Below are 273,164 nucleotides of genomic sequence, written 5' to 3' on the forward strand. Positions count from 1 at the left end.
ACTACTTTCTATATTATAAAGCTTATACGTTTAGTACTTATAAATAGTAAAGAGATAGCTTATCTAATCTATACTACTAATATTACTATAAAATATAAAAACTATATCTTTATAGTTTTATATTATATTATAAATATAGGTAAGTATAATATTATTCTTAAAATAAACTAGCTTAATTATTATTACTTTATTCTTAGATTTAGCTTTTTTTATACTATAATATTTAACTATAAAAACTATAAAGTAAACTACTTTAAGAATAGACTATAAGAAACTATTTATAAGAACTACTTACCTAAAAGCTTTTTATAAAAAGCTACTACTAAAAATACTACTACTAGTAATATTAAGATTATAATAATTAGTATAGAAGCTATATCTCTTACTACTATTAAAGAATCTAACTCTATTATATAGCTTAAACTTTATTATTTTAATAAAGTTAAATAACTAAAGAATTTCTATACTAATAACTATAACCTTTTAGTATTTAAGAAGTAGATTACTAGTCTAGCCTTTATTATATAAAAGAACTTTAAGTACTATATAGCTAAGATAGAGCGCTTATTTATATTATAAGATAAAATATATAAGCTTATCTCTTTATATATTCTTAATAAGTTTTTAGATTTCTTTAGTTCTTAACTTACTAATATTCTACTTCTCTAACTATTAGGCTCTAGCCTATAAGAGCCTAGGCTAACTTAGCTATAGGTATAAATATCTTAGAATTACTATTATAGCTTAGTAGTAATTTATCTCTAGTCTCTTTAGAATAATATACCTAATTATAGTTTAATATTATATATCTAGTATTTAACTAACTCTATTATTTAATATTTAAATTACTTTACTCTATAATACTTTTATATACACTATTTAGATATAATAAGCTCTAAAGTAGGTCTTTCTAGTATAATATAACATAGTAGTAAGTAAGCTATACTATTATTACGCGTAATAGATAATAACTAAAAGAAATTAGCTTTTATATTTTTAGAGGTAGTAATACTACTTACTAAGAAACTCTTAAACTTATTAGAAGCCTCTTTAAATATTACTAACTTAGCTTTAATTATTAAAGATAGTAATATGCTATTAAAGTCTATTTTAGAGCTAACTAAACTTTTATAAGCTACTACTACTAAAAGTAAAGATAAATAAGCTATCTTAACTTATAAACTTAAGAAGTTATATAAGTAAAAATAATTAAAGCATACTTATTAAAATATAGCTTATTTTAGAGAATTAAAGTATAAAGTACTTATAGATAACTACTTAGCTTTTAAAAAAAATATTATCTACTATACTTTAGCTCTAAAAGATAAGTTCTAGTTAAACTTAAAAGCTTTATACTTTAAGAATTTAAAGATATTTACTACGCGTAATTACTTATAGTATAACTACTAAGTATATAATTATAAAGCTATTTTTAGAGAGATACTCTTTACCTTTTTAATAAGTATCTAAAAAGTAGACTTTACTATAAGATTTCTTAATAAAACTACTTACTCTACTTAGAATATCTACTTTTAAAACTATATAAAACTTAAGGCGTTTTAGACACTTATTTAGAAGAAACTTAAAATAGTTATACTTAATACGCTTAGTTCTAAGTTATTATAGCACTTTATAGTTTATAATAAACTTAAGTAAACTAAATAGAGGCTAAATTAAAATTCTAACTTTTTTTTAGTCTACCTTAATATACTTTAGAGTAAACTAAGTAACTATCTAGAAAAGTAGTACTATATAAACTTTATAAGTACTTTTCTTTCTAATATTTAGAAAGAACTTCTACTTTAAGACTAAAAAGACTATAATATAGTTTCTAAGCTTAATATCTTAGCTTACTACTATTAGAGTAAGATAAAGTATACTACTATACTTTCTAAGTATCTAGCTTATAAAAAGAAGTTTTATAGCTATTAGATCTAGAACTCTTTTTTAAAGCTTTCTTAAATCTAAAAAAAAGCTAAAAAAGTAGATTTAGTAAAATCTAACTTATAACTAGCTAAATTAAACTAAAATAGTTTAAAAAACTTTAATATAACTTATTAAAAATATAATAAAACTAGATACTTTTAAAGAAACTATCTAAAGTCTAAAAAAAACTCTAAGAGCTTATCTAGCTAAAAATTAGAAAAAGTGTAATAGTCTTAGGCTTTGCCTAAGCCTAGGCTAGAATAGAGAAGGTATAGGTAAGGTCTAGACTCGCTACACAAACCTCTAAATTCTGTACATAGCCTCTTAAGTTCTAAGTTTTATAATATTCTATTAATACTTAGTACATTCTAACTCTAAGGCTAGTCTATAATATTTATAAGGCTTCTTTTTTACGCACTATATACAAGTTTAGAGATAGACTAGCTAGACTTAAAGAATAAAAATAGCTAAAGACGCAACTCTATAAGTAATTCTAAACTAACTATAATAACTAATCTAAGACTACGCAGAAAACTACATCTTATTCTAAACACTCTAAGTCTAGAATAAATACCTTATCTAACGCCTTAAGGCCTTAAGTACGTAGTTTAATGCTATACCTCCCTCTAGTAATACTTTATAGAAGAGAAACACTGCTTCTACTATAGAGGTACCTATTAGTAGTTTTAGCGCTAGTACAGACTCTCTATTTTCTTCTTTTTCTCTACCTATAGGCGTAGATAAGCGCAGGCCTCTTTAGATAGAGAAGCGCTTTAGAGGTAATAAGGCGTACTTTTAAGTCTAGAAAGTAATAATTAAGTATAAGCTAGCGACAGACTAAGAGTTTCTAAAGAATAGAAAGTTATAGTTTATATTTATTAACGCTAAACTATTATTTATAGTCTAGTAGTAAGTTACTCTATACTTTAAGATAGGTAGGTATAGTACCTAGAATCTACTAGAGTTTCTTAACTACCTATTATTCTACTATAGTAACGTTTATAGCAAGAAGTAGGCTTTAGTATACTTAGACTATCTACGCTAAAGAAAGTGTTAGTTCTTTATAGAATTCTTTATTGCCTTTAGCTAGACTCTAGCGTAGGTAGGTAGGCTCTACTAGGCTAATAAGTATAAGCTAGGCTAGCTTTGTAATGCTTTAAATAATTATATAAAGAAGGTCTCTATAAACTAAAGCGTATCTTATACTAATTATAACGCTATAGTTCTTACGTATAAGGCTATTATAGTTAACCTTAAGATAGTAGAGATAGAGTCTACCTAGAGGTCTTAGCTCTATTACTTTATACCTATAGTGCCTTAGAGGTAGAACTATAATAGTAACATTTACATAGTAAACGTAGAGGTAGTAGGTACTATGTCTAGAGGCTCTTGCAGAGGTCTAGCTCTTAACTAAGAGAACTAGATTTCTATAGATATATTTAGTAAGCGTAAGGTAGTAGATATCTATACGTAGTATAGGCGCGCAGGCTACTATATAAGAGTATATCTAAACGTAGCTATACTACGCTCTATTATAATATAATTAGTTAGTTTAGATAAAAAAAAAGTATATTTAAAAAACTAACTACCTCTAGAGAGAGTTTAGCTTAGAGGTAGACTATAGTTATATTAGTAGAGAAGTTACTAATACGTAGCCTTAATGCTTACTTAGTTAATATTAGCTAGTCTATAGATAAGAGCCTATTTTTAGTGTTCTTATTTCTAAAGAGCGCTAAGTAGGTATAGGCGTTAGTTAACTTAGAGTGTAAATATTTCTACGTAATTAATAAAGTAGTTACTAGAAGAGTAAGTACTTAATTTCTTAAATTAACTCTATAGTTACTACGCTAAGTAGTAGGTCTCTTACAGAACTTTGTTATCTTATAGTTAGCTATAGTAGAGTGTAATATTAATAGTTAGCTAACTTGTCTTATTACCTATATAGTTCTAAATTTATATTATAATATTATTCTAGGTAAGCTATAGATACGCTAGAAGAGCGTTGTTCTTAATATTCTATAAGGCCTTCTTACTATAAGTTGCGCTAGAGAGATAGTAGTGTATAAGTGTAATTAGGCTCTAGAGTAGCTAGAGATTATAATAATTAGTGTTAAAAAGATAGCTAAGGTAGTAGGTTATAGAGCGCGCATTTCTAAGTATAGAAGCGTAGTTCTTATTATAAGTATTTATGCTCTTACCTATACTCTACGTTAGTTCTACCTCTTATTAAGAGGTATTTAACTCTTTATAAAGCCTAAGCTAAGTAAATTACTACCTAAGTTAGCTACGTTTTGCAACTTCTTTAATAAGAATAAGGCTAGTAAGCTACTTTCTTACTAGAGCTACCTTAATTATTATATTAACTTATCTATAGACGCGCATAGCTACAAGTAGAATACGCTATAGAGCCTTTTATATCTAATATTATGTAATTAGCTACTAGAGCTACGCGCGCAGCTTACAGACCTACTTAATAAGAGGTAGATCTAGGCTAGCTTCTTCTCTACTAGGTTGCTAGTTCTTCTAGTAAAGAAAGCCTCTAGAGGTTAGCGCCTCTGCGTTAACTACTATAGCCTTAACAAAATTATAGTTATAGATTACTATCTACTACTCTTAATTAAGAAGACGTTACGCATACTTTTAGAAGCTTATTAGTTTACTAAGGTTAATATTTATACTATATTCTATAAGCTGTGTATAGCTAATAGTAATAAGGCAAAAATAGCGTTCTGTACCTAATTTAGATTATTTAAGTAGCTTATCTACTCTTTTAGCCTAACTAGCGCACCTATATTCTTCTAGTAGTATATTAATAGTGCGCTAAAGAAAGCACTAGGCAATTTTGTAATAGCGTACCTTAATAACATTCTAATCTACTCTAGAGAAAGCAGAGCTAACTACTTTACTAAGGTAAAATAGGTTCTAACTCTACTACGTAATATCTAACTTAACCTAGACCTTAAGAAAAGCGTATTTATAGTAAAGAAAGTCTACTACCTTAGTTATATTATTAAGGCAGGGCGCGCTATACGTCTAGACCTAGATAAGCTCTAGGTAGTCTAGAACTAGCAAGCGTCTATAATAGTAATAGGTATACGCAGTTTTCTTAGGTTTGTAAACTTTTATTATAACTTTATCTCTAACTTCTCTAAAGTAGCTGCTTCTCTCTACTAACTTATAGAAAAGGCTATCTAGTTTAAATAGAGACTAGAGAAGAATTAGGCTTTCTAAACGTTAAAGTCTATATTTATTATAGGCTCTATTCTTTGTTAGTAGAACTCTTCTTACTAAATAATTATTAAGATAGACTACTTAGGCGTTGCTCTAGAGAGATGTCTTTTATAGTATATTAGAGGCATTTTATACCTAGTTACTTACTATTTAGTAGCCTTTACAAGCAAGAAGCGTAACTATACTATCTATAATAAGAAGTTACTTACTATAGTGCGCTACTTTAAGGTATAGATAGCTAAGCTTACTAGCGTGCACAAGCTTTTTAAAGTTCTTACTAACTATAAGAATCTAAAGTACTTTACTAGTATACAAGACCTTAGTAAGTAATAGTATTACTAGGTAGAGTACCTCTCTAAATTCTAGTATATATTATATTATTAGCCTAGGCGCCTTATAGCGCGCTCTAATATATTAAGCTACTATAAGTAAGACTACGTAGAGAATTCCCGCTAGTTAACGCGTGTTATAACACCTATCTAGATCTTAGTAGGTATAGCCTAGGTCTAGGTAGAGAATATACCTCTACTAGGCTCTTTAGTATTTCTTAACCTCTATATATAGAGCCTATAGAACGCTACACTAGTAGAGAATTCTAGCTACGTTAAGAGGTAGAGAGTAGTCTATCTAGGTGCAAGAGCTTTTCTATCTAAGGCTAATATAACTTAGTAAATTAGAGACTACGCTATTAGCGTATATAGTATACTACTTTAGAGAGGTATTTTGTAGCTACTAAATTAGAAGCTACTTACTATAATAGTAATCTAGAGAGCCTATAAGTTAGGCCTAGTAGAGTATTTAGAGAAGAATGTTACTTTCTACTATATATACTAAAACTATTACTAGAATAGTATATTAAGCAACGTTGCGCGTTACATTAGAAATTACTACTACTACGCTGCCTACTTCTCTTAGAAGAAGCGCTAAGAGCTATTATAGCCTATTCTAGTAGTAGATAGGTACTAGTAGTAGATCTTAATAGACTTTATAATAGAACTACTAGCCTATAATAAAACCTTGCTATAGTATCTTTTAGTTATTATAGATTACCTATTAAAATTTATCTAGTTAGAAGTAGTTTCTTCTATAGCCTTAGACTATATTACGTAAGTATTCTATAACTACTAGTAGCGTTTCTATAGATTTCTCTTAGCTCTTATTATAGACTGTAGCTCTAACTAGTTAGAAGCTTTCTAGACTACTTTATGCAAGCTTATAAAAGTAGACTAGCTACTCTTAATATTACACTACCTCTAGACTAATAAAGGTATAGAGTATATAAACTAGAAGGTATAGATAGTGCTACGTGTAATAGTAAACTTTAAATAGACTAACTAGTCTAATTACCTTCTAGCGTATTAACTTACCTTAAATAACTATAACTTAAGCATTATAGAAGTTAGCCTAAACCTACTACTTAATAAATATATAGTAAAGACGCTGTAGTAAGTTCTACCTTAGAAGAGGTCTACGTATACCTCTAAGAGCTACGCTGTCTAGTTTATAAAGTACCTAAAGTCTAGGCTTAATCTAGCCTAAGCTATAATTATTTTTACTTAGTAGTAGTAATAAAAGGCTATAAACTAGTTGCGCTGCTCTATAGAGTAATTCTAAGTTAGTAATAGAGTATAGTTCTCTATGCGTAATATTAAGATAAACTAGCCTAGTAAGAAATTAGACTAGCTCTAAGCAAAGTACGCTATAATAGTAGTGCTATTTTCTCTTATAGTTACCTTAGACCTACTTAGAAACCTGTATAAGACTATTTATATAGATCTAGTAGAGTAGGTAGTAGTAGATTCTCTACTAAGCTAGCTGCTAATAGATATATAACTAGAGCCTATAGTAGACTTATATAAGAATAATAAGAATTTGCGTAAATAGATAGTAGAGAAAGTTTTGTAGGTAAAAAACGCTTCTAGTTAGAGCTAGTAGAAAGCCTTAGTAAAGTAGGCTAGCTACGTTACGCTAATATAGATTAACCTACTTAAACTCTCTAAGACTAAGGCGCTAGATTATTTTAAAGCTAAATATAGAGACGCGCATTTTTATAATAGACTAGTGTATTATAATAAGAAAAGAAAAGGTATATAATAAATTTAGCCTTAGGCCTATAATAAAGAAGTTAATTTAATAGCCTTTAGTCTACGCTATCTAGTGCGCACTACAAATCTTAAGAATAGTAACTCTATAGATACTATACAAACTTAGACTAGAGGTATATAAAGTCTACTTAGTTGTCTTCTATTTTATAATAGATCTACTTATTAGAAAGACTACTACTTATATTAAACTACTTATTAAGCTCTAGAATCTTCTTCTTAATCTTAGAAAACTTCTACTCTAGCTACTATTATAGGTTCTTCTTAGGCAGAATTAGATTCTCTTTAAGTAGAGAAGGCTTCTTCTTAGATAGAAGCTACTTCTAGACGTAGCTAAAGCTCTAGAGAGATAGCTCTAGAATAAGTTAGCCTTTAATATAGTAGTACGTAGAATAGTTATTATATAGTAGTAGAGAGGTCTCTTACTTAATAGAGCTTTAGCGTAGAGTGTTACTACTAGAAGTTAATAATAGTAGAATCTAGAAAAGGTAGGCCTTTAATTTAGCCTTAGACTTAGAGTTAGACGTAGGCTAGCTAGATAATATTAAGATATAGCGCTAGAGTTAGTTAGAGGTAGAGAGGTTAGTAGATAGAGTAGAGTCTAGAGCTAGTCTAGAGTTACTAGGCTGCTTAGCAAAATTCTCTATTAGCTTATTCTAGTTCTACTTAACGTTCTTATAGGCTTTAGTACTATAGTAGACTATGTCTATATAAGGCGCTAGAAGATTCTATATAGAGATAGGTACTAGAGTACTACGCCTAGAAGTGCTGCGCTACTTATATATAGTAGAGAGAGCTTATACACTTAAGTCTAAAAAAGAAATAGCGCTAGGCTAGATATTAACGTAATAGTAACTATAGTAGGTAGTATCTCTAGTAGTTTAAAGGTAGTTATAAGAGAGGTTAGTATAGTAGTTAGCGTAGCGCGTAGAGACTCTATACTTCTTATTATCTAAGTTATATTTATTCTTAGGCTAGTTATTAATCTAGTAGGCTTAGTAGTAGAAACTAGAGCTACTTAGAAGTAGATAGTTTACTTAGTAGTAGTGCTTTAAGAGCGTGCTAGGTAGAAGTTAGTTCTAATAAAAGTTAATATATAGATAGTGTAGAGAAAGTTAGAGCCTGTACTATAATCTTACTAAACATATTCTTCTACTACTAAAACTAACTACTAATAACGTTTAGAGCGCTACTAACAAAACACGTAAAATTATTTAAATTATTTAAGCTATAACTAGATACTATAGAAATAACTATATTTCTCTAAGAAGAATTAAATAAAGATATCTAGTTGTTAGATAGGCGCGAAGCCTTATACTAGTGTTAAGTAGAGAGTTTATAAGAGGTAGCTAGACTAGAGCCTTACTTAGCTATAGCGAGAGTTAATTTAAAGTAGTAGTAGAGAACGTAAAAGCGTAGCGCAAACTTTAGTATAGTTCTAGTTATAGGCTGTATAGTGCTATACGTCTCTAGATCTATAATATAGGCGTTTCTGCGCCTAGTACTCTACTTAACGTAGTAGTTCTAATCGCAGAACGCGTAGTGTAGCTTAGAGTTAATAGAGAACTTAAGCGTATGTAAAGCGTACTTTGCCTTATAATAGCTATAGAAAGAATATAAAAAGCCTAGAAAAAGTTAGCTTATAGTCTAGACTCTTAAGAGAACCTAAATAGAATAAACTAGTACTAGGCTCGCACTTATACTTTCTAAACTAGAAGAGTAGCGTAATATATAGAATACATAGATAATTCTTAGAGTTAGCCTTAGCAAAGTTAGAGTTATTAGAGTTACTCTTAACTTTGTACTAGTCTATACAGCGCTGCTTACTCTATTATACGTTAGTTAGAGTATAGTCTAGACCTAATTAGAGCTCTTACCTTAAAGTTATAGAAGAAGCTGTATCTAGAAAGACTAGTTAGCTTTCTTAGATCTTAGCTACTAGAGGCGCTAGTAGTAGTAATACTAGTGCTACTATTTTGCGCGTTAAAAGAACTAGCTAAAGTAAATAGTACTAGAGCTATAAGCTAGATAAGAATAATATAGAACCTTATAATAAAAGGTATAGATATAGTCTAGAACTAATAGGTTTTTAAAAGAGGCGGGTATAAAAGTTACAAAGTAAAGAATTTAGAGTAGGTTAGAATAAAGGTAAGTTACATTAGAGTATAAGTAAGGCCTTAGATAAAAGCTATATTATAATTATAAAAAATTATAATATAACTCTAGTCTAGATATAGTTTAGAGTTGTTGTAACTCTGTGTGTAGGCGTAGCAAAAGTTATATAGGCAAAATTTTTATATAGTCTAAAAACTCTATACGCGTAGACCTACCTCTACGTGTTACCTATTAGACTTATAATCTTAGCGTAGAGGTATTCTCTATAATACTACGCTACTTTTCTAACTAATGTAATAAGAGTAAGTTTAGAGGTATATAATAGTCTTAGGCTTTACCTAAGTCTAGGCTAGAATAGAGAAAGTATAGGTAAGGTCTAGACTTGCTATATAAACCTCTAGATTCTGTACGTAGCCTCTTAAGTTCTAAGCCTTATAATATTCTATTAATACTTAGTATATTCTAACTCTAAGGCTAGTCTATAATAAAAAGATAGTAGATAGAGAAGCTAAAGTTCTTCTTAGCTACCTATATTACTTTAAATCTAGTATTCTAAAACTTAGAACTTTTTTATAATATACTTTACTTAAAGCTAGTAAAGCTACTAATAGTAAAAGTATTATTTAGCTAATTAGAGCCTATTAAGACTCTAGTAGATAAAAGTTTTTAGTTAAACTTTATTTTAGCGTTACTTACTATAAAGTAAAGCTTACTAGTTTACTTTTTACTTAAGCTATTAGTAGATAGAGTAAATAGTAAAAAATTAAAAATTTATAGTACTACTATAGTAGCTATAAAGATAGTAGATTCTTATAGAAAATAAAAAACCTAGAATATTTTATATATTATTATAGAAGTCTATAAGTATTAGATATACTTAGGTCTACTCTAAATAGATATATATTATCTAAAGATTAGCTACTTTATATAAAAGCTACTTTTTTAAAATACTAAGTTTAAGAATAAAACTATTTATAAGAAAATTATACTAGAAAAAACTAAGAAGTTTAAGAAAACTATACGTAATTCTATAGTAGATATATATAGCTATTTTATTACTTTAATACTTTAGTCTAGCTTAAAAGAGACTAAAAAGAGTAGTTTACTTTTATAATATACTAAGTTTATATATCTTAGGTTAGAAGATAACTTAAAAGTTTTTACTAACTATAGTTTATAAAACTTAGCTATTAATCTACTATTTAGAACTATAGCGCTCTATTAGCTATTATATAATCTTTCTAAGATAGAGTTAGAGCTCTTATATAAGTATTTAGATAAGTACTTAGTATAAGAGTAAATTAAATATAGTAAGTTCTTAGTAAAGGCGCTTATACTCTTTACTAAGAAGAAAAATAGTAGTATATACTTATATATTAACTATAGAAGTTTTAATAAGGTTACTATTAAAAATTAGTACTTTTTACTACTTATTATAGAGTCTCTAGAAAGATTAGCTAGCGCTAAATTCTATACTAAACTTAATATAAAAGAAGCTTACTATAGAGTATATATTAAGAAAAGTAATAAGTAAAAGACTATCTTCTATATAAGATATAGTAGTTTTAAGTATACTATAATACTTTTTAGCTTTATAAACGCTTTTATATAGTTCTAGACTTATATTTATTAAGTTCTTATAAAATTAATTAATATAACTTATATTATATACTTAAATAATATTTTTATTTTCTCTAATATAAAAGAGAAGTATAAAAACTATATTAAGAAAGTCTTACGTAGATTATATAATATAAAGCTATTTTTAAAGCTTCTAAAGTATAAGTAGTATATCTAGCGTACTAAGTACCTTAGGTATATAGTTTTCTCTAAGAGAATATAAATTAATAAAAATAAAATTAAGATAATTTAGAAATAGCCTAAGCTATATATAGTGTATAAGATTTAGGTATTTATTAGCTTTATAAACTACTATAGATAGTTTATTACTAGATTTTTTTAGCTTACTCTACTATTAACTAAACTAATCTAGAAAAGGCTAGAAGTAGCTAAGAGTAGCTACGTCTAGTAGAGAGAAAAGAGTTAAGCTTTTAACTTTAATAAAGAAGCTAAAGAAGTCTTTTAGAAACTAAAAGACTCTTTTCTAAGTATTTTTATTTTAACTTACTTTAAGTAAAATAAAAAGACTAAGGCTAAAGTAGACACTTTAGATAGTATAATTATAAGTATATTAAGCTAATATATACTAAATAAAGCTAGAGAGTACTAATAGTATCTAGTAAACTTCTTTTTATATAAGCTTATTATAGTAGAGTATAATTATAATACGTATAACTAGAAGCTACTTATAATACTTAAGAGTCTAGAGTATTAGCGCTAATATCTAGAAAGTATATACTTTAACTTCTAAACTAACTATTAAAATCTAAAATAGTTTATAAAGACTAAAACTCTTAACTATTAATAAGTTAGATTTTATATTATACTATCTAAGTTTAATTTTAATATCTACTATAAAGTAAAGTCTACTAACTTTATAGATAAGTCTTTTTACTACTCTAACTATATAGTAAAAGCTTAAAAACCTACCTAGAAGTATAATAAAGCTTTTATCTAGCTTATAAGAGATTTTATAACTAATAGTAATAGAACTTCTCTTTTAGTAGCTATAGTATAGACGCGCTCTACTAAGTATACTAAGAAATAATAAAATCTTACTAAGAGTTTAGAGAGCTTTAACTAGGCTAGTAGATATACTATACTAAAGCTTTAGACTTTAGAAGAGCGTAATAAAATAAATTATATTTTTTTAAGTACTTTAGATAAGTCTAAGTCTAAAGCTAACTAGTTTAGTCTAGATAGAGCTAAAACGCGCTATTACGTAGTAAGAATACTAGTAACTACTAAAGAAAAGTTATAAGCTCTCTAAGAATATTATAATAACTTTTTAGTAAGCTATTTTAAAGTAAAATATACTCTAAAAAAGCTATAAAGGTACTACTTTTAAAAAAGTATATATAAGAATATAAAGTAATACTATAAGAATTATCTTATATATAAAAAGTCTACTTTTATAAAGTATAAGTCTTATAGCTTACTATAGCCTTTTCTAATACTTAACTACTTTTAGAAAAAGGTAATAATAGACTTTATTATAGAACTACTACTTAGTATAGTTTTTAGTATAAAGTATAACGCTATATTAGTTATTATAAATAGATTAACTAAAATAGTCTATTATATACTAGTATAGACTAACTAGAATAGTACTAACTTAGTATAAGCCTAGATACGTAAAGTTATCTAACTTTATAGTATACTAAAGCGTATTATCTTAAATTAAAGCTCTTTAATAAACTCTAAGTATTAAAATACTTTTTTTTACTACTTTAATACTAGAAAAGTTCTTACTTTAGCTTTTTATTCTTAAACTAATAGCTAGACTAAAAGATAAAACTAAACTTTAGAGTAGTATCTTTACTACTATTACTCTTTAGAATAAAATAATTAAGCGCGCTAAATATCTATTAGAGAGTTTACGTATAATAATAGTATATACTCTACTACTAGAATTACTTTCTTTTAAGTTTACTATAGAAGGTACTCTTATAAAGTAGATTAGCCTAATTTAGCTTTTAGTAAGAAAGAAAGCTTTATAAAAGCTAGCTTTACTAAATAAGTAATTAAACTATAGTAGAAGTACTATAGAAAGATTAAAGTAGTAAATACTTACTAGAAAAAGTATACTAATAAGTACTACGCGCTAATACTTTTTAAGGTAGAAGACTAAGTTTTAGTTTTTAACTAATATATTAGAAGTACTTACTTAAAGAAAAAGCTAAATTAGAAGTTTCTTAGACCTAAAAAGATTATAAACTAGATTAGCTTCTTAGCTTTTTAGATTAACTTTCTAGAACTTAATAGTATTTATCTAGTATTCTATATATTACTTTTAGAGCCTTTTAACTTAAAAGATACTATTCTATACTTTAAAATATCTAAATAAGATACTTTAAGAGAATTTAGTAATAATATATATAAAGTAGAATATATTATTAAAAGATAGTATAATAAAAATAACTAATAGAAGTATCTAATTAAATAGGTTAAGTACCTAAAGAAAGAAAACTTATAAGAACTAAGTCTAAATATCTTAGCTAATACACTATAGAAATTTTAAAATAAGAAAGGTATTTAGTAGTATAGAAAGTTTTTAAAAGTATAGCTTATAAAGTAATACTATAAATAGCTTTATAAAAAAAAAGAATAAGTTATATTAAGCTATAATAGACTATTCTAGTATAAACTAGAGTATATTTTTACCTTTTTTTTCTATATAGAGTTTTTTAGAGTATTTAATAGTATATAGATATTAAAAAGTATAAAGATATATTACTATAAGAATATAAAGTAATTAGTATAGGTAGAAAAGTATATAAACATTAGTTTAGTAAAAAGAAGTTCTATTATAAAAAGATTTTATTATCTAAAGTATTATATAAAAGTCTAATACTAAAAAGTATAAGTAAAAAATAAAATAGTCTATAATAAAATAATTCTAAAAAGCTCTTATTAAAAGATATTCTCTTTCTAGGTAATTCTTAGATTATTAAAGATCTAATTTATATAAGAATACCTTATATACTAGTATAAATCTTCTTTTTCTAGTAGTATAGTTCTATTATACTATCTAGAACGTGTTAATTACTTATAGTATAAAGAAAAGATAAAGAAAAAGTATAGAAAAGAAAGTAAAAAGTAAAATAAATAATTAAGTAGAGATGTTAGTAATACACTACTATAGTGTAGATAGTAGTTAGATTTTAGGTAAAATAAGAAGCTTACCTAAAATCTAAGTACTAGTAATATTACTAGTATATCTAGTTTACTTTATATTTTATCTACTATAATATAGCTTAGATAAGCTAGTAGAAGAAGCTAATAGAGCTAGTATTAGTATCTTAAACTAAGAAGAAAGTAGTAGAACTAGTAGTAGTAATATTATTAGAGAGTATAAGAAGCTAGAGAGTAATAATAAACTAGACGCTAGACTACTAGTATAAGCCTAAGAAGTTTTAAATAGAAAGAAAAAAGTAGATATAGTATTAAAGTTAGCAGCGTTATAGAAGTAGTAATAAATATCTAGTTTTATATTAATTTTATTAATAAGATATTTAATAGTATCTTCTATACTATAATTATAATTCTAAATATACTACTATCTCTTATAAAGAGAAGGTATACTCTTATTAGTAAAGAAGAAAACGTCTAGATATTTACTATTAGCGCTCTTAGCAAAAGTAGCCTTCTTAAGCTTTTTAACTACTAGCTATAGTATTTTAATCTCTCTAATAATATACTTACACTCTTTCTAGATATATTCTAGAATACTATTTTTATTCTTACTAAGAAGTTTATAGATCTTCTTACGTATAAGAGAGTTATTTTAGAAGACTTACGTAAGAATAGCCTTCTAGATCTAAGAAAAGAAGTTAATATATATATCTACTAGAAATACCTACTTAATACTACTATACTTATTATAATATCTAGATAGTATTATAAAAGAGGCTATAAGATTATAATAAGCCTTTAAGATCTTATTATATATTTCTATAGCTAGAATCTTTATAACGCTCTAGTGTACTATAATATACTATAGAAGAATTATTTAATAGATTTTAGTTACTAGTTCTATAGAGCTATAGAGTATTATAGAGTAAATAATATAAACGTTTTCTTCTCTATAAATAGACTTCTTCTACTTTATACCTAGCGCTATTACTTATACTTTTTATATTTAATTAATATTATTATACTATTTTTTAATAAAGCTAGTAGAATTCTTCTTAGTAGTCTTACGCTATTATAAGTATAGCTTTATATATTAATAGAAGCTTTCTAAGATTTTTATATAGTTCTAAGAGTTCTTATTATTAATTAAGACTAATTCTTAAATTATATTTATATCTTAACCTTAAGTATAGGTAAATAATAAATTAAGATTAATATAGTAGAAGAACGTCTTATTACCTAGTATAGTGTACTTAGCGTAGTAAGAGTAAGAAACTATAGTGTATTCTTTATAAAGTACTAAGTAGAGTATCTAGTAATAAAGGTTAGTATAGATAGCTTATTAAATAAAAGAATAGTATATAATATAAAGCTAGCTAAAGTTCTTATTACTATTAATGTATTAGAGGTAGTAATAGTATATTTTAAAGAATTCTTTAATAATCTTCTTAAGTTTCTTATTATTAAAGAATAGCTACTTAAAGTTCTCTATAGTAATATTACCTTTCTATTTAAAGTCTTCTACTAGCTTACTCTAACTTATTTTTTTACTAACCTTCTTCTAGAAAGAAATTAGATATAAATTATAAGCTATCTAAAAATAAAAGTAATAGCTAAAAAGGTTAGAGTTTTATTTACTAAGCTTATGCTACTTAACAAAAAGAATAGATATAACTAGATAAGTTTAGAGTTTATACTACTTATCTTAGAAAAGATATAAAAGAAAAAGAATATTATTTATAGCTTTTATATTTATAGCTTACTTAAAGAAACTTATATAGATAGCTATTACTTGTATATAAGTCTAATAGATATAAGTACTATTAATTAATAAGCTATTAGAGTAGTAACTAATATAGACTTCTTAATACTATACTTAGATAACTTTAATACGTTTATAGTTATTAAGTTTAGTATACTTAGAGTAGCTATTAAGAATTAGTTAAAGAAAATTAAAAGTTCTATCTAGATATTTATAGTTCTTAGCTATAGTTAAAGTCTTAAGCTTATTAGAATTCTAGTTTTTATCTTCTAAATTATTTTTATTAAGCGTAGTGTCTATCTTCTTAGACAAAGATTAGTAAGCTAGAGTAGATTTTAGAGCGCTAGTACTAAGTAGTAGTAGTAGTAGTAGAAGACTAGTTTATATACTATAAAGCCTTAATTTCTATAATTTAGCTACTACTACTCTCTTCTTAACTACCTTAAGACTAGCCTAGCGCTCTTAGTATATCTACTTTTCTAAGTTTACTAAAGAAGTAACTAATCTAGCTCTACTAAGTTACCTTACTCTAATCTTCTTTAGCTCTACTTTAATATAATTACTACTTTTATTAATTACTCTTAACTTATATAAAGATAATCTAAGTTTTATTATAATAAAGATAGCTAATTAATAAGTAAAGTAAAGCTTTATCTAGTATCTAGCTATAGTATTAGTAATTATTATATTATTACTACTATAAAGAGTATATATAATCTAGTAGTTCTTATTAGAATACCTATTAGCTATATATAGAAAGATATATTACTAAAACTTATATTAACTATTATAAGTACTATCTTTCTTATACTTATAAGTAAAAGAAACTATAATATTTCTAGTAGTAAGACTAAGTATACCTAGTATTATACTATACTTCTTATAGTTTTTTTTTAATACTTTAATAAAATACTTTAAAAGAGATAGTGTTTTAGAAAGTAGGTTCTTCTTAGTAAACTAAATAGTTATCTTAATAGAATCTTTTAAGATAGCCTAGTCTTATATAATAATATTAGTTTTAGTACTTTTATATAGAGTATAGATATAAATAGCTACTACTTAGACTAAGAAAAGAGCTATATTACTAATATCTAAACGCCTAAGGTAGAACTATATATTAGATATAGTCTAGTAGTTATATAGAATCTTACTTAAAAAGTAAAAGATATAGCTTATAAGACTAGGCTCTAATATATTAACACTTTTAGTAGTAGTAGTTAGCTCTATAATATACTTATTTTTAGTATTCTTAACTTAGCTTAAGACTTAATACTAGCTATTAAATACTTTAACACTACTATACTTATCTATAAGCTCTAGCAGCGTCTTAACTATATTAGATACTTTAAGAATAAAGTTAGTAATCTAGTTAAATAGAAAGGTTACGTTAGTTATAAATATATTAAAAATAACTTTCTATTACTTAGAAGACTACTATTTAAGACTAGTAATAAACTCTATTATCTTACTATTAATATTTAGATTTTAGAGATTTTAGTTCTAAGCTAAAGTAAGAACTTAGTTCTTAGCTTTAGTATATAGAGCCTAAATAATTATAAAAGTATCTTTCTTTAGTTATAAACTAGAAGAAGTAGTAAAAAAAAAACTAGTGTTACTTCTAGAGGCTTAACTATAGATATCTAGAGTAGTAAAATTCTTAGTAAGACTAAGTATATAAAGCTTAAAAAGTAGACTTTTCTAAAAAAAAGTCTCTTATAAAGAAGAGCCTTAGCTATAAGAGAAAGTTAACTTTCTAGTATTTATAGCTTTACTCTTACTTTTATTTTTATTACTAGCTATCTTCTACTAAGCTTCTAGTAGTGTAGGTATTTTTCTTTAGTAATCTAAGACTAGCTTTTATAAAGAAACTCTTACTAGACTAGCTTATAGTATAGAACTAATAGTACTAAGCTTATATATATATATATATAGTTATACTTATATACTTATTTATAAAATTAGTTATAAGTATAGTAAGCTAAGCGCGCACTCTTATATATAGAGTTAATAGTAACTAGAAGTTATAGAAAAGATTTAAGTAGCCTATAGACTTATTATACTTCTCTACGCTAGGCGTAGTAGTTATAGTTATAGTTATAGTTACTAAAGTAGAAAATAAAAAAGATTAGATTAATAAAAAAAAAAAAAAGATATAGCCTACTTCTAAAAGGCAACTATAGTATATAGAGATAAGAAGAAAAGATTAAGAAGGTTAGAGAAGAAAAAAAGAAGTAATAGCTAAGAGAAGGTATATATATATATATAATTAAGAGACTTTTATTTATTATAGTATTATATTATTATAATATTAATAAATAAAGTTAGAAAGTAAAATTATAGTAAAGGTAAAGTAATTAATTACGTAATTAGCTATTATACTTAGTAGTATTCTTACGCGTATAATAGTATTAGTAAATAGATAGTATTACGTTATTATAGTAGTAATAACTAGATTTTAGATAAAATTCTAATCTACCTAAAATCTATATATTAGAACTATTATAGCCTGTAATTATTAGAATTATAGCTAAAAGACTATAATAACTATATAAATATAGTTTAAAGAGAGTTTAAAGCTAGATAGAATAGTTAAAAGAGTAATACTTATTATAATTAGTACTAGTATTTCTAATATTAAAGTTATAAAAGAGCTATAATACTTATAGCTTTTTTTTTATTACCTCTAAGAGTGTATAGAGGTAATAGAGTATTAGTTACTAAAAGTAAGATAGTTATAGTTATTATAGTAGTTTCTAAGTAGTTATATATAGAGTTATAGCTAGTTATTATATATAAAATTATAGCTACTATATTCTCTAGACGTTCTAAGTATATTAAGATAGTAGTAAAATAGATACATTCTTATCTACCTAGTAGTAGTTACTTTCTAGAGACCTAACTATAGGTAGACTAATATAACTAGAAATTACTATTCTAAGCTCTAATTTAAGTAGCTTAAAAAGCTTAGAATAGTAAATTAACTAAGTTTAGGTAGTTATTACTAGATAGAAGCAACGCCTTAGTAGTTATATAACTTTATAGTCTAGTAGACTAGTAGTAGAGAATCTAATATAAGATAGAATATAGCAAGGTAGTAAGAATAGTAGTAGCTATTTTCTCTACTTTATCTTAAAGTTTATAGTACTTATATTCTACTAAGAGTATCTAAATCTATACTACCTAGCACTTATAAGAAAAGGTATTAATATATATAGTAAACTCTTTATTTATATTATCTAGTATTAATATTATAGTAAAGAAGTTAGAGGTAGTAGAGAGTACTTAAGGTAGTATTTATCTTAGACTCTAGTAGTAGCTTCTAGCTAAACGCTGCTATAAGCGCTGCGCTATCTTTATTACTACTTATTTTATAGTCTATAATATATTTATCTAGTATAGTTTAAGACTATAGAGAGAAAGTTAGATACTAGAAAAAAAGTATAATAAGTAGAAACTTATTATTACTATTAAGGTATAAGTATAGTAGAAAAGAAGCTAGAATAATTTAAGATTAAAAGTAAAAAAAGCACTATCTCTTTAGTTTTAGTAGAACTTATAGAATACTTCTCTATAAGACTAATATAGTCTATATATATTTATAATATTAAGATTCTTTATAGTATAGTTAATATAATAGAAGAGAAAGAAATAAAAAGAGACTAAAAAAGTGTACTTTAAATACTTAGTAATAGTAGATTATATATTATTAAAGAGGCTTTTAGATAAAAGAGCCTATAGTAGACTTTTTTTTTTCTTTCTTAAGTAAAAGCTATTCTATAGCCTAAGCTCTTTCTCTACCTAATACTAATAATATATTAAAATTAAAGAAAGAAATAAAGTCTAGTCTAAATACTCTTTATTCTTCTTCTATAAAGCACTTAGTAATAACTATACTTAGCTAACTAATAAGCCTTAAAAGAATACTTAGCTAGCTAATAAGTTTTAGAGTATTACTTACCTTCTCTTTCTTAAGTTATAGTTAGAAAGAGGTATTTTAGCTATTTTTCTTATTATTATTAATAGAGCTAGCTAGTACGTTAGTAGAGATATTAGTGTTTTTTTAGTTATCTAGGTTATAGAGCTTTATCTAGCTATAATATTACTTAGTAATATCTTCTAGTGTTTATTAGTAAAAAAGCTTTAGTCTCTTACTAGAAATAGTATATAGAAGTAGCATTTTATTAAGATTCTTAATCTAATAAGTATTTTATTTTAGCTATAGCTATTAAATATAATAGAGGCCTATTTACCTAGCGTTAAGCTTCTTATCTCTAGATATATTAATCTTTTATATAGAGTTTTATAAAAAAACTAAGTTACTAAGTTAAAGCTTCTTATAGTGTATCTTCTTAGTATTATTCTAATAATTCTTTTTAGCTTAATATAGTTAATTAGTGTAGGTAATAGTATTCTTAGTAAACTAGTTCTAGAGGTCTAGTTATATTATATATATTACTAAAAGTTACGCGTAATTTTTTACTTTTTAGAATAAAAGAGTTTGCTATATTAGAAGCTCTAATTCTAATAGTAGAACTAGGTTCTAACTAGTAATTAACTAGTATAGTAAATAGCCTATCTAAGACTAAGTAGAAATATAGTTAGTAAAAAGAATAGTAGGTAAGTTATTTATCTATAGACCTAATAGCTTAGTAAGAGTATTAATAATAAGCTTATATCTACTCTTAATCTTACCTATAGCCTATAGATTATATAAGAATAACTAAATATATTTAATTTTATAGTTAGCTATAAGATACTTTACTATCTTAGTAAAGTTTAGCCTACTATTAACTAAGAGCTTACGTATTATACTTTATTAATAGATAATATTCTTATAAATAAACTTAGTAATAGTACTAGACTTATTATTAGAAAGCGCTCTAGCCTCTAGCTATCTACTTAAGTATTCTCTAGTAATAATAAAATACTTCTTATTTTAGTAATAAAGTATATAAACTATATTAATTATAACTAACTTCTAAATTATAAAGCTATATATATTAGTTAATATATTAACTCTTCTCTTAGAGAAGTAAAGCTAGTATTTAGAATAATGCTAAATTCTTTCTTAAACATTTTTATATATATTAGGCTACTAGTAATATTAGAAGAGTATAGAGTATATAGTATTAGTTCTATAATAGCTAATAGATTTATATATTAACTATATAGCTTATAAGTAGATATTAGTATTATTAATAATATAGCGTATAGCTATATTTCTTAAAATTTTATAAAAGAGCGTATAATTACGTATAAAGAAGTTTAGAGCTCTCTTCTTCTATACGTAAAGCTCTTTTAGTATTATACTCTTAAAAACCTTAAGATTAATAAAGAACTAAGTAACCTATTTAGATTACTTAGAATACTTATACTTAAGTACTCTAGGCGCTCTAATAGGTAGTAGCTCTTCTTCTATACTTCTAATTATATAGTTAATAAACTCTTTAAAATTATTTTTAGATTCTTCTAGTAGAATCTAATTATTAGATTTAGAGTAGTAAGAGAAAGCGTCTATAATAATATTCTTCTTTCTAGAGATATAGATAATATTAAAGTTCTAAAGAAAAATAGTAGAGATCTACTAATTTATAACTAATTCTAGGTTATTAGTAGAAGAGTAATTAAGCTAGGTAATAAGTATTACTATATTAGTTTTAATAGTAAAATATATACTATATAGGTATATATAAAACTTTTTTAAAGCCTATAGTACTACTTTATATTCTAACTTAGTAGAATACTAAAGATATTCTCTTACTAACTAAAGTGTACTTTTAAATTAAATAGAGTAGTATCTACTATTAGCCTATAGCTATTTAAGATAAGTTTCTTCTCTATTTTAACTAGTATTAGTTATAAAAAAAACCTTATATTTTAATATATCTAAGTAGTTAAGGCTTACTAGCGCTAGTGCTAAGTATATAGCGTATTTAAGTATATATATTACTTAATTCTAATCTAGACTTTACTTATACTTTATATCTCTATAAAGAAAATAGAAAAGAGGCTTAGTAATAGTAGTAAATTCTTTTACCTAGATATAGTAGTAGATATATAGCCTAAAAAAAGAGTAAATATTATATATATTATAGTAAAGTAGCTAATCTAAAAGCTTCTAGACCTTCTTACTATTAGAATAGCGTTCTTTAGAGCTAATCTTATAGCTAATAACCTCTAGACGCTCTATAAGAAAGTAGTATTTCTTACTAGAAACTATTTCTTCTACGCGCTTAATATCTATAAGAACGTAGTTAAGTTAGAGAATATATTTATAGATATAGTAATAAATACTAGGTATAGCTATTTTACTATTATAGTCTATCTTAGAACCTCTATAAGTAATATTATTAATAAATACTATAGTATTTAGCTAATAGTTCTTAAGAATCTTTATTATAACGCGCTAGAATACTATAACTAAGTTAGTTACTTCTATAACTATAGTATATAAATAAAGAAGACTAACTAGTGTCTAAAAGGCTATTATATTCTAGCTTATAGTGTAAAGAGTAATCTAATTATAACTAAAATAAAGATCTATAAAAAAGTTAATAAGATATCTAGTAAAGTATTTAGAGAACTTATCTACTATTAGTAGTAAGTTTATATTACGTATACTAATAGTATTAATCTTTTATATATTAGAGATTTATTAAGCTCTTCTATTCTTTTTAGAAACTAAGTACTATAAATTATAATACTAACTATTATAGCGTTTCTAAGTACCTCTATTAAGGTAAGTATTAGCTATATTAACTATAACCTGCTTAAGCTTCTTAGAAATAGTAAAGCCTTATACTTACTAAGCTTTATATTTAACTATATAGATCTTATATAGTAGATATACGTTAGAGTATATTCTACTAGATTTAGTAAACTTTTATAATAGAGCTACTTCTCTATTATAGAGTATCTAGATAAAAAGATCTTTCTTTTTTTATATAACTTATAATCTAATATAAAGGTTAGCTAGTTTCTTAGATATAAGGTAAGTTTCTTATAAAAATATAGTATATTATAGTTTAAAGATATTATTATAAAGTTCTAGATCTAGTTTATAAATAGATAGGTAAAGTTATTAACGCTAAATAGCTTATTTCTTCTAGTCTTTCTATCTAAACTCTATTAGCTTATCTACTTAAGAAATATTAATAGATTAAACTTTCTTATCTATAGTCTTATATAAGGTAGTAACCTCTAGTTACTAATAAGTTCTGCGCGCGTAATTAAGTATCTTCTTATAGTTAATCTTATATATAATAGTATACTTAGTAAGCTTCTATTTATACTAAATAATTAGCTTAGTATTTTTATTTATCTAAGGTACCTCTATACTATTATTAAAGAGAAAGCGTATCTATCTTTTTTATATTTATTAAATACTTACTAAAAATAGTATATTATATTGCCTAAAACTATATATTAGATTATACTATACTTCTTAGTATAAGTACTAAACTATAAAAGAATCTTAAAGTAGCTCTAAAGTAGAGTTAGTTATAGTACTAACTTATATATATTCTATAGTATTATTATTCTTATTCTCTTACTTATAATCTATAGTAGAGAATAAGTATATAAGCTTAGAGTCTAAAGTAATAAAGAAAACTAACTTAGTTTTATCTTTAGACTAAATATAATATTATACTCTACTAAATACGTTATATTATATTTTAATATATAATACTATATACTATAGTTCTTTAAGTATAGCTAAGCGTATAAGGTTTATAACAATATAGAAGATAGTATAAATAACTATAGTACTAATATATATAGAGATATTAAATATAGTACTAATAAATAGTTTATAGCTACTATTAGTAGAAGTAATACTCTATAGTAGGTTACTAAGCTTCTATATCTAGTACTTATATAGTATCTTTAATACGCGCGCTATACTAAAGTAAAGAATATTTATTTATACGCTTATATTAATAAGGTATTTAATAGAATTACTATAAATATAAACCTAGGTCTTTAGTAAGTCTATTTAGATAAACGCGCGTCTAGCGCGTCTCTATACTTTATATACTACTTTAGTAAGTATATAGTTAAGAGTATTACTTTATAAGTTACTATAACTAGTAACTTTATATTAAGTTTACGTATTTAAGTAGTATATATTAATAGTATTATAAAAGGTATTAGTATTATATTAACATAACTATATAGTTAGTAGAGGTTATAATAGATATTTATAGAAGTTGTAATAGTAGAGTATAGATATATAGAAGAGCGTATAGATTTTAGATAAAAATAAAGCTTATCTAAAATCTATAGCGCAGCTAGCCTTAAAGCTATTTACTATTCTAATACTATTTACACTAATACTATTCTTCTTTAGAAGATTATATAATTAATTAGTAATATTATTCTAACTAATTAGATTAGAAACTATTACTTCTTATACTTTCTAACTTAAAAGCGCTATTATAATATAATTAGATTATTCTTTAATAAGCTTTTTAAGTTCTAGATTAGAAAGAGCGTCTAAGAACTTAACTATCTTCTTCTTATAGCCTTATAATAAATGTCTAGAATTAGCTAATATACTATTATTAATATAGATATTAGCTAGTAGATAAATAACTATAAATAGTGTATTAGAAGCCTATAGAAGAAATAGCTATTCTAACTAACTATCTTCTAGTATTATAGTAGTGTCTAACGCCTATAAGTTAGAAACCTATCTAATTATATTCTTTTTAGATAATAGCTAAAAGCTTTATAATTACTTAGAGAGTTTACTTCTTTTCTTAATATAGCTATTATAAACTTAATTAGAGTTACTAAGAATACTCTTATTTAGGTATCTAATAGTATTACCTTTAGCGCTATAGAGAAACGTAGTATTCTTACTACTAATAATAATACTATTAGAATTAATATTATTAAGTAGCTAGATCTTTTTAGAGTACTTAATATCTTTCTAAAACTAGATAAACTACTATTAAGTATTTTTATAACTAACGTAATAGTCTAAGTAAGTAATTATATTAGCTAAGTTTAATTACTTAAAAATATACTTAGAGTAAGAGTCTCTTTTAAACTTTTTAGAAAAAATACTAGACGTAGGCTATTCTATTATATTATTAGTAATATTAAAATACTTTTTAATTTTAGATCTAAGCTATTTAAGCTTATAGATTAATAAAGAAGTACTAAAAATTTAATTAAGATAATTATAGAGTAGGCTAAAATAGTACGTTTCTTACTTACGCTTATTATTCTAATAGTAACTAATCTAACCTAGGTTATAAAAGTTATTATAGAGTTTATAGTTAGTAATCTTATAACTCTTTTTATTATATATATAGTAAGTATTAGTGTACTTAGCTTTTTTATACTAAATAGTTCTCTCTTTAGAAGCTATATTTCTAGATACTTTAGTAATAAAAGAACTATTATTTCTCTTAATAGAAGGCTCTTTTTTAGTTATATAGTCTATAAAGTATAAAGTATTATAAAAGTTCTTAAAGATTAGAGTAACTAATAAGTAGACTATAAAGAAATAAACTATATTTACGTTAAGCTTTAGTCTATTTAGTAAAGTTATAAGTTATTCTACTTTAGAATTTATATTAGAAGAAAGTAGAAATTCTTACTTCTTCTATTACTTCTTAAGATTAGTAATAACGCTTTTTATTTTCTCTAAGTTAAAAATAGCGCGCTTATTAGTAAGTATAATATATCTTATCTTAGTATTTATACTACTACGTTTCTAGATATATATATTATTAATAGTGTTATTCTTTCTATAGTATTTCTTAAAGAAGATATAAATCTTATCTATATAGTACTTAGCCTAATTATTACCTTTAGAAGTATTAAGTATTATAAAAGTAACTATTTACTTATTATACTTTAGAAGTCTATAGTAGAAGAGAAAGCTAAGTTTCTTTTATAGAACTTACTTATTAGTAATATAGGCTTTTACTATTACGTAGAAGTAAGTATAATACTTAGTAAGACTAAGTAGATTATTTATATACTTATAAATAAAAGCTTATAAGTATAAGTACTTACTTATCTTAATAGTAGTATTCTTATCTACTTAGTATTTCTTTATATTTACTTTAAGCTTAGCCTAGTTCTTCTTTTTATAACTAGTAAAGAGCTTAATAATATAAGTAATAGAGTAATTCTTATTACTAATATAATCTAAAAGAATAGAGACTCTTATCTTATTAGAAAGGCCTTTATTATTAGCTTATTAGTTATAGTCTTTAAGAAACTTAGTAATATTATTACTAGTAAAGACTAGAGCAGCGTATCTAGAGTAAACTATAAAGACTATACTATTAGTTACTATTATAAATAATAATATACTCTCTACTTTAGAGATAGTTCTAGAGGTTAGTATTTTTAGTGTTAAAGTAGTTAAAGAAGTAGTAGATAAATACTTAGAAGAGAGAATTACTAGATCTCTTAATATCTTATACTTCTTTTATTTCTTTAGTAGTTATTATAATTCTAAATAACTTATAAAAGAGCTAATACTCTTTTACTTAATAGCTTAAATACTAAATAGATATTATACTATAGAGATTATATAATTAAAAGATAAGTTCTAAATACTTAATAGTGTTTAATACTCTCTATTTAATAGTAGAAGATACTTTTTAAATATCTTTATAGTTAGTATAGCTTAGCGTTTTACTTACTATAATACTTTATTAAGTTATTAGTTCTATTAAACTATAGTTCTGTACTAGTGTATATTCTAAATATACTATTATAGTGTTATATTAATCTAGCTAGTCTAGTATTTTATTATACTTCTAATACTACTATTTTAGGTATTAGTTAAATTAATATTTTCTAGTGTTTCTAAGTAGTTACCTTATCTACGTAATTATCTTATCTAATATTACTTAGTAGTAAGAACGTAGTTAGCCTAAATATAACTATTATTATAGTTCTAGCTAATCTAAAGAAAAGAGCTAAGTCTATACTTATTATATTTATAGTAGTTATTATTACTATATATATTATATTAATATATACTAACTACTTTTTATACTACGTAGTAGAATATATCTCTATAGGCTTTACTATTTATATAAATATTAGAAGATATAAAGATATATTACTATAAGAATATAAAGTAATTAGTATAAGTAAAAAAGTATATAGATATTAGTTTAGTAAGAAGAAGTTCTATTATAAAGAGATTCTATTATCTAAAGTATTATATAAGAGTCTAATACTAAAAAGTATAAGTAAAAGATAAAATAGTCTATAATAAGATAATTCTAAAAAGCTCTTATTAAAAGACATTCTCTCTCTAGATAATTCTTAGGTTATTAAAGATCTAATTTATATAAGAATACCTTATATACTAGCATAATAGTACTTTAAACTAAAATAGCTTATAACTATCTAACTCTAACTTACTTTCTAGCGTAAGAATTAATAGTTTTTTAAGCTTTATAATTAGTTTTAAAAAAATTAAATATTATACTTTAAGTAAATTTATATAAATAAATAACTTTAATTATAGATATAAACTTTTTTATATTTATAAGAATAAATCTATCTATAAGTATTAATCTAGATTAGACTAAGCTATAATAGCTTATATAAAGCTAAAAGAGGCTAGTTTTAGTTAATACTTCTTAACTCTAGTTAATTCTATATAAACTTTATTAAACTTTACCTAAATATACTAGAAAAGCTTATACTACTCTAAAATAGGCTAAAATAGGCTATAAAAAACTATTAGAAGTTAGTTAAGAGTAACTTAGATAATACTAGCTCTAAAGCGCTTAATTTTATCTTTTTTAGTCTTAATTTACTTCTTAAGCTAGCTCTTCTTAGTAGTAGCTTTATTACTCTTAGGCTAGAAAGTAAGCTCTACTTAGAAGTCTTAAATAGCGTTCTATAAAGTATTAATATTAGAAATAATAGTCTACTTAGTAAGCTTTAAGACTAAATACTATAAAAAAAGTTAGTATAAGCTAAAATAAGCTAAAAAAGACTAAAAAAAAGTAAAAAAAAGTAAAGTAGCTACTAGTAACTTATAAAGAGCTAATTTAAGTTATAAAAGTTTAGAAAAGAGTATTTTAAAACTTACTAATTACTTAAATAGTAATCTAGTATTAAGTATACTAGTAACTTTAGTAGTTTACTTCTTAGACGCGTAAGTAGTACTATTAGTAAAGCTAGTAACTATAGTTTTAGCTTTTATCTTATTATTAGAATACGCGCTAGACTAAGTAGTAATATAGCTATAAAGTACGCTAGAATAAAATTATAAGTACTTCTAATTAAAAAAGTAGTTACTACTAAAGTTAGTTAAAAGAGTTTAGAATAAGCTATTATAAGCTAATCTAGTTTTTTTAAGTTTTATAAAAGCTCTACTAACTTTAGAGAAAATAGAAAAGCTTATAAAATACTAGATTAGACTAAAATAAACTAATATAAGTTAAAACTTACTTAATAATATTATTATAAACTTTCTTATACTTCTCTACTAAGTCTATCTTTAGATAGCGTAAGTTACTATACTTAAAGTTCTCTATAGCTAGTAAAGTAAGTGTTAAAATATTATTAAAAGCTTAAAAATATAAAATAATAGGCTTTTTACTAAAGAGCTTATAGTTAGCTAATAATTAGTAAATAATCTTAAATATAGCTTCTAAGTTAATAAAATTCTTTAAAAGCTATATTAGTTAGTATTAGTATAAAAAAGTCTAAAATAAGCTAAAATAAACTAAAACTACTTATTCTAAAGCTATTTACTACTTATTAGCTTTATAAAAGCTAATAGAGAGTAATAGTAGCTAAAAGAAAGTAAAATAAGTACTTATAGTAAAGTACTACTTATTTATAGCCTAATACTAGCTATATAAAATAGTTTAAGTAATAAAATCTCTAGATAGTACGCTAGTAACTTTTCTAATTATACTAGTAAAGATAGCGTACTTCTTTTTATTAGTAAGAACTAAAAAAGTATAGCTATAGTAGTTAAATATATAAAACTTATTAAGCTTTTATAACTATAGATAACTAGTATATAGTATATAACTAATCTTAAAAAGTCTAGGTATATAGAAGTAGCTTATAGTAATCTAATTATTACTAACTATAGTTAAGTTAAAATAAAAAAAGCTATTAAAGCTTAGAATAGAGTAATATAAAGTATAATAAATAAATATAAGTAAAAAGAAAGTAAATTAGTATAAAGTACGCGTTAATAGTTTTAGTTAGAGTACTAGAAGCTAGTTAGTAGTAATTTAGTATAATTTACGCTAGAAACCTCTAATTTAGACTAAACTACTTTATTATACTCTAAAATAGGCTATAATAAGTTACTTTAAACTTTTTTAGAATTCTAGAAATAATAAGTAAAAAGAGCTAATACTTACTATTATAGAGTAATTAAGAAGTAGAAAATAAAAAAGAGAAATCTAACTAGCTAGAAATAGTCTAGGCGTATAGCTTTATACTAGCGCTACTAGCGTAGAAAAACGCGTCTATATATAATTTTATAATCTTCTAGGTTACTAGATTTTTCTACTAAGATTTCTACCTTTTATAGATATATTCTACTTATAAATACCTAGTATAAGCTATTATAGACTAGAATAGTCTATTCTAGGCCTTACTTACTTTTTTCTACTTATTATATATACTTAGAGTTAGATTAAGAGTAATCTACTCTAAGAAAGAGAATAATATTAGGCTTTAGTCTATAAGAGCCTAGGCTAACTTAGCTATAGGCATAAATACCTTAAAATTACTATTATAGCTTAGTAGTAATTTATCTCTAGTCTTTTTAGAATAATATATCTAATTATAGTCTAATATTATATATCTAGTATTTAACTAACTCTATTATTTAATACTAACACTTTAGCGTAGACTATATAATTAATATTAAACTAGACTTTAGTATATCTAAGCTATATATCTATAGTTTTATAAAAGAGAAAATAATAGTAGTAAAGATCTATATTAATAAGATAATTAGAAAAAAGTTTATCTACTCTTTTATATCTCTATACACTTCTTTTATTCTTATTATTAAGAAATCTTTAGATAGGCTATATATCTATATTAATTATAAAGAGCTTAACACTATTACTTATAAGAACTAGAATACTTTTCTTACTATTAAGAAAACTCTAGTAAGAATAGTAAAAGTCTAAGTTATAATACTAGTTAATATTATTATAGTATTTAACTCTATTTATATTAAAGAGAGCTATAAAAAAAAGACTACTTTTTTTACTTAGTATAGTCTTTATAAGTACTTAGTAATACTCTTTAGCTTTTATAATATATTTTAAACTTTCTAAATCTTTATTAATAAAACTTTATATAACTACTTAGATATAATTTATATAGCTTTTCTTAATAATATTTTTATATATTTAGATAATAAAAGTAAGTATAAAAACTATATACTTACTATCTTAGAAAAGATTAGTAAAGCTAGTATATTCTTAGATATATTAAAGTGTTTCTTTTTAATAAAATACGTTAGATACTTTAGTCTAATTCTAATAATAAATAAACTAGAGATAGATCTAAAGAAGATAGCTATAGTCTTAAATTAGTAAACTTTATAGACTATTAAAAATATCTAGGTATTTTTAGAATTTATAAACTTCTACTATTACTTTATTAAGAGCTTTTTCTCTCTAGCTAAGCTTTTTACTAAGCTAACTAAAGTTAATAGAAAAAAAGTATTTCTTTTAGCTCTAAACTTTAAAGTAGTTAAGTTCTTCTAGTTACTAAAGTAAGCTTTCTAAAATACTAGTATACTTATATACTTTAATATAGACTATAAGATATAGCTTAAGATAAACGCTTTTAACTTTATTACTACTACTATACTTTTCTAGATAGAACTTAATAGTATTTTATAGTCTATTACTTTTTTATTATATAAGATAAACTTAGCTAAGTATAATTATAAAATATATAATAAAAAACTTTTAGTAATTATTTAAGCTTTTAAAGAGTAGCACTTTAAATTAGCTAGTACTATTAATCTAGTTAAGGTACTTATAGACTATTAAGCTTTTTAGACTTTTATAATAAATAAGCACTTTAATTACTACTAAGCTTACTAGTTAGAGTTTTTCTTAGAATTTAACTTTAAAGTTACTTACTACTCTAGCTAATAGAGTATAAAGCCTAATACTTTAATAAAATATTCTAGTAATCTTTCTAAAGATATAGATAATAAGTAATATTAATACTAATAGTAGATGCTTATTAAACTATATTAGATTAACCTATCTCTATACGTTACTATAATTACTAGCTACTAGAGTTCTAATACCTACTACGTAGTATTTCTAGTACTATACTACTTATAATACACCTATTTATTAGTTCTTAATACTACTACTTAAATATATACTAATAGTAAGATAGATAATATAACTAAGAGCTACTTATTAGATACTCTTTACTTTAGCTCTATTATAAGTAAGTCTAATACTATAGCTAAAAAAGAAAGAAAAAGCGCGCGTATTAATAATAAAACTAGTAATCTTACTAATACTATTTATAATGTATACTCTTATAATAAGCTATTATAAGCTATTATTACTACTAAGTAAAGTAGTTAAAAACGCCTATCTACTAATATTACTAGCTCTAATTATAAGCTATACTTTAAGCTTAGTAATTATAAGCTTTTTAATAGTTTATTATATATCTATAATAAAATTTATATCTTTAACTTAGGTAACTTTTATACATAAGTTTTAAACTAAGTCTATTAAGTCTTATATAAAAGTAGATATAGTAAAAAGTATAAGACTTATATAAAGCTTACGTATTAGTACTACTAGCCTTATATAATATATAATATTACTTAGTATACTAGCGTATACTTTATCTACTACTATATTAAGTTATACTAAAAAGAAAAGTAAGGCTTTCTCTACTTATTATCTATTTCTAATTAGTACTAGATATCTATCTTAATAGACTATATTATCTATTTTTCTCTATATACTAATAATAGCTAAATATATAAGAATATTCTAGTTATTATTAATAAGCTTAGTAAGAAGAAAAAGTTTATTCTAGTTATTAATCTATATATTAATACTTTTATTAAAGCTTTTATTAAGTTTATATAAAAAGAGAAGAGCTACTTAAAGTATATTATATCTAATTATAGCTTTTAGTTTACTTTCTATTTCTAGACTTAACTCTACTAATAATTAGAGACTAAGCTAAAGTTATTAATTACTTATTATTTAGAGACTAATAGTTAAATAGAAAATACTAATATATTTCTAAAGTAATACTTTTACGTATATATTAACTATAAGTAAGATAACTAGACTTTTCTACTACTTATAGTAGAGTTTAAAGCTAATACTACTATAAATACTAGTATAGACGTTTCTACCTTTATTACTATAAAGAGATATAATCTATACTTTAGTATTAAGCTAGCTTAGGCTCTAGAGTAGCTTACTATTTCTACTTAATATAACTAACTTAATACTAATAAATTTATAGAGTAGATTAATAAGCTCTAAGCCTACTTAAAAGAATAACTTATTTAGACTTAGTTAAAGTAGATAAAATATACTAATAACTACTACTTACTTACTTTTAAATTTAAAGTTAGTAATTATATTATAGTAGACTTTTATAACTTACGTACTACTTATCTAAATTAGTTACTAGATTTTAAGAACTATAGTTTTTTTCTTATAATATAAGTAATTAATAATATAGTTTATAAAGTTACTCTTACTTTTAGAATATAAGTTTATAATATTTTCTACTTATAGCTTCTTTATTAAGTAAATAAGTAACTACTACTAAAATAACTATAAAATAATAAAGATTATATTAAGCTTACTAACTTTAATATTAATAATAATACTAACTATATAGTTAAAGCTATTCTTAATAGCTACTTTAATAGAATACTCTCTAACCTAGAGCTCTAAAGTAGAAGAAAATTACTATAGTATAAAGTCTAATAAATAGACTTTCTAAAAAGTTCTAATAATCTATTTTAAAAACTTTATATAAACTTTATAAACTTTACTAATTTTATTAATACTTTTTACTAATAGAAGTCTATAAAGCTAAACCTATATATAAAGTTTAGTATACTAATAGATAAGTAGAAACTTATAATAATAATACTTTATTAAAGTAATAATTATACTTAACTATAGCTATATAAACTATTATATTATAAGTAGTTATATAATACTCTATTATAATAAATTACTATATATTAGAAAGACTATCTCTATATATTATCTTACTAGTAATACTTAACTAGAGATAATACTTACTCTATATAAACTAATATACTTAGAATCTATTAATACTACTATTATAACTACTATACTTTCTAATAATAGAATCTTTATTATAGCTTTATTAAGTAATACTAACTTAAAGATTATAATTCTACTAAACTAGTATTAAGATAAAGGTAATAAAAGTCTATAATAGCGTAGAAGTATAGTAATTACAACACTAGTGTTGCGCCTTAATAGTATACTAACTATTATAGAATATTTCTATACCTTATTACTAACTACTCTACTTTATTACTAACTATTCTCTAAAGCTACTTAAGTACTCTAAATAATACTACTAGGCTATAATAATAGAGTAATATAAAGATAAGGTAGAGATATAAGATATATTATAGTAAAGATTATAGAAGATACTTTAGCCTATATAGCTTTTATAAAATAGATATTTTCTTTATATTTAGAATTTATTACGCTTAGATATAATATTACTTTTATAATATACTAGCTTTAAAAGTTCTTAAATATTAGAACTTATCTAAAAAGAGAGAGAGAGTAGTATTATAAATTAAACCTAGAACTTTTATTTTAATTAGGTCTAGCGCTATACTAGCGCGTAGTCTATATAGAAATATTAAAACTTTAGTCTAAGATTACTATTTACTTAATAATATAGTATTTTATAAGTAATATAATCTTAATCTATATTTCTATCTATTATAAATAACTACTACTATTTATACTTACCTACTACTTTTTTATAAAATATTTTTAAAGTTCTTATTTATATTTTTATCTTTCTTTTTTATAGCTACTATAATAGTATCTACTTAGTATTAAATATTAATACTAAGCTTATAATTTAGAATACTAAATATAAAAAGTAAAACTTATATAGTATTTATACTATTTATATAAGTATAAAGTACTATATTTATATAATCTTTTTAAATAAGCTTTATATAAGCTAAAAAAGCTTAGTATCTTAAGTTTAATTTAGCTATAATAATAAGCTTAAGTACTTTAAAAGCTTTCTTATATATAGTATTATTAAGATAGCTTATATTAGTTTTTACTAGCGTAGGCTTTAAAAAAGATCTTAGAAAAGTAGCTATAAAAAAGCTAACTATAAAGAGTTTACTAAAGAGTAGCTTAATATACTATTTTTTAGTAGGTATAAATATTATATATATTAAAAAAAAAAAAAAAAATTTTAATAAGAAGAAAAGTTATAAAGATACTAGTAAAGATAGTAGTAGTAATAAAGAAAGAAGTAGTAGTAAAAAAGCTATATAATAAATATTTTTTATATAAGAATTTATATTATTATAAAGCTTTATAATACTTAGTTACTTTATTATAACTAATAAGCTATAGTTATTATATTATAAGTTTTATAGTTATATATAAAGTATTATTATTACTTAATTTTTATAAAAAAAGCTACTTTACTAAGTAATTTTTAAGTACTAAGCTATAAAGCTTAGCTTAAGCTTCTTTAAGCTAAAGATATATTATATTTACTTTTATTTTATAACTTTTTTAATACTAGTAGAGAGCTATACTAGACTTAGATACTTATTTAAAGATACTCTATAGCTTATATATTTATCTTAATGTAAAATACCTTTAGTCCCCCTGCTCTTGCATGTACTGTGGAGACTCCGCGGCTCTGGAACGGGCGGTAATTCTGCCGTCCGCTTGCGGGTGTGGGGCGATGGCGGCTCATATTTTTGGAGGATCAGATGTAGATCCGATGTGGAAGGTGAGCGATGAGTAGCTATGTAAGGGAAGGGCTCGGCGGGTATAGGCCGTGTGGTATGCATTGGGTGTGCATTTGGCCCTTGTAAGTTTCTTTGACTTCTGAATTTTGAGCTGGAAGGGTGGAACGGCTTGTATGGATAATTTGGATGTGCATGATGCAGGAGCGGTTGCTGAGGTGGCTCATGGGATTCGGTCTGGTATATAAGGTGACGTATCTGGAGAGCAGGAGGTGAATTGGCCAACGTTAAAGTTTGATCAACATGGTGTTTTCATCCGTTCAATTATTCATCAGCGCTCTCGCAGCTGCTGGAGTTTCAGCTGTACACATCACAGCGCCGGTAAACCAAACATACGACTACATCATCGTAGGAGGAGGCACATCGGGCCTCACCGTCGCAAACAGACTAACAGAGAACGGAAAGCGCAAGTCGCAAACCTAGCCCCCATCTTCACCCCCATACCCTCTCATCCTAACATTCCACACAGACACCGTCCTCGTGATCGAATACGGCAACCTCGTAAACGACCCCAGCATCCTCGTCCCAGCCAACACCCTAAGCTTCGCTCCAACTCCCGAACGCTACTTCAACTTCACGCCCGTCCCCAACGCCGGCCTCAATAATGACACCACGAGCCCGCTCGCAGCCGCCATCGTCGGCGGTAGCAGTGCCGTAAACGGCATGTTCTTTGACCGCGGCAGCGTCGCCGACTACGACGCGTGGGAAGCCCTCGGCAACAAAGGCTGGGGTTTCAAAGACCTGCTTCCGTATTTCAAGAAATCAGTCACTTTCACGCCGCCGAGTGAAGAAGTGGCGGAGAAGTACAACTACACGTGGGATGTGGATGCGGCGTATGGTGGACATGGTGAGATTCAGGTTTCCTTTCCGCCGTACCAGTTCCCCGGTCAAGACCGTTTGTGGGATGCGTGGAGGGAGATTGGTGTGGAGAAGCCGAAAGAAGCTGCGGCGGGAGACGCGATTGGGTCGATCATGGCGCCGAGTGCGTTGGATCCCGTGTTGAGGACGAGGAGTTATGCAAGGACGGCGCATTATGAACCGTACGCGAAAAGGCGGAATTATCATCTTTTGACGGGGTATCAGGCGACTGAGATTTTGTTAAAGGAGGGTGGGGAGTTGGAAGCTGTCGGTTTGAGTATGGTCAAGGTGGGACGTACTGAGAAGAGTGTTGTGAAGGCGAGGAAGGAGGTTATCGTTGCGGCGGGTGCAATTTGGACTCCCTGGCTGTTGCAGCGCAGCGGTATTGGCCCAAAGAGTGTTCTTGAGGGGGCTGGTATAGCGGTCAAGAAGCATCTACCTGGTGTAGGTGCGAACTTTCAAGACCATCCCTTTGGAGGCAGTGTCTGGAACTGGACGACCAACCCATATTTCCCCACCGCTGGAGCCCTGGCAACGAACCAGACCTTCTACACCGAAGCCGAGAAAGAGTACACACAGTCGCGCGAAGGCCCTCTCACGACATCGCGGGGCAACCAGGCTGCCTTCCTACCCCTCAGGACTGTCGATCCAGAAGGTTGGCAAGCCCTCGTCGATGCTGTCGCGGCTCAAGATCCGACTCCCTACCTCCCAGCTCAATACGATGAGACGCTCGTTGCAGGCGCCAAAGCTATACACAACATCACCGCCGAATACCTCGCACGCGACGATGCCGCAGCCTTTGAATTCACCTTTGCAGAAGGGCCCATAGGAAACGCTGCGATCATGCGCCCATTGAGTCGGGGTACCGTAAACATCAACCCGGCTGATCCTGCATCAGGCCCACTAGTCGACTGGCGCACCTTCTCCAACCCTCTGGACATCAAATTCGCCGTACAAATGGTGCGCTTCTCGCGGCGCTTCAACACTCTCTCCTCTTTCTCTGGTCTCGGCGCTGTTGAGCTCTCGCCTGGAGCCAATGTCACCAGTGACGCTACGATCGAAGGGTATCTGCGCAGTACGATGGATCCTACGTTCGTTCATATGGCTGACACGGCGTCGATGCTTCCGGAAGAACTTGGTGGTGTTGTAGGAACAGATTTGAAGGTTTATGGTGTTGGGAAGTTGAGTGTGGTTGATGCGAGTATTGTTCCGTATTTGCCGGCGACGCATCTTTGTACGACGGTTTATGCTATCGCGGAGAAGGCGGCAGATGCTATCAAGGCGAGGACGGGGTGGGATGAGTAGAGGCGTTGGCGAAGTGTATGAGCCGATCGGATAGAACAACACCGTCCAATCCATACCAGTAATAGTCCTTATTTTGGGTATGAATCGTGCGTCTGATATGGAAATAGCGGTGTCGGTGATTTCCTTGACATGCTCATCGCGATCAGAGGATATGGATGATTTCGCGATCTTCATCTGCATCCTTGCTCACCATTAACCTATCCCACTCTCTATACATGAGCTTCATCATGCCAATCCTTCGATACTCCCGTCGATCGGCGTTGATCGGGATCAAAACAAGAGTGACCATCTCACGGTCTCCCACGTAGTTTCTCTGGACGAGACAGGGCACGAACCAGGCTTCATATCCATCGGATGAGAGTTGATAGGTGCGAAAAGTTCCACCAGCAGTACCTTCCAGAGGTGAATGGGCATTCTTGAGCAGCCAGTCAGCCGAGTATCGTGTCTCGATATCCTCGTAGACTTTTAATGTATCCAATGAGACAATGCAAAGGAAGGACCCCGTAAGTGCGTCAAATGCATCAACGCAGAAAGAGCCTGTGTCCTCGTCAATAGTAGGGAAGCCATATTGGTCCCAATATTCTGGACTCGATGCCAGAAATATCCGCCGCATTTTGGTACAGACAGATAGTTTAGCGAATTTGATGTAGCCGAAAGTTGCTGGGGTCCCTGGTAGGTGCGAGACTTCCACACCGATGACCTGTAATCCGTCATCTGGAAGGCGATCTAAACTAGGCTTGAAGGAATCCACACACATACCGTGCGCAGAAGCCCAAGACCAAGTTGGCGCAAGGTAATCAGGGAAGTTTTCGGTAATGGACCTTGGACCGTTCTTGCAAAACATATCATTCCGCCCAACAACCATCCAACATAGTCCAACTTGCAAATCTTCTTTCCACAGACCTGTTACATAGGTGAGATGATAATGTTTCCCCATAAGACTTGCCAAGCCTGCAACTGCAAGCAGCTTATCGGAGTCAACACTCAGAGCCCTTCTCGTGTAGTAAGCGACCATATCGTTCCATACATCGAAGTGATTGTTTCGTTTCCGATCGTACGATGAAGTCAAGAGCCTGTTGAAAATGTCTGGACGTCTTACTATCAGCCGCATCGCGTCGTTGGTACGAAAACACATATTTTTGGTGGCTTCTTCCTGATCATTAAACATTGATATACACGGAACGCTTTCGCGCGCGAATGTCGTTACGCAAGACCATCCGACTCCGTTAGTATCAAAAGTCAGTAAGCGTCCCGACAGCACCTCCTCTTGAAGAACCCATCCTCTTGTTTGTAGAGCACTGCGACGATTTAGGGGGAAAGCCTGGATTGATATGCATGTTTGCATAAAGTTACTGTCCAGTTTCAGAGTTATACGAACGTTACAGGATTTGGTGCTCCGAGCGTCGCGTTTAGAGAAGAGACCTGAATCTGTGTCCGGACCATGCGCTGCAAATATCGTCAACGTCGACTGTCGGTATATGCTTCCCATCTCAGCCATTTCCTTCCCTACATCTCCGACATCATCCTGTATGATGCAGAGAGCATCTATCCATAAGTAACGATGTCCAAGAGCCTTAGTAACCTGCAAAGCGTCTCTGAAGGTTTTGGGCATTGTATCATCGAGTGGTAACTTTTGTTTGAACTGTTCATATAAGCCCGAGCCTAGGGTGGAAAGCATTTTCTTTCCCTGACCCCAGCAATAACTCAGTGTTAGGTACTCTGCTCTCATTCCCTTGGTTTCCATGATATGGGCTTGGCCGTCAGTTTCGATTTCGATCACCCGGGTGGGTAGTACCGGTAGCGTTTGCGACGAAACTTCCGTGTTACAGTGATGATGTTCTTTTTGGCAGTGTTGGACCCATGTCTTTATCAGATCCATGCTGTGGTCAGATCCTGTGTGGTTGTCGATTGCTGAACCGATGGGAGTGCATTGCTCTTCGGGGCGTGAAGAGAGAACACAGGAGAGATCGAGTATGGTGCTTACTCTGTCTGCAGCCCATGTCAGCTAGGCTTATCACACATGTTCATCAGTTATACCAGAGATAGGCTTGTGTATCCTTAGTGAAGCTACTTGTTCTCCATAGCGCAGATTCATCTGGTGCAAGATTGGATCTTCCGGTTCAAAATCTCTTCCCCACGAAAGCTGCTCCATAGAGAGTAAAATAGGTGCACCTTCGGGGTCGCTATCATGACGCACATGACTAGCCACAGTGTCGTAGAATAGTCGAAACCAGAACATGGCGCACACTCGACATCCTTGGCCGGCTGAGAGTTCTAACGCTTTCCTCGAAGGCTGGTGTACGCTTACAAGCCATTTTTTGGGATTGATGATGAAGCTTGGGTCATTTAACCAATCGGCATTCTGCACGCTGACTTCCTCGACGGGTACGAAAACGAGGTTCTGACAGAAGTGGCACAGCATGGCGTATGTCAATGCCAGATCGTATGCTTTAGCAGGCGCAAAGATGATGACGGAAAGGTTGCTGACAGTGAGATGGAAGAATGGTAAAGGGCAACAACAAATGTTGAGTAGGGAGGGAGCCGAGGGGGCTGTGTAAACGTGACCAGGCAGCCACGAACGTCATGCGCAGCAACAATCAGCCTCATTTACGTCGTAGAAAATCTCATGCCGCCAAGACTACGACAAAACAACAAGAACACATCAGCGATAATATAATGTCCAGCAGCGCTTAATGGACAGTTCGTAACACCCACAGACAAAGCTGTCAGCACCCCATGAAACGCCTTCACTCCCACTCGACGACATGCATGATCATGCATCAATTGTTCTATTTCCCTGCTTTCAGAGGCCGTAGAATCTAAAGGGTATCATATCCATCAATCATTGCCACGGCCGTATCACACATCACCCACTACTCCTGCCCCCAAGTATCATCATCCCCAATCTCGCCCACAATCTCCACGCCCTGCTCCTCCTGAAAAGCAACCTGCTTATTCTTCCCCCTCTTCTTCTTGCCCTTCCCATTCTCCTTATTCGACCCATCACCAATCGGATTCCCATCCTGATCCACACCCGCAAGTTCCCTCTGGCGTTTCCTCTCCTGGGCTTCCGCTTTCGCCTTGGCGATCTTCTCCGCATACTCTGCTTCCTCTGCGGCCATTTCGCGCTTGATCCTGTCCGTGTCGGCGAAAGAGGCCTCGGTCTTTTCCGATTTCTGTAGGAACGTATTCCAGCCATCGCCGTTGATCTCGCAGCGGCCTTGGAGAGCGGCGCGTATGTCGTCGGGGTTGTCGCGTTCTTCGCGGGTGAATTTGGTTTTTATGGAGCGGCGTGTGAAGCCGGGGAACATTTGGGATATCATCTGGAAATCGGTGCCGAAGGACCTGAGGCCCTCGTAAAACAGGTTCGTGAGGTCCGTGGTCCAACGTCGACCTTGGCCGGGCAGGAGGAACTCGTTGGGGAAGCGCTTGTTGTTCTTCATGAAGCTGCGGGTTGTGAGGCGTGCGGTGATGTCTTGGTCTTCAACGACGGTCATGTCGCTGATGAGACGGTCTGCGTCGCCCTCTCGGTCGATAAATACAGTGGTGGGATCTAATTCCAACTCGCCTGCTGCGTTCGCACGATACCTGGGTCCCGCTTCAACTTGTGAAGCCGCCAGCTCTGCTCCTGCTTCTGCCAAAAGTCTGTCCTGTTTCTCTTGATCTGCTTTCGAAGGGATGTTCTTGTTGTCTTCTTCTCTTCGACGTTGCTTAACGGCATCCCAATCGATGGTACGCATTTGCTTTTCCCGTGAAGACAGCTTTCCAACGCGAAGATCCCGGGCTGCTAGAGTATCCATATAGGTTTCATTGGGGTCAATCGTCTGGTCTTCGGCGTCGGATGGTGTGGGCTCTCGTGGTGGTCTCCCCTTCCGTTTCTTCTCCCTGACTGCGCCTTCTTCGCCTTCAACTCCATCCACCTCTTCGCCCTCTTCGCCCTCTGAAGTGGCCCTTCTCCTCCTCTTCGCTTTGGGTTTGCGACGCACGGCTGCTGCTACAATCTCATCTGCTATGCGGCCGACTTCAGTTTCTGGGCCTTCGACGACCTCGCTGCTCAGAGCCCCCTTGGTCTTTCTTGGCTTCCTGGCTTTCTTCGCTAACGCTGGAGCTTCCTCGCCATCTTGTGTAGCGGGTTCGGTGGCCTTCTTTCTTGCACGGGGCTTGGCGGCAGCTCGCTTCCGGGTGGGCTGAGCGTCTTCTTCGTCTTCCCCTTCTTGTTCAACGTGTTCTGCATCTGGATCTGCTGCAGCGGCCCTCTTCTTGCGTGGCTGGCGAGGCTTTCGAGTCGGCGCCGCAGCCGCAGCCTCTTCTTCGCCCTCTGGAGGGTGGTTCACCGCTGCCCATGGAAGCTTCCTCCTCTTTCGCGGTTGTGGAAGGGCCTGGGCATCTGCAGTAGGGGCGGAGGCATTCGGGTCGGCAGTCTGTTCGCCGGTGTTGTTCGCTGGTACCGACGTATCGACAACGGCCGTAGCTTCGACCTCTGGCTGTGGTTGTGCAGCTACTCCGTTTTCTCGTTGTGCCGACTGTGACGGGCCCGTGGTATCTCCTCCAGTTGCAGCGACATCTTGACTCGCTGGGGTGCCTAATTGTACGGGTGGTTCTATACGGCGCCGCTTAGGTGACCTGCCGCCATCGCCTGCATCTTCCAAGTATTGGGTAGTGAGACCCCGGTCTGTCGAGGGCTGTGGAGCGGCATGGGGCTCTTTCTCGGCTTGTGTCTGGGTGTCTGTATTGGTAGGTTCTGGAGTAGGCAGTGGCTGGGTAGGGTTCGGGGTCGGTTGCGGAGGCGCTGTAGAAGACTCGGCTGTACTGGGGACAGCTTGGGGAGTAGTCGCTGTGACAGATTCTTGGGTCGCGGCTGGTGTAGGTAGCTCGGCGGTAGTCGGAGGCTCAGTCGCCGGCGCATTCGAGGGCTCTGGTTCGGCCTGCGAAGTTTGCGATTCGGCAGGCGCAGAAGGTGTAGGAGTGGGTGCAGCAGCAGCGGCAGGTCGTCGTCGTGCGGCTTTGGGTGCGAACTTTTTGCCCGTTGTATTCTCTGAGCATGGCTTAGCAGAGTCGGCGCCGTTGCATGGGACGACTCACTATTAATAAAAGAACTAAAGGTCGCCGCCGCAGGTTTAGGCGCAGGCGCAGGCGCTTTGTCGCTACCGGCAGCAGGCGGCTGATTGGGAGCGTCGTCGGCAGCCATGTGTATGCAGCACTCGTTCACGCCAGGCTCTGGCTGCGCGCTCTCTTTCTCACATTGGCGGGCAGTGGTGGGGAATGTGCAGCACGCAGAGGGTCGCGTCGACAGACACAGACCACGCCCTAGCGCGACACTAGCTCTTGGCAGTCCACCTGGGCTGCTAACGAACTCTCTTCGCTCGACCTCCTCACCCACCGGCCTCACACGACACACCCGCCCGCCTGCCGCTGCCTCTCGCCCGCCCGTCTCCTGCGTGCCTGCCATCCGCCCCTTCATCTCCCTTTAATGACCTGAGAGCGCGCGCGTCTTCGCTGCCCTATCTCGAAGCCGGCGTCTCCTCGATGAGGCTCGAAGCCAGGACCGTCGCACCCCCATCGCTTGACGCCGTCAAGATGGAGGACCGAAAACGGCCCATTGCCGACGACGCTGCTCCTCCCGCTAAGAGGCAAGCCGTGACCGTCAACGGTGCTCGCTCCCACCCAGACGCTGACTTGCCGTGGAAAGATGACATCGAGGTTCGCCCCCCGATCACCTCCCGCCCTCCTCCCACGCCCACGGCGCACACACCCGCTGACCACTCGAATCTACAGTCGTTCCAGAAAGATGCCATTCTGCGCCAGATGCGCGAGTTCAAGCGCGAGAAGGCTACCGTCGAGTCACAACTGAACGAGCTGGAGGGCCGCTCCAAGTACCACGACGACCACCTCCGCACAATCGACGCTTGGTTTGATCAGGTCAGTATACCCCTGGAAGTTGATTGAGGTGATGCTAATTGCTGCTTAGCTTATCGATGAAATCAAACTCCTGGGCGCCGAGAAACTACCTGCATCATCAGGCGATTCCGATGCCTCGCAGTCGGTACCCGCTGCGCTTCTGTGCGAGGACACCCAGACGTTCAAGAAACACCTCTCGGACCGCAAAGAAAAGATCCTTGCATCCCTTTCCGACCTCTTTGCGAGATATCCTGCAAGCAGTCCCGAGGTTGCGAAACTTCAACAGAAGCTGTCAGAACTCTTGGTCACGGAGAAGGATCACGTTGTGCGATTGCAACGCGTCACCACCGAGAAAGAGCAACTATCTGATCGGTTGGACACGGCTACCCATCGCTACCTAGTCGCTGAGAAGAAGCTCGATCGCTTGAAGAGCGCCCAGGTCCAGAAACTCGAGCAGCAGGCGCACGGCACAAGCGCGCCTGCGAAGGAGGAGGCTCCATCTACCAGCAACGGAACAGAAGCCGTCAATGGCACCTCACCCGGACCGATCAGTGAAGAGTTGGAAACTGCAAAAAACCAGGCCATATCCGAGGCAGCCAAGAGGAAAGAGCAGCTTGAGCAGATCGAGCAGGAAAACAAGAAGCTCACTGAGGAAGTCTCAGCATTGAAGGTCAAGCTTACCGGGCTGTCGGATGATGATTATGCAAAGACCGATCTCTTCAAAGCTATCAAGAACCAGCATGAAGACGTGATCAAGCGAATCAACAATCTCGAAGCCACCAACATTTCCTTGCGGGAAGAAGCGCAAAAGTTCCAAGCGGAGCGAACAGCCTACAGGATCAAGGTGGACGATGAGGTCCGCGCTAGCTTGGCAGACAGTGCAAGCCACGTTTCGCAAGCGGAAGCGAACTGTGCTCGCATTCGAAACGCCCGCGACGAACTAGCCACCAAGAATAACCTCTTGGAGGCCAGCCATAAGGATTCCAAGGATTCTATCGAGCAGGCGAAACAGCTTGCGAGCGCATGCGACAGCCGCATTGCTGCACTCGAATCGGAATGCGAGCGACTGCGACTCCAGATTGCGGAGCAGCAGAGTTCAGGAGATCAAGTAATGTCTGGCTCAGACGACTTGACACCGGAGCAGCTGCGCAGCAAAATCTCCAAACTTGAGAGCCAATGCAAGATTCTGGGCAACGAACTCCCATCCATGGAGTCCGCATGGAAAAAGGCGCAGGCGATCGCGAGCAAGAAGATTACCGAGATTGCTGCGTGGGAAGAGAACATTGCCAAGGCACATGCGGACAAGGCCAAAGCGGATCAAAAGTTCTTCGCAGCCATGAAGACCAAAGGAGAACTCGAACAACAAATCCGCATCCTCCGTGCCCAGGCTACCAAAGCCACGGAAGTAGTGGCGCAACTGAAAGAGGCGGATTCCTTGAGCCGGTCACTGGTCGACAAGCTGGAGAAGCAATGTGCAGAAATGCGATCGCAAATGGACGATCTTTCTACCCAGCACCGCCAGCTGCAACAAAAGGTCAGCGAGAATGCCATCACTTCCGAGGGTCATGTCAGCCAGATAGCGGAGCTCAAGAAGGTCGTCGAGGCCAAGGATGCGACATGTCTCGCGGCCAAGCACGCCCAACGCGAATCGGAAACCGAGCGAGACAAGCTTGCTGCACAAGTGACTGGACTGGAGAAGCAAGTGCAAATCTACAAGAAGAAGAGCACGGCCAACCAAAGCTCTGAAGTGTCGACGATGGAGCTGTTGATCCAGTGTCAGATCTGCAAGAGCAAGCTCAAGAACACGGTCATCAAGACTTGTGGGCACATGTTCTGCGACCAGTGCGTGCAAGATCGACTCACCAACCGCGCGAGGAAGTGCCCGAATTGCGGCAAGGCCTTTGGCAGCAACGATACCATGCGCGTCCATTTGTGAGAGCTCTGCAAACCGGATACCCTTTTCTTATTCCTTGCATTTTGCCACATGTACATCACCAGCTGCATTTCCTTCAGTACCCTTTCTTACCAGTTTACAATAGCGTTGAAGGCGAATTTTGAGGTCATGCACGAAGCAGTGCCTGGGACGTTGGTGTTTTGCGGGTGGCTTTCTGCCAAATTCATGGCGTTGGAGTTCGGCAGCGCAAGAGCGCGAGACAATGTACGATGATAGTTGCGATGCATGTTCAGACGACATGTGTTAGCATGTTTTACTAGATGCACGGAGTTCGTCTCTCGGTCGGCAATGTTTCCGCGGATGGGTTTAGATAAATTCCGTTGGCCCTGCGGAGCTCAGGCCTGGGATGGCCCAGAGAAAGAATGCAAACAAAGATACCATGTCTAATCTGTGTTATATGGTGTGATTCTATAGCCTTTGACTCACACTGGGCTGGTACCTTTGCTCGGTGCACTAGCCAAAGCGTTCATTGCCAGCCAACCATATGCGAGCTGTCATTTCGAACCGAAGGCCGGATCTGGGATTTTTAAGTGGGTGGGCCCGTGAACGTAGGGATGTAAGGCTGAAGGCGCAGGGTATGACGTTCCTCGCCGTTGCCCCACGCGACAGGCTACCATAAACACCCTTGAACAAGACTACTATAACCACGACCGCAATCCGCAACAAGATCCTTTCAGACAGAACCTCTTCAGCACAAACTACAACATCTGCAACTTGCTACACGACCTTAAAACCGTCCACATCTGAAAACTTTTGATCAAGTCTTCCGCCTTTACATCAACCGCAACTACCCTACCGCAATGGCCACCAACGTCCTCACCCCTCGCGACACCAACGCGCAAGTCAAGCCCATGTCTTCCCCAGAGAAGGACGCCGAGAAGAAGGACTCCAAGAGCCTCGATTACCACCGTCAAGTTCTGCAGTCGCGCCTAGACAACGGACAGTGAGTTCATACATGTTCATATACCACTGCGCATCACTAATAATACTCCAGAGAGCAGAAGTTTGTCTCGCCGTCGGACGACATCATGAGCCCCGCGACACAAAAGTTGCAGGCTTTCAAGACCAAGCACGCCATGAAGAAGTAAGTCGCTATCCAACTATATACCAGCGATGAATGGTAGACTAACGCACGTCTAGATCGAAGCCGCAGACGCTGTTTAAGAAGACGAGCGCAAAGAACTTCGAGTCGAACAAGGGCAGCGGCACACTCATGTTCGCCGATATCCCCAAGAAGGACGCGAAGGAGGAAGACGTGTAGACATGGGCTCACAGCCATTCTTGTTTAGCGTGTACAGCATCGGTTTTCTTCTCGGGCGCAATTGTCATCTGTATACCCTATTGCGGCTTGCATGCCTTCGGATGATGGGCTGGTTCTGGAGTTTTGATTACGGATGAATGACTACGAGGCTCATGACTACATATATTGATGAGACGAGACGGGATGAAATGGAACAACGTTATCATGCATTACTATCTTCAGACTAGGTTCTATGCATGTGTAAAGCTGCATGCGCCCAAATGGATACCCCGTCTATCTTGGGAATAGTCGCCGAGGCGCATGTTGTACCCTACTCTAGCCGCATCACCGTTCCCACGCACACGATGACACAACCACCGTCGGAGCAACAAGCCGTCCAAGACGAGATAGCCGATCTCGAAAGACGGCTTCAGGATGCGAAAGCCCGATTGAACCCAAATACCGTCGCAGCGACACCATCGTCGCCCGCAAATGACGCAGGTCCGTTATCGCTCACCCATCCACCCAACTCCCAACCTAACACCCCCCAGCCCTCCACGCGCTCCTCCTCCTCGCCGACTCCGCGCTCCCACTAGGTTCCTTCGCCTTCAGCTCCGGTCTAGAATCCTATCTCGCGCACCACAAGCCGTCGCCGCCATCAGCGTCACAGTTACCCGCGTTCCACACCTTCCTCCGCTTATCGCTCTCAACACTCGCAAGCACATCGCTGCCCTACGTGCTAGCCGGGTACCGCACGCCGCAAGCCATCGAGACATTGGACAATGACTTTGACGCGAGTACACCGTGTACCGTTGCGCGACGGGCGAGCATAGCACAGGGCCGCGCGTTGCTGGCGGTTTGGGATCGCAGTTTTAGGGCGCAGTATAACGGGCCTAAGGCGACGGCGTTGGAGTATGCTGAGAACGGGGGGGTGGGTAGTGAAGTAGCGATTAAAGCGCTCACGGCCTTTTCTGCTGCACTGCGCACTTCAGAGCATATCAACGTGCACCTCGCGCCGCTGTGGGGTCTTGTCACGAGTATCCTGGCTGTTCCGCTGCAACAGGCTGCGTACTTGTTCCTCTTTTCACATGCACGCACTGTGGTTAGTGCGGCTGTGAGAGCGAGCGTTATGGGACCGTATCAGGCGCAGGCGGTCCTTGCGAGCGCCGAGTTGCAGGATAGGATTAGGGGACTGGTCGATGAGGGGTGGGATAGGACGGTGGAGGATGCGGGGCAGAGTGTGCCGGTTATGGATCTTTGGGTTGGGAGACATGAGAAGTTGTATTCGAGGATCTTTAACTCATGAATGACTGATCTGAAAAGCAATGTGGATGGGCTAGCGATGCATGGAACCGGACAGATGCGGGTGCTACCTCAAGCTTCCGTGGCTGGCAGGTTTCCTACCTTCCGGCTGTGACCGATGCATCAAGCCTTTGCATCCGTAGGTTACTAAATCTACGAGGTTGATGGTGTTCAGACAAACTTCAGTTCCAGCCACTCGTTGTCCAATCATGACCTCGTGGGCTCTCGATTCGCGCATGAAGAGCTCGGCTTACGGCGCGTGACTACAGTGCCTCATCGGCGCGGCAAGGCAACGATGATAAGAAAGTTATCTTGACATGTTTGCTGTTTCACAGGAGCACAACTTGCTGGTTGGTGATGCCCTTGGAGGGACTTTCATGCTTACTTGACTCCACTTTACATTCGCAGTGCTGGCACCATGTTCCTTTCGATCCTCACCAACTGGCTCACAGCCACCACCTTCTCTAATCCCTCCAGCAACGCACTCCAATCGCCTCTCTTTGATCCCGCTAACAAGTTCCCGTGGATCCAACGCTTCGCCTCAATCGGCGACTCCTACGCCGCGGGCCTAGGATCCGGCACACGTCTCGACTGGTCATGCTCCCGCTACACCTCCTCCTACCCCAACATCCTACAAACCACACTCCTCGGGCCCAACCCAAACCGCACCCACCAGTTCCTCGCCTGTTCCGGATCTACCAGCACGGAGATCTTGGAAACCCAGATCCCGGCTTTACAAGATAACCTCGACCTCCTCACCATCTCCGCCGGCGGCAACGACATCGGCCTAACACCCATACTAAGCAACTGCATCTACCAATTCTATCTATCAGGCGAGGATGCGTGCCAGACGGCTATCAATGAAGCACGAGCTCGGATAGCAAATGAAACAGAACTCTACCACAACGTGACCCTCCTCCTCAACGCCGCGAAACCAAAGATGAACCAAGACCACGGTGTGATATACTACACAGGCTACGCATCCTTCTTCGGCGCCTCAGACTCCACCTGCGACAACGTCACCTGGGCCGTCTGGAAAGACGTCGAATGGACAAAACAATACCTCACGCGCGCCCTACGCCAGGAGCTGAACGACATGGTCCGCGCCGTCAACGCCATCTTATTCAAAGCCGTTAGCGACTCTGGTCCAAACGTCCGTTTCATAGATTACGACGCGGAGGTTACTGAGGCACGGGGTCGCTACTGCGAACCCCGTGTCCTAGAACCATCTCCTAATCGCGCCGGCCTCGTCTTCTACGAATGGAACACCGTGGATACGGGGGAGAATAGAACGGCGCTGCAGAATAGGACGGGCGGTGATGTACCGAAGGGGTCGTTTGAGGCGGGGATTGCGAGGGATGTTGGTAGGACGGTGGAGGAACATCCGGGGTGGGAGGTTGATCCTAAGAAGGGGTTTGTGGATAAGGGGAAGGGGGTGGGGGTTGAAGGGGGATTGGGTGATGGGATTCATTGGTTGTTGCCGGATAGCTATAAGAGGGTTTTTCATTTGAGGCCGGGGGGACATGGGATTGTGGCGGGGATGGTGGTGGAGAGTTTGGAGAGGGAGGTGAGGTGGAGGGGTGGTGAGGTGGAGGACCTTTAGGTTTGTTCTACTTCTTGGATGACAGTATTAGTGGTATCCACGTCTTCTCCTTCGACTTCTCTCCCTTCGTCGCCATCCGCATCGCCATCTAACTCACCATTCCAATCCCAGTCCACAACCTCCCCCTCCTCCCTCACCCTCCTATCCATCTCCCCAATCCTCCCCCTAACATCCCCCAAACACTTTCCCAACAAATTCTCCCCCCACCACTCCCTATACCCCTCCGCCTCAAACGCCCTATACCCAATGCCCCACACTCTATCCCTGCGTCCCGCCTCCGCAAGTTCCCTCTCTCCCGTCCCCAGCAAAACACTCCTCATATGTCTATTCCCGTTCCCGGGCCCCGTGAATTTATACCAGTTCCCCACCCGCGCAACCCGGCTTTTCACTACGGTCCAGGCGGTGAACGAGAAATTGGTGATGCGCTGACCGTGTTTCTTTTGCGTCTTTGGGTCTGGGGTCGAGAGGATTAAGGCGCAGGTGGGGAAGTCGGAGAAGAAAAGGGACTTGCAGTACATGTAGGATTGTTCGGCGCAGGTGAAGGATAGGAACGGGATTGGGTTGCCGGGGGAGGTGGAGGCGTGGGTTGATAGGATTGAGGATGCTGAGGTGGTTGTCGAGGATGGGGTAGAAGGGGGTGGCGGTGGTGGTGGTGCGAGATCAACGAGCCATTGGAGTGATGCGATGGGGATGCTGAAGGGGCTGGGGTGCCATTGGCAGAATATGCCGTAGGGCTTTTCGTTTGGCATGTAGAAGAATATTGTTCCTTTCTCTTCGTCTTCTTCGGTGGGTGCGGGTTTCTTTGGTGGACGGCCCGAGGGGTGTGGTTTGCGCTTTCCCATTGCGTAGTATAAGTGTGGGCTGAGTCGTGAGACCTTGTGAGACGAGTGGATGTGATGGAAACAAGAAAGAGCGCTCCTTCGGAAAGTCTGGATTATTCGGAACTCCCGAGGTCGTCAGGTGCTTGGTGATGAGTCGTAAGCTAGTACTGTAGTACCATGGTTTGCAAAGGGCGTAAGGGCGACATATCTAGTTTACCAATTTCTAGTAAAGCTTTCTAATGCAAATGCTACGGCTGCTGACTGTGTACCCTTCTCAGGTTCTTGTAGCGTCGAACATATCGGGTCACTACTTTCTCACGTAACTATCAAGACAGGGGGAACAGGCTAGTCTGGTCAGTCTCAGTATATACATCTCTGAGTGTGTGTACTCGGGGAGTTTGCACAGTGATTGAATGGTGTCTCCGCGACAGTAGTTTAGAATGAGAGTTGGTCCTGCCCAGTGAATGGAGCTCATGGCCTGGATGCCTCGTGTGAACAAATGAAAGTAAACAGAATGGTAAGTCCATCATGAATCACGGGTCTAGCAAAGTCATTCGTGCTTCATGGGTACGAATGCAAGGGTTTGAAAACAAATTAATGAGACCATGTCGAAGTTTGGGGCGCGCATCGATGGAGCAGATGAGTGAGTTCGTGGGAGCTGAAGTCTGGCAAGTTGAAGCGATCACACTAGTACAGAAGCGACCTAGCTCCGAATAAATCCCACCCCCACCCGTGACTTCCACATCCAGAGTCTGAGTCCTCAAGATTCGCCATCTGTAAACCGCAAACACCAAACAATAAAATCTGCCCACCATGGCGACTATGACGGTGACAGAGACGCAGCATAAGAGGAGGCTACCAAAGAATGTCAAATTGCCACCCGAGAATGAACGTTACATGCGTGCGTGCGCAGACATCGCCTCAGCGCTCATTCAGGACTATGAATCCCAGGCCGACGGTTCAAAACCTAAGAAGGATCTGAACCTGAACTCGCTACGAGGTCAGATCGCGAAGAAGCACTACCTTAAGAGCCAGCCTCCGCTCACGGCGATTATCGCGGCTGTGCCTGAGCACTACAAGAAATATATCCTCCCGAAGCTCATCGCCAAGCCGATCCGTACGTTGCCCTCAACGATATTGCATAAGTATTGTGAGACTGATGTGCTTTGTAGGTACATCATCTGGTATTGCAGTAGTGGCGGTCATGTGCAAACCTCACCGGTGCCCACACATTGCCTACACTGGTAATATCTGTGTATACTGTCCAGGAGGTCCAGACTCCGACTTTGAGTACTCAACACAGTCCTACACAGGTTACGAGCCAACATCTATGCGCGCTATTCGAGCGCGATATGATCCTTACGAGCAGGCTCGTGGACGAGTCGACCAGATTAAGTCGCTCGGTCACAGTGTCGACAAAGTCGAGTACATCATTATGGGTGGCACATTCATGTCACTACCAGAGTCATATCGGGACGAGTTCATCTCACAACTACACAACGCGCTTTCGGGATATCAAACCAAAGACGTTGACGAGGCTGTTGCCGCCGGTGAGATGAGTAACATAAAGTGCGTGGGTATCACCATCGAAACACGACCAGATTACTGTTTGGATCAACATCTTTCCTCCATGTTGCGGTACGGATGCACACGTCTCGAGATCGGTGTACAGTCCCTTTACGAAGATGTAGCGCGCGACACGAACCGAGGCCACACTGTCGCAGCCGTAGCGAAAACCTTCTGTCTTTCCAAGGACGCCGGATTCAAGGTGGTTTCGCACATGATGCCTGACCTGCCTAACGTTGGTATGGAGCGCGATCTCGATCAATTCGTAGAGTACTTCTCGAACCCAGATTTCCGCACCGATGGACTCAAAATCTATCCTACACTTGTCATCCGCGGCACAGGACTGTACGAACTCTGGCGGACAGGAAGATACAAGAACTACACCCCAAACGCTCTCATCGATATCGTTGCCCGCATCTTGGCCCTAGTACCGCCGTGGACGCGTATCTACCGCGTGCAGCGCGATATCCCCATGCCGCTTGTCACATCCGGTGTTGAGAATGGTAACTTGCGGGAGTTGGCGCTGGCAAGGATGAAGGACTTTGGTACCTCGTGTCGCGATGTGCGAACACGTGAGGTCGGCATCAACGAAGTGAAGCATAAGATCCGGCCCGACCAGGTTGAGTTGGTACGTCGGGACTACACAGCTAACGGCGGTTGGGAAACATTCCTTGCGTACGAAGACCCAAAACAGGACATCTTGATCGCCCTGCTTCGTCTACGACAATGTTCGAAAGAACACACTTTCCGGCCAGAGTTGACTGGCCAGCCCTCTTCGCTGGTACGCGAACTGCACGTCTACGGGTCTGCTGTTCCTATACATGCTAGAGACCCAAAGAGATTCCAGCATCAAGGTTATGGTACGCTTTTGATGGAGGAGGCAGAGCGGATAGCCAAGGAAGAGCATGGAAGCAGTAAGATCAGTGTTATCTCTGGTGTTGGTGTGCGGAGTTACTACGGCAAACTGGGTTACTGGCTTGACGGCCCGTACATGAGCAAGACGCTCGAGCCGCTGTGGGAGAGGGACTGGTAGATGGGAACGTCGTGGCTGGCGCTTTTTGGCGTTCGTGCATGGATCGGACCTAATGCTTCACTTGACAGATATGCAGGGCTCATGCACATGTACAGATAGCATATATTACGCTAATCCAATGTCTTGCTACGGAAATGTATGAACCCGCCTGTGCCCGCTGAACGCCGTGTCTCATATTACAATGTACAAGTGCCCCCTTGCCTCCCCTCCACAGGCGCAATGACGCGTGCCTGTCCTAATGCTTCATCGTCGCATTCAAAGATTCTTTAGATGATACCGCGTCTTATCTTACCCCTCGGTCGTGTTTCGCATTCTGTTCAGGATTATGACAGGCTTATCGCGCCGCGACGGCTTTCGCGCATGTGGAGGAAGGCCTGCAGGCCACAGAAGACAAAGAAGCCCTGGAAAGACGTTAGCAAACTGCGATGTTCTCTCCCCCATTTCAACGTACAATGTATATGAAGACAGCACCGAACACAGCGCCGGCAACTGCGCCACCATCCTCGGGGTCTTCATGTCCTCCCATAACGGTGCCGCTGTGTCCCTGCGAGTTGCGTGTTAGCATTAGTTCCGCTTTACAGTTCTCATAACCAGTCGCGATAGTGAGTTCGAAGGTATTCGTCCTTGTCGGAACCATGGGCGCGAGGCAGACGTACTTTGAACAGAGCTCCGATCGTGGAGAGAATGACGATGGCAAAGAGCGACACGACGATGCTAGCACTCCGTTAGCTTCCTTGCTGTTCCTTCTTCGCCGGGATTTTTCGTGCATACCACGTCCATGCATTCATCGCGGAAACAACGGGCTTCACCATGATGGGCGACTTGGAGCTTCGGTATCGCGCGGCGGCGGGTAGCTTATCGGCGGCGGTGGCGGCGCTTCGATCGTGATACCGTTAGGTAGTTCGCTACCTGTATTGGCGATGGAGAGGATATTGTAGGAGGAGATGGGGTTTGGAGGTGGTCGACGTCGATGGTTGCGGTTGGATGAGGTGCCTGAGCCTGGAATCGTCATGTCTTGCGACGCCTGCCGATGCGCGTGGGTCCGTGCACCGCATCTGATGCAGGTGAACCGGGAACTTCCCGAACATCGACATTCATTCCATTCCCCATCGACGCCGCAGAACCCTCATAGAACGGCTCGCCATCACAATTCGCGCTACCTTCGAAGCTGAATACAGATATCATGTCTCACTAGGCTGGACGACATAATTTCTTGTACCATCATCACGACAACGGAAGACGGCAATGGACTAGAAACCTGGCTTCACCACATTGAACGACTCCCATCAGCTCGTGGACCCCATCCACACCGACATACATAAGCTCCTCATCTATTGTCCTGAGAGCTCAAGATGGATAGTAGCGTTGATGCCTTCCGCTTCCTCGACCTTCCCAAAGACATCCGGTTATTAGTATACGATTACTTGCAGCCCGAGAGTCACTTGGTATCAATCTTTGGAGACCACCGTTGCCTCTGGTATACCAAATTAAGGCCTTCCACAGCACTATTATTAGTCAACCGCCTTCTGTGCGACGAGATCAGAGCCTACTTCGGCAACGGCTTCCCGGGGCAACCTATCACGCTTGTCGCCGTGGAGGGACATGGCACGTTTGCACTGCGCTTTCTAGAAGCTCTCACCTCGGGTCATCACTTGGATACGCTGTCCAAAGAGAACCATGGCGACGCCGGCATGCCTGTCGAACTCTCCAAGTTTACGCAGATGATACCGACCCGTCAACTGAGGATGCGTGTTCAGAGTATCGATCAAACGCGTTGCGAAAGTAAGACGTCCCCACTTACTGAATTCGACGATACAACGCTCCAGAAAGTCTATCGTCTCTGTGTGCTAAGAATGCGCAAAGAGACACACTTTCAGTTAAGAGTTCTGTTCCCAAACGGGAAAGTAAAAGGCGACAGGGATTTGCGCTACTTACTCACGGGAAGAGCCAATACTCACCCGGAAGACGTTCGTTCATTTGAGGTGACTGTGATCTTTACGGCTACACCGCCACCCGATGCTATTCCGTCACGGGCTGAGATAGGGATAATGTATGGAGAGAGTGCTATTGATGCGAAGAACATTAAGCTGCAATCGGAGGCCATGACAGAGCAGGAACTCGACGTTTGGCGAACCGGTCGTTTCTACAACTACGATGACTACCACGACAACCACGACAACCACGACTGCCACACCTACCACAACTACTACTGAGAGCTTTGGACATAGTCTTCGTGATGATATGGGTTATCTTGTCCCGTTTTGACCACGGCTGGATCTTGGCTTTGGGACCTGATGCAAGTCTGAGTAAAAGGAGGTATAACTTCATTCGCACACGCTAGGTCTCCACTTTGGAAACTGTGGAACCTGGGAACTCTGAATGCCTTTGTAGCGATCGCGTATATTGCTGAGTTGTGGATTTGTAGTGTCAACCAATCTTTTGATACTGATCACATCCTACGCTGGGCTTGATGAACAACTCTCCTCCGTCCCCACTATGTGAATATCCCATAAATTCTGCGAACGGTCTCTGCGTGCAGTCGTGAGAGCAGCTCCTTTTCTTCAGCGTTCTGTTTGCTTGCCATCCTAGTGATCAGATACAAGCAACCTTATCAGGTTCCCGCCATGCGTCCAGGTTCTGCTCTGTTGCCACATGCCAATTCGCAAGGCGTATCTGGGATGTGGTCCATTGAGCCTGTAACTGGGAAGTCGGGTAGCTTCCTTGAATCATTATCGCAGCCCAGGTTGTGTTGGTCGGGCTCTTCCGAGTTGGGATATCATGGTCCGCATGTAGGCGAGTTCTTTAGGTGTGGCCAATTCCGTGGGCAAACAATCGCCAACCGGAGACTGTTCTATTCGTGTGATAGAATCTTGCGTAGCGTGACTGTCGGGGACTAAGACAAAGTTGCATCGTATGTTTCCTTGCCTGGATACAGCCGTGTTCATGGGCTCTGCTCGATCGCTACCAGAATCCATAAGTGTAAGGTTGTTTGCCCTTATCAAGAACCGGTATTCTACGTGAGCATTGTGCCGCAGCTTCCTCACAGCGAATTCGAAGTAACTCCGAGTGAGTAACCTCGCCCGTTTCCGCTCACGACCGAAGAAGTATTCTCTTGTAGGAGAGTAGAAAAAGAATTGATGGAGCAATCTGATGGGGCTTTTTAAAACCGAGTCGGGCACATCTGCGTGCTCGAATGCAGCTGCATTAATGCGCTCTTGTAGTATATGTTGTTGATCAGAGTCGTAAGCCATGGATAGCGTGCGAGAAATATCTCGCACATGCTCGGATGATTTGACAATGTAGATTACAAGCGGTTCACCAAGACGCTGTTGGCGCGTCGCCACTCGTGCTTCGTCCCTGAGCTGGCGTGACGCTTGGGCGACTGCCGGATCTATTGTGGCCACCTCATAGGCAATCCCCATTTCCGGGAAAGATAAAGGCTTGATGCACCGATTGAGTAGGTGTTCATAGATCAGGAATCGGATGTCTTTGGGAAGATCCATGAAGCGAAGGAACGTTGCGAGAGGTGTAGCGTCGGGGTCATGTTCTTTGGCGACACCAGATGGCTCGCGCGCGATCCGGGCATGCGTGGAGAGATCTTCTGAAGTGAACATGGCGTTGCTGATTAGTCGAAAACCTCTATTGAAAGTGTAGCAGATCTTCTTGCTTTACGCGTCTTCGGACTTGCAGCGGGACATTCAGCGCTAGTCCGTAAACGGATGAGATGGCAGCCTGGAATCAATCACGTGCTACCGTCTCCAGCACGCGACGCGTCTTCCCCACCCACATCCCACCTACATGACAAGCTTGCAGTGATTGTTGTACATTTCCGAGACAGTGTTGTACAGCAGACGCCGTTTGCGCACTTTTCTCTACGAAGCCCTGCAATCCTTGCTTTTCTGCGACCTTGTCCCTGAATTTGCCACCTGAGGCGTGAACGCGCGACGGGCTATCGGCGCAAAAGGGCCAGGGGTATCTACCCTTCGACAATTAGTGCTTCTTGTCATCTCACCCCTCCGTCGAAGTTACAGTCTTTCGTTCAATCCGTTCATCAGTGTTCGCTGCGCGTTCCTCGATCTCTGTCGCATTTTCACTTGCTTTTCCTTTCACCAATTCATCATAATGGCGCCCCGGCGATCAACCCGCAAGTCGACTGGTGTCGCGAATGACGTCGCCACCGCACCTTCCCCAGCGCCGACAACTGGTATGTACAGGCTGACTTTGACCTTCACTTTGGCTTAGCAAGTGAATGCTGTGCATCATTCTTGCGCTAATGCGATTACAGCCCTGGTAGAATCCTCCCTGGCTGATAGTCGCCACAAACAGACGCGCCCTCGTACCTCTCGATCTTTCATCCCCGACTCTTCCGATCACGAGAGCGAAACCATCGAGCCCGAGGTGCCTCAATCATCCGCCAGCGCCCGCCGCGTGTTGAAAGAAGTTAGAGTCCCCGCCATGAAGTCCAAGAAGGCGCCCGCCACTCGCGGACGGCTAGCAGGGCTCAACGCGCAACAAGCAGGACAAGAGAGTTCGACCGCCTCACCCTCCCTGGAGAACTCAGACTACGAAACACAAGGAACCAGCATCTCGACTACGCCAGCTGCGTCAGTCAGTCGTGGCAAGAAGCCCGCCCGTAGTCGGCTGAACAACGCTACGACGCCTTCGCAGAGCACCTCATCCAAACGATCTCGCACCGCCGTGTCAGACTCCGAATCTGACTCCGAAAACTGGACGCTCGACATGGACGCTGAGATCGCTGCACAAATGCAGTTGGAGGACGATGAGGATGCGCCACACAGCAAGCGCCAGAAGATCAAGGACGAGGACGATGAGGACATGCTATCCGAGGATGAGCCCATCGCGCCTTCGCGTCGCAAGAAGGCGCCCTCATACATGGGCAAGGGCAAGGGCAAAGCCAAGGTCGAGGAGGTCTTCAGCGATGACGACGCAGATTCAATGACAGCTGTTCTGTCGTCAGCACCATCTTACAAAGGCAAGGGCAAAGGCAAGGCCAAGGCTCAGTCTTCAGCAAAGCGTGGTCGTCCTGCACGCTCTAGTGCGAAGAAGGCAACGTTCAAGGAAGAGGACTTTCTCGATGACGAGGAGTCTGACGGCGGCGAGTTTCGTCCTGATGATGTGGATGACGCCGAGTCTTTGCTTAACGATGTCGAGACACCAATGGCTAGCGACAGCGATGAAGAGCCTTTGATGACGACAAGTGACCGTCTGAAGAAGATTGCTGCGGCGCGCCAACCGAAAGCATCTGGAGGCCGGAAGAAGAAGCTCACCCGCGGCGACAAAGACGAAGCGACTGATCGTCGGGCGAGGTATGCGCACATCGCGGACAAGTGGGAGCGGAAGCGGGCCATGAACCGTGAACGAGCCGAGCAACAGCATCCAAAGCTGAAGACTATGTGGAAGACTCTGGAGGACATCCCCGTTCTGGAGGTTCAGCAGGCAGAGCAACCAGAGTCTATTACCCGACGATTGAAGCCATTTCAACTTGAGGGTCTTAGCTGGATGATTCGGCAGGAGAAAACTCACTACAAGGGTGGGCTGCTCGGAGATGAGATGGGTATGGGCAAGACTATCCAGGCCGTCTCTCTGATCATGTCCGATTACCCTGCAAAGCAGCCGACGCTCGTATGTGTCCCGCCAGTTGCTCTGATGCAATGGTCCAACGAGATCCGCGAGTACACAAACAACAAGCTCAAGGTTCTGGTATACCACGGCACGAACGCCAAGTGCAAGAAGATGTCGATCAAGGAGCTCAAGTCCTACGACGTAATCATGGTTTCGTACAACTCTCTGGAATCGCTGCATCGCAAGGAAACCAAAGGATGGTCCCGCGGTGAGGATATCGTCAAGGAGGCATCACCACTCCACGCCATCCACTATCACCGCCTTATCCTGGACGAAGCGCATAGTATCAAGTCTCGCAACACCGGTGTAGCTAAGGCTTGCTTTGCGCTGACTGGTGACTACAAGTGGTGCTTGTCTGGCACGCCAGTCCAGAATCGCATCGGAGAGTTCTTCTCACTTCTTCGCTTCCTGGAAGTTCGTCCATTTGCGGACTACTTCTGCCGTTCATGCAAGTGCGAGAAGCTGCATTGGGCCACCGACGATGACCACATGTGTGTTGCCTGCAACCACGGTGCTTCTGAGCACATCTCAGTGTTCAACCAGGAGCTGCTCAACCCAATCACTGGCGATGACCATAAGCTCCGCGAGGAGGCCTTGACAAAGCTTCACTTGATCACTGCTCGCATCATGTTACGACGTATGAAGCGCGATCATACCAACTCCATGGAGTTGCCGATGAAGGACATCATCATCCACCAAGAGTTCTTCAGTGAGGTGGAGCGCGACTTCTCAACCTCGATCATGTCGAACTCCGCCCGCAAATTCGATACTTACGTTGCGCAGGGTGTCATGCTCAACAACTACGCCAACATCTTCGGTCTTATCATGCAAATGCGACAGGTCGCCAACCATCCCGATCTTTTGCTAAAGAAGAACGCGGCGGAAGGTGCTGGCAATGTCTACGTGTGCAATATCTGCGATGAGCCCGCCGAGGACGCAGTACGTTCTCACTGCCGTCACGAGTTCTGTCGCGCTTGCATCAAGGACTTCATGGAGACCTGCGAAGCCTCTGGCACGGACGCAGATTGCCCTCGCTGCCACATCGCCCTGTCTATCGACTTTGAACAGCCAGAGCTTGAGCAAGACGAGGACTCTGTCAAGAAGACGTCGATCATCAACCGCATTAAGATGGAGAACTGGACTTCTTCCACCAAAATTGAGATGTTGGTATACGACCTCTACAAGCTTCGGAGCAAGAAGCAGACACTCAAGTCCATCGTCTTCAGTCAGTTCACGTCGATGTTGCAGCTCATCGAGTGGCGTCTGCGTCGTGCCGGTTTCAACACTGTCATGTTAGATGGCAGCATGACTCCTGCACAGCGCCAGAAGAGCATCGATCACTTCATGACCAACCCGGATGTTGAGGTCTTCCTCGTCTCCCTCAAGGCTGGTGGCGTCGCTCTCAACCTTACTGAAGCATCCAGGGTATTCATCGTCGACCCGTAAGTATTAATCTTTGCCATATCTTTCCACAGAACGCTAATAAGACGCAGGTGGTGGAACCCAGCAGCGGAGTGGCAGTCTGCCGATCGATGCCATCGTATCGGTCAACGTCGTCCTTGTGTGATCACTCGCCTCTGTATCGAGGACAGTGTAGAGTCGCGTATGGTCGCGTTGCAAGAAAAGAAGGCCGCTATGATTGCTGGTACCGTGAACAACGACAAGGTCGCCATGGACCGCCTCAGCCCTGAGGATTTGCAGTTCCTTTTCCGTGGTACCTAGTCGCAGAAGCAGTTTCACGTCTTCACAGGAGTATAGATGACAGGGATTTCGGGTTGTCGCATTATCCATGAGGCGTTTGTCGGTCAGCGACGCATGGGATCGATCGATCTACGGTAGACACCTTTTTTTGTTTTACCACAGGCGTTACAGACGTGGAGCGCAGTTCAACGATCGGAACGATGCATAGCGCCTCGGTACCTTTCGATACCTTTTCAAGTAGAGTTATACCCGTTTACATCACTGTATAGTACGCTGTCTAGTGAATGCATTTTACTACATGTGAACTTCAGAGCTTCTGAATTTACCGCCTTCTCTTAGTCGTGTGTGCTGTCCATACGCTCAAGTGAGATCCATGTAGGCTGCCGTCTAGCGTAGTAATGGCAGGGATGCTACAGCTCGTCCAACTGCCACGGGGTCTTGCAGGTACGGTAAGGAGTGCAATCTCATACACAGCGATAGCTCGCGCAGCTCGATGGATATGGCAGGTGTGCAACGCTTTACCTTTTATTGTCAATTTTGGGTAGAAAGCTGCGGGTAAGGTTTACCCTTTGACACCCATCCCATCGCTCCTGCGACGATTTAGCTACCTACAATAAACTTCCTTCACCCAAAAACATCTCAGTACCCTATTTCCAATACACAGAATCGCATCCGCGGAACCGAGGAGATGTTCACAAAGCCATGTTGCAGCGGTATTTGTGGTACGTAATTTTACGTAAAGCCCAACTTGCTGCGCGTGGACCTTTACTCAGATCGTCGCGCATGTGCAAGGTCAACGTCAGAGTAAATGGGCGTATTTGCGCATTCGAATGGTGCAGGAGCGGACAAAGTACCGTTGTTTGACAGCTGGACCCGGGAATAAATTGCGCGATGAGGGACTTTGGTTGCACGTTCGTGCTTTTGACGGTCCGCTCCCGGAGCCATTGAACTTTAATCTCTTTGAGCTGTTGATCTGCTTTCTGTTTTACTTATCCATTCGCATGGAAAGGTTTTGTTTGTTTTGTGTTTACATTGGTCAGTATGAGTGTGTTCTCTGCAGCCAGGGAATGGGACCTTGATATCGATCGCTACCTCAATCGCATCATTCCTCCTTCACCGCTGCACAAGCTTCCGACGCCGGTGTCGAGGTTCCTTGGGTATAGAAGGGAGACGCGTCAAGATGTTGGGAACATACTTGGAGCGTTCTGGTCGTTGTTGGGCGCGTTCTGCGGTCTGGCGGTCGTAGCGGCAGTCTTCAATAATACGGACAGCATACAATGGCATCAGCCGCCAGCGTTGATCGCCTCATTCGTATGTTACTTGTTGCTGTTACGAGTGTGATCTGTTGTGCTGACTGGTGATACAGGGTGCCTCTGCGATTCTTGAGTACAACTCTATACGCTCGCCACTCGGTCAACCGCGCAATGCCCTCCTCGGCCATGGAATCTCTGCACTCATCGGCGTGGGCATATCGAAGTTGTTCCAATATCACTCGGAATACGATTCGATACGATGGATCGCAGGCGCTATAGCATGCGGTTGCGCGTCTGCCGTCATGCTCTTGACCAATACTGTGCATCCGCCGGGCGGCGCATCCGCGGTGCTTGCAGCAACAGACCCCGTCATCACAGCCATGGGCTGGTACTTCGTCGGCCTCGTTCTGTGGGGCACTACTCTTATGATTGCAGTTGGGCTGGTCATCAACAACATTCAAAGGCAGTTTCCGATATACTGGTGGACCCCTTTGGATCTGCAGAAAGTGAAGATTGGGGATGAAGAGGTGGTGCCAGATGCGACGGGCGGTTTAGAACGAAAGAAGAGTGCAAAGGAGCAACACTATGACTGCGAGAGGCACAAAATTGAGATCAACGGCGCCAGGATTACGTTGCCAGACGATTTGAATTTGAACGCGGAAGAGACGAGAGTACTGGAAAAGTTACGAGGAAGATTACGAGAGAGGGTCGACCAGGAGGCAAAAACAGTAGATTCAGAAAAGGAAGAAGCGGATAGCGAAAGGAGCAGTGCTGAGTTCACTATGGTGCCGAGCAACAGCGGGAGCAGTCACGGTATATAGACGGCGCTTATCGCTGTTGAGGCTGGTGAAGATAAGAACTATGACGATCATCGCTCTCTCGTGGGGTATCCACAATGCTCAACAACCACACAGGTGATGCCTAATACTAACGATATTCTTAATCGTTCAGTGACTTTGATTGAAAACTGAGTTTGAGCAGCACATGTTCACCGCATACTTGAATGACGTAGAAAGATGCGCATGGCGTACTTTTCCGTTGAGGGGCACATGGCGGGACTTGTGAAGACTTAGAAAGCATATTCGTACAGACTACATGCCCGAACAGTCTTTGCTTCGCCCAGATCTGGAACCAGCTACCTGTCTGGTGACATACTATCCTAACGAAAGATGCATGTAGCGGTGTCAGCCTCGAGCGTTGAGCGCCTTACTTGCCCTATGATGATGGTGGGGGAGCGCTCATTGGCCGTGCGCAGCCTTCGCCACAAGTAAGAAAATTGATTCACAGGGTCGCATTGTTTGACCAGCCCTGGCCGTTTCTTACTCTCAAATCCTCTCTTTCTACATCACTTCCAGCGCTTTATCACTCCACTCGTTTTCACATCCGAGTGTCGCGCTTTGAACAGGACGCGAAACTGAAACCTTTGGGTATCGACAACTATCGATAAGAGACTTAGCGGGGCACAGATTGACGTTGATCCCAACCCTACGAAATTTCCTCCTCCCTCCACCACCCCAGAGTCTTCACCCATAAACCACTAAGATACCATGGTCTCCGCCTCAAAAGCTGCCCGCCAGGCGAAGCGCGCCGCCGACGGCGATGCGAAGCCCAAGAAGACGGCCACCTCCAAGCTGTCTTCCAAGGCCAACTCCAAGAATGCCTCCAAGGCCAACTCTGAGAACGGCGACGAGGCCGAGGACCTCGAGCTGAACGAGGAGGTCAAGAAGCTGACCATGCAGGAGGACAAGCACGGTCTGTCCGACCGCGTCACCACCGGTGTGCTCGCCTCGCTCGAGCAGTCGCGCGATGTCAAGATCATCTCTGCATCGCTCGTGTTCCACGGAAAGGTCCTCTTCAACGACTCCACTCTCGAGATCAACTACGGCCGCCGATACGGTCTGTTGGGTGAGAACGGTTGCGGAAAGACGACCCTGCTCAAGGCCATCGACAAGCGCGAGTTCCCCTTCCCAGAGCACATCGACATCTACCTGTTGAACATGGGTGCCCCCAAGACTGAGCTGGGTGCCCTGGAGTGGGTTGTGCGCGAGGCTGAGAACGAGCTGGCCCGTCTCGAGAAGCTGGCTGAGGACATCCTTGAGAAGGACGGCCCCGAGAGCCCCCTCCTTGACGACATCTACGAGGTATGTACACGCCACATCAAAGTGCGGCACGCCACTAACACTATGCCAGCGTCAAGAAGACATGGACCCGTCCACCTTCCACACCCGCGCATCCCTCATTCTTACCGGTCTCGGTTTCAACAAGGTCACCATCAACAAGAAGACAAAGGACATGTCCGGTGGATGGCGTATGCGTGTTGCGCTCGCCAAGGCGCTGTTCGTCAAGCCCGCCCTGCTGCTGCTCGACGACCCCACTGCCCATTTGGACTTGGAGGCCTGTGTGTGGCTCGAGGAGTACATGAAGAAGTGGGAGCGCACCCTGGTTCTCGTGTCCCACTCCATGGACTTCTTGAACGGTGTCTGCACAAACATGATCGACATGCGTCAGAAGAAGCTCCTCTACTACGGAGGTAACTACGACACATACCACAAGACTCGTACCGAGCAGGAGGTCAACCAGACCAAGGCCTACGAGAAGCAGCAAGACGAGATCAAGCACATCAAGAAGTTCATTGCTTCCGCCGGTACTTACGCCAACTTGGTCAGGCAAGCCAAGTCTCGCCAGAAGATTCTGGACAAGATGGAGGCCGATGGTCTGATCGAGCCCGTTGCCGTCGACCGTGTCTTCACTTTCCGTTTCGCCGACGTCGAGAAGCTGCCCCCACCTGTGCTGTCGCTTGACGACGTTACCTTCTCTTACTCTGGAGATGCAAAGGACAACCTGTACGAGAACCTGGACTTCGGTGTCGACATGGACTCTCGAACAGCTCTTGTCGGACCCAACGGTGTTGGAAAGTCCACCCTTCTCAACATCTTCACCGGAAAGCTCAGCCCCACATCCGGTGTTGTGTCGCGCCACACTCACTTGAAGCTCGGTGTGTACAGCCAGCACTCTGCTGAACAGCTTGACCTCACCAAGTCTGCCCTTGACTTCGTCCGTGATAAGTTCCACCACATCAGCCAAGATCTCCAATACTGGCGCCAACAGCTTGGTCGCTACGGTATGACTGGTGAGGCACAGACATCGAAGATGGCGACTCTGTCCGATGGTCAGAAGTCCCGTATCGTCTTCGCTCTGCTCGCTATTGAGGGACCCAACATGTTGTTGCTTGACGAGCCTACCAACGGTCTGGATATCCCCACTATTGACAGTTTGGCGGATGCCATCAACGCCTTCAGCGGTGGTGTCGTTGTTGTTTCCCACGACTTCCGGTATGTTCAATCTTACTCTCCTACTTGATCAGCCTGCTAACAATGGATAGATTGCTTGACAAGATCGCGAAGGACATTATGGTGTGCGAGCACAAGACCGTCCGCAGGTGGGACGGAACCATTGGCGAGTACAAGGACCATCTCCGCAAGAAGATGGCGTCGACTGGTGCTCTCTAAGCGGATTTTGGGGATAGTTTCGCAAGTTGCATGCGTCCTTCGAGCTGTGGAACGCAGGTACAACAAAAGTAATGGCCTTAGAGCAGGTTTCAGGATACCTCTGCAGTAGGCCGGCAGCTCATCGCTTCCTGCGTCAGTGTCGTTCTGCATGGGTAGAGGCATCTGGATTATGCGTTATGATGCATTGGGTCTTAGAGGAGTTTTAGAGTTGCCTTACGATCAGAATGATATCACATAGAAGCATGTATTGTTGTTTCCATCATCTAGGGTGCTGCTTGCGTTGCTAAGGGTCGTCCGAGTGTTTGTGATGATGTATTTGTGTCTGTATGTACATGATACTTCCGATGGACGGAGGACGTTTGACATGCGTGTAATCGAGAAGAAGGATGTGCAGACAGTTGTTTTGAGACTTCGTAGAACGGATATGTGGCTATCGGTAGGTACATGTTCGGCACGTGCCTATTGGTGAGCTATGAGCTGTGACGAGCAAGCACCCCCGCAAGCTTCCACCGCGATAGTGGAGCTCAAGCATCTACACCAAGCCTCCCATCTTTCCACTCTCATACCATTACTCTTCGACACCTTCGCTCCCGCTGTATTCATCTGAAATCGCGACAAACCGGGACACAGCTACTCTTACACGAAGCTTTGCCTTCCTTCCACTCGCTCTCTGCCCGCCATGGCGGAGCTCACAAGCACGAAGCTCAATGCGGAGTCGCATCTCCTCCTCGTAAAGCATTTCCAGCTACTCAGGTATATCGTATTACCTGCTAACACGATCACAGGACCAACCACTCCTGCGCATGCCCTACGAGCTCTCGCGGCGCAACTTCAAAAACGCCCAGCGCGTCATCGAACACTCGTCCAGCGCACTCACCACATCCCTGACCGCCGCCACCAAAGCCGCCTCCAAGAACGCCTCACCAGAAGCCACACTCGACTCTCTCGATACCATGATAAGCAAGATGCACAACCTCAAGCGCAAACTAGAAACCCTCCACGAAGAAGAAGCGCGCATCCACCGCTCCACAAAAGCGCGCCTACAACACCTGCAAGACCTGTACGAAATGCAAAGTCTCGTCGACGTCAAATACGATGAATGGTCACGCACGCGGTTAAGCCGGTTACTCGTGGATTACCTGCTAAGAGAGGGGTATGCAGAGAGCGCAGCGTGTCTGGCGAAGAGCAAAGGAATCACCGAGCTCGTGGATGTGGATGCATTCGTTGCGTGTCACAAGATTGAGACGAGTTTACGGGAAGGCATGAGTACAACGTTGGCGCTTGAGTGGTGCAAGGAACATGGCAAAGAACTCAAGAAGGGGGGTAGCCTGCTCGAATTCGAGCTCAGGCTGCAGCAGTATATTGAGTTGGTGAGACAGGGACACGAGGCCGGGTTGAGCGGTATGGATGGGCTGGAGACACAAGATGATGGTATGCATGGAGTCAGCATAGGGGGCGGAGGTGGAGAAACGAAGTTGATGGAGGCGAGGGCACATGCTAAGAAGTATTTGAGTACGAGTGGGGATTTCGAATTGATGAGGAGGGCGGCGGGCATGTTGGCGTATAGGCCGTGGGATGAGGTGGAGCCGTATGCTGTGAGTCTCCCCAGACCGCTGATGGTCCCTATCTCTAACATTCCTTCTAGTCTTTCTACTCGGCATCACGGTGGTCGCATCTAGCCGATTGCTTCGTCGCGACTCATCACACCCTGTACGCCCTGCCCCCGCGGCCGCTCCTCCACGTCGCCTTGAGCGCCGGTCTCTCCGCGCTCAAGACACCCGCCTGCCATTCCGCCTACACACCTTCCTCCACAAACGCCGCTTCCTCTACCACAACCGTATGCCCAATCTGCAGTACCGAGCTCAACGAGCTGGCGCGCAACGTTCCCTACGCCCTCCACACTAAGAGTATCGTTGAAGACAGTCCCGTAGTACTGCCTAACCATCGCATCTACGGCTCCGAGAGACTGCGCGTCTTCAACGAGAAGGTTGGCACGGAAGAGGGGTTCGTGAGGGATCCGGCGGAAGGACTGGGCGGCAAGCAGTGGCCTGAGAGCGAGGTCCGGAAGGTTTATGTTATGTGATGTTTTGTCTGTCTTTCTTTCTTCTAGCGGCATTTGTATGATAGTCCGGTATAGCGTGGTGTTTTGGTATGGGAATCTGCTCGGCGCGGTATGGGTCGGCGTACCTGACTCTTTCATGTGTAGATAGGAAGGACCTCAAGGCCTTGGGTATTGTTCCTAAGCTCAATGACCACTTTACGCTTCGCCCGCAAGTATGCACTTGTTCCGTATCGGAGGTATTGCTTAACCGTGCGCGTATCCGCCATATGCAGCTCACTCATCATCTTCCTCCTCCTCATCTTCGTCCAACGCCCTCTTCATCGCCTCTTTCTGACTCGGCAACCGCCCACCCCTGCCCACCTTGGCCTGCCTCGCCATCTCCTTCTCCTCATCGCTATCTGCCACGAGCGGAATCTTCTCAAACACAAACATGCGCGCCGCCCTATCCTCACCCTTCCACCCCGTCTCCATGGCCCCCAGCGTCCTCACATGATGATACCCCGGATACTGGCTCCAATCAAACTGCCAGCTCTCCACCACCTTCAACCCCGCATGGCGCGCCAGATCCCTGATATTCCACAGCGTGTACGGTTCACCTTCGAAGAGCGTAACGATGATCCGGCCGCCCATGCGGAGAAAAGGGCGGATGGGTTGCTGGGGCGGGCTGCCTTTCTTGTTATCATCCTGGTTCCGCAGGATTTGTAGTCGTCGTTTGGGATTCGACGTGTCGAGGCAGGATTTGAAGAAGGATACCAGTAGGGCTTGGTTGGCGCGCACTTGTCGGTTTACGTCGGTGGATAGACCGCCTGTGTGCGGGAACATGAAGGCGATTGTGTCCCAGCCTTCTTCGTCGTTGTCGTCGTCGTCGTCGCGGTTACACCGTAGGTGCTTGTAGCTGGATAGTTTTGTTGCGTCGATGTCGTGGTGGAGGGGGACGGGTGGTGTGAGGGAGGAGAGTTCGGTTTGGATTTCGCTAAAGGAAGGGTATTTGCTGTGGACGTCTTCTTCGTCGTCGTAGCTCGTTGCCGTTACGTTTGCGCAGCCGTGTTCTATGGCGAGGGAGCGCGTGAAGCTGAAGTCGCCTTCGCCGACGAGGAGTATGTGGTCGTACTCGCCGAAGGGAATTTTGTGCTTCTTCTTTGGGGGTTGCGCGTGGGCGGGCGTCGTTGCAGATGTGGACGCTGCTGCTGCGTTTGGTGCGCTCATCTTCTGCTTCTTGTTCGCTGGAGTTTTTGCCGTGGGTTTGGAGTCGGCCGCTGCTTTCGCGTTCTTCTTGTGGAACGCGAAGATCTTCTTCTCACCTTCGCGCTTGAGCTCGCGACGGGCGCGCTTGGTCTTTGTTTTCGACATGCTGTTGCTGTGTTTGCGATTGCAGAGTGCAGTCAATTGGATGCGGCTCGGAGGTTTGCGGGGAACTGGACGAAAATGATTAGTTTGGGTCACGCCCAAGCAGGGTTCAGGATCTGCATGTGAAAAGAGGGCTGCATGCACGTCAGCACGATATCTGCACATTACTCAGTAAAGCCTTTATAGCAAGCCAAACCATGATTAGAGAAGAGATGGTCTGAAGATGCACACACGATGGATTGCTCTTATGACTAAAATGTACAATGGACCTAATGCAGCAGCCGCAATATGCAAGCCGGCACGTTCAAGCAGTTCAATGAAACATCGTTATGACTGCTTATATCAAGTCGCGCTTGACGAACTGATCGTAGAGAGTTGATCCTAGCTTGGCGGGGGAGCGCTCAACAGTGACACCAGCAGCCTCAAGCGCGGTGATCTTGGAGTTGGCATCACCCTTTCCACCACTAACAATGGCACCAGCGTGACCCATTCTCCTGCCTGGCGGCGCAGAGATACCAGCGATGAAGCTGACAACGGGCTTGTTGGCAGTGTTGTACTCCTTCAAGAAGTCTGCGGCATCCTCCTCGGCGGAACCACCAATCTCACCAATCATGATGATACCGTCAGTCTCCTCGTCCTTCAGGAAGACGTTCAGGCAGTCGATGAAGTTGGTTCCAGAGAAGGGGTCACCGCCGATACCGACAACGAGTGACTGGCCAAGGCCGGCTTGGGTGGTCTGGTTGACGGCTTCGTATGTGAGGGTTCCGGAACGAGAAACGATACCGACGCGGCCGCGCTTATGGATGAAGCCTGGCATGATACCAATCTTGCATTGACCCTATTCAAGTCAACGTCACATCCCGACTGGAAGAGGTAGGCAAAGAACGTACGGGAGCGATGATACCGGGGCAGTTGGGACCGACCATGCGAGACTTGTTCTGTGTCTTGAGCATGTCTGTGATGCGGACCATGTCTGCGTCAATCAGTATATGTGCCTCGTTGACCATGTCTGTAGTTCATACCGTGTTGCGGGATACCCTCAGTAATACTGTCGGTTGTAAGTTTCCAAGTATCCAAGTTTGATATGTATACCTACGTCACAATCAGGGGAACCTCTGCGTTGATAGCCTCCTCGATACTGGCAGCAGCGACTGGCGGGCTGCAAGTCTGTTAGATCGCATGGTCTGTATGCGGCTGTGGGGTATGGCGTACGGAACGAAGATGGCAGTAGCGGAAGCCTGAGTCTCCTTCATGGCCTCTGCTACGTTCTTGAAGACGGGCAGTCCAAGGTGCTCGGTGCCCGCCTTCTTGGGGTTTGTGCCTCCAACAACCTTTGTGCCTGTCGCCCTGTCAGTCCTCCCCCTCACAAGATTATATCAGCGGGTCCGTTGCGCATACCGTATTCAATGGCTTGTTGTGCGTGGAAGCTGGTCCTGCATTAGCCCCTCTTCCAACCACGCGCTCTTGCAGTCGCACTCACGTTCCCTGCTTTCCCGTGAAGCCCTGGAACAGGACCTTGGTGTCGCCGTTGATGCGAAGGTTCTTAATCGTCTCGGCGTACTGCGAGGAAGCCGTCGCATACTGCCTGGTAGCGGCCTTTGAGAGCGCAGAGCGCATGGGTTGCCGGATTGCCTGCATCGTGACGGGTATGGTGGTCACGGAAGCAACTCTGGGGTTTTTGGAGGGTATCGCGGGTCGGTTTAGTGGTGGTTAGCGGTCTGAGCGAAGCTGCGACATGGCGGGAGTTCTTCGGGGGAGCTTGGCCAACCTAAAATCTCGTGCCAGGGTCCGTCCGCGCCCGACAACTTCACGAAAATAACTCGTCTATCGAGGACACATCCCGATAGGTTGCAGTCTCATGTCGAGATTAAGAGGCCGAACATTGGGATATACGGACATTCTGCTTGATCTGCGTATCCCAATATTGTGCTTCTGAACATGGTGTTGCTCGCGATGTATGTTTTCAAGCCGCGGTCCTCAACATTCAACCATGTTGCAGTGCATGTTTCGCAATAGTAAGACATTCGCGGCGGGCATACATGATGGTTAGACAGAGGCCTATTTTGTGCTTCATCTGGCTCAAATCTACGATCGTCCATGTTATTCTCATTCTTCGTTGTGCGGTGTACTACAATCTTTCTTTGACTCGATAGAATCACAATGCGGGATGGATACATGCGAGGAATGCAATGTATCGTAAGACGTAAATAATTCTTACATGTTCTACACAGTTTATACATAATGGTCGGACACAGATATTTAGTCGTTTAGCTTGCCGTAGAATGGGATTCCAATGGATTGGAGGAGTAGACGTGCGTCCTTGTTGTTGGTGGCATCGGTTTGGATGGTGATGTGGCAACCGGGAATCATCTTTGGTGGGTATCTGAACTGTGTCAGTCGGAGCGCAGATTAATAGAGGACAGCAGACTCACGCATCATAGTTGACCTCAATTTCCGGGAAGAGGGCAAGTTGGTCTGGGGTGAGACCAAAGCTCATGTTACCGTGTCCGTCCCCAGACGAACCTGGTACACCTTTCCACTCCTTGATCCTTGGCAGGACCACATCGATGAGTTTTGTCAGAAAGTGCTCCGCATCTTCCCGCTCCATCTTGGCCGTCACCGAGACATATCTGCCCGCACGCAAGCCCCACCCAACGACATTGTGTCTCGCCTTGTGAGACACGGCTCGTACATTGCTGATGGCCTGCAGGATCATACCCGCGACGTGCAGATTCCCGCTGTTCTCTTGCGCTTCTGGCACCATGGAGTGGACTGTGACGCCTGTGATCTTGGGAATGTTGCGGAAAGTGCGGGGCTCTTGAAGCAGCCGGAGCACCTCACCCTTACCTCGTGGAGGCCTGAGGGGGCGGTTCTTGAAGTACGGGGAGTCGCCAGTCCATTCTCGTAGTCTTTGCTCCGTCTTGGGAGCGCGGTAACCGGGAGGGTAGTGCTGATATGTGAGGGTGAGGAGATCAGACGCGATCTTGCTCTGGTAGGTTTGCTCGAGACGGGACAGGCTGAAGGGTCCAGGCTGGAAGAGTCGCGAAGAGGGATCCGACTCGGGAGGTGGCTGGTGGGGGTGGAGAGGGCCGCGGTAGTATTTGGGGGATCGGTATTGGTATCTGGTATGTATGAGCCTGTGTGTCTGCTGGTGCATGCTTCAACGCCCGTACCTGCTTGGCGGCAGCTGCTTGTTTCCTCTCCTCCGCAGCCGACTCCGCGCTACGGGGTCGTAGTTCTTTGCCAGTTCCTGCGATGGCGGCGGGACCTCGAATGATGAGGCGTCTTCAATTTCGCGGACTGCTTCGGACGAGGCATTGCGGCGGCACAGGGGGACAGCCGCGCGGATGGCGGGTCTGGTGCTGTTGCAGAGGGCCGTGGCCGTTCGGAATGGCAGCTCGCGCAGTGCCATGGGTGTGTGGTGCGGCGTCGTCGTGGGTACGGGCCTCACAGCATGCGACACAGTCTCGAACGGACTTTTCCTCGGAATACGCTATACGCGAGACGCGAGGGCGGGCAGGGATGGGCGGTTCTAGGGTCCGCGGCTAGCCAATAGGGCTACCCCACTCGTCCGCACCTGCCACTGCTCCAGGTCGGACGTCAGCTCGCGACAATGCGGCTGATCGGCATCGGGGACATGCAGCGCTCGTATCTTTCTTTTTGTGTCTTGCGTTGAGGTCACTGCCTGCTGGCCGCTCCTTTGACCGCGCGTCACCATTGCGCTTTCACCGACAAACTCCCATCGGCCGCCAGCCAGCCCCCAAACACCCTCTCGCTTCCCCACCGACCACCGGGCGCAGGGCTCGTCTGCACCTTCCTCCACCACCGAACCCAAGCTCGCTGCCTGCCCCGCTACCCACCGTCGCGTTCCCGTCACTGAATGGGTCTCGCCTTCACCGTCCACCACCATGAACGGCATGTCACGCTTTCTCAGCCGGCGCGACAAGCATCATGAGAAGCGCGCGTCCAAGCACGCCCATACCAAAGTACGCCTGAGCTCCTTCGCTTCTGTCAACTCTCTCAGTCCTTTGTTATGCCCTGCCGCCGTTGCGCTGCCGGAAGACTCGCCCAGCTGCCAGCGGCGCTTGTCTGCCGGCATCGAGACGCTGTACCACAAGCTCCCATTTGTACTGCGAACATCGGTAGAGGATAGTCTTCTATTTCTACACCAGAAGCTACCATGCCGTGCTTCTTCTCTTACACCCAACGCCGATCCACCTTCCACATCGCATTCTTCTGACTATGTGTCTCTACAGTCCAAATCCACCAATGCTTCGCCCGACCTCTACAGAATATTCACGAGCGAAGGTCCCAGACCGCCAGCGAACAATGAGTCCGAGAAGAAGGTACGCGGGGGGACGAGGCTGCATGCAACCTGGCTAACCGGCTGCAGGTCAAGATGCTCCTTTCACGCCTACAAGGCGCCGGCATAACCAGCATGGGAGAGGAACAGGCCGAACATGCCCTCGCCTGGCACCCCAACGACATCGACAAAGCCTACGATCTTCTAGTGCTCGCCAACGAATCGCTCGAAGGCGAGCTGAAGGACTTCAGTCCTGACGTGACCATGCTGGGCGCCATAAACCGGAACATGGTGACGTGCTATCTGGACGCACTGCTGTTTGCCATGTTCGCGCGTCTCGACAGCTTTGAGGCCATGTTGTACGACAACTTTGAGGATGAGCCAAGGAAGAAACTGGCGGCTGTCTTGCGCTTATGGGTCAATCTCTTGAGGAGTGGTCAGCTCATCAAGGTCGATTTGGTACGACCTACCTCGTATCCAACTCCTCCGTGGCTAACGCACATCGTAGACAAAGCACCTCCAGGATTCGCTTGCCAAGTGCGGATGGGAAGATGCTGCACAGGTCCGTCAACAAGACGCTTCGGAAGCTTTCACTTTCATCACTGGTGCGCTCGAGCTGCCGCTACTCACCCTCAAGATGGACATCTACCACACCGGACGTGAAGACAAGGAAGACGACCACAAGTTCGTCAACGAACGGCTGCTCGAAGTCGCCATTCCAGAACAAGAGGGCGATCACATTGTCACATTAGAAGACTGTTTGGAAACCTATTTCAACAACAGAATCGAGGTCAAGCGATACCTGCAACGCCAAAATACGATAGCATCCATCAAGTCCAAAGACGAAGAATTCGTAGACAAGGATCCTGAGAAGAATGAGACAATACATATAGAGACGATTGAGATGGAGGGCTCGATGACTCCTCTCGTCTCTACGCCGATGACTTACGAGCCAAGCACACCACTAACTCCAACGCGACCAAATCTGCAAGGCCGCCGTCGCGCTGATAGTATCTTCAGCCAGCGATATACACGTCAGTCACAGGAAACGAGCAAGTTTGATGAGAAGAAGCATGTCGAGGACATGCTGGACAATAGCTCCAGCGGCCGACCACGATCAGCTTCTCTACTTAAGAAGGAGATTCTCATGCCGGCCTGGCAGTTCTTCAGTCTCATCCCCTGGTATACCGACAATGTACCAAAAACCGATGCTCAAGTCGCCGCGCATTTCTCGGTGAAGCGTCCGGTTCTCGGCATATGCCTGAAGAGATATACAATGACACCGCACGGCGCTCCAAAGCGTCTGAATACATATATCGACATTCCGCTCGATATCGGTTTACCTCACTTCATATCTGATGATCGGATGAAAGAAGAAGGTCCGCTGTTTGGCAATTTCAAACTTGTCCTCCAGTCTGTCGTCTGTCATCGGGGCGTGTCAGTCGACTCTGGCCACTATATTGCGCTTGTCCGTGCCAACGCTCGCGAACGACCTGGCACCGCGCAATCAGATTCGGAGGAAGAGCTGGAAAAGTGGATACGCTTTGACGATCTCTCGCCGCAACGGGTGACTGAAGTTGACATCAAGACAGCCTTGCGAGAAGAGTCACCGTATCTGCTCTTTTACCAAGTGCAGCCTATTGATGAAGAGCTCGCTTCCCGGGGAGATCCGCCCACATATGCAGAAGCGCAATCAGGAGTTCCGTCCGTGAACCCTTCACGAGAAACGCTGGCTTCCCTGCCCTCTACAACAGCCGCAGATGCCGAGGCCGGTGTAGAGAACGACAACTTCAACACCAAAGATCCGCATACTGAATCCAATTCTACAGACGAGCCAGCTAGTCGAACCAGCATGTCCAGCAATCGGCGCAGCAGCACCGCGATCGAGGATGGCGAAGGCAGCCTACGTGGCCGAACTGAACCGCAAACACCAGATGATCAGAAGAGCAGCTTCTTGTCCGTATCCCGGCGCGGCTCTCGAATATGGTTATCTGGGAACAACAGAAGTCGACCAGGTAGTCCAAGCGGCGAGACTCGTTTGTCTCTTACGTTATCGAGGCTAACGGGACGCGGTAGCAAGGACAAGCTGGTTACGACTGAAGCTGCTCCCAGCGACGAGCCTCACATTGTGATTGAAAAAGTGAAGAGCGTAGAGAACGATCAACAGGGCCACTCTCCAGCCAAAGAGAAGAAAGAAGCAGGTCTGTCGGGCAGCAAGAGCAAGAAGGAGAAGAAAGACAGACGGAGGAGCAAGAGTAGGGAACCTGGTACAGTCCTAGACAAAGGGAAGAATAAGGACAAGAACAGGCCGGATCGCGAATGTCTGGTGATGTGAGGAAGGCAGGATTTGTGTACGTGGGAGACATCCCTCTCTGTTTGTTCGTTGGTTGTTTGCATTGCACATCGCCGTGACACCGTTTCGCGATTGGGTGTCTACGAAGCCGGCGAGGGAGTTTTGAATCATTAGCGCGGCGTCATTGGAACATACAGAGTATGGCTTGATATTGGATTTGTTATGGCATATGCATGTTGGGGACTATAGATGAGATACCCTGCATCAGAACGATCAGAAGGCGCGAATGGCCTTCTCAATCTTCCATCATAGACCTGTGCACCTTCTATACTCGTGACGCGCACCAGAACTTCTGTGTCGTTCTCGCCCTATGTGTCTAGAGAAGGCATTAGATAAGACTAGAAGGGTGAATGCCTGTTGGGGCTAGCCAGCGGCGGGCAACAACCTGGCCTCTTGGGTCGCGCGCTAATGATGACCCTCGCCCACCACAAAAGTCGCCCGCTTGTTCTTTACCCTCTCACCCACGTTCCGCGCAACCACATCTCTACCCCGAGCTTCTTGTCAAACGATCGCGAGAGCGACCTTCAATTCTTCGCCCGAACAATCCGCTTCCAACGTCACAATGGCCATCAGCCCGCAAATGTACGCTGGATCCACTGCGCCCAGTGTTGAAGACAGTTTGCTAACTCGACCACAGTTCCAACCTGGTCATCATCCTGGGATTTATGCAAATCTCCAAGAAGATACCTTTCGACGACCCGACTGTCCTCAACGGCGTGCGCGCGCTCTACATCGTCTCCAACCTGATCATCGCGGGTATCTACCTCTACGTGCAGGCGCAGATCAACAAGAAGAATGGTGCGTGGAAAGAAGAGCCCAGGGTAGACCGACACAGCGGCTAACAAAATACCACAGACATGACTGTTGTCAAATACGTCGAGCCGGCCCCGATGGGCTCAGGCGAAGAACCGAAATTCGTCGCTACCACCGTCAAAGCCTACGACCTGCAGAAGCTGCGCGAGCTCTTCAAGGCCCAGCTGATGGGTGTTGGCATGATGGGCGTTATGCACCTTTACTTCAAGTACACCAACCCGCTCCTCATTCAGTCCATCATCCCCCTCAAGGGCGCGTTCGAAGGCAACCTCGTCAAGGTCCACCTCTTCGGCCAGCCGGCAACCGGCGACCTCGCTAGGCCGTGGAAGGCGGCTGGCGGTATGATGGGCGCCATGAGCGGCGGCGAGATCAAGACGGACAAGAAGAGCATTGAGGCTGCTGAGCGTGCGGGCCGTGGTGGTGTCAAGGACGAGTAGATGGGCTGGCGTGCCGTTTCTACGGGGTTTCTAGGCATGTGGTGTGCATGGGAGCTGTCTTTCTTGATAGAGCTTGTTCGGTTCGCTCGCACTTTACGCAAGAACTTGGTTGAGCGACTATGCGCTTGCTAATTGTATAACATGGACGTCTGATGCTTTTGCCATTCGCCAACTTAATTCGACGGCTTGTACAAACACACTGCATGCGGCTTGTCTTTACGTGTCCATGTAATCGGATGCTTTCTTGATGTTCGACTCCTACAGCTAACCTTATCACAAAGACCCGCTCCTCTATGTTCGATCTATGGAACGCCTGACCCTAATTAGCCTTGAGCTCTATACCAACACGCACATATCCGTCCGTTCTAGCCGTCATCTAGCGCGGACCTACAGCAAACGCCATACTAAACACAATACATGAACAGCAAGAGTGGTGGATTAGGTCTCCTTAGCCCATGTCCGACTCGCGTCGAAAACCGAGACAGCGCTAAAAGAGTCACCGGTTCGCTTGCGAATAACGGCATGGTCCATGGGAGTCTAGAAAGCCATATGATGCGTCGGTGGCAGATATTATTGAGAGTAGAGTGATTGGCGAAGATGATGAGTGAATGTCCGTCGTCTGCTCTTACGTAGGTAAGAGCCCCTCGTGGACGTAATGACCGCGCTACGGTACCGCTTCTTTGGGTTGGAGTTGTGAATAAAGTCATTCGTACGACTTGCTGCGTTGCCTTCATATTCCCCCGCTCCACTGAGGGAAGTAGCCATCTTGCAACGGCATGGCTGCAGGTTCATTTTCGTAGTTAAAAGGGTCACCCCAGAAACCCTGATTTTGTTAGCCAAATGACCCCCGTCTACCTGATCATGTCATGGTCACTTACGAAATCAAAGTCGGGAATTACATCCGTGCTAGCTTGTACGTCGCCTACGATGTTATTGATGTTGTTGAGATTGATGTCATCCCAGCAAGGCGCATTGTCTTGCATAGACTGCATGGACTGCAGCAAGTCGGGTTGAGTCTGCATGGGTTCTGGCTGAGATGGTCCTGGCATGTTCTGTTGGTTATAAGCTGCAGACGGGTTTTGGTAGGCGTAGCTTGGGATGCCTTGCATCGCCGGATATACGCCCGTGTTGCTGTTGGGTGCGTTGTTATTCAGCGGCATGGGAATGGAAGGCACGATGGGTTGGCTGACGTAGGTAGTCGATGGCTGCGGCGGGCCTCTTGGTGAGAGGTTGTGTTCTGAGACGGCTTTGTCGATCATGTTTTTGACTGCTTGCCATGCTTTGGCGCTGTTGTTCTCGCGCAGGATACGAGACATCTGGAGGGCTCTTAGAGCGCGTTGGCGGTCAGGTGCGTTGAAGAGGGGGTTGCGGAGTTCTGATAGGATATGCATAATGGCTTGGAAAGACGCGATTCCTCCTTTGAAAGTTAGCTCTTGTATCTCACTGGGTATTTTCGGGGTTACTGACCAATGTGCCATTGGAAGCGAGCAGCATCGACATCGGCTGCCGCCCCGTTTAGTGTTTCGACGCAATTTACTGACTTCTCGAAGATCCTAGCATTGTCAGCCGTTTATTTCTCTCATTAGCACCTGACTAAAACGTACGATCGGCGGATCTCGTCCGAAAAGACTACGTCGCGGTAAGCACGCGGCATCCGAAGCCAAAACAGTAAGTAGGCACGCCACTCCAACAGTGAAGCCAGTCCCAGCGTCAGCCTCTCCATTGGTACCTCTGGGTTAAGGTTATGCAAGTATTTTCGCTGATTCTCTTCATGAACTTCGTCGAGCATCACTTTGATCTGCTCATAAAGATCTCTGAGTTCTTGTGCTGGATCAGGACGAGCAGTTCCATGGAGTCCTGAGTCCAGCATGCGGCGTTCAAGGCGGTAAGTGCTTTGAACTATACGCCGTAGAGCTCGCATGCCGTTGAACCGGACAAGTTGGAACGTCATAGTAGTAAGCTTCGGTTCGTCATACGGGGCCGGACCGGGACTTGCGCCATCTACAAGGTCCTCATCGTTGATGTTTCGTGGAAATAGCGTCGTGTAGAAGTCTTCGGTGATGCTCGGTTCCTGCCCTTTGCATTCTGCTGCCCGGAACTCCAAATGCCCTAGTTGATGCCACATACGCCGACGTAGCTCAATAGTCAGAGCGTCCATGGAGCCGGTCGGGAATAACGATGGATCACGGTGCAGGCCTTGGTTCAAAGCGATGCGAAATGCGATGCCTATCAGAACCCACGCTTTTCCTGCTATGTGTGTGAGCGTTGCAGAATCATAAGCATCTATTGCACTTACCCATATCCTCTTCTCTGGTAATGCATGTCAACCATAATACAAATCCCTGGAATATCTCCAGATTCGATGTTGTGAGATAGTTCTCCCGAGCCAGTGAGATCTCAACACCCAGCTGAAATCGATCAAGGAGAGATTCCTTTGTCTCGCCAAACTTGTTGTGTACCACCTTTGGAGGCAGAGAGTTGATCGCAGAGAAGTAGATGGCATAGGCCATAGGATGTGCTTCATTGTTGTAGGTGGAAAATTTGCGCACCACCGTTGGCCTATGGGTAATTCTCACCATAGGATCTACATTTGCGAAGTAGACGTCCAGCAGCGTGTCACGGTGCTCTTTTGTGCTCGGTAGCAGGTTTTCTAGATTTGATCCGGCTCCTGCGCGACCGAGGGAAAGTAGGTCAACCAGACTGCTTTGCGGCACTTCCTTCCTCTCTTCGTCGGTCTTATCACCAAGCAAGGCCTTGATGTCTTGTATCTAAAGCTCAATCAGTATTGTTCAATATTCCCAGAAACAGAGAAATACAATAAGAATGAATGTAGCTTTCGCTCGGTGTAACTCGGAGCGATGTTCTGTCATGTCGAAAAGCGGCACTCACCTCATCGGCCAGTAATGCAAAATGCAGAGAAGAGACAAACTGAGACTGCCCATCATTCAACAAGAGAGTCCCGTCGCCACCATCAGAAGCGATTCCTCCTCCATGGGAAGTCTGACTATTCGACGATGGGGTCAGCGCCTCCACTTCTTTCCTGTCTAATTCAACACTGGACCGTACGGATGCCGTGGATTTCGCCCCCTGTCCCGCCACAGCTTTTTCTAAAAGATATTCGAGTCTGTCTAACCGGGCTTGCACGTCACTGCCTTTTCCGGTCTTTCCAGTGGCCCCAGCCGTGGGTTTCGAAATCCGCCCAGTAGTAGTGGATGCCGGTATTTGATCTGTCCAGGTACACACATGACTTCCTCGCATGCAAGAACCGCATACTGGATGAACGTGGTCACATTTGACTTTCCTGCGCCGACATGTCAAACAAGAGGAGATGACGCGATGTCGTCCTCCGCTGGGTTTGCTTGCTGAGCCCGGCGAATTAGACGATATGCCGACTTTCGATTCAACCATGCTCGGGGACGGTTTGCGATAGTCTGCATGAGAGTCTTGAAGTTTTCGACAGGGTGGATCGGCCCCCGGGGAGGAATTGGTTCCGTCGCGCCTTGGTGTTCGTTGCGATTCTCGCCCCGCTAGCTGACGGGCCGCCGTTACCCGTTTGGGCCTTAGCGACGATCAACAATCTTCCTCCGAGAACTATCCGACCAATGCTTTCCAAGGTTGACAGCAGACGCCTCGGTACATACGTGGAAGTTTCATATGGCACTCCCGTGGACAGCCTAAATGTGCTTCGAGGTCTCCAGTTTCGGATGTGGACCCTGTGTCGTCATAGTATCACATGCTAACGTCCTGCCGCGGTGAGAACTGCTTTCAGCTCCAAAATCTGACGGTCAAACATAAGCACAGAAAGGAATCATTTGCTGTATTCGATTCGTTCAGTTGACAGGTACTATAACAGCGTTGGCCAGTTGTTGTGACTGACCGTGCTTTGCGATTGCCCCAGTCGAGTTACATCGCGCTTCCGAAAGCGCAAGCTTAATTTGTGACTTCGGATTTCCTGACTCCTGGTTCACGTCCCCCTTCCGCTTCGTCGACACTTACCACAGATCTGCCGGCTACACTTCTATATGCGTAGGTGCATTCAGTACACGAAAAATATATATAAACTGGGTTCTACAAAAACGTGCTTATTACAGGCGGCGCAGAGGCGCCTATCGTCCACAGTTCAGTAAGAACCAGCGAGATGCTGACTTGCACGGGAATGGAGGCATCTTCGGACCTTCTGACTGGATACATGTGCTCCATGAGACTGACGGCAATCTGGAACGGAAACCGACAGTGAGGATAGCAACGCCTCAGTGTTCTCGGACCAGGTCAAAGTTAGAAAAACCGCCCCACCCAATACTTGCAGTCAGCCTTGGAAGCATACCTCAGGCTCACCTTTCCCAGCCCCATCTTCATGTAGGATTAATGGATACAAATAGACAGTTGCGTTGTGTGATGGTATATCTGCTCTCAGGCAATGTTGTTCAGTTCTATTCGTATCTCCGCCCCTATGTGGCATCGTATCTGTTACACACCCAGCGCTTTTACGCAACCATATAATAAGACATGCTTCTACCAAGCGAACCGATGCAATCCGAACACCTTCAATAGATGCTGGACATTTATTTAGCTCTTTGCATCTACGGGATTTCCGTTCAAAGATCCAGATCAAGGTCAACAGCAGCCAGACAATCTTGAGCCCATTCATACTACTCACAGCGTCATGTCGAGACACATCGCGTGCGAGAACCTACCGGAACCTTGTGGTGGAGGTGGTCTCCCCGTGGTCGGATCAGGCCTGCACGCTGTGGAGCACGAAGATGAAGGGAAGGAAGCCTGGATTTATCAACATGTCGTTACGAGAAACCCCACGCTCAAAGAGAACCAATCGAAATCGTTCGGAGGATTGAAACCGTGGCTCTTCTGGTCCATACTGGTCGTTGTAAGCATTGTCGTAATCGCTGCGTCTGTGGGCGGAGCTGTAGGTGGCTCGCTAGCAGTCAAAGGGAACAGGAAAAATGTGCCACCATCTTCTGTGCAGAGGTAATTCCCCCTTGCCTGGAGAAACCCATTGGCAAATGTATACTAATGTGTGAGCAGCGCGCCAACCTCTATACTCCTATCCAGCACAGGCGGCTCAAGTGATCGAACGTCCTCCGGATTACGGAGCCTCTTCTCTAAACCCACGAGCGTATCCCCTTCCCTCGCAACCACGGACTGCCCAGCCAGCAACAGTACATCGTTCACACCCAGGACACCTGGGGGCAATCCAGGACAATACGAATTCATCAAGCATTGTGGATTTGACACCGACGGGCGGACACTGATCAAGGCTTTCGTCCTAGACCTCAATACATGCCTTGCGCTTTGCTCGAATTGGAACTACCTACAAGCCGGGGGTGATAGGTGTAATTCAGTGGCATTCAAGGTTAACGAGCCACCACCGGGGAATTGCTGGGCAAAGACAGGGACTTCATTGAAGCTAAGGGATGGAGTGACTGCTGCTCTACTGCAATGAAGGGGCTGGGGAAGGTACTAGGCAAGGTACCCGAAGATGATTGGTGATGTGCAGTGTGGAGAATGCGGAGGCCGGAGGTATTCTGGTACTCCAGGATGGAGCTTGTTATCGTCCTCTAGAGCGCCCGAGCGGCCTTTGCGCGCTGTGCTTTTGGCGCGTCGGAAATTGCGTATATTGCCAAGTTACCATGACAGCAGAATTGAGTTCGTGGACATGTCGTGTCAGACGGTAGTGAGCACGAAAATACGTGTTGTTGCTGGCAAGAACATGGTTCAGGTGGATCCCGAAGTAGTCCCGTCGCGGTTCAGGTGACAGGCGCACGCTAGATAAGCGAAGATGCCGACAGCCTCCTCTTTTTCACCCAATCGTGGACCCATCGCCGTCTGCATGCACTTCGTCACACGTCACTGGTGTGATTGCAGCTCGTTTCGTCGTCTGCCCGCTCTTAGTGGTTCATGCTGAACCGCCAGGGCTGCCTTTCGCGGCGAGGCTGGGCTAGATAGCAGCAAAGCTTGCCTGCGCCATGCCATCTTCCTTGCTGAGGGCGTGCCCGTCAACTCGTCCAGATTATTCCGTCTACTCTCCCAAGGCCATAAACATCGCCGGCCCCGCTGCGAGCTTGTCCGAAGCTGATCTGAGATGAGACTGCGCGGACGCATAGCAGCATAGACTACCAAGAGGCTTCACCGCTCGCGGGATCAACATTGAGCGCATACCAGAAGGGCAAACATGCTCAGTCTTTGTTGAGATGGCGACTCTATCTCCTGGTGCGTGTGGGCATTTGGGGCTATTGGGATATAGCGCGCTGACCGAGTCGCATTCATAGACGTCCGCCATTCTACCCTCAAGTCGCTCAAACTGACCTGCCCCTCCGCCGAAGTTATTGAAGAACCGCAATCTGCATCGACTCTTGAATCACCTGTAATGGAGCAAGAAGGCTATCCATTCCCCGAAGTCGGAGACGAATGGTCTGACGAGGAGGTCCTGATACCCAGGCATAGACGGAAGGCGCCCTACATACCACCGCTCAAATTCGAGAAAGTTACAGCGACATCGGCCGAGACATCATCCGACGAATCATCGGCATTGGGCAGCCCGCAACGACTGAGCGCGACTATCAGTCCCCTCGTACCGCCCAAAAGCCCATCGCGACCAGACGCGTCGAGGGGTAACAGCCAAGATGATCTCATACAGCGGTACTACCAAGTCACAAAAGAGCGAGATGCGCTGAGGAAACAGCTGCAGAGGAGGAGCATGGGTCCACATGGGATGCCTGCAAAACGTTCGATCGTGTACAAATCTGAAGAGAACACTTTGATTGAAGAGCTACTCGCGTTGCGATATGAGATACGAGTATGGAGTGAGGAGTATTTCGGCGGACCCATCAAAGCCACGAGCAAGCGACCATATCTCACTGGAGCGAAGGAACTGTTTGGGAACCTCACGGACAACTACCAGACGTATCTGAAGCACCCAGAGGAACGGCCGCTCCTCATCCAAGCATACGTTTGGATGAAGCTGCAACAGAAGATATTCAACAACTGGCAGAAGGGCAGTGGATATGTGTGGGCAGGCAAACTGGGAGACAGGAAGCTGCGCGAGATTAACGACACATTGCGCAAGGGTACGCTACCCCGCCCCCGGCGAATCTCATGATTACAATGCTAACAAGGTACAGCTGTTAAGAACGAAGCCCAAGCCGAAGAATACCACCAATGGCGCGCCATGACCGTAAACCTCCTAGTCCCTCAGGTAGATGGCAAATGGCGTCCCACTTTCGATGCCGCGCCCGTCCTAAAACGAATATCCCGTTTCTGCAGTCGCATGCGCCGCAAACTACGGCCCTGGTCTACACAGTCTTTGCGTTCAGGGAAGGAACAACTGGGTACCATCATTTCAGCATCTGTTGCGTTGGATTTGAAGATGAAGCGCCAGCTCGCCGACTATCGCTTCGTTACATTCACCGGCGGTAAGAAGGACCAATACTGGGGCTACGGGTTCTACGACAGTGAAATGGAGGATGTGTATGAAGATGATGACGAGAACGGCAGTGGTGGATATGGCGTCAATGGCAGCGCAAAGGGCAGGCGAGTAGAATTGGCCCTTGCGCCTGCACTTGAACGATGCGGTAATGCTAATGGACATGTCTTCGATCAGAGTTTCATGATGGTAAAGGCGGATGTGAGCTGTAAGAGATTAGAGAAACCCGAGAAGAAGAAGAAACAGCAGCCTAGGTCAAGAGGCGGCAGTAAGGGCTTTGGGCTGTGGGGCAAGTGAGACTAATGGATGTATGAGATGAATATTAACACACCACTCCGCTTTGAACACATGACCCTAGCGCTTGACATCCGTAATGAAAACACAGGTGGGCTGCTTTGCTATCCACTCAGTCAACCACTACTTCAACCTCAATACCAGACTCTCCCTCCTTCTAATACCTAACACTAAATCTAGCCTCTATCCCGAGATCATGAATCGTTTTCATGAAAAGCCACGGTCTCGTACTTCGACCAACGAGACGGTCCAGCCATTCCGGCTACTTGATCTCCCGACCGAGATACGACTCATGATATATGAGCACGTCAGCGAGTGCTTTGTTCCCATTACTAGTTCCCTCACCAACTCATCAAAAGTCGTAGTTGAGTATCACAGTACTGATAATTCGCTACCACCGCGCAATTCGATTGGAATTTGGGTTCGGATTGATCAAGGTATCTTATGCACGTGTCGCCTTGTCGAGGCTGAGGCATCACCCGTGGTAAAGCGATTGTACGCACAGGCGCAGCGGGTGAATATGCGCCCGATGGCTGAAAAGCGTGGTTGGGATGCGTCGAGGACTACAGTGCATCACTTTGCCTGCCAGTGGTATGACTTGTTTTTTCTTCGCTTTTTTTGATGATTGAGTGGCAGAATGGCTAAGGAGAGCTTAGGGAATGGGCGGTCGTTGGTGTAGGTACCATTGAGACAGAGTGGATCAGCTTAAGGCTCGGTCACGCACAAAGAGGTGGATAAAGCACGTTTACTTGCTGTAGTATTATAGTGTTACAAAAAGATGCGCAGTCTACTCCGACTTTGGAACGGTGTGAACCTCCCAGTCAGCGCCGTCCGGGCCCTGGACTTTACCATGTGGTTTATCGTGTGTGAAAGGCCCTCCAGCGTTCGTGACACCACTCTCCAAAACCCCCTTCTTCTCGCCTGTCCGCAGGTATTCTAAGAAGGCGACCGAAGCGTCGATGTACTCCTTGAGAGCAACCTTGCTACTTAGCGTCGTACCGGTGACCATGTTCATGATCCAAGGAACGATAAGAGGCGCATCGGTACAAGACGGGTGAGCGGTACCCAACAAAGTCATGAACCACCCCTCCTTAACGTTATCGATGATATTCTTCACGGCTTCAAAGTGCCATCCTTCGTCGTAGAAAGCCGTCTGCTTTTCTGTCCATTCTCCGCTCTGCATGACCAGTATCGGTACGTCGATGTCCTTGTTCAGGGGTCCAGATCCCTTGCCGGGGTCTAAGGCAATACCACCATTGATAGGCATTGCCTTTGAGCCAGCAGATTTCAGTGCTTGCATAGCCCCCGTCGCGCCGTATGAGTGACCTCCGACTGTGACTGCTGACAGGTTGAGGCGGTTCTTGAAACCAGGCAAAGCATTCCGCGGTGAATCGGGCTTGAGGTTCACGACCGGTGCGTCACCTGCATTGAGTTGCGCAAAGAGTTTGATGGTTTCGCTGATCTCAGCTTCACGGAAGTTGAGCTGTGCGGCCTTGAGGTCGAGGTCGGTCATCGGCGGATCGGCTTCTAGGTCCTTGAGCTTCATGTGCCAGACTTTTCGCTCCGTACCATCAGGATGGTGGACGATGGTACCGGGTCCGCTACCGTCACGGTGTTCGATGGCAGCGACTACGTAGCCGTGGCTTGCAATGCTTCCCAGGTAGTGTGCATAACTCTGGCTCATTCCTGCCATGCCATGCGTAAAGACAACGCAGGGCAAACTTCCAAGACCGTCGCCTCGTTTTAACTCTTTATGTTCTTGCTCTGCTGCGCTCATGATCTTTCCAAATTCGCCTGCACCACTACCATCTTCGCCCAAAATTTGCTCAGCACTGGAAAGGATTGGTGCATCAACGACACCTGGAATGACTGTGCTTGAACCAAGGAGCCAGAGGCCGAAGGTGAAGACCGAAGATAATTTCGACACTCCGGCAAGGCGAGCATAGCCTTCGCCAATAAGCGAGACAGGTTGAGGCAGCCACGGTCGTGCCCATGGTCGCTGGCTAGGCGGCGCCAGAGGCAGAGAGGATGGGTAGTATAAGGTGATGGCCAACGTATCCAGTTGGAAAGCCTTCTCCCCAGTCGCCTTCAGTATCGCATCATGGATGGTTCTCTTTTGGACCTCTGTCTCGACATCCAGTATGCCAACCTCATGGGGTCCGGTATAAGGCGGAAGCGGAGAGGTAATTGGGGTCAAGCTAAAGAACAAGAACCAGAAGAGTACGCCCGCAGATGTGATGAACAAAAGACGCCGCGGTGTGAGGCGTGAAGGCCTGGGTACAAAGCGGGCAGGCCCGGGTACAAAGCGGCCCATCCGGAAGGCCATGATGCGCGGCTTGTATTGCAGTCTACCAAGGAACTTGAGAGGGCGTGCAAGGTCTAATGAAGGGCGCAAACTGTGACCAGAAGTGATATTTGGGGCTCCAGATATGTCAAGTAGTACGCGCGGTCCACATGGCAATTGTGGCGTATGAAAGCAGCCCTGGAGTCGCGTCGCGAAAGTGTTGGCCACTGATGACGTATGCGACATCGGAGATAAGACCGCCCAGATGCAGCACGCGACTAGTTGACACTTCCACCTTTCTGACACTCACGACACACGTCTTTGAGAAGCTGAACGACATCTCGCCGGCTACCTTACTACGTGTTCCGCTATCTTTGGATAAGACCTATCGATCCCAATCTGTCGAAAGTTGGGCCGATTGTTGACGACAAGAGCTGATGTCTGCGTAAGGTTTGCAGTGCGACATGTCTATTTCCTACAGGATTGCATCAAACTCCCACCTTATTAGGTGAAAAGGAATGATGATAAGAGTGAGTTGCGCAGAGACGGATCTACTAGCGAGGATGAAGCTACGAGCCTGACTTGAATAACGCAAAGAGAGCACGACTGCAAGCTCGTAATGTGGTCTAGTATTCGAGCAGACATTAAAACGGAGTCCCTGTCGATGTTATAATCCTGGAAGGCTGTCATGAAGAGTTGGCATACAGATGTGGCCGGCGCGACATGCTGTGTTGGCAGGTCATTGAGTATCAATCGCAGCGACTCCACCATCATACTGCGGCACAGCTGCGCGGCCTCAACGTTTGGATCCTCATTGCTGGTTTCCAGCAGCTTCCATCCCACTTACAATCAGTCAACACTCATGGCTTAATTGTTACAACTAATGTATAGCCATCGCACAAAAGCTGCTTCAAGCTGGACCAATATCCAAATCGACACTAAAGCCAGCTGGAAGTTAGAGAGACATACAGAAGTCATTGGAACTGGCGCGATCGTCATGGTTGCCCCGGGTGAAGACAACTCATCAGATGCAATGCAAGTTAGGGTATCTACTCTTCTAGAGATGGACATTGAGAATGCAGCTGTCGATCAAAAGAGCAACCGGCGAAGTCCATACACCTCGCACAGGCTGAATGAATGCCTCAGGAAGCCTCACGAACGTTCCACCGCACATGAAACAGCATCTCGAACGATATTCAGGCTAGTCGTTCCGTCTCTTTGTGGACGATCACCGCGCTTCTACCCTCGATTCGACACAATGTCATCCTGAAGTCGCTTACACGTGCATATGCATGCGCACGCTTACTGATGCCTGCGGAGCACATAAAACACAGGTCCCATGTAATGGCACAACCGACTTCGCTTGGAGCACGTTCAGCGGCACGGGTAATTCCAAACGACCTCTCTATTACCCGAGCCACACACTCTCTACGCCTTGGCCCATAGCAGGACCTATAACGAACGTCCCGCTCCGTGTGTATGCCCTGGTAGTTGACTTGCATGTGGCCGGGGTCTCTGAAGACCTTTACCCGGACGATCGTCTTCGGTTCGGTATCGCTATGGACTTGCGCGCATTTCATTCCGGGGTTCGGATGGAGGACGATGTGGTTCCTGCATTTGCAATCTGTTGGTATTAGGCGCGGTTGGTTGCGCATAGAGCGGCAGTCTAGGTAGAGGACCGGATCGAGTCTATGCTCCGGTGAGCAGAAGTTCGTCAGTACTCACCTTCAGAATGGTGGCTTTGGTGGAGCTGCCATGTGGATAGAGTGGATCGTTCCCGGACTGCTTCCTATTTCAGTATGCTTACTATTACCACCCCAACATTAAGGACATGGTATTTCTCAGATCAGTATGTGCGCTTTGCTGCTCGGCTCCCCAGTTTCTGCGATACGCGGGTGCATAGGCGAACAGAGTGCAGGGTAAAAACCCTTGACGCCGCGGTCATCGTAACCATTTTTAACATGCTTTCCCAAACGGTCGTGTGTCCGCGGTGGACTGACTATCTGATCGATCTGATGGCTTCCAAAACCGTCAAAGGTCCTCAGAGGGCTAGACGCCGATGACCCACCAACAGCTAAGTCGCCTCCGATACCAACACAAAAATCTCCACTGCATGTGTCTGTCGTTAGTCATTCGGTACCACGACACTAGTCTCTTTGGGCGACTTTATTGCGAAACTTGTGGCAAAGAGTTATAGGGCCTTTAGCTTAAATTTCTAAAATATCTAGAATATAAAGCTTATTACTTAAATAGCCTAGACTAACACTTAGTAAAATAAAATACCTATAACTAAGTAATACTAATCTCTTAAGTTTAAGCTAGTAATTCTTATCTATCTTACTTTACTTTTATTATCTTCTTAAATAGTAGCTTTTTAGATTTAGTTATAAGTATAAGCGTAAATAATAAAATACTATATACTTTTAAATTTATAAGCTAAAAAATACTACTATAAATTATTAATACTAGTAGAATTTATATAGTTTTAGTATAAAGTATAAATTTTCTTTTATTTTATTAGTAAAAGCTATATAATAAAAGTATTAAGTAAGCTTATAATATAAAGACTATAGTTTTCTTAAAGTAAAATCTTTATAATAAAAAGTAAAAGCTTATAAAAGAAAAGTATAGTAGTAGTAGCTTAGCTATAGTAGTATATTTAAAGTTTATAAAATGCTAGTAATTAAGTTTTTTTAAAAATAAGTTTAAGGCTAAATAGCTAGAGATAAAGTTTAGTAAGATATAGCCTTATCTAATAGGTAGCCTTGCACGTAATCTCTATAGACTATAGAAAGAGCAAGCTTTAGGCGAAAGTCCGCCTTAAGGCATCGGCCCCGTAACTAATTGAGACGGGAAACCCACTTGTTTACATCCCCTTCAGGACGACGCGCTGCGTCTCGCCACATGCGCCTATACGCTGCAGCCGCCAACATTAATTGCGGCGTTGCGTCAATCTGCACCATTTCGTAGCCAAATGAGTTTCTGGGTAACACGGCATAGATGGAAAGCACGCGACAAAAGGCTTGAGAACGGGTCCCGTTACGCAGTTCACGTTAGACCAGTTCAAACCCATGCTCTATCAGGGGAACAGGTGTTGAACTATGCGGACTACACTGCACGTCTTCTCGCGGCTATGCGAAACCCTCGTGTTGCTCATTCAGGCTTGCGCGCGTTCATATTGATGACGTGACGTCGCGTCGCGCTCAAGTGACGGTATTGCTTCCAAGGTTTTCCCTGAGTTCCCGTCCAACCTGCATGTACTACGCCAATGGCGCGGGCGGACAAGCTCATGCAGGGCGGGCCTGCGAATCCGATGGAGAGCTGCGGCGCGGATCGTAAGGGTCGGATCTGTGGATCGTCGAAACGGTGGCGACGAAATCACAGGGAGTTGTGTATGTCAGGGTGACGCACCATGTACCTACGTGGTCCAGCGCAGCTGAGTATGGGCGAGCGATAGGCAGAAGCGTTGAAGATCACAAATGTAGAAACACGGAGATTTTGAATTGATTTGTATTGAACGCTCGCAAGCATCTTTCAAAAGGAGAGCAAGATCGACTGTGACAACTGTCGAGTGTAATGATTCCAATAACAGCTAGTAATTACTTCTCGCGCTCTTCGCGAAAGCTTCTCCTCCTCTGTAACATAGGAGATAATTTGTGCGCAGATATGGCAAGATAGGTCTATGTAAAGAGACAAAGGTACGCCGAAAAATGCATGCAAGCGAGCTGGTGAAAAGCTGACGCAAAGGGACCCGAAATGCGCGAGACTAAAAAGAGACCTTCCGACTTTTAGTCTTCCGTCAATGATGGGACTGCCTAGTAGATATGTAAGATGGGAGAAAACATGACTCGTCAATATGTACATCGAATGCAAGTGTGTGTCGTTGATAGCGTGACATGAAGCATAGCCAGCCATGCTTCATGAGCCTCCTGGGCTTCGATTCAGGGACGCGGGGTGGATGGAGTTATTACTATGTGCGTCGTGGGGTGAGGTCGCTGATGGTCATAGGTTGATTGACATCTGCGAAGTATTTTATATGTTGCGTGGGGGTGTTGGGAAGAGAGACAACATAGGGGAGCGAGACTGCGCGGTGGTCGCTGCGCGGTTACGTAGCTTGGTTGGTTGATCCTCCTTCGGAACAGAGACGGAAAGGAACTTGGCGGCACCTTCAGACAGGGCGGGTTTGTGCTGGCGCGCTGGTGCACGGGTGGAACGCTGCGACCCTTGGCGCGCAAGGTCGAGCGACGACTTGAGCTCCTCTTCGACAGTAGAGTGATTGGCACGCTGTGAGCCACGTCGAGCCAAATCAAGCGAGGCTCTGAGCTCGGTCTCAATGGAGCTGCGAGATTGCTCCTCATCTTGAGGCGCTTCGTCGTCTGAAGCGAAGAATGTTCGCCCTTCCAGGGTACGCCCTGGTGGCGTAATGTCATCGTCCTCCTTGTCTTCGTTAAGGAACGCAATCTGCTCTGAAAACTGATCAGCTGCAAGACTGAAGCCAAGCGACTTGCGGCTACGACGGGATGGAATGAGCTCTGGGACACTGCCGGCAGAGCTTGCCGAGCGCCTCACAGGGGAGCTCCAAAGACCGCAGCTCTGAGAAGAGGACATGAGGCTGCTGTCATAAGAGCTTCGCCTACTTAGTCGGACGTGACTGCTACGCGCCGAGCTCGTCGTGCTTCGACCGGCGTCGAGCATTGGAAAGTGCCGGTCGGACGCGGCGTACTCGTCAAGCAAGTCCTCATATGTGACTTCTCGTGTATCCTTGTATTCCTGCGGGACAAGAAGGGACGGGCTTAGCATGAAGCCGGTGTCGCCGCTGAAACGGTTGGCATGGAAGAATCCTGAGGGTGTCGGTGGCAGGCCAGTGCTGAGGGTAGACGTGGATATCGCAGAAGTCGGAACCAGTTCTGGCACACTCGATGTGCTGGGAACCAGCAAAGATGAGCGGAAATTGTCAGAAGCGAAACGCTCTCGATCAGCGGAAGTGATTCTGGAGTTGCGACGATTGGCTTGCTCAGCAGAAGGAGTGTCGCAACAGCGAACACCGTCATCAGATACTCGATCCCATTCGAAGTCACAGTCAGCTTCTAGAGCGTTGTCGTAGATATAGTCGACATCTTCTTCCCATGACTCCTCTATTGCGCGCCATGTGTTTGACTGGCGACGCTGATAAGGTTTTCGAATAGACATCCTCCTCGGCATGCCAAATGAGCCCAGCGTGTCAGACATTTGCGATGAAGGTCGTGAGGCTGAAGGCTCAGCCCTCGGTGAAGCAGGAGACTGACCTCTACCCTGTGATCTAGAGGTAACGGGAGATCGCGGATTTTGAAAGGAAAACGATCCAAAGTAAGGCGATCTCGGCGAAGTCGGGGACTTCATTGGAGGCTGTGGTGCAGGTCTTGGGCTGACGAATCTTTCTGGTTCCTCGACAACATCTGCGAGACTAGGACTAAAGGATGGCGGTGTGGTTGCGTGAATGGCTGAATCATCAGGCGTCGTGACTGCATGGCCAAAGTACGAATCTTCTGATATCTCAGGTAGTATGTCCGGGGTGGACACAGCAGAGAGAGCAAATGAGTCCCAGATACCCGACTCTCGCTTCGACCGCGACAACCTACGCGGACCAGAAGCAGGCTCTTCGTACGCGAACTCAGGTGTACCGAAGGCAGGTCCCAAGGGAAGATGAGGCGACTGTATCGACGATGTGTGCGTATGTTTCCGAGGGCTAGGTTGGGAGAAGCTCTCTATAGATCGGGCCAGACGAAGGGGTCGTCGCGATATTGGGAAGTGGGGGACAGTTTCGGAATCGTGACGAGGTTCTGGGCTGCGAGGGGGAGATGTGAAGCCTAGAGCAGACGTGGATCTCTCTTCTCCATTTGCCAGGTTTTCAGAAGAGAAGTTCCTGAAATGGACGTCATCGGATGGTGTGACGGGCAACTGCTGTTCGAGAGCAGCTATTTGATGTCGGTCGGTGTGAGAAAGGTGCTGAAAGTCGAATGGGCTCGAGATACGGCTAATCAGACTCGTACCTATTGTCACGATAAGCAGAGGGCCTTGGATCAGGGAAGAGAATCACTTACTAGCATCCTCGCTTCTTTTGCCCTTCCGTAAGATTGATGATCGTCTTTCGCTGACGTCCCCTTCGAACTCATCGACGTTTATCATGGGCGTCTCGCTCAGCCTCTTGCCCTTCTTCCCGCGGAACAACGACCTCCTAGATCCGGTAGACTCTTTATGACTCTTGTTGCTGGTGTGTCGATGTCCAGGTGGTGAGCCATGCCAAGAAGCTTCATGATCAGCCATCTCGGAATGGCTGAGGGACAACAGCGAAGGGGTCATAGATGTCGCAGTATTGCTTCTAGACCGTAGATTGAACACGGAACTTCGTCTGGCCGGATGGGCTCTGTGTTGCTCGGGCGAATGCATGCCAGGATAAGTTGAATGCGTGGAGTACTGCTCTGACCAAAAGTCTGAACTTGCGGTAGGAATGGTAGGCCCAATGGCCTGAGAGTCGACGGATGACTGTCGAGACCGGGAGGCATCGGTTTTATGGAACGAAAACATGGCTTGGGAGCCTGAACGAACCCCAGAAAAATAAAGCCTAACGCAAGCAACGCGAACCGAGCAATGCTAGTATGGCGTGTGCAGGTCCCCACAAGTGGCCGGCAGATGTAGTTATGGCAACAACCATTGATGTTGATGAGATGATCTGGGGAAACCTGTCGCGCGCACGCGAGCTCGGATGTTGTGAGTTCAGATGTCCGGGTTATACGCCTGCTGGAGGCGTTAGTGATGTGTGCGAACGACTTGCCATTGGTACACAAGACCTGAGCTGGAGGGATCGAGGTTGGACGAGGCGAGATGATTGAACTTGGGCCAAGGCTAGGATCCAGGCGTGCCAAATGAGGGTAGAGGTATAGTTGAGATGCAATAGCAACCAAAGTAATATATGCGTACCTGGTCAAGTAGACAACTTATTTGCAGGGGAGGAGAGAACGTAAGAGCCTGAACACGGACCACTGCAGGGCAACGGCTGATGAAGGGGTTCTGCCCTCCGTGTGGGAATAACACGAGGATGCGGTCAGGGAGTTAGGGTCGAGTAAAGGTTGGCGAACTGCACAGACCGAAGTGAGACAAGCGGTGGTTGCGAATGAGAGGGAGTGGTGGACGGTCCAGGTAGCCGAGCAAAGATTCGAGTAAGGATTGTAGTTGCTGGAGAGCGATCATTGGCATATGCCGCAGTATTGCATGCCGTGACACGGGAACAAGAAGCTTTGTGGCCGGCAAAGTAACAGCAAATGTAGGGATGATCTCACTATGTAGGAACATGGCCGGCTTGGACGAGCAGCGGAGAGTATGTGGAGAAGATGGAAGGTGCTCAGTGTGCTCCACCAGGTTAGTGACATCCAGGACGAGCCAGGACAGGGCTCGCTGCGCGCCAGCAGGAGAGAAAGACATGGGTATCTGCCGCTGAGCGACGGCGCCTGAGCATCTGTTAGTGGCTGGGGGATGACGGAAGCAGGGGTGCAGGAGACGGGGGATGCCCGACTTCACAAGGCTCGTGAGCCACTGACGATGAGCGCGCAAGTGAACGCGGCCCGACAGGTCGGCCTGCGCAATATAACGTTGCAGGGGCAGATATAGCGGGCGCTGATTGGACGTTGCAGCGAAATAAACGGTTAAATCTGCTGCATATCTGCTCTGACCACGTCCAGGCCCGCTATGCTACGAGGCCGTGAGGTCCAATTTGCTTGGAATGTCGGCCGTATGTTGTTGTGCATCCGAGAGGATTTGGCAACGCGTCGAAAGACGTGTCGTGGCTGGGAAGGTAAGCTCTCGCTGCTGTGTTCGCGGACAACGAAGCTTTCGTAGCACAGCACGCGTAAACTTGTGCTGACAATACGAGCGGGTATCCTCAGTCGGGGAGAGTATGATTTTGGCAGCTACGTACAGCATTTGTGCTGTTAGTGCCGAATATGCCGGTTCGCGATTTCAGGCGGGCACGGCGCAAATGCGTGCAGGGTTAGGCCTGGTGCTGGGGGCACATGGGTATGCATAAGGCCTAAGCATCAACATGTCTGCCACTTTGGACTGGATCTGTGGCTAAGCTCGTCGACAAGAAGCGCAACTCTAAGTATTGACGCATGTCGTCGTCGTGTACTGGCGCGGAACAATCAAACTGTCAGAAAGGGATCGCGATAAGCGTCCGAGCAGACGACGAGAGGCTAGAGCATCGTCCCATCTGCAGATCTTCGCTCGTGAGACGGCGGAACCTGAAACAACCGAAGAGAGCCCCTACCATGGCCGACGATGTGTCCAAGGACTCGATACCCCGCCTCACTCAGACGTCTCAATCTACACAGGGCTCGTGGGCGGATCGATCTGAAATCGCGAACAGCCCTCGTCGAGGTCAAAGTCCATGTGGTGATGTCTCGGGCCCGGTAAGTTCCAAACATGTTTCAGAGCCCCACGACAGCGATGACCGGGTGCTGGCTATCGTGAGTTGTGAGACCCCTCTGATGTGCCTTCCTGGCTGTCCCCAAGAGACTCAGCATGCACAGAGCGCCACCTTGGCGCAGTCGCACCGCCAGCGTAGCATAGCCTTGAGCTTGCGACGGTTCTGGGTACGGCGGTGTTGTAACACGGTCCTTCTGCTCGTATCATGCTGTGATGCAGTCGCGTACAACAGCAGTAAGGGCTGTAGGCCCTCGCATCAGCCGCTGTACCACGGCTCCATCCAAGATTTCCACAAACATGTGTGACGAGCGCCTATCTCTACGCTTTCTTCTTCTTGGGGAATGCGCCTGTAATGAGATCCAATACTTGAGGCGTGAGCCGTGTGGGGGTGGTGGGCCGTCAGCTACTACACCAGCTGCATGGACGCAATGTGAGCACACCGACTGATGTCAAAATGTCCGATGATGGTGTTACCGTCGTTGAGGTTCTTGTGCAGATGCATGAGGGTAGCCGGTCGTCGGCCTGTGATTTCCCCGAGGCTGGAGGTGAAAGCGTGCTCACGTGTGTTGTTGTGCCAAGGCTGCCTACCTGAGTAGGCCCATGGACTGGAAAGAACGCCCGCAGGTCCTCGGGAACATCCTCCACCATCACCACAGCTGTGCACACGACTGTGCACGCCAACTCCCACCGACGCCGGAGCTGAACACATCTCTAGTCTCGATAGTCCCAGTGGTTCCTGGCCGCTGCGTGGTTCCCCTTGTTCCTGCAGTGGTCGCTGGCGGCTGGCCACAGATCGGCGAGAACTACTCGGTACCTCCACCTTGCTGCTGCTCCCACGCACCGGCGGCCCACGTCTTACGCACCACACCTCTGCGCTCCAACGAGCTGCTCCTATCAGTCGCCTCCCCGTTGTGTAGATGACGTTGGCTGCATAACAACTGCGCTACTCCTCACGAGAACCTCTCTAGCGGGCTCCTCTGTGCTAGGCTCGGCGCCCGAACCTCCGGACACAATCTTCACCGGTGTATCCACACGCCCAGGTGGCTATCCATGCGCCGTAGTCCGCTTCCATGGAGACCGTTTGCACACAGGAATTACCTCATCGAGTCCAATTATAGGTGTTCGTCTTCGCTCCACTTTCTCTTCGTCTCGAGGCATTGGGCAATGAATTCGAGCTTCTCCAGGAATATGCTGGCACTGCCAAAGATCAATGACGGTGCAACTCGTACCTCTTCTGCGACGTGTTCAGGTTTGCATCTTCCGGAGGTCTGTCCATGCTAGAACCTTGTTTCCTGTACCTGCAGGTCGCAATTCCTGCCGTCTAACCCTTTTCGTCCCACCGGCAGACTTTAGCTGAGCCCCACCTAGTTGTCTTCCCCAATTCAACTTTAACTAGGGCAATTTGCAAGCTGAAGAACATCTGCTACAAAGCCGAATGCGGGTTCAACAAAGCCGATGCACACAGCAACTCGGAAGCCCTCCGGATCCGCCCTCGCTAGGCTTTAGACTTTGGTTTCACCATTAAGGCGTACGGGATGCAACGGCTATTGACAGCGGTAGCCACGGTCTCGCTGTACTGAAATTCTAACAACTGTAGGAGATCGATCCGGAACCTTAGGCTTTCCCTGACGGTATCGCGTTTCATATTTGCCTGTAACATTTGGAGCCGGGCCTTGAAAGATTTTGAAAGATGATTCAGCAACTCTTGTTTCATGTTCAATGTTTTAGACCATCTGTACCAATGTTTTCTTTATAACTGCTGATGTTGTCTGTAGTGGGTAACTCCGAACTGAGAACCATCCTACCAATGGAGTGAATGTGGCGTCTTCGCTTGCCCACCTTGGCAACTGGCGGATATACTATCCCTCCATCCCGGTGGTTCGAGGCGGGCAAACGCAGCCACAGTCGTACCCGTCTCAACAAGAGACGCTCTCGCCTTTTTATGCAACGGGACACTGGCGGATCTATCGAACTTTATCTCACATTTTGTGGAGATAGCAGCGGATGCAAAAGTACGAGCACCTGTCCCATCAGCCTGATAGGTCAACCGGCGAGCACTCCAAAACGCGGTCAAGCTCCGGTCGGGACGTAAGATTCGCTTAACTCTAAGAAAGTCCTTACAGGTAGAACTACCTAGGTACCTAGTTGTTAGTTAAAGCCTAATATCACGCTACAGAAAATATTATAGTACATACTTATAAGCTTATTAATTACTAGTCTACTTAATTTTATTTTTTTTACTTACTTTAAACTAAAACTAAAATATATTTTACTTATTTTTATACTTTTTTCTAAAAATTATTTATAAGTATTTTAATAGCTTTTTTATTATTAGTAGTAGTATTATTAGTAAAAAATTTATTATAAAGTTATTTAAAAGCTTTTAGCTTTATAAGTATAAAGTACTTAATAATATTATTAGTATTATTAAAAATATAAATAGCTATAACTTTATATATAGTAATTACTTATAGCTTAGTAGTATACTTTTAGCTAATAGTAAACTTATACTTAGTAATATAGTTAAAAAACTCTTTTTTAAAAAAGTTAAAAATAATAAATAGTTTATATTTATTAAAGCTAAGTTTTAATAGTATTAAGTAAATATAAAGCTTTAATTATACTACTATTTTAGAGTTTTATATATAAGTAAGTAAAGAAAAAATAATATAGTATTTATAAAGTTTTATTTTATTTTTTTAAGTACTAGTAGTATATAACTATAATAGTATACTTTAGTTATTAAGTTAAGATTTTTCTAAGTTTCTATAGTTAAGAAATACTAAAGCCTAAGGCTTACTTTAGACACGTAATTGTTGGTTAAAGAGCAACTCCCACATCTGGTAAGCGACCACTGCTTAGGTACAGCAGTCTATCGATAAATCCTCACTTTAGCCTCTCTATGGTGTGAGCGTGGAACGGCTCTGAGGTCCAGACGACCGTCAGCTTCGAAACTTGAATGGAGGCGTCAAGCTCACCATGCAAGAATGCTCCCAACGGCCTATCTAAGTTCCGGCCCGCAGTCCTGAACCTTACGCAACATCAGAATTTTCTTTGATACATGGATTCGCAGTGCTGCCACGGCACGTCTTACATATCGTCTCGTCATACACGTACTCTGAAGTGAACAACTTACGGGCGGATCATTTCGAGTACTCATGCAGCTCTTCATTTTGTTTCTCCATGGGCGACTTGCAAAAAAAAAGAGGGGTAATATGCATGGACGGGAACTCCACCACTGTTCAACAAAGCTCCAGTCTGGGCTCAGGAACCTTTTTTCCCCTCTCATTGACGCCTAGATTTTGGGCTTTTGAGCAAGTTCGGATGCAAGCAGTCTCTGGGAGCCATAGTATGCCATTGGGGACGTGAACAGCTGAACAAGAGCGGAGGAACCCTGAAAACGAACACTCTTGTGTTCATACGCCGGATTTGATCCTACATGTGCTTTGCAGCACTAATGGGTCATGTGGTGGTGAGAACCGACAGAGAATGCGCCAGCCAACACCGAGTGTGTACCATTGGCGCCTCATTGGCTATCTTTCAATTGCTATTATTCTGTCTCGCTCTTCAACATAGTACCGATAGAGAGAGAGAGCAATGACATCTTCTCTGTGCCAGGCTCATCTCTTAGGGGTGCGCTGGTGGCTCACGGGCCGTGAAACATGGATTTGAATCCTTCGGCTGGCGATCGAAGGGCCACCAACACCACTATGAGCCGCCCCGTGGCGTGAACTGCAAATTTCATCACTGGTCAAAGCGTTAGATGCACAGCGGTCCCGTGATGCACATTCCTCTTCGGCTGGTCCCTCGAAGGGGCAGGTGAGGGAGGGGCCAAAAGGGTCATCTTTCATAACCCTGGAAACCATGTGGGTATAGACGCCATGCGTGTCGCGCACACCGAATAACATAATACTATACTCCAAAATAGTCGAACTGGGCTGAAGTGCCGACCGCCTTTTGCTTGTTTAGTTCATTCCGTCGAATAGGCCATACATCGGGATGCTGAAGTCAAAATCCGATCACACTTGACATCGTCGTCGAACAGAATTGAATACGGAAACTATAACGTGGGCATCTGGCATCTTCGAACAGATCCTATGACGGATCAGCGCTCCTTCTAGTTCGCAAGGATCGAGACTAGTTCACTAATGTTGTTGTAATGCCTACAACTGCCGTTGGTCAATGCAGTAGAGAAAAGCAAATATATACAACAAGCCACCATACGAGCCTAATCTCGTTTGCGAACAAGGCAAGCATCGCAACATGCACGATGGTAATTTCAAGCTGCAGGTACGATCGAAATGCTGGCACACCGTGTCCAGGCCAGTCTGTGTCGGCGGAAAGAATAAGCAAAATGGCCCGGATGGTTTTGCTTTACATATTGAAATCAGGTGACTTGCATGCCAACGCATGTATCTTTACCTGACGGAAGGATAGAACTGTGGATTTGGGAAAAGAAGCATCATAGAAGACGGTTCCAGAACACCGATTCTACCCTGCGCTCCGCCTATACTAGGAGGTTTTTCATCAACTTTGTTTTGCCGCCACTGTATTACTGAGACAGATAGTCTAGACGACACGACGAAGTACACCTCGCGTCGAGAACGCAGTCTGCTTGTTCATCAACTTGTTGCACGAACCAGGGCCAAGCGGTAAGCTTGTAGCGCTGAAACCGTGAGTCGGCGTGAGTGGTGGTCAAGCCAAGAAGTGAACAGCCATACCCTACAATTCGGCCGAAGACCACACCACCCCTAACCTCCGCACACGCTCTGAAGAGCGCCCATCATGCTATGTTACAACTCCGTGTATGCCTGCCGCGCCGATCACGGCACATCCCAAGCACCACGTCGCAACCATACTTCCGCAAACGGGCTGACCCTCCCAATCAAGCAACAGATCTACGACCTAAACATTACCCCAATCGAATGCACGGCTAGATGAAGCCGTTCCCCAAGGCCGAAAAAGTGACAGAAGTGACAGCACGCATGTACAAAAACGTGCGCGCCGTTGCGCGAGTCCGCGTGCACCGAAGAGAAGCCGTGGTATTACACCGACTGGATGATCGCTTTCGCTCCGTTTTCTCGACGTTGACACGAACCCTCGCCTCCCCCTACCTGCCCTACCCCTCCCCTGTCGTGAACATATCTCCCGTGTCCCGAGTGTGTGGTGAGTTTGAGATCAGAGCGCTGAGGGCTTACGAGTTCGATATGGTTTTGAGATGCAAGTTCTAGATGTATGACGAGGCGCCGAGTGGTGAGTCTGGCCGTCTGAGACACTGGCGGGGATGCGGCAGGTTCCAGTTGGGTATACTTTCGTCTTCGGTGTGCGTACCTCGTATGTCGTTGTTGCTTACCCACGCAGGGAACCTGAGGGGCTGCCGGGAAGTGGAGGACGAGCTGACGACCGTCTTCTTGTTGGGACGAACAGGCCGGGGAGACGATGGCTCGCTTGCTGCTGGCGCTCGTGATCGCCTTGCTGTGGGCAAGCGAGTGAGGCCGTGGTTTCTTCGCACTGATGGTCCTTCGAACCCAGAGTGGTGATCTTCGGATACTAAGACCGAATGTGAGCGCAGGGTGGAAAGTAAGGCTGACGTGCTCGTTGGGGAAACTTCGGGCTATAGGTGATATGTCATGAGTGTATCAATGCGCACTATATACCACATTCTTTGATAAGGGTAAGTCGTGAGCTCCGTTTCGAAGACAACTCCCCTGCTGCGATAGAAAAGGGGAAAGGACTAGTCGTACACATCGATCGCCGATTGAGGAGTGACATCAAAATAACGCGGTTACTACCGAGACCACTAGATTGGAAAATATGGCTGTTTTCGTGTATATGATTCTTCGCGTAAGGTCCAGGATATCTGCAGCGTTTTGCTTCGACGACATTTCCAGAATTCGGGAAGCTCTCGCGTACTTGCGGTTACGAATCGCGCGATCGATAGCCTTGGGAGAAGATGTTCGTTTGATAACTCAGCGGCCATCCTGCGATTGTTAACGCATTGTCCTAGTCCTGTAAATTGGCCGAGTAGAGTACGCTTCGTGGGCTTCACCACAACTGCGGAACATAGACGAGCTGATGAGGTCAGTTTGGTCCGTATCATTATCCGTGTCTTGTTGTGATATCGCTTGCGAGGACTTCCAAGGCAGCTGGACATGTTGTTGAGCCAGATTTCACTGTCATCTAACGCCGTCCATCAGCGATCCAGCAGCTCAATAAGGTAACCGGAGATGATGAAAGTTTTGTTTGCTCGTTCTGTGTGGTATTCCATATGTACAATCCCGCAGTAACGAAGCCTGAAGCAACCGGTACGCCCTTGTCTGTATGCGCTTCCTTTCAACACCACCTCTTAGTGTCCCTCCTCGTGGTGGCCCTTATCCTCGAAGAACAGTTGCTCGGCAACGAGGTATCCAGCGAATGCAACGGTGGCTATGCCGAGGCCGGGGAAGGAGCCCTTGAAGCGGTTGAAGCGGGTGAAGGGTCCGGTGTATCGCCATTGCTCACTGGGAAGGTAAGTATGTGTGGGATGGGGCATGTCCGTGGTAAAAATCGTACTATCGTGCCCATGGGTCGCCCTTGGTACCGTTCGCAGAGGCAGCGGCGAACTTCTTGGGGTCGAAGCCGGTGATGGAGGGGCGTGGTGCCATGGTGATGGAGCTGGCATAGTCAGCAATTGTTGCGCGCAGAGAAGGACATATCAATTGAGCGCGTATTACTTGCTTACGTACTCTATGAGCCTCGTGAGCAGCTGGTGTGAGGCAAGGCGGTTGTGGAAGCTGGCGTCGGTGGTTCCTGGACCATCGTCAGTCGCATCTCGACATGTCTTGGCGGCGAGCGATCATACGCACGGCCTCCGCACGTCGTCAACTGCGGTTGCTCTCCCCACACCATTCACACATCGCCCGCACCCCATCGCTATCACCACCCCAGACGCGTTCGTACAGCCCGAGGATACCCCACGACTCTCGCGAGCTTCATCTAGGCATCCCAGAAGATCCATCATTCCGTCACCTGCACGAACATCTACGGGATCCACCTCACCCACGCACACGCGAATCGTCGCAACCACTACAGCAGCTTCACAATGCCGCCTCACGGGGGCCGCTTCCCCGGTCACAACCTCTCGAATCCCTTCGCGCATCTCTCGGGCCCAATACCACAGCAGCAGCAACAACCGCTGCATCAGCAACACCAGCAGCAGAACATGCAACATGGAGGCTTCGGCGGCGGCAACCAGGCACACAATCTGAACCTCTTCGGCCAACATCAGGGCGGCTTCCAATCAAATGCACCGCTGGGTGGTGGACTGGGCGGAGCCGGGCTTGGGGCAGCAGCAGCAATTGGCGGGGCAGGCGGAGGCACAGGACTCGACGGGCATGAAGCGCGTATGAGATTTGCCCACGGCGCGCAAATACAAGAGAATGCTGCTCGTGGTCAGGACGGCGCTAAAGGCATTGCAGGACAGCGGATACGGGAGGTCTGGCGGTCGAATCTGCACCAGGAGATGGACATGCTGCGCTCGCTCATCGACCAGTACCCCTACATCAGCATGGTCAGTATGCCATTTTCCTACCAGCCGGTCGGACAGCTCTTGCTTGGGAGCTTTGTCTGATGCGTGTAAAGTCAGCCGTCAACGGTGGCGCAACGTCTTCTTTTGATGGGGTAGTTTCCATTCTACCTCTCCCTCTCCTTCATGGACTTCATGCTCACTCTCTGATTAGGACACCGAGTTCCCCGGTGTTGTCGCGCGGCCTATCGGAGACTTCAACTCGAAAGCCTCATATCACTACCAGACCGTGCGCTGCAACGTCGACTTGCTCAAGATCATCCAACTCGGCGTCACCCTCTTCAACGTACAAGGCGACATCCCACCATCGCATCTCGACATTACAGACCTAAACTACAAACCAAAATCGTTGCAGCGACATGCAAACAACATCGTCGTCTGTCCATGCACATGGTCCTTCAACTTCCAGTTCTCTCTCGAAGATGACATGTACAACGAAGAGTCAATACAGATGCTTAAGAAGTCTGGCGCCGATTTTGAAAAGCACAAGGAGCTAGGCATCGACCCTGTCGAGTTCGGTTCATTACTCACCACATCGGGCATGACTCTGTCGGAAGATGTCAACTGGATATCGTTTCATAGTGGTTACGACTTCGCATACATGCTCAAGATGCTCACCTCACAATCGCTACCCGAGGATGAGGATACGTACCGCAAGCTCGTCAATGTCTTCTTCCCCAAGTTACTCGATGTCAAGTACCTTTGGCGACATGCGAACAACCTTGTTCGGCGCGGTGTTATCGGATCGACTGCGACCAATATACTCAACAATCTAGGCACAAAGTCCGGCCTTCAAGATCTCGCCGACGAGCTCGGTTGCCAGCGTGTGGGCAACTCACACACAGCAGGATCCGACGCATGGCTGACAGGAGTCGTTTTCTGGGACATGAAAAAGAAGATCTTCGACGGAACCATTCCCGACGAGATGAGCGGCCACATGTGGGGTCTCACTGGTGTCGGACCACCAGCCAGCGCAACTGCGCAACAAGCTGTCATTGCCGCACAGGGGGCTTCGCAAGGCTTGACAGGCTTCCAGCAGGGTGTCAACAACACCTTTTATCCCGGAAACGCAAGACACGGTGTCGACGGCCCAAGCACACCCACAAACCACCCAGCTGGTCTGGCGTCGAATACTCCTGGACCCACAGGCATGATGACCCCGGGCGGATACGGCGGCTACGGCAACAAGTAGGATAGTGGCCATTTGCGGAATGAAGGAGAGTCTCCCAAATCTCCCCTTCTGAGCCCGGGCCGTGGCGACTTGTCATACAGCGAATTTCTGCCAGGCAACAATTCGCATGGTGCCGGCGGCCATTTTGACAAAGGAAGATAGTATCCCGAAAATGCCTTTCTAAGGCTGAGCCTTGTTCGTCAGCCACACAATCGCTTACCCAGTGGCCATTGGCATGAGGGATATTACTATCCCGAAAACCCTGTTTTGAGACGGCATCGTCGTGGCCGATCGCACAACAGTCACTCATCTGGTCCCTCTAATCATCGCGGTCGCGGAGGTCATTCTTGGACTGGCTATCGGGGTGGCGGCAACATGGGCGTGCCACATAGTGCTTGAACGATGAGGGCGGGTCACATGGTTGAGATTAGTTATCCTCGTCTTGAGGTGGTTTAAAAAGGGACTCGGACGGGGTGGCGTAGGATAGTATTGTACGATACCCGGGTTAGTGTGTAGCAAGTGCGGACCGTTCTAGATCGTATGGTCAATGTTATTCTTGCATTCATCGACGACTTGTACAGAAAAGCGCGTGACAGGTATTGAGTGTCCTGATCGATTCCCAGCACGGGGGCTGGCAGAGGTATCAACAACGAATCGTGCAAAAGAGTATAGTATTTGCTTGCAACAAAGCAAGAAAACTGTTGCAGACGAGTTCTCCAGTGTGGGACATCTACATATTGAACCTCGTCCTTTGCTTCTCCATGCGGCCCTTCCACTGCCACTCCTGGCCACTCTTGAATTGGATACCGCGATCTATCCTGCGGAGTTTGAGTGTCATTCGCGGTCTGGCCATTTGCGTTAGCAGTCTACTCATGATAATAGTCCAAAGACATAGTAAAACTTACCCAATCTCCTGCATACCCACTTTAACATCCTCCACACCCGGAAGCGGCTTACCATCCGACCCCACAATAGGTTTCTCGGTCTCGCGCTTATCCCTAAACACATAGCGATGTCTCCTCACGAAGATGTAATCGCGCTGATTGTGCAGCGTGAGGACCTGGCGCCCTTCCAACTCTGGTTTCGCAGGGAACATGTTCTGGAAGAGGTGGGCTGTGAGGATACCGAGGGGAGTCTTGAACTGATTCAGGATGAGCTCGGGGTAGTGTCCGGTGTCGTTTGCGTGGCGGGGCAGCTTCTTTCCCTCGACCCAGTTTGTGAGGGAGAAGTGGAAATGAGGTCCGTCGGGCAGGGTGACAATGTCGAGGCCGTCGGGCTTCTTCTCGTGCTCGGCTTGCATGAGGATTACGAGGGCTGTGTAGCCGCGTGCGCTGGCGAAACCGGCGATTTCTTTGACGCTGTATTTGTGCGCGTGGACGTGCTGGGTCCGTCTTATGTAGGTGCTGTTGGGGAAGAGGGAGGTGAGTATTTCGGCTTCTTTGTGCAGCGTTGAGTTGATGCTGGTTGTGATGAGGATCTGGGGGTCGTCGGTGCGCGGGTTGAATATCGAGGGGAACTTTTGCTTGAGGAATTCGGGCGAGAGTTCGAGGTTTGTTGCTGTGGATGTGGCGCTGGGACTGGAGGCGCGTTTCCCGGGTTTGGAAGAGGCAGCGTCTGAATCTAGGTCGGAATCGTTGGAGTCGAGAGACGGTTCGGATTCGGAGTCGTCGAGCATGCTGTCTGCTTCGTCGTCCTGGCTGTCGTCCGAGTTGGCTCCGCCTGCTTTTTGGTCGCGCTTCTTCAGTTTCGCTAGTATACCCTCCTCCTCGCCGTCTTCGCCATCCTCGCCCTCCTTCTGTGCCGCTTCCTCTTGCTCCACCTTTCTCCTCTTTGCCAGTCTCTCCACATCAATGGCCCAACCCAGCGCATCTTCTTCGTCGCCGACTGGTTCGTCCCATACTCGCTTGCCGTCGATGGTCGCGGGCTTGTTTTGTGCTAACCGTTCCTCTCGTAGCGCAGGGTTCTTTTCTTCCTCGCGCTTGCGACGGAGTCTTGCGTCTCGTTTTTCTGATTCGCGCGCCTTCTTGATGGAGAGATGCGCCGCCTGTCTGCGCAGTTTGTTCTTGGGCTTGATCCCAGAGGCGACATTGGGGCTCTTGGAGAAGGCCATGTTGGAGCGGGGTCACGTTACTGGTCCGTACTGGAGTGTGTCGCACTGGCCGTGGAGTCCGCAACATGGTGCTGCTCAACTTTTCGGTGGAGCCGCGGCCTGTGCTTTTCCGCAATCTTGGCGCGCCACACATTAGCAGAGCCTCAGGCGTGTCGAGATTCGAAGCATCGCTTTTCTTGATTTCCGTGCCCGAAGTTTATAGCCCTTTTGTACATTAGACCGCGTCGCTCATTAGTGTTCTCTTGTCGCATGCAAGAGAGGAGCCGTAGTATATGCGCCGCCTAATTCCAGTGCGCGTCCCCCAACTTGCTGCGCGTCTGCCTCTACGTAGGCCCGTCCAATATCGTGCCCCACCTCCGCCGACTCATCCCACCAAGCACTTCTCGTCCACACCACCCCTCTTGCGATACAAGGTCACCCTGCCCCAGCGGAAGAACGTCGCCATGCCGAGCGATACCACGACCCACAAGGGCAAGCCCTTCGAGCGCGCTGCCTTCGAGCAGCTTATGAAGGTGAGTGCGACGGCCCAAACACTGTCCAATTGTGCTGACAGCAGCCATTGTAGCACAAATACTTCTACGCGCCCTCGTTCGACATCTACGGTGGTGTCGCCGGCCTCTACGACTACGGCCCGCCCGGCTCTGCCCTCACCGACAACATCGTCGACATATGGCGCGAACACTTCGTCCTCGAGGAGGACATGCTCAAGGTCGAGCCCACCATCCTCACCACACACGAGGTCCTCAAGACCTCCGGGCACGTGGACAAGTTCGCCGACTGGATGTGCAAAGACCCCAAGACGGGCGAGATCTTCCGAGCCGATCACTTGGTCGAAGAGGTTCTCGAGGCCAGGCTGAAGGGCGACAAGGAGGCACGCGGCCAGAAGGTCGAGGCCGAGGAGGAGGACCCCAAGAAGAAAAAGAAGAAGGTCAAGAACATCTCGGCCGTCAAGCTTGAGGACTCCATGGTCAAGGAGATCGAGGAGGTGCTGGCCAAGATTGACAACTACAACGGCGAAGAGCTCGGCCTCCTCATGAAGAAGTACGACATCAAGAACCCCGCTACCAACGGCGAACTCCTACCCCCCGTCGCATTCAACCTCATGTTCCAGACCTCCATCGGCCCCTCGTCCAATCTTCCCGCATACCTACGTCCTGAGACCGCCCAGGGTCAGTTCGTCAACTTCCAGAAGTTGCTAGACCACAACAACCAGCAAATGCCCTTCGCCTCTGCCTCCATCGGCAAGTCGTTCCGCAACGAAATCTCCCCGCGACAGGGTCTGCTACGTGTGCGAGAATTCCTCATGGCTGAGATCGAGCACTTTGTCGACCCGGAGGGCGGCAAGAAACACCCACGCTTCGAGGAGGTCAAGGATGTTGAGCTTGAGCTGCTCAACCGGGACGTACAGCTTTCAGGCAAGACCACTGTTGAGACCACCAAGATCGGCAAGGCTGTTGAGACAGGTCTGGTCGACAACGAGACACTGGGTTACTTCTTGGCCCGTATCCAGCTGTTCCTGCTCAAGCTCGGCGTCGACCCCAAGAAGATTCGCTTTAGGCAGCACATGGCCAATGAAATGGCCCATTACGCCGCCGACTGCTGGGATGCTGAGCTGCTCACATCATACGGCTGGATCGAGTGTGTCGGTTGTGCTGACCGTAGCGCATACGATCTCTCAGTCCATATGAAGAAGACCGGTGCACCTCTTATTGTCCGTGAAACACTAAAGGAGCCGAAGAAGGTTGAAGAGTGGCAATGCCAACTTGACAAGAAGAAGTTCGGTCCCACCTTCAAGAAGGATGGTAAGACTGTCGAAGCGGCCATCGAAGCACTATCGCAAGATCTCCGTGAGAAGCTGTCTCTAGACCTAGAGAAGGAGGGCAAGATCGTCATTGACGTTCCTGAAGTTGGTGATGGCAAGGTCGAGGTACCAAAGGAGCTCATCACCATATCGAAGCAGACCCGAGTAGAACACACACGGGAATACACACCAAACGTCATCGAGCCGTCATTTGGTATTGGCCGCATATTCTACGTAAGTACCGGGGCGTTGAGGGCTATGCATACCTTGCTGACTGATCCAGGCTCTATGTGAACACGTTTACTGGACCCGTGAGGACGACGAAGCCAAGGCTGTCCTGTCCTTCCCTCCGGCCGTCGCCCCGACTAAGGTGCTTATCGTGCCGCTCAGCTCAAACCCAGACTTCGATCCGTTTGTACGGAAACTGAAGGACAAACTGCGGAAGATTGGTGTCTCCAACCGTGTCGACGCTTCCGGTGCCTCAATCGGCAAGCGCTATGCCGTAAGTACTCCGTTTACACTGTATTCTCAATCAGAGTCTAACACATCCCAGCGTAACGATGAGCTTGGTACACCTCTCGGCATCACCGTCGATTTCCAGTCCATCAAGGACAACACATTCACACTCAGAGACCGAGACACTACTGGCCAAGTGCGCGCAAGCCTCGAGGAGATTGCTCAGGCCGTTGCGAACATCGTGAGGGGTGAAGAGACCTGGTCAGATGTTGCCGCACGGTTACCCAAGTTTGAGGGCCAAGAGGTCGACTGATTGTATAGAGCATATCTACAGAAAAACTGCGTCCTAATGAGAAACGTAACCTGTGTATTAGAATTTATGTCACTTTGATATTGAATCGGAAAAACCCAGCGTATTCCGCTTGCCAATGTTGTCACTCGCTCCTTCCGTGTATCACACCGTGAGGTGTAATTCGCCCGCGCCGCAACTGTGCGTTCAATACTTTAGCACACCGCACTTCGCGCCACCTTTCAGTCTCACCTTTTTCTCTACAGACAACTCTCCTGCATACTCTGACCCGCTATGTAAAACTCCCCTCGGACATATGGACGCGGCACGGATGCGCATCAGAAAGAGTAGGGGGCCTGCATATCAGCCTCACTCTGGTTGCACCTCCCGGGATCCGGGTTGTCCGGCACCTTTCCCGTATACTGCAGGATCGCCCGACCGACTTCACAGCTGGAATGCTTTTCGATAGGCTGGTCAGTCATTGCTGTCTATCACTTGCTATGTATGGTTTTTGATGGAGACAAAAGATAGATTACTCCTACCAGCACCAACAGCTTGATACCCCGGCATCCCTGGTCGCCAACCCGTCGATTCTCTGGTTCGTACACACATCGGGCGACACCCGCTGCATCTACTAGGATCAAACGTGACCAGCAATGACTCGTCCGCGTCGAGCTTACTCCTCTGCGTGCTAGGTGTGAAAAGTCTCCGAGGAGGATGGTCTGGGATGAAGCAAAGCAAAAGGCCTCGAAGCAAATGTGCCCTACACATTGTGCAAAAAGCTACAAGACGGTGCATTCACTCCCGGCAGTCCGGTTGACGATCTACTGGATCCGCTCCGCTGGCGCCGGTAGCATGGCCGCACCGTCAAAAAGCCCGGCGCCAAAAGTCTGTGCCTAGAGCCCAGCTGAGACGTCTAGGACTCTGCTCTCCGCGGTAGTATCAGCAAGAGGCTGCTTCAGTTTGGTTCTGGACTTGTGCTACGACCTTTTGTGACATGCTGCAAGCCGGCAGCAGGGTCTGGGTTCCTACGCGCTAACACCTGCGAACACGTAGCACGAACCGGAGATTGCGTTGTAACATAGCGATGGACGCATTCATGTCGCCAACGGGTTGACTCAGTATCAGCGCATCCTTTCGTCAATCATTCCGCCCGAAGGTCGAACATAGATAGCCTGCTGTCTAAAGCTGGGTTGGTAATTCGTCCGTGTCAGAGCCAACATGATTAGAAGTCAGCGGGCAGCTAAGCCTGCGTACCGTTTTTGTGGCTGTTCAGAGTCTGATGAGCATCGGTCGAGGCCTAATTCTTAGCAAACAGAGGCATTGGCGGTCCTGACCACCTCTTACTAACGTGCTGCAACACGTCTACGTCGGTCGCCCGCGTACCATCAACTATCGCGTCAGTCACCCACATAGCGCGATTTCCTCTACCGCCTGCAGATCTTCTCGCCGTAAGTCGCCCGTTTCCGTTTACGGTCCAGCACATGTAGACCGTATACGCAGTACCCACGCGCCCCCAGCATCAAGCGACCATCGCTTAGCATGCAGAACCTCAGCTTTTAGCACCCGTTTGCTAGGGTACTACGGATGCAGCACATACCCAAGAGACGAATGATTTCTACTTCTTCCGTCTACCTGTCATTCTTGTCTTATTTGTTTAACGAGAACTGTTAGATCTTTTGCATCGGCTTTCCGAGACCATGGACGAGGGACAGCCACCACCCGGCGACGTGGTTGCCCCTCTCACAGGCGCTCCACTCAAACGCCGACGGGCTGACTCGGAGAGTATCTCGTCGATCGAGTCTAAGTACGTTGCTGTCTTCTATTCTTGCAGTTATTTGCCACTCTGCGTTGTGACGTGGTCGTTGGGGCACCTGGGTAGATCCACTCGGCAGTCTCCAAGGATCAACAACGATTGCTGTAGCCTTACGGGTGATCAGCCACCAACGACCATCGTACGGTGTACAAAGCTGACGCCTATCTCGACAGTCGCTCTGTCCGCACATTAGCTTCCGACGATCTAGAATATTTCCATGAAAATGGACGAACGTACGGTAATGAAACGTACTACCTACCATGCGTATACAAGCAGCACAACGACTTCATAGAGCAGGATCGTTTGTCTCTACAGCATGAAATCTTCGTCCGAGCACTTCATGGCAAGCTTACCACTGCGAAATTACTGCCTACTACCCGAAGAATACTCGACCTGGGCACTGGACCAGGTCACTGGGCTGTTGCCATGGCGCGTCAGTACCCGCACGCGGAGGTTGTCGGAATTGACATGACGGAATGGGATATAGACACCACCGAAGCCACGTTGGGCGATGCCAGGGTGACATGGGAGCTGGACGACCTTGACGTCTGGGGAAAAGAGATGGATGTCGATCAGCTGATCAACCAGCTCGCTACTCTAGATCTAGCCAATGAGTTGGCTAATCGGACTCCCATCGACGCGCTGAGGAAGCCCAAGTCAACGGTCGATCTCAGTCAGCAAGGAAGGGAGCCTACGCCCGAGGAGCATTTGACTATTGATCTCTCAACACTTACCCCCCAGCCTGAACCTGGCTGGCACTTTAGCGACTCCTTTGAGCTCATACATTTACGAAACATGAAGGGCTCTTTCACGCACTGGGAAGACGTATATGCCGAGATATACAAGAGTCTTTCACCCGGTGGATGTATTGAACTCGCAGATTGGGATCTCGGCCAAGTGCCCATGGGCCCAGGGGAGATCACAGCAGCAAACATACCCATGCCTACCCTACGGAAACTCTACGTGGCGTTCATGGAAGCATCATTCAAATCTGGCCGTCCACTCGGCCTCTTCTACATGCACCACACCTATCTCGAAGAAGCAGGCTTCGAAGACGTCCAAACGACCCAAGTCAACGTGCCAGTCGGACAATGGCCAAAGGACGAAGCGCAGCGATCGCTTGGCAAGATGATGTTTGTGCTTGGTATGGAGATGTTTGAACCGGTTTGTTTGAGGCTCTTGACGCAGTGGGGAAGCAAGACGAGGGTTTGGACAGCGGAGGAGCTGAGAGCTGATATTTTGGTTGCGCAAAAAGAGATTTATGATTATGTTGAGCGGTCGGAACGGGGGGAGGTGGAGGGGTGGTGTGCAAGCTTCAAGTGGGTTACCGCTAGGAAAAGCTGGCACGCGGAGAAGTGACCTCGGGAGTGATCGGCTGATGTGTTTGTTGATACTGGCATTTTTGAGGAAGGTGCCCAGGTGGTGATGTTGATTGGATCACGGTATTATGAGGCACGACTACTTTGCAGAAAACATCTCCGCTATAATGCACATCGACTGATACCGCGTTGGCCCGTACCTCACCGATACAATGGGCTTTCACGTTACAGAACCCGTCCTTGAGTTTTTGAGTTTGCATCGATGATCTGCCAAGGAAGATGGAAAGGGAAGTCACCACCCATCATTCCAGCCGAGCACGGCAAGCACGCTGGTCGTACAGAAGCCATCGGAAGGTGGAGCCGTAGCAATGACATATATTCAGGCAACGAAGCTGTAAGGCCACATTTACAAAGCTTTTTTCCCTCAAACGTCCAAAGATGTCTACAAACCTCTCAGCCAACGAGCTCTTCAACGTCAACGGCATAGTAGCCGTCATCACAGGAGGCGGAACAGGTAGCCCACCCACATACCAAACCCAACAGCACTCCTCTAACAACGCCAGGCATTGGATTAATGATGGCCAAAGCCCTAGCAGCCAACGGCGCCCACCGCATCTACATCGTAGGCCGCCGTCCAGACGTCCTCCACTCGGCCGCCAAAAGCATCAACCCAGAAACCGTCATCCCGCTACCCGGCGACGTCACATCACGCGAATCTCTTCTCTCAATCGCAAAGCACGTCGAGACCGAAACAGGCTACATCAACCTCCTAATCTGCAACGCAGGCATCATGGGCCCTAAGCCGCTCAAAGCAGCACCAGGATGCGCCGCGCCGTCAGTCGCAGAGTACGCAGCACACGCGCTCGAGACGCCCATGGCCGACTTTACCAACACGTATGCGGTGAACAACACGGCGGTATATTATACGGCGCTGTCCTTCCTCACGCTCCTCGACGCGGGAAACAGCAGGAAACCCGCGCATGCTGATGTCCGTTCTCAAATTATAACGACATCGAGTATCGGCGGTTTCTCGCGTTTACCCGGCGCGTCGTTCGCTTACAACAGCAGTAAAGCGGCTGTTACGCATATGACTAAGATGCTGGCCACGGCGTTTGTGCCTTACGGTATCCGTTGTAATGTACTTGCGCCGGGCATTTTCCCGTCAGAGCTCGCGATGGGCATTATTGGATCATTGGAGAAGGGACCCAATGGGGAGGTGGATAGGAGTGTTGTACCGGAGGGCAGGACGGGCAAGGAGGAGGATATTGCGGGCGCGGTGTTGTGGATGGCGGGAAGGGCTGGGGGGTATTTGAATGGGAGTGTGGTTGTGGTTGATGGGGGGAGGTTGGGTATGTTGGTTTCTACGTATTGATGTTGTTAGCAGGAAGATATTCAGATGAGATTGTTTACGTCTTGCAGAGTCATTGTGGAATCCGAGCTGGATATAGTCTAGGGACGGTGCATGGTGTTTTACGTTAGGCGTGTACCCTGAGTGACGCAAGCCGCCCCCACTAGCGCGTTTCTCCCTGCATTTGCGGAGTTGAAGACACACCTCCGAAGACGCTTGCCAAACCTCGACTGCCATGCGCGCGTGCTGACCACGCGACCATGCCTGCTCCAACACACAGGCTCAATTCCAATGAGCTGTTGAATTCGCCTGGTTTCCTAGGCGCGGCGGCGCGCTTCTGGCAGGTGAGCGAATTCACAATGAGGCGTGGTTCACGCATGGACAGAGATAGCTAACACACATCTACAGCGCTCGTATGCCTCGGATTATGTTGGCATTGCCATCTTAGTATGCGGGTACATACTGGTGCGTAATCACAATACCGGAATGAACTCTCTCGGTTTCAACAGAAAAGCAAGACTGACAAACTAGGCACAGATACAATTTCTCGCCGAACCCTTCCACCGCATGTTCTTCCTCGACAACCTCGCTATCAACTACCCCCACGCAGAACACGAACGCGTCCCCGTCTCCTGGCTCTTCATCTACGCCGGCGCCGTGCCCCTCGGCGTCCTCATCGCCTGGGCCCTTGTCCTGCGCCCTGGAACGCACAAAGCGCACGTTACAATTCTCGGCTGGTTCATCAGCATGATCCTCACCATGTTCATCACCGACGTGATCAAGAATGCCGTTGGCCGTCCTCGTCCCGATCTCATCGCTCGATGCAAACCCGCTCCTGGCACGCCCGCACACCAACTCGTCACCTTTGACGTCTGCACCGAGACAGATCATCACGTTTTACACGACGGGTGGCGCAGTTTCCCAAGCGGACATAGTAGTTTCTCCTTCAGCGGCCTCGGCTACCTCGCCCTCTTCATCGCAGGCCAATGCCACGTCTACCGCCCACGCGCCGACCTCGCCCGCGTCCTCCTCGCCCTTGCTCCCCTGCTTGGCGCAGCGCTTATTGCGATTTCGCGTTGCGAAGACTATAGGCATGATGTTTATGATGTTAGTGTGGGGTCGGTGCTGGGTATGGCGGTTGCGCATTATACGTATAGGAGGTATTATCCTGCGCTAAGGAATCGGGGGTGTGCGGAGCCGTTTCCTAATCCGGCGGATGAGAAGGGCTGGGGCAAGGTTAAGGGGGATGAGGAGAGTTTGAGGAATGCGGAGGAGTTTGAACTTAGTGATCTGGAGGAGGGGGATGAGGAGGGGAGGATGTTGAATGGTCGGCGGTGAAGATATATATTCTTCTGCTCCTCTATAAACATACCCTGTATGCTTCACTCTCGGCTTGGCCTATCTCAGGAGCTAGACATGACCAATTTGCTGGGTATGATGTTGTCTTACTGTATCTAGTTGTAGGTCCAATAAGGTATTGCCTTTAGTCGGGCAACATGAATAGCCTTCTTACGACCCTCTTATCTCCAGTCAAGTATAGTGGTTGATCTCGCACTACGTGTGCGGGTATCACTGCGTAGTTACAATAGGATAAAGAGCTTCTAGTTACATCATGTATGTTCCACCAGCTGCGCCTAAGGTCAAATGCATCAAGCCTCGTGCCCGGATCCACCATCCTTGGTCAAATCCAAATCGAAACTCATAGAAGAAAAGTCACCACATCCTCGCCTCTTTCGGCGAACATCGTAAGTGTAAGGGTACGTGGAATGTGGAGCTGCTTAGGGACCTTGTGAGGCCTTCAGGTTTCGTATTTCTCTCGAAAGCTGCTCAATTTTGGTATCGTATTCCCGTTTCTGTGCAGCATCACCGGCGGAAGGATGGCCTCTCTTGTCGATTTGATCAAACCGACGGTTCTCTGCTTGCTGTAGTTCGCACATTTGGTTAGACAAATGTGTGATTCGAGCTTGGATTGAAGTATTCATTTGGCCCACTGGAGAAGCTGCAACTCGTCAGTAAGGGGAGCAGTGGCAGTAAATATGGCCTCTTCTTACCTGGAGTGGTCGGGGCAGGCGAAAAATTTGGCTTGGAGAAGATCGAGTTGAACTTTGACTGAACTGAGGTACATAGCGCTTTTGTTTTCTCACCCAGCGTGTCGCTTGCCTGCGTAAGAGAGGCCTCAACCGACCCAAGGTGAATGATGGTAGATATGCTGGGTACAATACTGGATGCAGCAGCCACGATTTTGGCAACTCCATTCTCGAAGATGCTTAGGTCATCGATGGTCTCTTCGTCCAAAATTACGTCGAATTGAAGATTCTTCAGAACATGAAAGCGGACTTTCTTAGTCTTCCAAGGGTTCCCGCAGTATACGTCCTCTTTTGTCAGGACGCGGACTGTCACGTCTGCATGACCGCTTGTATACTCAAGAGATCCGTCAGCCAACTCGAGCTCTTCGCAACTGTAGTCTCGCAAAAGTCCGTGTTTCATGGCATACTCGCCACTGACCAAGGCAATTTCTGACCCGGTGTCTGCAGCTGCAGACACTGCTCGCCCGTCGATAGTGCATGCAACTTGGTTGGTCGCGTTTCCCACTGCGCATAATCGAAGAGAGCGCTTCCACGTCGTTGGAAGATCCACCATGCGTGATGTGTATCTGGTGATGGTCTCTGTGGCCTGAAGGAAGGTCATGCCGATGAGCACTGGTAGAGCCAAGCGGTCGAACACGTTGAAATGACAGGTCATAGAAGATGCTTTAGGCCCTTCTCGTCTAGCGAACTGAACTGCCACAACGACGTGACCCACGGCCTTGATAATCTTGCCATTCGGGAGCTGAAAGGCCGCTGCAATATCGGGGCTCGGATCGATGTTGTACCCCAGCTCAATTGCTTTGGCACGAGACATGTGGTTTTCGTGAGTCCCGGTGTCGTAACAGGTCATGATCTCTGTCATATCACCGTGGGATTCAAGAAGTAGTGGGAGGCCCCGCCGGCGTGCTTTTCCCTTTGCCGCGGGTTGTCGCCTGAGTGCTTCTGCAAAGCGACGTTGTATGTCTTCATCCCGTCGACTCTGTTTGTATTGTTCCTCGTCGTGTTGTTTCTTCTCGTATTGTTCCTGTTCGTATTGATTCTGTGTCCCGGCCAAATCTTGGGACTTGACACCAGCACCGATACAGATCAAGGCATTCGCGGTCTCTTCGAGACTCCCACCACAATTTGTAGGATTTGCTGAAGTTTCGTGTGCGATGTCGTCTAGTTGGAGAGAGGACCTTCTTCCTGCTGTGTACGTATCAGAAGCCCAGTCGCATGAGGGCCCGTTAGTGCCGAGCTTTGGCTTGACACTTTCTCGATACTGAACGTATTCCTGATACCAGCTCTGCAAAAGGTACATTTAAGTATTCTTCTTGCAAAAGCCCTGGGTTACGCTATCATACCTTGTCGAAGCTTTCTCTGTAGCCTTCGGGAAGTAGGTTTGACGGGGTAGAATAACCTGACAGCAAATCCAGCGCTTGTCGACGTGGATCGGTAGCCATGGGTCCGGAAAGTGTTCAGACGGTGTAGGGATAATGAAGATTCGATGACGTAACTTGCCACCTGCAGCAGATGGGCGTGGAGGTTGTCACGAGTCGCAACCTGGGAATGTGCTGGTGTGTTTGGGGTGCACTCAGAGGTGATGGCACCGCACCCGTATTGGTGAACACAAAGTTGTGTATGCCTGTACGTGTAGAAAGCACAAAGATGCGACAAGAAGATTTTCGTCTGTGGGCGAAACTGGTGGCTGGCTGGTAAGTTACTTGGCATGCCGTATGCGATGCGGGGTTCTTCACCGGTCTGTGTTACCACGTGCAGCAAGGCAGAATCCGGACACGATTGCGTCGCGCAGGTCTCTCATCGCCACAACAACCTCACCAAATCCAAGATGCCGACCTCGGATTTTGGTGTTGTGCGGCCTCTGGATGGGTATCCCTCACTTGCAGAGGATATCGCAAGCGACCCAGATCGAACATCTTTGGTATTTAGACGTTTTGATAAGCTCGCTGTGCGTAATCTGCTTTACCTGCAAAGTGAGCTGGTTGAACTCGAAGCAATGCAAGTACGCACTAGATCAGTTCGAATTCTTCGAGACGACCTGCTAATATCGTATGCCAATAGGAACAGTTCGATAGCGAAGATCGAAGCCATGAGAATAATGATCTGGCTACCGGAAGATGTGCTATGAACTGGGAGGCGTTCAGAAATGCTGCAGATGACCCTGCAAATATCAAACAAAGGAATCGAATGGATCTAATGGAAACCATACGGAAGAAAATGAAAGAGTATAGTAATACCTGATGCCAGCCTAGACTCTCAAATGACACGCTGAGAATGTCGAAGGGAAGGCACTGCTATCCGAAAGCCAAGTGGCGCAACTTGCACCGCCCCCAATACGCACTTTTGACGCTGTTCATCATGCGTCAACGCGCTACAACAAAGTCGCAAATCAGCGAGACTCAATCTTCGGAGGCCATAGTGCTATCCTGTATGAAAGAGACAATGATCTGGTTCTTTTGAAACAGCCCGCTTACGAGGACCGTGTGACGACATTCGTACAGCGGTATCTTCCAGTCCTCTTTTTGGTACGTATGACCTGATAATCACTACCCTTACGGGGAGCTGACGCAGAGTGCGAAGGCAGAGAGACGAGAGAATGGTATGGCATACGTGCCAGAAAAGAGAATAGCGAAGTTCGTGACGATCTTCAGCGTCATCATCGCAGTCATCCTGCTCTTCGTCGCAATTCTGGTCCTGTATTATGTCGACAACCCCACAACGAAGCTGATAATGATCGGCGTATTTATGTTATTGTTCGCTGGAAGCGTCAGTATCTTCACTGCTGCGAAGCGATCCGAGGTCTTCGCAGCCACGGCGGCGTAAGTCTAGAGGTCTCCATCTCTTTTTCGAAAGCTAATTCTACGTCAGCTACGCAGCGGTGCTTGTGGTGTTTGTAAGTGGGAATCTTGGCTCGAGCAGTTCTGAGGTGCCACGTAGGTAGCTGCGACGGCGGGTGCCTGACTCAGTTTCGCATCATGCATCATGATATTGGGTCGCAACAGCGTCGGTGTTATCTGCACTGATGGGATGTGCAGATATGGATTTGTAAGAGGCGGATGTTTTGAGGTGGTGCATTGAATAGAATCCCTCAGTTTGAACATGAATTAGACGCGGTAGTAGTACAAGGACCTTCCCTACGTGATGACGCATGCCATGGCCACCGGGACGCGCACTAGCGCGTCCTGAACGCGTTGGACCCCTCCCCTCTCGGGGTTTCTACTGATCACAAAACCGCAAACGTCAATTCTCTTCTGATCAACTCTGAGCGCTTATAGCCCATTCTTTTTGCAGCTCCATCTGCAATTCCATCAGCATCTGGTCGCCTATATCCTGCGAGAACTCTTCGCGTAGCCTCGACACGATGTTGTACGCTGCGTTGTGCCGCGGACACATAGATTCGGAAAAGCTACCACCGTCATCGTATCTTTCGGTACAATGGAATAATATCGTTGGATCGAGATGGTTGAATGGTGAAGTGTCTGCATACTTGAGCGATAGGCATTTCGTCAAGATCAGTCTCATACCCTCTACGGACTTTAGGTAGGTTTCGATGGCAGGCTCGAAGCAAAGCGGTCGTTGACGGGCAAATTCTAGTACTAGTCCCGCAATGCCGGCGGCGATAGGAGTGGCACAGGATGTTCCTACCATTCTCTTCCACCCCTCATGTGGATCCTCAGAAGGAAGGTGTGTAGGGTACGCAGACCTTACTGCTTCGCCCAAGGCAGTAAATCTGGCTTTGTGGCTGACTTGTGGAGGATTGAACTTGGACGGGTTACCATGAACATCTGCTGCATCAACGGCGATAACTTCCAAAGCTCGAGCTGGATACGACATGCCGGCTTTCGTTCGGATGCCTTCGTTCGAGCTCGCTGCGAAGAGTAGAACATTGCTAGCTCTAGCCCGTCTAATCGCCGCTCGAATTTCGTAATCGCTGTCCTCGTTCCAGCCTAGACTCATACTGATGATGTCGACCTTCTTCTTCTCGACAGCGTCATTAATGGCCTCCGCTACGTACTTCCTGTCGATTGCTTCGGTACCTTCGCAGACCCTGTACACATACACGTCTGCGTACGGGCAGACAGTGAGGATCACACCCACAGCATGGGTACCATGGCCTTTGCTATCACGGTTCCAGGGCAGAGATGGATCTAGCTGCTTTCCTAATTTCACTCGTGGACTCTTCATCAGATGCGGAACTCGGCCCTGGGTAGCGCTCTTAGCCACGCCACTGTCGAGTACAGCGATCTTTACGCGGCGTTCTGTCTTCTTCGCCTTATAAGAGTCGCCCTTGTACCTGTCCAGCAGTACATGGGCATGGTCACGTAGGTCTTCGAACCAACCATCGGCTATGACTTCACTATGCATCGTTAACGAGACGTTTGATGTTTAGGGTACCTCGGGACTCACTCTTGGGCGCTCCAGTTTTGGATTGGCGCACTACCCATTTCGGAAATACTTCTTCTCAATGTGTTTACGGATGAGGCGCGCCTGTGTCTTCCGTCTTCTGTCTGCACTACCCGCAAGCCATTCTGGCCTGGTTGGTCGTTGGAACGGATCTTTCTCAATCCATGAAGAGGGCTGGGATCATCAAAGTCTTGATGCCACCCACCGGGCACGAAGCTGTCCCTTGCATCGGCCTTGGACGTCTCTTGGTGGATGATTGGAACAGATTCAGATCGTACATGAGGCTGAGATTGTGTGTCGAACCATATCTCAGCATCACGAGTGCTGCTTCCTTGCTCTGGCTCTTTTCTCGACACGAAGGACTCAGAGATCGTTCTGGGCGTGATTGGAACACGCGGCGAAGCTGTTGGAACCAGCAGGTCAACCATCTGTTTGGTCTGCCTCCCTAGCCACGACATTGAGGTGCGAACTATTTGATCTGTCGCAGGTTCGTTGTTTATTCTGCTAGATTGACCTGTGGTTTGCTCGGAGTGCGCTCCCGGTGCTGGAAATCGATTACTGCATTTCTGCAGCTGCTCCTTAGCCGAACTCTCGCGCTGCGCGCTCGATTGTGGGTGTGCATCTTCTGCTGGTGACACTGCTCGAAGGGACATTTCCTTTCCAAGTGTTGTACTTTGCCACTCAACAGCAGAACTAGCGTTGCCCAGCTCTTCATTATGTGCCTCAAGCCCCTTCAGAGCCTTTGCAAGCGCATCCAACTGTTGCAATATGTTCTCCTCACCCGCTGGGTTTGCCGGGGGGATACTTTTCCTGGACACACGGTGAATCTCGGGTGGTGTTTGCTTAGACGATGGCTCTTCTGTAGTCTCTCTTTTTCTGGGGTTCACACTCGAACGTGAAGAGTCTTCCCTCGAGGAACTCTGGTTGTGTACAATGATCTCTATCGCAGGGGAAAACTTCACCTGATGTGTCGGACTCGCTTTTGCGCCGCTCACCGGCGTTGAGACCGCCTCAATCTTCGCTGGCAGAGCAGTGGTAGACTTGGGAAGAGTCGAACTTTCGCTTTTGCGGGATATCGCGTTCGGCAATACCTCACTCTGGGCTTTGTGTGTTGGTAGAGGTGGATGTTGCGCCACCGGTATCTCGGCTGGATCCGTCTTGGGGCTCTTCTTTTCGACCTTCCGGTGCTCGTCTTTCTTTTGACGATCTTTCTGTGACTCTGGAGGCTGCTTCTCCTGTTGTTTGGCTGAACCTTTTACAGTCTCCTGTCTCGTTTCTCTGTCTGCACCCAAAGGGTCCTGGGTTTGCGCCACTGGTATATCGGCTGGATCTTTTCTGGGGCTTCTCCTTCCCGCGTTCTCATGGTCATCTTTCTCTTTACGCTCCTTTTGTGGTTCTTGAGGCTGCTTCTCCAGTGGTTTGGCTTGCGCCTTGGGCCCAGAATTCTTTTCGGACTCCCGTCTCGCTGCTCTGTCTGTACCCGAAGGCTCCCGGGTTTCTTTCTTGTCTGGAGTCTTCTTGTCTTGCTGCTTATTCGTATCTTGCCCACGACTTTTCGGTCTTGTGTTTTCTCCTTCCGGACGCTTCATCGGTTCCTCCCCAATCTTTTTCCGGTCTGCATTCTTCTTCTGATCCTCATTACGGCGATCTTTCTTCTCCGCTTTCGATGCCTCCGGCTTCTCCAAGGTTTTTTCTTCTCTTGTCCTTGAGCTTTCCGCTGCTGGTTGCTTCGCTGTCTCCTTCCCTTTCCATCTCTTCTCTCTTGCTTCTTGCATTGGGGTTTGCTCGGCTTGATGTATGTCTTTGGCTTTTCTTTTGGCCACCGTTTCTCCATCTCGCGCTGCTTGCCTACCTGGCTCTTTCTGTTTCTTGTCTTCTTCCTTTGCTTTGCGCGCTCGTATGTCTTTCTCGTCTTGCTTTCGTTTCGTCTCCTCTTCCTCGCGCGCTCGTACCAAGTCAGCATGCTCTTTTTGGTCCGCAACCTCTCTAAGACGCTTCTGTTCAGCTATTTGTTTCTTCTCTTCTTCTTTCGCTCTGCGCGCTCGTCTGTCCTTTTCCTTCTGCTTCCTTCTCGCCTCTTCTTCCTCGCGCGCTCGTATCAAGTCAGCCTGCTCTTTCTGGTCTGCAGACTCTTTCAAACGTTTCTGCTCATCTATTTGTGTCTTGAGCACTTCTCTCCGTCTTCTCTCTTCCGCTGCCGCGGCAGCTTGCTGTCTTACCTTGGCCCGTTCTTCTCGGTCTGCAGCTTCTTGTAAACGTTCTTGCTCAGCTATCTGTGACTTTAGGAGTTCTTCTCTTCGCTTTCTCTCTTTCTCTGCTGCCGCAGCAACCTCATGCAGACGCTTCTGCTCAGCCACTTGCGCCTTGAGCACCTCCTCTCTCCGTCTTTTCTCTTCCACTGCCGCGTCAGCCCGCCGACTTGCTTTCAAGTTTTGTCGGTCGATATTGATTTTACAGGTCCGAACCGCGTCCTCTGTGTCTTCTAGATACTGTTGGTATTCGGGCGATGATCTGGCTTGGCAGTTTTTCAAATGGAGGATCTCCATCACCTCGCTGAATTTCTCCAGGGCGTCGCCGTACTTCTTCAGAGCGCTCAACTCTCTGCCTAGGTTGTATCTTACATGTACGGATTCAATGTGGTCTTTTCCCAGACTCGCCTCCGCTCTTTGCAAGGTCGTCATGTTCAGATTTATTGCTTCCATAATGTCGCGGTCTGTACCAAGTTCGTACATGGCCGCTGCAAGATCCACCCGGTCCATACATCTTTGTTCCGCCGACTTCGATATGATGTTATCTTCGACAACTGCCCGGAACTTTTTGATCGCATTCTTGTAGTCTTTGCTCTCTAAGTACGCCCGCGCTAATTGTCTTTGAGCCTCCAGGTGGTTTTCCTTGGACGCCCGTGCCGGGGCGCTAATTTCGCGAGAAGAACCCCGGTCCCGTCTGTAGCGCTCGAGCGTACGTTGCTCGTTCTCCAGTCCACACACAATCGCCTTCTGGAAGTCTCCAGCCTTCATAAGGCTTGCGGCTAGGCGTTCACGTATCTCCAAAGTCTTTTGATCAAGATTCCCGTAGTGTTGTTCGGCCAAATCGGTCGCTCTCTCCCACGCTATGACGACACCTGGGAGAGAAGCCTTACCTATATTTTTGGCTATAGCCTCAAGGCTTTCAGCTTCAGAACGGAGTTCGTTGATTCGGGCATCGAGCGTCATCTCAGGAGGGGAGGACCTTCGCCACTCCTCAAATCCGTCCTCGCGCCGTACCGGTAAAGTGTTGGCAATCTGGCATACAAAAAATAGAGAAGAGGTCGGATCCCTCCTTCGGTCGTTCCGCGTCGTCGATGTGTAATCGATCTCGAAGTTCTGCGGGCCGCCTCCCGATGTCATCCGGGCTGCGGCGCAGTGGGGGCTGAAAGATAGCTCGCCTGCATACCCAACCTAGGCCAAGCGGATATGCAGAAGTTCAGCGTAACGCCGGGTGTACTGACCGTTTCGAACAACCCCCCGCCTCCATTTTCGGCGCAGCCGTGTTTCGATAGCAGCCAGCCTTCTCATTTCGGCGCATCTTTGCACCTTGAGCAGGCTGTGTAGTTTCGACCTTTGTCACGATGCGAACTAGACTTCCCACATGCCTGTCCTGAAGCTTGCGCCTCGAATACAGTCATGGTTGACAGCACCGCCACCGGATTGCTCAGATCAATCACCGTCGCACGTCGTTCGTATACCTGAAGCGTTCCCAGCCGCTGCTCGCCGCTGGACCCCCACTGCAGCGACCGTCGAAGAGACTGGTCCCGTAAGCCCTACTCTTGCGCGACCATCTAGCGAAGTTATTGGAGGAGCTTTTGTGGGAGCTTTTCTTGGTCTACTGATTCTAATATTCCTGACATGGTGCTGTTGCTGCGGCCGTGGTCGTGGTGGTAAGGGTAGTAATACAGGTAGTGATAAAAGCTCTTCTACAACAAGCCCACCGTCATCCCCAAGAGCCCCGCTACCAGTTCCACCACCTGCTGCTCAAACTAGACCACCATTCAGTACCCGTGGTCTAGGTCCAGCGGCAACGTTACCGGTCCGTCCAGCACCCGGCCTACCACCTAGCTCAGCACATCATCCAAACCATCCTCGGGTCCCTCTTCATTACCATCAGCCAGTGGCACCTCCAACGATCCCTCCAACAACTCACCAAGCTGCTCCGACACATCACCCAGCTGATCAGCAGCCTCATCATACTCTTTATGAACCATCCCGAGCCACAAGACAGACGCGTAGACCAGCAGCAGCTTTCAACACAACACATGGTGGGAACCATGCCTTGGTAGTGCCGAGAACTGGCGGGATACCACGACCTCCGAGACACGATCGAGTAGAGCTTGAGTCCTTGCCGAGTTCCCTCGATGATCATCAAGAAAGGGTAAGTGTCCCCCTCTCAAATTTTGAATGCGAATGCTAAGCCAACACAGCCTGTCCCGCCGCGCACGCAAGGTATGCCGAAGATTCTGTTCATGAAGATATGATCAGTGAGATATCAGTCTCGATACCTTGGTGCCCAACATGAGTTTACTGGGTGCACACTGCTCGATGCAGTGAGCCCATCAGGATTGGACTGTTGGCTGCATTACTCAGCCCCGCTCGTCATGCATCCACACGCAACCCTGCATTACCATGCATGCTTCGACTCATGTCTAGTACTTCTGCAACTAGCGCCTCACTATATATATGGCGCCGGCCGGATTACCATCGCACACTCAGTCTGCCACAGCGTCACCACATCCTCCAATCGTCACTACATCACAACAGCACTCCCTCTCTCTCACCATCGCACAAAACATGCCCACCCCCAAACCTACATACTTCCTCACCCCACCACGTCCAAGTCCCCCCGACGGTCCCATCCGCCTCGGCGCCATCATCCCCTCCCCCTCCCAACCCGACGAGCCCCTGCACCTGCCCTCCCTCCCACCACAAACCGACACAAGCACCTTCACCGAACACAACTGGAGCGGCACATACAGCAAATCCTCTTCATCCACCTTCGGTATCTGGACCTCCTTCCTCGAAGTCGTGCTGGGCGCGAGCCTAGACCTAAGCATCAGCCACGACAAGTCCACTCAGCAAACCTGGCAAGTCGAAAAAATGACAACGCAGACTTTCCGGCCCAGTCCTGCGTTTCTGGAAGACGTGGTGAGGCATGAGGATGTCAGGGATTACATCACTCAGCACCGGTTTAGAGAGAAGATCTACATCATAACCGGTGTTATGATAGCGTCGTCAACTACGCTTTCCAGGGAACGGCTCCAGGAAAAAGGTGTCTATGTGCATGCGGGTGTGGATGCGACAGCGTGGTCTGGCGTACCGATTTCGGTGGGACCGGAGGGGAATTGGAAGAGGAAGAGCGGGACGAGCGAGCAGAGTACGAGGGCGGAGGACTTTGTTTTTGCGTATAGGATAAGGGAGGTTAAAGTGAAGAGGAAGGGAGGGGTCAAGTCGGATAGGCTGTTTGATAAGGGTGCGTTGTTTGATACGCAGGTTAGGAGGAAGGTTGAGGACAAGGGTGAGGTGGTGGTGGATGGCTTGGGGGAGGAGCCGGATGTGGATGATGTGGAGTTGGAGAGTAGGGAGGTGAGGCAGAGGGTTGGGGATGACGGGGAAGAGGAGGATGTTGTTTGTGTTTTGCCGGAACCGCTGGACTGAGTACGTGGGGGTGTATGATACGTAAGCGCAAATAGAGGAAAGTGGAAACTGCTGACAGCACCCACGGTAATACTGGTAACTGTCTAGTATGGCCGAAGCCAAAAGGCGTCACTGCTACACGATCGTACATGAACCGCCACCTCCTTTCTCCGTCCTTCCGCACGCGACTTCTGCTCCTTTCGTCATTGCAGAAGGTCGCTGGTATAAGCTCCCGAAATGCATGCAAGTATCCCAAGCGGTGGTATCCTCAATGCCCCCAACCAGTGTTTTACGCCGTAGATAGATGGTCATGAAATGCAGCCTCCCCCAAACGCCTCGCGCTAAGTTTCCTTGACAAATTAGGAAAGAGATGAGTGTATGATGTAGAGAGCTTCACTTCATCAGCCTACGCAGGATGCCCGCCACGTGGCGCAACGGTCCGCAATATTGTGAACGGCCTAAGTGGATGATGTGCTACCTCGTCTGGTCCCCGTTATTCTGCCCTGCGATCCCGAGGTGGTATTAGCGGATGAACAATACTCATACATGAGTGGAAGATACAACAAGAACGCGCAACATGTAATTAAGGGGAAGAAGAGCCCAGGTAGGTAGGGTAGGAGGAAGTACCCTGTCCAGGATAGCTAGGCCGCGAAGCAGGCTGTGCTGGTCAATAGGATTGATACCCATGGCGTGGTGGAGGTGTAGATGGAGGCCGGGAGTAATCAGAACGCATGCTGGCAGACCCACTATGGTAGGTTGGTGGCAGTGGACGACTATGGGCAGAGTGACTGCCGAGGGGAGGTAAATGATACCGACGGGGCGGATCAGGAAGGCTATTGGGGGTAGTGTACGCTACCTTTTTCGTTGGTCTTACTGGCTCATCATCATCGCTCAAGGTCAGATCCACTACTTCGGATTTTCTCTTCTGGCCAGACCGAGGGGCTGTGGATGTCTCGCGAGATGGCAGTGGAGGGGTGCTGAGCGAAGTGGGTGTCGGCGCAGCTTCGGTCTTGATGGCCTGTATACGGTAATCTGGTATCTCGATGAGGTCATCATCACTATCGTCATGATGCCCATTGTGCCCGTTTTGTTTGGGCTTCTCATCCTTTTCGGTCGACCATTGTCCGCTTGGCTGGATGGTGACCTGGTCCGTGTTCTGGGCCTTGTTGAGGATTTCCTCAACATACTGGTCGACGGCCAAGCCTTCGTATGATATGGTCTTGCTGCATATTGGGCATGTCCATGTGGGAGCTTGCTCCTGGAGCTGCAGAAATGAGTCGGCGTCAAAGCATTGATTGTGTGTGCACACAGTCGACCTGCATGGGGTGACAATGCGCAGGGTAGAGATTGGGTCCTTGAGCGACATGACGCTGGAGCCAACTTCGATGTCGGGGTCATTGGCCTTTTTCATCACTGTTACAACATTAGTCATGTGAGAGACGTTAGCTGCCGAAGGCCACTACATACTCTCATTGAGCACAGACTGCCTCGTGATGACGTGGCGCTTCTTGATGCGCTGTGTGAGCTCGTCGACCGAGTACTTCCTGACCAAGTAGACGAAGAGGTTGTACTTCTGCATTGGGAGTTAGCTCAGAGTCACCTTTGGGGAGCTGATGGGATAAGAAACCTCCGACCGACTTGCCTTCTGGGTCAGGGCGTAGGTGATGAGGATGCTGTTGCGCTGGTTGGCGACCTTGGTGCGGACGAAGTCGGTAATGTCGGCGGGGCGCGTAGAGCCTGGCTTGTTCTTCAAACCCTTGTAGTTGGCCTTTACCTCGTCGTCGTTGACCTTGACCTCAATTTGAGATGGGAATGCGATATCGAGACGCGAGAAGGGCGCCAATGGCTGTTCGAGCGCAGAGAAGAGCAGCAGGCGCAAAGATGGGTCTGTCTTTAGGCGTCCGGACTGGCTTTCGTTGAGGGTGAGGTTACGCGATATGGTGGCACGGTGGGTCGGCGAAGCGTCCAGAGACATGTTACTCAGTATCAGCTCGCGAATCTCGAAGAAAGGGCTCTCCTTGAAGAAATAGGTCGGGCGTGGCGGCATGGGTGGCTGCTGGGGCTGTTGGTATGGCTGGTATGCGCCGTTGCTTTGGTAGCCGTTGGCCATGCTGTACCCGTTTGCGATGGGCGGAGGGGGCTGCGAGTACGAGGAGGCGACGGGACTGCTCGTGGCTGGTGGAGGCGCTTCGCCGTGGTGTTGCACGCGGTATTGCAGTCGCCGCAGCAGGTCGGTGTCGCTCCTAGCAACGGCATTGGCGATGACTGGGGAGGGTGAAGTTAGCAGGTGAGCGGCGACAGCAAGCCGTGTTGCTGGGGAGCGGAGATACCTACGGCCAATGACGCGCGCTTGCAGTGCGGCCTTGTTGCCCGTCTGCGAGGTGCCCTCCTCTTTGAGAATCTTTTTGAGGTCGTTGTTGATGAGTGTCTTGGAGCGCTCGGTGATGGTGGCAGCCATCTGCTGCATGCTCGACGCCATGGTTTTGTGCCGTCGCGGTGGAGAGGCTCGCGATGTTGGAGAGGGAGGTCAAGGGCTACCGGTTCAGTTTTGCTCGCGAAGGCATCTGGGGCGGGCTATCTCAGGCACTCTCTCTCGGGCGGGTGACGTAGGGCGAGGTGAAGGCAGCGAAGGGCGATATCCGGCTATCTGAGGTGCAGTCGAGTCGGACGGGCGTTGGTCGCAACTTCCCCAAGCCCCCGGCGGCAATGCAGAGCGAGCAGGACAGGCGGGCGGGACAGTCGCGGAGCAGCAAACAGGCGAGCAGAGGCCGCAATGCGACTTTTCTAGTATTCGGCCGTCGAGGTAGGCGGCGGCTCTCGCGGCGAGCGCATCTCCAGCTGGGATATACCGAAGTCAGCGTCACCTGCAACTAGGCGAAGAACGCGACCAGGGCACGGGCCGGCCTGGCTTGATACGCCAAACGCCTTGCCACCAAAATTCCTCGAACTTTTCCCCACCAGCCGCCGCCGACGTGACCAAGACACACGCCCAAACACCCATTCACCCACACATTCCCCGTCACTCTCTCTACACAATGGCCAAAGGCGCACGCGCAAGCAGCAAAAAGGCGAACCGCACCAAGCTGCGCGCCCGAGTTTTCGGCCCCGTCGAGCAGGCACGCGCCGAGCGCCTGCACGCCAAACTTCTCGAGACGATTGCCCAGCCCAAGCCCGAGAGGACTGAGATGGAGACCGAAGAAAGTGAGTCGCCCAGCCGTCTCCCGCCATATGCACCTTCTAATCATGTCCCAGCCAACACCACCGACGATGCCGCCAAGGAGGACTTGCCCAAAGGTTCGTCTCTGCTTACTGTCCCCATACCACGCTCCCTATCCGATCCCGCAGAAGAGGACTGTGAGCTTGGGAATCTGTGTTTCCACCTAGGCCTGTGTTCAGACATCCTGGGCTTCACCGATGACGGCCATCTCAAATTCGCCTTTGACCCGCTTCCTCCGCACTGGTAGAGTGAGAATCAAGGGCTAACTTTGACTTGCTAGATATGGACGTCGACGGCACCGCCACCTCTGCGAAGAGCTCGAGCTCGCGCAAGACCAAGGACAAGAGCCAGACCCGGAAACAACTGCGACGCAAGCCCCAGAACAAGGTCTCCTTCCCTACCTCGCGAGGCAAGGGCGCACTGAAGCCCAATGGTGGACGTCCCAGCGGCCCCGGCCGTATCGGCAAACGACGAGCATGATTTCCATTCACGTATACTGGCGTTGTTTCATTGCATTTTCCGGCGTTTAAAATATTGCTCTACAGGTCAGAGCTATGGTTTGGAGGATACCATGTCCATGAGGACTTGCTTGAACAGATTCAAGAATGTACGTTTGTACATGCAGCAACCTGTTGACTGAGATTGCAGTCAGTCTAATTTTAACTGCAAAGTTTTAGCTGTTAATATCCTTCTTTAATTGCGCTTGCCGTGCTCAACGTATTTGTAATTCCAAGGTTTGCACCTTCCTTACGTGATGCGCTAAGCCTGATATAGTGTATCTGCTTGGCGAAATATCCCACCTGTCGCGCCTGCCTCTCTGTTCTTCCGTCGCTGCAGTCAATAGAGAATCGGAGGAGGGCGAACGGACGACCTCGACCAAGCTACCGTGAACGATGTAGTGAAAACTCCGAAAAGCATGCCCTGGCTACACTCTTATGGCAGATAAAGCGGTGCTATTCATCTTCAATGAGCGAGATAGCAGGAGAGAAGGGTACGAACGTGACTTGGAACATCTCTATTGTGCTTTGCAACACAGCACGTCTGGATTTCCCTTGCTTCTATATATCTGCAGGCAGCCCAGGGTCGAAATCCACGTCTCCCAGCCCGCCAAGCAGTCCCCCGAAAAGACCTTCGTTGATGCTCTGCAGTGTCCAGTCATCAAGCGCCCCCGCATCGTTCGACGAATCAAGGAACGACCACCGATTGTCCCACTCCGTGAGTGATGACTGTGTCTGGTCAGCTACCTGAATAGACAGCATCTCCTCAGCCAACGGGATATCGGAGGCTAGCCTGCGCTGTAGGCTGATGGTGCCAAAATACGGTAAGTGAAGCTGCAAGACCGCCTTCTCAGCGTCCATGAACTGGCCATCAAACTCCGTCGCCAGCCCATCGTCTGTCTCACTAGCCGAAGTGTTGTAGCCAGTCCCATTTGCCGATGCCGCTTCGGCGTCGAGAAGATACTGTATGATACTCGATAGCTTCGTGGCGAGAGCATCGTCGCTCCTCTCCCCCAATACCTTGACCGTTCGCTCCATCAAAGCGCGATCGCTCGGACGGCTATGATCGAAAAGTGCTTTGTGCCGAATCATCGATTGGTTCTGCGAATCGATATGGGCCAAACACAGCACCATGAGGGCGACGAAAGCCAGACAGTCGACTCCTCTGCAATAATACGGACCGCGTTTCCACTTGCGAAACGCGATATATCGACTCATGATTTCGCGGGCAGCATGCACAGCTGTCGCTTTACTTTCTTCACACCTATCGTCGCCCGACGAGCGAAGAACATACGGCAGATGCAGGCGTATAACGAGGTAGAAGTGCGACAGCTGATACATATTCCTTACAACCTCATGCATCGGATCCGGATCGCCCCCGTCCTTGTTGTCAAAGTCTCGAATAAGCCACCAGTCCGACGGCATCAGCTCTGTCACCTCCTTGAACAAGTCGTCAATTTCCCGGACCCTTTTCTCCGTAACATCGCGCGGCTCTCCTACTTTACGCGCCAATATACGATCGCCAATGACGCATTGCAGCCTCGCGATGCGGTCCAGCGGATGGCATTTTGCTATAACTTCAGCGCTCAGCCCGACCGTCTGCAGCGAAGACTGCGGCAGCCCCAGTGTCAACGAGAGGTAGCGATCCATCTCCACAATACGACAGCACAGCTGGTCTGGATCGAGGCCCTCGCGCGTCTTGGGATCCATCACCTTGATAGAAGCTCGCTTAGCATTACCACGATGCAGACCCAACATCTGCGCTACGGCAACGGCGCGGCGCACAGTCAGCCACGCGCGGTGCAGGTTCCCAGCGTAGTTCTGGGTGATGGCTTCGATCATGATGCATTCGACGCCCTCGACAGAGGCGGTTAGCTCGTCATTGGATGTCACCAGCCGTGTTGCTGTGTCCATGGCATGTGCCATGACTTTACTGAGATGCTCACGCTGGCTTCTGGGTATACAGTCATCGGATAGTGCGCCCTGCACTATGTTGCTGAGTAGAAGGAGTTTCCGCGCTATCAGTACTGGATGCGATCCTGGTGGTGGTAGCTGCAATATCGTTCGTGGGCTATCTGGAACCTGGTTCATCAGATTGGCAGAGGATGTCGTTAATTTCATGTGCATGTGCGTGGAGATGCTGACAGGTAGCTTGCAGATGTAGTCGATATCTTGGGCTGTGGGCCATGCTGCGACGAGGTCTCGCGATATACCAGTGTATATATCGCCAAGTGCTTGTTCTGGTTGTTGCGATAGATCTGTAATCGATGATGTGGTTTCTGTGGAGGTGGATGATGTGATGTTGATGTTTCTTGTGTGATCCTTGTGAGTGTCAGAGATGGATGTAGCATAGAACACAGCACGCTACACATACTATTGTGCTCCTCAGTCTCTCCAGGACTGCAGTTCCCGGATACTCGTCAGCAATGTCGTGGCGCCTGTCTGTCGACGATCCAATAAGTCGCTCAAGCAACGTCTCCACCCGACCCAAACGCGTCTCTAATCCAGCATCTCCTCTCTTGTTCTCATTCGGTTCATCCGCAAACTCCTGACTAACACAGTCTGTCTTGCGTCGCACGCAGTTACTACATTTGGACTTGGTAGGTGATGCCCAGATACATCGGACTTTCCGTTTCTTACACCCCCAGCAACTTTGAGTACCTTTACGTACTTTACGCCGCTTCGCCGCTCTTTCATCTTCATGGGAGTTGGTTTGAGGTGACGGGGAGGGGGACGGGTGCATATTCGATTGTGTGTTGATGGAGGTTGGGGAGGGAAGTGACAAGAGTGGCTGGTGCAGTAGGGCAGTGGTATTCGGCCGAAATCTCGGACGAAAGCTCCGGACGGGTTACACAGTAGAGACAGTACATTTTTTGCTATTAGAAACTTACTACTGCTGCAGTTAGTCTACGCCATCGCATTACCCCGAAGACCGGCTGCGCAACATGGTTCATTCGACTGTCTTGTCACGGCTTCCCCTCCCATGCCTTGCGCAAAAACGTCCTCACATCCGTGAACTCATAATCGGGCAACAATCGGTTCCATTCATCTCCCACATCGAAGGCACCTGCCCCAAAAGCCTTAGTGAAGCCAATCAGTACCATTTTTGCCATCTCCCCAGCCATCGCCGGTGGGACGGCATTATGTTCAAATTCCGGTAACCAGGAGGCAGTCCAGTTCCCGTTTTTCAGGTCCTCGTTGGAGAGTCTTTCGATGGCAAAGGGTCCACCTGTGATATCTTATTAGTAAACAAGCAGACAGCGGCACGGCTCATCTGAGCTGGAAGAAGGCGAAGGACTGACCTCTTATTTCTTCGCCAAGAGCAATGAGCTCCTTGATGGAAATGCGCGAGCCTCGAATGCCGCCCACGACCGGCCATCCGCCCTCGTAATCGATTGCCCGCGCGACAACGCCGGCGAGATCTTGTACCGTAGTCAAGACGATGGTATCGTCATCCCCGCCTTCTCGCATGATGGCCCTACGATTCTCGAAATCGTAAATCATCCGGAGCGGCGTGAGATGTTTGGCTGACTTGTATGGAACGGTTAAGTAGTTGGAAAAGAGACCAGGCTGGAAAAGAGTGTACTCGATGACTTTTCTGTCTTTGTTGATCTCGGCTAGGTGTTCGCGTATCGTGTCCTTGAACGAATACCACGGCGTGTGCTCTAAGGTAGATCTGGATCATGGTTAGCAAGCGCAGAAGAGTGGGCGATTGCAATGACTTACGAGACCCATTCGCTGGGTACGAAACGCTTTACACCAGCCTTGATTGAGGCATCGATGAGATTCTTCTGGAAGGTAACCCCTTGTTGCAGATCCAGTGGCGCGATGAAAGATAGTACTACGTCTACGCCTTGTAGATGACTAGTCAGTTCAGCCACGTCTTCGTAGTTGGCTTTCACCCGTTTGACGGGCGAGTCGGTAGTCTCGGCGGGGACGTCCTGGAAGATGTGTCAGAATCAAGTAAGGTGAGAGACACGTGGTAATGACCTTGCGTGTGAAAATCACAATCTCGTGCTTCTTCGTGGCGAGGAGAGCATCGATGCACTCTTGCCCTACGTCTGGAAAGATGTTAGTTCATCCAGTCGGTATGATCCGCGGGAAACCTACTTCCAGCACCGCCTGCAATTGCGATTTTGACCATGTTGGGCAATGGGGACGTGTTCGGTGGAATGGATAGAGACAAGGGATTGGTGTTAATTTGATTGAAAGGATTCTTGTTGCTAAGTGCTTGTGATGATACATCTACCGCGCATGTTGTGTCTCTTATACGAGAGGGAAGGCCGAGTTTTCGGCCGAATGGTGTAGTGTCTCGCTGGTGCGTAGTTGGTCCCCCGAAAACTCGGTGTAATGATTGCAAGACAAACTAGCGAGTGTATGCTACTCGTCAGTAATCACTATACTCCAAACGGGTGATAGTCGCTACGTTTCTTGTCCGATGTTGATCAACGTCCTCCGTATCCTAGCAAACTCCCGCAACTGGAGAGTGGAATGCCTCCCTTGGACTCGGGGTTGCAGCACAGTTGCTCCGATCGAACGTTCATGGTCTCGCAATTCACTCCGAGGTCCGCTCGAGAAGCTGCGCAACAATGGCGCTGCCAGAACCCGCTGTGAGTGCTTTGCACAGCAGCAATACCATCACGAACACGCGAATGTTCCAACGTTGAGCCGTATGCAACGCTTGGGAAGAAAGCCATGGTGCACTGAGCATGTTGAGGCCCCTTGCTATCTTCAACAAGCACTTTCAAGCACCTGCACGACTGATGGCTGGCTTTCAGTCGCGCAATTTCGTTCACACACCAATCGACGTGTTATTTCCTTGAGTGTATATTGCGTCGAACAGCTAGTGGGACGGGAGATTGATTGAGCGTGGTACGGATATATGTCCAACGGTGGATGTAATTACTTGGTGCCGGAAGTTATGTCCCAGATCCAGAATTGGAGCGAAGTATAGCGTGGGTCGTAAGACTGTGAGTAGTACTTTGCCTACTTGCTCCTGAAACCGATGGTTTCGTAATCCACTCACATGGTCAAAAATTGAAATTCCGTCCTCAGAAAATCAACACCTCCCCGTCGTGCAGACACTCCGCGACGGCGACGAGCGCAAAAAGATGGACTTGCAGGGAATCGAACCCTGGACCACTCCCATGCTAAGGGAGTATTATACCACTAAACCACAAGCCCGGTTGTTGAGATCTTGCTCAAATTTGAAGCGAATCGATGATTCGCTGGTTGATGGAGGTTTGCCAAACAGACACATTTATAACTCGCATCCATCGAGGAGACGTGTCAGGACGGCGGCGCCAACGGGCTCGCTGGACCATGTGGGACGGATAGGGGCTTCTATGCTGCGGCATATTCCGGTAGCGGGAACGTCGACGAATCGCTTGCCGCTGCTAACGAAGACGACAGATACGATACTACAATCATCGAGTTGTCGTGAACCAAAGTGTTGCTCGTTGGGTACATCGCCATGGCCAATGATGTTTGAGTACGCAGTCCTTCATGCGGTCGCGCTGATGCCGGTTCGCCGAAACTTCGGGCGAGTGGAACCCACTACGCTTGGCTATTCCCAGCTGGCAATGATGCATCGCAACGCTTGCATGTCGCAATGGTATGGTTCCATAAAGTCTCCGTGTTTGGGAGTAACGGTGGTCGTTCTCGCTGAGATCGCACTGTATGCAGCAGGTGCGCATAGCTGTTTGCGACAAAGGTCGACTTTCCTTCGATATCGTATACAGCTAGCGTATCCTGGAGAGGCTGGTTGCGCGATACAACGCGCCTTGTAGTAGTCGCGTGCGACGAGCGATCGCGATCCCGATGGAGAGTAGTTGCGTGGGGGATGCAGGTGGTTGGTGGAAGGCGGGGAGCTAGGTGGATTGGCGTCGGTAGCTGGCCGGCACCTGCCAAGCCCCAGCCTTTGAAACTCATTTTCACCACTCACACTTCACCGCCGATGTATAGACAGCGTGTTTTATGTTAAAAGTCAGATGTAGTCATTTATGGGTGCTGTCTGTATGTTCAGACGTCAAATCAACTCTGGTAGCCCATCTTGTTTTCTCTATCTATCGCGTTGTCCAATTTCACATTTATTCCACACCCATTGTTTCATCCTCGCTTCAATCCAACTCGTCATCTGAATCTTCGCTGGACTCGTCGCTCGACAGCTCCTCTTCTTCAAAAACTCCGTCAAAGGTCTTAAGGCTCCATCTTGACTCCATCTCTTCCGGTTCCAGTTCTTCGCTAACCTCGAAACGCGCATCCTTGAAATCCTGAACAATGTCTTCCACATCCGCGTCAACCTCTTCTGAGCATTCAATGGTCACCGCGAACTTGGGACGATACATGCCGGAGTCGGACGCGTCCCAGCGGGGATTGATGATGTCTTGTATGGCAGAGGGGAGCAGTTCCACCAATGCCTCGCAAGCGGCATCGTTCCCAATCCAGACACCGACCTCGATTCGCTCGTTCGTCTTGAGATATAGATTTGCGAGGCGCATCCACATCTGATACATAACCGCGTCCATCCGAACTTGCTCGACTAGGTTTCTGCGGGTGAATATGGTATCGAAATCCTCACGCTCCTCATCGGCCAGTCCCATGTTGGGTGGGACATAGCCTTTTCGCGCGTTTCGAATATCGGCAAGGACTTCAGGGACGAAGTGGAAGTAATCGCAGTCTGCGATCAGCTGAGCCGGGCCACACTTCTGGGTTTCCTCGTCGATGACCTTTTCAGCTTCGTTTCGGATTGCCTTTGACACAGCGACTATAGCGCGTTCGATATAGGAGAATCTGACGACAACCACCGGCGTTCTGATGTTGTCTCGTCGTGCTATTGCGTACTTCGTGGTACAGTGGAGGTTTTTGTACACGCCAGTGCGCAGCTCGGCTGGTAGTCTTTCGAACGGAAACGGAGTGTTCGCCATGTCCTAGATACTGTCAGCAATCTTTCCAATGGCGTACGTATACTGAAGGTGAAGTGAGGCAGGATTCGGTGTGCAGTAGAAGGGCGTGGGTTGCGCACTTAGATCATCGAAGCCTCCGCGGTCCTTGATGAGTCTTGCAAAGAAGAACGAAAACCAATGAATACTTACGCGCTAGGTAGACTTGATAGAGCGGTGTGTAAGTCTGGTAAGTGCACTTGCAGTCGAATGTTCTGTGTATTAGAGGCCCAATCTGGTCCCGGATGGTAGGCTTGTTTATATACAAGAGCGGGGTATCGCCAGAAGAGTATACCGACGCATTGACTCCGCCATTTGGTAGGCAGTCAAGGTATAGTTGTCTTATTCATTACTGCAGCCCTTGGTGTTCATATATCTGTCGTGGGTTTGCTCTCCGGCGCATCGGCCGGGTCACGAGAGCGCGAGACTCCACATGATCTTGTCATCGCAAACTTTCGAGATACCGCGCGCTACACTTCTGTTCGAAAGCAGACACCGATAACCCTTTACAGTATCAGGCTGGCCAATAAGCTCCCGAAATCAGTCTCCTGTACAATGAAGGAGCAGCGCAACACTGGACAGCCATGAAAAGTGGATTTAGCGTTTCGACTCATATGCCCAGATCCGGAATAAACATCCAAAAATACTGTGGACTCTAGTGGCAGTTCGTATACTACCTCGTTTCGTCATCTTGTTTGTTCGAGTCATCTGTTATTCATGTCAACATTCTCCCAAGCGGACGAGAAACACTTGTCTCGCACTCTTGATGGCGATGGCAAATTGAGCGCTAGTAATTATCGAAGACGTTACAGAAAGGAGATCAGCCTAGTTCAGGAGTACCACCAGACTCTTTATCGCTTGCGTTGTTCTTCGATCTAGATCAAAATCACCGCTATCGGTAGGAGATTGTCAATGAACGAAATAAGAACTACTGCTGATCTTCAGCCCACTCAATAGTGACAGCCTGGGAGTGTGGCAAGAAAGCTAAATAAAGCCAACCGACACCCGAGATGGATAACTTATGATGAAACTCCTGGACAAAAGGAACGATAACGCTGGCTCGATCACCCAAGTATTTCTGAAGGACGCTCGCAACCGTCGCAGTCCGACGGCGTAAAGTGTCGTCGAATGATGCCCGACGTTTACAGATTACATTAGTTCGCTCCGTGATCGACTTCGCCGTCCCCGTACCAGGTATCTGGATTACCCCAGAACACGTGGAGGGAGACCTCAAAACTCGGCTCGGTCTCGATCGGCAAAGCCCTAACCAAAAGCAAAGTGACGTCACACAGCGCAGGAACGTCCAACCTGCCTGATTAGCCTTGCTTTCCCCATGAAATCCACCCAAGCGCCCATCTGCAGGGGCCATCCGTGTCACTGTAAATAACTACCCTTGATCCGGCTAACGCGACGCTACGGAAGGGTGGTGTTGACACACCTGCAAATCTGCCGAGGCCAACGCTCGACTTCTTTACGCCCCACAACGCGAACACGAGACCGCTGATGAACGCTAGGGGCCAACGACCATGACGATCCGGATACCTTTCCACGGAGGAGGTCTTGTAGGCGCGTGACTCTAGACTATTATGTTGACCGCAACAGAGGTCTGACTGGTGAAGATGACTGCTAGGCAAGTTACTCGAAACTAAAATCGTCAACCAAAGCGCGTTTGAGACTTGAGCTGATTCGAGGTAGTTGGAAGCATTCTTCCCCAGCTATGCCGTGGAAACTAACAATATGTGGCTGAAGTCAAGAACGAACGTTTCCGGACGATGCTGCAGGAAGCTTGCATATCCGGCTGACGGACGGCTTGCAGCAACCGTTAAGCTGCGAATAAGGCAACCTTCCCACAGACATGGCTTGCTGAACTATGTGTTCTCCACCGTCAATACGAGACCTTTTCAGGATCCTAACGCCACAACGGCCCGCCGCGGAAGGACAGTGCCGGCGACCGAATACGATGGCTTATGGTAAGCATATGGGGTCGGTGGTCAGCAAGGCAGACGTAACCCAGTTGCGAGGCTGAGAAGAGACAATAAGTTTGGCACGTCATCACATCGCGTTACCAACGTGGTCACGCCTCCAGTATGCATCTGTCCCCAGACTTTCTACCTGAATGGAGAGTAGTCGGAGGAGTCTGAACTAGCGGGGTGTGTTGACAGTTCGAGTAAGGATCCGCGCGCCGGGCCGCTTTGCAGGTCAGGGTGAAGGGCCAACTGCTCGAAAGCCTCCGGTTCTTGGACTTGTTTATTTCCGCCTCTTCTTCTGAGACCGCCTCAGTTCGGCTAAGCCCTTGTAATTTCCACGCCTCCTGCTATCAGCGAATGAGAGTTATATCTCAGTCTCTGGCCTTCGCACTTGGGATTAGCCGAGAACATTTATTACACCTCCTTCTTCATATGGCCTAAAGTAGGTCGCTGACTGTTCAGATACTAAAATATATTCTAGCCCCTCCTACTCTCCCCGAATCTTACGAAGCTGCCATGGTGTCAGGCGACGAGGCAAACCCCCAGCCAGCGAGCCGTTTCGATCCACTTTGCAGAGAACCCGTGGCCGCCTGATCATACTAACAGTGTGCTATGCATCAACTTCACTACTACTATGACTAGTCTACACAAACGCGGACGGACGATGTGACTTCATTACATGTTCTCGTACGACATCGTGAACGCTACCCCTGGTATACTAGAGTGGCTTACAGGTTATTCGAAAGATCTTCGGACAGAAGACTACATTTGGGGGCTAGCGACTCCATCAACTTGAACGCGGGACCGGTGAAGTATCTCGGATTGGGTGACTGGGCTGCGCCTCTGTCGTCAGCTAGGGGCCCCTTTCGCAATTTGCCTCTTGGAGACTCACGATGTAGTGAACTACGTGCCGTCTAGTACGATCAGCTGAAGGCCCGTGAATAAGTTAAATAGTCCTCTGGTCGCACAGTGTAACAGTCAAGCAACTGGACATTCATTCCAGCAGCTCCATTCCAGGCACCCTTTTTCGTTTCAGGCTGGGAAAAGCAACTTCGTTACTGCAACCAATCATTGCATCCTCCTCACAATGAAGAGTTCGTCTCTTTTGGCTTGCTTGTTCGCGGCCGGCGCACAGGCATGGATGCCCGCGGACCGCGATCTTGCTGCCTTCAACCGCACCACCGGCGACCTGAGCAAACGTGCCCCTAATCTTCCTAGTTCGAAGATTCGAGGAGTCAACCTCGGTGGATGGCTACTCTCGGAGCCATGGTTGATGAATCAAGAGTGGTCAGAGATGGGCTGCGGTGACTCCTGCTCCGAGTTTGACTGTGTCAGCAAGCTTGGACAGTCTCAAGCGAATGATGCATTCGACGCTCATTACGCTCGCTGGATCACACCAAGCATGATTCAATCCATGCACGATGCTGGTTTGAACACCATTCGCATTCCGATTGGATATTGGAGTCTTCACAGCCTAGTGGATAGCAGCGAGCACTTCCCCGAGATGAATCTGAAGTATCTTGACGATATTATCGACAAGGCTGCAGGACTGGGCATGTTCGTCGTTATTGACCTCCACGGCGCTCCCGGGTCGCAAAAGGTCGGCGATGCATTTACTGGACAGGTAAGCCTTCAACACTCCAATATTCCTCGAATCGACTCTAACGTCCACCACAGTGTCTCCCTGAAGCGTATCTTCCAGGATTCTTTTCACAAGCCAACTATGACCGCGCAGCCAAGTGGCTTGACTGGATGACGAAGCGTATTCACAACACTCCTTCATACAAGGCCGCAGTCGGTATCATTGAAGTCGTGAACGAGCCGCAGACATCGCGTGATAAGGGCGGTATGCCCCAAGCCGAGAAAGACACTCTTACTCAAAAGTACTACCCACAAGCCCTCAAGGCTGTCCGAGACGCCGAGAACTCTCTTAAGATTCCCGACGACCAGCGTCTTCACGTCCAATTCATGGACTCTCTATGGGGCGCCGGCAACCCCAAATCCAACCTCCCATCAGACTCCAAGGTCATCTTTGACGATCACAACTACGTCGGCGGAGCTGTGACGGCGATCAATGCCGACGCCAAGCAGGGCGATTACATGTATTACACATGCCACACTGACAACCGCCTGACCGACGGCGACACCCCCAAGATCGTCCAAGAATGGAGTCTCACCGTCAACAACGAGTACAGCACCGAGTTTGACTGGAAGCTCGATTCCACAACACAATTCTACAAGGATTGGTTCATTGCCCAGCAGCGACTGTATGAGAAGACTGAGGGCTGGATCTTCTGGACGTGGAGGACACAGCTCAACGATCCACGATGGGACTACAGCTACCTGATCTACAAGAACTGGGTACCCACCTCCAAAGCAGGACTGGATGCTAGTGCCAACAAGGACGTCTGCGCGACGTGGAACCATAGGAGAAGGAGGACACGGGGCAGGCAGTAGGAGTGTCGTGGTGTCTACTCATGCTCGCGGCGCCGCGCATGAAGGGGTTTAGTAAATATTCTGTTGTCTTCTAGTGCTTGTTAGCCACACAGGCTACCGTTAGCAGGAATCCTTTCCGTGTAACGAAATCTTACATTTGTATCATACTTTACACAACAGTCCCGTCCTGTCTCCTATCATGATGCACTGCGCTCCTCGGCTGCATTTGCTAGCAGTGTCCACGCGAGCACAAATGCAGTGATCTTTCCCCTATCCTAACATATCGCCACAGCACCAAAGGTAGAGACTCTATGCCAAGGTGATCGCGGATCCTGAAACCCAATGAACGAGCGGTGAGAGTCCATCGTGTGATCTATCATCGTGCGACGACCGGTCACGATCGACACACGATTTTATATCAGAGATCGAGTTCCTTCTTGTAGATCAGTGTGGTCAGGCGACTGAGGAGGTCGACGAGCCATTTTGATCGGGTTGCGTTAGCCGCGGCGGTCAAGTGCCGATGTTGACCGTTTTCAGAGGTCAGATGGTTATGTCAGCTAGTGTAACGGGAGAGGAACTACAAAGTACATGTAGGACAGACATCGGGAACAGGCGATGTAGGTCTAACGGAGTAAACGGAGATGAGGTTTGTCTTGGTAGGCCGTCTGGTGTTAGCGGTGACCACATTTGTGCTGTTAGCTGACATGAAATCTCGCTGTGAGAAAGTACCTTCCAATTCTGCTGGGTCTTGACAGGACGTGATCAAACGAACTTAAAGAGGCTGGTACATCATTATGCACTTGTTTAACCTCTCGTTTCAGAGGCGAAAGGGGGGAGCCTTAGTTCCGCGAAGCTCTTGTGAAGGCGGTTGTGAACGTCTGTAACGATGAAACAATTCAATTCAACACTGCGTAGGGGAACCGCAGAGCTGCATCTAACACCAGACCCAGGCCATATAGGCGGTATATCGTTCCAAACGCCTGTATTGCAAACCCAAAATGCAAAGATGGAAACGCCGAACTGTTTCCGTAAACACCGGTCCGTGAGTGCGTACGCAATCCTAAAGTACAAAGAATTATGAGATATTAACAGGCCATGTCGGGCACGGTTCGTCGTTAGTCGTGACTTCAGAGGCGTCATAAACGCATGGGCAAAAGTATCAGAATATCTGAAAGACAGGGACGTCAGGCTAGCTGACGCTCTGCGAAAGAGCTGAAGATAGATGAGACGCAAACTTGGCGTCAATGCCGTCTTCCTGTACGCCGAGGCCAAGGCCTATACCACTATCGTCATGGTTTGGCTCTTGTTGGGAAGTGTTCATGTCGTACTCGTACTGAAAGCTCATGTTGTATTGTGATGATGGTTGAGTAAATCGTCCAGCATTGACTGATGATCTTGCGTTAGTCAACTACCATGTGAGGCTAAGTTGTGAATGAATAAACTCACCTTCCTGATTTGACCCATTGTCCTGGATGGTGACATGGCTAGCGTTGGAGATGAAGGATTGATCTGGTCCAAAGTCGGCTTCCAGGCTGCTATACCTGCTCTCGTTGTTGCTGCCGCTGCCACCGTTCGTCATGGCCGCATTGAGGGATTCACCCATTACAGGCGAGTAGTTGGACGAGCTCCAGTCTGGGGGCGCATGGCCTAGAAACCCACCTAGTGATGCTAACCACTGCGCCATCTCATCCACGAAGACCTTGGTGAGCCACCAACCTTGGAAACTGATTCCATTCTCGACGGTGATCTCGCGTATGGCGGCCGAACCAAGCGCACTGATGCAGTGCATGATCGTGCGAGCGTGTGCGCCAGGAAAGCGGGACGGCAATTGTGTCAAGAATGCTGCGATACGATCGATGACGGACTCTGAAGGATCTGCGGGTGGGTCGGGATATGCTGCGCGATGAATGGTACCGGAAGGCAATTGGATCTCTTGTGGTAGCGGGCCTAGCATCGAGCGGATTTCGGTAGTTAGGATGTTGTAAACCTCCTCGTGCGCACAGGAGGCGGGCAATTCGTTGGCAATGATGCGTTTGATGTTGACGTGCTCCAGCCAGTCAGCAAACATCTGGGTGCGATGGCTCTCTGCGGTGAGCATGACGGCTGCTGCGTGTGCAGCGGAATTTACACGAAGCATCTGTCGAAGAAGATGTGCGAACAATGTAGCGGGTTCCAGCTTTGCTTCGAGTACATGTATGGGTAGCGGCGCGAACTTGGCGGCAATATGTGCATGCAACGTCTTTGCAACGTTGTCGAGGAATTTTAATACTGCCGGTGGCGCTACCTGAAGGGTGAGCTGGGAAACGTTGCGAATCATCTTCTGGTACATCATCCAGTCGCACTCCTTGATCCATGGAGCCAGTTCGGGCGAAGCGAACAACTTCTGCACTGGCACAGTTAATGTCCCGTGGAAAGTACCAAAGAGGCGGAAGAATTGCTTCTCCTTGCAGTATCGCACTGAGTCGACCAGCGAAACGACATGTGAACGGTACATGGCGACGAGATTATCGGCGGAATCGGGATCGGTACGCGCTGGTAAATAGGGTTTAATGTCTGGCAATTCGACTACGAAAGCATCTGGAGCTTCGAGGATATCTGGCGTTGGAAACTTGAGCTCGTGCTCGTACGACGTCTTGGTACGCGCGTGAGATGGGTAGAAGTTGGAAGAGTAGATGTCGGTGAACAAGACGCCGCGGGATGAGGCTGGAGTGTAGTAAGTGTTCTGCGGCTCCACGCGTGCCTCTCGTGGTGGAAAATGTGCGCTGTCTGCAGGTAACCGGGGGATAGCACTGAAGCTGTTAGCAATTGACACACCAAGTTGTGGAAGTCACATACTCAAGGTTGAGTCTCGGTGTCCCAGAAGCCTGACGCTTCATAGCATGATGGGCAGCGGGGCCGTTGCTGCCCCGACGTGCCTCTTCGCCACTGTCGTTGTCGTTGATGAGTTCGAGATCGACGTAATGGTACTTGGACTCTCCGCGAACACCGAGGCGCCTGGTCTGGATGCCGGGGAAAATGACGCGAACGAGCTTGCCGAAAGATGCTGGGTTCAGGGGGATAACGCGATCGGTGCCGCAGCGCTCTGCGTACTTGGAGTAGACGCGGTTGCGCGGCACTGACGTCTTCGCAACACGGCAGACAGACTGTAACCTGGGGCGCGTTAGCACTGTTCCTGCGTGGAGGCGAAGTACCTACCATAACATGGCGAACAGTTGTTTCGACTTCTCTGCCTTGGATGTTCTGTCATTCTGAATGACCTCAGCTGCGACCTCCTTGAGGTTGCGGCCTTCGTTCTGGTTGAGCAGCTGGCGCAATTCCTTGTCGTTGGTCGCGGCACCTGAGGTCGACGGCCTTTTTTTCTTGTCCTCCGTATCCATCGGCGGCGCCATGAAGCTGTGTTGTTGCGAATGTTGTGAATGTTGAGAGAGGGAGTTCTGATAGGCATGGTGATCGGGTTGTGCGGGCTGACCGTTCGGTTGAGGGTGAGACGCGGTTGGGTCGGCTGGGTAACCAAGATACTGCTGAACACTTTCTAGACTCATATTGATAAGCTGGTCCTGCGCGCTGACCTGTTGCGCGGCCTGGAGTAATGCAGGCTGTAGCGCTTCACTGGTAGTGAATGGAGCATGATACTGCGGCTGCTGGGGAAATTGGTTGGGCCGCGGTTGCTGCGGTTGTTGGAATTGCTCGAACGAATGCACGCTCGTCGTCGACGCGCGTGAAAGAGGACGATTGCTTCTCGTAGACATTGACGTATTCGATCGTGACCGGCGGATATCGGTCATGTTGCGGACGCCGGCTGGCAGATTTTCCGTATGTTTACACCAAAACAATGCGATGGCAACGGCGCTGAGGAGGCGGCAACACAGTCGGCAGAGTGTCTAAAGTACGCGACGGTAATCCCAAGAAGACCAAGGTGTCGTGAGTAGGCTGATGGCGCTGCTCGCGTGTAGCTCGAGTCTCAGCTGTTTTCGGGGCTGGCGGGTTTGTTTGTTTGGGCCAGGGACTAGCTCAACACGTTGTTCCGGCAGATAGGATGTCACCAACGTGGTAGAATGCTCCGCAGAAGAATATCCGGCTCCAACAAGGGTCGTAGGCGTCGTCGGTCGCCCTCGAGCGGGTTTGTTGTGGGATAGGAATTGGATGTTTACGCTTCCGTCTGAACTCGGTCACGCCTGCAGCAACGGAGACTGGCCGGCGCGCTTGGACCTCAACGGTCACGTGCAAGTCGTCATAATGCCCGTGCAATCGCACTACTCTCTAATTGCCAATGTAAAGGAAAAAGAGACAGGTGAATGCGACATTACCAACGCCCGGGATACGGCTTCGTCGAACGGCTGGACCGATGCACGCGATCTTGTCTCATCGGCATGCCATTGCTGCGTTCTGGCTGGCTCGTGAAAGGCGGTGACGTATTTAGCGATGACGAGCCCACTTCCTCCATCCCACAATCTCCAGGCTCCACGTTCCTGCTCCTCCCTACCTACTGAACACATTGCAGCCCCTCTGCTTCTTCAACCAAAACCCGTTGCATCCCACCCTTTCGCAACCCATCACACCCAACCCCCCAACAGCCCTCAACATGTCTGTCCAGGATAGAGCCCAGGCCCAGCTGTCGCAGCTCGACAAGGAGGTAAGCGCTCTCGCTTCTGCACAAGGCACAATTGTCAAAATACGCCTTGTCCCGACGATTCCGACAGGAAAAGCAACGGTTTTGATATGAAGCCACGTTTACTGACGATGTCGTGTTCCAGCTGTCCAAGTACCCCGCACTCAACAACTTTGAGAAGCAGACATCGGTCCCCAAGGTCTACATGATCCTTGGTCTCGCTGGTCTCTACTTCTTCCTCATCTTCTTCAACATTGCCGGAGAGTTCCTCGTCAACATTGCTGGATTCATCATTCCCGGTTACTACTCGCTCGAAGCCCTCTTCAGCGCCAGCAAGGTCGATGACACCCAGTGGTTGACTGTATGTGTACCCCGCTTTCTTATCGCTGGCAAGACAGCTGGCCAAATTGTGTCCACAATAAACTTGGGATGGGGCTAATGCGATGCCGCAGTACTGGGTTACCTTTGCCTTCTTGACCGTCTTCGAGAGCGCTGTGAACGCCGTCTACTGGTTCCGTAAGTACAGCCAGATCGTCTGCATGATCCGCAACTGACGTCCGCAGCCTTCTACTACACCTTCAAGTTTGTCCTTATCCTCTGGATGTCTCTTCCCCAGACTGCGTATGTAGCAGCCCCGTCGCGCACATTAATGCAAGCTTACACTCCCTAGTGGTGCCCAGATCGTCTTCCGCTCATTCCTTCAGCCCGTCTTCTCGCGCTACTTCTCCGCGACAGGCTCCACCGCTGCCGACCTCCGTGCCAAGGCCGACTCAGCTGGCAAGCCTCATGCCTCGTAGAGCAGTCGCGAGCATAACACTCTTCTGGCAGTCGCACGGCTAGACGATAATGACAAGGACGAAGTTCGGGATATAACCTCTGCTGTGCATGAGAGACCCAGCTTCTCAAGGTGTGCGGCTGTTGCAGCTTGGAAACGCTGCATGGACAATGGTTTACGAGCTACGGATAGCGTTCATGACAGGGTTGACGTACGAAAGAAGAGGCAGGCATCCTTACGTTTCATGATCATTTGCCCATAAGGGAACCAATCGGGTAGGAAGTTGTGGTCTTTGGCAGTGGGTTTTGGTGAATCGCTTGCGAGCAATAATATGATGTACCTAGTCTGGGCGAGCCCTCTGGCTAGAACCAATTACATATTCATTACCATTTTCAATCAAGGTCTCATATTCATGTTTACGGAAAGGAACCTTCGGCGACTTTCCTGATGACTCAAGTACAAGAGTTGTCTAAAGAACCATACGCTATCATGGATGGATCTGAAGTTGCTGGCTATCCGTAGCGACTGGGATACCGTTGTGCTATCCTACTCAGCAACATTACATTGCCTACGATCCTTAGTGGTGGGATGTACATTGCGGTCAAACAACTAACGTTTGTCCCAGACGCACTCGGCTTTGGCAGCTAGATCGTGTACGGCATCCCCATACTCCTGTTCATCATGAGTCCAAGAAAAGTGCAGATTAACTCGTCTTAGATGTAAACAATAAGCCAGGTTGGATAACTTCATGCCTGTCATCACGGTGTTTGATTGTGTCGTCATAATATCTACCATCATTACACAGACTGCAACCGAACGGGCGCTAAGAAGGCATACATAGGTTTGTGAACCGCTTATTCAATGGCCTCAGGCATCGTGCCGCGCTGATGAGCCAAGATTACAGATTTCCTCAGACCTCGGGATTGTGGGGCCGGAAATTGGCTTGTTAGGTTGGCACCAATAAGACCCGAGTGGCTCTGATTATGTAATGACCTTAGCTCGCGACAGCCGCCTGGGTTCCATCAGGGGACTTGACCGCTCCTCCTGAGACACCTAACCGCCATCCATCCCGCAACCATTAGTGAGGATTCTACTGACGACTCGATGTCCGACGACTCAACTTCCGACAACTCAACTTCCGACGACTCAACTTCCGACGACTCGACTTCCAACAACTCGAATTCCGACAACGACTCAAACTCTAGAACCACCACTGTTGCGATCCGTTCTAGGACTGCTGCCATAAGTTCTAAGAACGCTGCAATCCGTTACAGGGCTGCTGCAATCCGTTCCAGGACTGCTGCATCCGTTTCTAGGAATGATGCATCTTTTTCTTGGGGTGCTACATCTCTTTCTTGGAGAGATGCATCCCTTTTTAGGACTGAAGCATCCCTCTCTTGGGATGATGTAATCCGTTCTGGGACCACTGTAATTAGTTCCAGGACTGCTGCAATCCGTTCTGAGACTGCTGTAATCCGTTCTGAGACTGATGCAATCCGTTCTGAGGCTCATGCAATCTGGTCTGAAGCCATGCGCGATACACCTTCAACATCGTCCGACTCTGAGGAAGAACACTCCGATACCTGCAACAGCGACGACATGAACGAAGACACACGGGAGTACTACGAAGAACTTGCGCTAAATCCACGTCGGCCCCGGTCATTTGACCGCTTCCTCGATCTACCAAAGGAGCTGCGTCTTATGATCTACGAATATGCGGCAGATTGCCAACGTCGCTTTCGATTCGTGAATCGATACGTTGCCATCACGAACTACGAATCCATAACGCCCATTCATCTCACGTGTCGAGCAATTTGTGCGGAGGCTGCACATCTGATGAAATCTATCGTTGAAGCACAGCGAGTCCCGCAAGCAATGCGAGTCCCCCGTATCATCGTTAATGAACGGTCATGGGATAAAATGGACGGTAACAGTGAGGTTATCAGCAAGATTTGCAGAGTGTGCGAAGAAGCCAGATCAAAGAAAGTCAGCGTAAAGAAGGTGGACAAAATCATGCGGAAATCGGATGCAGACCAATATGGCAAAACGGGTTGGCCATACCACCAATACTCCGAGCGAGCATGCGAGGTCATTGCCAACTTTGCCAACTCCGCGGCCATGTATTTCGCTCGGCACGATCCTGAGAAGGCTCCTTCGTTATCTTTTCCCCCATTGTCCAACGATGCTATCGTAGTGTATGTCGCGTTGGTAGATGCTCCGATTGAAGAAACTCCGTTCTTCCGGAGTTTCTTCAAAGACGTAGGAGTTGAAATGCAACAGCATGTCGGTCCTTGTATGGACTCTACCGAGGACATCCACGAAGAATACTCTGTCATTGGAGAGGAAAATGATTACGATGGCAAGCACAGCGTCGTCCTGTACGATGTAAGGCGGGAGCCACGAGAATGGGAAGAGGGAGAACCTCCTGTTGAAGTCTACTACGAGGGTGTTATTGATGAAGAAGCTTGGGAGCGGGACTGGACATAATGCGCTAGGGAACTATGGAAAGGATCTATTACAGTACGGATGTTGAGAAGGGGGTGTGAAAAGGTTGAAGAGCGTTCAAGGTGCTCGTGATACGCTTTCAATCGGGACGGACATGGGTGGCACAAATTTGCTCGTGTTTCTTTCAAGGTTATGCTTTGTTGGTATTATATTTTCTCCTCCAGAAAGATGACAACAAAACCCACCCTAGGGCATTAATAAAACTTTTGAAGATGTCATCTCCTCTTTTCCCACAGAATTCAATTTGCTCGCTTATCAGTGTCTGTGCTAGATTGCCTTGCTAGGATTAGGCTCCGGAAGCTTTTCAAGCCATTTAGCGTAATAAGTGGTCTCTCCTAGACCATGTTCACTGACGTCTTCCGGGATTGTGATACCCTTGGCACGATAAAGTTTCCCGACTGTTGGTATTGGCGCGCCTTCTAACAATTTGGCGTACACAGGAAATCGTGCATCACGATCAACCTCAAGGTACGTGACTAAGACGGACTCGAACAAAGGCTTGATGCAAGCATAGGTGACGCGGCCCTCAAACTTCCAGCAGATGCCAGTCTTCAGACTAGCAGGTTCCGGATTCCTCGCCAGTTCGATGCTCTTGATGTCGTGGATGCTGCTGTAGAGACCGGGACTGCAGAACTTGCCGATGACTTTATACGTCTTATAGAGCATATCTGGCAATTCCTCGTACAAGGGCGCAGTAGCTGAAGAGATGAAGTGACATTTGATGGTTTCGCTCCGGGGAAAGCCACATGGCAGTATCGTGAAAGTCATCAGGCCGTCTTCGCCTTCGTCGGCCCAACATTGCTCTACTCTGACGATGGTGCCGGTGAACATTATCGTGGTCGGCAGTGGGCCTCCTATGTTGACTTGGTCAAACTCAGGGCCTACGTTTTGTGCGATAACCCTGTCCCATTTTGTGATGTTCCAAAAGTTCCCGTGATCATCTTGTCCCTCTACCATGAGAGCGTCCGCGATGTCATGGGGATGAATTCCCCTCTTCCGCATGGCTTCGCGCAGGGAACTAGACTGCGAGTTGAGGAAGTCGTTCGATAAAGCTCTAAAGCCATCGGCTAGGTCGATCCTCGTTTCCATCATGTCCTCGTTGTTCAGACACCAGAGCAAATAGCTGGGGCTGGTGTCTGCGACTTGTTTGATGGTCTGGCCGCAATGCTTTCCAAGTCGAACTCGTACACTTTGTCTGATGTGTCTGCTTCACAGGCTTGAACTGCATGTTCCAGGGAAGACTGCGATAAGGATTGCTTCCCAGATGACTTCCTGATACCAGAATCTTTGGCAGGCGATAAGACTGATGCCTGGTTCTTAAGTCGAGGTCTCCACTGTTTTGTTGGTCCATCATCGTCGGAATTATTCATGGCTTGGGGTAGTTGAGTGTTGGATATAGGTTGATATGTAAAAGGGATGTTATGAGATAACTCTGGGTAGTTCCAAGTGCGGGCTGCAGTAGGTTATACGGACGAGAACACAAGGGGTAGACACTACCGAGACTTCGACTGCTCCACCTATGTCATCCCAGACCTCGCCCCGCGGAGTTGGACCCGGGAAGAAGCACTTATGCAACCCTACGTTGCACCAGAGTTCGTCACTTCCTCGTCCGTCCCCTCTCGAAAGAAAGGAATAGATTGGATGGTCCTGCGAATGGAATGAGGTCCCGCAAGGCGATAGCTATAGCTACAACGACAGCACGAAGGGTCGTCGATTTCAGCGCGGTATCTCCATTCAGAGTGTCGCACATTGAGGGACGACACGCATTTTCCGAGTGGAAGGTAGGTGACGTAGGCGGAATGGTAATCACCGTGACACGTTCAGGGATCCTTGCAGCACACGCTCGGGCCACGTCAGCCCCCACTTTCAAACGGCTGCCACCGCCGTGCACATGCGAGGACGACTAGTCGCATTCTCCGCTCGACCCTCACATCGTGACGCGGTAGTGTCTTCAAGTATTGACCAAAAGCTCCTTGTCGACTTCGTCTCCAATTCGTGTTCTCCAGGGCGTATCAATGTTTGTGGTTTAGCAACGCGTCGTGCAGGTGCTCTACATCGCCGACGCGTTGCGCGTAACTTCAGCCGCGTACCCTTACTTAAGCTGCGGCACAATTTCCTATGCATACCGTGTTATGCGATCGAGATTCCCTCGCCTGTAGCGCTTGACTATTTCTTCTCCAGGTCCGAACTTAATTCTGCAAAATTCTCCTCTTGCCTTTCTGCGATCTCGTATTCAAGCGAACGACTTCATCTGATACCCACGATGAGCTCCGGCGTCAAGCGACAGCGACAACCAGCCGCATCCTCCAATGCCGAGTCCTCAAAGAAGCGACGTACCCAGACGCGCGCAGCACCCAAGAGCCGCGGCCCCTACCGTTTCACCTTCGGTAAATTTAAAGGCAAGACAATACAAGAAGCATACGATGAAGACTATGATTATATCGAAGACTTCATCGTCTTCAAGGGGATGATAGGTCGGAACGATATACTTAAGAACAATCCTGCCCTGAGAGCTGGTCTGCGCGACCTACCGAAATCCTGGTTGGAACGAAACTCAAGCTTAGAACGACTTCTGGACAACGACCAGCCAGGTGGTCCCAGTATATACGAATACGAGGCCATGGTTCCGAATCAAGGCATGATGAATATGAACGAAAGGAGCAGTAGCTGCAGGTTCTGGGAAGCGACCGATGGTGCCGTTGTCAGCGCGTCTCATCAAAGCGCACCTACTGTCAAACTCGAAGACTTCGCAGAGGTGCTGGACGATTCTCATTTCACCAAGAGACTAAGTCCGATACATATAGCGTTCACTGCTACGGTCATACGCGTCGAGCGGCACTTTACAGACTTCGGAATGGGTGGCTCGGACTTCGATCCTTTTAAGATACTGCCATGTGGTTGGCCCTGGGAATCTCCTCTGAGCACTGAAGTCAACGTTGTAATCACCGGTCAGGACACGGTGTGGGCAGAGAATCTGAAGCCTCTGGTATACGGGCACTATCGCTTCAGTGGAAGTCTTAGTACCGGATCTTCCCCTCTCACAGGCTGGCCTAAGAGTCTCGACGTTCTCAAGGATCCGGAGACTGTCGAACCGAGCAGCGGGTGCTGCTTTCGAATTGCTGGCAAGGTCAAGGAGGTGAATGGTAGGAGTGTCAAAGTGAGCGTCAAGAGGGAGAAGGCTCGTTATGCGGATGGCTGGGAGAAGGATGTCACTGTGGAACTGTCGGAAGGTGTCCAGAAGCCTAAACTTGACGCGTCATATGTATTCAAGGGCCATCTCGAGCCATTCACCAAGGTGTTCAAGGATATCAAGTTCATCGCAGAGACTTGTAACAAGACCGGAGAAACGCAGTCTTAAATGTAGCTTCAAAAGCGTCACAGCAGGTGCATTCAGCCGAACGCACAAGTGGCTTGTGACCGTATTTGCGGTGCAAACCTAATTCCATTTTTGCACAATGTCTGGTCTCTACATCATAACAATCTGCTTCACCTTCCCCCCCTCCTGAACTTTCATGCTATGTCGTTTGATGCTTAGACGGCAGAACGGTCAGTCCCTCCACTCCAACAGCAACTCTTTTTTCTCTTCGCCAAAATCTCCAACTTTCGCAATGATCTCTATATCCTCCAGCTCGCGCTTATAATTCTTGGGTTTGTACTCCTTCCTCTCCAACTCTGCGACTCGCTTGGCCAGTACATTGCATTCGTCTCTGATCTCTGCAAAGAGCAGAAACCAGGGAGCCTCGGGACTGAGTCCCTCACACTTCAGCCGGCTTCCTTTCCCCGTTTTACATCTGAGCGTTGTCGTTCGCCAAGTCCGCAGACATGTCGTGCATTTCCAGTATTTCCACTTCTTGGGCCGGTCACATGTGGTACATCTTTGGTGGTGAGGTTCCATGTGGGTTATCTCTCCTTGATATTCTTTAAGTTCAACGGCCGGACAGTCGAAACAATCGAAAGCTTCATGTTCTAAGATCGGGTCTCCGATATTTGATCTCGGTGTTTGTGGCGATCGACATCTTTCTCGTGAGGGCGGATTATAATCTTCGGACGAGGGTGGTGAATATCTGTATCGTAGAGACGTTGAAAATCTTTCTTGTGAACGCCTCCAGCTTGCTTCTCGTGAAGGGGAGGAATATCTCCCTTGTGGAGGCGGTAGACATGCTCTTGGTGGAGGCGATCGCGAAAGTCTTGGTCTTTCAGTCCAGCGACCCTCCCGATATTCTGAGCGGGCCATTGAAAGAGTAGATTGCGTGATATCACATAAGGATGTTGTATCAATAAGCTTGGTGTGGTGAACGTGTGTAGGATATCAATCAGAAGACCAATCCGGCAGACATTTTATATTACCAATATGTGTCAATGAAGCTGTCATAAGAGAAAGCAAGGGAATGAGACATGTCTGTGGCGGAGGCTGACTCTTTTACTGACTCTAGATAGGACTCAGTGGGAAAGGTTACGTTGAACAAAACCATTCCACCGTGACCTCTTGGCGTTTCCTGTCACGAAGAGTAAGTCTGAAGAGTCAGCTCATTTTGCAAGTCAGTGCGGCATGATGCAGTGGAAATGAACGAATCATCATGAAATCGAGCGCCTTGAAAAGTCGATGGTTACAGGGAGGTGGAGGCACTGCTGAACTCCATCGTCTGTCCTTACGCAACCCAACCAATGCCGCAAAACCAACGAGTCTGACGCCACAGAAATTACCATGTACGATACAGGAAAAACATGTTCTCCTTTCCAGCTCTTAGACAGTGCCCGCAATACTCAAGTCCCGAATCTCCTGCAGCACCTCTTCCACCCGCGCATCCAGCTCGCCCTGTGCATACTGATCTCTTGTGTTCGCATCCAGATACTGCTGCACTTGCGCCATTCTTGAGTACGCTTCCGCACAGAACCTCAGCTGAATCTTGACCAGCGCCTCAAAACTGGGGTCTAGGTATGGTACTCGCAGGTCGATGAGCTGCGGCAGCTCAGTTGTGAGGGTGTCGTTGAGTTGATCGTACGCGGCCTTGGCGAGTTGTTCGTCCTTCTCCGCGCGCGGTAGCTTGGTGACATCCTTGTCGGGCTTGTCGGTGAGCTTCCGGACTTGCGCGCGCATGCGGTCGTAGTCCATTTGCTTGTGTTCGCGCTTTGTGATGCAGGCGTTGATGTCGGGGAAGTAAGAGCAGAATCGCTGGATGGGGTCTAGGACGGTTGTTCGGTAGGGGCCGTCGAGGGCTTTTATCGTCTCGGCGTCTAGGTCGGTAACGGCTTGCTTGTAGGATCGCGATACGCCGTCTTTGGTGCCCGCGTCGCCGTAGAAGGCGTCGATGGTTTCGGCGATGCGCATTTGTGAGGCGGTCATGGCGCGCAGAGAGTCGAGGTAGCCTTTTGCTTCCTTTTGCAGCTTGTTCGCGGCGGTCTCCATAGTACGGTACCGGCTGGCGTCATGTTAGTCGTGGTACTACGGTGGGATGCCTTATTCTTGTATGAAGTATGCATCTGATGATTGGAGAGCGTACCGCTGCTCAGTCTCGAAGTCGCGGTCATTTGTGCGCTCGACTTGGCCAGTCTTCATAAGAACCTGCGTCGTCGCGCGATTGACGCCTTTCTTGAACCCTGCGTCTGGTGAGCCGGCGGCTTCCTGGATCATCGTCGAGGGGCTCCTTACCGGTCCAGGACATGATTGCGGTTTATTCCCTCTACCTCCGGGCGACGGTATGTATAGTGAGGTGTGTGAGGCTTGCGATCGTGGGTGGTAGTCGTGGTGTTGTGGGGAGAGTAGCGTGAATGGAGAAGGAGGCCGTGGTTGGGCGCAGTCGAGTGGTTGTTGGCGGGCGGCAGTGCCACAATGACGACGCTACAAGACCCCGGCCGCGCTTTCTGGTGGCTGAGCAACCGCGATTCCGATTTTGATACAACAACCTGACTTCAATGTTTTCACTTCGACCGCTGCAGCGTGCAGCACCCTCGCCTTTTCGTGTATGCTCAGGCTGCCTGCGCAAGTACTCCATCGCCTCGCCAGCGAGACAGAATGCCGGCAAGAACCAGAAGCAGGTGATATTCTCGGGGATCCAGCCCACCGGCGTACCGCATCTTGGAAACTATCTCGGCGCACTGCGGCAATGGGTCAAGCTGCAAGATGAGGCATCTCTGGATACAACGCTTCTTTTCTCAATAGTTGATTTGCACGCGATTACGATAAAACAAGATCCGAGCGAATTGGCAAGATGGCGGAAAGAGATGCTGGCTAGTCTGCTGGCAGTGGGACTTGATCCGAAGAGATGCATCATCTTTGCGCAAAGCAGTGTGAAGCAACATGCAGAGTTGATGTGGATCCTGAGTTGTGGTGCAAGCATGGGCTATTTGGGCCGGATGACCCAGTGGAAGGTATACAACCGCGGAAGTAGACCTAGGAGGCATAATGTTGACACTGTCTTAGAGCAAGCTCTCCTTACCATCCAATGCATCTCCTCTCGATCCCTCCAACAACAAAGACGCCCTCAAACTCGGTCTTTTCTCGTACCCAGTCCTACAAGCCGCAGACATCCTCCTCTACAACACGACCCACGTCCCAGTTGGTGAAGACCAAGCGCAGCATCTCGAGTTCACGCGCGAGCTGGCCAGTGGCTTTAACCACGTCTACTCAGAGTCACAGCCTCTGTTGACTGTTCCACAAACACTTCTGAGTCCCGCGAAACGAGTCATGAGTCTGACTGAACCAACAAAAAAGATGAGCAAGAGCGACCCGAAACCGAAGAGTCGTATCTTGATAACAGACTCAAGAGAGGAGATACATGCCAAGTTGAAGACGGCATTGACAGACTCTATTGAGGGAGTGAGTTATGACCGCGAGACCAGACCGGGTGTGACAAACCTAGTGGATTTGATGTATCATTTCGATGAGTCGCTCGCTGCGTCGCCGGAAGATCTAGCGAATGACTTGAAAAACCTCAGCATGCGGGCTCTAAAAGAGAAGGTCGCTGATACCGTTGATCTCGGCATCAAGGATACAAGAGAATGTTACCAGGAATTGATGAGTGGAGATCAGAAGGAGCTTATAGGGCATGTAGAGGAGGGAGCGCAAAGAGCAGAGAACATTGCCGAGAGCACCATGGAGAGAGTCAGAAACGCTATGGGCATTGGTTGGTAAGTCTTGGTGTTCAGGCCGTGAAAGGACTGTCAAAATGGAGGGTCCAGCGTACAGCTTCGACATCTTCAAAGGGTAGCTAGACCCACGCACTGTCTTCTAAAAGGCTAAGCTTGTAATCATCATCGTGGTACAACATCCCACGGACCAATACATCTTCGAGTCATAGCTAGTATATATGACCTCGTAGCGACCTCTTCATCACTCCTACATACCACTGAGTTCTCACTGCACTCTTCAAGTACCACCATTTCCAAATTCCACATCACACATCAAACATTAAACACACGATCGTTCCCACGTGCTCACTTCCACATTCGTAAAGAACGGTCTGCCTGTACCGACAGTCTTCGGCGACTACACCACACTCGCATCCTCAAACACGACGTCAAAGCTCGTGACAATGCCACACGCAACTAAAATATTCTTACCTGAATCTACCGAGAAAGTTTTCCAGGAGCTTCTCGAGTACATAACCGGAAAATCGCCAGACAACGAGGTCATCAAATCACTACTCAGTGAAGGTGGCTGGGTTCCTGGAGAAGGCCCCGACGCCAACGACAACGGCAACAACAACAACAACAACAACAACAACGACGATGATGATGACGACGACGACGACAACGACGACAACAACAACGACAACAACAACGACAACAACAACGACGACAACGACGACGACAACGAAGGTACCGGTGACTGGCGTTGCACTCAATGCAACGGAATAAGGACATCTGAGGAAACAAAATGCCCAACATCGCTCTGCGAGGGCGTCAATCACAATGCCATTTTGGAATATATATACGGAACGGGATTTGATTTCGGCAAAGTTCAGAAAAAGGGCTGGCGCGTGCTACTTGCGAAGCTCAGCGGGACAAAGATAGCATTTCGAGATTCAAAGCAGGACGGAAAATAGTCTATGTTGGGGTGGATGTATGCTGTGTATATCAACGGAGGCCTAGGGTGGAGGAAAGCCGAATGGTTAGCCTCACAACATGCACTGGCAATGCGACAACTCAGATCATGTGTCCATCACGCAAGAGACATTGCAAATGCCAATATGTATGTAATTCATGCATTCCCTAGTCTACGGCCATTCACATGCAGCCACTGCGCCGCCAAATGCAAGCCCAAAGTGACCATGCCACGCATGATAAAAAGGTGACCCAAGAACTCCGTTCCTATGCGGTGTAGATGCCGTCCTAACCGTGACCGAACCCTAGGCGTGAAAGCCCGTTGCAGGCGTAACGCCATGAATACCATGCCGAAACCGAACGCCGCGCTCATGATGAAGACGTGTAAGAAAACCGAGGAATGGAAAGTTGGGCAAGGGGGTGAGAGGGCGATGCGCAGTTCCTAGTGCGCGAGTGTCCACCATATCGTTGGACGGGGGTGAGGGGAAAATGGAGTAGGGGCTGTCGGATCGCATGATGACGAAGAGAGGAGTGTTGAGGTAGGTGATGCTGCCGGTGAAGCGACAAGGATGAGGGTGTCAGAACCCGAATCCTCTTCAGACGCTGAGGACCCACCCTTAAGTAGGCCTGGCATGCGGATGTGAGACATTCGCATGATGAGGGGCTCAGAGTAGCAGTCCATGGGCAACGTCTAGCGCTTCATGGGGGTGTCGGCATCCTCGTCGTCTTCCGCATCATCGTCATCGCCCTCGAAGTCGGAATCCATTTCTTGATCCTCGTCAGGGTCGCTCTCGCTGCCACCAAAGTCCAGGCTCTCAGCATCGCTGTCTTCCCAGCTCATGTCAAACTCGCCCTCGTCCTTCTCTTTCTTCCATGCCGTCTCGTGTGTTGGCATGACAAAGTCCGTGGGGATGTCCGCCTTTGACAGCTCGAGATCCTTCTTGACCATCTCTTTGTACTGCTCGGGCTTGTTGCGCAGCATGACTCCCGCATCGACGTTAGCGGGTGAGGAAACCTCGGCATCGTCCAGCAGAGAGAGGATGGATATTAGGACTGTCTCCACGCGCTGCACGGGTGACCAGCGCTCGGCGGCAGTCTCGCCGGACATCTCGTCATCGCCGGGTGGGTGGAGGATGGAGATACATAGGCGGCCGTCGGGGTAAATGTTGGGGTGGTAAAGCGGGCGGATGAACTTGAAATCTGGTAAACCGTTAGCTCTTGCCCTGCGCTTCGCGACTCCTTCCATCCCTGGAACCGCGTATTGGCAGTGACGTACCTGGCGGGCTATGCGGGTAGTTGCGAGGGAAGGTCATCTTGGCCTTGAAGTAGCCGCCGTAGTACATGGACTCTTCGTTCATGACTATCAGGGCGACACTCCACTCAAAGACGTTCTCGTTGATGAGCTGTGACGTGGTTAGCTCGGTGCTCCTGCATCGCCACTATGACTGTGACTCTGGAGAATGTCACCAAGACGCACCTCGATGTTTGTCCACTTCTCCTTGCTGAGCTGCTTGAACTCATTCATGAGTATCCGCTGCGCCATTTCCGCCATGTTGCCTTCTCGGTCCGGGGTGCTTGCTGAAGCGTGTAGTGTTCGTGGGGGTGCAGGAACAGTACTGTATTCGCCGAGGCGGTCGGTTGGGTGTTGTCTACGTGTAAAAGTGAGAGTGTGGGTAGAGAGAACGTCCTGGTGGTTTGTGCAAGGAGTGAGAGAGCGGCGGAAGGGCGAGAGTTTGTACTTAAGGGAGTCGGTCGGCTGAGGCGCTGCATGATCGAATGCTCTCGCCGAAACAAGGATCACTTAGTCCGCCCCTCGGCAGGAGCCTAAGTCACCGCTTCCGAACTCGCGGACAACGAGTGGAACCTTCCTTACTTGGTCCTCATGACTGCAGGGGCTCACCGTCACTACGTTTCTTTCATCGTCGGCACAGTTGCTGTTCGGCGCCTTGGATGCTGCGCATTCTGGCTTTGGCAGTGTTCCTTCCGACCTCGGAACGAATAGGAACGGTACGGAATGTCACCTTGGATGCGTCCCAAGGTTGGCTGCTCGCGTGATAGCACAAAGTTGTGGCTTATCTACCCTTCCATCTATCATCGCGTCTCTGGATGTCATGTGAGCGAATGAGCAAGGTAGTATAAACACGCGCTACCAATGCATGCTGTTTCATGTGATGTCATCATGGGCACTATCCACACCTGAAACAATACTGTAAAGCATTCTTTTGCTTTGTCTATTCGCGTACGCCAATCCCTAGCTTGATGGCTCATTGTACAGGGTATGCGCGCCTTCTTTTTTGGCTTGTCTGGTTTGCTTCTTACTACCTTCTACCCAGAGCCACACGTAGTTGTCGATCTGTGAGATCATCACACAAGTATCCGATTTCATACTCAGGCGATGTGCTGGCAGCAAAGAGCTTTGCGACGAGAACAATACTTTTCTAATCTAGAGTATATCTAATGCCGACATGATCGTGTATGACGTGACCCCGAATTATGACAACCTCCGGTACACCAGCGCTGGCGTTAATACATGTACTGAATGAAAACCACGATCCTAAACATAGGAGAAACAAAGACAGACAGTGTCCAACTGACAAAACAGGGAATTACCAACCAACAAATTCAATCAAATGTAACGCATCCTCTTAGCAACCCCCAAGCAGACAGCAACGAAAAGGACAATAACACCAATAATGCCAAAGAACCATCCGAGGCTGCCATCCTGACCAGGAACCTTGACGTTCATACCAAACAGACCACAAATCAAGTTGAGCGGAACGAGAATCGTAGCGATGACCGTAACCTTCTGAAGCGTAGCGTTGCTGTCGTTGCCTTGAATGACTTGATCAACCGAGATTTGCGCAAGGTAGTTGGAGTGTGCGCGGCTGAGCATCTTCTCGAAATGAGCCAAGTTGGACATCATAGTGACGACGTGATCCTGGATATCACTGAGGTACATGCCCACGTCACCCCGAGGAGCAACGCTGTACGACTCATTGCAACGCTTGGCGAAGCCTTTGATGACATCTGCCTTGCCGCCCAAGAGACGCAGAAGCTGCATGACGCGCTTGCGGCAGTCGCCGATCGATCGAAGAATGGCGCGAGAATCTTCAATGCGCGCAGTGAAGACCTGATCCTCAATCGCATCTGCCTCATCTTCGATGCCCCGAATGACAGGTGCAAAGCTGTCGACAATGTCGTCGATGAGGGCGTAGCAGATCCAGTCAGCGTTGAGGTTGATGTAATCGCGAAGACGGCTGATGCGCTTGCGCACAGAAAACGTGTGTGGGCTCTCGCAGAAAGTGAAAGTTAGGATGCCCTCCTTGAATACGACAGCATAGAAGTTGACAGGCTCCAAGTATTCCTCCGATTCCTTGTCAGCTTGGAAGAAGGAACGGAAAGAGACGAAGTAGTATTGATGGAAGAGCTCCACCTTTTCGCGCGGCTCTTGGACGCAGATATCCTCACGGGTGAGAGGGTGCACGCCGAAAGCCTTGGAGATGGCGAAGACTTCCTCTTCTGTAGGGTTGACCATGTCGAGCCACCAGACGCCGCCGTCTGATGGGGTGTCAAACAGATCGCGGAAGCGTTCGCCGGGCATAAGCAGACCGCCCAGTTCGGCAGCATGGATCGTGTCGTCCAACTCAGACGAGAAGAAGGTCCAGCGGTTGAGCTTCACTTCTGGCGCCGGCTTCTCCGCGAATACGTGCGACAGACCTTCCTCGGCGAGCTTCTCTTGGATCGCAGGGTCCGCATTCTTAAGGCTCAAAGCGTCGCTGTCTGTCTTGGGTGTTCCTGACTGGCTGGACTTGGGGCGGAGATCGGAGAAGACCTTGGGCTTTGTGGAAAGGTTGGAAGCGGTACTCGCCTTGTGTCGCAGAGGCTGGCCGATGGGCGTCTTCTCTTGAGCCTCTGCGACAAACTCCTCCAACTCTTCGTAGTCGAACCTAGTAGTCTTGCCAGTATCCTCGGCCACAGGGAAGCACACATCCTCCTCGGCAGAGCTGTGCGCAGATGCAACTTCAACGTTGTGCAGCTCATCAGGACGCTCGTCGCTGATTGTCGGACGGCGCGCAGTGCCGCGAGAAAGCGTCCTGTTCAATCCCAGCTCGAGCTCGGAACCAGCATGGCTCTGGAGGGTGTTGGCACGGTCGCGGCGCCTAGGGCCGGCGAATGCGTCGACAGAGTTGGGAGGGGAGACGGAGCGCGAAGTGGTCGACGAAGCCCTGCTCCTAGTCAGGCGCTCGACTGCCGGGTCGCGCGGGCGCCTGAATGTCTCTCGACGGGCCTGTGGGCTGTGCGCCAGAGAACCGCGGCGTATGTAGGCATCGGGAGCCAAGTGCTGGTCATCGTCTACGACGGCGCTTTCGAAATCGCGCCGAGTGATGTCTGCCTCGAGGGCCTCGTTGACTTGGAGGAGTATGTTGGGTCGGTCTTGGCCCTGGACGCTTGCGAACGTTGGTCGGCGCGACCTAGGGGGCGAAGTGGCATCGGCTCGTGGGAGCGATACGGGCTGGTGGCGGTGGTCGTCGAGGTCAGACACCGGGGTGCTGAACCTCGTCTGGTTCTCGGATCTCGGAGTGTCAGTCATATTGGCGACTCAGGCGGCGATGAGTAGGACTCCGAATCAGATGTCGTATGCTTTGGTTAAGCCAGATTGTTGGTGGATTCAGCGACTTCTTGCAGCGCAAGAACCACAGAAGCGGGCGAGTCGCTTGTGAGCGCTCACCTCTAGGGCGCGCTCAACTTGACGATGGCTTCGCGTAGGGTGGTCCCCTACACTAAGCCGATGGGAGACAGAGTCCGGTAGCCAGACTTCCACGCCCTGTGGGAATAGGAAGAAATGTAGAGACGGTGATGCAGTAGCGAATGAATGTGTTTGCTGTTAGGGCGAGTTATGGTGGCTTGTGGTCGCCTCCGTATACCCAGGCCTTTGTGCCGAGCAAGGGGCGGATGAAGGAAAGCTTGTCGAGGTAGAGTCCCGCCAACTTGGTGGTTTGTATGTATATGGACGCCGTAGCGTCAGAAGGTGCGGTGTAAGGGGACGGTTGCAAAAACAAAGACCCCTTGAGCGATCAGTCGCGGTGGTGGATGGCGGTCCACGGAGATAAGAGCCGGATGGGTGGAAGGTGCGCGATCGCGACTGCTGGCAGTTGATATCGTGAGGCGGTTGAAAGTCGATGGGAAGTGCGGTGGGTGGAAGTCCAGGGGACGGTGGGAGTGTTGTTGAAGGGACGGTGCGGGACTCAAATACCGCGATTGAGCGATGGGTCAAGGAAAAAGCTTGTGCAGCGACGGAACCTACTGGCCCGCTCTGATTGGGCAGGCGCGCTCAGAGAACGACAAACGGTCATGCATGTGACTGATCGAGAACTCGGCCGCTGTGGAGAGAGCGAGTGAAAGTGGTGCCGCACATTCCGCGGCCTAACCGGCCAAGGTTCTTGTTGCACCTGGGATGGCGAACCAGGTACCAAATGCTGTCGTTGCGTCAATGTTGGGCGTAAATCAAGAGGCGCCGTTAGTGAAGGCTAGTGCAGCTGCGGACCCCTGCCTTCTAGATGTCCCGGCTCGTGGTAATGCCACCTCTCCGAGACAGTTAGGCCCGTTAGACGTTCAGTAGAGCTCCAAGTGACATCCGTTCCCGATCTTCACCAACCTAGCCTTCAAATACAACGATCACGACTCGGACATCCAGCATACCCCATCACCATGGCCGACCAGCTTCTGGAGCAGGTGCGCGACGCGGTCGAGGGCCAGATTGTATGCGACAGCGACGCCGCTACCTGACTTGATGCATGTGCTAACACGACCAGGACTTTGAGGGTCAGCGGCTTGCAGAGATGCTGAGCACTGTCCTGCTTGGTGCGGCTGGTGTATGTGTCCCTCGCCCGCCTGATACACTTCAACAAGCTGACAACACAGATCATCGCATTCATCGTTGGCTTCCTGCAGCAAGACATTCGAATGGCACTCTACATTGGCCTCGCCGGCTCCGCGCTCACATTCCTCGTTGTCGTACCCCCGTGGCCTTTCTACAACAAGAATCCCGAGGACTGGCTCCCGCCGCACAACACGACATCACAGTACAACATCGACGTAGATGGGCAGAAAGTCGGATAGTCGCGCTGGGACACGGAAGGGAGTCGCATGGTCAGGACACTTCACGATCGTAATGGAATCTGATTCGACGATGATGACCGCCTACGCTGCTACTTCTCCATGCTCTCATAGCCCTTTTGTGAAGGCCCTACTAACGCCGGACGTCCGAATGAAACCAAGACCCATGTTTGTCCCTGCTGAAACCAATCTCTCCACGGCATTGCGAGCGTCTATCGGCCGTACTTTTGGAACTCCCAGTCTCGGTTGTCTAACGGGCAGACTTGTCTGGTCTTGAGCCATCGTGAAATGCAGTGGAAGTGGAAGGCGTGCTGTCATGTGTCAGTACGGGTCAGTGCAGTGTCATGATAGAGCGTACGTTGCAGATGCCCCAGGCGACTGTGCATTCTTCGCTGGTGGCGGAGGCTTGGTTGGCCTGGCACTCGATGCAGAGGTCCATGATGTGGTTACGGCAAATGGCGCAGTTGTCGACGACGATATCCCAAGCCCAGAGAGCAACGGCGTTCCACTGCGTCATGTTAGCTTCAATCTCTATGTTCTGCCCTCTGTCGTGTGATGCCTACCTTCTTGACCTCGAAACGTTTCTTGTCGCCCTCTGCGGCACTGGCCTTGCCGGTCTTGGTCTTCGCCGGGGGCGCGTCTGCCATGTCGACATCCGCCATGATTATGTGATGTGTCGGGGTGGTGGGGTGCGCGGGGAGTTGGTTGGAGTGGAAGCTGCTGGGGTTGACGCAGCGCGGTGGTGGTAGGCGGTGTACGGGCGGTTGCAGTTGAAAGGGAACAACGTGCAGCTCGCGGAATTATATGGCGGTGGCAAAGTTTTGTTGCAGCGCTGCCAGTGTGTTTGTAGGTGAAGGCGCAGTGTGCAGGCGTCAGGCTCCAGCTACGAGCTCCCGAATGCCAAGGCCAGGCCCTGTGTACCAACCTTGGGACGAGGTGCCAGGTGAAAGGGAATGCACAATCTTTCGCCAAGCGTCCAAATTCCCTTCGGACGAGCAAACGCCATAATGCCACCGCTATTCGCGATTCAAAGACGGGCGCCCGACAGCCTCCCGCTTCCATCATACCCAACCCGACCTCTCAGCCCTACGCCGCCGCAACCGTCAGTGCGCCTTGCCGAGATCAGCCTCGTTGGATCACAGCCACCTCCGCGCCGTTCACCGTCGATGCGACCGACTCTGCTCACAACACCCTCACTCTTCGCCCTATCTCACCCAACGGCGCGTGCCTATCTATACCCCGCGAATCTGGATATGATCACTTCAACATCTAACCCTTGCACATTCCCACCTTATCAGACAAAGACACAGACCGCGTCATCGCGCATCCAACCCACTACCTCATCACGAACCAAGAGCGTCCGCCTGCGCCCTACCAGATAACCCACCCCCCATCACAATACAACAACTCCACAGACAACGCTTCACATGTCGACAGTACAGACCACGGCCTCTCCACGCGCTCCCCGGGGCAAGCCGCAGAGCCCAGCTCAGGCAGCGCATGCCAACGCCGGCCGGCAGTCGCAACGCAAACCACGAGGCAACCGCGCACACAATGGCTACACCCAGAACCAACACAGTGCGGCAGGAGCGTCCCCGAGCAAGATGCCTGCTGAGCTCGCCCACGCGGAAGGCGCGTCCCACTCAGGTGAGGACGCGCACATGCCCTCTGGACCGCGCAACATGAGGAAGCCCAACCAGTCCCATCCCTCCATCGACCGCGTCTTCTCTCCTCCTGAATCAGAGCCTGTTCCGATCAATCCGTCTGCTACCCCGGCTAAGATCCAGGCCGCCTATGCCGGCCCGACCTTCCATGCTTCTCCGGCTCCTTCTGCTCTGCCTATACCCAAGTTTCTTTCTCGTTCTGTGCCGGCCAAGACACGTGCTGGTCCACCAACACCTCCGCCCGAAGATAGTTCTGATTCTGCTTCTCCAAGTCCTTCTGCTTCTCCTTCCCGCGCCCCGGTGGCCGTTCCTCCTCGTAATGAACAATCTCCATTGGACCTGCTTTTCAAGGCGGATGCGGCTGAGAGAGCCAAGGGCAACCATGGACGCCCAGCCTCCCACGGACCTTTCAACCCAATGGACACTTCCAGGCCACAGCATTTGAAGCATGATTCGTCACACTCGCTGAATGGCGTCTTTCCCATAGAGCTTGACGGGGAAAGCAAGCACGCACACATGTCTCCCCCACCAGCAGCCTCGCCCGCCTCGCATCGCTCCGTTACAGATCCCACCAAGATTCCACAGCTCAAAGATATGCAACAGCACGGCAACGGCAACGATGTTATGAACGACCTACTGAATCGTCTCTCAATGTCACAGAAGAAGCCTTCGGCAACACCGCCTCGACCGGATGCGCAGGGTCCACAAGGATTCATGATAGGTCAGACACCATCACCTTTCCATGACGGTCGCCCTCCCCAGAACCCTTCTGGACCCACCACACCGCAGGCACCACCGCCGAACCAAGACTCTGAATTTTTCTATGGCAACCGTAATCTTTCTCCCTTGTTCAAAGCCGCAAAGGGTGATTCTGCAAAGAAACGCAACTCTGGTCTTCGTACCGAGATCTCGGCTGAGTCTCCTATGGTCGGACCGGGCAACTTCCAGAGCTTTCCTTCTGTTCCTCCCACTCAGATGATGGACCCCAACGCCTTTTCCCGAGATCAGCCAGGCAACGCCAACGGAGGCTTTGCCAACGGGCCCCGGCCATCAGCACCCCATGTACAATCCTATCAACAAAGTCCAAACAACCGCAGGAAGACGCCTGGCCGGCAGCCACAACAGCCACAACAGCCTCGCCCAGACACTTACCAGAAACGAGGCAATATGAGTGGGACTGGAAATACCGCGGCTAATGCTCCTCCAGCATCTGCTCCAAAGGCCCCTACCAGCATGATGTCCTTTGTACCTTCATCAGTCGCTGCTAAACAACGCAAGACCTCAGCCCCCGCTGCCACTACTGGTGCCTCACCCATGAAAACCGCGACCCCTTCCAATACGTTGTCTCTGGAGCAGGATCTCAAACGCTTGCTCAATCTCAGCCCGGCTGGCGAGTCCAGCGTCAGGTAGTCGCTTCTACGAGACCTGCCATGTTTGGGCATGGTTTGGGCTCACTACATTCGCTTGTTTATATGGATTTTCTATTTGTTCCATGTTTATGGTTCATGATTGTATTGTCATTTCATCTGGAGTTTATGGCGTTATCAATGGCTGGTGGCCATCCTTTTTGTGGAAGTAGTGAGCATTGACGGGCATGTCGTCTCAGGTTCTTTGGTCCAGCGCAAGCGTTTCTTTTGTCACTGTTCATGAATGGATGCATGGACATGGGATTTGAAGAGCTGGAAATCAGGCGTTTTCTTGCACCATGTTTCATGTTCTGGTGCATAGGCACTTTAGGGAATGTCTCGACTGGCTATGAGAAGTGAGCTTCCTCTGACAATTCTCTGCTGTCCATGATCTGGATCCAGGCACGACTCAACTCGACTATCACTACACCACCACAAACCACAAGTAAAAATCAAGAAAAAAATATAAGGGCATGATGCTCGACTTCCGTGTCTCCTTCGGGAGGCACGAAGTTTTCATGTCCAAACACGGTTTCCGTTCGGCACGACTTCGTGATGGTGAGCTGCTTCCCTATATTGTTTCTTCGCTTGACTTTGATTTCCACGTCATCTGTTCTGTCTGCAAGAGAAGTATATGACACAGACAAGAGCATGGGGTGGCATACTAACTGTTGGGCGAGCGAGGGTTCTCCCTGCCCTCGGCTCATCACGGGAGTGAACTCTCACTTTCACCATCCCATGTCACTAGCGGCACGTGCCAGTGCTGCTTGGCACTTGTCGCGATCTACCCTGAGTGAGCACCTCCAGTGGGCGCAGGTTCATTTTCCTGTTGTCTTCTCGCGCCTGTTTACGCACCACCAATCACACCCCCACTCGATCGCTTTGATTCTTCTTTGCAGGCAATCACGCGACCTTTGCAACACTCGCCCGACCTTACGTACTAATACAAAACCGAATTGTCACAACTGTCAACTGCCAACTGTCGCAACTGATCAGGATGAAGAGTCTTCGGAGCAAAGGTAGGCTCTTATTCTCTCCCATAGGCAGCGTTGAACCCGGGTTGGATTCACTCGCTCCACAACCGCAAAAGCTTTAGCGTTAACATATAAGTAGCGTCGCACTTCTTCAGAGATAGCCCAAGTCGTGATGAGAAGACCGCTATCGCGGACAGTTCGGACATCGACTTTGACGCCGGGATTCAGGACGACGCGGGTATGCGGAAAAAGCGTAAGTCACTGCTTCGCATGTAAGCAAAGACACACTAAAACTATGTGCAGCATCGCGATTCTTTGGACGCAAGAACGACAAGCTAAACAAGCCACTGCCTACTCTGCCTTCCAATCCCAACCCGTCCACGCCACTTTCCCCAGTCGCTACGCGTGTCACCCTAGGACAGCAAGGCGATAGCTTCGAAAACCTACCCGACTACGAGGATTTGGAAGAGGAAGAGTATCAAACAAGCTCACCGGCACTTCCGCCAGCTTCGCGCAGCCTCTCCGCCACTCCAGAGCACAAACACGCTCGCGGTGGAGAGCCGGTTAGATCAAAGTCACGCCCCAACTTCGCATTACTTAGAGAAAAAGGCATGTTTTCCGCTATTCATGCAAATGTCAACTCAATGTTGACTCTTGTTCTAGGCTCTCGTCTCTTCGGCGGCAGCAAGAACAACGACTCCACGCAGTCACCAACGCCTCCGCCCGTTCCACAGATACCTACTAGCGTCCCTCTCCCCAAAGCACGCCGTCCTGTCCTCACATCACTGTCAACAGCACGCGGATCGCGCGCATCTCTCGCCAAGACTCAAAACCGCAGCGTCTCCATATCTCGCCCTCAGCTCATGGCCCAGCTTTGTAGTCCACCCATTCCAGAAGACCACGTCACGGTACCCTTCGAAAAGCGTCCCGGCCCACCACCTCCGCGCCCTCCCCGTCCTGATAGTCTCGATGAGGAGACTCTAGCCTTCATGCGCGAAAGCGGTACACGTATGGTCCTCCCCTCCAGCAACCGCGGCAGTACCAGTACAGCGACAGCCTCGACACCTCGCAGCCAGGCAAGTTCCATCGAAGCACGTCTCGGGTTCCCCTCCGGTCACGGCACTCCTCGTACGTGCTCTATTGAGTCTCCTCTCGCAGCGCGCTTCACGCCCGATCCCAATCAGGCCCTCCCTGTCCGTGACAGCAGTGGCGATCTGGTGTTAAGTCGCTTTAGCGAGTATGTTCGGTATCAGCAACAGCGTAGTCATGCGGTCGATGGTGTTGATGCTGAGGATAGAGAGCTTGGTCCTATTGAGATGTGGGATCCTAGCAAAGAGGGTGATTGGACGCTGGAGAAGCGGATTAGTCAGGGTAGGGATGGGAGGCCCGGTGGTATGCTGTTTCGCGATAGGTGGGGTGGGTTTCATTTTGTGGCTGATATCTAGGTTCTGCGTGGGTGTTAGTGGGATGCGTGTCGTTGTTTCGATATGAAAAGTTTGTGGCTCTTGCTTCGCACTGGAAGAAGGACGGGTAAGTGTGAATGCGTCTTGGATGCAGATATTGGCTAGTTGTCAGGCAACTGATATTGATGTCTAGCATTGATGCTCTCACTTAGAATCATGTATTCGCGAAGTCCACAATTGAGCTTCCAGCACGTGGCGCACCTTCCGTTATCGTCTCTCACCTTGAGGCCCGTCCCCACACGTCACCCGCCGTACGCGTTAGTGGCTCCGATACTTAAATATTTATGGCCTCCTACTCTCTCCCTCTCTCTCTCTCTTCTTCCAACGTCAATTTGGCCTCACTCTCACACACCTCGTCTTCCGCTGACCTTCACTCTCAACAACTCCAACACTCCAGCGTTTCGCGTACGGTCGCCATGTCAGCTCCACCATTCCGCTTCCTCGATCTCCCGGCTGAGCTGCGCTGCATGGTCTACGAAGCCCTCGATGTAGCGACAAGAAAAGAAAAGTACAACCCCACGAGAAAGCACGAGCCTCCGTACGTCCAGATCGAACAAGATGATAGTAAGTTCTGGCTGTACAAAGTGCACGTGAGACATTCACTGACTACCTAGGTACACATCTTTCCTTTGCAGGCTGGCCACAAGGCAATGGTAAACTTGTTATGTACCGACGCGCTCTGCCAATGTCAATCCTGGCAACCTGCCGCCTCGTCAACAAAGAAGCTGCACCTATCATTGCCCAGAAACTCCAGAAAATGGTGAAGGAGCCAGTACGTTTTCGCATGAACTGGAAAGCTGCCAATTGGGTTCAGAACGACCCAGATTCCTGCCTCACCAATTCACCTGAACAAGCGCTCGCTGGTGCCAGATCTTCCGATTCCATCTCGCGATTCGTCTCCACCTGCAACTCGTACCTTGCGGGAGTCGGTCTTTCACGCCTTGTCGGAACTTCTACTGCTGATGTTGAAGCCACCATTGCGAGTTCCGAACTGGATTATCGCAGCTTGGGGTGGAGCTGGGCTCTTACCTGTGGTTTTTTTGAGGGTCTGTGCCAGGTATACTGTGTTCGTTCTAATGGAACGTTTTGGAAGCAACATGCTGGCGTCGATCTTCGCATCGATGCGATAATCAGCCCACAACCGAAGAAGGGTTTCCGATTAGACAACTGGAGGATCGTCGCATCGACAGGACAGTTATCGGGTCACCAGAGTTATGTGGCTCACATGCTGTCTAAGGACGATTGGGAAGCGCGCGTGCAGATGTTGAAGGAACTCTGATCCGGTACGTACAGGGGCCGAGAGTCGAGGGAGATGATAGAAAAGCTCGTCATGGATGCAGGTCTAAGACCTTTGCACGGAGGAGACATCGGATTCAGAATCTGACGAGAGAGAACAAAAGCAAGCATATGAAATATTTGAGAGTCAAATGGAGAAAGCAGAGGTCATTTCAAAAGTTAGCACAAAAGTAATATGAACTGTGATTGAGTTTCAATGACAAAAGCATTACTGAAGGTGATATCTCTACTCTGACACGAGCACACATAGCTATCGGTCGCTCTGTGCAGTGCTTGTTTACCTATGAAATTAATCTGGCACTGTCAACCGTGAATTAAGACTGATAATTGCAGCTTCTGACGAGAGTATTACATAACATGTCTCTCATGCTCATCGCCCATCTATAGTACCTCTCAAAGACATCCACACTCAGTTCGTCAAGCTCACATCGCGCACCAAGATATCCTCATCCTTCTGATACGGAATACCCGCCTTCTCCCTCGCCATATCGTTGATCCATCGGCCGTCAGGTGCGACATGCTCCCCCTTGGATAGCTCATCGGCCAGATACAGCCAAGCCAGCGCATTGCCCACCGTGCTGACCTCATCACTAACATGCTTACTCGCATACTCCGACATAGTCGAATGAAGTTCCGAATCGGTGAAGAGATCATACAAGTGCTTGGCAACAGCGTCATGATCACCAGGCTTGACCAAGAAGCCGGACTTTCCATCCTGAACCTGCAGAGGGATACCGCCAGCGAGAGTAGCGATGATAGGCGTGCCCTTGTGGAGCGCTTCGCTGACCTTGACCTCAAAGCCTTCGCGGGTGGAGAGCTGGAGAGCGACATGAGCGCAGGACATGAGTGCGTTGAGCATCTGGTCGGATGGTCCGATACGCATGATGATGACGTCGTCCTTGAACTCGTTGAACTCCCCGTTGAGAGCGGTCTCGGTTTCCTTGAAGATCCGTGTAGCATCTGGATCGTCGACGGCACCATGGCCAGCTATTACGAGCTGAGGGATGTCTACAAGGGGCGTGTCTTTCATGTACACCTTGCGCAAGAGTGCGTATGATGCGAGTACGTCTGGGATGCCCTTCGCTGGGTCGAAGCGAGCGATTTGGACGATGTATTTGCGATCCGGGTGAGCGAGCTGACGCATACCAGCTGAAAAGCACTGGACCTTCAGCTCGTGGATGTAATACTGCTCGTCCCAGGGGTGCATGTGCTTGTTCAGACCATCTAGCCAGTCAGTAGTGGCAGGCAGGTAGCCGACTTTCTCTGGGGTTACAACCTCGGGCACGAATGCTCGCACGGGATGGCTGACGAAGACATCACAATCTTTGACGTGGTTCCAGATCCAGTTCCATACTTCGGAGGTGGCGGTACCTGCTTCGTCAGCTAGGTCAGCTCGGACCTGGATGTGGCTGCGGAAAATTACTGGGCGACTAGAGGATAGAGTTAGTATAAAAAGCATCTTGGATGAGTTTCTAAGCAATTCGGGAGTACACACCTGGAGTCTCGCTCCTTCGCTATCTTGACAAGGCTCGGCATCTGAGGATCATCGACAATGATCACATCGGCACCACCCTTCTCGCGGGATGACAGCGGGCCGCCGTGCTCGACCCAGCGACACTTGTCAGCCTCTTCAATCACCCAGTCATCAAGATCGGCCTTTTTTTCCTCGGTCAAACGCTCGCCCGCTGTGGCGACACCCTGAAGAATATTATGGTTGTCTTTGGTGATCCTGAAGATGTCGGTCTTTCCGTATGGAACGTACCATTTGCAGTCGACACCGAGAAGAGCCAGATATCTCATCAGAGCGTGCCTCATGAGAGCAACACCCCCGCCTTGTGCTGTGCTGTTGAAGAAGGCAATCTTGGTCCTTCTCTTCTTGAGCGAATTTGCGTAATGCATCGTTGCAGCTCCTGTAGTGTCCATCCTGACAGTAGAATCGTAGCTTTCGCGCTCGGCGATGTGCACGTGGTTGTCGAGATCAACCAAAACCTGACGACGATGACCCATCTGAACGGGTAACTCACCCTTGACGTTGAATTGCTTCACTGTCTTTCTCGCCATGCGTTCGGCTTCTTGATCTAGGGGTATCGATGGCTCTTCCTTCTCTTTGGCGTCAACCGGAAAGATGAATGGTATAATGTCTAGTTCAGTCCATAGGCGTACGGCCAGGTGGGGACTCAAAGTAGCCAGTTGCGTGGTCAGAGTAGCACCCATGGGCTTGGAAAGGTTCTCCTCTCGGTAGTCGTTGAGAAAGCCGATGAAGGCTTTTGACAGAGCTTCGGAAACATCCCCTACAGACATGGGTGTGGAGACTCCTGATCCAACTCGCGATGATTCGTTCGATGAGTTGCCCTCGCCTGCGTCTCCGGATAGCCCCAGAGATTTGCTCTCACAGTTAATGGTATAGGTTCCATCATGCAAAGCAATGCAGTAGCGAAAGTCGCCATCGTCAGACTGAGCGACAGCAAGGCCTGCGTAAAGGGGCTGCCATGTCCACATGTTAATCAAAAGGTTTGCAATTGAAGAATGGTAGTACTGACCTCGACAGCAGCCTCAAGAGTACCCTTCTGTTCCTTGAGTTTGTAGAGTGAATCCGAGGACTTGAACGCCCTGATGCTGATCTGACGTCGCTCGGCAGTCGCTAGACGTCGGTAAGTGGGCCGCTGCTCGGCAATCTCATCACCCTGTAGCGACATGATGAACACTAATGTCGGGGGGCGTCTGAACAGAACGGTAGATGATAGTTGAGGTAGTGATTAGTTAATTGATAGCAAATAGCAATCAATAGTAATGTATGAGGAGGAGGAATGTCGATTTGTATTGGAAAGAAGCAGGTAGGCAGCTTATATGGCGAGCATGGGGGCTTCACAATGCAGTAGGCGGTGATTGCCACAGCCATTGAAGCATTCATGGCGATTGCGTGCATGCTAAGCGCATCATGAACATCACACCGGGTATAAGTGGCGATTGATGGCGGCCAGTGAGTGACAGGCGCGCATTGAAGGAACGCATGGCGTTGGCTGTTGGAAGCGGTGACTAGGAAGGCGGAAGATCACAAGGTGTGTTAGGCGTGGCAGCCAGCAGGCAAAGGGAAATGCACGGGAGAATGGCGTGATACGACGATAGTCCTGGTTGCGGGACGAGATCTGGTGAGGTGAGCATTCCGCACGAGATGGCTTACGCGACAGCGCTAGGGACTTCCCACGCGTCGTAACTACGAATGGAAGGGCTAGCAGCTACGGTCTCGTCGGGTAGCCATGACACAATGGCCACAACGACGAGGAGGACCGTGATGCTGGATCTGCCGTGTTGTTCTCGATGCAGTGGATGAGTGCGTCGTTTGACATGAACGAGTTTTCTGTGGCTGTCTGGGGCGAATCAGACATGGTACCACCGGCAGCGCGGGGGTGGTCGAGTGGCCCCGTGCCATGGGTGTAATTCAGCCGCCAAACGCGTCGTGTAGTCGTGTAACCATCGTGATTATATGTGAAACCAGCGCTGCTCGTAAGCCAGAAATGGGGGACGACGTTGTTCAGTGTGAACAAGTGGTGCTGCGGGCAGAAGGAGGAATGCAACATTGAAGACGAAAACTAGTCTCGGGCTCTAACAAGTTGCATGACTCTGGAAGCCACAAAAACACCGAACGATGTATGCAGAGTCGATCTTCCGAGGACACTTGCAATGAAATAGATGCATAACTGGCTAGAACACATCGTGATGCTCATGCCACGATCACTAGCCCATATGCGCATGCAACACTTTTTCCGTGTAGTTCAATTACTCAAGCGCAGCCGCTAGGTGAACTAGGCCTGATAGTCCCGCTATTGCTGAACGAAGAAGAAAGTATCGTGGGGGTGGCAAGTCATTGTGTGGACAAGGCCGCCTGAGTGTACGAATGTGAGTGCTGATGTAAGCCTTGTAAGGTGGGAAAGAAAAGCGATCGCGGCCGAAAGAGGACAAACACGTGCGATATGCAGCTTGGCTCAATGCAGTGTAGCGCGGCGGGAACGGCAGCACTAGCGCGAGCAAGCACAAGGGTCCGGCTGGATGGGGTGGAGCGGAGCGAGCGACGCGGATGGGAGAAGGGATGCTGGCGAGAGTCTTGGGCGGAGGCATGCAAGTTTGGGGGTGGAAAAGAGAGTATCATGGATGCACATACCGAGGTCGACGTCTTGGGCACAGCGAGTCGTAGCGGAACTGGTGCCATGTCGGCGCAAGCGCTCCAGATGGCCATGTTTCCCGCCTGCCGGATTTGAAACGCCTCTTCCTCCGTGCAAGCCAAGCAAAAGCACCAACCACGGCGACCCACCCATCTTGCGCTCAAACCTCAGCGATCTCACAGCCACGACACCATCTCACCCGTTTGCATCCCTATCTGCCCCCATCCACCGTTTATCCATCCGACACCCGTCGCGCCCACCAGAGGGCCGGCCCCGTAGACGTGTACCAGCCCAGATAGCTCGTGCCAGCTGTGCGCCCACAGCCTTGCGACCGCCAGGCTCCCACCCGACGTCGTCGCATACCGCGCCCTGTTGCTCGCGTCTCAATAGCGCACAACGCGAAGCAGACGGCCACCCCATCTTCGCACCCTCTCCCGGACGCGCGACCCCGCCGCCAGCATGAACCACTACCCTCCCCGGGCGGTCATGCCTCCCCAGACGGGCCCAGCCCAGCGCCTCAACGAGCTGCTCGACAACATCAAGACCGAGTTCGAAGCCGAATCCCAGCGCAGTGTCGATGCCGAAGGCCAAAGTGAGTCTTGCACATGCTATCCAGCCGCGAAGGGAAGCAGTTGCCGTGCGGTATCCAAGGACCGGGCGAGCAAACTTTCTGCGCATGGCCTCGACTGTCTTTTGTCGCATGGAGCTCACAGCTGCTAACTAGTCTTTGCAGTCACGCGTCACATCCAAGAGATTGAGTTGATCCGCGGCAAGGTCTACTCGCTCGAGCAGTCACACAACCAGATGAAAGCAAAGTAAGCACCTCGCGCACGTCGTCCACACACCACGGCCCCCAGCTTCCCTCAGGCTGCGCTTTGGATGCTGACCCCCGTGCTAGATACGAGGAGCGCATCGCCCAGCTGGAGCGCGAACTCGAGGCTCGCGGCGGCCCCAGCCAGAACTCGCAGCACCACGGCCCCTCGCAGCCTCAGCCGCCTCAGATCGGCCACGGGCCTAGTAACCTGTTCGGCGGCATAATGGCAGGCAGTGCTGCCCAAGGTGGTCCGGGACTGGCGCCTCCTCCACAGGAGCCGCCCCAGGGCCATGGCATGCCGCCACAGCTGGGAGGACCCCAAGGCCCCCCAGGACTGAACCCTGCTCCTGGTCCGCCACAGCACTTCGGTGGCTACCAGCAGGGTCCATCTGTCAATGGTACGCGTCAAAGACTTCATCCTTCTGCCATCGTCTCGGCTAACACATCGCAGGTTATGGTCAGCCTCCACAGCCCACTGCCTCACCTGGTGCTAAGCGTCCAGGTCCTGCCCGCGGTCCCCCCAACGGCCCACCCAATCCCGCCACTCCTCAGCAGAACAACCCTGCACCCTACCCCGGATCGCCTCAAGTCCCGCGACCGACTCCTCCTCCCCACCATCAGCAGCCGAGTGCGTTGATGGCGCCCAACCACATTCCTCTCAGCCAGAGCAACGTCTTGGCTGATCTAGACATTGAGCAGTTGCCAGAGAACCTGAAGAAGGAGGGCAGCGATTGGTTCGCTGTCTTCAACCCTCGTTCAAGACGTGTGCTTGATGTTGACCTGATCCACAACCTACCCCATCAAAGTGTGGTCTGCTGCGTACGCTTCAGCTTGGATGGAAGGTGGGTTGCGACAGGTTGCAACCGTTCAGCCCAGATTTTCGATGTCGAGACTGGAAACCCTGTCGCGCATCTTCAGGATGGAAGCCTGCCCGAGGACGGCGATTTGTACATCCGAAGCGTCTGCTTCAGTCCCAGCGGCCAGTACCTCGCAACCGGTGCTGAGGACAAGGTCATTAGGGTAAGTTTGATCCTGACTCGCTCTATCAATCATGACTAACATTGAGCCAGGTCTGGGACATTGCTACCCGCACCATCAAGCACCAGTTCACTGGACACGAGCAGGACATTTACTCCCTGGACTTTGCCAGGAACGGCAAGATCATTGCATCTGGTAGTGGCGATCGCAGTGTCCGTCTCTGGGACCTCGAGTCCAACATGCAAGTGTCCAACTTCTCCATTGAGGACGGTGTCACTACCGTGGCCATCTCCCCAGACAACCTCTACGTTGCCGCCGGATCCCTCGACAAGAGCGTCCGCGTGTGGGATATTCAGACCGGCCAGCTTGTCGTCCGTCTCGAAGGCGAGCACGGCCACAAGGATAGTGTCTACAGTGTGGCTTTTGCTCCTTCGGGCAACAGGCTCGTCAGTGGCAGTCTCGACAAGACGATCAAGATGTGGGAGCTATCCACCAACAACCGCTTCGTCCCAGGCGGCCACCAACCAACCGGCAAGTGCATCCGCACTTTCGAAGGCCACAAGGACTTTGTGCTCAGCGTTGCCCTTACCCCACACGGTGACTGGGTACTGAGTGGTTCCAAGGACCGCGGTGTCCAGTTCTGGGACCCTCACACTGGTGTCGCGCAGCTCATGTTGCAGGGACACAAGAACTCCGGTAAGCTTGATCTATCTTCGCGTCTATCGTGTTACTAACGTTGCTTTTTTCCAGTTATTTCCGTAGCTCCCAGCCCCACAGGAGGCGTCTTCGCTACCGGTAGTGGCGATATGCGTGCGCGTATCTGGAGGTAAGTCACTTGTCCACTCACATTTCCCTATCCAAAAGCTCAGAATGCTGACTTGCATTAGGTTTGACAGGTATCCTGGACCTTAGGAAGGTCGTGGTCTCTTAATCAAGGATGAAAACATAACGCCATTCACTTGATTTCATCATTGATCCATAGAGAAGGCAAGTGGGTGGTGGGTAAAATCGGCAAAGGGCTCTGGAGACAATTGTGTTGTTTTATTATTCTCGTGTTCGGTTTGGAGAAATCAGGACGTTATGAGGTATTTTTGATTCCCAATCTTCCTTTACTATAGTGAATATCGTTGGTATTCGATTTCGAACTCGCTCTCCATGCACCGTGATGTGTGTTATAATTTCAGTCTACATGAAATACGGTTCGACTCTGAGAACCAAAGTAGCGGTGACAGCGCTCCATCATGACTCAACAAGTCATGCTACGCTATGCGCCAGGCGATCAAAGTCGCTAGCTCCTAATCCCAAAGATGACTCAAACGCCACGAATGCTTGTTTCCCATCCGTCTACTCATACAATCAAACATTACCAGGCCCCGGACCTTTGCCCTGGTCCAGGAGCAGATGTGGTTTGAGGAAGCCGTCATCGATCTGCTTAAAGGCGTTTGCAGGATCGTGGCTGATCTCGTTGAAGAGCTGCTTCACTGCACCTGTGGCAGTCGCAACCCTACTCGAGCCCTCGGCCGCAGAGCCGACCGGTCTTATGCCTGATGTCGGGTACGGGGATGGGTCGCCCATTAATGGCGACGGGCCGCGGTTCGGCGAGCGGCGTGCGCTGGGAGGAAGGTCAAGGTCGATGTCATCTTCATCAGCAGAGCCGCTATCAGCTGGGCTGAGGAGACTTTGGTCTGCGCCGTCTCTAGCACGTGGATGGCTCGAGTTGCGTCGCATAGCGCCGTTTGGTCGTGTGGGTGGACTACTTCGACTAACTGATCCGCTAGAGTAGGTAGCGTCGGGTCCGTTGACATTGTTGAGTGAGAAGCCATTTTGGCCGGGACGTGGAGTGTTGCCATAAGCTTGACCCTGTTTGCGTGTGTAGGTGCCGCCATTAACGACCTCAATGTCGAACTCATCATCGCTGTCAATCTCTTCGACTACGCCAGTGCGAATACCCAAAATTTCTAGCATGCGTGCAGTGGTACCGCCGAAGATGATGACAGTCAGAACGACTACGACAAGAACCGTGGCTCGCAGTGTGTCGCCGTTGTTACCTGTGAGACCTGCAGCAAGCGCAACACCTACAGCACCACGCAGACCTGCCCAGTAGATCATGACCTGGTGAGGATAAGGAATCTCTTCCGCAACTTCGTCGCCGCGGCGGCGCTGGCGATATCTTGTGACAGAGTTGATGAGCCTTGAAAGAGGAAACACTGCGCACCAGCGAGCGGCGCAAATGCCGAATACGGTAATCAAGATGAAGAGGGGCTTGTAATCGAGCTTGTCATCAGTGAAGAGAGACAAGCCTAGGTAGATGAAGATGAAGTTCTCTGAAATCTGGGAGGTGACCTGGAAGACAAACTTGGTGGTTAACTGGGTCCGTCTCGACATGTTGTGGTAAGCGTAATGCTTCATGCAGATACCGCAAAACAGCAAAGAGACGATACCTGCAGGCTGATTAGCAGATGGCCTAAGACGGAAGCTGGTGAAGACTTACCAGACATGTGGATAGCATTGGACAGAAAGTATGTCAAGTATGCGGTGAGTATGATGAGACAGCTCTCAGTCTTGGGGAAGCGCCTAACATAGGTGAACTTGAGCATCAAAGACACGCCAATGCCGACCATGACACCTATAAACAGACTTCCGAAGAAGACGCCAAGGAAAATGCCTACAGCTTCAAAGAGGCTCATGAAGCCCAAAGACTCAGCACCGTCCTTGTACTTTTGTGCAGTCTCGAAGACGACGATGGCGATGGCATCGTTGAGAATGGACTCGCCAAAGATGATGGTGTATAGCTTGGGCTCTACTTTGTACGTATCGAAGATGGCAAGAATGGTAACGGGATCGGTGGCCGAGAGGGTAGCGCCAACAGACATGGCCTCGACGAAGTTGATCTTGAAGCCATCGAGAGGTATCCTGGTCCACAGGAACAGGATGATGCCAAGGACTAGGGCGGATATGAAAGAGCCAGCGAAGGCAAAGGTGAGAATGGTTCCAATGTGTCGGAAGAAATTGCCTTGGTGGAGTTCATAGCCAGCCGAGAGGATGATGGGCGGCAGGAGCAAGTTGAAGAACATCTGGTAGTCGAAACTGACGACATCTCGCACGGAAGCGACTGCTGTCAGGCGCAGCAGCAGGCCAACGACCATGCCTGAAGGGCGTTAGCGAGCATCATAGCGCGATTGGATTACGAGATGGACTAGGCGACATCGCAGGTGGATATTGCAGGTTACCCCACAATAAGTCGGGTGATGGGCTTCGGGCTGCAAGTGATCGGAATCTGTGGCCTTGCCCATGCACACTACGCCGAGCTTGTCTCAACGGACGCCAAGCGTGCGGAAGGGCCCAAGCAGCCGCGGAGGGTGGTGTGGGAACGACGTACCAGCAAAAATAGAGAGAACTGTCTCATGGACGGCCTGGATCTTCCGCGTGTGCAGTATGTAGCTCGTGAAGAGGGCGATTATGAGAAGCATAATCAAGATGGACAGGGCCCACGATGTGAATATCTCCTTCTGGCCCGCCTCTGGCTCGTCTGTTGGCGCGCATTAGAGATGGGATCGCCGTGTGTGTGTGGAGCGGGGAACTGACCGTCCGGGTCTGCGTCGGATGCATCGCGCTCTGCCGTCAACAGTCAGTATGTATGCCGGGCGTGTCAGATTAGAGGAGTCGAGGGCGCATACTCAGTAGCTGGCCGACTGCCCACCAGCCCATTATGGACGCCATGGTGGACTCAAGGCCGGGCGGTCATCAACAGCGCGAGCGTGTGCGGTATCGCAGGAGGATTGCGCGGGGGTTGTGGGCGTATATGTCGAAGTTACAGGTGGCTGCTGGGCGTTGGATGCTGCTACTGGGGCTGCCTGGATGGGACGGGGCCTAGGGCAACGTTGCGCAAGGAGTTCAGGCCGGAGCGGCGTCGGGCGTGTCCGGGCAGGGCGAGGCGCGCTGGATGAAGGTCTGGCAGCGTGGAATAGCGATGCGAGGCTGGCGATATGGCGATATGGCGACTGGTGAGGCTCTTGCAGACGCGTCGCTGCCTTCGCACAGCGTCCAGGTGTCTCCATGTCTCGGCTGCCGTTCCAGCGAGCACCAGCCTTGGTTGGGCCTAGCGCCATCGACGAGGGTCTCAGAACCGCTCATGGGGCGACGTCATGGCACGCACACTGGCTAGCACGCCTGCATGACATCTACCCAGAATCACCTGCAAGACCTGCTAGACCCTTCACCAAGCCGACCGCACACGGCTGGCACCCACATGACCTACACCGCCTCCAACCTGATCGTGACTCCCCGCCCGTTATAGACCTGCCTGCTGCCCGCCCCTCCGCCGTCTCTTTGAGCAGCGCCGATTGTGAACTTTGGTCGAGATTCGAGATCGATCGCCGCCGCAGCCCCAGCGGTCCCACTAGCGCCTCTTTCACGCTCGATACGCTTTGGAGCATGGCCTGAGTCCCACTGCGCCACTCGCCTTTTGTTGATAGTCTGCCTCTCACCACATCTCTCCACCGCGCATCCTCGCGTCCTCGTACTTGCCCACCGCGCTGCTGCCAATCACAATCTCGCCGACCCTGACAGCGAGCCGTAAGCCACCAGGGCTGACCACGTCGCCCGCGCAGGCCACTCCACGCACTCTCCCCACATCAGGTTGCGACTGCCACCTGCCCCATCATGTCGTCCTCACGGCCCAACGGCGGCGACTCGCGCTCGTCTTCACCTCGTGCCTCTCCTCCCTCCAGAATCGACACTTCCGCCCGCCCAAAGCCACGCCCAAAGCTCGTTTCCTTTGGCCGCGACTCGCTCATGGGTGGACGACCAGACACTGAAGGCCACACCCACGTCGAATTCATCCACGAGAACTCGCCCACCATCATCCCCCAAAGAATGTCCTCCGAAAACGACCCGCTCCTTAAGGAGAGCCTGTCGCCCGACGACGATGACGATGACTGGATGGGCGAATCACAGGTCGAGGAGACAAAGAGCAGTTGGTTCTTGTTCTTGCTCACCTTTGGAGGCCTCGGCCTGCAAATAGGATGGTCCGTAGAGACTTCCAACGGATCGGTAAGTGCTTTTTCTCGCTGCAAATCTCCATGAGGACGACATGGACCCTGCATGCAGATCCGGCACTGAGGTCGTGTGAGCCATGCATGCATGACCCGTCGGACCACCGCAGCCCATCTTGACCACGAACTATGCTAACTGTACGCAGCCATACTTACTATCGCTCGGTCTGAGCAAGTCGATGCTTGCTCTCGTGTGGATTGCCGGCCCTCTCTCCGGAGTACTTGTCCAGCCCTATGTCGGTCTCAAGAGTGACAACTGCCGTCTGCGCTGGGGAAAGCGAAGGCCCTTCATTATCGGCGGTGCTGCTGCGACCATCGTGTCTCTCATGGTTCTCGCCTGGGCAAGGGAAATCATCGGAGGTTTCCTAGGCCTCTTCGGCGCTGACCCAGAGTCGTCTGGGGTCAAGACGTGCATCATGCTCTTCGCCGTCTTGTTCGTCTACGTGCTCGATTTCGCTATCAACGTCATCCAAGCTGGTGTGCGAGCATATATCGTCGACGTGGCCCCTACCCATCAGCAGGAGTCTGCCAATGCATGGCTGATGCGCTCGGCTGGTATCGGCAACATCTTGGGTTACCTAGCTGGTTATATCAATCTGCCAGATTACCTTCCATGGCTCGGTGGCACACAGTTCAAGGTCCTCTGCGCTATCGCCTCGTTTGTCATGGCCATCACTGTTGGCATCAGTTGCTCAACCTGCTCGGAACGCGATCCCCAATTTGACACTGCACCGGCCGAGCAGCAGGAAGGTGTCATGGCCTTCTTCAGGGGTCTCGCGCGCTCAGTCAAGAAACTCCCGCCCCAGATCAAGAAGGTCTGCATGGTGCAGTTCTTTGCCTGGATTGGATGGTTTCCATTTCTCTTCTACATCACTACCTATGTTGGCGAAATCTATGCCGACCCCTACTTTGAGGAGAACCCCCACCTGCCAGATGGCAAGATTGACGAGATCTTGGAGAGTGGTACCAGGATTGGCACCAGAGCGCTTTTGGTGTTCGCTATCACCACCTTCTTCTCCTCTGTCATCCTGCCGTTCGTCATTCCTCCGACGTTCCAAGCCCCAGAACCCGACCGTCCAATAACCCCGGCAACGCCTATGACACCGACAACCCCACATTCCATGGGTGGCTCTGGCTACTTTGCTCTAGGTCCGGCACGCAGGGAAAACCCAAACACAACCATGGAGAAGATCGCCAAATCGTTGGAAACGTTGCAAGTCAAATCGCTCACTCTCCGTCGATCCTGGTTCATCTCACACATTCTCTTTGCCGTCCTCATGGTCCTCACCTTCTTTGTTCGTAGTACGTTGGGAGCTACAGTTCTTGTCGGCGCCATCGGTATTCCTTGGTGTGTGACCAACTGGGCCCCGTTCGCCATCATCTCCTCTGAGATCTCCAAGAGAGATGCCATCCGTCGCGGTATCATCAAGCCTCGCGACCGCGAATCCCAGCTCATCGCCGAAGGAGAGGATGACGGTTCTGGTGCCGATTCGGCTGGTGTTGTGTTAGGTATTCACAACGTTGCCATTGCAGCGCCGCAGGTCATCGCAACACTTGTCAGTGCCATCATGTTCAAGCTCCTACAAAAGCCTAGGGGTACTTCAGGTGACACGAGTGTAGCCTGGGTGCTGCGCTTTGGCGGTATTTGCGCTCTGGTCGCCGCGTGGTTAACGCTGCAAGTTAACGAAGAGAAGGAGGAAGAGGAAGAAGAAGAGCCTTTCAGAAGAAGGCGGATGTCTTAGAACGACTCCGATGAACAGTCTATTACGCGTCTAAGACGCGATTTGGAGCGGTCCCTTAGCCGACAGCATTCTTCCATTGAGGGCACATCAAGTTCACAAGACGATAGAAACGAAGAGCGGATTGGAGATGAATGATTTGAACGATTCGATATGCGCTACACTATACGGAAAGCCTCACGGCTTGACTCTAGCGTTACAGAGTACTGTTTGGACTGCGATGCATCACGCGGCGAAGTCATGGCGTTTAATGGGGTTTGAGCGAGTGAGCGAGCATACCTTTATCTGTGAGCGCGCACGCGGAGTTTTGGAAAGTATACATGGGTTGGCAAGGGGGAAAATTCATTAGGCGCACTCTTTTGGGTAAATTTACATCTTACTAGTTAAAATCGCGCGTAGTCATGGTGGTTGAATTAACAACGTTGACGGCTCTCGCCCTGGACAACATCAATGCGACTCTGTGTTCTACTACTTTACCCCTCAATACACGAAGATGTCGGTGTGGATTTTGATCAAACGAGAGTTCTATTTCTTTGTCCGTCATTACGCTTGTGTATACACAGTTGAAGCGAAGTTTTCGAACCGCAACTTCCACCTGCCGACTTCTTTCCCACCGACCGATCAATCTATATACAACGTAGCACCACTCCCCGTCCTCGAACTACCTCATGCCCTCCTCCAATGAGACGTGATCCAAAGCCAGCGCCTTACAAAGCCGGCTTAGCGTTCTTAACCAGCATCTCAAAGTACGCCTGGTTCCACTGACCAGCCTCAGGACTGGGCTGGTAGGCATCGGGCTTACCGCAGAAAGAATCGTACCTAGTAGCCGAGCTATCACTCGTACCATCGCTCTCACCACCAGGCTTAACCCAGACGAACGAGTCCACAAGCGAAGAGCCCGTGTTGCTCGTAGGACGAACACCGAATCCAGCGCCGTTGACGTTGCACCAGTTGCCCCACTCCTCGCGCAGGCCAGTGACGCCGTTGCGGCCCGTGTCGACAATGGCTTGGCCGGGCATGCCGGCGGACTTGAGCTCGGGCGAGAAGAGCTCAATGTACTTCTTCTCGTTTTGCGCTTTGTTGTACTGCGCGTCCGAGGAGCCGGAGAACTCTCCTGGGGAGAGGTCCCAGGCGTTCCAGCCGGCGACGTTGGTGGCCACGCCGCGGACTTGCTTGGGGCTGCCTGCGGCTTTGTAGACGGTGGCTAGTTCTTTGGCTCCGGGCTCTGGAAAGGGGTTGTTAGTGGTGGGATGGGGTTGAGGGGATGGGAGGGTGCTTACTTAGGTTGTCGTTCCAGCCGAGCCAGCCTCCGTGACCGGCATCGATGTACATGGCGATGTTGGGCAGGTTGAGCTGCTTCAGAGCGTATGCGACACCGTCGCGGTAGCCAGAGGCGGAGTCCTTGCAGGTCTGGAGGTCGGAGTTGGTGACTAAGTTGGGGAGCGAATCGGGCTCGATGACGAGGGCGATGGCGGTGTTGGGGTACTTCTTGAAGATGGCAACGATGGCTTGCGTATCGTTAGTAAAAGCTGTGATCGACATAATTGATACACTTACGGTCAATGTACTCGGACTTGTAGACGCTGAGCTCACCAACAGCAAGCTCACCGTTGGAGGCCTTGGCGGCACAGTCACGACCGGGCAGATCGTAGATGACTAGTGCGGCAATCTGGTTGCAGGGGACGTCTTTGATACCATCCTCTACGACGGCGATCTTCTCACGGGTGTCGCTGATTATCTGTTAGTAGAGACTTGTGAGGACGAGCAGATTAACTGACATCCACAAGAAAGTTCCAACGTCAGCAACCTTGAGAGCCTTAGCCGCCATAGCAGTGTCGGTCATCTGAGCAGCCGCAGAAACGACCTCGGATGAGTAGAACTTGTTGGCGTAGATGGATCGGGAGGCAAAGGGGTTGCCAGACAGGGTAACGGGAGTGGCACATGCTGCAGCCTGGCGAGCAGTGATGGGGCCGTTCTCTACGGGAGATGGGAGAGCGAAAGCGCCAGTGATGGCCGAGGCCACGGCGAAAGAGAAAAGACCCTTCATGTTGACGTCTGAATGTAGTTGTTTGGTTGCGTTGGTGCTGGAAGCCTTGAGGGTAGTGGGAGCCTCTTATATCGGCGTTGGATCGTATGCTGCTAGTATGGCGCCAACTCAGCACTGAGGTACCGTCTCATCAGGAAACAGGCCCGGAGACTGCGGACGTTAGCTTCTGGTTTGGGTCTGTGCGATCAGCGCTTGAGATATGAGGCTTAGATGAAGATTTATCAATGGCGGCATGGTAGTATAGTAGGGGTCCACTGACATAGCACCAGCTGAGTGGGAGGCAAAAGCCGGGTTTCTTGAGGCGGCGTTGCTTTACCAGCTATCAGCTTTGGATGAAGCATTCTTTTGTGGAAAGGCATTACCGCCTCGTGAGAATGCCATTAGGATTATGCAGTGGGATGCTCTCGTTGGGTATCTTCCAAATTTCCGGATGTCATATTCTCTTTTCGTTGCTCAAAGTCGTCTTGATAGGTCTCCAGCCGCTTGGACCCTGCCTACAGGGTAGATAAATGAATGTTTACATGAGACGTATTGGGGTTGCGGGGGTGCTTATTGTTCGGGTCCCCTACCCCGCGATCTTAGTCCTCAGCCTCACTCTTGATGGCGATGATTGGCAGTTTGCGACATCATCTACGTAGCCCATAAGCTTCCCATCGAGATATGAAAGGGTTTAGTATTGTGGGACAGCTCATCGGGTCATATGACACTGGTCATGGAGAACCGTCTTCCGATTGTTGTTGCAGATGAACTCCTCGCAGCATCCACAGTGCCCATAAACTCTTTGGCAATGCACAAGTGATCAACAAATTTGCAGTAAAATGACGCGAGCCCTCTTCTCCGACAATGCTGCATTGGGTGTTGATTGGGCTCAGCTCGATGTAAAACGTAAGCAGGTACACGAAGGCAGCCCGGAAATCTTTGGCTAGAAAGCTTCTCGAAAGGCTCGAATGTACACATGACAGTCGAAATTGATGAAGGTCGATCTTGGAGGCTCTTTAATTTTGCATTTATCCTGATGCACTCCACATGGGAGGTTACGGCGAACGAGAGACCAGGTCGATAATACAGCCAAGCCTCGCTACCGACTTGCGATGCTGGTCTGGGGGTCGTGTGAGGCAGGACGAGCGCTTGCGGTAGGCTTCTGGAAGATGAGGGTTGGGGGAACTCCCGGGTATATGCGTCTGCCTAAAATGAGCATATGAGAACACGACCGGACGGCGCAATACGTAGCAGCTGCCTGAAGGTGCGCATTATCGTTGCAATTGACCGTCTTCGTGTCAAATAGTCTTGGATATACTCTTCTTTGCTGCACTGGACGACTTCTGGTACACGATGGCATGATGCGAGTGGAGCCTGGTGCTACCAATAACATCACAGCCGGTTTGATCTCGTTACTCGTGCTATACGCGTGGAAGGCGGCAGACCACTTCTCTCTGGTCTTGTGAGCGCACGGCATGCGTCTCGGCGCACGACTTCCGCTGCTGCAGCTAGCTGTATGGTTTGGACCGCGTTGTGAGAGAGTGAAGGTAACGGAGACTCTGGAACTGATACATAGTGATGACAGCGACGCTCGGAAGGATGATGTGAGTGGTTGATGTAAGTGAAGAGCTTCGCGTTCGCAGATGCCAGAGTGGTCGGGTAATTGAAGCTTGCCCACGCTAATGACGAGTCTATGCCCCTTCCAGCGTAGTCCCAATATGGAGGCCATCTAATGTACCTAAGCTTCACGCCATTGCCTCGCAAGCCTTGCGCTTGAGGAGAATTTCTGAGCTTGTGTGAACGTCCGCAATTCTCGAGAGGATAGTTAGACTTTGGGAGGTTCGTGTGCACTGAAACGGGTGGGCAAAGATATCACGATGCCTCTTGCGATCCACGCTTCGGCGGTGAGACCTCGCTCAAGTTGCGTGAAGATTCGAAGAGACCTCTCCATACCCCTGCGAAGGCGCATCTAGATATCAGCCATATATCCATATCCATTCGATATTGATGCTACCGACTTTTGTGATCGATCACGTGGCCGTTGAGAGGCAGGCATCCATGGCACTAGATGCCGGCATCCGACTGGCGTTAGGCTTCTACGTTCATGGCTCCCGTCTCCGATACTTTCCAAGCCCCTTGATTCCCTTGCTTGGATTATCTCAGCGAGTATAAATCGCGCATCGCTGCTCGAATGCCAAGAAGAAAAGACTACAATCATTCCGATGTACGAGTTTCGGCTAGTGAATGGCTTTCCTTGCGTCGCGTCAAGGTTCTGCGGACAGTAAGAGCCTACCTCTTGTGTTGCCATCCAGGTCTCGTCGTACTTTATGTATTCGGAGGGCTGATCAGATGGATGAAATGAAGTCTGGAAGAAGCGATATAAGTAGGCGACACATCGTCCCTACGCGCTCATCGTCTGGGAAGCGGACTTTAGACAGGTTTTCTGCGTTGGGAAACCTGAGTGTAAATAATCCCACAGGCCGAGGTCTTTGTGCAGACTATGCAGAATATGGCAGACGTTGCTGAGTGACGGTATATCCGGATTGCTGAGGTCGCAGATATAATGGCGCATCTCGCTGTCGCATCGCAGTCGAAACCCTTCCAACGCATTGAGCAGATATTCCGCATACGGGTCCATAGGGGGAAGCGACGAGCGGTAAGCCCCAGTGAGAGCATCAAATCCAGGCGATAGTATACTGCATAAAGCGATAATACAATCGCGAGTAAAGCCCTTCAGCCTGCCATTTCCCTTCGAATGGGTGTCGGATAAGGAGTGGCGATTCTTCATTTGCCATGTTTATCCATCGTGGCGCCTTGCTCATAATGAACTGAGTACTGTATTTCTTGGCGTATGATGTTGTTTTTCGAGCTTGTATCGTCCACTCGCCCATTATTCAAAACCAAGTTCTGCGGTGCCGACGAGACTGTCGCTGTGTTTTGGAGTGGTTCAGGCCTCAATCTCATCTGCTCGATTCGAGGTTCAAATCTAGATGGGGGCAGAGCTGTGGCATCAGACGACATGGTGTCCATAGAGATTTCAGGCTCATCCGGGCGAGGTGCCTGTTTGCGTGAAGCTTTCGCTTTCCCTGAAGCAACACCACGACCCGACAGCTTGTATCCTTGAGATGGGGCATAAATCCGCATAAGCTCGCCATGACCGAAACCAGTGTTGAGCGACTCTGTGAATCGCTTGAGCGCAGCGAGCGTCGCGGCCGCTAGAGAGTACGATAGTTCCACAGCCTGCCAGATGACCACTGTGGCTGCCGTGAGAGAGACATCAGATGTAGTCGTAAGTTGATGTATCTCATTTTGGCGAAGAGCAGAGAAGATTAGGGTTCTATCGCGTGATCAGCTAATACAAAAGCACTGCTGGCGAACGGTACGTACGGTAGTCGGAGCCAAAATGACGATATGACGATGAATTTGGTTCGGAAGGCCATACGTAGACCCCACACCAACTGAATAGGCAGAAAGAGCAGGAGGACCTCGGTCATGACATCCAGGGCTGTGAGAGCAATCCATCGTTGCTCACTCTGGGCACATTCGGAGTGCGCGGAGGTGATGTCCCACGCAAGTACACGGTGGACCGAGCAGTCGACATTCAGAAGGAGGACGGATGTGAGACATTGAGCGACGATTATGGCGCTTACGCCGTACTGGAATCTTCTGTGAAATCTCGTCTGTGTCGTGCGCAATAGCATGGCAACGATGGCAATCTTAGAGACGCATAGGGATATGACCCATAGGATGTTACCAGCCGTTGCGTAGTTGTTGAGTTCCTCGATGGCGGATGAGAGAGCAGCCAGCTCAGTCATAGGGCGCCCGAGTCCAGTAGAGATGGACGCAAAAACGACACCAAAGAAACTAAGCGCCAATACCTATTCGCATGATTATCAGTAACTGCCTCTCGTCGTTTCAAAAATTTTATGAAAACACCGCGATGTACGTACCCCTGATAGTAGCACGATCAGATCATCGAGACCATAAGCTCTCCATCGAATATAACCTCGAAGGCATGCTACACATAGTGTGTAGCATAAGCAGAGACTGATGGTGAATTTCAACGTAGCTGCACGTCCTGGGCCTCGTGCGATTGCTTCCTCGTCATGATCCGCCATGATACTGCTCGTGAAAAGCACGCGAGAACTGCTCGGTAGCCTTAAGTTCCCACGACAGGGCGTTAGCACACCCGTGTGGGTCGTGGCGTCGTCTCCAGAGCTGCGGCGCGGACAACCGTCTCATCTTATCACCGTACCCTGACTCGAATTCTGCTGTTCATCCAACGGCGAAACCAGCTGGGAACTATTTTGTTCTGTGCGCAGTGAATGTATCACATCACCCCTTAAGCAGGCGCGTGGACCGTGTTGCGGCTCTCCAAGGGCCATTCGTCCGCATTTAACCCATGGCTGGGATCGGGTTCCGATAGGCATGAAATCCTCCAAACCTGTAGCGCTCTTTGGTTAGAATGTGGTGCATCCCTCCTGTTGCTGATTGCATGCGCTGAAGTGGGTGTAGATCGGAGAGGTCATTACGGGGTGCCTTGAACCTTGTCAATAATAGGCTGCCCCGTGACGTGCCAGAGCTTATCGCTTCTCAACAGCGTGCCTGACTGCAGCATTTACCGCTCGGCACTTGATCGTACATAGACTGCTGTACTTCAGCTAATCAACTCTTATAGCTAAGATCGATCAAGTTGACTACCTACAGTTGCTTTCCTCGACCTCTCGACGCTCTGACGGAGGAGAATTTGCGCACCTGCCCATGCTGGACTTCTACGACCGCCGATCTGCGACACCACCAGCCTGTAGCTAGCCTTTTTGACGATGAAAGCACGGTAGCACGCAGATGCAGGTTGTGACAGCGAACGTGTTGATTGGTGCGCGGTTCGGGGCCCCGGGAGGTGTGTGGTGCTGCGAAGCAAGCTTGGACGATAGACACCTCGGCTGTATGATTCCGGGCGAAGCGTGTTTATGGTGGCCACGGAACGGCCCTGGGAGGGTCCTTCTCCATGTTCCCTTCGATAACACATACCCTCTGCATGCTCTATCAACGAGTCGCCGGTCGGCTATTTGGCCTCGCGACACCAATAGCATGATGCACGACGGTCAAAGAGCATCAACAAATCGAACCTTTCCAGTACCTGATAAGCTTACGCTTGAGTCTCCTTATTATGAATACATGGTATGGTGTACATGAACCAACACAAGACATTGCACAGGCCCCCACGGATATCATGCATTAGTGTCCTTGCGCAATGCGCACGGCTTGAGAGCCCTGTAGTTTCAAGCCGCTCTTCCAAGGCCATCTCCTTAATTACTCATGGCTGATTCGTCAAAGCCTGTCACGATCTCAATGGCACGCCACATAAAGCGGTGATGGGCCCAAGAACGGCAGCTAGTTCCTAGCTCTAGGCACGGCTTGCAATCAACGTGTATAGTAACGGCTGTAGAGTTTGCATCTAGATCGCTTAAGCAGCGTCTGGGACGAATTCCCCACTGCACCTCCCTCTTCTTTCAGGACATCCCTTACCTCCGTTGGTGGCCGTTGTTCTGTAGTCACGTACTTTATACCATGGCAGTCGTCGGAGAATCGAAAATCGTGAATGCCGAGGAGTACGACACAGGAAGCAATGGATCCGGCGAAGCGGGTAGGATGCATGCCAGTGCTCTGGGAGGCACAGCCCACGACGCCGAGGACATGCAGCGGATGGGCAAGAAACAAGAACTCCGGGTAAACCCTTATTGCGACGTATATGCAGGAACTCTACTAAGTGTTCAATTAGAGAAATTTTCGCCTGATTTCCATCATTGGGTTCGTGGTTGTCCTACAGTCAACATGGGAAAGTGCTCTACTGTAAGTTCTTGTTCCTGTGTCGATCTATCCCCTGCTAAGTATAAGTAAAGTTCAGCTTATTTTGGGCTATTCAATGGAGGCACAGCAGGAGTCATTTGGATGATGATTATCACATGGATGTTCGTCCTAGCCATGATTGCGTCGCTTGCCGAGATGGCCTCCATGGCCCCAACTGCCGGTGGACAATACCATTGGGTCAGCGAATTCGCTCCGCCATCATTCCAAAAGTCCCTTAGTTACATCGTGGGTATGTAGTCGAATGGTCTAAACATCTAAAGTCTCATACTGACACCATGTTCAGGATGGGCTGCGGCTGTCGGCTGGGTCAGCGGAATACCCGCCTGTGCACAAATGCTTTCGAGTCTCGTCATCGGAATGGTCCTCCTCGCGTACCCTGACGCCCAGATTGGAGAACTATGGCATATCACACTGTTGATGATGCTCTGGCTGTTCCTCATGATCGGTTTCAACATCTTCTTGGCGCAGCATCTTCCCCTCGCGGAAGGTGTTGTGCTGGTCTTGCATGTCTTTGCCTTCTTCGCGTTTCTGATTCTATTCTGGACTATGGCGGAGCGTCTTCCAGCGGAAGAAGTTTTCACCACTTGGACAAATGGTGGAGAATGGAGCTCGATGGGCGTGTCTGCTCTGGTTGGCCTCTCAACCCCATTGTGGTGTTTCATTGGCCCAGACGCGGGCGCACACATGTCTGAGGAGTTAAAAGACGCCTCCGTGGTACTCCCGAAAGCTATGATGTGGGCTGTTTTCTTCAACGGCATCTTCGGATGCATTATGGTAAGCACGCATGAACTATTCTGGATGAATGGCAGGTACTGATTACGTACGCTCGTGTTAGATGATCACCTTCGTAATGTGCGGCGGTGCTCTTGATTCGGTTCTCGAATCGCCGACCGGACAGCCTGTACTTCAGGCCGTTTACAATGCGACAGGCTCTATCGCCGGCACTGAGGTCATGGGTGCTCTTCTCGTCATCCTCGTCTTCTTTGCAGCCGTATCCGTTACTGCTGCTTCTTCGCGCCAGATCTGGGCATTTGCACGCGACAGGGGACTTCCGTTCTCTGCATGGATCGAGCGAGTGCCAGCCGGCTGGGACATTCCCGTCAACGCGCTACTTGTCTGTCTTGGGTCCTCGCTCGTGCTCGCATGCATCAACTTCGGGTCGGACGTTACGTTGAACGCCATCGTCTCCATCTCGAACGCAGCTCTCATCTTCTCCTACATTATATCGATTGGATGCGTGCGCTTGAAGCGTTGGCGAGGAGAGCCATTGCTCCCTCGACGCTGGAGCCTAGGCAAGTTTGGAGGCATCGTCAACGACCTTGCTCTTGCCTTTTTGATCGTTTCCTTCATCTTCTCATTCTTCCCTATAGTTCCAAATCCTTCGGCTACGGACATGAACTGGGCGGCGCTTATGTTTGGCGCGATGGCTATCATTGCAACGGTCAACTATTTCGTCAGCGCACGGAAGAGTTACATCGCGCCTGTTTCGCTTGTTAAACAAGACTAGACGGTGGATGCATCATGTTAGCAGTCATTCAAGACCATAGGTAGACAGAAGTACCTAGGTATCCACAAGCTACCTACCACGTTCGCTCGGAGCGAATTTTGTTCTGAACCCGTCCGAGGTTATCCCTAGCCCTTCTTGGACTAGCGTTCTTGTGGTCATTCCCTCACGAACACCCCCTTTCCATCCCTAATTCCTGAACATGATTTAGAAGGCTCAATCATATCTATAGGCCTCGATAACTTTGAGATCTACGTATAGCCTTTCCCGTCTGTCTGAGATCCTTCCAAAATATTTCTTCCCTTTTTTCGTACGCGATGGTGCGGGGTATGCAAATGTGAATGGTCGTTCTATTTCCACCCGCGCAGACACTATCAGCTTTGCACCTGGCAGACTGGAAGAGCCCACGACAACGATGTCTCAACCTCTGAAAGAAACCGACATCCTGTTTCCGCACCTTTCCAACACACCAAATCTATCCAGCACCCTCTCTTCTCTGCGCCGCTCAACACTCTCAACGCACAATCGCCTTGATTCAATTATCTCCGACAGCGATTTCGTCAGTTCAGTCGCCTCTGCCTACGATCTACCCCTCGTAGCCAATGAACGTTGTGGAAGCTGGTACATTCCACCAGCCCAAAAGTCTGGATCTGTCTACTTCAAGAGCACGGACGGTCACATGGGCGAATGGAGCTTCAGTCTGAGAAGACTAAATCTGCAACTGTTGGATATTGTGGAAAAGTTTGGCGGCGCCGTGGTTGTGGACAGCACGAGGAGGGGCAAGAGTATGCCGGACGCGCTGAGCAAAACCATCCCGACATGGTGCTGTGTGATCAACAGAGCTGTATTCGGCACACCTAGGAAAGACGAGATGCGATTGTTCACGCCGCCACAAGCCGTGGGAGAAAGTGAGCATGCGCAAATAGAGAAAAGGATAGACGGATTTGTGCAACAGTTTCTGGTGCGTAGCTTGTCTGGGCATTCCCAAATATGTTCGCTGATATCGAGACAAGGATATCTGCAAACCTAACATCGTGGACCTTCGCAGTAAGCTGAAGAGGCCCCTCCGACCAATCTGGGTAACACAGCAATCATCTCTTCCGGACAGTCCGCCTTGTTTCCCCGACTTTCACCCCATCGTGCTCTGCACAGCATCGCGACGGGTACGCGGTGCCGAAGCATCGGAAAGCGGGTACATCCAGGGTGCTGCCGATGACCACGAAGCATGGTCTCATGGACTCACACCGACAGTCTTCTGGAATCACAAGGATGTGCTGATGAAGACGAGCGAGGAAGATGCGCCAGCTCTGATCGAAAAATTGCTCAACGAAGACGGAGGTAGTAGCGCGGTCGCAAGTCTGATCAAGCCAACGTCAAAACTGTATATCTCTCCTAGTGACCAGATGAAGCTCGATGGATTCGACGTTGTGATCAGTTGTACACCGGAGCCCTTCGCCACTTCGATGCTAAAGGACGCCGGAGTCAAACACTACTTGCACCTCAAATGCCAAACCGGCAAACTTGGCTCACGCGACCTCCGCACTCAACTGCCCCGAATTTTGAATTTCTTTTCGTCTCTTTCGGAACCAACCACCGGAAAGATTCTCGTGTGCTGCCCAACAGGCAAGGATCTATCCGTTGGTACCGCCTTAGCAGTACTATGTCTCTACACAAACGAGGAGGGAGCGATAGATACCAGTACGCCAAAGGAGACAAGTGCCATCGGAAAAGCCTTCATCAAGCAAAGGCTCAGTTGGATAACAACAAGCAACCCCGCGCTGAACCCAAGTAGAAGCACACTCCAAAGCGTCAATGCCATCCTGCTAGAAAGCCAAGACCCAAAAGCCTTCTTGCAAACCAAGAGTAACGGCACAGACACTGGCATCACCACCTCAATACCCATTCGAGAAACAAGACCCCTGCCCCAAGAACCACAAACAGACGACTCTTCCGAGACCGAAAAGCCAAAGCCCGGCTCTCCTTCGCTGCCTACCTCCATCTTCGAAAACCTACGCGACTCCCCGGACAAATCATGGAGCTTCACCCGTCAGCTCCGCTCCACCCTACCGACCCATCCCTCGGGCACAGTGACAGGAACAGCGACGTTCACGTCCTGCAACCTACCAGCCTCCTTTCCGCCAACTCTGCTTTACGCCGAAGAAGGCGAATTCGCAACAGACACGGGTCTCAAGTTCAACGCACGCAGAAAGTATGTGTACCAACTCAAAACGTCGAAACCAGGAAGCACAGACGAGAAAGCAGGAGAATACATCGCCGTCCGTTTCTTCGACGATGAAAAGATGCCGCGCGCAGATATCAAGGATGGCGTGGGGAAGACCGGGGAAGGGATCGGGGGGTCATTCGTCGACATGGGTGATCTGCAAACGAGTGGAAAGGAGGTGAAAGCCAAGAACAAAGAAACGCATCTTTGTGCTGAGGATTTGTACACGGCTAGTTGGACATTCGGACCGGGTGTTGTCAACGGGGACACGGAGAATATGTGGTGGGAAGTGCGATACGATGTCCAGGGCCCAAAGAAGGATTACGTGAGTACCACGAGGTACACCCTCATTTGATGGACAGAGAAGAGATGAATATAGGGTATCAAAGCCGATCTACATAACACAAACGACCACGCGCCAGACACTGCGAAACAACATGTTTGCCGCCAAGTAAGGAGTTTCCTGATTTCATGACTTTGCTCCCGTCACTTTCGTCACGAGATTCGCAATCTTGAGGAATACATTCACCACGAGTGCAAGCGCGGCGCTCGGAACGAGGATTTGTAGCCACTCGTACCACAGCTTCGGTCGGACGTCTGTCTCGATCCAGCCAGCGCCCTTGAGCGATGGCCCGCCGTTGACGTTTGGTGTCTCACCCTCGTCGGCTGGGAAACGCTGGTTTTCAAGGAAGTATTGGAGCAGGTCGTCCTTTTCGCGCCATCGGGCAAGGAGCCAGTCACTGAAGAGCTTGTCGTCGTGGAGGGGGATATCGGCGATGGCGAAGCGGCGCCAGTACATGTTTACGGACTTTGGAGGGCGTCCTTGGAAGTAGGTACTATAGAGGGTGAAGAGGTCTTGGCCGTATTGGCCGGCGCTGTTGTGTGTTAGTATCTGAAGAATCTGGGCGGTAGGCTAGACTTACGGAACACCCTCGTACGCCATTGTGCAGTCGTAGAGGTAGTCTACGGAGCCTTGCAGCTCTTGCAGACAGAAGGAAAGCCCTGTGCTTCGCGGCAGCAGTGCGTGCCTCAGGTCCTCAATCTGGTTCTTTTCTGCCCATTTCTTGCTCGAGGCGCGACCGTTCTTGCTAAGATTCGTGCCTTCGGGGAAGATGAGAAGCCACATGGGGTCGAGACCCTTGGAACCGGATAGTGGGCCGTCGTGACTTCTGCTCAGCTTCCTCAGCCTATGTTGGAAGCGCTCCTTGTCCGTGGACCACTTGCGGGATAGGAAGATGAAGCCGAAGAGCCTCATGCCCCAGCCGAGGATTGGAATGTATTTGAGCGATTCCTTGAGGATGATGTAGAGGTGGCCGTGCATGGACGCGCTGTATGCCATCCACCAGAGGTAGACCCAGTCAGTGTAGATCTAGTAGGTGTCAGCTCATTGTTCTGCAGCATGTTGCCTGGATAACCGTACCTGGTGGTTCGAGACGAATACCAGCCTTTCTGGAAAGTCGCATTCGAGCAAGCCATCCTCCTTCTTCCTCATCTGTCCTCTGATGCTCTCGTCTCCACTGACGCGCATCGTGACGGGCGCCCACCAGTACGTCATGGTGGTGACGGTCATGCTAAAGTGCTGCTTGGTCATGGCCATCCACGCGTAGAAGAGGTCCTTGCTGTAGAAGTATAGCGGCAGGCCGATGTACTGGGTGATGGCGATGCTGAGACATGACGTTAGTATCCTATGGGTAGCATTAGCCTTGAGTGTATACGAACGCTATGATGCTGCCGTTGAAGTACGCTGCAAAAAGACACATGCGCAGAAACTGCACAACAGGCCCATGTTTGACCTTGCCGGCTGGGTGTTGGGTTGGATCGGGGAGGTTTGGCGCGGAGGGTGTCTTGGTGCGCTGCGCCTTCAGCTTCTCGATGACGGGCACCGATGCGGGCGGCTTGCGCTGCCGGATGTCTGTGGTGGACATGATGCTCGTGGTGTGGGCAAGCATGGGGAGTATGCAGGCACGTCTGAGGAATACGATAGAGAGTGTGAGTGCGCGTGCACGCAGGCGGGCGTGGGCGGATGCTCAGGCGGACGAGGGAACTACGGATACGGCCCAGACATGCGGCGGGGGAGAGTGGGACAGCGCGCTGCCGTCTGCATTGGGCGTCTGGGGGTGAAAGGGCGTGCGGGCGTGGTGTGGAGGAGCAGAGGGAGTAATCAGGCCGCAGCTTTCGCGCATCGTGTCTCCGGGCGCTGGAACTTGGTGCTGCCGATCCGCAGCTTTCCCTCGAGCATGATGACAGCACGGCGGTTCACCCCACCCGTTAGCTGGCCTGGAGCGGGCGCTAGTCATATCCGGACGCGTTCACTCGCAACTTTCACCCCTTCAAATGTTCCACCGCTGCATGTGATTATGGAGTTTAGTCGCTGCGCCTGGACTATCTCCGCGCCTTAGCATTCACTCCTCTCCGTCTGGCATGCGATGCCACCAGGCGCCATCCTACCACGGTTCGACTCGTCATCACCCGCTCATATGGCGCCCACCCACCCCTCCAAGCTCTGCGCACAGCTTCGCCTAGCATTTTGGCCCTAGCCTCCTACCCTCTAAACATGTTTGTACCCCATCGCGTCTTGCCATGGCGCCTCCTGGCTCTGCCGGCCCAGGCACGGAGTTTCTCTTCGTCTCCACGCCGTCTTGAGATCAGGCAGATTTCGGAGCTTCCCTCGCGCACGACGCCGTCATACGTACAGTCGCCCTCGAATACCCTGCTGAGCCTGCAATGGCCGTCCCCACCGCGCAACATCCTCGTCACCAAGAAGAAGCGCACGCCAAACATCACCGAGTCTGTGATAGAGTTCACGTCCCACATACGCTCCACCTACCCGTCGATAAACGTCATCTTCGATCCCGAGACTGCCCAAGAGCTTCACGAGCAGCTTGCGTTTCCCGTATACACATACAAGCAGAGCCAGGGTGCGCCGCAGTACCTTTCGGATAAAACCGACTTGGTCTGCACGCTTGGAGGCGACGGCACGCTGCTGAGGGCTAGCAGCCTGTTCAGCCATGCAGAGAATGTACCTCCTGTACTGAGCTTCGCCATGGGCACCATCGGCTTCTTGGGCGAGTTCAAGTTCAGAGAATACAAGAGAGCGTTTCGGGAGGTGTACATGAGCGGCGCGCCAGACACCTACGCTACCCTCTCCGACTCGCATGGGACGATTCCACCCACACCACCCACATCGCCCGATGACCCTCTGGACAAGCCACTGAGCTACGCCGACATACGAGGCAAGGCTATGGGAAGCAACAGAACAGCGCGCATCTTGTTGCGCAACAGGCTGAAGGTGGGCGTCTTCGGGCCTGATGGAAAGAGAATCAGTGGCATCGAAGGAGAGGGCGACACATACGCGCTGAATGAGGTCACGCTTCACCGTGGCTCCAGCCCGCACCTGAAGATCATCGACGTCTACATCAACAACCGCTTCCTGACCGAGGCAGTCGCTGATGGCATGATCATCAGCTCGCCTACTGGATCCACGGCATACTCGTTGTCCTCTGGAGGAAGCATCGTACACCCCCTCGTACCGTCGATATGCCTCACGCCTATCTGCCCTCGATCGCTTTCCTTCAGACCACTGGTGCTGCCAGCTCAGACGCCAATCACACTGCGGCTAGGCAAGAAGAATCGTGGTCGCGAAGTCGAGGTCAGCATCGACGGAAATACCATCACAGAGAAACTGGGCACGGGTATGGAAGTCCGCATAGGTGGAGAAGAGGTCAAGCGGGACGCTCGTGGCTGGGAGGGTGGCGTACCCAGCATCGTGCGCGGCACAAGTGGCAAGGAAGACATGGCTGAGGACCACTGGGTCGGTGGACTGAATGCGCTCCTCAAGTTCAATTATCCGTTCGGTGATCAGGAGTCTTGAATGTGCTACAACAAACATCACATGGCTTCAGACCGCGGTGATCATATCAGCTGGTAAAGACAGCAATCATATCGGCTATACATAAATACCTACATCACCCCTTCTTCAGCGTCTCACCGAACCTTCATCACATCAACCTATCATGGCTGGACAAAGCTCGCAAGTTCCTACCCAAGCCCGCCAGTATGATACCCCGTCCGGTTTACGTGTAACAGCCGCGCAGATAGGCTTCATCGCCGATGCCGTCATCAGGCTCCAAATAGGTTTCAATATTGACGCTTCAGACCAAGATGCAGGAATCTCAAGAAATCTTCACAAAGAGTGTTGCGACTGGCTTGATGTTTTACACCGCCTTCCCAAGCTGGCGGAAGTGAAGAAAATCGAGCTCTACTGTCAGCCCGCTCTCATTACGCAGTGGATGGAGATGCGGGACAGGTTCGTGGCAGCAATTGGATTTTTTGAGCGAGGGGTCACGAAGGTGGGTGTATGGGAGATTGTACTTCTGAACTAATGTTGATGCTGCTGTAGCTTATCCCATGAAATCACATTGCATTCTCCATAACCAGTTCGCAATGAAGACTGTGAGTATCGTAGTGATACCTAGGTAGAGCAGCACGTAGGAGGTTCTGACCTAGCTGCATTCATGCTAGCTCGCGCTAGGTCGAAAGATCCCTCAAGCGCTGGCCCGGGGGGCTGGAAACCAAGCTGCGGCATCGACCTTTGAAGAAGTTCCTGCGCCCGTCTCACACGCGCATCGATGTTACGGATTGTTGCCTATTAGCGACCTTTGTTGATGGCGATGGCGGACCAAAAACCCGGCCTGAGCCGACAACAGACCGACGCGACTTTGGAGTACGATTCAAATTGACCTTTCAACGCTCGCCGCCGTGGCTGTTCTTCCACGTTCCAGCGTAATGATGCGTCACTAACTGTGGTGATAGTACAGCTTCCTCTTCAGCGCTGTATCTGTTCGTCATCGGTGCAAAAGAGCGACCGGGCATGAATAGCACATCTCCGACTAGCTTGGGCTGCAGAAGCTTCTCCACGTCACTTCCCGCCAGGTTGCGGTTCACCATGGCACCCAGACTCTTGTATACCGCATACGTCAGACGCCTTGGGCCTGTGAAGTCGACTACATCTCCCATCATCTCCATGGTAGTGTCTTCGACAGCTACGCCGTGTTCAGCGGTCTTCTTAGCCAGCTCTTCCAGGACGTCATCTATCGCCTGCATCAGATGCGGTGACCGGGGCTTTGCCATGATGGCCCATATCTCCATCTGGTGCAAGTAATTGTCCGGCCAGCCATGGTCGAACTCCCAACCCACAACCAGACTTGTGTTCGCTTTATACTCCGGTGGAATCCAGTCGTCGATGGGTATGTTCTCACAGGAGACGTCGAGATCGAACCAGATGCCACCTTGGTCCCAGAGCAGCAAGTAGCGAAGCAGATCTGCCTTCCATATAGGTACTGGAAGTGCAAGGTAGTTGTTGACGATATCTGGCCTCGATGCAAACGCGGTTCGAACATATTCGTCGCTACTTTCGTCCGTCATGAAGTGCGCTTCGTACTCTGGATTGGACGTGATGCAGCTATCGGTCCAGTTTCGGGCTTCTTCCGAGAGGCCACGAGGACCCAACTTGTACCATATAACCCTCGGTATGCCTTCATACTTAGGTGCTTGGACGGTTTCCTGGATGGGTAGGGCGATGTCGTGGTGGGCGGAGCGAATGGTGTAGATCTGGTATATGAGAAGAAGGACGCACAAGGCAAAGAGCGACTGATAGCTGACAAACTTGAACTGCAGCCTTGCTAACATACTGAATGAGCAGAATGCCGAACGAAAACTTGCTGTAATGTGTCTAAGCAGAGCGGATGTAGATGCTTCATCATCCACATCGATCTTCATGAGGCTGAATCACGACCGCTGACATTTGAGTCTTTGCAGTCTAGACACCAACGCAAATCTAGGCTTTGTCTTAGACAATCCTTGACAGTTCCGGAAATAAATGGCGCGGATGACCCAATGCCATGGACCCCACGAAAACCTTCGGTGTCAAAGAGGTAGTACAGCATATTCAGCCACGTGCGCAACAAAGAATCCGCATTCCTCAACCAAAGACGGAGGTTTTACTGGCTACCAAGATCCGTTGCTCATTTCGGGGATCCGCAGCCTTACGCCCCGCGGTGCGTATACATGCAGATACTTAAGGCCACGACAGGTCTTGGCCCCAGACGGCTGGTGAGGTTGTGTCCTGTCATCCAATGATGGAAAGGGTATGATATGTCTCAGCCCGATTGTAAACCCTCTAAGGTAATGATTCATGAGGGATGGCGATGAAGACCAGTGAACGATCAATACCAACGAAAGGTAACGATCATCGTCCGTGACACGTGGTTTGAGAGGCATATCCCAAGCTCAGCCGCATGCACGAGATAACAGTTCCAACGCTGATCAACAGGAGTTCTCGTGCGCAGACCGATGACCTCCAGCGCCACGCTTCTAGCCATGACAGACTCGTCTTGGTATGGGAAAAGCGCACCACGCCACAGACCACTCTAATCGCCCAGCACTTCCAGGCTGCCGTCGTGACTGTCATTTCGTAAGCCTCAGGCGTCACTGCACAGGCGCAATCTCAGACTCTCGTCGACTGCTCGAGGTACCGCTCCGACACTTCGCCTGCTTCAACCTTAGGTGCTTACCTCGTTCTGAGTAGCCTGTTCTTCACTCGCTTGAAGCTTACAGACGTTTTCAGACCCGAAGTTCTTTCTACCATCTTTTCATCTTCCAGCAGTAGTAAAGAGGAAGATTTAGTAAGAAGAGTATAGATTCAAAGAAGGGCAAAGCCTAGTCTATATACCTAAGGTTACATAACCTTTAATACTTCTACTTAATTTACACTTTATACTTAAGGTTAAATTAACTCTAATACTAGTGTTATTTAAATTAAACTCTTACTAAGTAAAGAAGTATTTTTCTAATACTTTAATTTACTCTTCTACTTTTAGTTTTACTCTAAAATAAGTTTTAAGGCTAAAAATAGAATCTTCTAATTATTCTATATCTAGTAGTACCTCTAAGAATTTTCTACTACCTTAACTCTAGGCTGTAAAATTTAGGCTAAATAACGTTTCTATATATATAATAAAGATAGAGTATAGCCTACTTTTACGCGTACTTAAATTTTTATAGTTTTTAGTAGAAGTTAGACGCTTATAGGCGCTTAACAATTCTCTAAAAGAGTAGTAGAGTAATTATCTAGTACTAGATTTATTATACTTAGCTAGGTACGTTAGACGTGCGTTAATAATTCTATAGAGTTATAGCTATTTATAGCCTAGTACTATAAAGCACTATATAACTACTTACGCTCTTACCTATTTAGTTAAGTAGAGAGCTAAACTATAGCGTTATTAAGTAACGCTCTTTATTAGATAGATTTCTTATACTAAAGGCTTAGTAGGTAATAAGTTACTATATTAATTAGAGAAAGTACTTCTTTAGCTACGCTAGGCGTATAGAAGTATACTTTAAAAGAGAGAGCTTAGCAGGCTTATAATAAGATTAGGTATAGAAGTAATTTAAGAAGCTTTTAGGCGTAGTAAACTTATATAAAACCTAATAATAGCTAACTTAAAGAGCTACTACTACCTAAAAGACTACTAAAAAGTAGAATTAATATTAGTTCTTTTCTTAGCGTAAAAATCGCTTTATAAAAGAGCTAGTTTCTTTACTTAGTTAGTTCTAGAGAGTTTAGAAAGTATAGCCTATTATTAGCCTCTCTTAAGAAGGTTCTACTTAGGCTAAGTATAATTTAGTGTATTAGCGTTAAATTATACTAGTAAGCTTATCTAGATAGGTACTAATTAGTAAGTAGCTAAAGATAATTTGTAGAGGTATAAGTATGCCTTTAGGCGCTTAGAGTTATAGGTACTTACATCTAGGTATACTCTCTAAGCTACTATTATACGCTCTAAATTACGCTATAGATAAAAGGTATCTTTCTAATTATTAGTAACGTAGTAATTCTATTAAATAAGAAGACTTTTAAGAGTTAGCCTTTAAGAGAGTTACTTTAAATTTAACTTAAAAGTAATTACGCTAGTTAAATATTTAAGAAATACTTCTACTTAACCTATAGAAGAGCTTTTAAGAAATACGCTAAGACTTTACTAAGACTTCTATAGTAATATAGAGAAATTATTTAAGTTCTAAGTTACGTGTAAATTTAGCTAATTTTAAGCTAATAAGAGGCTTAGTATAGCTATTAGTAATTATATCTGCTATTAGCGTGTATTTAAGCTTAACTAGGCTTTCTATAATCTTTTTATAAATAAAATACTACCTAACGTTAATATACTTGCTATAACTATAGTTATATAGGTTTCTAGTAAGAGTAATAGCGCTGCGGTTATTAGCGCGCAAGAGAATAGTCTAGCTAGAGTAACTTAGCTTATTAAGTAGCTAGCGTAGCTAAATAGCTTTCTTAGTAGCTTCTAATTAAGTAATATATTTAGCTTTATACGTTAAGAGAGAGACTATAGCCTACTTCTTAGATAACTAACTAATAGCAGCGCTTCTAAGTTTAAATACGTAACTACTAATAGAGTAGTAGTCTACGTCTATAGCGTAGTTAGAGTCTATGTAGCTAATAAGGTTACTACTATAATAGATTAGCTATAGATCTCTTATAGTCTTAATATAGTAAAAGATAGTCTAGACTACCTTCTAGTGTGCTAGTTATAGATTAGAGAAGAAGTAGCTAACTTAAGATACTGTAAAGGCTAGATTAAGTTAGGTGCTTAGTATTAAATATATAAGAGAGCTAATAGTAGCCTAATACTATACCTTAAACTCTAGCGTGCTTTAGAGATTATTTAATTAAGCTAGCACTAAAAAGAGGTTGCTGCAAAATAGATAGTAACTCTCTTTTAGAGCTTCTATATTAAACTTCTATATAATCTTATTAATATAGGTCTACTAACTAAGTTATAAGTAGTAGTTAGAGTAGTCTTACGTAACTTTAATACCTAAGTAGTACGCAATAGCGCCTAAGTCTATTATCTAAAATTAAGTGCTTAGAGCGCTCTTAAGCATGTAGATACTCTTCTAGCTTAGCTCTATAATAAGAAGATTATTAATATAGACTATAATAATAGTCTTATAATTAGAGTAGATAAAGATACTATAGTTTTTATAGAGGTGCTTATATTCTATAGAGCTAAGAAAGGCTGTAAGCGTCTAGTACTAGATTCTAGAAGCTTACTTTAGGCTATATAAAGCCTTCTTAAGCTTATAGACTTTACTATTCTAAGTAAATCTATCTAGTAGTTCTATATAGACGTTCTTGTTAATTAGTCTATATAAAAAGATAGTCTTAATATCTATTTACTTAACGTTCTAGTTATTAGTAGTAGTAATAGCAAATATAGCCTTATAAGTTATAGACTTAACTATAGTAGTAAAGATTTTGTTAAAATTAATACTATAGCGCTATTTAAAGTCTCTAACTACCTAGTAAGCTTTAAATCTAGTAATAGCGCTGCTTAGGCTGCGTTTTATATAAAGCACCTATTACTCTTATAGAATACGCGCTCTCTAAGAGATATCTATAACTAGTATAGTATTCTAAGTGCTATAGTTCTATAGCAACTAGTACTTCTTAGCTATACTAGCTTTCTAATCTACTATACGCTTGCCTTTTATTACTTATCTATACGTAAACTTATCTACCTTAAGAGGTTTATAGAGAATATACTTAGTAGTAAGTGTAAGAGTCTTATAGAGATTAGATAGTTAATATTATATTAAATTACAATGTTATTGTAGTAAGGCTTAGAAGAAGTACTTAGAGGTTAAATATATATAGTGTAGGTTGTTAGGCTAACGCAGGCCTAACGCCTAAGAAACTAAACTATTATACGTTCTCTTCTAAAAGCGCTTAAAGTTCTAACTAAGCGTCTAGAACACTAAAACAGAAGCCTATAGGCCTAGCCGTGCCTTCTAAAGAGAACCTAGACTGTGTACTCTAACTAAGAAGTAAGAAGTAAGATAACGTTATTAACGCAGAGCGCGCTAGCAACAGAGAGACTAAGAGAAAGAAAGGTTGTAGAGTTAATAAGGAATGCAGAAGCAGTAAGCGGCCTCGCGTAGAGCAAGGTCTATAAGTAGAATAGAGTCTAGAAGTAAGGCAGAGTCTAGAGGCGAGACAGAGTCTATAAGTAGAATCTAATCTAGGCGCAAGCTAGAGTGCCTGTGCAGAGAACTCTATTCTAGGTAAAGCTAATAAGTAGTAAGTAGAGTAGCAAGCTACCTTAGAGCTAATAATAGCTACAAAGGTTAAAGTTAGGCAGAAACGTACGTTGTAATTAACTTAGCAGGCTTTAGAAGCTGCTTAGCTAGACAAGTCTTTAAATAACTAGCTAGTTCTTTCTAAGTACACAAAGTCTAGCAGCTAGAGCATAGTAACAGCAAGCTCTCTATTATTATTATACGTATAGAATATATTATAAGGTTTTAGCTTATAGAGGTTGTAGTTATAGTAGTTGCAGACAGACTCTTTGCAACTATAGAGGTTATAGTATAGTTACTAGTTATTGCTCTAGTTATTACCTACCTACTTAACTATATACTAGAGATATTCTTAATATTATATATGTAGGTTAACAACGTTGCGTTACACGCGTAAGTCTAAGACCTAAGCAACAACGTATTTAGTAAGACTCTTATTAGTAAGGTAAACTTTAGAAGAGTCTATATTACTAGCGTGTAGTTATCTAGGTAAGGCGTCGTCTTTATAGAGCTAAAGAAGCTAAGAGTAAAAAGCAAGAAACAAACCGCAGAGATTCTAAAGTAAGTCTAACTTGTAAGCTATGTAATTAATTACTCGCGTAACTTAGTAGAGCCTAAGGTTCTTATAATTAAGTAACTTAACAGGCCTTTTAGTCTTAATATAGCAGGCGTTTAGCATTACCTAGTTACCTACTTTAAACTATAGTGCAAGGTACCTATTTACGTTAGCAAACTCTTACATCTTCTCGCGAGACTAGAGGAGTTCTTTGTAGAGAAAGCAACAGATATTATTAATGCGCGTTGCTAGAGCGTCTGCAGCGCAGGTCTACAGTGTTACCGCCTAGAGTTGTATATAGAAAGGTTTAAGGCCTAATCTTAGTTAGTAGCTCTTAGTAGCCTAGAATAGAGAAACTCTAGTTATAGCGCTAACTATAGAGTTAGCCTTAAACTCTACAAGCAGAAGCAATTAGACCTAATCTATCTATAAGTAGTTAACGTAGAAACAGAGATACTACTTTAAGTTAGCGTTAGCGTTTTTAGTCTAACTATCTATCTTAGAATAATGTAACGTTAATAACTTAGGTACTATACTAACGCGTTTATAGAGGCGCTTCTAGAACAACAACGTAAACTAGCGTCCTTAATTAGAGATAAGAGAGCGTAGATACTCTTTCTTACGCTAGATATACTCTATAAACTTGTCTACTATTATAGGCACCTTAAGGTTCTCTATAGTAATAAATTTCTTCTTTTTAGACAAGCGATTAACTATAACTATAATGTATTAATAGAAATAGCCGCACTACTACAATAGCAGAAGCAGAGTAATAAAATTAATAGAGACGTTCTTCTAGTACTTCTCTAGAACTAGTAGCAGGTAAAGTAAGCTATATTTAGTATTACAATTTACTTTAGAGCAACAATACGTTATATAGCTATTTATAAAACAGGCTATAGTGTTAGTTATTTCTTGCTAATAGTACTACTTACTAACCTACTAATAGGTAGTTATATAACTACTATAACTACTAGAAAGACTATTATAAATATGCTTAATAACTTATGTGCGTAGCTTCTTGCTAAAGAGAACTAGCAGCTTATTATTGCAGAGAAATAGCTATTCTTTATTGCTAGCTTCTAAATCGCTAAGCTCTAAGCAAAGCCCTTTAATAATAAGATAGTAGAGAATATAACAATCGCCTACTTTAAGAGCTTACTAGATAGTAGTAAGTTGTTTGTTAGTCTTGTACAGGCAGGCTATAACCTCCTCTAGAGACATCTTATCTGCACCTAGAAGTTTATTATAAGAGTTAGCTTCGTCTTTTAACAAGAACTTAGCAAGCCTAAGCAGATAGATAATAGGCAAGAATTCTTTATTAGCCTTATACAGCATAGTAAGCAGCGAGAGAATATTACATTTATTATCTTCTAGACAAACACTAGCAAGGCGAACTGCTACGTAGCTTCTACTATTCTAATAGTAGTTACCTAAGATAGTCTAATGCTAATGCTACACTCTATTATCTTGTAGATTCTACAGCAGGTTACTAGTACGTTAAGTAAAGCTATTAGGCTTAGTGCTCTGCTTACCTAGGCGGTATATAATGTAGAAGTTAAATTTCTTAAGAAACTTAGACTAACAGGCTTACTAGTAGTTTAGGTAACGCTTTGTATAGAAGTATTCTAGGCCTTAATAATTAGTAAGAATCTAGACTGTCTTATTAACTCTAGCAAGCTTAGAGCGCTACTTCTTAAATGCTCTTATAATAGCTAATAGTTTCTTATTATAGATTTTATAATTACACTCTATTAGCGTTATCTTCTTAGATATATAGGCTATAGGCTAAATACTACTATCTAGCTAGATCTATAAAAGAATAAAGGCATAAACGTAGTTAGACGCATTAGTCTTAAGAATACACTTAAAGTTAGAGTTAAAATAGGCTAGTACAACGTTGCTACAGAAAGCCTTCTTTAGCGCTAAGAATGCGCAGGTAGCTTCTAGCGTTATATAGAAGTTCTTAGAGTCTCTACGCATTAGGTGCGTAAGTAGTTTAGCTAGGTTAGAGAAACTATAGATAAACTATTAGTAGAAGTTAGCAAATCTAAGAAAGGCTTAGATATTCTTAAGTATCTAGAGGAGCTTCTATTTCTAGACTGCTTAGGTCTTCTCTAGGTCTATCTTAATTCTATTAGCTATAATAATAAAGCTAAGAAACTTAACTTCTAATTTTATAAATTCTAACTTAAGAATGTCTATAAAAAGCCTAGCGTCTGCTAGGCAAGTAATAACACAGAGCAGATAATTCTTATACTTCTTTAGCGTCTTGCTAAATATAATAACATTATTAAGGTATACTATACAGAATTTATCTAGGTACTTATACAATACATTATTAATATATACTTAGAACGTAGCTAAGCTATTGCACATTCTAAAGAGCATAATAGTGTACTAGTACAGTCTATACAGCGTAATAAACGCTAAAAAGTGCTTATACTTCTCTTTAATGCGAATCTTATTAAAAGCTATAATAACGTTTACTTTTAAGAAGTACTTAGCCTTAGATAGTCTAGCTAGCATGTCTTAAATAAGTAGTAGAGCGTTATAGTTCTTAATAGTGTAGGTATTAAGTCTATAGTAATTAACGCAAATACGTATGCCTCTACTAGGCTTCTTAACAATAAGAAGAGAAGTAGCCTACTCTAATGTAGCCCTCTCTATATATCTCTTCTAGAGCATATTATTAATGTAGAGCTTTACAGCTTAAGCTTTATTGCGGGACAAAGGCCTTAACTATTGTAAAGAAAGTTTAGAGAGTTGCCCTATATTAGGGTTTAGCTAGAGCTTAATCTTGTAGTTAACGTTATAGTAGTTAGGTAGTATCTTTTTAGCAGTTTAAGAGTTAAAGCTATAGAATATATAGTGCAGTACCTTTAGCAGTTTAGCTAGAATTTTCTTCTTGCTAAGTAGCAGCTACTCTATCTTATCTCTAAACCTTTTAAAGTCTTTAGGTAGCACTTTAGCTTCTACTACCTAAAGGCATTGTTTATCTTACTACTTATTATCGCTTATGTTAGCTAACTAGTATACCTCCTCTATAGTTGTAATAAGTGTATTCTTGCCTTAAGATATAGAGGTAGCAGCAACATAGCTAGAGATTATAGCAATATTAATAAGAGGGGGAGCTTTTAGATAGCAAGCGGTGCTTATATTAGAGACGTGTTTCTAATAGCGACTACTCTGCGCTAGGCAAGGCTTATAATTAGAGATATATTATTGTAAGTAGTAGTCTAAAAAGAATACAAGGGACATAGTTTCCTAGTTAATCTAGAGTTAGTAAACTTAGAACTATAGTGTTTCTAAGATTATCTGTACACTAGAGAGCTTTGTAATATAGGCTATTACTTACTTAGTATAGTTATTAAACGTAACAACAACCTAAGTTATATACGTTACTTCTACTACCTTAGTGCTATTAGCAAGTTTAAGAGTAGTAGAACTAGAGAGAGAGATAAGTGTATAATAATTTACGTAAGCGTAAGCCTTGTTAATAAAGAGAGAAGCGCATCTAGAGTTACCTATAAGTTTAGCGTGTTATAGAGAAGAGAAAGCGTAGAGAGAGAATATTATTTCTTTAAAGACTAGTTGTTCGCTAACTAAGAGCTAGTATAAGTCGCCGCGAATAGCGGCGGCTGCGATAGAGGAAACGCAGATTTTACTCTAGGCAGCTTGCTCTAGAAGAACAATGCAATTCTAGATAGCTCTTAAAGTAGAGTCTAGTTTCTTATTATAGTCTTCTATATAAAGAGAAGTAATAGAAGAAGATAGAGTAATTAGAGTAATAGGTAACTTAATAGTAATAAATAGTTTAATAGGCTTAGGCTGTAGAGGTCTCTAGAGGCAACTATCGCTAGAGACTAGGCGTTTTCTAAGCCTAACAAAGACTCTAGCAATAGTAAGAGAAGCTAGGTGTTAACTACGTTAAGCTAAACAAATACCTTAGAAATAGAAATACTAGCAATACAACAGGCCTTATTAAGAGTAGTAAGAACCTCGCTAAAGTAATCTATTAAGAAAGGCTTTAGCAAGTTCTTACAGAGAGCGTTAGAATTATTAGGCTTATATCTAGCCTTAGTGCACTTATAACAGCGTTCTATATCGCGTAGAACCTATATCTTAATAAGTTTATAACCTGCGTAGACCTTAGTAATAATAGGTTAGAGTCTACTATTACTAGAGAAGGCGACTGCTGTTACAGCGTTGTTGCGACTACAGTTGCCTTCTCTGCCTTCTCTATTTCTACCGCTACTACTATTGCTAGCGCGTAGAGTAGAAGAGGCAGCCTTAGAGTAAAGAGTAGCGTTTATCTATTCTAGACGTTAGAGCTTCTCGCTAAAGGCCTTAAAGTTCTTAGAGTAAGTCTTATAGTCTATAATATACTTAATTTAGGTGCGCTAGTAAGCAGAAAGCTTCTTATAGACGTAAAGAATCTTTTCTTTATTATTTTATTTAAGCGCAGCGACGCCTACCTTAAAGTAGGCAAGAAAGGCGCTAATGCTCTTGCCTAACTTTATCTAGGCGTCTTTATTATAGAAGGTATAAGCTAACAAGTAGTAGTTTAGACAACTATAGACTAAGTCTAAAACAGCCTAGACTTTCTATATAGACTTAAACTCTTTACTATTAACTAACTAACTATCTTATATAGCAGCCTAGGCCTTACTAGTAACACGTATACAGAGGTAGTTAAGCTGTAAGGCGTTGTTGCTGTTATATATAGTCGCAAAAGCTTAGAACTAGCTCTCTATATTAAGCTTCTACTTACAGTAGTTGTCTAACTTAGTACTAACGCTGCTAGCAAAGACAGCTAGTTTAGGTTGTTTAGAGTAATAGCTAACTAGCGTAGCAGACGTAGCTAGAGCAGTTAACAAAGCTAGAGACACAGTCGCTTTGCAGTCTCGCTAAGAAGCTTAGTCGCAAGATACTTAGTCGCGCCTAGAGCAAGAAGCGTTAGAAAGGCTGTTAGAGTTGTCGCTAGACTTAGAGTTATCTAGGTTAGAGCCTGTAGGCTAAGCAGTACAGGCAAGGTTAGTAAGACAAGTAACTTCCTAACAGGTAGCTACATGCTTCTTATATTCTACGTCGTAGGCAGCCTTATAGGTGTTCTTGCGCTTTATAGCCTTATTAGTATATTAGATAGCGTTAGCGATGCGCAGCTCTTGTTTCTAGAAGAAGTAATAAGCTTTGCCTTAGACCTGCTGCTCTTGCTCTATTAGGTTAGCACACTTATTATTAGATTAGACAAGAAGACTACGCAGGTTGTTAGTAGACTTAACTGTAGCTGCTGCCTTAATGCGAAGAGCGCGGTTCTTGTTACGCTCGTTAACTAGGCTTTCGCTAACCTACTATATCTTATTATAGGCAGCAGCAAGGTCTTTGTTAAGAAGATAGATAGTATTAAAGCAATACTTAATTATGCAGACAACGTAGTTAAGGTCTACATTCTGTTCTTCTAACATTACCTTGTTAAGGTCGCTAATATAGACTAGGTTACTGTCACTATTAAGCTTATAGGCGCTAAGAATAGAGCGCTTGCCTTCGGCCTAGTTAGCCTTAGGTTAAACAAAGCTAGTAACCTTGCGTTGTTAGGTTAGGCAAGCGTTATTAGAACGCGCGTCTATTCTGTTAGCGTTATCGTTGTCGCCGCTAATAGTCTCGCCGCTAGCAAGATCGCTAGTAGTATTACTGCTAGCAAGGTTGCCTTAGTAGTTGCCGCCGCTAGTAAACTTATTCTTAAGGTTAAGTTCTTTGTCTAGAGACAGTAGTTAGTATAGGTTTATAGAGATTAGCGGAGATAAGAGATTATTCTAGACGCGCTATTAATTAACAGCGGCTATAGCCTTAGAGATATAGAAGCTACTACTATAGACGTAGGCAAGCGCACTAGAGAGAGAACTATAATAGAGACGGGCAACATTATTACAGACGCCTCCGCGGTTCTTAGTAACGTTAAGTAGGTTGCTAAAGGTAACGCTCTTAGCGCCTTTAGTTACTGCAGAGTTAACAGAGTTTTTCTAATAGCAGATAGTAGTAGTGTTGCTCTCGCCGCTAGACAGCTCATTATTAGAGTTAAGAACATAAGTAGAGGCGTTTAGGTTAACCTAAGAGTTGTTCTAGAAAGAGCTAGAGACCTTAGGCAGGCTACTCTTACAGAGGTTAGTGCTGCTAGTTAAGTGCAGAAGCTGTTGCAACTAGCTAAGAGGAATAGAACTAAAGATAGTAGATCTAGACGCTTATTAAGATAGCGCAGTGTAGTATAGAAACTAATTAGCGCTACAAGCAACTAATATAGTAGTAGGCTTAAGAAAGAATAAAGTAGGTAAGGCGCTAACGCTAGCAGCGTCCTTAGAACTAGAGATTACTGCCTGTTTAGATATAGCAGGCGTCTTAGAGCTAACGCTACAGGCGCTAATAGCACTAGGCAATAGCAAAAGATTTAAGAATATAGTGCAACGTATTGCAGAAATAGAGGAGCAACTAGCCTCTCGCGCTAAGTTGCTGTATAGCTCTATTAACTACAATAATATATAAGAGTCTTACAGAGATTAGATAGTTAATATTATATTAAATTATAATGTTATTATAGTAAAGCTTAGAAGAAGCACTTAGAGGTTAAATATATATAGTATAGGTTATTAGGCTAACGCAGGCCTAACGCCTAAGAAACTAAACTATTATAGTAAGCTATAGGTATTTAATTAAGGTAATAAGAGTAGAGATAGCTATAGTAGTTTACTGCTGCTAGTAATTTACGTAGAGGTAGGTAATAGTAACCTAAATTTTCTGTAAGACTTCTTTAATTAAGAGCTTCTAGGTATTTATAATTAATTTTAAATTAGTAGTATATATAGAGTAAAGCTAAAGCTTTAAGCGCGTATAGTAGCTAAGTAGGCTCTAGGCGTTATTATTACTTAAATCTTTAGGCTACCTTTTAGGTAGCTTTAATACTCTTAGAGTAGATAGAGAGGTAGTAGAGCGCTAACTAAATTTAATTTTAGCGTCTAAAGCTTTATTATTAGCGCTAACGTTTAGGCAAATACCTAGTTATAGTAGAAATTTATCTTTGTAAAAGCGTACGTTCTGTATAGTCTATAGCGTCTTTCTATTAATATTCTAGACGTAATACTAGTTCTTTACACTATAGCTAAGTAGTATATAGCGCTTAGTACGCAGAGTAAGCTTCTTATAGTTATTACTAGAAGTTATTACGTAGCCTAGGTAGCTAATTATCTAGAGATAGAAGACGTCTAGCTAGTAGCTATACAGAAGCTTAAAAGGTGTATATATATTAAGTATACGCGTAGGCGCGTAATTATAAAGGTAGATAGAAATATATATAAGCTTTAGCTAAAGAGTATTACGTAGCTTATAGTTATAAATAAGACTTCTAGCTATATTCTAGTTTATGTAATTAATTTACTCTATAGTGCTATTCTGCTTAGAGTTATATAGAGTAGTAGTTTTATAAATCTATCTCTTCTACTTAGCCTTAAGCTTAAGCTTTTTATTAACGTACTTACTACTATTATTACTATAAAAGAAGCACACTTTACGCTAAAACTAGCGCTTAACTTTAGTAAAGAAGGCGTTAATAGCGTTAATAATGTTGCTCTTATATTTTAAGATTAAGACTATTTTCTATCTTAAATAGTTATCTATAAACGTAACGTAGTAGGCTTCTCTCTAAAAGAAGTAAGAATAGAAACTACTAATATTACTATAGACACGCTTAAAGAGCTGTCTTAAGCGCTTATATAGAGTATAAAAGTTATAGCGCGCCTACTTACCTAAGTAGTAAGAGTTATAGCTACTTATAACTTAATTACTAAAGAAGATAGGCTTTATACTCTTAGTAGCTAGCTTTATAGCGCGCAGATATTTATTAAAAAAATAGCTAGTCTGCTTATACTAGATTTCTCTAGTAAATCTAGTAGGTAGAATAGCGTAATAGGTAGTAAGCAAGAGAAGAGATTACTAGCGATTTAGCGTGTTTAGGTAGTAAAGATTATTGTCTCTAACGCTTTTACTAGTTACTATAAGTAGGCTAGTCTTCTAGCAAGTAATTTAAAGCTTCTTATTATTAAATATTATATATAAGCTAGCTACTCTTATTAAGCGCTTAGTAGATAGTAGATTAAAGGTAGCGTAGAGCGCGTAGATTACATTATATACTATAAAGGTTTTAGTTTTACTCTTAACGTTAATCTAGAGAGTAATAGTGCTAGTGTACTTATAGAGTAATAGGCTGCTAATTTCTCTTAAGTAGATAGAGTTAGTTATCTTATACAAGGCTGTAAAGGCTGTTCTATTCTAGAAGATATACTAAATTATATCTAAGTCTACGTACTAATTTAGGTTCTTTACTACTAGCGCTAGTGCGCTAAAGGTACTTAAGACTAGCACTATTTCGCTAAATGCGCAGATATCTAAGACTACTAAGTTAAAGTTACTAGATTTAACTCTTAGGCGCTTATGTAAATTTCTGCCTCTACTTCTCTAGTTATACTTTTTATTTCTACTAGCTTTAATATAAGCTAGTATAAGCTTAGAGTAAAGCTTCTAGCACTAAGCGTTACTATAGCTAAGCTTACTAGAGTAATTTAAGTAAGATAGCGTTAGCTATAGCTAGCTTACTATTTAAGCTACTATAACCTTTAGTATGTTAGTAGTAAATATATAAAGCTATATTTTAATCTTAATAGCGCCTTTAGTAAGAAAGCGTAACTTAATAGCCTCTCTAACGTTAGTTGTAATAATATTAGGCTAGGCAGTAACTTACGTCTATATCTAGAGCTTATATAGCTTACTTAGGTTATTAAGAAAGTGTAGGTTAATAAACTAGCTTAGAAGCTTATAGTTAGCGTAAATTTGCGCTAGCGCAGTATTTGTTTTAGTAAGAGAGTTAGTAAAATCTAATATACTACGCGTTAAGAATAGAGTAGTATTAAGAAAGTTATTTACTAGACTTTAAATCTTAGAGGTGCCTAAGTAGCTATAAGTATTCTTAAGAATAGCCTAGTATTTTGTAGTAGTTAGAGTACGCCTATTAGCTTTAAGGCTAACTATATTACTAGGTTCTTTCTTAATACTAAGCGTAATTAAGTTACGTACCTAAAAGTTGCGTAGGTTCTATTTCTTAAAGGCCTAGGTATAGTGCTCTAGAGCTAGTTCTATAATTACGCTCTAGAGATCTACTAAAATAAGCGCGTTTTAAACTATCTTTACCTATCTACTATAGTTTATAGAGTTATAGAGTTTAGGCTTACTCTCTAGTATTTTTAAGCTATGCTTATACTTCTATCTTACGCGCTAAAAAGCTAAGTTTACTAGACCTAAGAATTTAGCTATTATATTATTTAGCTATAAGAATAATAGTGCGCTTAGAAAAAGTAAAATAAGAGATTAGAGGCTCTAAAGAAAGGTAGAGGCGTTAAAATTACTTTAGCAGCTTATTCTGCGCGTAGTATCTTTATATTACAAATTTATATTTTATAGTATTATTATAGAGGTTCTCTCTAAGTCTAGAAGTTGTGTAGTAATTAGTAGCGCGTTTTTAGAGCTATTAGCGCTAGTAGATTAGGCGTTAGTAGTAGCTAGACTAAATTTAGTTTAGCAGGCTACCTATAACGCGCTCTAAGACGCTAGCTCTCTACTCTAGTTATTAGCTTTATCTTTCTATAGATAACTACGCTTCTTAGGTACTAGTTTTAGTTTAAGCGCTGCTAGTAGCGCCTAGATTAAATTACTTTTAGCTAGAGTAGAGTTGCGTTTTAGTATAGCGTTAGCTTAATTTAAATTTTACTAAATTTTGCTACTTATAGTAGTACTGCTTAAGCTACTATTACTTAAGTTGCTATTATTATTACTATTGCTACCTCTATTTTATAGCTTAGAGAAGGTATTACTATACTTTTATAGTGCGTAAGCTAGACCTACCTTACTAGCTCTGCTAGTAAGCTTAAGTATTAAAGCTGTTTTGCAGTTTTATAGTCTACTAAAGACTAGTAGTAACTCTAAATTTATTTAGGTAACGTCTTTAGTTCTAAAATTAACGTAATAGCTTGCTATAGCTATTAGATTTAGGCTATAATACTTTAATTAATAGTAAGTATACGTAGTAGTTATAGTAGACGTAGTTAATAGCTAAAGTAATAAAGAGTTTACTTATTTTAGCGCTTTTATATTCTTCTATCTTACTAAGTAGACTTTTAGCGTATAATAATGTTTTAGAGTGCTTTTACTTAGCTAATTTTTTAAGAAAAAGTACTTAGGCTTATAACTTAGTAAAGAGGAAAATTTAGTAAGAAGAGTATAGATTTAAAGAAGGGCGAAGCCTAGTCTATATACCTAAGGTCACATGACCTTCAACAAGCAGACGTGTTCTTCTTTTGGTCGTGCTCTAGTCGGATCTTGGGCTACTATAGTTGGACCTTTGTCCATGTCCCAGCGCCCATGGAATTTATCCTCCCGCCATCGCTTGATACCGCACTGGACATCAGCAATGCGCTCAACTACACTATAGGCGAGAAGATTACGGTATATTGGACAGAGGCACCGGCCGGTACTGCAGTCTCTATTATTCTGTGGCAAGCAGATCCGGAGACTGGCGTGTCGATTAAGAACGTAGAATACATTTTACGTATAGCAAGCACTTTCAAAAGTTAGGAAACCACGGGCTAACAATATATGATAGAGAGTGTAGTAAACAGGACCAACCAAGAATGGATTATCAGGCCTGAGATCAACCTCAAATTGTCCAACCTGTTCCAATTGGCCCTCTACCGAGAGGGCGCAACGGTACCAGCAGACTTCAGCCGGTATTTCTACCTTGAAGACAAGATCGAATCGACAACAAGATCGTCCTCGTCGCTTTTGCTTTCCAGCTCACTGAGCTCAGCGTCTACCGCGAGCTCCACATCCTCCGCCACTGCAAACTCGACACCTACTAGCACACCAACGACAACACCACCATCCACACCCGCACCCGTACCAATATCCAGCGCGGCACCGCGCGAGAACAGCTTTCCCACATCAGCCAAAATCGGTATCGGCGTCGGGATACCTGTCGCACTCATAATCGGCCTCGTCGTTGGTTTCCTCCTCTTCCGTCGTCACAGAAAGAAAGACGTTACCCCGTCACCGATGTCTGACACGCAGATCGCTGAACAGTACAAGACCGGGCCTAATCCTCATCCATTCAACAACAACTCCGGTTACTACGGCCCTCCTCTGAACGAGGCACCACCGGAGAGCTTGGTGGAGTTGGATCCACAGCACGCACATAAACTGCCGACCGATGGGGCAGCGCCGGCGAGGTACGAGATGTAATTCTGAGGATCTTCATGAGAGCAGTGCATTGTTGGGTACACAGAGGGAAGCCATCAATCTACTGCAAATGTGCCTTTTCACTTGTTGTCAGCGATCGTAGTTTATCGTCATTGCCTTTCTTGTAGCATATTTCACATGACCTTACGTCTTCTCGTTCAACATGCTGAACAAATCATCTACACCCTATGCCAGCGACTTGACATCGGCGACCAGCCTTATCGACGTTACCAGACTGTCAGCAGCTGGTGCACCGTAACACTGTGCTTATTTCCGCCCTCTTGGTGACGTACAACAGAACTTCCACGACTTGCTTGGCCGCCTTACCGAGTAACGCGTTGCTCACCGGTCCGTTCTCAACGTCCGGGAACGCCTCTAGCCCCCAATGTCTTCCTGTGTAACAGTGACCGCATAAGCGGAAATTAGATCGATCCAAGCCCCGCCACATGTGTTTGAGCTTAGGTTGGGTATGCACTGTATCACTTCAACCCGACCGCAGTTTAAGCCGGGCGTAAAGCAAAAGGCTGGATTAGTTGGAGAACCGGAATCACGACAGCGGGGCGATGGTGCGATGGGCGCCATGCATACTGTTTGGCGATGGTCCGCACAGCAGTGATTGATTGATGGGTTTCAGATGATGTGGCTTGCATTGGGGGCTATGTAGAAAGCAAAAGCGCATGCTACGGACGGTAGAGGAGGATGGATTCGGAAGAACGGGCGGAGCCGACGTGCGCTTGATAACAATCAAAGCTTCCAGGATGCTCAGACACAACGGGACAGGTATCTATCTAGTGCCATGAGAACAAAAAGTGAATCCAAGGTACAGCAAACGCTATGACATGAGAGACTGGGGATGAGAAACCAAAAACCACACAGCGAATCAACCGCATCCTCACCATGAGCCTCAGCGCAGCCTTGCATCAAGCAACCGCACGACCAGATCCCCAAAGCGAGTACATAGGCAGCGGTTCGACCCGCTTCGTATCGGTAGAACGCTGAGGGCTAGGATATTCCCATTTGACGTCCTCGAATGGCCCGGCCGCTGCGGAGTCGGTTCTCGCCAGGGTATCTGTATCGGGTGCTTTGATGGATTCGAGCTCGATGCCCTCGTCAACCTCGTTATCCTTTGACGTGTTCGTGGTTCGATCGGCTTTTCTGATGCAGGCCATGAGTAGCAGCATGAGGAGGATGTAGCCGAAGAGACTCGTGGTCCATGCGAGGATGATGGTACTGAACATGTAGACGTCGCCGGCGGGTGGGTTGGCGATGAGTATAGTACTGATGGCTACAACACTATCCTTGATTGAAGACGGGAGGCGGGCTGCTTTGTTAGCAGACCTTTTCGAAGGGCCGACAGAATCTCTTGCGTCGCCAACCGAGTGAGCGTCGCTGTGTTTCCAGTAGATGTCGCCGCGGTGGCTGTGGAAGTCCAGTCCTAGTGTGCTATACACGGCTGCAGCTTTTGTCCAACCGCATAGTTGATCGTTCCCCAGATCGGAAAGTTGGAAACCCTTGACTGCTAAGGCGTTTTTGAGGATGTCGGGGTAATAGGTCGTATATTTGGTGACGACGGCGTACTGGAACATGTTGTTCTCATGCGGGTTGCTGAAAGCAATCACTCTGCTGCCGAAGCCGTCGTGCGGAAGGCATATATTAGGCTTCGTGTAGATCTCGACGTTGTCGGCCCGAGGTATGGTTGTGGCGAAGAGTAAGGTATTTAGAAGTAATAGGAGGAGAGCAGACATTAAGAACATGATTGCGATGCGAGAATAACAGTCTTGAGGTGAGTGATCGGATGCTGCCTGCTATCGGGTGTTTGACCGTAAGAGCTGCGGTGCCGGAAGAATGGTGTGGCGTAGTAAGAGTAGAAGTGGTGGGTGCGCGATATCTTATAAGCAACCATGGCAGCATGCAGCTTCCGCAAAGTAAGAGTGGAAACGAGGGTCGGGGTGTTGTTGTGGCCAGAAGGTGAGAAGGTAGCAGCGATGCTCGCACGGTGCAGTCGCGATCGTCCACCGACTGTCAAGCTGTTAGCACAAATAGAAAGAGGTCTTAGTACCGCGTTGCTAAAGCATAGCAAGAGAGCTACATGTAGTAGAATATCTTAGAACTACGTTACTAAAGCATAGTAAAAGAGCTATATACTAGTAATAAGTTAGCAAAATATTCTAAGAGCTATTCGAGGCGGCTACTTTACCCTGGGACTAGGAATACACGAGGCCGAGTATTAAGATACAAGCTCTTGATACGAGGTAACGAGGCGAATGCTATGAGCTGTGAAGCACACCAAAGCCTGCAGGTAGACTAGCAATTTCCAAATGAATTGCAACTTCTCCGACCCATTAACCCAAGCGTGCAACTAAGTCTTCCACGATACCCCCCATCCATGAGTCAGTCTTTTCATTCATCCCACATGACAACCAAGCCTCGGATGCCTTGGAAATAATTGAACACTATCGTTGAAATCGAACCAGGCGATACGCGGACGGTAGTGCGGAAGTTGAAACAACCGTAACATGCTATTTCTGAGAGCAGGTCTGCGGCATACAAGTCCACATCCGGGAAATCAAGAAGAAACTCAACATTCGGAAGTCCTCGTATTAGTCTTTTGAAGGCAGACAAGAGAGGTTCGTTACCAGGTAAGCTGAGTTTCGCATAAATCGACGTTGATCCGATCAAATTCCAGCGTGCGATGTATATTTTCCGGTAAAAGATGTATAAGATCTTGAGAATGCGCTCGTCCCATCTTGTCAGCGCAATGTGAATGGGTATTGAGGCTGCGAGTGCTTGTTTTTTCTTTATGATCTCGATGACCTCCATGTGTATTTGCCGACACGTACTAAGGAGGGCGATTCCCACTTGAGCGATCTGAAGAGACAAGCCGGGCTTTTTTGTAGCAAAGATCTCTCGGCATTCGTGGCGGAAGACTTCGTTCGGGATGTGCTCGTATACCATCAGCCGGAGTTCGGCTGGAAGGTCGAGGAACCTGAAGGTATCGGGACCGTAAGAGGGCGGACACGACATTGTTGTTGTATATAGCTCGAAAAGGCTTGAGGGTGTTTGGAAGCAGAAATGAGAGGTGTTCGAATGCAAAAGATGCAAGAAAGGTTTGATGCAGACATTGTAGCTGTGTGTAATCGAAAGACTCTGGTTCTCGTATACTGACGCCCGTGGTTGAAGCGACCCGTGCCGACTAATCGTCAAGTTGCTAACATCACTATGACCCTAGCAACCCAATCATAGCAGCGAACAATCAAATTCCAAAATGCCATACGGTCGATAGGATGACTGAGAGCTCGGAACTTTGTCTAGCGTACCCTAAAGGTCTACGATCTACTTGCGAGCTTGCGCGGTTGACCTTTTGGTTTCGGCGCTGAAGTAGACTCCGTGGCATCACCGTCAGGCTTTGAATCCAGTTCTTTCTCACGCTGAGCCAGGGCCTTTTCTCTTTCGTCTAGCTCTGCCTGTCGTTGATCAAGTTCACTTGCCCGTTGGTCGAGTTTCTTTTCTCGGTCGTCCAGATTCTCCCCGTTTTGTGTATCGGATTTCTCGCTAGGGTTGGATGCTTCAGCAGCATCGTTGCGCATACTTTCCGTCTGGGCTGATTGGGATTGGCTATCGTCTTGCTTTGCATTCAGCTTCCGTGGCTTTTTGCGACCTTGAGTATCGCTCTTTTGCGCTGTGTCTCCACTTGATGTCTCTTCAGACTGGTTAGCACTAGGCTTCGATTCCGAATCTCCGCCCGTGGCTTGCGCACCAGCCTTCGCTGCGTCTGACACCTCTTTCTGGTCTGGCATCATGCCCTTCGCACTCTCCATCCAACCCTCGTCAATCTGACCTCCACCTCCCTCACTCTTAAACTTCTCAAGCTCCTCAGTCCCAGGCATCTCCTCCTCATTAGCTTGTCCCATCATCTTCTCCAGCGTCTTCCTCTGCTCTTCGCTCGCTGCCCATTGCGGGAGGAAACTAGTGAGCTTCTTCATTCCCTTCCCTGCTACTTTGCCCATGTTTACCCATGGGCCGTGAAGCGCACCTGTCGCTCCACCTACTCCAGCACCTATCCCACCAAGCAGAGTTGAAGAGATGCCGCCAACCAAAGTCCCGGTGATTGCGCCCAAAGTGGCACCAGGCGCGACACCAAGGCCTGTGCCCATTGCCATGCCCTGAAAAGCACCCGAACGAAGATATTTTGCGGTCTTTCCAAATGACTCAGCCTCGATGTGTGCATTTGTAGCTTCTTCTGTCAGCCTTTCCCGTTCGTCCGGATCGCTGGCCGCAGCTGCTGCATCCTTTAATTCTTTGGCTTTCTTTTGCGCAGCGAGGGCAGCATTGGCGGCTTTCCCAGATTCTTGCCGCACCTCTTCTTCGGAAACGGCGGGCTTGTTAGACTCTTTGTTCTCTTCATCTTTCTTGCCCCTATCTTTGTTCAACTTTTTAGGAGGCATGATTGTTAGTTGATTTTCTCAGAGTTGTGGCGGCTGCAGGGTATCCCCTGGTGTACGTCATTGACGCTAGCTTCCCCACTCGAGAACCTGAATTGGACGCGTTCAGGACGCGCTACGACCTTTGCATGTTTTCAACTGCACACGCGTGCTACCAGCGTTGTGGAGATGACTTCTATCATAAAGACTATTAATTTATTCGATCCATCGTGATGCAAGGGGAATTGCTTGAGCCGACGATGTTAGTTCCACACGCGAGGTCGATGATGACCTACCTATTCATCAGTCAAAGGTTCCAGATGGACAGCGCGACTTGTACGCAGTTTTTCATATTGACACAGAACAGGAACTAGCTACTAGGCGCGGCACATGCGACCATCGGTCCGAACAGTCCAGGCTTCGCTGCCAACGCCGACAGTGGCGTAGAATAGACTTGAAGGATCCCATTTCTTCTTGATCGTCAACAACCTGGCGTAGTTCTGGCCCCAGAACGTATCCTGGAAATTCGGTTGACGGAAATCGGCCTCGTTCACGTACGATCCGCTACCAGGTGTTGCAGCCTCAACAAGAGGAATGATTTCGTTCGTCATCTTGTCCTGAGTTGCGAACGCTTCCGACCACGGAGCTGTGAAGTTCCATGGAAGTGTCAAGGTCGCGTGCACGATTGCCTTGCGCCAGGCCGGGTGGACTGACGTTGTTTTCTCCGAACCAAACGCCTTCACATCTGTTCCGACTCCGATCCAGGTCACTCCCTTTTCTACGACAGCCTTCCAGGTTTCGGAGATGTTGCCCACCACACTTCGCGGGATCAAACGAGTACCGTACTGGGCGATGCCGACCTGGATGTTGCTGAGAGGAAGGGGGCCGAAGTACTTGTCGTAGTGCTCATAGTACGTGTCAAATTCGCTGTATTCAGCGGTGTACTTGACGCCTTTGGAGTCCAGCCTAGCGACGAAAGGCGCAAGCATGGCCTTGACTTCGGCTTCCGTCTTGTTGTAGGCGTTAAGCGGGGAGATCATGAAAAACGAAGACGTGAAGTAATGGACCACCATTGCTCCGGCATCTACCATGGCAGGTAGCTCCTCGTGGAAAGCTTGGATGGCATCATAGAACACGTCCTGGTCGTTGTCCGTGGTGAAGAACGACAGTGAAGCGCCGCCGAAAACAGCTTCCTTGTGCGCTTTGACAGTCATCCCAACCACAACGCCGTAGGTGCTGCCACCGCCGCCGTTGAGAGCCCAGTACAGGTCCGCGTTTTCTTTCGTATTCGCATTGACAAGCTTCCCGCTTGCTGTTACGACTTCCCAATTCAGTACGTTGTCGGCAGCGAGGCCGAAGCTAGTACTGATAGCCGAATGTCCACCACCCTGTGTGTAACCGCCAGCGATGCCAACAGTAGGGCACTCGCCTCCAACCACGACCAAGCCTTTGTCTCGGGAAGCAGCCATTAGTTCGAAACCTTGAACGCCGGCACCAATCTTAAAAGCCGGGCCATTGTATTCTGAACCCTTGAACGTCGGAACATGGGTGATTTCCTTGAGATGGTGTGTCCACACCGCTAGTGAGCCCGCGCCTGTGGAACGACCGAGATAATCATGGCCCGTGTTGCGGATGACGAGACGGATATTCTTGGAGGCAGCAAACGCGATCGCTCGCTGGACGTCTGCAGGCCCGGACGCATCCACAGCGTAACGGACGTAGTTCCCGAGCTCACATGGGCGGTCTCGAGGCTGGAAGGGATCGCAGCTCTGGTTGGCAAAGAAAGGTGCCATTACAGATGAAGACGATTCATAACTGACTAAACGTTAGAGCGACGTCTTCAAAGCACATGTTTGGGACATACTGAATCTTCTCAAACTGCCAATCCTTCTTCAGACTTTCACAAGTCGCGTCGTCGAAAGTCGGAACGTGGCAGGGAGCTCCGAGTGGTACGGTTGCCACTAGACGTCCGCCTACCGTCTTGTTCAAGCTGTTCCACTCTGCTTGCGAAGGCCATGACTTGTCTCCTGGGAACGATTTGCATTGATTGGGGGTTGGGTTGGCAGAAACGACGCCAAGAAGCGCGAGGACTGGGATGTAGGAACGCATTTCCAGGGCATAGAAAAAGATAAAGTTCTGCGACCTGGAAATGTCAATCTCCCAGACATACGGATTAATATAAACAGAAATTCAGGCTCCCTGCATGCGCCGCGCTTGACAGTGGCGAGCAAGCTAGAGCAGTTGTGGGACTACAAATCTAGTGTCCGGTGGGGTGGACCGTCCCGGGGTGATACCGCGACCCCGTTTTGTGGCCGTGGCGCCGATTGCCTTGGATCTGAGTCTACGCGAAAAAGACCTCTGACAGTGATATGCAGAGGACCACAGGTTGTTGAAGGAGAGCGCGCCTCATCATGAACAAGCGATTGATGGATAGCTGTCGTGTCGTCGGAGTCGCGGTGCTGGTGCGGGACGGCGACTTTGCCATCAATTGGAAGCTGGGGCTTGCACTGGACCTTCGGCATATATCAACAGGGATCGCGCACGGCTTTGCTGCATTGAGAAACCTCCGATGCAGCCGAGCACGTCCACCGCGAGAGCGGGTCGGCGGCTCTCCAGGCGAGATGCAATCGTCCCATATCGTCTTTCTAGACCCTTAAAATTAGGAGATATCTCACCGAGCAGTGCCGAAGCCGTTTCCCGTTACCGTTACCAATATACCTTGGTATTATTTGGTCTAGCTTTAAGAAGAAGGTCTTTTCTGTCGGCCAACACTTGGGCTGCATTGCAACCATGTGCGTTAGCTGTTAGGCTACTATAACTTCGGACAATACTGGGAATATTTACAGGTTTCACCTCGTATGAGAGTCTCCTTTGCTATCGATCAAGGCATGCTTTCCTGACGGGGTTATGATAGACCGGGTAAGAGCCGCGCTGAACCCCACGCGGTTTCGTCCTCTTGGACACCCAATACGCTGGGAACGGTCGGAACTGTGTAGACGCTGAATCGCAATGCCTAGTATTCTGATGTGTTCTCTCCCAAGGGCGAAAAGTCTACCACCTCAATCAAGGCAGAGCTGAATACCCTGAGACCTACATTGACGCTACGTCCTCTTATTTGCGCATTGCCTTCCTAACGTAGGCTTCAGGCCTGCTCAGTTTTTAACCTTTGCGAGGTACTATTAAATCCCTATTCTGAACGAAGCCGCCGTGAGCAAGCCAGTGCGATGGGCTGGACCTACAACACTCCCGATGATATCGCCAACGAGGGGCCGCAAATTACCGCAATCGCAATCGTTTTCACAGCAGTGTCACTGCTGGTTCTGACCCTTCGTTTCTATGTGCGCGGATGCATAACCAAAGCCATTGGAGCCGGTGAGTAACATGGCACCCAGCTTTTCCTCGACACATAGCTAACGCATCTATCATCGCTAGATGACTGGATACTAGTTGTGACTTGGGTGAGCAATTCGGGTCTCTCCTGTAGTTGTGGGACTGACAGTCGCGCAGATAGCATCTTGTGGCTTCGCTGTCGTAACTATCATCCGTACGTTGGCTGCACAAGTGCTGTGATATCGAGACTGATGGTGCGATACCAGAAACCAAATGGGGACTTGGACTCAAGCATCTGAAGGATATGCCCGATGAAAACCTCTTCAACTTTGGACTTGTAAGTCTCACTCGCACAAGTGAACACATTCCAATCCTGACCGGACTAGATACAGTACATGGGTGCACCATTGTAAGACGATAATTGCGACACGACCATAATACGCCTCTCTGACATCCGCAATAGCTACATCACCAGTATACTGGGCTTCAAGCTTAGTTTGCTGCTGACCTATCTACGTATTATGCCAAAGGGCGCGTCGCGCAACGCTACCATCACCGTAATAGTCGCATGCATACTCTTTCACCTCTGCTTCCTGGTCGTGCAAACGAACCTCTGCCAGCCGGCCGCGAAACAATGGGACCCTTCCATCACCTGGGGCCAGTGCCTGCCAGCCGTGCCCTTCTACACCAGCATGGCATCTTTGACCATCGTCTTCGACATAGTAGTGTAAGTGCCTCCTTGGCGTCTGTCAGCAAAAGCTTACTTCAATAGCATGTTCCTACCCTTCCCCGTCCTCCTCAAGAGCCACATCCAAAAGCGCAAGAAAGTCGCCCTGCTGTGCCTCCTGGCCCTAGGCACATTCATCACGATCATCCAAGTCCTACGCATCCGAACCGTTCGAAACCTCGCCAACTACCTCGACTCTAGCAGTCTCATTATGTGGTCGACTGTTGAGAACAACTTGGGTATCATCGTCGCGTCGGTACCGACACTGGCACCCCTCTTCAAGTCATTTGTTGAGAAGACACAAAAGAGCTCATATGGGAACTCGGCAACAAGATCAAAATCTTTGTACGCCCTAAGGTCGAGACGCAGTACCAGGCAAGGTTCTATCCCGCTTGGGAGCGGTGTCCATCAAGCGACGCATGTATCTGGGCCTTTTGAGAGAGGAAGCGAGGAATTCATAATGGGCGATGTCGCTGCTATAACAAAGAGAACCGAGGTGACTGTTTCTTCTCGTGTTCGGGAAGATTTGAGCGGGCCGAATAATTAATCACTGTCTTCGCATTTGGTTCAATGTCATACTAGTGCTACGTAGCAAAGCTCGATTATACAATTGGTCAATCTACCATCACAAGAGCTGAATAGTGATAGTGGTAGCGTACCCGCAACAAGCGAATCAATCTATGGATTCTATAATTATCGCTTACTATAACGCAGTTGATTGGGTACGCTACCTAGTCCGAGCACAGATTATAGCGAATGCGAGTGTATATGTCCCATGGTACTGCGATGACGCAGAGCGAAACGAGCCACTTACAACTTCCGCAACATCAACGACCTAGACGAAAAGATACTCTCACCCATAAGAGAAACCGCAAGTATAATATACTGCCGAATGTATATATATACCTCACTCCAGTCTTCACAAGGCTTCACTCAATTCTTTACCCAACATGCAATACACAAACACACACCCATCCATGGCCGACATCAAAGCCCCGTCAGACAACGCCATAATTGTCGATCGAGAATGCTACTGGGATTGCTTCCCAGAAGAGGACGCAGAAACACAAGAGTTCTACAGACAATCAATAGAACATTGCGGTCCCGACCGACACCGTGAGCCCGGAAGATACTTCCCAGTTATCCGAGTCCCGGCAAGCCAACTATTGCAGCCTCTCTCAGTCAGATCTGTATACGAGCATTGGTGTGAAACCGGTAAGATTGCGACAATACAACCAGGTTATACCGAAATAAATCTTGACACCAAAACGATGCTGGCCGCCTATCGATTCGGCCTTGAAATGAGCCGCGCGCGGTGCGCCGACTTTCGCGACGCCATCATGGATGCACTAGCTGAGAATTTCGACGCGCAAACAGGCTCTGATATAGGCTTGTTTCATGGCGTCTTCAAAGCGGTGGAGAACGTGCCTAATTCCAACCTGGAACGCCTTCTCGCCTTTCATATCGCGCTGAGCACGGATCCCGGATGCTTCAACTCCATCTTGGCCAGAACAAACAAGCAATTTTTGCACCACGTCCACGAACAGATAAAGACATTCCCCAAAGGAGTGCGCTACTACGATATCTGGGACGACTTCATGCTCAACAACCGCTGCAAATTTCATGAGCATCCGACCGGAAGATGCTGGAGGCCGGCAGAATCGGGGCCCGAAGTCGCGCCACCGGAACATCCAGAGGCGGTGGCAAGGCGGGCACGGATGTGGAAAGCAAAGGAGGTTGAAGAGGTGGATCTTGGGGACATTGACTGGTTTAGGCTCTAGGGCTAGCCAGGTTAATGCATCAAAATCTCTTCAATCTTTTCCTGACTTCGATCATAGCCAACTACAAGGGGTTCTCATGTTGCGGGGAGGAGTATAATACAATAGCGCCGAGGTTCTCACAGTTATTCTGCCTAGGCGAATGCTTTACAGAAATCTCCACGTATTCCTCAAGCCTGCTTATGCACTTTCTTTTTTCGCACTTTCGCTGTAACGTAGGCGCCTGGGTACTTGTCACGGAGGCAGGTTTTGGACGTGTGTAAGCCAGCAAAATGAGACATCGCAAACATTACGGACAGGCAGATTGAATCAGGTGATGAATCTCGCGCAAGGCAGAGGATAGTTCAGTGTAAGCTGGAAAAGATAGCATAATGGGTATGTAGGCGCAAAGATCTCGGTCAGGCCGGAATAGTGATGAAAGCTGCAGAACAAACGTAAATCGTGGCGTGTCGATGCAGTCAGAATACCGCGCTGGATATTTGAATGGGGAAGTGGGGAAAGCGCCGCTATTACAAACATACGGTCGTTACAAGGGCATGATTGGAGGCATCGGGCACATCGGTACAACGCCTCTACTGGCAGTCACAGATGCGTATCCTTCTTTGATCTGATGAAGTTAGCGATGATCCCGCGACATTTCGGATCTCCCCTCATACCCTATCGAAATGAGTGGTGGTCCGGAAAGCGCCACCATTTGTTTCAGGGCCATCGCTCCAATACAGGCGTCTCAACCACGCGTGAAGACGCGGATAGTCCAAACGTATCATCTTCAAGTTGCATTTGAAGAAGGGATAGTACGCCACGTCGAAGCGGATGAGCGTTGTGTATAAGCGAACGTCGGCCTCGGTGATATGTTGCCCAAAAAGGTAGGGGTAGTGCTTGGGTTGTGAAAGATGCTCCTCCAGACGATCCAGCGACTGGAAGAGCTTGCTGACATGTTCATCATAGGATGCCTGCGATGTCGCGAAGCCGACCTTGTACACGCCGTTGTTAATCGTGTCGAATACCCATAAGAGAAGCGAATCCATCTCTTTCCGGATATGCGGGGGTCTGAAGGCAGCCACACCCTTGTTGACCTCGCGACGCTCCGGAGGAAGAAGGGGGTCGAATGCGTCGAACAGGATGCGGATGATGTCGGCGCTATCGTTGTTGACGGCAGTACCTAAACGATGTTAACCCACAATCTATTTCTCCAACCTTCAAACTTATTTACCCTGGCGTTGATCCCACAGCAAAGGGATGGTGATTCTCCCGTTGAAGCTTGGATCTGCCTTCAGATAGATCTCTTTCAGGCATCTCGCGCCAGACACGGGGTCTTTCTTGGGCCCGCTACGCCCAGAGAAGAACCAGCCATGCGATGCGTCCCTTGCATCGACCTCCACCAACTCTATGACATCCTCGAGCCCCTTCAAAGCGTGTACGATGGTGGTTCGGTGTGCCCAGGGACAGACGTAGTTGATGTACAGCACGTATCGGCCCTTTTCGACAGGGAAGCGCTCGGATGGTATGGTATGTCGGAACTGCGAAGGCATATGGTTCCACTGCCCGTTGGCATCAACAGTGTAGCGAGGTATTAGCTATGCAGAGAGGTCAGTAAGCGTGGGGTGAGCACGCCCAGGAGAAGTCTGGAGAAAAAATGCCTAATCAAACCTTCGAAACCATCATAGCCGGTGGCTTTACGACTCCCTCGCTGAAGCTACGCAAATTAACTCCGAGTACATCTTGTCCGCAGATGACAATGCCATAGCGCTGTTTTAAGGGAACCAGCTTTTTCCATTGTAACCTGGTGATTACAAAACAGTAGGAGGCGGGCAAGGGCGACTCTGATTAGTATAGCACACCGTACGCGAGCGGCAGCTTCTTCGGGTTGGCGAGCTGCCAAGTGATTACCGAAGCGCATCAGGCGCTCCGACAAGCCTTGTGGCGATGGTGTTACAGATGGTCGATGGTTTTTGTCAAATATCAGAATGGCTTCATTGCGATGCGGTCGACGAGGGCATGTGAAGGTTGAGCTCGTGCCATGCATCCCGCCGATCAGCCGAGGCCTGCTTAAGCGATGGTTTAGCTTCAATGCGGCGCACGCGATCCGTCTGTCTTCCTCAACCACCCAACCTGGAAGAGCACAGCGTGCAGCTGTACTTCCTTTTTGTGATGTCTATTACATATCCCGATGACACCGATGCCTGCGATGGGTAGAGCTGCCGCTGGTGTAGCGAACATGATTGGCATCGTATTTATGCGACAGCAGGAGATGGAATCGCGGAATCTCGGCCGTTCAGTCATCACGCTCCTCCACGACAATCTCTCAGAGCGCGCGCGAGATGCGATTGGCTACCACGTTTCATAAAAGCACCGCTATACGAAGTACGCGTTGTTCACATCCCCCGAGCATACCCGTCGGAAGGAAGCGGTCGCACCACTGTTAGCTTGTATACGTCAGTACAAAGACTAGCCTCCTAGCACTGCCTGTGCTTAATGGACGTCGTTTGGAAGCGCGACACGTCGGCTGGATTCGCGAAAGGCCTTGAACGCAACGCGTTCGAGAGCATCACATACATGGCATGGGGCTGAAGGACGCGTCAAGTTTTCATCGTCGCATCCTCTATACAATTGCCAAGAGAAACGTCCCTAGTCATCGTGCGAGCTGAGCTTCTCAGACTCGGCCTATAGAGCAATCTGCGGCTCTTCGGAAGGACACAGTTGACCGCCATCGCAGCAGGTCCGAATCGCGGCGTCGAGCAGGACATGCACACGTTTTTGCACGATGACAGTGAAGTCAGACTAGACTGCTGTTCCTCGCTGCTGCGTCAATGGAACAGTACGTGGTTCGGGCTCATACATAACCCCTGACATGGAGGTTTACCTTCTTTCGCGAGCACTTCATTCCCTCTCTTTGCTCTATGCCTTTGATGCTTCTGACGTGCAGTCCACGCAAACTTGGCCGGAGTCACGATTCTTTCGCAAATGACGACCAGAGAACCTGACCGCAGGTCTGAGTGCTGATCTTTTGCTAAGATCTGGGTTCCCAGCGGCTATAATGAGCAACTAACGAAACGCTTGCCGCGGCTCAACTCATCACCAGGTTATTTACCGAAGTATCATCCGAGACTCTTGGTCCCCACTAACATGCATTCGATTTCCCCAGATTTTCTCCTCAATCAGTATTTTGCCAATCTACCATTAATCTACTTCGGTCTTCTTGGCGGTCTTCCCCATCTATTCGAGTATCATCAATGGGTCAGATCGACGACGACGCGGCAAACCTGACAGAATGGGCTTTGCTCAAAGAACTAGTATTGTTCATACGCACATGCTGCTAGATCCTCATATATAACATGGGCGTATGAAAAGGACTGTCGCTGGTATAGCGACCACGACTCACTGACCCACCTGGACTTGCTGCCGATATGCTGAATTCCGCCCTGCTCTCGCTCTTTGGCCTTGTGCCCAGCGTCTTAAATGTCGCTTTGGCACAGACGTTCACGCCCGCACCTGGAAACTTCCCAGCTAAAGGTGATGGCGACTTCGCAGGCGGTATCTTCTCGATATCCCTGTCCGAGCTACCCAAATATACCGGCGCTGGTGGAACTGGCCCTGAGTCACCCAAAGGAAACGGCGCGAAGACGTCTGGCTCGGGACCCTACCCAGCGCAAATGTTGACCGACTCTACACTACCGAGACACACCATCTTCGCACCCAGGAACCCTCCGACTGGCAACCTTAGTCTCCCATTCATCGCATGGGGTAACGGCGGATGCGGTCTCAATGCCGGCATCTACGAGCGGCTGCTGGTAGAGATCGCCAGCTATGGATACGTTATCGCTGCAGACGGCACACCCGATGGCTCTGGATTCCAGGCTGGTCAGCAATCCAAAGTACAAGATATGCGCGACTCTCTTGACTGGGCATTCGCCGGCAAAGCGAAGAAATACGGAAACGTCGACTTGACTAAAGTCACAACGGCAGGCCATAGCTGTGGAGGTCTCGAGTCCATGTCGACAGCGTACCACGATGACAGAGTCAAGAGAATCATGCTCTTCAACATTGCTATATTCCAGGATGACAGGAGATACCTACTCAAAGAGCTCAAGGTGCCTATGGTGTACTTGATCGGAGGACCGAAAGATATGGGGTATAACACGGTGAGTCTACCTTGAAGACCAGACAGATTCCGGTCTCGATCAATGCTAATTCTCGATAGTCGGAGAAGGATTACGCTCTCCTCAACACGGGTACTCCCAAGTTGAGGGCCAACCTCGATACTGGCCACGACGGCACCTTTGCAGCTACGAATGGTGGAAAACAGGGCAAAGCGGCTGTCGCGTACCTGGAATGGCAGTGGAGGGGCAATGCGACTGCTCAGGCGTACCTCCTTGATGGCGGTTTGGAGAAGGATAACTGGGTTGAAGAGCATGCGAACTGGTCTTGAGATGCAGTTGTTGTTGGCGTGACAGACGGATCATAGTGACAGAACTCGCTGTGTACACACGCTAGGCGGAAGACATCTATGCGCAAAGAAAGTGGAAGCCCTTTGGAGCATCAGCATTGTACCGGTGAACAATCCTGTGGTGGCGCGTTTCTCGAGCTGTGGTGCGTTGCTAGGCGGAGGCTGTGAGCTGCAAAGCTGAACGAACACGAGGTCAAGTGTCTAGGCAAGGCACATTCATCGATCAACAAATGCGCAAGTGTGAATATAAATATGTGAAATGCAGAACATACACGCAAGGGATAACACTGCAGCATTGTTCGACTCTGGCAGTGCATGCACAAGAGTCGCCCAGAGCCCACGTCATCGCCCTCACCTGGGCACCCATAGCAACCAGCGACCAACGCCAACGCCAAACGGTTCAACCAGGCACGCCCATCCCTAGCCCTTAAACCGCCTAACTCAGTCGGTATCCGTTCTCGCCCTCTATTAATATCCACCAGCGCCGCTACAGTGTGGTTGCCGGGTTAGGCACAAACCCTGCAGAAGCGAAGAAGCGGGCTGCGCGGCGGGGACGCGACTGGGCAGTTTGGCAGGCTTGCGGGATCCACCAAGCAGTGAGGCTGAGACTCGAACCGTGTCTGACATCGACGCTGCGCCCTTCCATTGTTGTCCGAGGAGACTACGACATTCTTTCGCGGTTCTGTTTTCGCATCTCTTTACGCACACGAATTCAAGACGTTGTTTGTTGTTTAGCAATTTGCGTGACGCAGAGAGCAGACTCGGTAGAACCGGAGGCTACCTACCCGTATTGACGTATCCGCTGTCTGTTTACGCTCACCCTTCTGGCCTTTCCGCGCCCTTCCACGCATACTACGACTTTGAGATCGGGGACATAGACACGTCCACACAAGATGCGGATACCGCAGTCGTATATCCAGAAGTGCAAGGTGGTGGCACATGTCTTCCAGGCCATCTTCGTCTTCATAGCCGCGTGTCTTACCATCGCTGTTATGACCAAGGATGGCCCCGTTGAGGGACCTACAAAGTACTTCTTTGCTATGGTAAGTTGCACTCTGTCCTTATTATACAGTATCATTTTCAAGATGGTCTCTTACGTCAATATGGACATGGCTGACAAAGGGTTGCTCGCAGTGCTTCGTCTCCATTCCCGCCATAATCTACCTCACAATGGTACCCATGTGGTCGCGCGCCCAACGCTTCGCCTCCGCCTACGCTTTCCTCGCCGTCGACGCTTTATACACTATCCTGTGGTTCGCCGCCTTCATCTCGGTGGCCATGTGGAACGCCCACGGTATCAAAGAGGGAGCCAAGAAGGAGAAGATTGCAGATGACGACCGCAACTGCACAACATTCTTATACGGAGATGAGGCCAAGTGCAAGGTCAGCAAGGCCGCTGTAGGCGTCGGTGTCATGGTCTTGTAAGCACCCTTGCGACTCCAGTGTCAAATGAATCAGAACGTCTACTAACCCTCATGCAGCCTCTTCTTCGCCATCACCACCGGTGTATCCGGCTACTACCTCCACAAATACCTCCGCGAAGGCGTCATGCCCTACCAATCCTCATCAGAAAACACCCACTACGCCTCCGGCGACTCCGCCTACAACAACCCGAAAGACGCAGCCTGGTCGACCGAAATCGAAACCGCAAACGGCCGCGACTCCTCAGACTCACTCGATCGCCGTACCGACCGCGGCGGGAACCAAGAAGAAGACGAATACGCGTTGCTGCACAGCACGGAAACGGATGAGGGTAGGCACCCAGGCCGGCCACTGAGTTGGGGCGAGGATAGGAACGGAACATACGGCAGCGGTGGCAGAGGAGCTGTGCCTCCGTATGCGGAGTACAGAGACAGCAGTGCGAGTATAGCTGCTGGCGTGGACGCGTTGAGTCCGGGCGGATATGAAGAATTTAGAAGAGAGGCTGCTGCGGGGCCTCTTGGTAGTATGGGTATGGACAGGGCGCCGAGCCACAGCGGGAGTGGGTATAGCTTTAGTGGTGGGCCGGAGCGGTTGAACTAGAGGTAAACTGTGGATAGGACACCAACGTTGCATTGTTTCTGCATATGAGCGCTTCTTTTGCTTTCGAGCTGTTAGATCACCTTGCATTGGGATTACGGTTAGGCTAGGCGTTGTCTGTTGAACTTGGTTCATGCGTTGTCTGCGCTTTAGCGAATTGCTTCTATATACGAATACTCATCTCTTCGCATAGCGCTCCACAACACATTGAGTCTCGATATCTGCCATGACACCGTCGTGAGTGTTGTGCTAGGCTCGAAGAGCCCGAGGTATTGCATTACCGCTTCGCGAAGCGTTGGACAAGTTCTAAGTCGCGCTCGTGTTGCCCATTGATTGTGTAGAACCAATATGCTTCCTGCTTCCTCCACCACCGGTTGGGTAGGTATGCTTCCCTGGCATTTTGTCAACCAAACTTGCGCCCAAGTGCACATATGATATGGGTGAAAAAATGACTTACAGCATATAATACTCATCCCGCTGATACGGAAACTCCAGACTCGGCGGCCCATGTTTCGCCAAAAAGGCATCCGTCTCCTGCGCAGCGTCCGCTTCCGTCATTTCCACATGGACACGTTTATTCCCTCTGTTCTTCGAGTGCCGCCGTATAGCTTGCGTGGTACTTTCCAGGTGCCGTTCTAGAATTGCAGCGTGCCATAGCGAGTTGTCTACCGCTTTGCGGGCTATATGTGCGTTGCGCGCTACGAGCTCTTGGTTCCATTGCGGTGACTGCCCGCGCGGTATGATGGGGATCGGCGTTCCTGTGTCAAGGTGGTTCTGCCAGTGCGCAAAATCGAGGACCAATCCCAGATTATTCCACGTTAGGATGCAGGTCAGACATGTGCACAGCTGGTGTGGATCTGGCGATTGTATGTGTTGGTATGGACGGTTGTGTATGCTGAGTTGCTTTTGGCGCGCGGGGTCAATCAGGAGGGTTTGTATCGGAGCGTCGACGTCGGCGAGGAGTCGGGGGGTGGGGAGGCATTTGATGAGGATGTTGTAGCGGCGTGCGATGATGGCGTCGCCAATGACGTTCGCGTTGGCCTCGACGATGCTGTGGAAGCGGCGGTTGACGAAGCTGAACTCGAGAACGTCGTGGGGAAGGAGATATTTGAGCGTCTCGAGGATGAGCTCGGTCGGCAACTTTGTTATGTTCACGATGGCGTCGCGTTTCTGCTGTCTCGTCGCGTTTTTGCGCTTCATGCGCTCCGTCTTCTTGTTTTTGAGCGTAAGAGCAGCCGTCTTGTCCTCGAGTGGTTCGTCATCGTCGCTGACGGCATGTCGTGGCATGGTGGGAGCACCTCATGGAAGAAAAAAACTGGACAGGTATGTAGACTACATTAGGACAAAAACTTGTAAAGTAGATGACCTAAAATCAACGTAGACTCTAGGCTGCTCAGGTTTTTCTTAGGTTGGCGTGGGAGAGGAGACAGAAGTTCATCGGACAGTGACGGCACACATGTTGAAGCCGAACTGAGGGTTGCGGGGAAGTCGCCTTCAGCCAATCGGGTATAAGAAAAGTCCGCACAGTCTGGATGTAGCCTATTACGTAGTATCGTCTTCGCCACCAAAGCACGCGACTGCTCACGACGATTTCACGGTCGGCGTGAAGGAGAGATCTGATTGGTTAGTTCATGAGCACATCGGCCAAACTTCAGTATGGCGTCATGTATCATTTCTAAGCAGTGGAGCGTACATAAACACCTGCAGCGTCAGCTCCTTCTTACTTCTCAACTAAGAACCCCACTCAACCTGATCACGATAGAACCACGCTTATGAGCATTGCCACAAGACTTTCGACTTTCACAAGAGCAGCCCGAACCAGCTACAGCCACCCCTCTCCAAAACTACATCCGACGACCTCCTACACCCCATACCTGGGAAGCCACGCGCAAACCCGGTTTCTCCAGTCTGAAGCTCAAAAAATCAATATGACCACAGCAAGCTTCTCCCACATCGACACCAACTCCTATTCCGGAAAGCCTTGGGCCAAGGTAGACGGTCCAGGCACCAGTTTCTCGCACAAGTGGCACGAGCGATCCGTCCACAATCTACGCGGCCACGAACATGAATTCAACACCGACAACTCCGGCTTTGCCGTCTACCAATATCCCGCCAAAGAGAAAGCCTTCACAGACGACGCAGCAGTACGAGAAGGCTACTATGCCGAAGTCGAAGCCTTACTACGCAATAAGCTGCCTGGCGTGAAAAAGGTCGTCATCTTCGACCACACGATCCGGAGACGAGACAAGAACTCACCCAGGCAACCAGTCCAGCAAGTCCATGTAGACCAGACCGAAGCCGCCGCAGAAGCACGTGTACGCCGCCATCTCTCTCCCGAGGAAGCCGACGAATGGGTAAAAGGCCGCTACCAAATCATCAACGTTTGGCGACCCATTGAGAATCCTGCTTCGGATCATCCTCTCGCCATGATAGACTGGAGAACAACATCAACATCTGACTTTGTTGCCACAAACCTCCTATACCCTAAGCGCGCCGACTCCATGGACGTCGACGACCGGGGTAAGGAAGTCCTTCCTGATCCAAACAACCATACTTCCACAGACGGCTACGAGGTCAAGGGCGAAACTATGTCGGTGGCAGCGAACGACCAACACAAATTCTACTACCAGAAAGATATGACACCTGAGGAAGTTATTTTGCTCAAGTGTTATGATAGTTTTGGAGAGGGCATGTCTCACGGCAAGAAGGGTGTGGCTGTTAGAACACCACACACTGCTTTTGCGGATCCGAACACGCCGGAGGATGCACCGGGTCGGCAGAGTATTGAGGTTAGATGTTTGGTATTCTATGAGTAGGGGCAGCTGTGCCGAAAGGAAGGCAATCCAGCTGTTTGAAAGTCATCATACGCACGTAGTTGTTGAGTTGTATGTCTTCAAGTTTATATCTTATTAGTCTATCTAAGCGAATCTATAACCGCAACCACACCAGACTTTGGTAGCATAAGATCAGAAAAGGCGTACAAACGGTCTATCGCGAAGACAATCACGAGAACAATTCTTTAGGCCTTGGTATGGGCTTCGACGCGTGCCTCGGTAGATTCCAACTCAAACGAATCGGTGTCCTGGGGTCTCCAGAACTTCTTGTCGCCCTTCATGGCGCGGATGAACCAAGGTTGGGCGCGTGGCGAATCTGAACGGACTGGAATGACAATGTTAGCGTAGCTTTTGGAAAGGAATCAGTACATGGAGAGACTTACAGCTCCAGTATTCCTTGTTGTCATAGTCGGGTGGAAGTAGACGCCCGCCCGAGATGGCACCGAGAGCCCACGTAGTTGTGTTGATGATGGCGTAGCACATTATTCCAGCGATGAGACCGTACGCAATGGAGTAAGAGAAAGGCATGAACATGAGTGTGACGAAGGCGGGGATAGAATCGCCTGGATAGTTCCAGTTGATGGCTAAGACTCCGCGCATCATCATGCAGCCGACCAAGATGAGTGCTCCACCTGTTGCCCAAGGCGGAATGGAGGCGAAAATGGGTGCGAAAAAGAGGGAGATGAAGAAACAGATGCCCGTGGTGATTGCTGTGAGGCCTGTGCGACCGCCTTCTTGAATACCAGCCTGTAGATGTTAGTATGGAATAAACTCAAAGCATCCAGATATGGTACTTACACCAGACTCGACGAAAGCGGTGACAGGCGAAGATCCAAAGAGGGAACCGATGGAGATGGCGATAGCGTCCGCTGAATAGGCAATAGTCGAACGGGGGAAGTCACCCGTGTCAGGATCGACAACGCCCGAGAAGCGAGCCATGGAGTACAAAGTACCCGTCGCGTCCAAGATATCGACGTAAAGCATAGTGAAGACGGCCAGAGCAAACTGCCCGCCTACGTTAGACAAATCCCAGTCCTGTGCCAACAAAGTGTGTTTGATAGGATGGAAAGCGACAATGTTCTTGAAGAACTCGAAACGGCTGTCACCAACTGTTGTGCGTGGGAAGTAGGTGATTGAAGTGTCGCGAGGCCAGCAGAAAATCGAGACCAGTGCGATACCAAAGATCATTGAGCCACGGATCTTGTATGTCATAAGCAGTGCAGTGAAGACACCGCCCACAAGGAAGCCGAGCCACATGGTTGGGTTGGTGGCTTTGTGTGAGAGACAAGAGCCAGTGTCCGGGTCGAGGTACTCGGTAGGGCAACCTCCAAGGTCAAGTGGTGTGGCTTTAGCTCCTGTGATGGCACCGATACCAGCAGAGTATGAAAGCCCGATCAATGTCAAGAACAGGCCTATACCCGCACCACATGCGACTTTGATGCTAGCAGGAATTATGCGGGCCAACCATTGGCGAATACCAGCGAGGGAAAGCGCAACAAAGATGAAGCCTTCGACGAAAACAGCGGTCATTGCGACACGGTAATCGATGGGACCAGTGCCATGAAACCCCACAATCTGATATGCCAAATACGCGTTAAGGCCCATAGCCGGTGCGAGCGCGACAGGAAGGTTTGCAAGAAGGCCCATCAGGAACGAGCCGAGCGCGGCGATGGCGGCGGTAGCAGTAACGAAGTCGCGATTGATTTCGAGGAGGCAGAGAGAGTAGGCTTCATCGTTGATACATGTTGGATCGACAGGGTCATTGCAGACACATGTTGCACCGGAGTCTGTCAAGACAGAGGCCTACAAGTGGTGGTTTCGTTAGCACATGTACCACTTTGGTAGCGTGGGTGACTTACGTTGACAGCGATAATGTATGCCATGGTGAAGAAGGTCGTCAGTCCAGCCCGTAGCTCTGTCGTAAACCGCGCATTCTTGATCTCATTAGGCTTCGATGGTCAGTATTGCGTGCTATCTCGGAAATGCAAGAATGACTTACATGCCCTGATCCGTCAAGATGAAAATATCTGCCCACAAATGAAGCGGAAACCACATCATTGAGAGCAGCTTTGTTTCGTTCAATGAAACCCATTTCGAGAGGCCAAAAGCAAAACAACGGGTATGATAGAATGGTGTAGCACTACGAGACCATCGACACCCCAGGTAACGACGGAGATCAATCCCCAGATATACCTGCCGTACTCAAAGAGGAAGATACGGAGACTACACCTAGTGCAGGGGATGGAGCGTAGCAGGCTCGCTCGCGTCATGCAGGTGCCCGCAACGATCCCGTAAGAAGTTCGCGGTAAGCCACATAAGGCATCCTCCGTGATCGGAGATGGATTCTCGTTAAGCGAATGTGGAAGATACTATATGCCTAAAAATCTGCCGCTCCATTATGGCAGGTCGAACGGCTAGGTGTGTTGCTGTTTCATCTTCTCATCCAAGCCGTCCCTCGGTGAGATGCAACCGCGCATACGCCACTGAAGAACCGTCCGCCTTGGCCATGTCACCTACACTAAAATGTGGTCGTCGGATTCCGGGTTGTGGGCCGCACTGAGTAATCCACTGGCATTAGCACAGTATCTAGATAACTTCAACTCAGCCGGAAGCGAAAACGAGTCAAGCAATCGATAGATACGTAGTAGTGACGTCGTGTGCCATGTACGTGTATGCTTTGCACCACCTCCTTCAACATCTCAGCGGTATCAATCCCATAGCTGCCGAGGCTGACTGTGTGCGGTGCATGTCGCAAACAAGTCTAGTCGTTACGAAGTTGCGGTCTTGAAGTCTAAAGGGTCCAAGACCGATGGCGCATCGGCAGAGGAATCTGACTTGGTTACTGGACATCAGGAACGAAAGGTACCTGACTGTCGGATCTTCCAAGAAGTTCTAACGAGTCACAGAAGTCCCAACGATGGCTTTGACGTGCTCGATCCAATGGCTGCTGTGCCGCTTCCCGGGGCTTTCATGAAGGGGGAAGGTAAGCGGTCATCTAGCAGACGCTAAAAGTGGCTGGTGGCGCACATGTGATAAAACCGTCTTCATGTGCCTACAGAGTACGTGTCGGTGCTGCATAGGCGATAAAGAGTGACATGCTCGCGCGAGTGTATTGTTGCGATGTGCAGGATGAGGGAAGATCTTGATACTGTCATCGTCCAGTACCCCTCTGGTTTGGGTTGTCAGTTCCGAAAGTGTGGGTTGGGAAAGGTCACTTGCGCTGATCGTCATCTGCCCTGTTATCGATGGGGACCTCCGCACTAGTTTCGGCGCTATTCTCGGTGGGAACCGGGCGCCCTGGTGTCGCTGGTCTGTAAGGCCACCAACCACCGCTGACTTGGAACACCCAACACCAAACTGCAATCATCACGCTAAAAACGCTAGCCGGCTCAGTTGGCGAGATTGAGACTATTTCCCGCGAACGGGCTGGCCTAACAGGTGGTACGTGTTGTGACATGCCGAAACGATGAACTATTATCGAGCGAAGATCCCCGCCTGGAAGGCGATGAGGGCACCGTATCGAGATAGTCGACATGTTTCCAACATTTGATGTTCCTCCTCAACATGCCGAGACAGTAGGAGCTCGCAAAGCAAGAAGAGCAAAGGAAGACGATACGACCAGACGGTCTTTCTCGGCAACCTCGCAGTCATCCGGGAGCACGCACAGCAGCAAACGTCAAGATGCAACGAGCTCGTCAGACTCAAGATCAGGAGGAAAGAGTGGTCTCGGCGGTTGGTTCAGCAAGAACAATAAAAAGGGCATCCAGGAGATCGCTCCGCTGTCAAAGTGTAAGGAGACACAACGTCCAGAAGAGCTGGCGATGAAGCCAGAGTCTGAACTCGGACTTGACCAAGGACCGGCACCACCCACTGCTCCTCTAGATACACAACATCAAGTATCTCAGAGGCCGCCGTCCCAGCGCTCTGATCAAACATCTCGAAAACTCCAGCCGCCACGCTTCCCACCCCCGCTGCCATCTCCTCCTCCGTCTGGTGCACTGCCTCCTACGCCAGGGATGCTTAGCCCTGTCAGTATACCAGGTACGTACAGATCGTCTTCTTGATACCTAAACATGAGGTTTCGACTACCATGACTGCGTATGTAGTCTCCTGGAGTATACATGTACGAGCCGTGATCTCACGCGAATAGCATGCTTACACACGCTGCAGATAGGAAGTCACAGTACTCCACTATTTCTCGCGCTTCATCCAACCCATCTAGCGTCACACACTCAAACCACAGTGTCTTTTCGGGCGCTTCGGGGTACGAGACTGCTCTCTCGGACGATGCTTTTGATGACCCTCGCCCTTCTAAACCTTCATTCAGGCCTCTGCCGGTTTCCCAACCACCTTATTTCGAGCCGGTCGAGCGCGGTTCGCGAACTGGCAGTACACATAGCAGTGAACGCGTCCAAAGTGTCAAAGCAGCTCAAACGCCGTTCACACGGGCACTGGCGAAGATGGAGAATGCTGGTACTCGCATCATGTCTGCTCGATTAAGCGAAGAGTGGGACGGCTTGGATGATGACGAGAGCTTCCAAGAGATTATGTTCGAGCAACGGCTATGGGCACTAACTGCCTATCAACGATTGACGCAGAACAAACCCCTGCAGTCACCTGCGCATGAGTTACTGAGTAATAGTCAACCAGCAGATCAGAGGAGGGTACTCCAAATACATGGTTCTCTAGGTATGTCTGTCCTGCAGCTTTGCCTCGCTCGAAACACGCATTGATGCTGACTACCGCAGCGGATGGATGGATGCTAGCACACCATTACCCTGCAGTGACAGTATATACGCTCTCTACCACCAAGACTCAGCCAGCTACCACGTACCCTGCGCCTCTCAACCATCATACACTATACATTCCTTCACTTGCATCCCCAACGCCGTTTCCCGATAACTACTTCGACGCCGTGATCTCGCGTTCCGTCGCGACAGTTCTTCGAAACGACGATTGGGCTCGATCATTCTTCGACTGCATGCGCGTGCTCAAGCCCGGTGGACAAATCGAAATACTCTCAGTGGATGCGCACATGAGCTGCGAAGGGCCCAAGCTATCATCATGGGTTGACGAGCATCTTTCCTGTCGTCTGGAAGCTTACGGCGTGAGCAAGCAGGCTTCAGACACTGTCCTCGACACAATGGAGATTGTAGGCTTCGATAACATTCGTCGCGCTCGCATCGCGCTTCCAGCGCATCCACCCAAGGTGGCGCCTAAAGTGGCGCCATCTGCATCACATACTTTTGGTGCTGCGATCCCGGCTCCCACACCTCAAGATACACTAGATACGACGAAGATGATGGCTTTCCTCGGCCGCCATTTCTATCAGGATCTTTACAGCAGGTTCATAGACGTCAGACAGGGAGATGAATGGTTCTGGTCGGATAAGGAGATTCGGGCGGAATGTGATCTCTACAAGACAAAGACGGTACTGACAATTGCTTGTGGGCAAAAGTCTACAAATATGTGCCATACCGGGAGTTATCTAGATGACTAGATCGTGTCCAACCCGTTCTTTGATCAAGTATAGGAAGATCGCGTCTCGTTGTATCCTAGATAATGTTGTCACTTGCTTTCGTTCTATAAGTGGAAGAAGTTGCTGCGGCCGAGAACGTTGCGAACCAGGCAACCGCTAAGCGATCCTCTCCATCACTCGTTTCACAATCATGACCTCAACAAGGCTTAGATATACGAATACATGAATTGAAAATGGCATATGCGCAGAATTGAAGCAAGTCAGCTAGAACAAGAATGGTCGCGCTTGCACTTGCGGAAGGTGGCACCTGGGCAGGTTCTCATTCCTTCCCGTGCCTGCTCTCACATGACCCACTTATCCAGGCACAAACACACTCACCTCCATGGGTGCTGCTTACTTTAACCACACTCTCTCCGAACACTGCAGCGCCGACTGTTGATTCAACTCAACTAATTAATAATCGCTCTCATCAACCATCTCCAACCTGCGATAGACACGCATTCTTACCTTGCAATGGCTACTTCCCAAATCGGTCATGGCCAGATTGGCAAGATTATCGAAGGTATGTAGAATGCATCCATAATCTTAGAGTGAGATTGATACTGACATTGTGTAGACATGGAAGAACTCCTACCTTCGGAAACCATCGATAGGGCTGACTATCGGCGTTGTCGCACAACCTACGGCCTCTTATCCACGGTATACAAGCGCGCGAACCATTCCGACGAACCAGAGAAAGATTACAAAGAATTGCAGAAACTTGAGAAGACTTTACGTGACCGTCTTTCCAATCTTGACCCTGCCAGAGGTCTTCCGCGCAAATTCCAGGGTCCACTCGACAAACTCAAAGCGGGCATCGACGGTGCTCTCGAGATGGGCGTAACGGTCGAATTCCTCATTGAAGGTCTCAAAGATATCTTGAACGAGAAACCAGATGCTACGCCTGCGCCAAAGGTCGAGCCGAATAGGCTAGTACCTGAGAAGCGCCTTCAAAGGTATCTAGAGGAGCTTCGCATCGAGAAGGACAAGAACCGCAAACTCAACGAAGAGAACAACCGCCTCATCCTGGAGCTCAAGCAATACAAGATGCGAGAGGATGCGACTCCTAGTTGGCCGCCTCTCAGTGAGCCGCCTCTCAAAAAACGTCGCGTTGACTAGAATACTGATGATTCAGCCTAGAGCAATAGACACGGGGCAGACCTCTACTTAGGTGTCGAATGAGTCAAAGGTTTTGTACGTCTAGTGACGAGTTTGCCATTTATTTTATAGCTTGCTGACAGGGAGCCCAGGTCAGGTTAAATCGTCGCTGGTAGGGAGGACAAGGAACCGGGGCAGGAGTTGGGTCATGTGCAGTGTAGGGAAGCATCTTGTCATAGTCCTGTTGCTTGTGCAGGCAGGTGGTCTGCATGACGACTGTCTCATGAGGGTTGGCTTGCAACAACTGGCTATCAAATGCCTAAATGATTTCATCGCATGGCGACGTCTGTGATGGCAACACTGTGATGTTCCTTTTGCTGCAGCTGTGGCGGGCAGTGGATGACGTACGACGCACCCCTGAAGTGGGGCTTCGCGAAAAGGCTTAGCGCCTACCGCTCGACGCGACGCGTCTTGTCTGAATTCTGTTGGGATGCCAGACACCTGCAGAACGAGACGTCTCCTTTGTGCGAGCCAACATGCCTCGGGCTAAACGAACCGCGTCCGTATCGCAATACTCGCCTCCGAGCAAGCGCGTAGCCAATGACGCTTCGCGATATGAATCTTCACACCCGCTAGGGTCACGACACGCCCCACTGGAGCTAGACTCGAGCCCGGAAGCGGAAGCCAGCACGCACACAGAGCCAGCGGGACCTATCAACCCGCCCGCCCAAGCTGAGCCTCCTCTGAGCAAAGAGCAACAACGAGTTGTTGATCTTATCGTAGACGGCCACAATGTATTCTATACAGGATCCGCCGGCTGCGGCAAGTCAACCATTTTGCGGGCCTTTGTCAAGGAGTTGAAGTCGCTCGGCAAGATCGTCCGTATCTGTGCGCCGACAAACCTCGCCGCTTTAAACGTCGGTGGCTTCACGCTTTGGTACGAGGTAAAGCCCTACATCTCTGGACATCCGATTGACGTCTATTTAGGTCTTACGCTGGCTGGATAGTGCCCGATGTCAACAAAGACTTGGACACATTGAGAAGAGATGCTCACAGGAAGCAAGTCTGGAACAGGATGAACAAGACGGACGTCCTGGTCATTGACGAGATCAGCATGGTCGAAAACAACTTCTTCACTCGGCTGAATGAAGTACTGAAGGCGGCACGAGGTTCGAGCCAACCTTTCGGTGGCGTTCAAATTGTAGTTACAGGAGACGTAAGTGAAGTAGCGACTTTGGGATATGCAAAGACTAACGCAATATCAGTTCTGCCAACTCGCCCCAGTGAAGCCTTTCCAGAACTGTTTCAACTGTGGAAAATCTTTGAGAGTGGACGATTATGATGACCAGTATCGCTGCGATAACCGGAGTTGTCTGGAAAACGTCTTCCATGACATTGACAAATGGGCATTTCGTAGTAGTGCATGGCAGGTAAATTTGAGCCTTTTTCCCATCAGATAGGGACTTCCTATTGACTATTACAGGAGTGCAGATTCGTCAATGTCAATTTGACCAAGATCTTTCGACAAAGCGATCGCAAATTCGTCGAAATTCTGCAGTCAATCAGAAGAAGTAAACAAGCTTCAGAGCCATGATCCAACTCTTGTGCTGACAAGTTACAGATGTAGACATCCCTGAGGATGATGCGTACACGCTTCTGAACCATGAATGTTCAACAGAAGGGGCAGTGGAAATCTACCCACATAGAGCAGATGTCCTTCGCATCAACAATAAGTGCATCAATGCGCTCCCATCTCAACCTTGGCGGTTCGCTTGCAAAGACTACTTCAACTGGAAACCAGAGCACAAAAAGGCGAATCCAGAGTTCAAGAAATACAATTTCAGAAACCAGGATGGTACCCTGAAAGAGTTGGTGAGTCGCCACTTGTCGCATACATAGACATCGTACTGATCTTTCCTCCGCAGGATCAACACAGGTATGAATCCGTCTTGCAGTTCAAAAAAGACATGCGAGTTGTATTGCAACACAATCTGGATCCTGAGGCTGGTCTGGTCAATGGGTCACAGGGCGTCATCGAAGACTTCGAGGCATACGACGAGAGAAAGCTACCCCGTGCCCGTAAGGAAAGTGAAGAACGTGGAAGCGATGGGCCAATTCTCGCTGGGTCACACGCCACGTACGAGCACCATGAGATCCGGAGATACGCCGAAGAAAACAATTACCAGCCTTGGCCGGTAGTCAAATTCGATGACGGCCAGACAAGAACGATTTTCCCGAACTGTTCGAGCCTGGAGCTGGGCGACACTACGCCCTATAGCCTCTTGTCCAGGACTCAGATCCCACTGATGGCAGGTTATGCTATTACCGTTCACAAGGCTCAGGGCATGACAATGGATAAGGTCAAGGTCAATCTGCAGAAGGCTTTCGATCCAAGCCAAGTATATGTTGCTCGTACGTCAAACCATATCTACCCCAGTGATACCAAGCTAACAGCGAACACAGTGAGTCGAGCGAGATCATTGCACGGTCTGGAAGTTACGGCTCTTCCGAAGAAGCATTTTGGTGGTCAAGCGCCAGAGGTGAAGGAATTCATGGATTCCTTTTCGTGATGTGACCTATTTGATTGGGGGTCGGATATTTCGCGCAATTCTCGAAGCGTATGCGGTACTCAGACTGTGGCAGCGTCTCTGCGAAGTAGCGACTAGCAACAGAATTCGCAGTTTTGATACTGTTTTACGCTTCGATAGCAAACAACAAGTCTTGTAACTCATGCCTTATCTTCGAACTTCCAAGCTCGCATGTAGCATACGTCTGCTGTGTGTATCTGTGCAAGACCGTTTGTATAACATGATCACCTCATACAAGGTAAAGTTGAGCAGTTCCGCAGACTACACTTGGATGAGACGGGCAAAACAGAAGAACATGTAGTAATGTAAGCTCCATGGTTTTTTATTTTTCATTCGTTGAGGTGCAGTCAGAACAGAAAAAGAAAGAGACTTGGCTACTCTGTGCAGCGGAGCCGAGGCGATGATGTTGGAGCTAAGAAGGTTGGCAGCGCAAGACCATCTCAAGACAAAAAAGCTTCATCGGTGTGGTGCGCATGATGAGAAAGCAGCCAAGGGGCAACACTTCTTCGTCCAGTCCCAGGTGGGAAGAAGCCGGAGCATTATTAACTAGGCTAATGTATAGGTTGTTGGTATCCGCGAACTATCTCACAGCAGCCATGGCATTCACGACATGGCACAGACGTTGAAAGAAGGGGTATATTAACATTTAAGATCACCTATATGAAAGGCGAACATGATGTATCAGTCGATAATGGAAAAATTCATCGACTGATAGTCAACTCAGCGACACTTGAACGATCCATAGACCGTACACTAAACTCATGCAAAGACAAGCTTAAAAGATGCGGTTCAAGAAACGCTTCCATGCGGGCCAGGTGGCGATCTCGGCACGCTCCGCGTTGATGAGGTCCCAGTCGAGCTCACGGCGGCCAGTGTCAACGTCCATCTGGGCAGTTCGGAGCCATCCCTCGCGCTTCCAGAAGTATCCGGCAATCCAGAAAGCAGCAACGACGAAGATGGCGAGGTATGCCTGGAAGAAGTCGGTGGCAGTACCAAGCCTCTTTCCAATAGGGGAAACGGCAGTGTAGAACTGATGTTCATGTTAGCAAAATGCACTACAAAGGGGATCAGATGAAGTCTTACCTGTGCCATCAAGACGATGACGATAATGAAAATACCGATCCACGAGCCAATGACACCACCAGCGGCCTTGAATGGGATCTCATCCAGGGTGTGTCCATGGTAAGCCCAAGCCTTGCGGAAGCGAATATGGGCAAGGCAGATGGAGCCCCAGGTGAAGAGAGCGGCAAGTCCAGACAGAGAGACGAACCAGTTGAAGATAACCTCACCAGTTGAGGCCAAGTTCATGTAGGCGAGGGGACCCCACATAAGAATGAAGGCAACGGACCAGAGAGGACGTCCGGCACGGTCGACGTAGGTGAAGAGCTTAGGAGCGTAACCCTGGTCAGCGAGGGCGGTGAGGGTACGCGAACCACCGTAGACACCAGAGACACCGATGGAGACAACGGAGACCATAATGACAACGTTCATGAAGCTGTCAAATCCAACCAGACCAGCGTTCTTGCCAGCAATGACGAAGGGCGAGGCGTTGGCGTCACCGGAGGAGTTACCGATGAGACGGTCGTCAGTGTGCTCGACGAGTAGACCAACGAAGGTGAGACCAAGGATGTAGAACAGGGTGATTCGCCAGAAGACCTGACGGATAGCACCGGGAAGGGACTTCAGAGGGTTCTTAGTCTCAGCGGCAGCGAGACCAACAAGTTCGGTTCCGGAGAAGGAGAAAGCTGCGGTAACGAAGACGGTGCAGAATCCCTTGAAGCCGTTGGCGAAGGCACCGGGGCTGTACCAGGTACGCGCTCCCCAGTATTCAGAGTACATGCCGTTGCTGGGTCCTCCACCGAGAACCAAGACCAAGGCGATGATCATGAAAACGACGGTTGCACCAAGCTTGATACACGACGACCAAAATTCTTCTTCGGCGTATCCCAGGGTACCCCAAATGTTGATGAAACAAATGAATAGCCAGAAAGCCGTGATGAAGACAGCGACGTTGACCCCCTTGGCCCCGTCCCAATATTGGACTGTGAAACCGGCGACGAGAAGTTCAAGTGGTAAGACGATGGCCCATTGGAAGACGTAGTTCCAACCCATAGCGAAACCCCAGGACGGATCAATGAAGCGAGAGGAGTAAGTGTAGAAACCACCGGAAACGGGGTACATAACAGCGAGTTCACCGAGAGCGTAGACTGCAAGTCATGTCAGTTTTGCTTGCGTGCGCAAAACAAGTGTGATCTCTACATACCGACGTTGAAGATCATTATACCCATGATTGAGAAATCAATGAGGAGCGTGGCAGGGCCCTGAGTAATTGTAAGTCCATATCCAGAAGTGACCGCATACTGTGCAACTTACACCCCTGGAAAGAGCACCACCGGAACCGACGAAGAAACCAGCACCGATGGAACCACCGATGGCAATCATGTGAAGATGGCGAGTCTTCATGGACTTGTCGAGTACGACCATAGGGCCCTCTTGGGGACGACGCTGGAAGGACTTCATGTTCAGACCGTTACGGGTCATGAAGTCCTCCTGCTCGCGCCAGTCGGCGGAGTCCTCACCATGACTTTCGACAGTCGGGTGAGGGACAGTAGTCTTCTCATTAGGCGGGGTCCCCTTTTCGTAGTCCATGATGGGCGGTTGGACAGGGCAGTGCTGGGGGTAGAAAAGACTGATGAAGTCGAGAGAGACCCTGGGACCGGCTGCTCTTTAATGTCAGATATGGATCAGCGGAGGGGGAGGCAATTGACATTTATCCAGTCCAGGTTCGAGATGGCTCGCGGAAAGAGCGACAGGGACCCCCGTTCATTGATGCACGAGGCGCACGAGCCGACAGCTTGGCACCCCTCCATTACAGTGAAGGGCCAGGCTGACGAAAGATAGCCTGGCGCTGTCTTTGGTTGGCTGGTCGTGTGCACCCAGAACAAGCGTTCGCCGCAAGCGGGTAGCACTAACAAGGACGGTGAATTGGCGCCCCGCCGCGGCTCTTGGGATTAGCTTGGGACCTCCCCGCAACAGCAAATCGGCCGGTGGCGCATAGGGCTTGGTGTGAGCTTCGAGGGGGCCCTTGGTGCCCTTTGGTCAGACCCGGTCGCTGGGCGGAGATTGGTCCCAAAGAAGACTGATAACGAATGCGCGACCTGCGAGTAACCGCGAGAGACGGATTTAGCAAAGTTCTAGCAGGCTTTCTAGAACGCTGATTGCAATGCTGGGCTCCCTTGGCTACCGCGGTTGTCTTCGGATCCAACGCCGCTTTCCTTGCCAGCTGCCCCAATTGGCGAATCGAGGTTGGTGCATACCGGCCGTCTTATCTGCAGCCGGATGGTTGCGCTTACTTGGTGTAGTCTGGAGAAGCCTCTCACGTGCCCCACCTCCATGTGCACCTGCCTGGGCCGGTCTAGCGCGTTCGCTTCCGTCATCTCCGCCTCGGTTAGCCCGAGACGCGATGCCTCTCCAACATTACTGTTTGTCAACCACTCCATCGGTGGCGCTCCGGGGCGCTTCAGTCTTGCCATCGCGAAGTCCGCGAGTAGGCAAAGCCAAGCGCTCGTGATTGCGGCGTGTGTTGTGTTATCGGGCGTAATGGGCACCGCAGTATTGCGTTACATTGCCCATCTAACCTCGCATCCTAGCACGACAATCCCTCGCTCGTTTCAGTTTCCTCGATAATTAGGCCCGTCTTCGCTCCATCACCCGCTTCGAGAAGACCGTTATCACTGCGTGGGGGAACCACACAACCAAATCCTCTCCATAAGAGGTGCGACGTCGCGTGTTTGGCACCTCATGGCCAACGTTCCTATCCAACGGCACCGGCTCCCAGATCCACCGTGCTGATGCCCGAAAAACCACAGTTATTTGCCCCAGGAATCACAGCCAATCACGGAGTCAGGCTCGGCTACTTCCCCAATCGGCTTAGTGCAGTATGCCAATGGTGCTTGGAATTTCTTGAACATCTTGGAAGCGTTGCGTATCGGACCAGTCGACAAGTCAAACACAGCACCTTGATCCAGCAGCCTGGCCACTGTATACAGGCCCGCAGAAAATCAGGGTCTACCAGAATCCTTTATCGCGATATTGTCAAATTCGAATTGCAAACGCTCCCTCGTCTGCTTTTAGCGCGACTCCACTGATAACCACCTGTCTGAGCGTCGTATGTTGGGGTGCTTCGATCCGCGCCTGGGACCACCCTAGGATCCACTGTCATCCACCGGCATCCACTTGGTCTTGGTCCCAGATAACCTCACTCCTACCACGGCCACGGAGCCTGACGTCGCTCCCCTGGCATTCGCCTGCCATGGCGAATGTCACAATGGTATCATCCAGAGTTCCAGCGGAGCCAATAGCCAGTCTGGCGCGGTCTGACCACAGTGTGCCTTACGCTAAAGTCTGACCGACCTTTTCGCCGCATAAGCGGCCGTGACACCCAGTACGACAGCCCACTTGCACCGAGCTGGTGGTTTCTCAGCAGTATCGCCGAGAATTACGCCTCCACCCGCATTACACGCCTTTATCACGGTGGACCCTGAGGTTTGCGCATAAGGTGTTGTGTCGCAAATAATATGTCCAACATTGCTCAACAATCGCACTATCTCTACTCTAAAGATGTTTGCTCATACGCACAACTCGGTATCAACGGCATCTCGAGCCCGCTTCGCGCCACAAATCCACTCACCGGGATTACTAGGTTACACGTCATTGATGCTCTGTGGGTTATCGCAACGCCTTACTCACGAGATCCTCTACAAGCTGATTTGTCTATCGGGAAGGATGGCATCTGGAGATTTTACGTCGATTGACCTCCGAGACACCCGTGGTTCGCAACCCATTCTTCGCTAGCTCATCAGCGTCCCGTTGCCACTATCTACCATTGAACTGCATATCCGCGCCGATGATTCACTCAAGCCTGTATCATTCGATCCGCAGATACTTTCCAGTCAGCTTGATTCTTGTATCGAACTGACATGTCAAAAACTGTCGCTCTAGTACCAAACACGGCAGATGGGCGTTCTTCAAACTCACGGCAGGCGACTCTGGAGGCACGTTTTTAATCATGCAATAACCTCAGGTAACAACTAAACTCCAAACACAAAGCTCTGAGGCCTGGATATTCTCATGCGTTCCACACCCAGTACAGTTCTACTCTTTCCTCCGACTTCCCGGTCATTTCTGCCACCAGTCAATCGTCTCCATATTCCCTTTATCGTCCATTTGGTCTTTGCTCCCTTCTTCTCGCTCCTCGAATGACCACCCATCTCCTTTTGTCTTTTCAAGAATAGCGACTGGTAGAATTCCGACTTCATCATCTCTTGCATCCTCACCATACTAGCCACGCTCCCTCTCCTCTCTGAGATATCCTTCACAACATCGTATACCGAAACCCTTCTCTTCCCCATCGTACAAGGAGGCGGTGAGCGTGGGAGCAAGAAGCGCGGGGATAGATCTGGAGAGGCTGAAAGAAGAAACGTCGCCTTGGTTGGCGAAGGGGTGGGTGTACGGAGAAATGTGACTGCCATTGGCGACATTGGACTGTCAAAGATTGATAGAGGGGATGCCGGAAGCAGAGGTGCTGCCTTTGGGAAAAGGTGTTGCCGTTCTACTGGGGACTTGGGCGGAGCGAGGAATGGGTTCACTGGTGAGCTCGGCGAGACTTCTGAGCGGTCAGACGCCAAAGGTGACGGCGTGTCCGGGTCCCAGTAGGATAAGGGAGGCACGGGAGGGATTTCATGGTTGGCGTTGACCAATGCAGACATCGATGGATAGGTTGCGCGTCGTGGTGTAGGGGGACGGATGGCGCGCCATGGAGCTGGACATTTCGTGGAGATGTTCAGGGAGATTGGGCGGGGACGAGTTTGCTGCATAGCGAGCAGTTGGTCTCAGGCAGAGGGCAACAGTAGGACGTGGAGATATCGAACCTCGACTTGGCAGATCATTCATTTGACTGGCTGACTTGCTACTATAACGAGACTTGATATACTTCATTCATGTCACACCGAATCGCGGCATTGGCCTTTGTTCAGAGACAATGTGATTTCTCCGTGGTAACAGACTGAGACTCAAGCTGAGCACCTACAATGACAACCTGCATGTCTTTCCGATTCACGTTGTCCAATGATTCAGACTCTGGGCCAAGTCCACAAGAAAGCCTTTGCGCGGTTGACAAGGCTCAAGCATGGCACCAAAAGCAGCTAGACCATCCCCAGTCGCCGAGGCAAAGTGTACAGGGATATCATAGCGTTCCAAGGTTGTGGTGGTCTCGCTGAACGATCGACCTACCCGTGTCCAGACCCGTGACTATCGAGCCACACCGGTGGGCGACAACTGCAGGTACGGGCACTGAACCATGATTCCCAGAAAGGAAGGAAAAGCCTAAGGAATGGAGTACGTATCCATTGGACCGGTACCGCTGTGCGTCTGTATTGTTTGCGTGGCACGGAGACAAGGGTGAGTATTGAACGTGCGTGTAGCAGGCACAACCCATGGGGTTGCCCTTAACAAGGCCTGACAAACAAAGTGTTGATCAGGTGGATCTGAGCTTATGAAGAGGCACACTGGACACATGCCTTCGCCTCTCATTGCCAGATTCTGCACAGCTCTTGCGGAGGGGCATACCACTCGTGGCTTCCCCTTGACAGCTGGAGACGTAACAAAAACCGAGCAGACGTGCTGATCTGAATCATGAAGCTCATCATGTGTCGTGAGACGTCAGGAGACTAGACAACGTAGAAGTTTCGAAAGAGACGGTCGTGACCCATAGTGTGGAGAAGATGGCCGAACGGATGAGTCAGCAGCCTCCGAGCAAGGTGAAGAAATGACGTCTCGCCAACGTTGAGCGCATTCGCAAAATACTACGGATCAAGAGCTGCAACAGTACAGGTCGTTGCAAGGCACAAAGCGCAGGGCAAACTCAATCTGGCGACGACAGTGCAGGACGCTTCTCCGCAATCGCCAAGGCCCGCAATCTGCAGCTACTGACATCTATCGAAGCGGAAAGTTGGCGGCACGATTGCGACCTCACGACGCCGCCCCACGGTTGTCCACGACACGTCCACGATGCTAACACGAAGTGCACTGTGCCCCGCGAGGGCCTTTGCCAGCCGCTTCCCACCCGCGATACTGGCGCCCGCATCCACCGCCGCCGCGACTTCCTTCTCCACATGCACACGACCAAGCAAGCTCCCGCAACAACAGCGCAGCAGCCCGACCACCGCCTCTCGCGCCACCTTTCCCACCAGGCTGATAGTACGCCATGCATCGACTGCGCCCGCACAGCCCGTGGCCAACAACTCGCCTGGCGCACAACCCCAACTCACATGGAACGCCTTCTTCGCCCTACGCCGCACGCGCCGGAGAATCGGCCAGGCCTGCTCGGGAGTCGGCGCCGTGGGCGTGACGTACTTTGGTCTCACCACCATGATCAACAATGGCTATGACGCGACCCTCTCCGCCCAACTCGGCGGCTTTGATCCCTTCATGCTCATGGGACTGAGCACCTTGGGCATGATGGCTGTGGGATGGCTCATTGGGCCTATTTTCGGCAACCAGGTCTTCAATCTGGCTTACAGGGGTGTGCTGGGCGAATTCACGCGGGTAAGTCACGTCTGGAGAGTGATGAGATGGCGGATACTGACGGTAGTGTGTGTAGAAAGATTCGGCCTTCTTCAACCGCATCAAGCGTCACCGCGTCGACCCTACTGCCTCCTCGCTAGCGAACCCCCCACCGGACTACTACGGCGAGAAGATTGGTAGCGTGGCTGGATACAGAAGGTGGTTGAAGGACCAGCGTGCCTTCAACCTCAAGACGGGCAGATACCGAGCGACCAAGGCTTTGTAGAGTGCTCCAGACGTCCACGGGCTGCAGATTGTACAGCTCGAGTATCAAATTATCAAACGTCGAGCCACATACGCATCCGGTGCAAAAATACCCGGAGTACAGGAAAGAGCAGGCGGGAATGGAGCATGGTGTTGGGGTTATGTGTGTGGCAGCCGTCAGGAGTATACGAGCGAGCAATTAGTAGGTGGCATGCTCTTCTGTTTCTTACCATGTGTCAAAATATCCGAGCGACGATTCCATCATCGCACCCTCGCATCTCAACCCACTATGTGTTTTCATATGTTCCACCAGAGAAACGAACTCCAGACATGCATGTATGTATATGTACATTCCACCTACCAGACGAATCGCATCTCCATCCGAGGAACCCACAAAAAAGGGCATCAGGAAGGCCGCAGTCCCGTTCTTCCTCCCCTACTCTACAGCCTCGCCCTCCTCCCCAACCCCTCCAGCACACCCACAACCCCATCTCTAACCTCCCTCACAACCTCCCCAGCCCCCTTCACCTCCCTAACCAACCCAACCCCACTCCCCGCATACGCCGTCATCCTGCCCCCACCCTCCCTCCACCCCTCATCCCCCTTCCGCATCTCCTCGCGATACAACCGCGTATTCTCCTCCTGACTCATCCCCTTCTCCACGGCATCCACATAGCTCTGCGTGATAATACCGCGCGCATTATGCGTCTCCGCCCAGTTCGTGCCGCGCAGGGAATCGTAGACTTTAGTGCGCACGGTGCTTTGTCCGCCGTCGGTGGTGCGCAGGACGGCGGTGCGGTAACCGGTGCTTATGGCTGCTTCGGGGGTAGCGAGCAGACGCGTTCCCAAGACGCAGCCTGAGGCGCCGAGAGCGAGGGATGCGGTGAAGGTGCGGGGTTCGGATATGCCGCCTGCGGCTAGGAGAATGGGTTTGGGGCTTTGATGGAGGGCGTTGATGGCATCGCCGACTTCAGGGAGGAGGGTGACGATACTTGCGCCTTGAACGAGACCATGGCCTCCCGCGTCTGTGCCTTGGACGACGAGGACATCTGGGCCGATTTGTTCGACCACTTCCACAGCATCTTTCACACTGCCTACCTGAACCCAGATCTTCGTCGAGGGAGAAGCGGTTCTACTTGCTTCGGCCCATTGCACGAGGGATGCTGTTGATGAAGGCGCGAAGAACCATACTGCTGCTGGACGGTGTTGCGCGATGATGGGTATGGCCGTTTCGAGATCTGCGCCCCAATTTATGAAGCCGATGCCGATGGGAAGTGTTCCGTTGTTCGTTGGTAGTGCGGCGGATGTGTCTTGCAGGAGTCTCTTTGCGTGCTGCATGTGGGATTCTAGATCTGATACGTCTGTTCCTGCGCCTATGAAGCCGATTCCTCCTGTGTGGGTTGGTTAGGATGATGTTGGAGTATCAATGCGTGCTGTAAAACTTGAAATAAGATGGAGGGGCTTGGCCAGGCAGATTATCCACGGCAAGAGCATGAGAAGGTATTGGCGTGATGGTCTCTTCTTCAACTCACCGGCTTTCGATACTTCAACAGCCATGTCCGCCAGAGCAATCAAGCGCATCGGCGCGCCTACCACCAGCGGCGTTTGAATCCATGGGTAATCCTCTTTCAATCTTTGCATGTCGTCCATGACCAAATCTTCTCTTCTAATGGCAATCTTTACTCGTCTTGAATGGTCTTTAGTCTAGTTCTCGGACAGCTCTGTGGAAACCAAGTGTGAGTATGTAGTTCTCGTAAATGCTGGGTTTCCAACTCTTTTCTACCACTCCGGTACACCGCAAAATGAATCTCTTTCAAATCTGAGGTATGTAAAAAGGTGCAACGTGATGACCCCAGTCGGATGCGTGACTAGGAAAGATGACGCGCTCCAGTTTTACAGGTTCCGGTAGGTCTACCGGAAGGCCATGACATCTCCTCGGCTATGCACTATAGACCTAGTCGGCCTTATCCGGCATGAACCTCTACAACACGACTAAACTCATATCAAGGCATGTTACTGTTATGTTCGATTCTCATTACATCTGTTTCTTCTAGATACCCAAAAGTATTAACTAATATACTAATCCCAAAGTCTATGTTGGCATGGAACGGAACCCAGAACCTCATGCGCGCTCATGCTCGTAGAAAGCAGGATAACCGCCTGTATCTACATGCACCCATCATTAAAAATGCAAAGCTTCATAGAGCAATGAAGGGTTGTGAAGTCGTCTACAACTCCTTCTCTCTCTTTTCCCACTCTACAACACCGGGAGCCAACGGTCTGGAGAACAAACTCGAGTAGTCGGTGTTGACAATGTCCTTGCTGCCACCGACGTTCCTGAGCTTGAACTCGCGCACAAACGCCACGAGAATGGTCTGCAGTTGGAGGTAAGCAAATTGCTCGCCGATGCATCGGTGCCTTCCAGCGCCAAAGGGCAGGTAGGGAGAGTTTGTTCCCTTGGACACAACACCCCAACCATAGTCAATCTTCTCCTGGTCGGCGTCGTCACGCTCCTCGTCGTATTGTTGGTGCTCGGCGTCCCAGCGGTGCGGGTCCCAGACGGAGGGGTTGACAAAGTGGGTATCGAGCTGAGCGGAGAAACCAGGCGAGGACATGAGCGTGTGGGAGGTGGGTACAACGTAGTTTGTTCCATCGACGACAAGAGGTTGCTTGACCTTGCGCATGATAGAGTGGATCGGAGCGTGGATACGGAGGGTCTCCTTGACGACTTGAGTATGGAGGGGTAGCTTCTGGAGATCTTCGTAGGTTAGCGGTGGGAGGTCCTCACCAAGAGCCGACTTCTGCTCAGCAAGGAGCTCCTCGACCAGGTGCGGGTTTTGTGCCAATCGGAGTATGATCCAGGAGATGGTCGAAGAGGACGAATGTTGACCAGCCATGAGCAGCGCAATCATAATTCCGGCAATCTCGTGCTCGGGTACCGGTGTGCCGTCCTTGTACTTGCAGTCCATGAGATGCCAGATCATGTCAGGAGAGTCCTTCTTAACCTCGCCCGATCTCCTCTTGCGAACAACCTCAGAGTATAGCTTGATCATCGTCTCACGCGCGTTGTCGCGTGCGCGGTTGTGGGGAAGCGGGGCCCAAGACAGCATGAAGTTGATGGGTGAGAAGCCCATGTCGAGGTCGTGGTATAGCTCAGCGAACTTGGAGTCGAACGAGTTGCGGATTTCCTGGCCCTGGAGCGAACGAGAGGCGGTGTAGATGGTGAGTTCGGCCATGACCTTGGGGACGTCGAAAGTGCCCTTCTGCCCCTTGAAAGCCTTGTGGCGCTTGACGAAGTCTTCGCATTCTTGTGTGATGAGGGTAACGTAGGAGCGGAGGGCGTCTTGGGTGAGACCGAACTTGACGAACTGTCCTCACGTTAGCCATGGCTCGAATATGAGACTGGGTCGTACGTACCTTCTTCTGCTCCATGAGCTTCGAGTTGGGGCAGTCGTACACGACATCCTTGCCAAAGACCGGTGTGCAGAGCGGGGAGTAGATCTCCTCGGCGTTGACGTCCTTGATCTTTCCATTGAGGATGAAGTTGTTGCCGGTGGTGTCGAGGCACACAGTCATCTTGCGGCCGAGGAGGATAAAGGTGAAGACATTGCCATACTACTTCCAGTCAGTCATGTTCAGCCCTGCCATTGCATCTCCTACACACCTTCTTCTGGTTGGCGAAGAAGAACGCATACGGGTCCATGCCATATGTGACGGTACTGCCAATAACGGGCAGCCAGTGGAACACGAGGGGCGGCTCATTGGGCTTCTTGAGCAGCAGCTGCTTCAAGACATTGAGAACGACGGCGAGCAGGATAAAGGAGGCGAAGCCGGCGGCGACGAGGACGGGGAGCGACGAGGTGGAGGTGAAGTTGCCCAAGGGGCCGGCGACATTGGCGAGGAGACCCATACTGTGCGACAAGAAGCAACAACACAAGTGAAGGGCGTGAGGGAACGGCGTTGTTGACGGGGACGCGCCTCAATAAATTTCCCACGGGTTGAGGCTCGCGCAGGGGCCAGGCTATCCAATCATACTATAGCCGTACAGCGCGGCGTCTGAGTGGATGAGTGCAGGTGGGTTGGCGGGCGGTAGGCGGTGTCCAGAGCTTGGCAGGGCCCGGCCTGCGGATCCTAGCGCACCCGTTCAAAGGAGACACGATGGCACCACTGACAGGCCATCCAAACCAAATACCCTCCCATCGTACATTGTGCCACATCATTGGTCTGAGGGATACATCACCTTATCCACAACCCGAAGCAGACAGCATAGCAGTGTAGAATTCCATACTTACTACGCTATGCTCTATTATTTGACTGCGCAGTACGTGTACTTATCCCCAGCCTATTCCGTTACGACTTTTGTTCTATCAGGTGTACGAACGTTCCTGCGCTTCAATTTTGCTGTTGATTTTATTCGTGGTTGCCTCCAACACGGCGTCGGCATAGCTGCAGCACATGGACTCCAGCCACATACTGTTAAATCTGGACTGTTGAACATGCGAGGCAGCAGCAAGCTGTGTGACAAGTTCATGCTTTTGTTCTACTTAGCGCCGTTTCTCGTAGGTTGGTAGGCTGTCGGAGGCTGAGGAATCGATGCACGTAGATGAGCGCAGCCAGTTGAAGGGAGGCGTGGGGTCCACGGCTGGTGGACGCATGTCAGCAGTGGCGATGTCTCAGCCTTCTCTTCACCTTTAGATAAACCCACCATCGCTCTGGCAGTACTCTCTTTATTGTTAGACAATTACCACCGTTCCGCTCAATCCAGACGTCGCTTCCACCAGATTTCGTGGTTATGAACTTCCGCAACGGCCTTCGAAGCGTCCGTACCGCCTTCCGAGACCTCAAGCGAGACCTCAAATCGACACAATGGCTGCGAGGGTTAGGATGGTTCTTTGGATTCGTCTGGAATTCCAGCCTTTTCGTCACTCTGTTATTAGTCGCCACCGGAACGGCGTGGCTGTGTCGTTCTGACCTCAAGGCTTGCCAAGCGGACGGCAGTTTTCATCTAGATCCAAGGGCTTACAACGTGTGGTCATCATCTGGCTTTTTCCAAGTTACGTTAGGTGGAGGACACCTGACGTTCGCAGAAGCAAAGGCGGTTGATATTATATGGGACGTTGTGAGCTGGCCAGAGTTGGAAGGCATGGAATTCGATACTGACAACTGCTAGGTCATGGGCCGTGGAGGTCAACTATTGTTGGCGATCGTATCGTGGCGGGAGTTCGCAAGGTATCTGACGATATGTATGGAAGACAAACCTGTCACCTATCGGCTGTTTCGGACGATATTTATCGAGAATGATGCTTCACTTATATCGACATGTCGGACTACCAAGAGTCTCATCATGCAGCGCAGGTTACGTTCCAAAACCGCCATGGTATTCATGGTTGCCACCATGTTGTTTATCCTGGCATTCCCTACACTCATGAGCGCTATGAGTGGTTACGACTCCAACGTTGTGTCTCGTGTCCAAGATGGCGATGATAACCTTGTCCCCTTCGACAAGTATGCGCGGGTCCTCTACGTCATTCACGATGGCTGGAGAGTCGGCGAACATGGCGATTACTGGATCAGGGAAATGGCAACTCCATGTGAGCAAGCATATTGTTCCCTTCCGTCTCCGTCCAAGAAGGATCAGTCAATGACCGAGATATGTAGATGAACCCGTGCTGAACCCACACAATTTTTGCCGTACTCCCGTGCCGTCGAGACCCGAAGATCGAGGCTCTACGTGCGACTTGGTGGCACATGTCTCTCAATGTAAGACCGTGCGTGATATATATGGTGTACCTACTAAGCAGCCACAGATGTCAAACAACATGGACTTGGCGGAACCCGAAACGAATCGTCGCAATTTATGGACACGCTTCTAGAATCACCTGTCCTCAATATCACTGCGTACAAAAGCGAAGCTCATCTCCTTGGGGGCCAAGACTCTCCTGAATTATTAGACATAACTTGGATGAGGGATAACAAAACGTTCGATCGCACGTACATGGAACTCTACGGCAAGTGCCAGAACACAGGGGTAGGTCGTCACTGGGCCTTGGAGATATTATCCTATCATGCTAAACGTTCACTCTAGGACTATAAATGGGGATTCTCACTTTTGCAGCTCATCATCAGCCTCGTACTGCTGCTCGCATGGACAGTTGGGATCTATATCATGTGGATCTATACACATTACGCCATCGCGTCCAGCAACGGTCAGTTCGAAGAGGTTCGTGGAGAGTATCGCGCAGTCCTCAAGTTAGCAGCAGCCATCACGACTGAGCTCGATATCGAGGACACTGATCCTTCAATGCTTAGAGAAAAGCAACTGAAAGAGAGGATTGACAAAGAGATCCAGGGCGGCACTGTCTCCCACGCCTATCCCGACTCCACGCTGAAGACTCATAGTATTCGGAAAGGCCTCAAAACTTGGTTCAAGAAGGATAAATGGTGGTTCTTGGCTATGTTGGGTACGAGTCTTCTTTGCCCCATCTGCTGGTTTTTCTTTTTCAGTTTGGTCGCTATCTGGCTTTCTGGAGTTTTGCTTGGCCAGTTCTGGGCTTTTTGCATAGGTACCACTGTAGGCAGTCGACTTCTCATTATCCTGATTCACAGTTTTGTGGCTTTACTTATTGTGGGCATTCTGGGCATTCTGGTAGCTTTGCAGAACAGGTAGGATCATGGTGCAAAATGTCATCTTTACTACGCTATGCTCCGTAAAATGACTAGGCTGCAGTACGTGTACTGATCCCTAGCCCACTATTTTACACTTCTGCCTGTGCTGCCGTAGAACTCCATAACCCGTTGACCCTCAGAATACGCCAGACGCTCCGCTCGAAAGAAATACCACTCCATCTCAGTTCACCTGACCTTTGCTCTGTGCGGATGCAAGGCTTTGGTCAGTTGCATAGCGGGAACCGTCGTCCTCTTCCGAGTACAGAGTCTGATCGCCTTTACCGCCCATCTCGACGAACTCGTTGGGATTTCGCTCATCGGCAGGCCTTACCTCTGCAGCACCATGGGTCTTGCCGTTCATCTTCGTACCGTTCTCAACTCCATTCTTTGCGTAAACCTTGACGGGCTCCTGGCCTTCAGCGGCGTTGATGACACGAGTGACCTTAACATCATTAATGCTACTAAGCATAGTGCGCTCCCGTTGTATCTTGCGCTTGGAGAAATCGAGCTTGGATATTGCCCCCGTAAGACCGTCTGTGCTGTCGGTGACGCTTATTTTGTCTTGCGTAGTCCACGGGTGCTGCAGGCATTCATCAATCGATATACGTTTCTCGACATCGACTGTGAGCATCTTGTCGATGAGATCCAGCGCAGGGTCGCCAACGGAATCCCAGTACGGTGACGGATAGTCGAAGCGGCCCATTTTGATCTGTTGCGATAGTGTGTATGGGTTGTCCTCACTGTACAGCTCGTCTGAGAAGGGAGGAAACCCACACAGGCAGATGTACAGTACGACGCCCAATGACCAAACGTCTACAGCTCTGGTGTAGCGGCGGTGGTTGGAATTTTCCAGAATTTCGGGCGCAACGTCTGGAAAAATTAGCATACTGTTGTACTTTGAAATAGGACAACATACATGACGGAGTTCCACACAGTGTTGTTGTGAAAGATTCTTCACCAATAATTTTGGCAAGACCAAAATCAGCCAGTTTGATCGACAGATCCTTATCTGTGAGCAAGATGTTCTCGGGCTTGATATCTCTGTGTACAATGTTGCGCTCATGCTGTTATGTGTTAGCGTTGAACCAGAAGGATATCTGGGGACTTACCAGGTACTTAACCGACTGGAATAATTGTACGAACACCTTGCGTGCCTCCGTCTCGGTCAACTTCTGTTTCATGACGATCCAGTTGAACAGCTCGCCCTCAGTCGCGAGCTCGAGCACTAGGTAGACACCATCATCCTCATCAAATGTGTCCTTGAGACACAGCAGCGCCGGATGGCTAACACTCATCAACACGGCAATCTCTTGCTGCAGCCCCTCGACCTTGGACTTCTCTCCAGGACCAGAACGCTTCTCGAACTTCTTCACTGCGTACCGTACGCCAGTCGCTTTCTCTGCGCAGAGGTATACTGAAGCAAAATGACCCTTGCCTAACTGCTCCTGCATGGTGTATTGTTGTCGGAACCGGTGGGTGTTGCGCTTCAACGGGTATCTGAAGACATAGCGGGCTTGGTCCAAGATGGCAATCTCGTCACCTTCGCGCAATTCGCGTCGCTTGTTCCGCCCAACGAAGATGTCGTTGACAAATGTTCCGTTTCCAGACAAGTCTTCGAGTACAGCGACAACATCGCCGCCCTTCTTCTCTGTGAACAGCAGACAGTGCCGGTTTGAGACGGTGGGTGAACTGAGGACTCGATCTGCAACGTGTCAGACAAGCGCTCTTTCGCAGGGACTATTACCGCGACTTACCGCACTCTCTGTGGCGACCGATGAGGTAGCCACCTGCTGGTACACCGCGCTCCTGCTTCTCCCTCTCGTACCTATCCTCCTGCTTTTTGTACTCTTCTTTGCTTACCCGCTCTGTTCCTTCGGTCTGGCCAACGAGTCCCTGCGGAACGGGACAGGCCTGTCGCCGGCGCAGTACTAGCACGTCTTTGTCCCGGCCATCCATAGGCACCAGGTAGCCCCAGACCTCTTCTTCCTCTTCATCTTCTACGGCGTACGTCCGGCTGTCGGGCGGGTAGACGAACTGGGAGAAGGGCTGGGTGTCGGATGGGGGCGACGAGAGACCACCGCGTGCCTGGCTTGGCTTGCTGGGCGGGGGGCTCTGTGTGCCTTCTTTGTAGCCTTCCGAAGCATCTCCGGTGGATTCCTTGTGGGTTACAGGCGACGGCAACGGTCCCTGCTTAAGACGGCCGTTGGGAGGCGGCGACAGGCGCGAGTGGCGAGTGCGCTTTGGTTCGGCCTCTTCGCCCTGCGAGTACTACAGCAATTGAAGCGTCAGCGCCCGCTCCCAGTCACATACTTGGCAGTACAACGGCTACCTACGCGGTTTCGCTTGAGCTGGCTTTTCTCAGTCTGGGCCGGCATCTTGACAACAAGGGCGAGTAGTGGAGTCGAGACGGAGACGGCGACGGAGACGGGGTCAATGCTGGCGCGGGTATGGCTGTCTAGATAGGCAGCATAGTGTTGCGAACGATGGAAACGAATAGTAAGGGCGGGCGAGTCTGGGCCGCTAAGCTGGACTGAGATTGAACGTCCGTAGGCCCTCGAGCCTTGGACGATGTTGCAGGCAGCCAAGCCTGGAGCCGGGGAAGTCGCGTCGCACCCCTGCCGATTTGCGCGTGGCGAGCCTGCCGCCCTGTTAAGTGGCCCGGAGTGACGCACCGGCTACACCTCTGCCACCCATGACAGCTTCCTCATTTGCATTACTCAGCCCGAACGAAACCACGCACAAGCATGCTTTCAGGTTTTCCTCTCCTCGATGCAATTGAGTTTGAGCAGGCCTGCGATGCGCTGCAGCGATGCTTTCAGCTGCGAGGTAGCGCGCAGCACGAGTGGCTTTCCGTGGAGAAGAGGCACCGAAATGGGTCCGTATATCTCAACATTACCACCCATCTGCCGTTCTGCGCAGATCGACCTGCGGTGCATGATCGGGACGCTATTGAAGAGGACGAAGTAGTAGACGACGACGAGGTGGGTGATGCCAGGGCCCTGATCTGCCGATACGAGCTCAGCCTAGGTAGGAAGCTCTTCACGACGCCGTAGCACCCCAGCCAGTTGTAGACTACGATATCGTCCTATCGGATGTCTATCGCGTGCCCGTCTTGTACATCAGCATTCGTGACCCTGAGCACCGGTATCCGCCGACAATGACTACGTTGTACGAGCACTTGGTCCCGCCACAGTTCAAAGCTCAGACAGAGAATGTTGGTGTCATTGGAGGCATTACCATTACTGTGAGAAGTGCGATCCCATGTAGTGGATTCACCTAACCATCGCAGGAGCACCCACTCAAAAACAGACCCGTGTTCTTCATCCATCCATGTCAGACGGCTGATGTGATGGAGGCCAGTGTCGAGAGCGTCATAACAGCAGATAAGTATCTGACCCTATGGATAGGGGCCATGGGAAAGGCCGTTGGTCTGAATATGCCGTTACAACTAGCAATACCAAACGATACTTGATATTGACATGCTTGATTTACAATTCGTGTCACAGTATAATACAACTACAACCGCATCCGTACACTTGCCTTCTCTAGCTCGCCAATGTTGCCCATACCCGCCAGGCTCCACTTCTCCGCCACGAAGCCCTCATTGACTTGGTGTCGTAGCATCCCGCTTTCGGCATAGTACTCCATGATCGACCGGGCCTCTTCCTTCGTCAGCCCACCGACATTGATAATGTCAAGCTCCTTGGAGTCGCTGTGGAGATCCTTGAGAGCCTCCATAACGCGCACGTCTACGCTCTTGTAGGGGTTCCATTCTGGCAGTTTGTCTGCAGACTTCTGACGGGCTTCGGCTGCTTCGATGCAGTGGTCCATGGCTGGTGACGTAGGGGCGTTTGATCGTGATGTTGCGCCGAGCACTACGCCGCCGTTGGGTAGTTTCCTTTGACCTGAAAGGTGATCGACGAAGTGGCGTACAAGAGTCAGGTCGTGAGCGTGAATTGGCTTTACTTCTGCAGACATGTACTCGGAGTGGCGCATGATATGCGACAGACCATCGAGCGCAAGCAGAATTTGTGGACGACCGGGTAGAGACAGTTCATTCCATAACGCGACAAAGACTGGCCATGATGCCTCGGGGTTGGCCATACCAAGCGCCGCCAGCTCTTTCAGTGTAGCACCCGCAGGAAGCGGCAGAGGCAGTTCAGGCTGCGTGCTCAGTTTTGTGGCAGCAAGGAATGCCCCGTTGGACAGGAGGATTTGCTGTAGAAGATTTGCCGTGTACGTATCTTGAGTATATTGCATCGGTTCTGAGTTGGGAAGAGGTGCATAGTCTGTATGCGCGTTGACGAGGGTTTGGGCTGAGAGTTGTCAGTGGCATGTTTCTGCCTCGAAACCACAGTCCATACCTTCTGGGATGTTGATCACAAACCAGTCCCGTAGAAAACCCATAGTAAGGCCTTGAAGTATCAATGTGCTCTTCCCGCTCATTCTTTGTCCGCACAGTATCCGTCTTATTGTCTTCTTGGAGCTCTCGGCCTCGTTGAACAGCCTCGCGAGTTCAATCGCCTCCTTCCTCATCAATACGGCTGGTCGGCGGAACAGGCCCCATCCCTGGCTTGTTTTGAATGCCTCGACGGCTCGCAGCGCATCCACTACAGTCTCCTGCGGCAATCCCATGACCTTGCCCTCATTCTGTTCGCTGAGAACATTGTCCTTGGTGAGGTCCCGCAGCGAAGATACTTCGAGTGCGTTGTCGTTACTCAGAACGATGCGCTTCCGCTGGGCTTTGCGCTCTCCTTGGGCGGGCCGCTTGCCCGAGTCACCTCCTGATGCTCCTCTACCCTTCTTCGTGTTCAGAGACTTGACACCCTTCTTGGGGGCGGCGGTCATGCCCTTCTTCTTGGGTCCTGTCACGGCGTAGCGGGCAGACGACGTGGAAAAGCAGGCTATCTGGGGGCGCAGCACGCGCGGTGCAATGCATCCATGGGCGGCGGCATCAAGCGACAGCTGCGAGAAGCTCCGAAGACATGTGGGAGGCGGCATGACGGGTGATTGAGGCTCTGGCCCTCCGCAATGGGCGAATTGGCGATGCTAGAGACGAATTCTGTGATGGTCGCAGCCTCGGGAGTCCGCCGCTCGTGCACGGACTCGAAATTTATTCTGAACTTTTGGCAGCAGGCGCGCAAAGTGAAATTCTACCCAAACCACTCGACCCTCGCAAAATGTCAGACACCGAAATGGACGGCGGCGTCGCGCTCGGTGGCACTTCGCCCACGCATTCCCAGCTCGCCGACGAAATCAACGGAGGCGCCATGGACGTCAAGTCCAACGGCGCACCTTCCGTCGCAGACTCGACCGTCTCCAGCCGACTGTACGTCGCATGCTTGCTTTGTCCTCTACCACACCGTTGCTGACTCAACACAGACCCGTTACGGTGAACAAGCCCACGCCCTTCACCTTTGACCTGGGCAACCTGCTCGCAAACGACCCCAACCCCGTCCCCGCCGGCGCCGACGAAGCCACCCTCGCTGCCACTGCCCGCGATGCCGCTCAAGCCCTCATCAACCAGCTCCTCTCGACCTGCGAAATCAAGTCAAACTCAGAGGGCGTCCACCTCGTGCTTCCCGCGCCGACAACACCCCTCCCCCGCGAGAAGCCTATTCCCGAAGCCAAGGAGCCCACCAAGTGGGACAAGTTCGCTGCGAAGAAGGGCATCAAGAACACGAAGCGCGACACCAAGCTGGCTTACGACGAGGCCACGGGCGACTGGGTACCCAAGTGGGGTTACAAGGGCAAGAACAAGGCGGGCGAGAACGACTGGCTGGTCGAGGTTGACGAGAAGAAGGAAGCCAAGACCGGTGAGGCTCACGACCAGAGGGCGGATAATCGGAAAGACCGGAAGGAGAGGATGCGCCGCAACGAGAGGAAGGAACGCGCGAACAGCGTCAAGTCTCGCAAGGTTGGTGCGTGAGCTGGAGCACTTGACCTTTACCTGAGAGAGGCCAATTTATAAAACGACATGCATTGGGCGGCGTTAATCTTACGGCATGTATTCGACTTACGGGCGCAGGGCTAAAAGCTTGCGAACTTGCACTTTATTGATTCTTTCCGAGGCTGCAACATTGTCTCCCAGATACCATGAGCAACCACGCCGTCGAATATACCATTTCTGCACTTTATCGAGCTACGCGTTTACTATCCAAGTGAAAATGAGTCGGAAGTTTGGAAGCTTACTTCAACAAGCCAAGGTTCAGAAGTTTCGACAGTGCCATGTCTATTGCGACACGCCTAGAGTCCGCTCTACTGTTCTGCCTAAGCTCCAATCCTACATTTTAAAGAGTATATAAGAAATCTGGCCGCTGGTCCCCCATCTCCTCAATCTCTTTTTCACTCTTACCCTCAATCCAGTGGTCCCGCGCCCCCTGCCTCCTCTTCTTGTTCTCCCATGCAAGCAGAAATCGGGTCACAATGCTACCGCCAAGCAGCCACAACGTCAGATACGCCAGAACCACACCATGTCCCAGGAAATAGCGCGGCTTATCCCTGCTGCGGTAGATGTTCGACGAAACGACGCCATTGATGTTGCCCCAGCCTATCACAAAGCCAAGGGTGACGCCACGCTTGTACACGCCCTCGACGTTGTTGGCGGCCCAGGATATAGTGTTCGCTATCGTTGCTAGTGGAGAATGTTAGAACCAAGCGATCCATGCTGCTAAATGAGTTCACTTACGATAGATACCCACAGCTCCCAAAAATGTGCCCGCGTACTGAACGTTCGGACTGGCAGACCCGAGCAACATGGCAAAGCCCACAATACCAAACAGCGAGACTCCCATGTTGCAGTAACCCCTTTGTTGCGTGCGATCAGCAATATAACCCACTACCACCGTCACCACAGCTGCAACTGCATACGGTGGCACGGAAAGCAGGTTCGCTGTCGTAGACTTATAGCCCAACCCAGCTATGATGGTGGGCAGGAAGAGACTGAAGGCATAGAGCGAACCGTCTGCGCCCATGTAGATGATACTGAACATGAGCGTCTTCCAGTCCTTTAAGGATTGCCAAAAGTACTTGGTCTGGAACTCTTCGTGCGCAGCTGAGGCCTGTTTATCGGCGCGTAGACGGCGGAGAACACGCGCTCGGTCGTCAGGAGAGAGAAATGTGGCTTCGGCGGGGAAGTCGTGGACCATCCAGTAACTTGCTATTCCTACGAAGATGGTGGCGAGACCTTCAAGGATCTGGGGTTATTGTCAGCAACATGGTCACAGGTAAGAGGAAGCGTTCAAGTTGCACTTACGAAGATCCACGCCCAGCCTGGCTTTCCGCCTACGCCTCCCATCTGCGCAATTCCAGCGGCGAGTAGGCCACCAAAACTACCAGCTAGAGCGGCAGCCGAAAAGAAGATTGCAGCTCGGATGCCGAACTCGGAACGTTTGTACCAGCAACTCAGGTAGTAGTTTACTCCAGGAAACAGTCCAGCCTCAGCACATCCCAGCCACCATCGCTACGCATCGTCAGCCAAATTACCCTTGATACCAGATCACCAACCGCAAAAGACTCACCGCAGTCATAAGACCAGCATAATTATGCACCAACCCCATACACGTCATACAAATCCCCCACCAGATCATGATAAGTGGTAAGAAAATACTCGGGCGTAACTTCTTCAACAGCACATTGGTCAACGGCTCAAAGACGGAGTAGCTGACGAAGAAGATGGTCAGACTGGCATTGTACTGGCCGTCAGTCATGTTGAGATCTTCTTGCAAGCCATCGACTTTGGCGTTGCCAATGTTCGTGCGATCTAGGAAGGAGATCAAGTAGAGGAAGGAGAGCCATGGAATTAGTCGGAAGTCGAGTTTGCGGAGGAGGGCTTTGTCCTGGTGGGTGGGATGTTAGTATGTGTATGGCAAGGAGCTGAGATGTGGCTTACATGCGCAGCGCGTTCCTCTTCGCTGACTCCAGCGTCGGGATCAGGTAGGTTCTCGATCGTGTGGATATGTTTTGCCGTTTCAACATGCTCCTCGCCGATAGTCTTCTCTTCCTCGCTCGACCTATCAATCGGCCGCTCTACTCCAGAGGCCATGTTGTCGACGTAGAGACAGGGTGTGAGCTAGTAGCTGGGCAAGATGTCAAGCCTCAAACAAGCGTCTTAGTGAATCCCAGCGCCTAGAGCGCAGAAAAGGGTTCGCGCAGGAACGTCAAGCAACAAATCGCGGTCCGAAAGAATCACAAGTCAGTATTCTCAACCATGGAACTGGGAACTTGCTTGTCCGGAATTACCCCTCGATCAGCGAGCGAGACGCTGTCCCTTAAGAACGTCACCAACTGTCGAACCACTGGAGAAAGCGGGCTGGGGTATCATCAGCCCGAGGCTATTGAGCCGCCTATCATCTAGTCCACTCATGATGATCTTGTTCCGATGACGGCAGGGACTGGTGTGCATTTCTCCAGGATCCAATCCCCACCATCCACTCCCTAGCGCTTGCCGATCCCTGGCTTCACCACCAGAGAAGCTTCTCCCGCGGAGAGTCGGGGTTCAGAAGTAGGAGCGAAGTGCCGTTCATGTGAGTATCAGACTGACTATTTGATGATGCCGAAACTTTGTTTTTATCTCCTCAACGTTAACTCGTGTCCTGAAATCTGTTCGTGTTCATAGCGGTAATGTGCTGTGGTTGTGACGAAGAGGCTCGTGTCGCATGTGGCCCACTATTCACATCCCCCGCTAGTGGCTGTCTAGAAGATACGATACAGCGTCAACAGAACGTATTTGATGCCGCCTCATCCTTTGAAGCAAACGATGTGCACGTTCGTTTCAGATCTCAACGGCGTAGCATTGTCGATGCCGAGCATTGAGGCGTTGCATGCCGAGCATACAAGCGTGAAGGGCGTTGCAATGTGTGCGGGGGTCAAGATGCGGGGGACGGCTAAGCTTCCACACAAGCTTGCGCTTGTGACGTTGCTTGCTTAGACATCACCAAGTGCTTATCTGCTAGCGATACGGATATAATCGTGCGGAGTTAAACACTTCCCGGGACTGTAAGTCATAAAATGTACAGCTTCTTAATCCTTTAGGCGAGAGAAACTCGTCAGTTCCCATGGAAGAGAGACGTGGACGGATGCGCTAGAGCAGGATTTGATACCCGTTCATTCGGTGTTTCCTGCCGGACTTCCCTACTGCGGTAGTGCCGAAATCGCCAAATGCTTCAGCATGGAGCCACCACGATAGTATCCACACAGCGTCTCGTGACCAACAATGTGGATATACCGTAAATTGTTCATGATCGTTTTCCAAGGCACGCGCCCGCGTTATCATCCGGTCTGTGTGTAGCCGCGATTTCAGAAGCCTGTTTCTCACAAGTATCTTGAGCCAGCGCTCCACTCAATGCGGGCCCGCTCGGGTTGATTTTAGCCTCCACATACTCATTCCCTTCTTTCCTTTCAGGTATGAGGCCAAATAGCCCAGATCGCTTTCTTACGATGGCTAAAATGACCGCGACGATGACATTGAGCCCTGTGAACGCCAGCATAATTTGGAACTGCCTATTGTCTGGCATGGTGGTGCTAATCAGCATGTATGTCTCGTATAGCTATATTGCCAGGGAATTGAAACTTACAGCTGTTACCAAAGACAACACCAACACGATCCCTCGCCGCATCCGGTAAGTGCGCAATCAACGATGTCGAACTTTGCATTTGCCTGATTTCCTCGCGACTCAAAAAACTGGACAACCTTGTGTTCAAGTGCTCGCGATGGATTGCAGAGCAGATGGCGACGGCGACACATCCGCCAAGCGTCCGCACCATGTTGAGCGCTCCGGTACCGACAGCGATGTCCTTTCCTGGAATTGAGGTAGCGACAAGCACGAAATATGGCGGACTTGCAAGACCCAAAGCAAGACCAGTAATAATTTCGTAACCGTACAGTCCAGGCCACAGGTGGGAGTAGGTCGGCAAACTACTAAGAAGTCCAATACCAACGCATACGATCGTGGTCGAGCCAATCAAAATAATCTCAACTGGTGCCTTCTTTACTGCTAGTCCAGACGCCATAGCACCAATCGGAGTCACAACGGTAGCAGGAAGCAGAAGGATACCGGCACGCTCCGCGCTTGTGAAATTCACTCCCTGAAAGCGTTGTGGCAGCTGGACGAAGACAACGTAAAAGGCGAATCCTAAGAGAAATTGACTTCTGTCCCGCTGTTAGCGGAGTCCGACTACAGTGTTCCAAACTTACAACAGAGTCAACGCCATGGGTGCATTCCGAAGAAATTGTACGGGAAAGATGGGGGCTTTCTGCGTTCTGGACGATATCCAATACTCATACAACCCAAAGAGTACTAGGAGAGCGACTCCAGCTGCCAGTGGTCCAATGATAATACCACTGCCCCAGGCATGCGACACACCGGCTTCCTGAAGGGCGTAGATGAGAGGTATAGGCCAGCAGACAGACAATATGCCACCATAGATGTCCAAATGGCGTATGCGTTGCAGATTCGTTCTACCGTCGTCGAATGCAGGCATCGAGAAAAACAGCATTGCCATTGCGACACCGATTATGGGGCCACTAATGCTAGTCAGCTCGCACATCTCAATAGCCGGCACCTTGCATACTTCATGAAGAATATCCATCTCCAAGTTGTCCGATCAGCGATGATGCCACCGAGTAGAGGTCCTAGCAGGTTTGCCAAAGCGAATACCGAGCTTACGATCCCAGAGTAGAAGCCAATCTTCTCAGGGACAATCATCTTCATGATGGCGACGAATGTCAAGCTGTAGAGGCCAGATCCTCCAATGCCTTGGAAGGCGCGGAACACGATTAGTTGAGTCATCGTCTGCGCTCCACCACAAGCCATGGAGAAGATGAGGAATATTGACGCGCAGAGTAGAAGGAGAGTCTTGAGGCCCCAGATGTCGCACAACTTTGCTGTGATCATCAAGAACGCTGTGTCGTTAGTCCGGTGATGAAGCTGCGATGGATAAGTCTTACAATTATAGGTCAGTAGATACGCGGTAATCAGCCATGCTGCCTGCTCAAGAGCACCGAAATCGCTTGAGATTTTGATGAGCGCGGTCGTGACGATGGTAGTATCTAAGGCAGATAAGAAGAGACAAAGCCACAGTCCAGCAATAATGACGTGTAATCGACGTGAGCTGATGTTCGGTACGATTGGCACGGCGGAGGGTGTGATGTCGCCCGTAACCCGGCTACTGCCATCATCAACCATGATGTTGTTGAGGTTGGAGACACTTGTCCGCCCTGCGTCTTAATTACCAGCCACGTTCGGGGCGCAATCACATGTGCGAAGGATGAAGCCCCTGCAGCAGATACAGGGCTCGCACGGATTGAGGTCAGCTGTAGAAGGCTGCATCCGTCCCAATGGAATGCATGCTTCTAGGCTGCAGCGGGGTAAGAACCGCAGACTCGAGAGCTGCTGCATTGCGATGCGCCAGACTGCAGAAGGTCCGCATGCCTTTGACAACCTTGGAAGTAGGACGTCCTGTCCCTATGCTGCGGTCCTTGCGTGTCCAAAGCGCGTTCGCTTGGGGTAACGCGTGGAGGAGAAGCCGCTCTTCCGGATTTTCTCCCCTTCAATACGGCACTTTCAAGGATCTCTGCATCGCTTTCCATCTCACAAATGTATGCCATCATGATGATGCTCAACCGAAAAGCATGGGGATTGGTACTGGGTGAGTATGGTAATGTTGGATATATACACCGCATGCATGCAGGCATCGATGCGGCTTACAGCCACTGGAAGCCGTGACGAGCGGACGCGAGAGCTGGAAACCCCCTATTTTCTTATACCCCCTTTAGTCGTCTTCAGCGATTTCCTTTAGTCGCAGCGCTTTCTTTTGAACGTAAAGTGCAGGTAACGACTGTTGGTTGGTGTTCGTGGTTTCAAGCCCGCCACGCGAAACTCGCGCGCGCCTGCAGCTGTGACGTCAAACGCCGATGGGACGCGACTTCCATCCTAGCAGTACCGCGCTCTCACTTCCTTAGGTGCATTGCCCGCGTCCACATCTTCAACGACACTCTACTGTCCTGCTCGTGTAGGGCGAAAAATGCCAATTTCATTCTCTTCTACTTTCCTTTATCGCAATGACCTCAATCTCGTTTGAAGCTGCTCTCAAGCTGCCCGACAACGACGCGTCAAATTTACGTCTCTACAAGCTCGTCTCTGCACGCGACTTCAGCAGCTCGAGTCTTTCTTCAGTCGCGCAGGACTATCTGAGTAGTTTCTGCGACCCTGGTCTTTCTATAATCCGGCGGCGATGGATCGGCATCGCGCTCGCAGGCATGCTGGAAATGCCGGCGGTGGCCACACACATCGGGGCATCGACTAAGCGTCTACGCAATCTGGGAGCCATCATTCTGAGCGAAACCGAACAGGAGCAGATCAAGATTATTGCTGGTATCATCATACGGCAGGCACTCGAACAAGGGATCGAGTACAGCAGGTTCTGGTCCACGGGAAAAGTCGGACACAGCGCGCCGAATTTTCCGCTCGAGGCCGATGCCGAATGGACGCAGAAGTTCCAGGGCTTTCTCGACATTCTGAGCGACCTGGCACTTGCGAGACCAACCAGCGAGCCCTCTGTCATGTACCTAGTCTCACTATTCGCCACAGATGGGTTCAAATGGCGGGAGTCAAGCGCCACGTTTCCTATCGCGCTCATTGAGGCTGGAGTGCTGACCATCATTGCGCCCGATGAGCACCTGAAAGACTGCCAGTTTGTAGACATACCAGTCGAGCACATTCTGAACACGCGATCAGAACCGTCGAAACTACACAACTCACAGGCTCAGCTTACAGAGCATGAACCATGGGATCTCATCATGACTCTCACATCCGAACCCTGGAGCTACCGTCTTGATTCCACGCAACGCATTGCGACTAACCTATCGCTAATGTTCAAGCATTCGGGCGACGCATTAGAGTGGGAGAGTTGCATCAAAGCCCATCAGAAAGGACGTGAGCCTCGTTTGAGAGTGTCTCGAAACTTGCCTGTCGATGCGAGCTCGCCTTCGATCCGACAGTCAAACGCAAGAAGATCGCTTCGAAGTGGCTCCCAGACGCTTCGGAAAGAGCGCGTCACCTCCAAGAAACTTACCGCAGACAGTAGCGGTGCGACAGCCCTGCAACTCCCGTCACAGCATCCATCGTCGACATCGAAACGCACGTACGGCAAGGGAAAGCTACCCCGTGTATCTCAGGCCACCAAACAAACTATCTTCAAAAAGCTCAACTCGGAAGACGAAGCTCTCGATGTGCTTATAGAAAGCAAGAGAAATGTCCGCAATACTTCTTCGGACACATCGGGTGTTGCTTCATCTCCCCGAAGAAATTTACGAAGCTCAAAGGCTGCCTCGGACAAGGAGCCAGTCAAGACTAGGACTAAGGCACGCACATTGCATAACAAGAATGGAGCAGACGACGACGAAGATTTTATACCAAGTCAGACGAGGCCGAAAACAAGGACAAACCCCAAACGCAAAGCAACACCAGATCCCATGACCGATGATAACCCGAGAAAGAGATCCCGTAAAGAGCCGAACAAAGGTCCGAAGTCGACTGTGACCGGCGCAAAACAACAGGCGAAAACTCTTCCGCTGGCGAAACCATCAAAACCTCCATCATCCGTCCCTTCGTCACGACACACCTTGATCGGAGGTCTTCTGGGTCTCCAAAGACCTGCCAAGATCTCCGAGAGCCCTTTCAAGAAGCCAACATTACCTGCAAGAGTCGCTCAAACACCGTCAACTCCTACCAAACCGACTAGAAAGCCTGTGGGAGTACCAGTGCGGCCACAAACCCCTGTGGAAGCACGGAGATGTTCCGGAGATGACGCTTTGCACTACATGGCATCGTCACCGCCTGTGGCTGATGAGGCCGAAGAGAATGATGAGTGGCATCATGCGACTGCTGTCGAGGCCGCAATGCTCTCCAGCAACAGCAAACCTACCCCCGCGTCACCAAATGCAGAATCAACAGCGATCTCTGGTCACGCTGATTGTGAGGATATAGCGTCGGAGAAGAAGACCGGAGATTGGCAGACCGCGAAAAGCGACCCCTTCGGCCGACGATCTGCTGGAAAGAAGGCCACATCGTTCATACGCCGACTGACTGGAGAAGATTCGTCGAAGGAGGACACAGCCCCTGAGATTGACGTTTCGAACCAACGGCCTTCGCTAGTCGCCGTTTCCAGCGCCACGAAGGATGCGCCTTCAATTGCAGCGAGTCGACCATTCCTACAAAAGACGCCTTCGGGTGAGAAAGAGGCGGCTCTTACAGAAGGAGATACGAACAAAGCGCACCCAAATCCCAAGGTTGCGGGCCCTAATACGGGCACAATAGGTCATCAGACACAAGACTCGAGAGATCAAGGAGGAGTGCAACAAAAAGACGACACAAAGAGACATCATGAGTATGCTGGCACACATTCAAAGCCCACAGCGCTATCCAAAGAGAAGACAACAATGCCAAAGATACCCGAAGATGCGGCAGGAAACGAGACGACTGTACCCACCTTGCTTCTCAACCAGCATTTCATCGATACTATTCAGCCAATCGTTCAGGCCGACCAACAAGCCATTGACGATCTATGGAATGAACTCGAAGAGACTCAGCAGACCATGGACCAACCGCAACAACTCAACGAAGGGATCCGGCAATTGAACGATGACGGGCCTATCGAGCAGGCGTATCACGAGGACGAAACTCTCATCGGTGGCGGTGAAGACAATCAGGAAGCCGACAATGACTTCTTCGACGCTTCGCCAATACATCTCCAATCCTCCCCGCCACACCTAGGCTCTTCTAGTAGCCATAGCTCGACCTCTGCCGTACGCGAGCCATTAACAGATCCACCTCTACCAACATCGCAAGCAGAAGAGATGGACTGGGAGGCGAGTCTGCAGCCGCACCAGCGCGATCTTCATGAACTGATGATAAGGACTTCCAAGCGGGTTGTGCAGCACATTGTCTGCAACGAGACTAGTGTAGACGACATCGCTGAGATGTACGCGCAGGATGGCGAGCATGTACTGAGCACCCTGATCAAGCGACACGATACCGACTACGAGGATGTCTTCCAGGGTATGGAGAGCACAAAGGGAGAACTCCGGAAAGAGCTTCAGCGCGCCGCCAAGCAGATGGCGAAGGATAGAGAGAGGGTCGCT

The 273,164-nt window shown here is 48.2% G+C and overlaps 81 protein-coding genes and 1 non-coding gene across 82 annotated transcripts in view; 41 read left to right on the forward strand and 41 right to left on the reverse strand.

Moving 5' to 3' along the window:
* Positions 1–35,179: 35,179 nt before the first annotated feature.
* J4E88_006340 (uncharacterized protein) lies at positions 35,180–37,099 on the forward strand (the record flags this gene model as incomplete). The annotated part of the gene is made up of 3 exons (XM_049399966.1): positions 35,180–35,184; positions 35,212–35,284; positions 35,360–37,099. 3 exons carry the CDS (start codon positions 35,180–35,182, stop codon positions 37,097–37,099), a joined length of 1,818 nt encoding a protein of 605 aa, XP_049254277.1.
* A 2,873-nt stretch (positions 37,100–39,972) lies between these two features.
* Positions 39,973–42,287, reverse strand: J4E88_006341 (uncharacterized protein; the record flags this gene model as incomplete). The annotated part of the gene is made up of 2 exons (XM_049399967.1): positions 39,973–42,134; positions 42,182–42,287. 2 exons carry the CDS (start codon positions 42,285–42,287, stop codon positions 39,973–39,975), a joined length of 2,268 nt encoding a protein of 755 aa, XP_049254278.1.
* Positions 42,288–42,625: 338 nt separating this feature from the next.
* On the forward strand, positions 42,626–44,933 carry J4E88_006342 (uncharacterized protein; the record flags this gene model as incomplete). The annotated part of the gene is made up of 3 exons (XM_049399968.1): positions 42,626–42,799; positions 42,875–43,018; positions 43,068–44,933. 3 exons carry the CDS (start codon positions 42,626–42,628, stop codon positions 44,931–44,933), a joined length of 2,184 nt encoding a protein of 727 aa, XP_049254279.1.
* Positions 44,934–45,751: 818 nt separating this feature from the next.
* J4E88_006343 (uncharacterized protein) lies at positions 45,752–46,212 on the forward strand (the record flags this gene model as incomplete). The annotated part of the gene is made up of 3 exons (XM_049399969.1): positions 45,752–45,894; positions 45,946–46,035; positions 46,092–46,212. 3 exons carry the CDS (start codon positions 45,752–45,754, stop codon positions 46,210–46,212), a joined length of 354 nt encoding a protein of 117 aa, XP_049254280.1.
* Positions 46,213–46,556: 344 nt separating this feature from the next.
* On the forward strand, positions 46,557–47,497 carry J4E88_006344 (uncharacterized protein; the record flags this gene model as incomplete). Its single annotated transcript, XM_049399970.1, has 2 exons — positions 46,557–46,692; positions 46,743–47,497. The coding sequence occupies 2 exons, from the start codon at positions 46,557–46,559 to the stop codon at positions 47,495–47,497; spliced, it is 891 nt and encodes a 296-aa protein (XP_049254281.1).
* A 205-nt stretch (positions 47,498–47,702) lies between these two features.
* J4E88_006345 (uncharacterized protein) lies at positions 47,703–49,188 on the forward strand (the record flags this gene model as incomplete). Its single annotated transcript, XM_049399971.1, has 3 exons — positions 47,703–47,710; positions 47,902–48,882; positions 49,128–49,188. The coding sequence occupies 3 exons, from the start codon at positions 47,703–47,705 to the stop codon at positions 49,186–49,188; spliced, it is 1,050 nt and encodes a 349-aa protein (XP_049254282.1).
* A 1,542-nt stretch (positions 49,189–50,730) lies between these two features.
* Positions 50,731–52,516, forward strand: ELP3 (Elongator subunit; the record flags this gene model as incomplete). Its single annotated transcript, XM_049399972.1, has 2 exons — positions 50,731–51,034; positions 51,186–52,516. 2 exons carry the CDS (start codon positions 50,731–50,733, stop codon positions 52,514–52,516), a joined length of 1,635 nt encoding a protein of 544 aa, XP_049254283.1.
* Positions 52,517–52,839: 323 nt separating this feature from the next.
* On the reverse strand, positions 52,840–53,328 carry J4E88_006347 (uncharacterized protein; the record flags this gene model as incomplete). The annotated part of the gene is made up of 4 exons (XM_049399973.1): positions 52,840–52,917; positions 52,968–53,060; positions 53,173–53,230; positions 53,288–53,328. 4 exons carry the CDS (start codon positions 53,326–53,328, stop codon positions 52,840–52,842), a joined length of 270 nt encoding a protein of 89 aa, XP_049254284.1.
* Positions 53,329–56,638: 3,310 nt separating this feature from the next.
* On the forward strand, positions 56,639–59,881 carry J4E88_006348 (uncharacterized protein; the record flags this gene model as incomplete). The annotated part of the gene is made up of 3 exons (XM_049399974.1): positions 56,639–56,720; positions 56,802–59,601; positions 59,653–59,881. 3 exons carry the CDS (start codon positions 56,639–56,641, stop codon positions 59,879–59,881), a joined length of 3,111 nt encoding a protein of 1,036 aa, XP_049254285.1.
* A 1,534-nt stretch (positions 59,882–61,415) lies between these two features.
* J4E88_006349 (uncharacterized protein) lies at positions 61,416–61,934 on the forward strand (the record flags this gene model as incomplete). The annotated part of the gene is made up of 1 exon (XM_049399975.1): positions 61,416–61,934. The coding sequence occupies one exon, from the start codon at positions 61,416–61,418 to the stop codon at positions 61,932–61,934; it is 519 nt and encodes a 172-aa protein (XP_049254286.1).
* Positions 61,935–62,660: 726 nt separating this feature from the next.
* Positions 62,661–64,622, forward strand: ARB1 (ABC transporter ATP-binding protein arb1; the record flags this gene model as incomplete). Its single annotated transcript, XM_049399976.1, has 3 exons — positions 62,661–63,254; positions 63,304–64,445; positions 64,496–64,622. The coding sequence occupies 3 exons, from the start codon at positions 62,661–62,663 to the stop codon at positions 64,620–64,622; spliced, it is 1,863 nt and encodes a 620-aa protein (XP_049254287.1).
* Positions 64,623–65,301: 679 nt separating this feature from the next.
* FYV10 (GID complex subunit containing RING finger motif) lies at positions 65,302–66,705 on the forward strand (the record flags this gene model as incomplete). The annotated part of the gene is made up of 3 exons (XM_049399977.1): positions 65,302–65,352; positions 65,408–66,217; positions 66,268–66,705. The coding sequence occupies 3 exons, from the start codon at positions 65,302–65,304 to the stop codon at positions 66,703–66,705; spliced, it is 1,299 nt and encodes a 432-aa protein (XP_049254288.1).
* A 252-nt stretch (positions 66,706–66,957) lies between these two features.
* Positions 66,958–68,034, reverse strand: J4E88_006352 (uncharacterized protein; the record flags this gene model as incomplete). Its single annotated transcript, XM_049399978.1, has 1 exon — positions 66,958–68,034. The coding sequence occupies one exon, from the start codon at positions 68,032–68,034 to the stop codon at positions 66,958–66,960; it is 1,077 nt and encodes a 358-aa protein (XP_049254289.1).
* A 334-nt stretch (positions 68,035–68,368) lies between these two features.
* TCA8 (Succinate--CoA ligase [ADP-forming] subunit alpha, mitochondrial) lies at positions 68,369–69,669 on the reverse strand (the record flags this gene model as incomplete). Its single annotated transcript, XM_049399979.1, has 7 exons — positions 68,369–68,869; positions 68,922–69,004; positions 69,054–69,079; positions 69,128–69,190; positions 69,244–69,370; positions 69,430–69,458; positions 69,512–69,669. The coding sequence occupies 7 exons, from the start codon at positions 69,667–69,669 to the stop codon at positions 68,369–68,371; spliced, it is 987 nt and encodes a 328-aa protein (XP_049254290.1).
* Positions 69,670–70,290: 621 nt separating this feature from the next.
* Positions 70,291–71,443, reverse strand: J4E88_006354 (uncharacterized protein; the record flags this gene model as incomplete). The annotated part of the gene is made up of 3 exons (XM_049399980.1): positions 70,291–70,414; positions 70,464–71,153; positions 71,205–71,443. 3 exons carry the CDS (start codon positions 71,441–71,443, stop codon positions 70,291–70,293), a joined length of 1,053 nt encoding a protein of 350 aa, XP_049254291.1.
* A 496-nt stretch (positions 71,444–71,939) lies between these two features.
* On the forward strand, positions 71,940–74,669 carry J4E88_006355 (uncharacterized protein; the record flags this gene model as incomplete). Its single annotated transcript, XM_049399981.1, has 3 exons — positions 71,940–72,377; positions 72,425–72,793; positions 72,843–74,669. 3 exons carry the CDS (start codon positions 71,940–71,942, stop codon positions 74,667–74,669), a joined length of 2,634 nt encoding a protein of 877 aa, XP_049254292.1.
* Positions 74,670–75,249: 580 nt separating this feature from the next.
* J4E88_006356 (uncharacterized protein) lies at positions 75,250–75,937 on the forward strand (the record flags this gene model as incomplete). Its single annotated transcript, XM_049399982.1, has 3 exons — positions 75,250–75,269; positions 75,325–75,485; positions 75,543–75,937. The coding sequence occupies 3 exons, from the start codon at positions 75,250–75,252 to the stop codon at positions 75,935–75,937; spliced, it is 576 nt and encodes a 191-aa protein (XP_049254293.1).
* A 730-nt stretch (positions 75,938–76,667) lies between these two features.
* J4E88_006357 (uncharacterized protein) lies at positions 76,668–78,807 on the reverse strand (the record flags this gene model as incomplete). The annotated part of the gene is made up of 6 exons (XM_049399983.1): positions 76,668–76,760; positions 76,816–77,354; positions 77,405–77,490; positions 77,542–78,184; positions 78,234–78,705; positions 78,754–78,807. 6 exons carry the CDS (start codon positions 78,805–78,807, stop codon positions 76,668–76,670), a joined length of 1,887 nt encoding a protein of 628 aa, XP_049254294.1.
* Positions 78,808–82,319: 3,512 nt separating this feature from the next.
* Positions 82,320–83,672, forward strand: J4E88_006358 (uncharacterized protein; the record flags this gene model as incomplete). Its single annotated transcript, XM_049399984.1, has 2 exons — positions 82,320–83,019; positions 83,074–83,672. 2 exons carry the CDS (start codon positions 82,320–82,322, stop codon positions 83,670–83,672), a joined length of 1,299 nt encoding a protein of 432 aa, XP_049254295.1.
* A 784-nt stretch (positions 83,673–84,456) lies between these two features.
* Positions 84,457–85,995, reverse strand: J4E88_006359 (uncharacterized protein; the record flags this gene model as incomplete). Its single annotated transcript, XM_049399985.1, has 1 exon — positions 84,457–85,995. The coding sequence occupies one exon, from the start codon at positions 85,993–85,995 to the stop codon at positions 84,457–84,459; it is 1,539 nt and encodes a 512-aa protein (XP_049254296.1).
* Positions 85,996–89,985: 3,990 nt separating this feature from the next.
* J4E88_006360 (uncharacterized protein) lies at positions 89,986–92,292 on the reverse strand (the record flags this gene model as incomplete). The annotated part of the gene is made up of 2 exons (XM_049399986.1): positions 89,986–91,982; positions 92,034–92,292. The coding sequence occupies 2 exons, from the start codon at positions 92,290–92,292 to the stop codon at positions 89,986–89,988; spliced, it is 2,256 nt and encodes a 751-aa protein (XP_049254297.1).
* Positions 92,293–100,756: 8,464 nt separating this feature from the next.
* J4E88_006361 (uncharacterized protein) lies at positions 100,757–101,054 on the reverse strand (the record flags this gene model as incomplete). Its single annotated transcript, XM_049399987.1, has 2 exons — positions 100,757–100,910; positions 100,963–101,054. 2 exons carry the CDS (start codon positions 101,052–101,054, stop codon positions 100,757–100,759), a joined length of 246 nt encoding a protein of 81 aa, XP_049254298.1.
* Positions 101,055–101,491: 437 nt separating this feature from the next.
* On the forward strand, positions 101,492–103,166 carry J4E88_006362 (uncharacterized protein; the record flags this gene model as incomplete). Its single annotated transcript, XM_049399988.1, has 2 exons — positions 101,492–101,959; positions 102,129–103,166. 2 exons carry the CDS (start codon positions 101,492–101,494, stop codon positions 103,164–103,166), a joined length of 1,506 nt encoding a protein of 501 aa, XP_049254299.1.
* A 709-nt stretch (positions 103,167–103,875) lies between these two features.
* J4E88_006363 (uncharacterized protein) lies at positions 103,876–105,255 on the reverse strand (the record flags this gene model as incomplete). Its single annotated transcript, XM_049399989.1, has 2 exons — positions 103,876–103,990; positions 104,051–105,255. The coding sequence occupies 2 exons, from the start codon at positions 105,253–105,255 to the stop codon at positions 103,876–103,878; spliced, it is 1,320 nt and encodes a 439-aa protein (XP_049254300.1).
* Positions 105,256–105,698: 443 nt separating this feature from the next.
* GRS1 (Glycine--tRNA ligase 1, mitochondrial) lies at positions 105,699–107,825 on the forward strand (the record flags this gene model as incomplete). Its single annotated transcript, XM_049399990.1, has 4 exons — positions 105,699–105,767; positions 105,821–107,290; positions 107,340–107,558; positions 107,610–107,825. 4 exons carry the CDS (start codon positions 105,699–105,701, stop codon positions 107,823–107,825), a joined length of 1,974 nt encoding a protein of 657 aa, XP_049254301.1.
* A 1,676-nt stretch (positions 107,826–109,501) lies between these two features.
* On the forward strand, positions 109,502–110,976 carry J4E88_006365 (uncharacterized protein; the record flags this gene model as incomplete). Its single annotated transcript, XM_049399991.1, has 2 exons — positions 109,502–109,608; positions 109,791–110,976. 2 exons carry the CDS (start codon positions 109,502–109,504, stop codon positions 110,974–110,976), a joined length of 1,293 nt encoding a protein of 430 aa, XP_049254302.1.
* Positions 110,977–111,374: 398 nt separating this feature from the next.
* Positions 111,375–113,622, forward strand: J4E88_006366 (uncharacterized protein; the record flags this gene model as incomplete). Its single annotated transcript, XM_049399992.1, has 5 exons — positions 111,375–111,450; positions 111,500–112,241; positions 112,565–112,628; positions 112,693–112,749; positions 112,816–113,622. The coding sequence occupies 5 exons, from the start codon at positions 111,375–111,377 to the stop codon at positions 113,620–113,622; spliced, it is 1,746 nt and encodes a 581-aa protein (XP_049254303.1).
* Positions 113,623–114,062: 440 nt separating this feature from the next.
* Positions 114,063–115,813, reverse strand: J4E88_006367 (uncharacterized protein; the record flags this gene model as incomplete). Its single annotated transcript, XM_049399993.1, has 3 exons — positions 114,063–114,199; positions 114,336–115,656; positions 115,715–115,813. 3 exons carry the CDS (start codon positions 115,811–115,813, stop codon positions 114,063–114,065), a joined length of 1,557 nt encoding a protein of 518 aa, XP_049254304.1.
* Positions 115,814–117,626: 1,813 nt separating this feature from the next.
* J4E88_006368 (uncharacterized protein) lies at positions 117,627–122,161 on the reverse strand (the record flags this gene model as incomplete). The annotated part of the gene is made up of 2 exons (XM_049399994.1): positions 117,627–118,728; positions 118,779–122,161. The coding sequence occupies 2 exons, from the start codon at positions 122,159–122,161 to the stop codon at positions 117,627–117,629; spliced, it is 4,485 nt and encodes a 1,494-aa protein (XP_049254305.1).
* A 1,437-nt stretch (positions 122,162–123,598) lies between these two features.
* J4E88_006369 (uncharacterized protein) lies at positions 123,599–124,462 on the forward strand (the record flags this gene model as incomplete). Its single annotated transcript, XM_049399995.1, has 1 exon — positions 123,599–124,462. The coding sequence occupies one exon, from the start codon at positions 123,599–123,601 to the stop codon at positions 124,460–124,462; it is 864 nt and encodes a 287-aa protein (XP_049254306.1).
* Positions 124,463–125,187: 725 nt separating this feature from the next.
* Positions 125,188–126,920, reverse strand: J4E88_006370 (uncharacterized protein; the record flags this gene model as incomplete). The annotated part of the gene is made up of 5 exons (XM_049399996.1): positions 125,188–125,214; positions 125,316–125,854; positions 125,909–126,014; positions 126,069–126,706; positions 126,776–126,920. 5 exons carry the CDS (start codon positions 126,918–126,920, stop codon positions 125,188–125,190), a joined length of 1,455 nt encoding a protein of 484 aa, XP_049254307.1.
* A 556-nt stretch (positions 126,921–127,476) lies between these two features.
* J4E88_006371 (uncharacterized protein) lies at positions 127,477–128,138 on the forward strand (the record flags this gene model as incomplete). Its single annotated transcript, XM_049399997.1, has 3 exons — positions 127,477–127,642; positions 127,694–127,735; positions 127,939–128,138. 3 exons carry the CDS (start codon positions 127,477–127,479, stop codon positions 128,136–128,138), a joined length of 408 nt encoding a protein of 135 aa, XP_049254308.1.
* A 578-nt stretch (positions 128,139–128,716) lies between these two features.
* Positions 128,717–130,858, reverse strand: J4E88_006372 (uncharacterized protein; the record flags this gene model as incomplete). The annotated part of the gene is made up of 3 exons (XM_049399998.1): positions 128,717–130,477; positions 130,530–130,707; positions 130,827–130,858. The coding sequence occupies 3 exons, from the start codon at positions 130,856–130,858 to the stop codon at positions 128,717–128,719; spliced, it is 1,971 nt and encodes a 656-aa protein (XP_049254309.1).
* Positions 130,859–131,121: 263 nt separating this feature from the next.
* On the reverse strand, positions 131,122–132,299 carry J4E88_006373 (uncharacterized protein; the record flags this gene model as incomplete). The annotated part of the gene is made up of 5 exons (XM_049399999.1): positions 131,122–131,384; positions 131,458–131,831; positions 131,882–132,096; positions 132,146–132,216; positions 132,266–132,299. The coding sequence occupies 5 exons, from the start codon at positions 132,297–132,299 to the stop codon at positions 131,122–131,124; spliced, it is 957 nt and encodes a 318-aa protein (XP_049254310.1).
* Positions 132,300–133,267: 968 nt separating this feature from the next.
* Positions 133,268–133,339, reverse strand: J4E88_006374. Its single transcript has one exon. It is a non-coding gene; the product is annotated as a tRNA-Ala (tRNA).
* Positions 133,340–134,274: 935 nt separating this feature from the next.
* On the reverse strand, positions 134,275–135,081 carry J4E88_006375 (uncharacterized protein; the record flags this gene model as incomplete). Its single annotated transcript, XM_049400000.1, has 1 exon — positions 134,275–135,081. The coding sequence occupies one exon, from the start codon at positions 135,079–135,081 to the stop codon at positions 134,275–134,277; it is 807 nt and encodes a 268-aa protein (XP_049254311.1).
* Positions 135,082–138,150: 3,069 nt separating this feature from the next.
* Positions 138,151–139,520, forward strand: J4E88_006376 (uncharacterized protein; the record flags this gene model as incomplete). Its single annotated transcript, XM_049400001.1, has 2 exons — positions 138,151–138,687; positions 138,741–139,520. 2 exons carry the CDS (start codon positions 138,151–138,153, stop codon positions 139,518–139,520), a joined length of 1,317 nt encoding a protein of 438 aa, XP_049254312.1.
* A 1,168-nt stretch (positions 139,521–140,688) lies between these two features.
* On the reverse strand, positions 140,689–143,284 carry J4E88_006377 (uncharacterized protein; the record flags this gene model as incomplete). Its single annotated transcript, XM_049400002.1, has 4 exons — positions 140,689–140,885; positions 140,946–142,288; positions 142,335–142,649; positions 142,695–143,284. The coding sequence occupies 4 exons, from the start codon at positions 143,282–143,284 to the stop codon at positions 140,689–140,691; spliced, it is 2,445 nt and encodes an 814-aa protein (XP_049254313.1).
* Positions 143,285–144,081: 797 nt separating this feature from the next.
* Positions 144,082–144,905, forward strand: YOP1 (ER membrane protein DP1/Yop1; the record flags this gene model as incomplete). The annotated part of the gene is made up of 5 exons (XM_049400003.1): positions 144,082–144,132; positions 144,254–144,469; positions 144,561–144,624; positions 144,672–144,729; positions 144,779–144,905. 5 exons carry the CDS (start codon positions 144,082–144,084, stop codon positions 144,903–144,905), a joined length of 516 nt encoding a protein of 171 aa, XP_049254314.1.
* Positions 144,906–146,482: 1,577 nt separating this feature from the next.
* On the forward strand, positions 146,483–147,370 carry J4E88_006379 (uncharacterized protein; the record flags this gene model as incomplete). Its single annotated transcript, XM_049400004.1, has 1 exon — positions 146,483–147,370. The coding sequence occupies one exon, from the start codon at positions 146,483–146,485 to the stop codon at positions 147,368–147,370; it is 888 nt and encodes a 295-aa protein (XP_049254315.1).
* Positions 147,371–147,655: 285 nt separating this feature from the next.
* On the reverse strand, positions 147,656–148,616 carry J4E88_006380 (uncharacterized protein; the record flags this gene model as incomplete). The annotated part of the gene is made up of 2 exons (XM_049400005.1): positions 147,656–148,511; positions 148,612–148,616. 2 exons carry the CDS (start codon positions 148,614–148,616, stop codon positions 147,656–147,658), a joined length of 861 nt encoding a protein of 286 aa, XP_049254316.1.
* Positions 148,617–149,651: 1,035 nt separating this feature from the next.
* On the forward strand, positions 149,652–150,746 carry J4E88_006381 (uncharacterized protein; the record flags this gene model as incomplete). The annotated part of the gene is made up of 1 exon (XM_049400006.1): positions 149,652–150,746. One exon carries the CDS (start codon positions 149,652–149,654, stop codon positions 150,744–150,746), a length of 1,095 nt encoding a protein of 364 aa, XP_049254317.1.
* Positions 150,747–152,132: 1,386 nt separating this feature from the next.
* On the reverse strand, positions 152,133–153,020 carry HOB3 (BAR adaptor protein Hob3; the record flags this gene model as incomplete). The annotated part of the gene is made up of 2 exons (XM_049400007.1): positions 152,133–152,808; positions 152,890–153,020. 2 exons carry the CDS (start codon positions 153,018–153,020, stop codon positions 152,133–152,135), a joined length of 807 nt encoding a protein of 268 aa, XP_049254318.1.
* A 281-nt stretch (positions 153,021–153,301) lies between these two features.
* On the forward strand, positions 153,302–155,433 carry J4E88_006383 (uncharacterized protein; the record flags this gene model as incomplete). Its single annotated transcript, XM_049400008.1, has 3 exons — positions 153,302–153,757; positions 153,810–154,512; positions 154,865–155,433. 3 exons carry the CDS (start codon positions 153,302–153,304, stop codon positions 155,431–155,433), a joined length of 1,728 nt encoding a protein of 575 aa, XP_049254319.1.
* A 689-nt stretch (positions 155,434–156,122) lies between these two features.
* Positions 156,123–156,983, reverse strand: J4E88_006384 (uncharacterized protein; the record flags this gene model as incomplete). The annotated part of the gene is made up of 3 exons (XM_049400009.1): positions 156,123–156,631; positions 156,708–156,834; positions 156,909–156,983. 3 exons carry the CDS (start codon positions 156,981–156,983, stop codon positions 156,123–156,125), a joined length of 711 nt encoding a protein of 236 aa, XP_049254320.1.
* A 1,074-nt stretch (positions 156,984–158,057) lies between these two features.
* J4E88_006385 (uncharacterized protein) lies at positions 158,058–160,022 on the reverse strand (the record flags this gene model as incomplete). Its single annotated transcript, XM_049400010.1, has 1 exon — positions 158,058–160,022. The coding sequence occupies one exon, from the start codon at positions 160,020–160,022 to the stop codon at positions 158,058–158,060; it is 1,965 nt and encodes a 654-aa protein (XP_049254321.1).
* Positions 160,023–161,140: 1,118 nt separating this feature from the next.
* On the forward strand, positions 161,141–161,551 carry J4E88_006386 (uncharacterized protein; the record flags this gene model as incomplete). Its single annotated transcript, XM_049400011.1, has 3 exons — positions 161,141–161,191; positions 161,245–161,304; positions 161,354–161,551. The coding sequence occupies 3 exons, from the start codon at positions 161,141–161,143 to the stop codon at positions 161,549–161,551; spliced, it is 309 nt and encodes a 102-aa protein (XP_049254322.1).
* A 209-nt stretch (positions 161,552–161,760) lies between these two features.
* Positions 161,761–162,210, reverse strand: ROC1A (RING-box protein 1A; the record flags this gene model as incomplete). The annotated part of the gene is made up of 3 exons (XM_049400012.1): positions 161,761–161,859; positions 161,907–162,056; positions 162,112–162,210. 3 exons carry the CDS (start codon positions 162,208–162,210, stop codon positions 161,761–161,763), a joined length of 348 nt encoding a protein of 115 aa, XP_049254323.1.
* Positions 162,211–162,975: 765 nt separating this feature from the next.
* On the forward strand, positions 162,976–164,622 carry J4E88_006388 (uncharacterized protein; the record flags this gene model as incomplete). Its single annotated transcript, XM_049400013.1, has 1 exon — positions 162,976–164,622. One exon carries the CDS (start codon positions 162,976–162,978, stop codon positions 164,620–164,622), a length of 1,647 nt encoding a protein of 548 aa, XP_049254324.1.
* A 993-nt stretch (positions 164,623–165,615) lies between these two features.
* J4E88_006389 (uncharacterized protein) lies at positions 165,616–167,037 on the forward strand (the record flags this gene model as incomplete). Its single annotated transcript, XM_049400014.1, has 3 exons — positions 165,616–165,622; positions 165,732–165,845; positions 165,896–167,037. 3 exons carry the CDS (start codon positions 165,616–165,618, stop codon positions 167,035–167,037), a joined length of 1,263 nt encoding a protein of 420 aa, XP_049254325.1.
* Positions 167,038–167,471: 434 nt separating this feature from the next.
* J4E88_006390 (uncharacterized protein) lies at positions 167,472–168,334 on the forward strand (the record flags this gene model as incomplete). Its single annotated transcript, XM_049400015.1, has 2 exons — positions 167,472–167,619; positions 167,691–168,334. 2 exons carry the CDS (start codon positions 167,472–167,474, stop codon positions 168,332–168,334), a joined length of 792 nt encoding a protein of 263 aa, XP_049254326.1.
* Positions 168,335–168,760: 426 nt separating this feature from the next.
* J4E88_006391 (uncharacterized protein) lies at positions 168,761–171,047 on the reverse strand (the record flags this gene model as incomplete). Its single annotated transcript, XM_049400016.1, has 3 exons — positions 168,761–169,781; positions 169,847–170,835; positions 170,892–171,047. The coding sequence occupies 3 exons, from the start codon at positions 171,045–171,047 to the stop codon at positions 168,761–168,763; spliced, it is 2,166 nt and encodes a 721-aa protein (XP_049254327.1).
* A 1,923-nt stretch (positions 171,048–172,970) lies between these two features.
* J4E88_006392 (uncharacterized protein) lies at positions 172,971–175,215 on the forward strand (the record flags this gene model as incomplete). The annotated part of the gene is made up of 7 exons (XM_049400017.1): positions 172,971–173,103; positions 173,245–173,326; positions 173,410–173,723; positions 173,777–174,345; positions 174,396–174,999; positions 175,054–175,129; positions 175,191–175,215. 7 exons carry the CDS (start codon positions 172,971–172,973, stop codon positions 175,213–175,215), a joined length of 1,803 nt encoding a protein of 600 aa, XP_049254328.1.
* Positions 175,216–175,659: 444 nt separating this feature from the next.
* J4E88_006393 (uncharacterized protein) lies at positions 175,660–178,023 on the reverse strand (the record flags this gene model as incomplete). The annotated part of the gene is made up of 5 exons (XM_049400018.1): positions 175,660–176,744; positions 176,795–177,451; positions 177,683–177,832; positions 177,889–177,918; positions 177,981–178,023. 5 exons carry the CDS (start codon positions 178,021–178,023, stop codon positions 175,660–175,662), a joined length of 1,965 nt encoding a protein of 654 aa, XP_049254329.1.
* Positions 178,024–178,965: 942 nt separating this feature from the next.
* J4E88_006394 (uncharacterized protein) lies at positions 178,966–181,099 on the forward strand (the record flags this gene model as incomplete). The annotated part of the gene is made up of 2 exons (XM_049400019.1): positions 178,966–179,355; positions 179,504–181,099. 2 exons carry the CDS (start codon positions 178,966–178,968, stop codon positions 181,097–181,099), a joined length of 1,986 nt encoding a protein of 661 aa, XP_049254330.1.
* Positions 181,100–181,803: 704 nt separating this feature from the next.
* Positions 181,804–183,143, reverse strand: CEL6C (1,4-beta-D-glucan cellobiohydrolase cel6c; the record flags this gene model as incomplete). Its single annotated transcript, XM_049400020.1, has 4 exons — positions 181,804–182,321; positions 182,377–182,604; positions 182,654–182,826; positions 182,875–183,143. 4 exons carry the CDS (start codon positions 183,141–183,143, stop codon positions 181,804–181,806), a joined length of 1,188 nt encoding a protein of 395 aa, XP_049254331.1.
* Positions 183,144–188,957: 5,814 nt separating this feature from the next.
* Positions 188,958–190,500, forward strand: J4E88_006396 (uncharacterized protein; the record flags this gene model as incomplete). The annotated part of the gene is made up of 4 exons (XM_049400021.1): positions 188,958–188,965; positions 189,026–189,222; positions 189,277–189,767; positions 189,829–190,500. The coding sequence occupies 4 exons, from the start codon at positions 188,958–188,960 to the stop codon at positions 190,498–190,500; spliced, it is 1,368 nt and encodes a 455-aa protein (XP_049254332.1).
* Positions 190,501–190,912: 412 nt separating this feature from the next.
* J4E88_006397 (uncharacterized protein) lies at positions 190,913–193,173 on the forward strand (the record flags this gene model as incomplete). Its single annotated transcript, XM_049400022.1, has 4 exons — positions 190,913–191,405; positions 191,453–191,458; positions 191,506–193,043; positions 193,141–193,173. 4 exons carry the CDS (start codon positions 190,913–190,915, stop codon positions 193,171–193,173), a joined length of 2,070 nt encoding a protein of 689 aa, XP_049254333.1.
* A 14-nt stretch (positions 193,174–193,187) lies between these two features.
* Positions 193,188–194,643, reverse strand: J4E88_006398 (uncharacterized protein; the record flags this gene model as incomplete). Its single annotated transcript, XM_049400023.1, has 4 exons — positions 193,188–193,593; positions 193,642–194,087; positions 194,139–194,382; positions 194,438–194,643. 4 exons carry the CDS (start codon positions 194,641–194,643, stop codon positions 193,188–193,190), a joined length of 1,302 nt encoding a protein of 433 aa, XP_049254334.1.
* Positions 194,644–195,272: 629 nt separating this feature from the next.
* On the forward strand, positions 195,273–196,589 carry J4E88_006399 (uncharacterized protein; the record flags this gene model as incomplete). Its single annotated transcript, XM_049400024.1, has 1 exon — positions 195,273–196,589. The coding sequence occupies one exon, from the start codon at positions 195,273–195,275 to the stop codon at positions 196,587–196,589; it is 1,317 nt and encodes a 438-aa protein (XP_049254335.1).
* An 872-nt stretch (positions 196,590–197,461) lies between these two features.
* J4E88_006400 (uncharacterized protein) lies at positions 197,462–198,406 on the reverse strand (the record flags this gene model as incomplete). The annotated part of the gene is made up of 1 exon (XM_049400025.1): positions 197,462–198,406. The coding sequence occupies one exon, from the start codon at positions 198,404–198,406 to the stop codon at positions 197,462–197,464; it is 945 nt and encodes a 314-aa protein (XP_049254336.1).
* Positions 198,407–213,896: 15,490 nt separating this feature from the next.
* J4E88_006401 (uncharacterized protein) lies at positions 213,897–214,772 on the forward strand (the record flags this gene model as incomplete). The annotated part of the gene is made up of 2 exons (XM_049400026.1): positions 213,897–214,083; positions 214,138–214,772. The coding sequence occupies 2 exons, from the start codon at positions 213,897–213,899 to the stop codon at positions 214,770–214,772; spliced, it is 822 nt and encodes a 273-aa protein (XP_049254337.1).
* Positions 214,773–215,689: 917 nt separating this feature from the next.
* J4E88_006402 (uncharacterized protein) lies at positions 215,690–216,523 on the reverse strand (the record flags this gene model as incomplete). Its single annotated transcript, XM_049400027.1, has 1 exon — positions 215,690–216,523. The coding sequence occupies one exon, from the start codon at positions 216,521–216,523 to the stop codon at positions 215,690–215,692; it is 834 nt and encodes a 277-aa protein (XP_049254338.1).
* A 1,572-nt stretch (positions 216,524–218,095) lies between these two features.
* Positions 218,096–219,214, reverse strand: J4E88_006403 (uncharacterized protein; the record flags this gene model as incomplete). Its single annotated transcript, XM_049400028.1, has 1 exon — positions 218,096–219,214. One exon carries the CDS (start codon positions 219,212–219,214, stop codon positions 218,096–218,098), a length of 1,119 nt encoding a protein of 372 aa, XP_049254339.1.
* A 353-nt stretch (positions 219,215–219,567) lies between these two features.
* Positions 219,568–221,299, reverse strand: ZEB1 (Zinc finger E-box-binding homeobox 1; the record flags this gene model as incomplete). Its single annotated transcript, XM_049400029.1, has 2 exons — positions 219,568–221,005; positions 221,055–221,299. The coding sequence occupies 2 exons, from the start codon at positions 221,297–221,299 to the stop codon at positions 219,568–219,570; spliced, it is 1,683 nt and encodes a 560-aa protein (XP_049254340.1).
* Positions 221,300–222,414: 1,115 nt separating this feature from the next.
* J4E88_006405 (uncharacterized protein) lies at positions 222,415–223,794 on the forward strand (the record flags this gene model as incomplete). The annotated part of the gene is made up of 7 exons (XM_049400030.1): positions 222,415–222,562; positions 222,623–222,648; positions 222,698–222,734; positions 222,787–222,857; positions 222,907–222,929; positions 222,984–223,247; positions 223,293–223,794. 7 exons carry the CDS (start codon positions 222,415–222,417, stop codon positions 223,792–223,794), a joined length of 1,071 nt encoding a protein of 356 aa, XP_049254341.1.
* A 1,881-nt stretch (positions 223,795–225,675) lies between these two features.
* On the reverse strand, positions 225,676–226,557 carry J4E88_006406 (uncharacterized protein; the record flags this gene model as incomplete). Its single annotated transcript, XM_049400031.1, has 2 exons — positions 225,676–226,187; positions 226,239–226,557. The coding sequence occupies 2 exons, from the start codon at positions 226,555–226,557 to the stop codon at positions 225,676–225,678; spliced, it is 831 nt and encodes a 276-aa protein (XP_049254342.1).
* Positions 226,558–228,432: 1,875 nt separating this feature from the next.
* On the forward strand, positions 228,433–229,454 carry J4E88_006407 (uncharacterized protein; the record flags this gene model as incomplete). Its single annotated transcript, XM_049400032.1, has 2 exons — positions 228,433–229,167; positions 229,227–229,454. 2 exons carry the CDS (start codon positions 228,433–228,435, stop codon positions 229,452–229,454), a joined length of 963 nt encoding a protein of 320 aa, XP_049254343.1.
* A 911-nt stretch (positions 229,455–230,365) lies between these two features.
* J4E88_006408 (uncharacterized protein) lies at positions 230,366–231,494 on the forward strand (the record flags this gene model as incomplete). Its single annotated transcript, XM_049400033.1, has 3 exons — positions 230,366–230,515; positions 230,607–230,893; positions 230,954–231,494. The coding sequence occupies 3 exons, from the start codon at positions 230,366–230,368 to the stop codon at positions 231,492–231,494; spliced, it is 978 nt and encodes a 325-aa protein (XP_049254344.1).
* Positions 231,495–231,768: 274 nt separating this feature from the next.
* Positions 231,769–232,778, reverse strand: J4E88_006409 (uncharacterized protein; the record flags this gene model as incomplete). The annotated part of the gene is made up of 2 exons (XM_049400034.1): positions 231,769–231,883; positions 231,949–232,778. The coding sequence occupies 2 exons, from the start codon at positions 232,776–232,778 to the stop codon at positions 231,769–231,771; spliced, it is 945 nt and encodes a 314-aa protein (XP_049254345.1).
* A 641-nt stretch (positions 232,779–233,419) lies between these two features.
* Positions 233,420–234,307, forward strand: J4E88_006410 (uncharacterized protein; the record flags this gene model as incomplete). The annotated part of the gene is made up of 1 exon (XM_049400035.1): positions 233,420–234,307. The coding sequence occupies one exon, from the start codon at positions 233,420–233,422 to the stop codon at positions 234,305–234,307; it is 888 nt and encodes a 295-aa protein (XP_049254346.1).
* A 203-nt stretch (positions 234,308–234,510) lies between these two features.
* J4E88_006411 (uncharacterized protein) lies at positions 234,511–236,417 on the reverse strand (the record flags this gene model as incomplete). The annotated part of the gene is made up of 5 exons (XM_049400036.1): positions 234,511–234,650; positions 234,709–235,072; positions 235,124–236,128; positions 236,185–236,274; positions 236,325–236,417. 5 exons carry the CDS (start codon positions 236,415–236,417, stop codon positions 234,511–234,513), a joined length of 1,692 nt encoding a protein of 563 aa, XP_049254347.1.
* Positions 236,418–244,304: 7,887 nt separating this feature from the next.
* INDA1 (Amino-acid permease inda1) lies at positions 244,305–246,178 on the reverse strand (the record flags this gene model as incomplete). The annotated part of the gene is made up of 4 exons (XM_049400037.1): positions 244,305–244,559; positions 244,613–245,736; positions 245,793–245,850; positions 245,903–246,178. 4 exons carry the CDS (start codon positions 246,176–246,178, stop codon positions 244,305–244,307), a joined length of 1,713 nt encoding a protein of 570 aa, XP_049254348.1.
* A 4,419-nt stretch (positions 246,179–250,597) lies between these two features.
* Positions 250,598–251,378, forward strand: J4E88_006413 (uncharacterized protein; the record flags this gene model as incomplete). Its single annotated transcript, XM_049400038.1, has 2 exons — positions 250,598–251,134; positions 251,190–251,378. 2 exons carry the CDS (start codon positions 250,598–250,600, stop codon positions 251,376–251,378), a joined length of 726 nt encoding a protein of 241 aa, XP_049254349.1.
* Positions 251,379–251,797: 419 nt separating this feature from the next.
* Positions 251,798–252,913, reverse strand: J4E88_006414 (uncharacterized protein; the record flags this gene model as incomplete). The annotated part of the gene is made up of 2 exons (XM_049400039.1): positions 251,798–252,747; positions 252,889–252,913. 2 exons carry the CDS (start codon positions 252,911–252,913, stop codon positions 251,798–251,800), a joined length of 975 nt encoding a protein of 324 aa, XP_049254350.1.
* A 671-nt stretch (positions 252,914–253,584) lies between these two features.
* CYP51B (Sterol 14-alpha demethylase) lies at positions 253,585–255,266 on the reverse strand (the record flags this gene model as incomplete). Its single annotated transcript, XM_049400040.1, has 3 exons — positions 253,585–254,724; positions 254,774–254,971; positions 255,021–255,266. The coding sequence occupies 3 exons, from the start codon at positions 255,264–255,266 to the stop codon at positions 253,585–253,587; spliced, it is 1,584 nt and encodes a 527-aa protein (XP_049254351.1).
* A 2,937-nt stretch (positions 255,267–258,203) lies between these two features.
* On the reverse strand, positions 258,204–260,397 carry J4E88_006416 (uncharacterized protein; the record flags this gene model as incomplete). The annotated part of the gene is made up of 5 exons (XM_049400041.1): positions 258,204–258,892; positions 258,939–259,086; positions 259,132–259,724; positions 259,777–260,290; positions 260,356–260,397. 5 exons carry the CDS (start codon positions 260,395–260,397, stop codon positions 258,204–258,206), a joined length of 1,986 nt encoding a protein of 661 aa, XP_049254352.1.
* Positions 260,398–261,538: 1,141 nt separating this feature from the next.
* On the reverse strand, positions 261,539–263,023 carry J4E88_006417 (uncharacterized protein; the record flags this gene model as incomplete). The annotated part of the gene is made up of 2 exons (XM_049400042.1): positions 261,539–262,338; positions 262,387–263,023. The coding sequence occupies 2 exons, from the start codon at positions 263,021–263,023 to the stop codon at positions 261,539–261,541; spliced, it is 1,437 nt and encodes a 478-aa protein (XP_049254353.1).
* Positions 263,024–263,202: 179 nt separating this feature from the next.
* On the forward strand, positions 263,203–263,951 carry J4E88_006418 (uncharacterized protein; the record flags this gene model as incomplete). The annotated part of the gene is made up of 2 exons (XM_049400043.1): positions 263,203–263,351; positions 263,405–263,951. The coding sequence occupies 2 exons, from the start codon at positions 263,203–263,205 to the stop codon at positions 263,949–263,951; spliced, it is 696 nt and encodes a 231-aa protein (XP_049254354.1).
* Positions 263,952–264,312: 361 nt separating this feature from the next.
* Positions 264,313–266,066, reverse strand: J4E88_006419 (uncharacterized protein; the record flags this gene model as incomplete). Its single annotated transcript, XM_049400044.1, has 5 exons — positions 264,313–264,656; positions 264,711–265,218; positions 265,278–265,484; positions 265,543–265,860; positions 265,914–266,066. The coding sequence occupies 5 exons, from the start codon at positions 266,064–266,066 to the stop codon at positions 264,313–264,315; spliced, it is 1,530 nt and encodes a 509-aa protein (XP_049254355.1).
* A 1,192-nt stretch (positions 266,067–267,258) lies between these two features.
* Positions 267,259–269,208, reverse strand: J4E88_006420 (uncharacterized protein; the record flags this gene model as incomplete). Its single annotated transcript, XM_049400045.1, has 5 exons — positions 267,259–267,530; positions 267,598–268,172; positions 268,218–268,547; positions 268,595–268,925; positions 268,971–269,208. The coding sequence occupies 5 exons, from the start codon at positions 269,206–269,208 to the stop codon at positions 267,259–267,261; spliced, it is 1,746 nt and encodes a 581-aa protein (XP_049254356.1).
* An 875-nt stretch (positions 269,209–270,083) lies between these two features.
* Positions 270,084–273,164, forward strand: part of J4E88_006421 (uncharacterized protein) — a gene marked incomplete at both ends in the record, with an annotated part of 3,093 nt that continues 12 nt past the window's right edge. Inside the window, one exon of the mRNA XM_049400046.1 lies at positions 270,084–273,164. This exon is cut by the window's right edge and continues 12 nt beyond it. Coding sequence (XP_049254357.1) covers positions 270,084–273,164 — 3,081 coding nt within the window.

This window comes from Alternaria novae-zelandiae (genome assembly GCF_023758075.1).
Source record: "Alternaria novae-zelandiae strain BMP 2774 chromosome Unknown scaffold_12, whole genome shotgun sequence".
In the NCBI taxonomy this organism is placed as follows: Eukaryota; Fungi; Ascomycota; class Dothideomycetes; order Pleosporales; family Pleosporaceae; genus Alternaria; species Alternaria novae-zelandiae.